At 47.0% G+C, this 251501-nt stretch overlaps 2 protein-coding genes across 2 annotated transcripts; both read right to left on the reverse strand.

Moving 5' to 3' along the window:
- Positions 1-65132: 65132 nt before the first annotated feature.
- On the reverse strand, positions 65133-216039 carry RASAL3 (RAS protein activator like 3). The gene is made up of 18 exons (XM_063931662.1): positions 215145-216039; positions 191656-191765; positions 189445-189523; positions 164514-164578; positions 143628-143701; positions 142529-142649; positions 141651-141749; positions 114385-114909; positions 114143-114287; positions 97615-97759; positions 96396-96632; positions 78451-78652; positions 78036-78127; positions 74925-75189; positions 74719-74835; positions 74288-74475; positions 72206-72281; positions 65133-65362 (listed from the first exon to the last, which is right to left on the reverse strand). Exons 1-18 carry the CDS (start codon positions 215449-215451, stop codon positions 65204-65206), a joined length of 3006 nt encoding a protein of 1001 aa, XP_063787732.1. The 5' UTR covers positions 215452-216039; the 3' UTR covers positions 65133-65203.
- A 3956-nt stretch (positions 216040-219995) lies between these two features.
- PGLYRP2 (peptidoglycan recognition protein 2) lies at positions 219996-228258 on the reverse strand. Its single transcript, XM_063929856.1, has 3 exons — positions 227359-228258; positions 225472-225682; positions 219996-220308 (listed from the first exon to the last, which is right to left on the reverse strand). The coding sequence occupies exons 1-3, from the start codon at positions 228254-228256 to the stop codon at positions 219996-219998; spliced, it is 1422 nt and encodes a 473-aa protein (XP_063785926.1). The 5' UTR covers positions 228257-228258.
- Between the last annotated feature and the right edge of the window lie 23243 nt (positions 228259-251501).

Here is a 251501-nt window from a genome sequence, read left to right on the forward strand (position 1 = left end):
CATGAGAAAAGGGAAGAAGAGCCCTTCGTAACAATAGGCCAGGCCTGGCCAACCTGTGGCTCTCCAGCTGTTGTAAAACTACAAGTCCCATCATGCTTTGCCACAGTTTTGCTATGAGGGAATGCTAAAACTGTGGCAGGGCATGCTGGGATGTGTAGTTTCACAACATCTGGAGAGCCACAGGTTGGCCAGGCCTGCAATAGGCCCTTTTAACCTGGAAAGACAATGTGCCAGGTTACTTACAAAGAATTTGACGGCAGATAAGAACCACTTGGCCCATCTAGTCTGACCATGTACATACACACACTTACACATTAGGGTTAATTTTTGTCAGGGGGCCAAATAACCTACCAGTATATTTTTGGATTCTGGGAGGAAACCAGAGTACCAAGAGGAAACCAATGCAGTTCTGGGTAGAATATATAAACTCTATGCAGGTTGGGTTCGATTTGCTTTTGCTTGGAATGCTGGCAGTCAGGATACTAACCGCCACATTGCGATGTTTGGAATCCCGTCGGGAAGGTAAGTATACTTATCTTCCTCCCTAACCCAGCCGCCCCGCAGCCTAAACCTATCCCTCCCTTACCTGCAGCCTAACCCTCCCCGGTGGTGCCTAAAAATCTCCTTCCCCGCAGCCTAAACCTAACCCTCGCACCCCGCAGGCTAACCCTAACCCTCCCTGGGGAGTGCCTAAATCTAACCCCCTCTCCCCGCAGCCTAAACCTCCCAGGACACAGCCTAACCCTCCCCCGCAGCCTAGTCCTAACACACACACACCCGCGCGGCTTACCTCTCCTGTGGGCCGGTGTCTGCTCGTTCGACATCACAGCTGCCAGGATTCCGGCGCCGGGATGGTAAACCTTTTCGGGATGCTGGTGTCGGCATTCCAAATAGTGTCAGGATTCCGGAGTCAGTATTTTGACTGCCGGGATCCTGACCGGATCCCCTCCGTGCAGTTAGGTACTTTCCATCAATGGTTTGAACCATTGGGACAGTCAGAAGGTAGGTGGGTCTAAAGGAGGGACAATGGGAGGACAAGGCTAAAAAATTTAAAATACAGGTTGAGTATCCCTTATCCAAAATGCTTGGGACAAGAGGAATTTTGGATATGGGATTTTTCTGTATTTTGGAATAATTGCATACCATAATGAGATATCATGGTGATGGGACCTAAATCTAAGCACAGAATGCATTTATGTTACATATACACCTTATACACACAGCCTGAAGGTAATTTTAGCCAATATTTTTTTATAACTTTGTGCATTAAACAAAGTGTGTCTACATTCACACAATTCATTTATGTTTCATATACACCTTATACACACAGCCTGAAGGTCATTTAATACAATATTTTTAATAACTTTGTGTATTAAACAAAGTTTGTGTACATTGAGCCATCAAAAAACAAAGGTTTCACTATCTCACTCAAAAAAGTCCGTATTTCGGAATATTTGGATATGGGATACTCAACCTGTATATATATATATATATATATATATATATATATATTGCCATGTCATCATCGGAGCTCAGCCATTGATGGCAGTGAAATATCTGATCTCCGCCATTAATGGAAAACATCGACAATTGACAGCAAAAATCAATGTTTGCTAATCAGCAATGGTCAATGTCTATACCTATTTTTAAAAGCGCTGCACAGGAAAAAGATTATATTAAGTGTATCCCTTTAACCCTGGACAGCTACAAATTCATGAGTGTCCCGATTTAAAGGGATAGTACAGAAAGCCTAATTAAGTGGGACATTTATAAAAAAAAAAAAAATAGAAATACAGTAGTTTAAGCCCAGTGCGGGAAGTTTCAATCTGAAGGTCACCAAATTAATTACTTTAAGAATTTGGAAGGGGCCAATGAACATATGAGTGAGCTTTATGGTGGGTACATTCAGTCGTAGGTGATAGCCAGGCTCTATCACCAAGTGTCAACAAGGGAGTTTGTCTTGTTATCGTAAAGGAACATGTACCATGCAGATGATTTGCACGGATTTCACTTCACCTCACTCCAGAAGTGTTTAACAATGTAAAATGCTGCCAGACTAGGAGGACACTTCGGGTAGGACTAGATGGTACCTATTTTGATTGAAAAAGGGAGAAGTTCTGAGGCTTCATGAAAAATGTTATTATGGGCGAACTCACCTGATGGCAACCATCCTGGTTGGCACATACATAAACTCTGATAAACTTTTCCAAATCCTTGTTCACTTTCAGCTTGTCCATTGCTCTGCAGATGATAAGTTGAAGAGAAGTTCATGTTGACATAAGTTAAAAAGTGCTCTCCACCCAGTGGTAAATTGCACCCCTCATTCATAGACGATGTCCTTGGGAAACCTATGCAACCTAAAGATCTCCTTAATAAATATATCCACTAGCTACGGAACTGAATGTAGACTTTTTAAGTGAACAAAATGGGCTGCCTCGGAGAAACTACCACTAACCAGATGGTATTGAATCCTTGACAGGAAGGTAACTGTAATAAAGTCCATGGAGATATGGGTCCATAGATAATCTGGGTAGGGGATGCAATGGACCAAAATGAACTTGAGGCTGCATTTTGTGCTACGCACAGGTGATATGCCACCAAAGAGTAATTTACATCCTGACATACAGAGAAGTGAGATGCATGCATCCATTGGAGCAACGTGAAACGAAATTTCGAAGATTTTCCAGGAGGGATTTTCGCGCTGCTGGTTAGAGAAAGAATTTAAACTGAATTGAGAATTGGCTTTTTCTCGCAAGTCTCTTCTTCCTCTGTAGTACAATGGGGGTCATTCTGAGTTGTTCGTTCATTATATTTTTCTCGCAACGGAGTGATTAGTCGCTAATGCGCATGCGCAATGTCCGCAGTGCGACTGCGCCAAGTAAATTTGCTATGCAGTTAGGTATTTTACTCACGGCATTACGAGGTTTTTTCTTCGTTCTGGAGATCGTAATGTGATTGACAGGAAGTGGGTGTTTCTGGGCGGAAACTGGCCGTTTTATGGGTGTGTGCGAAAAAACGCTACCGTTTCTGGAAAAAACGCGGGAGTGGCTGGAGAAATGGAGGAGTGTCTGGCCGAACGCTGGGAGTGTTTGTGACGTCAAACCAGGAACGAAACTGACTGAACTGATCGCAGTTGCAGAGTAAGTGTGGAGCTACTCAGAAACTGCTAAGAAGTGTCTATTCGCAATTTTGCTAATCTTTCGTTCGCAATTTTGATAAGCTAAGATTCACTCCCAGTAGGCGGCGGCTTAGCGTGTGCAATGCTGCTAAAAGCAGCTTGCGAGCGAACAACTCGGAATGAGGGCCAATATGCAGTACAAAAGACAATGCATCAGCCTTGATAGTTTTGTTTCCTGGGCAGTAAGACACAACCAGGTTGAAACAGTCAAAGAACAATGACCATCTGGCCTGTGGATGATTCAGACAGTGGACTATACAGATTTTTATAGTCTGTGAAGATCGTTACTGGGAACTTTGCTCCCCCCCAACAAGTGCTGCCCTCCAACAGCTGCTTGCCCCCACAGCAGGTCTTCTGGGGCTTCTTTTCTCAGCTCCCAAGGAGTGCCACCTCCCTAGATCGCTAGTGCGGCACTCGTGATATATCGGTTCCCACAGGCATGGCTGGGATCGCATACGATATATCACATGCAAAATGTACCAAATCGTTTAGAATCATATGGAACCACTCCCGGGAAGCTCCTGGGAGAGTTCAAGGGAAATCACCCCGACTTCAGCCTCTAGACATATCGTTCTAGTGTATGGGGCCCTAAAGACTGCCCAGGGTTAGGTTGCCTAAAGATAGGTGCTAAAGTGAAGAACTGTTTTAGGTGAGAGAACACCTCTTTACCTTCGGGAGGTGAATCCCTGGTATTTTGACCCTACCAGGTAAGCACAATAATAAGGGCCACAACAGATGAATAGTTCCTGATGAACTGTCTACAGAATTTGCAGAATCCCAGGAAACACTGAATTGCTCTTAATCCTGTAGGAAGAGGCCAATTGTTGATGCTGGAGAGCTTTTTTGGTTCTATCCGTAGACTGAAACCAGAGATGATGTGCTACAATAATGCCATTTTCTCCTGCTCGAAAATGCATTTATCAAATTTACAATATAGCTGGTTTGCTCGAAGACTGGTCAAGACTTCACACACATTTGCGGTGGGACTCTATAGTTTTTAAAAAGATGTAGAATGTCATCCAAATAGACCATGATATTGTTAGAGAAGAACTCGGATTGTGCTGTTTGTGTACTTTTGAAAAATGGCTGGTGCATTACTAAACCCAAACGGCATGACCAAATGCTTATAGTGCCCATCACGGTTGTGTCCAGTTTACTGAAAACTTTAACCTCCGTTAATCTGATCAAAAAGCTAATGCTGATAGTATTCAGGCTCCGGTAGGCAATGCAGGGTCTAAGACCTCTGTCCTTATTAACAAAAAAGAGCCCAGCTCTTGGATTCCCTTATGAACCCTCGTTCATCATAAATACTCATACACTGCTTGAGTTTCAGGGAGTGATAAGGGAGAGACTCCTCCTCGATTATGTATTTTTCCAGGTAATCAATGGTGCAATCCCTCCCGGTAAACAGGTAATGTCTCTGCAGATTTTTTGCTGAATACATCACTGAATTGCTGGCAAACACTTCTGATGGCAGTGAGGACCTTAAGACAGGATTTGGGGCTTACTCCAATTTAGGATGGGATCATGTAGGCGCAACCAGGAAAGGCCCAAAATATTTTTACTTTCAGCCAAGGGAAGCATGTAGACCTGCTTCCTACGGAGAGCTTCAAACTGCATGATCACATTCTGGTACAATGATAGATGGTAGCCATAGGAATTTGGTTCCCATTTACTCCAATTTAAGGGGGCCAATCCGATCTTGGGATTTAGGCCTAAAATTGTCCGGGATTCAATCCCGGGATTGGAGCTTCCAATCCCGGGGATTTTGGGATTAGAAAGCTCTTTGTTTTTTCAGTGTCGGGCAGCGTTGAGCTTCCTCAGGAGACACAGACTGCGCAGCATGACGTGATATCAGAGGTCACGCTGCGCAGCCAGCCACCCATCACCCGTCGCACCCGGAGGAAGTGACCCATCCTCCCGCTCGTGTGGTATGGTGAGTTATGGGGGCGGGAAGGGGGGGGGGGGGGCCCACACAGGAGACAAGCCAGTCCCAGGATTGACCATTTTTCAATCCCGATACCCAGGATTGCAAAAATGGCCCGGGATTGGCCACCCTACTCCAACTATACAGAGGGAAGACTGCAGAGGCATGGTAACAATTCCAAGCTCATTATTCCAAACTTGGATGCTAGAGTCCTAAAATATACAGCACACTACACAAACTCCCTGTTTCAGGTGCAGAGTGGTGGCAGCTGCATACGTTACCAATTTGGGCTTGTCGAAAACCTTTTTAATTGTACACCAAAGGATTAATCCTTTTCCAAAGTGGGGAGGGAAAGGAAATTAACAACCTTACCTCAAATTGTATCAAACACTGGATCAGAAAACCCCAACAACTTTTGGAATCTCCATCAAACTTCAAGGGTTTTGGTATGTTCAGCTGAGGTGAGGTTCCTACGGCTTGAACAAGTAGTGTAGGTAGTGACGCCTGAGGTAGCTGTATTATTTATTTATTATCAGTTATTTATATAGTGCACACATTCTGCAGCAGTTCTTTACAGAGAACAATTGTCCATTCACATAAGTCCCTGCGCCAGTGGAGATAACTATTTATATTCCCTACCACATGTACATACACATACATTCGCGCTAGGGTTAATTTTGTTAGGAGCCAATTTACCTACCAGTATATTTTTGGTTTGTGGGGGGGAAACCGGAGTACCCAGAGGAAACCCACGCAAGTACGGGGAGAATATACAAACTCCACACAGGGCCATGGTGGGAATTGAACCCATGACCTCAGTGCTGTGAGGCAGTAATGCTAACCATTACACCATCCGTACTGTATAGCTTCAGCCCGCTGCATAAGGGTCTGCTAACACTGCATCATCTGGGCCTGGTCATGCTTTTGTTTCTCCACTCTACCTAGCAACTCTTGGGTGGATGATGTCAACATTAACTGTACACTTGGAGTTATGGAGTGGCTGAGATGTGGAGTCTAATATATTGGTGGCTTTCACGAGGGACCCCCGCAAGGGTATTTGGACTTCTCTGCGCCCGATATGCAGGTCGCGACTCTCAGTCTGGTTTCAAATGTATGGGTTGGTGGTATGAAGGAACTGAGGGCAGACAGAGATAGTTCATCTAGGGTCGAATTGGAGCGTAGTCATGAGCAATAGGTCAGTGCCAGGCAGACAAATGCGGTACCAGAGAGCAGACAGAATCAGGTCACAGAAGAGCCAAGGTCATGCCAGAAATCACAAAGAGCAGTGCCATGGGTTAAGCAGAATCAGGTCAGCAGGTCAACTTGCACAGAGAACAAAAAAAAAGAAAAAAAAAGAGCTAGCTTAGGAGCCTAGTACTCTGACACTGAACAGTGCTCAGAGACTTCCTTTTAAAAGGAGGAGTTTAAAGTTGGCGCCAGCATGACGTCACACTTATTTTTTTTCCTCCTTCCCTTTTAATTTTAAACAGACTAGCACCATATCTGTATGGGAGCCACTGCCAGGATCAGCAAGAAAAAGCCAGCAGTCAAAGAAGGTCCACCGGCCATTAGCAGTTTACTGCTGCTGATACCGATGGGTCCCTGCCCGCAGTGGGACCACAGCAGTCCCGGGAGACCAGCAACGCTAGACCCAGAGAGTAAACACCCGGCTCCAGCGTGCAGTGACACAAAGCTTTGAGACAAAAATAATGTTAACCACAAGAAAGATCACTTTTTTTTCAGTATGAATGATAACGGGTATCAATCAGAATTACAAATAAAACATTTTTGCACCTTGGTTTCAAAGTTTTGTGGAATGGCCCTTCTTCCCAACCCAAATGATTAGAATATCACTTACAGTAATATGTGCTGACAAATCTCTCTTTAATTAAAAAAGACAGTCTCTTTTTGTACAGATATAAATATGTTAGCATATGAGGGTAATACATTTGAGCCCATCGCACATCCAGACCCCTGCTTGTAATATGAGCTATCAAACCAGAAATAATTTCTAAAGTAATTTAAGTTTTCTATAAAAACTTATATTACTCATCTTACATGTCCAAAATATCAGCCAACAAATTTAGACTGCTTCATATTTCAGTCTGCCAGGGTTGACCTACACATAGCACAGCATTCCAGCAATTTGTCAACAAAATGGCAAAATGTTATACTAAATATGCATACAGGTGTCCGACTACTTGACCAATGCTCTGCTGTATTCATCAAGTAGTCAGGCACAGGCTTCTTGGTAGTCACCTAGGTCATTAGCAGACATCTTCCAACGTGCCCGATAATTATCTGATAGCTTTTGTTTTGAGGCGCTAAAAACTGCAAATTTAGAGACGTCGCTGATATAACAGATAATGTTGTGGTGTCTATGCTTAGTTTGGGAGCTTGATTTAAATACTCAGTTATACACATATAGTGATTTTTAATAGTTTTCTTATTCATTGGTATCATTTACTCAGCGGTACATGTCTGGATTGCAAAGTGTAATATGATACAAACTATTGTCTGCACACAGCAGCATACAGCAGTCATCTGCTGTCAGTATTCTCAATTTCATTCACATTCTCGGGCATCACACTCATTCTTGCCCCATGAGAGAGTCTCAAGTTAATTCAGTGGTTTTGGACTTATTAATATAGTCATGTTAGTTGAGGTGATGCACAGACACATTATTTTATGTTCCCATGGTTAAATCTAATGTTGACTATCTAGAGCCGGTATAAGCATCTCTTGGCACCAGTGCAAAGGTTGCTTGTGAGGATGTTTTCAGTTGCACCCATGAGGATCGTTCCTCTTCTAATATGCTATTCCTCCTGCTTCACCTCAGTCCCTCGCAGAGTGGTGCTAGACCCTGTTCAAAATGGTGAACCCAAGTATGGCCTGCAGACATAGTACATTCTAGGCCTGGGCGAGTGAGCCCTGAAAGATTTAGATGTACTTACAATCTGATGAAGCTGGACACCCTAATGAAATGCATAAGGCCATACTATACGTGTTAATGTTTGCAAATCACCACCACTGTATTGATCACCATCCATTGCCTACCCTGACCACTCTAGAGATACGGACCTTGTTCTTTTTCCCTGACATCTTAAGTCGTGCACTAGAAAAAGAGGTTTTGGAAAACTCCTCTTACTGTTGACCCCGTCCTCCTATTCAAAGCGCCCAATAGGGGAACTTCTGCTGCGTGTCTACGGTCACTCAGAAGAGCTGCCGCAGCTGAGTTGCCGGAGACGTGTTTCCTGCATACAGGATCGCAGTCGGTGGCTAATACATGCCCCAGAAACTATCCAAAATAACACTTGGAGTTTTTCATCAATGTAACGCCAATCCGTATATAATCTGACATAATTAAAAATAGAAAGATCTCCAACACAAAAACAAAAAAAAGTTCTTTATCTAGTGGCCAAATATTCCACAGTAGCGTATATTCACTGCACAGTACTCAGGCACAGGAGACTTTGTCCCAGCGGAGCTTACAATACACTATACACAATGGAAGGCACATCCAACCTTCATATGGGTAACAAATAACCCCAGCACCAGGGGCGTTTTTATAGAGGAGGGGGCTGGGTGGGCCCCCTCCTCCCCTTTACAGTGCTGTAGAATTTGGCATTGTGCCAGAGTCTACTGCACCTGCCATGTTCTGGAGTACAAATTACTACTGCGCATGCATGGCGGACATTTTGCTGGCGATTCTTTACTGCAGCTGCGGGGGGACTCAGGAATGGTAAGCAATAAAACATGGGTGCAGTGTGGGTCCCCTGTGGGTGCCCATGTGCACACATTGCACCCATTATAGAAACGCCAATGCCCAGCACTGCTAGGCAATTTTCTCAGATTAAAATATAATGCATTCAATTAGCAGACTGTCAGTTTGCAATGACCTTCATCATATGTGTACAAATGTACTCTAAACAATTTGAATATGTAAATTAACGGAGTTTCAAACTGGTTATTCACCTTGCCAATTTTTTTATTTTTATTTTAATCTATAAATATAAAGACGACCACAAGAGGGTGGTTGAAACGTCAGTCGGGCACCTGCTGTCTTGTCTTGTTCCATGTTCGTTCTTCAGTAAACACACCAGCAAGCTAAATGTGAGAGCTGGCCTGTGCTCTATCCAGACAGATAGGGTAAGTGTGTTGGTTTAAAGGGATAGTTTCTAAGCCTATATATATATATTTTTTTTTTTTTTTTTTGGGGGGGGGGGGGGGGGGGGGGAGATCCCAGTCTCCATCCTGGGAGAAAATTTTCCATACTATATTGTATTTACCCTTCTGTTAACCAGGTAGAAACAAAAAGGACATATTTAACCTTCTGTGAACCAGATGGTAAAATGGCGCAGGCCGCGCTAAACCACTGTCACTACACAAACTAGCATTGTCGCAACTATACGAAACTTGCACACAATTGACTAGATGCGTCATCGCTTGGAAAGTGATAAAATGGAGAGTGAAAAAGTACCAGCCAATCAGCTCCTAACTGCCATGTCACAGGCTGTGTTTGAAAAATGGCAGTTAGTAGCTGATTGGCTAATACTTTTTCACTCTTCATTTTATCACTTTCCGAGCGATGATGCATCTAGCCCTTTATTAATTTAATTTTTTTAAAGTTATAGGAGTTTAAAACTTGCTGGGATATGTCACATCCCACCTAGCGCACTGAAGGTTAAATGTTCATCATTGCACTCATATCCAGTGTACCTGTATAGATAAAACATAATTCACTCGCTAACAATTAAATTGCACTAGAATTTATGTATTTGTCCTGTAAAGTTCTGAGAAATAAATCATAGTATAAAGTTTGGGCAGACCTGAAAATTATATATGGTAATGTGTGCTTACCTTAAAGAAAGTTTTTTTTTGGTGTGTTTGTTCTTTAGATCACAGGTGAATCAAGGACAACCGGCTCTCAGGCTGCTTTGGGATGTGTTTGTTTTTAGCTAAAGGATAATTAATCAAAGCTGTGTGACATGAAGGGCAAATAAAATGCATTAGTTGAAATTTAATTAAGCTGGTATCAGAGCAGGGTGTGCTGCTTCATGATGTAGATCAGTGGTTCCCAAACTCGGATCTCAAGGACACCCAATGTCACGGCGCCGCGGTCTTTGTACTTACCTCTCCGGGCGCGCTGGGTCTCCGTGCGGCCATCCTCGCTGGCGGGTCCCGGCATCCGGCGCTCCGTCTAACCGGCCTCCACGTCCGACGTCCTCGGGAGCTGCGGGTGACGTCATCGGCCCGTCCTCCAATCAGGCCCTGGCGGGAAGTTTAAATTCAGACGCCGGGCAGTGCTCCGGCGCCTGAGTATCATCGTTCTACTGTACCTGTGATCTCCAGTGCTCCGTGCCTCCAAGCACCTCCGTGCCTCCAAGCACCTCCGTGCCTCCAGCACCTCCGTGCCTCCAGCACCTCCGTGCCTCCAAGCACCTCCGTGCCTCCAGCACCTCCGTGCCTCCAAGCACCTCCGTGCCTCCAAGCACCTCCGTGCCTCCAAGCACCTCCGTGCCTCCAAGAACCTCCGTGCCTCCAAGAACCTCCGTGCCTCCAGCACCTCCGTGCCTCCAAGCACCTCCGTGCCTCCAGCACCTAGTATTTTCTGTGATTCACCAGCACCTGTCAAGTTCTCTCTTTCAGGAGACCTTCAGCGTCCGCACGTGCCTCCTGTCCGCCGATCTGATCCTGCATGAGGAAGACTTACATCCGGCCATCTCTGCTGCGGCCCAGTTGCGGTTCCACTTCCCGGTCATCGGAAGAAACCCGAGTCCACAACCTCCTCAAACCAGGTCAGTGATAGTATACTCAGGCCACATGGACCCGGGGAATCGGAACACGGACTCAAGTGCCATCCAGGACCTGGCTTCCCGTGTACAAAGTCAGGAAGCGGCATAAGGTCAGGTGATGCAGTACCTCCAGGAGTTGTCCGGACGTCTGGATCAGATTCAGTCGTCTCTAGCCTCAGTAATTCCGGCACCAGTTCCGGTAGCTGCACCACTTGCCACCTCCAGCAATGTCCAACCATCGGCCGGTGCCACTCCGCGCCTTCAGCTGCCTACGCCATCCCGTTATAATGGGAATCCTAAGAATTGTCGTGGTTTCTTAAACCAATGCGAGGTACATTTCGAGCTACTAGCTCACAACTTTCCTACAGACCGGTCCAAGGTAGCATATATTATTTCTCTGCTGGAAGGATCTGCCTTGGATTGGGTGTCTCCATTATGGGAACGTTCTGATTCACTGGTTTCCAATTACTCCGAATTCATCACGTCTTTTCGACGAATTTTTGACGAGCCCGGCAGGATGACCTCGGCCTCTTCTGACTTACTCCGCATCCGTCAAGGCTCCCGATCCGTGGGTCAGTATGTGGTTCATTTCCAAACCATTGCCTTTGAACTTCGTTGGAATAATGAGGCTCTGAGAGCTGCTTTCTGGAACGGTCTTTCTGATCTCCTGAAGGACGAGTTGGTCACTCGAGAGCTTCCGGATTCTTTAGAGGAATTGATCTCTCTCTGTGTCAAGGTAGATCTCCGGATGCAGGAACGTGGAGGAGAACGTAGTCGATCGGACCGTTCTAGGTTCCGGCTTCCTCCTGCAAGGCAAGCGGTGGTTCCAAGTCCGGACGAACCCATGCAGATTAACCGATCCCGATTGTCCCCGGAGGAGTGGCAGCGTCGTCATGAGGGTAAGCTCTGCCTGTACTGCGGAGCTGCGGGTCACTTCATCAAGTCCTGCAAATCCCGTCCGGGAAACGAGAAGGCCTAGCTTGTTCCGGAGGAGTCAAGTTGGGGGTTACGACCAAATCTTCTCCCACTTCGGACTGTTTGCTTCCTGTAACGTTAATCACCAAGGCTACTTCCAAGTCTTTTGAAGCCCTGTTGGACTCTGGAGCTGCGGGGAATTTCGTTTCTTCCCTCTGTGTCTAAAGCCTGAATTTGTAAGTACGCTCCATCGAACGGCCTATTTCCTTGACAGCCATCAATGGTACTAGGATATCCAAGGGTATCATAAGAGAACGTACGGTTCCAGTTAAACTACAGGTCGGGGCTCTACATCAAGAATATTTGGAGTTCCTGGTGATCCCGGAAATGCATCACGATCTGGTTCTCGGAATACCTTGGCTCAAAAGTCACAATCCCCATATCGATTGGAAGACCGCACAGATTCGGTCTTGGGGTTCTTTTTGTCACGCTAACTGTCTCACCCCTGTCTGTCCGCTTCGTGTTTCTTCTAAGGCGGAGGAGGAACCTATTCCAGAGGCGTACCAAGAATTTAGAGATGTGTTTTCGGAACAAGCAGCCGACCAGTTACCACCCCATAGGGCTTGGGACTGCCCCATTGACCTTATCCCTGGGAAAATGCCGCCTCGGGGTCGCATTTATCCTCTGTCCCTCCCAGAGACACAGGCTATGTCTGACTATATCAAAACCAATCTTCACAAGGGATTCATCCGCCCCTCTACTTCCCCGGCTGGAGCGGGCTTTTTCTTCGTGAAAAAAAAGGACGGAGGGTTAAGCCCATGTATCGACTACCGCGGCTTAAATTATATTACCATCAAAAATAAATACCCCTTGCCTCTAATCACAGAGCTGTTTGATAGAGTTCGTGGTGCCCATGTTTTTTCCAAGCTCGATTTGAGGGGGGCCTATAACCTTATACGCATCAGAGAGGGAGATGAATGGAAGACCGCCTTCAATACCCGGGATGGGCATTATGAGTATCTGGTGATGCCGTTCGGTCTTAGCAATGCTCCTGCTGTCTTCCAGGGATTCGTCAACGAAATCTTCCGAGACATGTTATACCTAAGTGTCGTGGTGTATTTGGATGACATCCTGATTTTTTCAAAAGAGCTTGCTGAACACAGAATACAAGTCAAAGAGGTACTCCGCCGTCTACGTGAGAATCATCTCTATGCCAAGTGTACCTTCGAAGTAACATCAATACCGTTCCTCGGTTATATTATCTCGGGGAAGGAGCTTCGCATGGATCCGGAGAAACTCTCTGCCATTCGGGACTGGGCACAGCCACTCTCCTTGAAAGCAATACAAAGGTTCCTGGGTTTTGCGAACTATTATAGAAAGTTCATTAGAGGTTTCTCCACCATTGTTGCACCCATTACCGCCCTAACGAGAAAGGGTTCCAACCCGGGGTTGTGGTCTCCCGAAGCCATAGAGGCCTTTTCTCACTTGAAATCAGCTTTTATGTCCGCTCCAGTACTCCAACAACCAAATTTCGAGGAACCTTTCTTCCTAGAAGTCGACGCATCCTCGATCGGAGTTGGGGCCGTTCTCTCTCAGTATGCCTCAGATAAGAAATTACATCCGTGCGGCTTTCACTCTCGTAAATTCTCTCCGGCTGAACGGAATTACACTATTGGAGACCAGGAACTCTTGGCGATTAAATCTGCCTTGGAAGAGTGGAGATATCTCTTAGAGGGGGCCAAACATGTGACTACCATTTACACTGATCACAAAAATTTGTTGTATATCAAAACCGCACAGTGCTTGAATCCTCGCCAAGCTAGATGGGCACTCTTCTTCACTCGATTTTCTTTTGTTATCAAGTACCGAGCCGGGACTTTCAATACCAAAGCGGATGCACTGTCCTGTTCACAAACTCCCACAGATGATGAGGATTCCTTTGAACAGAGTTTAATTCTAAATCTAATTTCTGTCTCTGCTGCCTCGACTACTCCAGGCCCTCTTCCTGGAAGAATGTCCGTAACAGTCAAATTCCGGTCGAGGATACTTCAGTGGGCCCATATCTCCAAATTCTCCGGTCATCCCGGCGCCCAGAAGATGTACAAGTTTCTGCAAAGATCTTACTGGTGGGACTCCATGAGGAAGGATGTACAGGATTACGTTAATTCCTGTCCCCAGTATACACAGCATAAATCTCCCGTTTACCCCCTGCTGGGTTGCTTCGTCCTCTGTCCATTCCTATGAAACCCTGGACTCATATTTCCATGGACTTCATCACTGACTTGTCCCTTTCCAAGGGTTGCAACACCGTTTGGGTAATCGTCGACCGTTTTTCGAAGATGGCACACTTCGTTCCTTTGACTGGTCTACCGACAGCCCCGAAACTAGCTCTACTGTTCATCCAAGAACATTTTCGGTTGCATGGGTTGCCACAGGAAATAGTCTCTGATCGTGGGGTACAGTTCACCGCAAGGTTTTGGAAAGCCCTCTGTTCGACTCTACAGATTAAACTTAAGTTTTCGTCCGCTTATCATCCCCAAACGAATGGACAAACGGAACGAGTCAATCAAGATCTAGAGACTTTCCTCCGTCTTTATCTCTCCCCTTCACAGGACAACTGGGTGGAGTTGTTACCTTGGGCGGAGTTTGCCCATAATCATTCGTTTCATTCTTCCACTGGTGAATCTCCATTTTTCATCGACTATGGGTTCCATCCACGTGTCCCAGAATTACCAATCCTTCCGATGGAAGAGGTTCCAGCCGTAACGTCCACTCTACTACACTTCAGACAAATTTGGAGTAAGGTTCATGCTAATCTTAAGAAGGTTTCAGTCCGGTACAAGTTCTTTGCGGATAAGAAACGGTGAGCCGCTCCACAATACAAGGTTGGCGACAGGGTATGGCTGTCCACACGTAATCTCCGGTTGAAGGTGCCCACCATGAAGTTTGCTCCAAGATTCATCGGTCCTTACCCTGTGCTACAAGTCCTGAATCCTGTGGTCTGCAAGCTGGGTTTACCTTCGCACCTACGTATACCTAACGCCTTCCATGTTTCCCTTCTTCGTCCTCTCGTCCTTAATCGTTTCCATTCAAAGACCTCTAGCCCCACCTCAGTGGAGACTGAAACAGGAACAGACTTCGAGATCAGAAATATTCTAGACTCGCGTTACCTTCACAAGAATCTGCAATATCTGGTGGAATGGAAAGGATATGGTCCTGAGGAGAGAAGTTGGATAAAGGCTTCTGAGGTCTCGGCTCCTCGACTAGTCCGGATCTTCCATGCTAGACATCCTACGAAGCCGGGAAAGTGTCCAGGGGCCACTCCTAGAGCAGGGGGTACTGTCACGGCGCCGCGGTCTTCGTACTTACCTCTCCGGGCGCGCTCATGTCTCCGTGCGGCCATCCTCGCTGGCGGGTCCCGGCGTCCGGCGCTCCGTCTAGCCGGCCTCCACGTCCGACGTCCTCGGGAGCTGCGGGTGACGTCATCGGTCCGTCCTCCAATCAGGCCCTGGCGGGAAGTTTAAATTCAGACGCCGGGCAGTGCTCCGGCGCCTGAGTATCATCGTTCTACTGTACCTGTGATCTCCAGTGCTCCGTGCCTCCAAGCACCTCCGTGCCTCCAGCACCTCCGTGCCTCCAAGCACCTCCGTGCCTCCAGCACCTCCATGCCTCCAGCACCTCCGTGCCTCCAAGCACCTCCGTGCCTCCAAGCACCTCCGTGCCTCCAGCACCTCCGTGCCTCCAAGCACCTCCGTGCCTCCAGCACCTCCGTGCCTCCAAGCACCTCTGCCTCCAGCACCTCCGTGCCTCCAGCACCTCCGTGCCTCCAAGCACCTCCGTGCCTCCAGCACCTCCGTCACCTAGTATTTTCTGTGATTCACCAGCACCTGTCAAGTTCTCTCTTTCAGGAGACCTTCAGCGTCCGCACGTGCCTCCTGTCCGCCGATCTGATCCTGCATGAGGAAGACTTACATCCGGCCATCTCTGCTGCGGCCCAGTTGCGGTTCCACTTCTCGGTCATCGGAAGAAACCCCGAGTCCACAACCTCCTCAAACCAGGTCAGTGATACCCAACACTTGATGTTACCCATGTCTCCTCACAGAATCGCAAGTGGAATAATTAGCTCCACCTGTGGATCTTTTAAAATGTGTCAGTGAGTAATGAGTACACCGGTGTACCTGCTAGGTGACCTGGAAAACATGAACTGTTGAGGACTGAGTTTGGGAACCACTGATGTAGATAGAACCATTGTTATGCAGTGATCGTGCTGGAAGAGGAGACATCCACTGAACCAAGATGGCGGAGAGGTCAGGTGACATTTTTGGAAATATTAACTCTGTAAGTGTTTTACGGATGTTAATGATCCAATGTATGGGCAGAAAGCAGCACATGTCTGTGCAACAGAAGATAGGCATGTTTCGAAATTTGTAGGCGTGTTTTTATGCATGCAAAGCAAACACTGACAATACAGATTTTCATGTGTCTTACGTGTCCCAATGTCACTAATACCTAGTTTGAATGGCTGTATTGGAACATTGGTTCAGCCCAGAAAACCTCTGCCCCATTGAGCCTAGGTAAGGCATGTCCAAACTGCGGCCCTCCAGCTGTTGTGAAACTACATATCCCAGGATACCCTGACACAGTTTTGCTATCCGAGAATGCTAAAGCTGTGTCAGGGCATGCTGGGATGTGTAGTTTCTCAACAGCTGGAGGGCCGCAGTTTGGACATGCCTGGTAGGTGATAGCTACACCTTCAATAAGTGAAATTGATGCAATAGAATCGTCATAGATGTGGGAAAATGTCGCCTTATGCATGGTGGCCCAGCAAACATATTGATTGGTGGCTGCAGTTGTGGGCAGCTGTGAGAGCCTCTTTTCCTACTGTATGCTACTGCCAGTATCTGTTCCATTAATGCGGGGATTGTGCGTGTGCAAGGGGAACCTATTGATTTTACGCTGACCAACAGAACTGTCATTATTAGTAGTGGCTGCACAGTAGGGACAAGGGATCCATCAGAAACAGGCTTTCCTTCCCTGATATGCCTTATTTCATGGAGAAATAGATCCAGACAAATTGCGTCCGACTTAGACTAGGATGACATACACAAAAACGCGTAAATTTGCGCCTGCACTGAATACAAACATTCGCCATTTGCCTCCATGCAGAGAGATCCATGTAACTAAGCTCAGTATTGAGGCTATCTGTAGTGTATAAGTAGGAGATACGCTACAAAATGTCATTTAGTTATCTGTCAGTTACTTATAATAGAAAATAAGTTTATGTAAATTGGTGAATGGGATGTCCCACGGTGGTACAAATGTACTCAGATGGCCTGATTCATGCTTGTAAGTAAAGCAAAAAAGCAAGTCCCTTTATATCTGGAATAAACCATATCGCCATGCAAGGGGAGCAAATACATATATTTTTTCTGTGCAGGGTGAATACTACCTGATTTGCATGTAGGCCAAAAATTTTCGACAGCTTTATTTTTACACTGCAATTTATATTTCAATTTGAACACACCCCACCCAAAACAAAATCTGCACGTTACATCTGCCCCGCCTGTCGTGGTTTTGCCCAGTTGCTTGTTTTTTGCTTTACTTACAAACATGAATTAAGCCCAGAGTGCCTCATAAATGTCTGTGAATACTGGTGCTGTCTTGTGCACATTTTTCCTTGGTTCTAAATCACGTGTCCTGATGGAAAGCAGTCAGGGTCCCTGTCAGTATCCCGGCAGTCAGAATGCCGACACCGGAATATCGACGCTATTCTGAGACACCAGCATCCAGAATGGGTGCCGTAATACCCACTGCTGGGATCCCGAACGAGGACAGACCGCGGCGCAACACAGGTAAGCTGCGCGGGGGGGGGGGTATAGGTATAGGCTGCGCGGGGGGGGGGTATAGGTATAGGCTGCGCGCGGTGGGGGGTATAGATATAGGCTGCGCGGGGGGGGGGGGTAAGTATAGGCTGCAGGTAGGGGGGGTTACTGTTAGGCTGTGTTCCGTGGGTTTAGGGTTAGGCAGTGGGGAGGGGGGGGGAGAGTTAAGTTTAGGCAGCAGGGACACGGGGTTAAGTTTAGGCACCTCCGGGGGGAGGTTAGGGTTGGGCTGCTGTTAGGGGGCTGGAGAGAGGGGAGAACACCCCTTACTCACCCTTGTTAGCTTCTTCAAAATTGTGATCCCAGCGTCTGTATTTTTCCAGGATAGTCCCTTTTTTAGTAATTTTCAGACTCTGAGATTTCTCCTGTATAACGCCCTACTTCTGGAACTCTCTATCCTGTCGCGACCCTCTAGCTCCCATTGTGTCAGCATTGCTCTCTCCTTCTAGACTGAATGTTCTCACAAGCAGGGCCCCTCTACCTTTTTGTTTCACAGCTGCACTTCTTCTGTCAATATCAAGGAGCCAACCCTAGTGATCTTGGATCAATGGTCTCTGCTAGACAACAGTTCAGCTGCAGGGAATCAGTGGAGCAATGACCAACAGATTTCTCTTTGATTTTGACTATAAATGAATGGAGGTTTCCTTTTCTCTTTGCTTCTCCTTAGCAATGACAGTACAGCAGGAGATGGAATCCCCAGTATAATCTTCTCCCCTTGTCTTTCGTTCATTGGCTTATATAAATCCCCTGGTTCCCACACTGATTTGTGTACCAGAGGGGAGGCAGACTCATGGCCATTGTTGATTAGTGGCCCTTATCTGAGGCTAGATAGAGATTGAGTCTCTGCCCTCTTCTACATCATAGCTCCCTCTTTGCTGTGAGTCTGGAAATAAGAGTTCTATGCTATGAGGGTTGGAAAGATAGGGAACAGTAGTTTAATAGGGATGTTACTGTGCCCAAGTGTGTTTTGGTATGGGCGGGGGTTTAGACCCTACTGCAGCTTCCTGTAAGAGTAATGCAGCTAAGCAGTTGCACTTAGAGAGACTGATTCCGATTTGTACACAGACCTGATGGTTTACCTATAAGTCCGAGGGCTAGTGGTCTGCACATGTGCAGAATGGGTCTTGCAGTATCGCTTGCACCCCCCTCTTTGGAGGGAAGAGAAGGGGCGACAATCTACACCATTCTTCGTAACAGGGGTGTAGCCTCCATTTTGTATGCGTGCCGGGCCCAGGGTCTGCGTCGTCGGATCTTGCAGATGCATGCAGGAGGGTTCTGTCTCCTACAGGCACCTCCTGCTGCATTTATATTTTATTTGTATGGAATGGCACAGCTGCTTCTCTGTGCTTCCCTATGGCTGTGCAATTCCATACAAATCGGAATCAGACCCAGAGCACCAAAGCTTATTGTAATTGTGCCGGGCTTGGTGTTGCCAGAAAAGATCTCCATGGGGTGGATATTGCTTTCTCAGATACATCCTTCGGGGAAATATACAGGGGTCATAGAGAGGTTAATTTTTTTTACAATGGTGCCTGGTACCTCGTTCTTATCACAGAGGCAGATTTTATCAGGTTACAGGGGTGTCCCGATTGTTCATAAAAAAATTGTGTGAGCTCTGGATTGCAGCTCTTCAAATGATGCGTTTCTAGTTAAAGCTTTTAAAAAATAATTGAGGCAAAAGAACTTTCTGCACAGGACAAGCAGATTATTAATGCAGGTTTACTTGCCGTAAGCACAACTTTGTACAGAACGTACACAGGTCCCTTTCTGGAAATGCATTTCTATGTATCTATTACCAGTTATTTAAACAGCACCTATTGGTAGCGCTCAGTAAAGCACCTTTATTGCAAACATTTCTTTATCAATCCATTGTTCTGAATCCCATGATTGTTTAACTTGCATTTGAGAGATGGAGAGATAGGCTGTAAGGTAATTGGTTGCTATGGTTTTAATGCAGATTGGTGTCTTAGCAATGCTTCTTTGTTTTACCCCTGCACAGCACAGCATTACCTTTCTTCCTTTCCCGCAGTGCATCTTATTTTAGTGCTGCATTTCTTTTTCTAGTGCATTTAGTTGTGCTTGATCAGTATGGGTTGTACCTGTTATGATTACACTCAGTTCCATAGGTTTATAGGTGGTGCCTTGTGACGCTCACGCAGAATACTCACTGCCCTGCAGTCTTTTAAAAGGTATACACACGGAGAGATTCGTTCTTAAAATCTAAGCAATCTGACTGGAACAGATTTTAAGCATGGATCTCTCGTGTGTATGCCCCCCAGCGGTAACGATGTGCGCCCTGCGCGTCGCTATCGCTGGTGGAAGATTGGCCTGCCACAATCTTGGCTAGGCACAATCTAGCAGGTCGCCCATTTCACCCGCTGGGTGAAATTAGTGCCCCCCCCCATCCCCCAACCCCCTCGCTCAGCACACATTGCGCTGAGTGCTGAGTGAGGGGAGAGACGTGTGCTGAGCGGTCTGTGACAGATCGCTCAGCACACATCTCTCTAGTGTGTACTGCTCTTTAGTCTCCTGCAGCCAAAGACTTCGCCAATAGCAACCGACTTTCTAGGGTGAATTAGATCCACCCCGTACTCAGATGCCCCCAGGTTTTATGTATATACAAGGTGACTATCGGACGCTGGGCACAGGTAAATGCAAATGCAGTACGGTAAGAAGTCACCTGACACAACCGTATTACTGTGCTAAGGCACAGACTGAGGCATATATGAGGAATGCATGTAAGTGCAACAATGCACAGGTTGGAATATACTCAAAACATAATCACCATTTACATGCAACAATGCACAGGGTGTTATGAACAACTAGATTGTAAATACAAATAATTTCAAAATGCAACAATGCACAAGGTGGATACAATAAAGAAATGTGGCAAGACAGTGCCTGTGTGGAAATTTTACACAAAAACCTGAATTCAAGGCTAGCTGGATCAGATCAGGAAATAAGTCAGGCAGGGTCTCAGAACCACAGGTGTTTCACAGGCAGACTGGTTCATACACGAGCTGACCAGTTCTCACAAGAGCAGGACAAGTTCTCACAAGAGCAGGAACTATCACCAGCGATTTGGGAGAAGCCAGGAAGGGAATATATGGTGCTGCACCAATCACTGCTGAAAACCGCTAATTACCAATACCGTGCAGCTGCCCTGCTGCACGTCCATGCATAAACAGCTGAGTACTTTAAATACCCAGTAACGGGGGAACGCCGTCTGCCTCCGGCATCCCCGTTGCTAGGGATCCAGCGGCTCTCAGTGCCCGGAGTCTGCCTGTTGCTAGGCACTGGGCTGGGACCGGAAGGCTTTGCGCCTGGCGTCCACGCGTTGCTAGGCGCCAGACAGGGTGCCCCGGCTCCTAAGCAACAGCCGGGACGCACACCTCCCGGCGCTAACAGTGCAGTGATAATGCCAAATGTCCATGTGGGGGAAACCTCGCTCCAATCAGCGGGATCGGATGACATATCATCTGAATGTGTACCCAGCTATAGTTGCCTACCCTCCCACACCGGGCAGTGCCTTTCTTGTTGGCAGAGGGCGCTGTGTCTCTATAATTCTGCAGCATGATAACCTGGGGACCTGGGATGTTAGTCTTCAAGTTCGTACCAGACTGCTGGCACCCTGCTGCCAGAGTCGTGGTGAGTGAGGGGACGGCGGGGATATCTGCAGCAGTTCAGACCGGCCCAGGACAGTTCCCCACCAGCCCAGGTTAGCTCCAGACCAGTGGCGTAAGTTTGACCCAGTTGCCCGGAGGCAAGGAAAATATTAATGCCCCCCTATATATATGAAGCTACTACAAAACCGTTGCAACTAGGCAGATCTATGTAGGGATCCAGCCACACACTACATAGATCTGCTCAGTCACTCACAATGCTGATTATTTCTCTGACAATTAATTTGCAAGTGTCATATCCAGGATTAAAACCCACAACCTATTACACTGGAAGCATACACCTTACTGGTGGAGATATCTGCTCTTGCACAGGAAGTGTGAGAATTCTAACTATATGAAGTTACTTGTAATTGTCTGAGAAATAACGTCATATAGTTAGAATTCTCATGCTTCCTTTATTGGAGCAAATAGCTTCATCAGTAAGGTGTCTGCTACCAGTGTATCTATAATAAAGAGGGTGTGATTTGTAATGTGTAGTGACTAGTGGGGACGTCGGCTACGGAAGAGATACCGGCTGCCGTCAATTAACTTAATTGATTAATGTCGCTGAACACATAGAACAGGAGGAGAGGTGCCCCCCTTCAAAGCAGGAGCCCAGCGGCAGCTGACTCCGTTGCCTCCCAGAGTTCTGCCTCTGCTCCAGACCCTGTCTGTGCACTGTGCTCTATGGCTGGTATTAGTGGTAATGTCTTGACTATCCCTTTGTAGCTGAAGCTCCCTGCTCCCCGGTGTGTTAATCTCAGAATCTCCAGGTGCTTATAGTGGCTGCTACATATCTCCCTAGATTTCCACCCCCTGTCCCTCAGACCTTACTGGCTGCTTCCCAGATTTCTGCCCTTGTACAACATGGCAAAGCTCGGCAGCCCAGGTGAAAGCACAGGCTGTCCAAATGTTCCTGGATGCCCGCGTCCTGCCATGCCTGCACACTCTGTGCCTGAGCTGCCAGCAGACGCTGGAGCCATTTAGCACCATGGAAAGAGGACAGAAAATGGGCAAACATAAGAGCCCAGTGTGTGACTCAGAAGTGGCCCTGCCGCCAGGGGGAGTCAAAGATTTGCTGACAGACACGCTGGCACAGACAGAGGTGCTGCTGGTACTTCTGCAGAGCCAAGGGCACGAGATGCCAACAATCTCTGCGGAAGTGGGAAGGGAGAGAGACAGTGCCAGGACTGCAGTGGGAACGTCTGTGAGTTCTGCTGCCAAGCACACAGGTGAGAGGAGGTGAATGGCTGCGGGAAGGGGAATATATTTTTATATTCTGTAAAATTTGGGCGAAATCTGTCAGCCTGTGTGAAAATATCACAGGTTATAACATACTAAAGCTTAATAAAATCTCTAGCCTTACATTTAAGAATACCCCTCATTGGGTGTTGTAACAAAATAATGGGCCTGTATTGTTTTATTAGTGTATAATCCTTTATAAAGTTCTGACATATTACATAGCACTCTACGCCAGTGATATATCAATAATGAGGCAGCACGGTTGTTGTAATGGTCAGCAATACTGTTTCACAGCACTGAGGTCTTGTGTTCGATTCACATAACGGCTGTGGAGTTTGTATGTTCTGTGCATGTTGTGAGGGTTTCCTCTGGGTGCTCCGGTTTCCTTTCACACTCCAAAAATATACTGATAGGTTAATTGGCTCCTGACAAAAACATAACCCTGCTGTGTGTTTGTGTCTATGTGATAGGGAATATACCATGTAAACTCCATGGGACAGGGACTGCTGTGAATGTTAAGTGATACAGTTAAGTTCCCGATGGACAGGATCCTGGCGGTGGAAATACCAACGCCCTATCCTGAAGGACACCACAAACGAGAAGGTTAAGGTTAGGTACCAGGGAGGGAGGGTTAGGTTTAGGCACTTAGAAGGTGAGGTTAGGGTTAGGCACCAAGCAGGAAGGGTTATGGTTAGGCACCACCAGGGAGGGTTAGGGTTTGGCACCACCGGGGAGAGTTAGGGTTAGACACCACCGGGGAGGATTAGGGTTAGGCACCCACAAGGGACAGTTAGTGTAGGCAGCAGGGGAGGGTACTTTACAGGGGGCTGTCGGGATTCTGATGGTTGGGATGCCGCTGTCGGTATACTGACCGCCGGCATTCCGTCCATCGGGAAATCATACTGAACCCGAATGTCTGATATATTCACTGTACAGTGCTGCATAATATGTGTGTGCTATATAAATTACTGTCAAATAAATAAATACAGGATTCTCTCCTTACTCTCCTATGTATTTCTTTTTACCATCGTCTGCTGGAGTCAGGGTGATACGCGGCAGTGAAGTGAGGTGTGTCTCCTGCTGGTGTGGTCAGTGCTGGGATCCGGGCTGCTGTGAGAGTCCCAGGGAAGCGGCTAGGACAGAATGGCTGCAGTGTATGTACAGTGTCTGGTACCCAAATAGCTCCCCAGTGCTGCAATTATCAGCTATCTGCTGTCAGTGCTACCATAACCAGTCACCTTATTCATTCATCACCTAAGAAACAGCCTACTCTGACTGAATTATTTGGCATACACTGACTGACTGGAATGTGGGGTGGTTGTGGTGGAGGCGGTGTGGGGGGGTGGTCTGGTATATACTGACTGACTGGAATGTGGGGGGGGGGATGATTTGGCATACACTGACTGACTGGAAGGGGGACGGTTGGTATACACTGACTGTTGGTGGGGGGGGGGGGGATTTGGCATACATTGACTGAAGTTGTTTGAAGAAGAGGGGCCTCAAATCGGTGTCTTGCTTAGGGCCCATGAGGTCTAAAACCGCCTCTGCTTCTTCCCAAAGACAGCAGTAGTAATCAGAAGTTTGGGAACAGAGCATTTTGTAGAGGGATCATGTTGGAGAGTATGGGGAAGTAAGGTTATAGATTTTTCTTGAATCTCCTTTACCAGTACAGAAACAGGTCACCTTCCTCTCCAGCCACCTACATGTAATCCACGTGCTACGTGCCAGAGCCGTAACTAGGTGTGTGCCGGCGGTGCATTGCACACAGCGCAAATGCACCGTGGGCGCAGTACCGCCGGCACCACCCGTAGTTCGGGTGTTACAGTGAAGCTGCGGGCAGCAATGCCCGATCCCACCCCACCCCCACTGCCAGAGCTTATAGTGCAGCCGAGACAGCAGACACCACCCTCACCTCACGGGAGGTTAAACTGAGCCGCGGACAATACTGCCCGATCCCCCCCACCCATCGCTGCCACCTCCAGAGTATACAGTGACTCATACTGCCCGATCCTCTCACCCCCGCGGGCTCACTGTCCTGAAGGGAAGGGATTTGTCGGCGCTTAATGTAACTCCGGCGGCCAGGGGTGATGGGGAGGGGGATCGGGCATTGCAGCCCGCGCGGCTCACTGTATACTCCGGCGGCGGCAGCGGTGGGTGGGGGGATTGGGCAGTATTGTCCGTGGCTCAGTTTAACCACCCGTCAGGGGGAGGGGGTGATCAGTGGTGAGGGGGTGATCAGTGGTCAGGGTGTACGGTAAGCGCCTGTTGGTGGGTGCTTGGGTGTCAGGCATGTCTGCCCACAGCTCAGTATAACCTCCGTGAAAGGGGTGGGGGTGTCAGGGCTGCACTATAAGCTCCGGCAGTGGGGATAGGGTGGGATCAGGCATTGCTGCCCGCAGCTGCACTGTAACGCTGGAAGGGGGCTCTGCCTGCCGCACTGTGTAAAAGGGGGCCCTGCCTGCCGTACTGTGTAAAAGGGGGCCCTGCCTGCTGTACTGTGTAAAAGGGGGCCCTGCCTGCTGTACTGTGTAAAAGGGGGCTCTGCCTGGCGTACTGTGTAAAAGGGGGCTCTGCCTGCCGTACTGTGTAAAAGGGGGCCCTGCCTGCCGTACTGTGTAAAAGGGGGCCCTGCCTGCCATACTGTGTAAAAGGAGACTCTGGAGTCCATTCATGAAGCAGTGAAAAGAGTGGAGAAGTGAGCCAGTGGAGAAGTTGCCCATGGCAACCAATCAGCATTGAAGTAACAGTTATCATTTGCTTACTATAAAATGATACAGAGCAGCTGATTTGTTGCTATGGGCAACTTCTCCACTGGCTCACTTCTCCACTCTTTTCACTGCTTTATGAATAGACCCCCCTGTCTGCCGTACTGTGTAAAAGGGGACTCTGTATGCCTACTGTGTAAAAGAGGACTCTACCTGCTGTACTGTGTAAAAGGGGACTCTACCTGGAGTAATGTGTAAAATGGGGCTCTACATGGCATAATGTGTGACAGGGGCTCTACCTGGTGTAATGTGTAAAAGGGGCTTTACCTGGTGTACTGTGTGTAGGTGGCGCTATTGTGCGGCATAAATTAATAATGGAGACTTCTGTACAACGTAATATGAATTGGTATTATTTTGTGGCCATGCCCCTTCCCCATGAAGCTACGCCCCTATATTTTTGGCGCGCGCCTATGGTGTGCACTGGCCCTGTTTTGTATATGATATGGGGGGGGGGCGCAGATGGTCTTTCTTGCACACAGCGTTAAAATGTCTAGTTACGGCACTGCTACGTGCTTATGGCTGGAATGTCCGGCTGTATTAGTGTACACTGCATGTAATCTCCTGGCGGCCTCTGGAATGCTTTTACTTGATACTTTATTATTGTCAGACTGCGGGGTGCTGGTAATTACAATATCAGTGCTGCACCATACAGTACTGCAGAAACCATCACTCCTGCCTGTAGGACCTATTTACTAATTCTGCTTTTAGGTGCAACACTGGAACTGAACCACTGCAACCGGTGAGCAATAATTCTTTTTTATCTGTGTAATAGACAAGTGGTTTTCAAACTAACTGTGTGACTAGGCATCCTGGGGTGCTTTGGGACACTTACAGGAGTGCCTTGTATTGGTGGTCCAGGACTAATTCAGATTATTTATGGTCAATGTAATAGGCAAAACCAGTGCTGGTGGCTGCCAATCACAAAATATGTGGACAATCAGAAGCTAAGCTTGTCCCCCACCACATAATTGAGCCTAAGGATGACATATAAACTTAATTTATTTTATTCAATATTAATTTCTAAATTTCTCAATAAGAAACTTTTAGCCTAGGGGTGGCATGAAAAAAATTATTTTGCTCTAGGGCGCCGTGATTCAAAAAAGTTTGAGTATCCCTGAGCTAAGGTGATAGTAAATGAACACTAGATTTTGATATAATAATTGATTGATTGATTGATTGATTGATGTATTTATAGTTATGAACCTATGTGAACTCATTGGATTTCGCCACATTTATATCTACATACCTGTTTTGTAATTATTGAAGAACTGTAACATATTGAGCCTGTGCCCCTGAGAAATCTATTTTATCCTTAAATAAACTAAAAAGTAGTCAGATTGATAACGGAGGAAATCAGAAAAACTCTCCGACCAAACAGACCAGATCTTGAGAAATGTCCCTGGTTAGTTTGTGTTATTCATTTAAAGAATGTCAAAAAGGAGATTTATGGTAGACTTACCATTGTTAAATCTCTTTCTGCGAGGTACATTGGTTCCACAGGGAAACATTGTGGTGTAGAGATGGATCTTGATCCAGGCACCAACAGGCTTAAGCTTTAGACCAGGCCTGGCCAACCTGTGGCTCTCCAGATGTTGTGAAACTACACATCCCAGCATGCCCTGCCACAGTTTTAGCATTCCCTAATAGCAAAACTGTGGCAAAGCATGATGGGACTTGTAGTTTTACGACAGCTGGAGAGCCACAGGTTGGCCATGCCTGCTTTAGACTGTCCCAGGATACATTGGGGCCTACTCTATAACCCCGCCTCTGTCACAACTGAGGGCTGGTGCTGACTATGGGAAGCCTCAGTTGTAGGGGCTAAGGAGTACTTAAACCTGGGAGGTAAGATAGGACTCCTGGACATGCGTGTGGACCTGCAGTACCAGTGCCCGAAGGCGTGACCATGACAACTGAAGATATATTCAACGGGTTTTATTAAGAACACAGCTCAACAGGTGTATTGGCAGTTTGCAGTATGGTATTCAACAGATAACAAGTCACAGTTCCTAAAAGTGCATTAGGAAGTCTCTAGGTGTGGTACAATCAGGAGACAGTCTTAAAGGACCTGGAGGGGGTATGTCCTTTACCAACACCTATGCGCTTAGAAGCGGATTGGAAACAGGAACTGGCCAGCTGAGGGAATGCAGAAGCTGGTGACTGTGTTGTAAACTGCCGGGTTTTACCAGATGGGACTGGTCCAACTGAATAGCTGTAGTGGAAGTGCTAGAGTGCACTAATGTAGCTAGAGAGCGAAGAAATATCACAGGTGATGCTTGGGATCGCAGATTACTGGAGAACGATGGCAGGGCATCGATGTAGAGCAGAGACAGGGCATCGCTGGAAGCTGAAATGCTGGAAGCCGGTGTTTAGTAATCTGCCAGACGCAGGATGCAATGATGAGACACTGCAGAGTCAGGCTGCACCATGAGGAGTAGGACTGGTGCGAGTCTCTACTACAATGAGGAGAGACTAGTATCACTGGGATGACAACTGAAGCACTGACAATCCTCCAGCTCAGAAACAGGATATTTATACCTGCTGGGATGCAGGCATTGGCTAATCAATTAAGCAGAGTTCTGTAGCGCAGTGGATTGGAGGAAACAATAGCATGTGACCAGAACCAACATGGCTGCGCCCATGTAATCACTTGGAGGGAAAGTCAGCCTGGGGAAAACCATGTGGAAAACAACAGCAAGGGCGGCGGAGACCGCGGCAGGCAGGAGACGCCACACTATCCATTTGCACAGCCAGACCACAGGGACAGCGGCAGAGACCGCAGTGGGCAGAAGACGCCATACCCAGCTCTCTGCACACTGAAAGCACAGGACCGGCGGCAACGGAGATCGCGGCGGGCAGGAGACGCCACACCTGTTCACCCGCGCAGCAAGGCCACAGGGACAGTGACAGAGACCGCAGTGAGCATGAGACCTCACACCCAGCTCTCTGCACACTGAAAGCACAGGCACGGCTGTGGCGGTCGCGGTGGGATGAGAACGCCATTCTGGGACCTGACAAGTATACTGAGAAGGGCACTGTAACAGCACTGCGGGCCAACAGTGAAGCGATGCAGAATATATACATCAGCAACACAGCTGGAACCCGACCCTGGAACGAAGAGCCAGCCTCAGAAGACACTTGACTGGTAAGAAATGACGACCAGTTACCCGAACCGTGACAGCCTCCAGGCACTGTGAGTTCAGTTTCGTTAACCAGTCCAATGCAGGAGCAGGTAAAAGAGAAGGTAGATGTTAGTCACATAGAACCACGTTATCACGACAGGAGAAGGGTACAAACCCATAGAAGCTAGGTGCGTCAGGGTGGGTGCCTTGTGGAACCATTGTACCTCCCAGAAAGAGATTTAACAATGGTAAGTCTACCATAATTCTCCTTTTCTGCAGCAGGGTACATTGGTTTCCACAGGGAAACATCGGGGATGTCCTAAAGCAGTTCCTCATGGGAGGGGACGCGCCGTAGCGGGTATGATAACCCGGCGTCCAAAGGAAGCATCCTGGGAGGTGGAAGTATCGAAGGCATAGAACCTAATTAACATGTTTCACTGAGGACCACGTAGCCGCCTTGCACAATTGTTCAGCAGACGCGCCTCGGCGGGCCGTCCAAGAAGGTCCAACAGACCGAGTAGTATTGGCTTTATTAGCAGCAGGAGCTGGGAGTCCAGCCTGTGCATAGGCTTGTGCAATCACCATTCTAATCCATCTGGCCGAACTTTGCTTATTCGCAGGCCAGCCACGTTTGTGAAAACCAAAAAGTACAAAAAGGGTATCTAACCTCCTGATAGAGACAGTCCTCTCCAGTTATATATGAAGAGCCCGTACCACATCCAAAAACCGCTTTTTGGTGGACAAACCAGAAGAGATGAAAGCCGGAACCACAATCTGTTGGTTAAAGTGAAAAGATGACACCACCTTAGGTGAGTAACCCGGGCGAGTTCTAAGAACTGCCCGGTCACGGTGAAATATCAGGAAGGATGGACGACAGGACAAAACGCCTATGTCTGACACCCTCCTAGCAGAGGCAATAGCCAATAGGAACAGGACCTTGACCTTAAGCCATTTAAGGTCCACTGACTCAAGAGGTTCAAATGGAGACTCTTGCAGGGCATTCAGGACAACAGGCAAACCCCATGGAGCCACAGGAGGGACATAGGGAGGCTGAATCCATAACACACCCTGAGTGAAAGTATGAACATCAGGAATAGACGCAATTTTTCTCTGAAACCACACCGACAAGGCAGAAATATGAACATTGAGGGAGGCCAGATGAAGGCCTAAGTCCAGGCCTTGTTGCAGAAAAGCCAGAAGTCTGGAAGTTCTGAATGTGTATGCATCGTAATTCTTAGCAGCACACCAGGTGAAGTAAGAATGCCAGACCCTATAATAAATCCATACAGATTGTTTGTGGGCCTTCAGCATAGTTTGGATAACCACCTCGGAGAATCCATTTGCCCTCAGGAGTGATGTTTCAAGAGCCACGCCGTCAAAGCCAGTCTGGCCAGGTCCGGGTAGACACAAGGGCCCTGAATGAGGAGGTCTGGGCATTGAGGAAGTAGAAGAGGATGCTCTATCGATAGACCCTGCAGGTCTGAGAACCAATGCCTTCTGGGCCACGCTGGAGCGACTAGAAGTAGAATTCCTCCTTCTTGTTTGAACTTCCGCAGTACCCTGGGCAGGAGGGAACACGTATGGCAGCCGAAAGTGCCATGGAATTGCTAGTGCATCCACGAACGCTGCTTGAGGATCCCTGATTCTTGACCCAAAGACCGGAACTTTGTGATTGTGTCGAGACGCCATCAGGTCTACATTTGGTAGGCCCCACTTGTCCACTAACAGTTGAATGACTTTCTGATGAAGACTCCACTCTCCGACCTGGTAAGGACTGTTGCTCCAACACCGTGCCCCAACCCCTCAGACTGGCATCCGTCATCAGTAGGACCCAGTTGGGGATCCAGAAGGGACGGCCCCTGCTTAACTGTTGGAACTTTAGCCACCAGGTCAGTGACAGATGAACCTCCGGAGTTAAGGAGATCATGTGAGACCTTATCTGATGAGGCAGGCTGTCCCACTGGGAAAGAATTAACCTCTGTAGAGAGCGGGAATGAAATTGAGTGTACTCCACCATGTCGAAATCCGACACCATGAGGCCTAGTTCTTGCATCGCTGAGTGTATCGATACTCTTGAGCGAGAGAGGAAGTATCTGATCCTGTCCTGAAGTTTCAGGACCTTCTCTGGAGACAGAAACAGCCGTTGACTGTGTGTGTCCAGAAGTGCCCCCAGGTGCACCATGTTCCGAGCAGGGACCAGCGAGGACTTCTTTCAGTTGATTAGCCACCCGTGGACTTGTAGTAAGTTTACCGTCAGTTGTAGATGACTGAGGAGGACCTCTTTGGAGTTTGCCAGAATCAGCAAGTCGTCCAGATACGGCAGGATTCTGACTCCCTGGCGACGGAGATGAGCCATCATCACGGCCATAACCCTGGTGAAGATCCAAGGGGCCGTTGCCAGTCCAAACGGCAGAGCCTGGAATTGATAGTGGAGGTTGCCAATAGCAAACCACAGATATTGCTGATGCGATATGGCAATCGGAATATGCAGGTAAGCATCTTGTATATCCAGAGATACCATATAGTCTCCGGGTTCCATGGCCAGAACAATTGAGTGCAGTGTTTCCATACGGAACTTGGACACTCACAAACTTGTTCAGTGATTTGAGGTTGAGTATAGGCCGGAAAGACCCATTGGGTCTTGGGACTAGAAACAGGGTCGTGTTATGATTCCCGAACTCCAGACCCGAGGAGATCTTATGGCAGAGGTCTGAGTACAGGGAAGATCTGCTGGTAGTGGGAGCAGGAGAGCCTAGTAACCCCTGGCGCCCTAACTCCGTTGTCTCGCCCGTGTTATCAGAATTCCCCTGCGAGACTATGGTTGCTTGAGCCCATGGCAGCCGCGTTCGAAGGGCGGATTATGTCTGCCCAACCCCGATGCCCCCTCAGGTCTTAATGGGAGACAAAGGGAAATCCGAGACAGGGTGATAACAAGGGGCCCTCTGACTAAGCAACCAGGCCAGGGGTTACAAGCTAACTAACTTAAACCAAAGGTATGTGCGGACTAGCCGCCAGGGAAAAGGACAACCAAGGATCCACCGATCCGTTACTCCTATCCAGCACCGCTGGATACCAGAGTGGATCTGTGGGAGCGGAATCCTCCGCAAAAGCTCCAGAACACAAATATACTAAATAATAAACAGTAAGCGGACAAGCCGCAACACACGGCTGCGCCGCGACTCACGAACACCACAGGATGTTAAAGGTGCTCGGTCAGACTCCAGGAATGATGACAACTTTCCGAGTACAGGACCACTGAGGACAGGAACAACCGGATTGAGCAAGACTGGAACTCTCTGCAACTGACACAGGCAAACAGGAAGCTATCACCGGCGTCTGTGGGAAGTCCAAAGGGTGCTTATAACAGAGAACTCCCCAATCAGGAGCCAGACTGGGTAATCACAATGAATGCCGTGCAGCTTGCAAGCTGCACGGCCAGCACACCATAAAATAATTAGAACAGACCCAGCAACGGGGAACGCGGCCCGAACGTGGCGTCCCCGTTGCTAGGGTCAGAGCGGCTCCGTGCGCCCGGCGTCTAGCGTTGCCAGGGAGCCGGCGGCTGTACGCGCACGGCGTCCCTGGTTGCTAGGCGCCGGGCCGCACCGACGAGCGGACCCCGGCGCCTAACAGTACCCCCCCCTTGAGGAGGGGTCAAGGAACCCCTAAAGCCAGGTTTCCGAGGAAATTCTCGAAAAAATGCCCTTTTGAGCCTCGGGGCATGAAGATCCTCATCCAGGACCCAAGACCTTTCCTCTGGCCCATAACCTCTCCAATGTACCAAAAAATAAAGCCGACCCCGGGAAAACTTGGAATCGAGAACCTTCTCAACCAGGAACTCCTGCTGACCCTGTACATTTATTGGTGATCTCCCCTGAGATATTTTACGAGGAAATCTACTGGACGAAACATATGGTTTCAGCAATGAGCAATGGAAGGTATTTCCGATCCGTAAAGTTTTTGGTAAACGTAACCGGAAAGCAACTGGATTGACTTTTTTGATAATGTGAAATGGTCCAATAAATTTAGGACCCAATCTGGCTGAGGTTTGTCGAAGTTTAATGTTGCGAGTCGACAACCACACCCTATCTCCTACTTTAAAAGTGCACGGCCGCCGGAGCCTGTCAGAAAATCTTTTTTCCCGGAATGCCGCTTTTCTGAGAGCCAGGTGTACTTTTCTCCAAATGAGTCTAAGATGAGAGGTCAGGGCCAGTGAGGAGACAGAGGAATGTTGAAAAAATTAATTAGCCCTGGGGTGAAAACCAAAAACTGCAAAAAATGGAGACACATTGGTGGAAGAATGACAGGCATTATTATAAGCAAACTCCGCCAATGGAAGAAACTCAGACCAGTCATTTTGGAGTTTGGCCGAGTACAAACGCAAATATTGTTTTAGAGATTGATTAACTCGCTCAGTCTGCCCATTGGATTGGGGATGATAGCCAGACGTTAAAGATAATTTCATCTTTAATGAAGCACAAAAAGACTTCCAAAATTGTGCAATGAATTGTGGACCCCGATCAGAAACAATATCAGTGGGTAAGCCATGGAGTCTGAAAACATGGCGGAGGAACAAGACTGCCAATCCCTGGGCAGATGGCAATCGGGGAAGAGCAATGAAATGGGCCATTTTGCTAAAACGGTCCACTACCACCCATATGACTCGGCATCCGGCTGACAGAGGGAGGTCCACCACAAAATCCATGGAGATATGTGACCATGGCCTAAGAGGAACATTCAAGGGCATAAGTTGACCGATAGGCAAAGAACGAGGAACTTTATGCTGTGCACAGACCTGACACGAAAAAACAAACTCTTTAATGTCTTTGGAAAGACCAGGCCACCATACTGAGCGGGAGACTAATTCCAAAGTCTTAGCGATTCCCGGATGCCCGGCAACTTTGCTATCATGAAACTCCGTCAAAACAGTTGCTCTCAAAAACTCAGGGACAAAAAGACGACCAGCAGGAGTATTTTCAGGAGCTTGATGTTGAAGCAGCTTTAACTGGGTAAATACATCCTGTGTGAGGCCTGCCCGAATGACTGAAGACGGAAGTATGGGAGTAACAGGACTGTTGTCTTGAACTGGAAGAAAACTGCGTGACAGGGCATCTGCCTTAGTATTCTTGGAACCTGGCCTGAAGGTGATAATAAATTTGAAACGAGTAAAAAATAAAGCCCAACGAGCCTGCCGGGCATTCAGTCGTTTAGCTGATTCAATGTATTGAAGATTTTTGTGATCAGTCAAAACTGAAATGGTATGAGTCGCTCCTTCAAGCCAATGCCTCCACTCCTCGAAAGCCCATTTAATAGCCAGCAATTCCCGGTTACCAACATCGTAGTTGGATTCTGCAGATGAGAATTTCCTGGACATAAAGGCACAAGGATGTAATTCGAGGGAATCCGGATCCTTCTGAGATAGGATAGCCCCTGCTCCAACCTCCGAGGCATCAACCTCAACAATGAAAGGCAATTCTGGGTTGGGATGTCTGAGGACAGGGGCTGAGACAAAGGCTTGTTTCAAGGCCTGAAAAGATAACTCAGCTTCACGTGACCAATTGGTAGGATCTGCTCCCTTCTTAGTCAGTGCCACAATGGGAGCAACTAGGTCAGAGAAGGAGTGAATAAATCTTCTATAGTAGTTCGCAAACCCTAAAAAGCGCTGAATTGCTTTTAAGTTGGTGGGTTGCGCCCAACTAAGGATGGCTTGGAGCTTCTTTGGTTCCATACAGAATCCCCGAGGGGAAATAATGTACCCTAAAAAGGATACCTCCGTGACATGAAATTCACACTTCTCAAGCTTGGCATATAGGTGATTTTCACGTAATTTTTTTAGAACCTGACGCACCTGGGTAACATGTTGTTCTACAGAGTCAGAATAAATCAAAATATCGTCTAAGTAGACTACAACGAACCTTCCAAGAAACTCACGGAGCACATCGTTAATGAGATCCTGGAAAACTGCCGGAGCGTTAGACAGGCCAAATGGCATAACCAGATACTCATAGTGGCCTGACTGAGTACTGAATGCCGTTTTCCACTCATCCCCTGACTTGATTCTGATGAGGTTATATGCTCCTCTCAGGTCAATCTTAGAAAAAATCACAGCCGAACGTAGCTGATCAAAGAGGACAGAGATCAGCGGCAGAGGGTAAGTATTCTTTACTGAGATTTTATTCAAAGCTCTAAAGTCAATGCAGGGTCTAAGTGAACCATCCTTCTTCTCTACGAAGAAGAAACCTGCACTTAAAGGGGATTTAGATGGCCTGATAAATCCTTTCCCAAGGCTTTCTTTCACATACTCATTCATGGCCACAGTTTCAGGACCAGACAATGCATATAACCTTCCTTTAGGCAACGTGGCACCAGGAATTAGCTCAATGGCACAATCATAAGGCCTATGGGGAGGCAGAATATCCGCATTGCCCTTGGAAAATACATCAACAAAATCCTGGTATTCCACAGGAATGGGTGCGGGAACGGCGGCAGCTACTCGGATAGGAAGCGTAATACATTCTTTATTACAGATGGTACCCCATTGTAAGATCTCCCCCGACTGCCAATCAATGATGGGATTATGAAAGGCCAGCCAAGGGTGACCCAGAACCACAGGAACTGCTGGACAATGGGTAAGGAAAAACTCAATCTTTTCAGAATGCAGAGCTCCTACCGAAAGTAAAACAGGAGGTGTACAGAGAGAAATAACCCCATTGGACAAGGGACTCCCATCTAAACCATGCATGGTGACACACCTACCCAAGGTTAACTGAGGAATACCTAAGGCCTTGGCCCATGTTAAATCCATAAAGTTCCCTGCAGCTCCACTGTCCACAAAAGCAGAGACCGAGGAACAGAGGCTGCCAAAGGAAACTTTAGCAGGAACTAACAGTGAATTATTTGAGGAGATAAGCTGCAGACCAAAGTGAACCCCCTCACAACTCACTTGGTCGGGTAGTTTCCCGACTTGTTCGGACAACTACGGGCAAAATGTCCCTTACCTCCACAGTATAAACAAAGACCAGAATTTTGCCTCCTGGTTCTTTCTTCAGGAGACAATTTGGAGAGACCTATCTGCATAGGCTCCTCCATGTCCACAGGAATGGAAAAAACACAAGGAGTAGATCCGACAGATGCTCCTTTTTCAGCCCTCCGCTCTCTGAGCCGACGATCTATCTTAATAGAGAGCTCCATGAGTTTATCGAGAGTCTCAGGAGCGGGATACTGAAGGAGACTGTCTTTTATAGATTCAGATAAGCCGAGGCGAAACTGACTGCGTAAGGCTGGGTCATTCCATCCACAGTCGTTCGACCAACGGCGAAACTCCGTACAATAAATCTCTGCGGGATTCCTACCCTGTCTGAGAGCACGCAACTGACTCTCAGCGGACGCCTCTCTATCAGGGTCGTCATACAATAGCCCTAAAGATTTTAAAAAGGCGTCTACAGACAATAAGGCCGGATCGTCTGTCTTTAAACCAAAAGCCCAGGTCTGAGGATCCCCCTGAAGCAGAGAAATAATAATTCCAACCCGCTGAGCCTCCGTACCTGAGGAGACTGGTCTTAAACGAAAATAAAGTTTACAAGACTCTTTAAAATTAAAAAACTGTTTTCTATCCCCAGAAAAACGGTCAGGCAGATGCATTTTTGGTTCAGGGATGACCCTCGGGGAAGTCCGTAACAGATCTTCCTGTGACCTCACCCGGAGGGACAGATCCTGAACCATCTGAGTAAGTTCTTGAATCTGACTAACTAGAAGTTGGCCAGGATTTGGCCCAACACCGGTGGGATTCATGAGGCCGACAAAATCTCCCAACTGAATAAGTGAAAAAAATTAACTCCTTTTAATTTTCTTTTTTTTTGTCTGGCCGGTGATAATGTTATGATTCCCGAACTCCAGACCCGAGGAGATCTTATGGCAGAGGTCTGAGTACAGGGAAGATCTGCTGGTAGTGGGAGCAGGAGAGCCTAGTAACCCCTGGCGCCCTAACTCCGTTGTCTCGCCCGTGTTATCAGAATTCCCCTGCGAGACTATGGTTGCTTGAGCCCATGGCAGCCGCGTTCGAAGGGCGGATTATGTCTGCCCAACCCCGATGCCCCCTCAGGTCTTAATGGGAGACAAAGGGAAATCCGAGACAGGGTGATAACAAGGGGCCCTCTGACTAAGCAACCAGGCCAGGGGTTACAAGCTAACTAACTTAAACCAAAGGTATGTGCGGACTAGCCGCCAGGGAAAAGGACAACCAAGGATCCACCGATCCGTTACTCCTATCCAGCACCGCTGGATACCAGAGTGGATCTGTGGGAGCGGAATCCTCCGCAAAAGCTCCAGAACACAAATATACTAAATAATAAACAGTAAGCGGACAAGCCGCAACACACGGCTGCGCCGCGACTCACGAACACCACAGGATGTTAAAGGTGCTCGGTCAGACTGCAGGAATGATGACAACTTTCCGAGTACAGGACCACTGAGGACAGGAACAACCGGATTGAGCAAGACTGGAACTCTCTGCAACTGACACAGGCAAACAGGAAGCTATCACCGGCGTCTGTGGGAAGTCCAAAGGGTGCTTATAACAGAGAACTCCCCAATCAGGAGCCAGACTGGGTAATCACAATGAATGCCGTGCAGCTTGCAAGCTGCACGGCCAGCACACCATAAAATAATTAGAACAGACCCAGCAACGGGGAACGCGGCCCGAACGTGGCGTCCCCGTTGCTAGGGTCAGAGCGGCTCCGTGCGCCCGGCGTCTAGCGTTGCCAGGGAGCCGGCGGCTGTACGCGCACGGCGTCCCTGGTTGCTAGGCGCCGGGCCGCACCGACGAGCGGACCCCGGCGCCTAACAGGTCGAGTAGTATCCTCTGTCTCTCTGGGACAGAGGTATGAGCGCTACCACACCTGTATCCAGAAGGGAATGCACAACCAGTTGTAGAGCTTGCGCCTTCAACGGATCTGAAGGGGATAACCATTGTGCAGAACGGGCGAGCGGGACATCTCTTGAAAGAGACTGCGTACCCGTGAGAGACAACTTCTCGCACCCATACGTCTGCAGTGGTCTTCAACCAGATCTGGGTGAATCGCAGAAGTCAACCTCCCACCCTGGTGTCCCGCAGGGGGAGGTCCGTCCCATCATGCAGCAGGCTTGTCTTGTTTAGAAGCAGGCTGATGGGCTGCCCAGGATTGTTTTGCCTTGGGCTTGGTGGTTTTGGGAGCACAAGATTGTCTCGGGAATGCCTGACCTTTTGCTTTCCCTTGAGGCCGAAAGAAGCGAAAAGTGGTACCTTTTGCCTTCTGTGCAGAAGGATTAGTATTTGGGAGAAATGCAGTCTTAGCAGCAGCTAAGTCATTCACAATCTTATTGAGATCTTCCCAAAATAGGATGTCTCCCTTAAAAGGGAGTTCCTCCAAGGTCTTTTTGGAGTCCAGGTCCACCTTCCACGACCTCAACCACAGAATACGGCCAGGATGGACGTAGTCGATGCCTTGGCCGCCAACACACCTGCCTCAGAGGACGCCTTCTGAATGTAATAGGCGGCGGTGGTAATATGAGACAGATATTGTCTGGCAGTGTCAGATATATCTTGAGGCAGCTCTTCCTCTAATGCCTGAACCCATGCTTCAATTCCTTTTGCAGCCGAGGAGGCTGCTATAGTGGGTCTATGTACAGCACCTGTAAGGGAGTAAATAGACTTCAGGCAACCCTCCACACGCTTATCTGTCAATTCCTTCAGTGGGGTGACAGTGGTGACAGGCAGAGTAGATAACACCATGAGACGGGTGACATGGGAATCCACCGGCTGTGAATTTTCCCACTTGTTACACAACTCAGAAGGGAGAGGATAACGAGCTACCATCTTTTTAGATAGGGAGAATTTCTTTCCTGGTGAAGACCAGGGTTCTTGACGTATGTCTACTAAATAGTCAGAATGCGGTAATAATGTTTTAGTTAGCTTCTGACGTTTAAACTTATCAGGTTTTTCAGAAACTGTAGTGGAATCCTCGTCATCATCAGTGATCTGTAGGATCTGCTTAACAGCAACCACTAAATCAGTGACATCAACCTGAATAGTAGATTCCTCATCAGAAGCATCTGTATCAGTGTCTGACGGGTCAGTATACTCCCCATCCTCATCAGAAGAATCTTCCGAGAGATTAGTGGATTGTGAGGAGGAAGTGGCCCGCTTAGATGACCCCTTGACAAGAGAGTGACTTGGGGTAGGTTTATGTCTAACCAAAGATTGATTCAATTGTTGCAACTGGGTAGACAAATTATCTGCCCAAGGCGGATTTATCATAGGGACAATATGTGGCTGCAGTGGCACAGGAGGTCCCATAGGGAGCATAAGGCGTGTCACAAGTGTATTGAGCATAGTTGAGAATGCCGCCCAAGGTAGCTCCTGATTGGTTACAGGAGCTGCGGACAGATTGGGAGATGTATGGCACATAGTACACAGACCATTATACAAAGCTTCCCCCTCAGGCAAATTCCTGGCATATGCGCTGCATGATACAGGAGCGTCCCGCCCTTTGTGTTAGACATTTTAGTGAATGTAACCACAGAGCGTATGAGTACGATATAGCCAGAGTACAATACCAGCAAATAAATCCCCTAGTATGTGACAGCGTACACAGTACACAACACCAGCGACTAAAACCAGTACTATGTGATTGCGTACACAGTACACAACACCAGCGAATAAATCCAGTATCATGTGACTGAGTACACAGTAGAATACACTTGACGGTAAATACTGTGAAGCACTATATGTGTGACCCAGACGCACCTAGTCCCTTAGGGTACAGAATACAGTGATAGCTAAAGCTGGGATACACTGAAAGTGAAATCCACACAGCAGATACAGGCACACACAGTCACAGTGACAATGCAGATAATTAATTTAGTAAGACAATAAAACTGCACTGGGCTAGTATATTTATATATATATAACAATGCGCGGTCCGAGATCGGATGTATATATCAGAATACTTGTACACTATATTCTGGCACAGGTACACTTGTTCTTAACTAATGCTGTCTTAATAATAACGGCCCTCATTCCGAGTTGTTTGCTCGCTGCTATTTTTAGCAGAATTGCTAATAGGCTAAAATCCGGCAGTTCTGCGCATGCGTATGCACAGCAGGGCGCACGCACTAAGCAATTTTACACAAAACTATGCTATTTTACTCACGGGCGAACAAAGCTTTTCAATCGCTCTGCTGATCGTAGTGTGATTGACAGGAAGTGGGTGTTTCTGGGCGGAAACTGGCCGTTTTCAGGGAGTGTGCTAAAAAACGCAGGCGTACTAGGTAAAAACGCAGGAGTGGCTGGAGAAACGGAGGAGTGGCTGGCCGGACGCTGGGCGTGTTTGTGACATCAAACCAGGAACTAAACGGACTAGGTAATATAGGAGTAGGTCTGGAGCTACTCAGAAACTGCAAGGAAATACATAATAGCAGAATTGCTAATCTTTCGTTAGCAATTCTGCTATGCTAAGATGCACTCCCAGAGGGCGGCGGCTTTGCGTTTGCATTTCTGCTAAAAGTAGCTAGCGAGCGAACAACTCGGAATGAGGGCCAACATGTAGTATACTTAAGTGTCTGTAAAATCATAGCGCTGATGTACAGGCAGATTTACAGAGGAGACCTTGCCCTGCAGTCCTGGAAATCAGCCACAGCTAATCATAGAAGATGGCGCCCAGCGTCTCAGTCAGGGAGTGAGGGAGAGTTTGAGGCAGCTCCAGGTGCGGGAACACCAGCAGTAGATGGTGCCCGGAGCTGGGGGAGGGGCTACAGGTCAAGCGCCTTCTCCCCTATGCTGGTCTTCACCACCTGGTACTATGGAGTCTTAATAAAGAGGATTTTTATATATCTGACCTGTACTTCTGTGCCCTGGTGGATATAGTGGGGTCCCTGCTCTGTTACAGTGTCCACGCCAGCGTCGCAGTCCGTCTCCTTAGACTGCGACCGGAACGCAATTTAATGGTGGGTCCCGCCTGGGGGACCCTCTTACCTCCTCCCTTCAGTAGCAGCCACACGAACCAGGAGAGCGTCTGTGACCGTGTGCCTAGAGCTGGAGCGTCTCCGCCGCAAGTACCCAGGAACAGAGCCAGCGGGAGTATGCAAAGCCGCTGGGGAGGTGACGGAGCTGCAGCACAGAATGTCACACTGACGTGTAAGTGCTGCGGCCCTTGAAGTCTTCTAAAAGTTTTTCAGGGCTGCCCAGTGCAGCCCCCCTGTTAAGTGACCTGCTTCTGCAGGCACCAACTCGAAACTGAGCTCACAGTGCCTGGAGGCGGGGTTGTAGAGCATCTTGGGACAGTCTAAAGCTTTAGCCTGTTGGTACCTGGATCAAGATCCATCTCTACACTAGTGATGTGCACCGGACATTTTTCGGGTTTTGTGTTTTGGTTTTGGATTCGGTTCCGCGGCCGTGTTTTGGATTCGGACGCGTTTTGGCAAAACCTCACTGAAATTTTTTTGTCGGATTCGGGTGTGTTTTGGATTCAGGTGTTTTTTTTTCAAAAAACCCTAAAAAACAGCTTAAATCATAGAATTTGGGGGTCATTTTGATCCCATAGTATTATTAACCTAAATTACCATAATTTCCACTCATTTTCAGTCTATTTTGAACACCTCACACCTCACACAATTATTTTTAGTCCTAAAATTTACACCGAGGTCGCTGTGTGACTAAGCTAAGCGACCCAAGTGGCCGACACAAACACCTGGCCCATCTAGGAATGGCACTGCAGTGTCAGACAGGATGGCACTTCAAAAAATAGTCCCCAAACAGCACATGATGCAAAGAAAAAAAGAGGCGCACCAAGGTGGCTGTGTGACTAAGCTAAGCAACACAAGTGGCCGACACAAACACCTGGCCCATCTAGGAGTGGCACTGCAGTGTCAATCAAGACAGGATGGCACTTCAAAAAAATTGTCCCCAAACAGCACATGATGCAAAGAAAAAAAGAGGCGCACCAAGGTCGCTGTGTGACTAAGCTAAGCGACACAAGTGGCCGACACAAACACCTGGCCCATCTAGGAGTGGCACTGCAGTGTCAGGCAGGATGGCACTTCCAAAAAATTGTCCCCAAACAGCACATGATGCAAAGAAAAAAGAGGCGCACCAAGGTGGCTGTGTGACTAAGCTAAGCGACACAAGTGGCCGACACAAACACCTGGCCCAACTAAGAGTGGCACTGCAGTGTCAATCAAGACAGGATGGCACTTCCAAAAAATTGTCCCCAAACAGCACATGATGCAAAGAAAAATGAAAGAAAAAAGAGGTGCAAGATGGAATTGTCCTTGGGCACTCCCACCCACCCTTATGTTGTATAAACAGGACATGCACACTTTAACGAACCCATCATTTCAGCGACAGGGTCTGCCACACGACTGTGACTGAAATGACTGGTTGGTTTGTGCCCCCACCAAAAAAGAAGCAATCAATCTCTCCTTGCACAAACTGGCTCTACAGAGGCAAGATGTCCACCTCGTCATCATCCTCCGATTCCTCACCCCTTTCACTGTGTACATCCCCCTCCTCACAGATTATTAATTCGTCCCCACTGGAATCCACCATCTCAGGTCCCCGTGTACTTTCTGGAGGCAATTGCTGCTGGTGAATGTCTCCACAGAGGAATTGATTATAATTCATTTTGATGAACATCATCTTCTCCACATTTTCTGGAAGTAACCTCGTACGCCGATTGCTGACAAGGTGAGCGGCTGCACTAAACACTCTTTCGGAGTACACACTGGAGGGAGGGCAACTTAGGTAGAATAAAGCCAGTTTGTGCAAGGGCCTCCACATTGCCTCTTTTTCCTGCCAGTATACGTATGGACTGTCTGACGTGCCTACTTGGATGCGGTCACTCATATAATCCTCCACCATTCTTTCCATGGTGAGAGAATCATATGCAGTGACAGTAGACGACATGTCAGTAATCATTGGCAGGTCCTTCAGTCCGGACCAGATGTCAGCACTCGCTCCAGACTGCCCTGCATCACAGCCAGCGGGTGGGCTAGGAATTCTTAGCCTTTTCCTCGCACCCCCAGTTGCAGGAGAATGTGAAGGAGGAGATGTTGACGGGTCACGTTCCGCTTGACTTGACAATTTTCTCACCAGCAGGTCTTTGAACCTCTGCAGACTTGTGTCTGCCGGAAAGAGAGATACAACGTAGGTTTTAAATCTAGGATCGAGCACGGTGGCCAAAATGTAGTGCTCTGATTTCAACAGATTGACCACCCGTGAATCCTGGTTAAGCGAATTAAGGGCTCCATCCACAAGTCCCACATGCCTAGCGGAATCGCTCTGTTTTAGCTCCTCCTTCAATGTCTCCAGCTTCTTCTGCAAAAGCCTGATGAGGGGAATGACCTGACTCAGGCTGGCAGTGTCTGAACTGACTTCACGTGTGGCAAGTTCAAAGGGTTGCAGAACCTTGCACAACGTTGAAATCATTCTCCACTGCGCTTGAGTCAGGTGCATTCCCCCTCCTTTGCCTATATCGTGGGCAGATGTATAGGCTTGAATGGCCTTTTGCTGCTCCTCCATCCTCTGAAGCATTTAGAGGGTTGAATTCCACCTCGTTACCACCTCTTGCTTCAGATGATGGCAGGGCAGGTTCAGGAATGTTTGGTGGTGCTCCAGTCTTCTGTACGCGGTGCCTGAATGCCGAAAGTGGCCCGCAATTCTTCGGGCCACCGACAGCATCTCTTGCACGCCCCTGTCGTTTTTTAAATAATTCTGCACCACCAAATTCAATGTATGTGCAAAACATGGGACGTGCTGGAATTTGCCCAGATGTAATGCACGCACAATATTGCTGGCGTTGTCCGATGTCACAAATCCCCAGGAGAGTCCAATTGGGGTAAGCCATTCTGCGATGATCTTCCTCAGTTCCCGTAAGAGGTTGTCAGCTGTGTGCCTCTTATGGAAAGCGGTGATACAAAGCGTAGCCTGCCTAGGAACGACTTGGCGTTTGCGAGATGCTGCTACTGGTGCCGCCGCTGCTGTTCTTGCTGCGGGAGGCAATACATCTACCCAGTGGGCTGTCACAGTCATATAGTCCTGAGTCTGCCCTGCTCCACTTGTCCACATGTCCGTGGTTAAGTGGACATTGGGTACAACTGCATTTTTTAGGACACTGGTGAGTCTTTTTCTGAGGTCTGTGTACATTTTCGGTATCGCCTGCCTAGAGAAATGTAACCTAGATGGTATTTGGTACCGGGGACACAGTACCTCAATCAAGTCTATAGTTGCCTCTGAATTAACGATGGATACCGGAACCACGTTTCTCACCGCCCAGGCTGCCAAGGCCTGAGTTATCTGCTTTGCAGCAGGATGACTGCTGTGATATTTCATCTTCCTCAAAAAGGACTGTTGGACAGTCAATTGCTTACTGGAAGTAGTACAAGTGGTCTTCCGACTTCCCCTCTGGGATGACGATCGACTCCCAGCAGCAACAACAGCAGCGCCAGCAGCAGTAGGCGTTACACTCAAGGATGCATCGGAGGAATCCCAGGCAGGAGAGGACTCGTCAGACTTGACAGTGACATGGCCTGCAGGACTATTGGCTTTCCTGGGTAAGGAGGAAATTGACACTGAGGGAGTTGGTGGTGTGGTTTGCAGGAGCTTGGTTACAAGAGGAAGGGATTTAGTGGTCAGTGGACTGCTTCCGCTGTCACCCAAAGTTTTTGAACTTGTCACAGACTTATGATGAATGCGCTGCAGGTGACGTATAAGGGAGGATGTTCCGAGGTGGTTAATGTCCTTACCCCTACTTATTACAGCTTGACAAAGGCAACACACGGCTTGACACCTGTTGTCCGCATTTGTGTTGAAATAATTCCACACCAAAGAGCTGATTTTTTTTGTATTTTGACCAGGCATGTCAATGGCCATATTCCTCCCACGGACAACAGGTGTCTCCCCGGGTGCCTGACTTAAACAAACCACCTCACCATCAGAATCCTCCTTGTCAATTTCCTCCCCAGTGCCAGCAACACCCATATCCTCATCCTGGTGTACTTCAACAGTGACATCTTCAATTTGACTATCAGGAACTGGACTGCGGGTGCTCCTTCCAGCACTTGCAGGGGGCGTGCAAATGGTGGAAGGCGCAAGCTCTTCCCGTCCAGTGTTGGGAAGGTCAGGCATCGCAACCGACACAATTGGACTCTCCTTGGGGATTTGTGATTTAGAAGAACGCACAGTTGTTTGCTGTGCTTTTGCCAGCTTAAGTCTTTTCTTTTTTCTAGCGAGAGGATGAGTGCTTCCATCCTCATGTGAAGCTGAACCACTAGCCATGAACATAGGCCAGGGCCTCAGCCGTTCCTTGCCACTCCGTGTCGTAAATGGCATATTGGCAAGTTTACGCTTCTCCTCAGACGCTTTTAAATTTGATTTTTGGGTCATTTTACTGAACTTTTGTGTTTTGGATTTTACATGCTCTCTACTATGACATTGGGCATCGGCCTTGGCAGACGACGTTGATGGCATTTCATCGTCTCGGCCATGACTAGTGGCAGCAGCTTCAGCACGAGGTGGAAGTGGATCTTGATCTTTCCCTATTTTAACCTCCACATTTTTGTTCTCCATTTTTTAATGTGTGGAATTATATGCCAGTATCAATAGCAATGGCCTACTACTATAGTTACTGCGCACAACTGAAATGCACCACAGGTATGGATGGATAGTATACTTGACGACACAGAGGTAGGTACAGCAGTGGCCTACCGTACTGCTATATATAGTATACTGGTGGACACTGTCAGCAAACTGCAAAACTAAAATGCACCACAGGTATAGAATGTAGATGGATAGTATACTTAATGGGTGATGACACAGAGGTAGGTACAGCAGTGGCCTACCGTACTGCTATATATAGTATACTGGTGGACACTGTCAGCAAACTGCAAAACTAAAATGCACCACAGATATAGAATGTAGATGGATAGTATACTTAATGGATGACGACACAGAGGTAGGTACAGCAGTGGCCTACCGTACTGCTATGTATAGTATACTGGTGGACACTGTCAGCAAACTGCAAAACTAAAATGCACCACAGGTATAGAATGTAGATGGATAGTATACTTAATGGATGACGACACAGAGGTAGGTACAGCAGTGGCCTACCGTACTGCTATATATAGTATACTGGTGGACACTGTCAGCAAACTGCAAAACTAAAATGCACCACAGGTATAGACTATAGATGGATAGTATACTTAATGGATGACGACACAGAGGTAGGTACAGCAGTGGCCTACCGTACTGCTATATATAGTATACTGGTGGTCACTGTGTCAGCAAACTGCAAAACTAAAATGCACCACAGGTATAGAATGTAGATGGATAGTATACTTAATGGATGACGACACAGAGGTAGGTACAGCAGTGGCCTACCGTACTGCTATATATAGTATACTGGTGGACACTGTCAGCAAACTGCAAAACTAAAATGCACCACAGGTATAGAATGTCGATGGATAGTATACTTAATGGATGACGACACAGATGTAGGTACAGCAGTGGCCTACCGTACTGCTATATATAGTATACTGGTGGACACTGTCAGCAAACTGCAAAACTAAAATGCACCACAGGTATAGAATGTCGATGGATAGTATACTTAATGGATGACGACACAGAGGTAGGTACAGCAGTGGCCTACCGTACTGCTATATATAGTATACTGCTGGTCACTGTGTCAGCAAACTGCAAAACTAAAATGCACCACAGGTATAGAATGTAGATGGATAGTATACTTAATGGATGACGACACAGAGGTAGGTACAGCAGTGGCCTACCGTACTGCTATATATAGTATACTGGTGGACACTGTGTCAGCAAACTGCAAAACTAAAATGCACCACAGGTATAGAATGTAGATGGATAGTATACTTAATGGATGACGACACAGAGGTAGGTACAGCAGTGGCCTACCGTACTGCTATATATAGTATACTGGTGGTCACTGTGTCAGCAAACTGCAAAACTAAAATGCACCACAGGTATAGAATGTAGATGGATAGTATACTTAATGGATGACGACACAGAGGTAGGTACAGCAGTGGCCTACCGTACTGCTATATATAGTATACTGGTGGACACTGTGTCAGCAAACTGCAAAACTAAAATGCACCACAGGTATAGAATGTAGATGGATAGTATACTTAATGGATGACGACACAGAGGTAGGTACAGCAGTGGCCTACCGTACTGCTATAGTATATATAGTATACTGGTGGACACTGTGTCAGCAAACTGCAAAACTGTCTAAAATATGGTATAGAATGTAGATGGATAGTATACTTAATGGATGACGAGTCGACAACACAGAGGTAGGTACAGCAGTGCACTCTGCACTGTACTCCTCCTATATAATATTAATTATACTGGTGGTCCCCAGTCCCCACAATAAAGCAGCACACTGAGCACAGATATGGAGTGTTTTTCAGGCAGACAACGTATACTGGTGGTCACTGTCAGCAAAACTCTGTACTGTACTCCTGCTATAGCTGCTCCCCAGTCCCCACAATTAAGCATTGTGAGCATTCAGCACAGATATATTATGCAGCACACTGAGCACAGATATGGTATGGAGCGTTTTTTTCAGGCAGAGAACGGATAAAAACTGGTGGTCACTTATCAGCAAAACTCTGCACTGTACTCCTCCTAACAGCTGCTCCCCAGTCCTCCCCACAATTAAGCAATAAACCAATCAACTTCAACAATAAACGGAGAGGATGCCAGCCACGTGTTCTCCTTATCATCTCCAATGCACGAGTGAAAATGGCGGCGACGCGCGGCTGCTTATATAGAATCCGAATCTCGCGAGAATCTGACAGCGGGATGATGACGTTCGGGCGCGCTCGGGTTAGCCGAGCAAGGCAGGAAGGTTCGAACCTGCCTCGGATCCGTGTAAAAAGGGTGAAGTTCGGGGGGGTTCGGTTTCCGAGAAACCGAACCCGCTCATCTCTACTCTACACCCCGATGTTTCCCTGTGGAAATCAATGTACCCCGCTGCAGAAATACTATTAATAGGCGTGAGTCATCTTCAAGCAATGTCGGGGCAAGGCCCTGACAAACTAACACAATTCATGCAACAGGCACCTGCCGTCTGTATAGCGTCTCAGAACATCCTCAGGACGCTCCGCACCGTGCTGCACATCCCAGTGCTTGGTGGCCCCACCCCCTCTGAATGATGTCATGATGTCATGCGCTTAGGGGGCAGGGCTGGTACAGCACAGCATACAGTCCTGGTATAGCACTGATTTACAGGACCGGTTCAGTTTTAGGAGACCAGCATTTTTCCATTTGTGTATATTTATGCAGCTAAATGTCTCACTGCTCTCTGAAATGAAAGCATAGAACAAATAAACAATTGGAGATAATAATAAAAAGAATATATAGAATAATTTTGTTTAACTAGATTTATTCTGAATTTTGAACTCATCAAAGTAGCCACTGTTTGCATACATAACCGCTGAACACCCCTGTGGCATTCTTTCTGCAATGAAAATCAAATATTGTTCAGGATGTTCTTCCCAGCACTGTTGCAGTTCCCACACATGTTGCACTTGTAGCCAGGTTGCTTTGCTTTAACCTTTCTTTCCAGTTCATCGCTTCATTCCCAACCAGCTGGATGGGGTGAAAGTCTAGAGACTGTGCTGGCCATTCCATGATCCTCCAAGGTAATTCTGACACTGCCTGGAGTATGTTTTGTGTCATTGTCTGGCGGTAGACCAGACGGTAATGCATGGCAGACGGTAATGCATGGCACTGCAAAATGCTGTGATTACCCTCTGACTTAGGGTGTCAGTTACTCTGTGAAAGTCGCCGACTCGGAAAACAGCAAAAAAACCTGAGATCATTACGCACCCTGCACAGGGTTTATTTTGCTTGGAAAAACAACCATGTCCCTGTGTGTTTTATTTAAATATGTAAACCTAGCCAGAATATTATTGGGCACCTACCACATCCAGGCTCTGGTCTGACTGAATCCCCTTCCCCCAAGCGACCTATTATTTTTGTCTTTTGCCGGCTAGGAACCATCTACTCCGGGCTCTTGGACTGCGCATGTGCCTTCTCCTGAGACTCCTCTTCATGCATCTTGGGGATGTAGACTTTGTTCTGTGTCCAGTAAGTACAGCTTAATTGAGGGGCACTGAAAAGCTCTGATGCAGGAAGACTTCTGTGCCGCCCCCCAGCCAGTAACACCCCTAAGCATTTGTTTCACATGCCTAGTGGGATATCCAGCACTGTCGAGGGTGTACAAAAACCAGTGATGTACGACAAGGTGAATGGCTTGGGAGGCAGACATGGGAATGGGTCTGAATGCTTGGAGCCTGTCTCACCCTCTACTCACTGTAAAGGCGAGTATACACAATACGACGTGTACCCACCAATTGGGGTAATTCAGAGTTGATCGCAGCAGCAAATTTGTTAGCAGCTGGACAAAACCATGTGCACTGCAGTGCAGGGGGCAGATATAACATGTGCAGAATAAATACTTTATTGTTTAATATTACACTGCAATTTAGATTTCAGTTTGAACACATCCCACCCTAATCCAACTCTCTCTGCACATGTTATATCTGCCCCCCCCCCCCCCCCCCCCCCCTGCAGTGCACATGGTCTTGGCCAACTACTAACAAATTTGCTGATGCGATCAACTCTTAGGCCCAGTGTGATGGACGATCCGGGGGCGACATATCAGACGGCCATACACACGGAGCGATCTGGTGCACGACCGTCTGCTATGCCGCCCACCCCGCATATCATGACATGCCTTCTTTTGTACATGCAGAAAGATCAGGGGAAACGATGGACGTCCCACGGGCGCGCTCAATGCACAATATCATACACATGGAACAATTGGTCATCCAATCGATTGTGAACACCCAGGTAATGCCCACATCATTTGTCAAATCACCTTGTATATACCCACCATAACTCTCCCATCACTACACTAAACTAGTGTCCATTAAGTCTCCTACCTGCATCCCTGTGTCTTCTCTTGCTGCTGCTGCTACCTGAGTTCCGCCTACAGTGCACTTCCTGGTCACATGACACATCCAAGTTTCCATCAGTGCTCACAAGGCCTTCCCCCACACTCAGAGGCATGCCTCTGTTAGCTCCCTTTCTGTGCAGCGTTACTGCCCGTGGTGTGGCCCTGCCCCAGCTCTGTAAAGTAGTGTCTGACTGTAGTACCGAGGCAGAGCTGTTGCTGCCTCATCTCTCGTCTCCCTGCAGCTCCAGGGATCTCCAGAAAGCTGGTGAGTGCTCACTATAAAATGAATTACAATAAACAAAAAAGATGTTTATGTTATAAATTGTTTTTATATGAAATTTTAGGCGTTTGAAAGGGAGTATTTTTTTCTGTCCTTCTGTATCTCCCCTTGTCCTTGATTGTATTGTATTATCAATTACTGTTCTGTTGTTGAATATTGTTTCTCTTCACAGCTAGGCTATAGTACTGTATTGTATTGCAGAGATTGAATTGTTTTTTTCTGAAGGTAACAGGGAGTTAAGGGGGGTACTCACGGAGCGATCGCTGCTTAAAATCTAAGCAATCTGACTAGATTGCGTAGATTTTAAGCAGCGATCACTCCGTGTGTACCCCTCACAGCGATAGCGATGCGCAGCCCCTGCATGCAGGCCAATCTAGCAGGTCGCTCACTTCACCCGCTGTGTGAAATGAGCACCCCCCCGTCTCCCCCCACACGCTCAGCACACATCTCTTCCCAAATCGGCCTGTGAATACGGCCCTTTAGACTTTACAAACAATATGGGTGGGGCCGTGATTGAGAATCTCACTCAGTGCATGCCGTGCATGATGTATGCACACCTGGAGCAACCGTCCCAGTGTGAATAGAATACATCTGAGCGAGGTGTGTGGCTGCTCTGGAAACCCAGGTAACTGATCTAGAGCAAACCGTTATGCGACTGAGGGATATTCACAATCTCAAGCAAAGTTTAGATAGAACAGTGTAAAAGTTGCAGGGGTGGACACCGGTAGGCAAGGACAACCAGGTAGCCAGCTGGGTCACAGAAGGAAGAAATAGAGGGGAAGGAACTATCAAACCCCAATAAATTTGCCTGATTGGATGAAGATTCAGAGGATTGTAGTGAGGAAATGACGGAGCTGGAGGAGACTGTTCCCTCTAGCAACCAGAGGAGCAGTCCCTCTGGCACAGATGGGACAAAAGAAAGTGAGGTACCTAGTCAATCTGTGGTGTTAGGAGATTCTATTATCTGGAAGACAGATATGCCAATCTGCTACCGGGACCGTGATCGATTGTAACAAGATATGCAAAAAAGAAATAAGAGCGGCTAAAGTAGAAACTGAAAAGCTAGTAGCAAAGGAAAGCAAATCAAAACCCCAATTTTTTTTTAAAAATATATCAACAGCAAAATATTAAAGGAGAGTATAGGCCCTTTAAAGGACAAGCTGGGAGTCTAAATAAAAAACTATAATGAGATTGTGGATAAATTAATTTTTTTCTCATCGTTATTCACAAGAGAGGACCAGATGCAGGGATTAACACACAATCTCAACAAAGATAATGTCTCACTGCTAAGTGCTTATTTAAGTAAGGAGGTAGTCTGTGACCAATTAAAAAAAATTAAGATTAATAAGTCACCTGGTCCCGTTTTCATGGAGCTTCACTCTGAACTAGCAAGACCACTATTTTTGATCTTCAATGACTCACATCAAGCATGGTTCCCAAAGATTGGCGTTTAGAGGAAGTAGTGCTGATATTTAAAAAGGGAAGTAAAGCTGAACCGGGTACTTATAGACCAGTTAGTCTTACATCTATAGTGGGGAAAGTACTGGAAGGTATTCTAAGGGATAGTATACAGAAGTTCATCGAAACCAATAAGGTTATTAATAGGAACCAACATGGATTTGTGAAGGATAGATCATGTCAAATAAACTTACTAGGCTTTTATGAAATGGTTAGTGCGTACCTTGATCAGGGTAAGGAGGTGGATGTAATCTTTTCAGACTTTGCTAAACCTTTCGACACAGTACCGCACATGAGACTAATCTGTAATTTACAAGAACTAGGGCTAGGGAGCACAATATGCACTTGGATCAGAAATTGGTTAGATAATAGGGAGCAGCGCGTTGTGGTAAATGGAACTTTTTCAATCAAAGTACTAAGTGGTGTGCCACAAGGGTCTGTACTTAGACCACTATTGTTCAACATTTTCATTAACGACCTAGCAGTAGATCTAGAGCATAGTGTCAATTTTTGTAGACGATACCAAACTGTGTAAGGTTATAAATACGGAGGGAGATGCTGAGTCTCTTCAGAACGACTTAGTCAAACTGAAAGTATGAGCAGCAAAATGGAGAATGAGCTTCAATTCAGACAAGTATAAGGTAATGCACTTTGGTAGCAAGAACAAAAATAACACCTACACACTAAATAGGGTAAAATTAGAGGATTTTGTACTGGAAAAAGACTTAGGTGCTCACATAGATAGCAAACTAAGCAGCAGTACCCAAAGTAGGATTGCAGCAAAGAAGGCTAACAAGGTATTAGCATGTATAAAGCAGGGAATTGACGCAAGGAATGAAAGTGTTATACTCCCATTTTAGAAATCCCTAGTGAGGCCACATCTTGAATACTGTGCACAATCTAGGGCACCATACTACAAAAAGGATATCCTGGAACTAGAAAAGATTCAGAGGCGAGCAACCAAACTAATTAAGGGGATGGAGACGCTGGAATACGAGGAAAGGCTTGCAAGACTAGGCATGTTTACACTGGAAAAGAGTAGACTAAGGGGGACATGATCAACGTTTACAAAAATATAAGGGGCCAATGCACAGAGCTTGCAGGGGATCTGTTTTTGGTAAGATCAACACAGAGGACACGTGGACACCTGCTTAGGTTGGAGGAGAGGAGAGGAGATTTTGCACACAGAGAAGTAAAGGTTTCTTCACAGTAAGGACAATACATGTTTGGAATTCCCTACCTGAGAGAGCAGTAATAGCGGGCTCGGTCAACACCTTTAAGAATGTGCTAGATAAATACCTAATGGATAAGGATTTACAGGGTTATAGTGCGTAGTCATGCACTATAATTATAAAAAAAAAAAAAAAGAGGAAAAAACACAACGGGCGACGTTCGCAACAGACAAAATTAGTCCGAAAAATAATACAGCACAGGAGACCATAAATAGGTTGAACCGGATGGACAAATTGTCTTTTTTCAACCTCAGAAATGTTACTATGTTACTATGACAGGGGAGGCTCTGATAAAAACCCTGTATGATGAACCAGAGATTTCACATTTTAATTCATTGGTAAATACAACCTTTTTTCAGTCTGTAATATTCAACTTGCGGTGACTCGCAGCCAAAGCAAGCCTCTTTCTCATTGCCTTTTTTCTTTTTATAACTCTGAAATTTACAGTACTTTTCAGCAGTTGCTAACATAAACCTTTTTGTTTTGTTTTGCTTTGTTTTTGCCTCTAGCTTATTTTGTCCTTTGTACAATTTCAGGCTATTCACTGTAATTGTTTAAATTTCAGATTTTTTTTTTAAAATGGGGCTTTTGTAAAACTAACTTGGCACACCTCTAAAGGTATCTGACCCACACAACCTCAGCAGTGATCTATGTGCAGGGTGGACAGGATGCAGTGCTCTGTAGGCTGCATGGTAATATTATAACCATGCATCAAACTCCAACATCCCGTGGCCACGCCTATCGCTGTCTCCACTGTCCTAAGCGAAAAGAGGAAATTTCTTTCCTCCATATAATTTTTAATACATATATTCCCTTACTGATTGCTGGGGGTTCTCCATCCTCTTTTTAAAAAATGTAATTAAAGCATTTGAAAAACAGGGACTAAAGAATCAATAGCATCACTGGGAACTGTGCATCATTTTGTAGAAATTATTGCTGTATCCATACAATAGGCCCTATGCATATGTAAATGTTCCCTTATATTAAGTAGGTATTATTTTTTTGTTCTTAAAAGTGCACAATACTTACCCGCTCTCCTGGATTTGGATTATCGGCCCACGAGAAAGTGGACAAACTTCCTGTGTCCCTGCGATTGCTGGGTAAAGTGGGCGGGACAGTGGGCCTGATGATGCGATTTGCTATGAATTATGTCATCATGGCCCCGCCCCCGGCAGTGTTTTAATGAAAAGTGTCCTGCAGGTGGGGTGATTTTATTTGCTGCACCACACTCCCTAACTTCTCAGCGGGACCTCCCTCTCCCAGAGAGGGACTTGCCAGCGTTGGCAAATATTAAGTGCACCTCTACACTACTTCCCTTGAAAGTGGCCAATAAAACGGGCACCTTGAATATGTGTTAGTGATTGTACATTCTTAGCAAAACATATGGAGTGTATGTTAGCATACCGCTCGCCTGGATCCCGGCTGTCACAATACCAACGCCGGGATCCTGACAGGGGCACCATACCGCTGCCGGTATACCGGCGAGGTAGGTGATTCTCCCTCTGTGGGTGTCCACGACACCCATAGAGGGAGAATAGAACCCGTGGCGAGCATAGCTTGCCACTCTGCCTGCAAGGGGCTTCGTTGCGCTCGCCCCCCTGCCAGGATTCTACCGCTGGGGATGCCGATGTCGGTATACTGACATTCGGCATCCCGTGCAGCAGTAAAACATACCGAACCCACAGTAGCGGATCTTGCCACGGGCAAGCAGGACTTTTGCCCGGGGCGCCGCCTTCCGGAGGGCGCCGGCGCCATCCGGAGGGCGCCGCACCATGGCAAGATCCGCTGCTGCTGTGGTGCCCCCCGCTGCCGCGGCCCGCTGCCCCGCTGTCCGCTGTGAAGGGAAACTAGACGCTACGGGGTATATTTACTAAGGTCCCGATTTTGACCGAGATGCCGTTTTTTCATCAAAGTGTCATCTCGGTAATTTACTAAGCAATAATCACGGCAGTGATGAGGGCATTCGTATTTTTTTGGAAGTCCAAGAAAAAAATTACGAATGAATACACCATCGGTCAAAACGCGGCTGTTTAAGTATGAATCTCGGTAATTTACTAAGAAGTGCAAAGCAAAAAACAAACAAACACTGCCATGAAAAATTACAACTCGTAAAAAAGTGCTAAAAAAAAACAGACCTGCTTTTTTAATCCGTGATTGTATAGGCATGCAGGGATCCATGAGATCCGTGCATGTATATCAGTGGGAAGGGGTGGGAAAGTGGTTATTTTCTTTAAAAAAATTGCGTGGGGTCCCCCCTCCTAAGCATAACCAGCCTCGGGCTCTTTGAGCCGATCCTGGTTGCAGAAATATGGTGAAAAAATTGACAGGGGTTCCCCCATATTTAAGCAACCAGCATCGGGCTCTGCGCCTGGTCCTGGTTCCAAAAATACGGGGGACAAAAAGAGTAGGGGTACCCCGTATTTTTAAAACCAGCACCGGGCTCCACTAGCTGGACAGATAATGCCACAGCCGGGGGTCACTTTTATATAGTGCCCTGCGGCCGTGGCATCAAAAATCCAACTAGTCACCCCTGGCCGGGGTACCCTGGGGGAGTGGGGACCCCTTCAATCAAGGGGTCCCCCTCCCCCATCCACACAAACATACATACATACTTACCTTATGTTCACACGAGGATCGGTCCTCTTCTCCAGTAGAATCCAAGGGGTACCTGTTGAATAAATTCTACTCACCAGCTCCATGGTCCCAGGCTCCTCGTAGCATCCATTTGTAATCCACGTACTTGATTAAAAAAAAAAAACGGAGAGCCGAGCCACGCACTTTTTTTTCTCCGTTTTACAGTGTTTATTTAAAAAAAAAAATTAACCCCAGCACGGATCACACAGATCCGGCCGAGATTCATTGTGATAAAGTCGGCAGTGTTTTGCTAATCACTGCCGTAAAAAACGGGAAAAAAACACGAATGACATCGACATCGGAACAAATGAAAAATTCGAATACGACAGCTTAGTAAATTAGGCGTAATAAATTAAAAAAGTTGCAGTTTTACACTTTCGATGTCATTCGTGATTGAACTTTGACCTTTTTCCGAAAATTACGAATGTTAGTAAATATACCCCTACGCGTCTAGTTTCCCTTCGTGGGCTGCCCGCTGTGAAGGGAAACTAGACGCTACGCGTCTAGTTTCCCTTCCTGGAGAGGACCTTCACTGTAATGATGTGCGGTGCACGTTGACGTCATCGCGCACCGCACAGCAAAGGTCCTCTCCACGAAGGGAACTAGACGCTTAGCGTCTAGTTTACCTTCGTGGAGAGGACCTTTGTTGTGCGGTGCGCGATGACGTCATCGCGCACCGCACATCCTACAACAGTACAGGGGGCGTAACTGACCATGCCCACTGTATGAAGCCACACACCCCTAATGCCGCCCGGGGCGCCAGAAGTCCCGGAACCAGCCCTGCGAACCCATATGGAGATTAGCTGCACTGCACATACAACATAACGTTGCTACATATTGTTATTGTAATAAGCATGGGAGCTGTCCTGTTGCTACCAAAAACAAAAGAACAGGGCAACCCAGTATCCAGGGAATGGGGAAAAACTAGTAAACAGGATTAGCATTATGAATCCAGTCTCTGTGTGTATGAAACAGCGCAGATCACTATGAGGAAACCTTGCATTTTATTTTTTGTTTATTCCAATCAGTTTTTGAAGGTCCTTGACTGCCACTATCTTCTAGAGATAATGTGGTGATGTAGAGAAAGAAATACATACTTGTGTGAAACAGCTCATAACTCATTCTGGAAAAATAAAAGCTCTCATAATGGGGGGTCATTCCGAGTTGATCGCTCGCTGCCGATTTTCGCAGCGCAGCGATCAGGTGAAAAAACAGCATTTATGTGCATGTGTATGGCCACAATGCGCACGCGCGACGTACGGGTACAAAGCTCTTTGTGGTTGTGCTCAGGTTCTAGCGAAGTTTTCCTTCGCACTGACGGCCGCAAGAAGATTGACAGGATGGGAGCGTTTCTGGGTGTCAACTGACCATTTTCAGGGAGTGTTTGCAAAAACGCAGGCGTTTCTGAAAAAACGCAGGCGTGGTTGGGTGTTCGCTGGGCGGGTGTATGACGTCAAATACGGACACGAATAGGCTGAAGTGATCGCAAGCGCTGAGTAGGTTCAGAGCTACTTAGAAACTGCACAAACTGTTTTTGCAGAGCTCAGCTGCACATGCGTTCGCACTTCTGCTACGCTAAAATACACTCCCCAGTGGGCGGCGGTGCATGTCCCTTTTATGTTCTATAAAAAGACCTCTTTAATAGCGTCCGATCCTGCAGATAAACCTGAAAGGGGCTGTGCTAGATCAGTAAAACCATTACATTAAAGTCTGCCCTTCTGTCACTGTAGCTGCATCCCATTTAGCCATTTACACTTTTATGTCATAAATGAAAGTAAAGTGATATTGGGTGAAAGTGTTCTTCCTAGAAATGCACTTTGCTGCAGAACTGCACAATAGGTGGCACAAGTTGTGTCTCCGGAAACCCCAGAAGTAACAAGACTTTAAGGGGTCTATTTACTAAGCACTGGATGGAGTAAAAAAAGTGAACAGAGATAAAGTACCAGCCAATCAGCTCTAACCTGCCATGCCACAGACTGGGGGTCTATTTACTAAGCCTTGGATAGAGATAAAGTGGACGGAGATAAAGTACCAGCCAATCAGCTCCTACCTGCCATGCCACAGACTGGGGGTCTATTTACTAAGCCTTGGATAGAGATAAAGTGGACGGAGATAAAGTACCAGCCAATCAGCTCCTACCTGCCATGCCACAGACTTGGGGTCTATTTACTAAGCCTTGGATAGAGATAAAGTGGACGGAGATAAAGTTCCAGACAATCAGCTCCTAACTGTCAATTTTCAAACCCAGCCTGTGACATGGCAGTTAGGAGCTGATTGGCTGGTACTTTATCTCCGTCCATGTTATCTCCATCCAAGGCTTAGTAAATAGACCCCTATGTTTGGAAAATGACAGTTAGGAGTTGATTGGCTGGTACTTTATCTCCGGCCACTTTATCTCCATCCAAGGCTTAGTAAATAGACCCCTAAGTCCTTTATTAGGGTGACAAAGTTTGTGTGCCCTAATAGAAGGCAACAAATTCCTTCAAATCTGTCCTGTAAAATTAAATATTGTTTTTGAACCTCAACAGAAAAATTTGCCATTTCTGAACTGGACAGGATGCATCTGTCAACTTCTCCAAAAGGCAAACTTATGCAGTCTCCTCCCAGCGGCCAGTGCAATGCTCTGGGACCCTTCAGACACCTCCATTTGGTGGGCAGTAGGTTACAGACTATGGCCGATATTCAATTAGCCCTGATCATTTTTCTCATAAAACTAAAATGGGCTGACTGCATGATTTTTTACTGATGGTCATTATTGGGCTACTCAATTAAAACCTGTTTTCTTTTTGAAAGAAAAATGTCTCGTTTTTGTGCGCTAAGACATGGGATCCTGGATAACTATCCATACTCATGTGTTATCGCCGGCTCTAACAGCTGCTTATCGGGGAATTTGCTTCGGGTGCCTGAGACACCCAAAGCATAATCCCCATTAAATGCCGGGTATCGGGCTAATTGAATAGCACCCCAACGAATCAATTAGCTGTGGTAAATTACAGCAGCTAACTGAATACCGACATAACTATTATACACTCTGGGCACTGACCGCTCCAAATTCACCCTGTGCTGAATACTGAAGAGGGTGCGCCAATCCTTCTGATGATAGCATATGACCATCATCCCTACTACTTTAAATTAAAATGATAAAGCAGAGCAAACCTGCCTTAAACATCCCTAATACTTACGTTCTCATTTGTTTTACAGCATGTTTCCTTCAAGACTCAATCATCCTTAATACTTTTAGTTCTCCTTTTGTAACCTGATGCATAACAAGCTTGCAGAAACTTGTTCCATGCGTTAGATAACTTACAACAAGAATGTGGCTTCTGTGTCACAACCCTCTCTTATCTACACATTTTCTCATACGTCCTAGACGATGCTGGGGATGCTTCAAGAACCATGGGTTATAGACGGGATCCGCAGGAGACATGGGCACTTTAAGACTTTAAAAGGGGTGTGAACTGGCTCCTCCCTCTATGCTCCTCCTCCAGACTCCAGTTAGATTCTGTGCCCAGTGAGACTGGATGCACTCCAGGGGAGCTCTACTGACTTTCTCTGAAAAATACTTTATGTTAGGTTTTTTATGTTCAGGGAGCACTGCTGGCAACAGATTCTCTGAGTTCAAGGGCTCTGCTTCTTAGACTGCTGGACACCATTAGCTCCAGAGGGTCCGATCATTTGGTCCGCCTAGCCGTGCCGTCACCCCCTTTGCAGAGCCAGAAGAAAGAAGCCGGGTGAGTAAAAGAAGAAACGAAGACTTCAGTGACGGCAGAAGACTTCAGTGTTGAGGTACCGCGCAGCGGTCGCGCTGCGCGCCACGCTCCCACACGCACACAGCGGCACTTGCAGGGTGCAGGTCGCATGGGTTACCGCCCTGGGCAGCATGAATACCGAAGTCTTAAAACTGGAAAATACATATATTATAAGTGCCTAGGCACTAAATATAGATCCCCTGCCAGTATAAATATATGGATTTGAGTGGGACTGAAGCACGCCGGTGAGGGGGCGTGGCTTAGCCCTCACAGCTCTAACCAGCGCCATTTTCTCTTCACAGAAGCTGCAGAGACGCTGGCCCTGACCTCACACTGCTGTACAAGTAACAGGGTGCAAAAAAGGGGGGGGGGGGGGGGCACAGTAGATTTAACATAGTAACATAGTAACGTAGTATCTGAGGTTGAAAAAAGACAATTGTCCATCGAGTTCAACCTATTTGTGGTCTCCTATGCATGATGATTTGACTAAAATTTCTGACTGATGCTGCTGTCAGCCGTTGCATTTTATCCCTATTTATAGTAACTATAATGCATGACTATGCACCATACCCCTGGATATCCTTATCCATTAGGAATATATCTAACCCATTCTTAAAGGTGTTGGCAGATTCCGCCATTACAACTCCCTCGGGCAGGGAATTCCAAACACGTATTGTCCTTACCGTGAAAAAGCCTTTACGCCGTATTGTGCGGAATCTCCTCTCCTCTAACCTGAGCGAGTGTCCACGAGTCCTCTGTGTTGATCTAACCAAAAACAGGTCCCGCGCAAGCTCTGTGTATTGTATATATATATAATATATATATATTTGTAGATGTTGATCATATCCCCTCTTAGTCTCCGCTTTTCCAATGTAAACATGCCTAGTCTTTCAAGCCTTTCCTTGTATTCCATCGTCTCCATGCCCTTAATTAGTTTGGTCACCCTCCTCTGTACCTTTTCAAGCTCCAGGATATCCCTGTTACTATGTTACTATAGTGATGCCAGATTAAATCCTAAACTGGCCAAGAGTATTAAGTACATGATTGTGGCGATAAAAGGCGTATTACATATCACGGAGGACCCTACTGTTCCTGATACTAGGGTCTGTATGTTTAAAGGAAAGAAACCTGAGGTAACGTTTCCTCCCTCTCATGAACTGAACGTTCTTTTTGAACAGGTTTGGGAAAATCCTGACAGGAAGGTACAGGTTCCCAAAAGACCATTTATGTCACTACAGGTTCGCTACTCAGGCCTGCCGTTGCTTCGGCATGGGTGAGTAGCGCTATTGAAAAATGGGCAGATAACTTGTCATCTGAGATAAATACCCTAGAAGGGATAGCGTGCTTTTGACTCTAGGTCATATCAGGGACGCTGCAGCATATTTAAAAGAAGCTGCAAGGGATATTGGCCTTTTGGGATCAAGGGCCAATGCCACGGCTGTCTCGGCTAGAAGGGCATTATGAATTCATCAATGGAATGCTGATGCTGACTCGAAGAAAGCTATGGAGTCTCTACCGTTTAACGGTAGTGTCTTGTTTGGTGACAGCCTCACTGACCTGGTATCTACGGCTACCGCGGGTAAGTCGTCATTTTTACCTTATGTTCCTGCACAACAAAAGAAAACGCCCCAGTATCAGATGCAGTCCTTTCGGCCCAATAAATTCAAAAAAGGACGAGGGTCCTCCTTCCTTGCTGCGAGAGGCAGAGGATGGGGAAAGAGGTCACAGGCTGTGGCAAGTTCCCAAGAGCAGAAGTCCTCTCCAGCTTCTACCAAATCCACCGCATGACGCTGGGGCTCCTCTGCGGGAGTCCGCACCGGTGGGGGCACGTATCAAACTCTTCAGTCAGGTCTGGGTGCGCTCAGACCTAGATCCTTGGATATTAGAAATAGTAACCCAAGGGTACAAATTAGAGTTTCAGGACGTGCCCCCTCACCGATTTTTCAAATCGGCCTTGCCAGCTTCTCATCTAGAAAGGGAAGTGGTATGCGCAGCGATACTAAAGCTGTGTCAAAATCAAGTCATTGTCACGGTACCCCTGTCACAATGGGGAGAGGGTTTTTATTCCAGTCTGTTCGTGGTCCCGAAGCCGGATGGCTCAGTCAGACCGATTCTGAACCTAAAATCGCTAAATTTCTTTCTGAAAAAGTTCAAATTCGAAATGGAATCTCTCCGAGCAGTGATCTCCAGTCTGGAGGAGGGGGATTTTATGGTGTTGGTCGACATAAAGGATGCTTACTTACACGTTCCCATATATCCTCCACATCAGGCATACCTGAGGTTTGCGGCTCAGGATTGTCATTACCAATTTCAGACGTTGCTGTTTGGTCTGTCCACGGCACCACGGATTTTCACCAAGGTTATGGTGGAAATGATGGTTCTCCTGCGCAAGCAGGGAATCACAATTATCCCGTACTTGGACGATCTCCTCATAAAGGCGAGATCCAAGGAGCAATTGCTGAAGAATGTTGCGCTCTCACTGACGATTCTGCAACAACATGGTTGGCTCCTAAACTTGCCAAAATCACAGCTGGTTCCGACGACACGCCTGTCGTTCCTGGGTATGATTCTGGATACAGAATAACAGAGTTTTTCTTCTAGTGGAAAAGGCTCTGGAAATACAGAACATGGTAAAACAGATTCTGAAACCAGCAAAAGTGTCAGTTCTTCAATGCACTCGGCTGCTGGGGAAGATGGTGGCGACCTACGAAGCCATTCCGTATGGCAGGTTCCATGCCAGGGTCTTTCAGTGGGACCTGTTGGACAAGTGGTCCGGGTCTCACCTGGACATGCACCGGAAAATAATCCTATCTTCCAGGACCAGGATCTCCCTTCTGTGGTGGCTGCACAGTTCTCACCTTCTGGAGGGACGCAGGTTCGGGATTCAGGATTGGATCCTGATGACCACAGATGCAAGTCTCCGAGGCTGGGGAGCAGTCACACAAGGGAGAAACTTTCAGGGAAAATGGTCAAGCCAGGAAGCTTGTCTGCACATAAACATTCTGGAATTAAGGGCCATTTACAATGGCATTCTGCAAGCGGAACATCTTCTTCGCGGTCTGCCAGTCTTGATTCAGTCATACAACAGAACAGCAGTGGCGTACATAAACCGCCAGGGTGGAACAAAGAGCAGAGTGGCGATGGCCGAGGCCACAAAAGTTCTTCGCTGGGCGGAAAGACATGCAAGCGCGCTGTCAGCAGTCTTCATTCCAGGAGTGGTCAACTGGGAAGCAGACTTCCTCAGCAGACACGATCTCCATCCAGGAGAGTGGGGTCTTCATCGAGAGGTTTTTGCAGAAGTGACAAGTCGTTGGGGAATTCCTCAAATAGACATGATGGTGTCCTGCCTCAACAAGAAACTTCAGAGATATTGTTCCAGGTCGAGGGACCCTCAAGCAATAGCGGTGGACTCCCTAGTGACACCGTGGGTGTTTCCGTCGGTCTATGTGTTCCCTCCACTTCCACTCATTCCAAAGGTGATAAAGATTATAAGAAGAACAAGGGTTCAGGCGGTACTCATTGTTCCAGACTGGCCAAGGAGGTCCTGGTATCCAGATCTTCAGGAGTTGCTCATAGAAGATCCCTGGCCGCTTCCTCTACGGGAGGACCTGTTACAACAAGGTCCGTGCGTGTATCAGGACTTACCGCGGCTGCGTTTGATGGCATGGCAGTTGAACGCCAGATCCTAGCCAGAAAGGGTATTCCCAGTGAAGTAATTCCCACTCTGCTTCAGGCTAGAAAGGAAGTAACGGCAAAGCATTACCACCGTATTTGGAGAAAATATGTGTCTTGGTGTGAATCCAAGAAGGCTCCTACGGAAGAATTTCAGCTGGGGCGTTTGCTCCATTTTTTGCAAGCAGGTGTGGATGCGGGCCTAAAGTTGGGCTCTATTAAAGTACAAATTTCGGCCTTATCTATTTTCTTTCAAAAAGAATTGGCATCCCTTCCAGAAGTTCAGACCTTCGTGAAAGGTGTGCATCCAACCTCCATTTGTGCCCCCAGTGGCACCGTGGGATCTTAATGTGGTTTTGCAGTTCCTGCAATCTCATTGGTTTGAACCTTTACGTAAGGTTGAGTTAAAATTCCTTACTTGGAAAGTAGTTATGTTGTTGCCTTGGCATCCGCAAGGCGGGTATCTGAATTGGCGGCTTTGTCTCACAAAAGCCCCTATTTAATCTTCCATGCTGATAGAGCGGAGTTGAGAACTCGTCATGTAAACCAGCCAATTGTGGTGCCAGTGGCTACTGACGCCTTGGCGGAGTCAAAGTCTCTCTGTGGTCAGAGCTTTGAAGATCTATGTCGCCAGGACGGCGCAGCTTAGCAAAACAGAGGCTCTGTTTGTCCTGTGGGCTCCCAACAAGATTGGGGCTCCTGCTTCTAAGCAGACTATTGTGCGCTGGATTTGTAATACGATTCAGCAGGCTCATTCTACGGCAGGCTTGCCGTTACCGAAATCGGTAAAAGCCCATTCTACCAGAAAGGTGGGCTCATCCTGGGCGGCTGACCAGGGGTCTCTGCATTACAGCTTTGCCGAGCTGCTACTTGGTCGGGATCAAACACCTTTGCGAAGTTTTACAAGTTTGATACTCTGGCTGAGGAGGACCTCTTGTTTGGTCAATCGGTGCTGCAGAGTCATCCGCACTCTCCCACCCGTTCTAGAGCTTTGGTATAAACCCCATGGTTCTTGAAGCATCCCCAGCATCCTCTAGGAAGTATGAGAAAATAGGATTTTAATACCTACCGGTAAATCCTTTTCTCTTAGTCCGTAGAGGATGCTGGGCGCCCGTCCCAGTGCGGGCTGTATCTGCAGTTTGGTTATGGTTACACTCCTGTTGAGTTAAGTTCAGTCAGGCTGTGGCTGATGTTGGTCATGCCGTTGCATGCGTTGTTGTTGAATGCCATGTTATACGGCGTGTTTGAGGTGTGAGCTGGTATGTATCTCACCTTAGTTTTAAAAATTAAATAAATCCTTTTCCTCAAAATATCCGTCTCCCTGGGCACAGTTCCTATAACTGGAGTCTGGAGGAGGGGCATAGAGGGAGGAGCCAGTTCACACCCCTTTTAAAGTCTTAAAGTGCTCATGTCTCCTGCGGATCCCGTCTATACCCCATGGTTCTTGAAGCATTCCCAGCATCCTCTACGGACTAAGAGAAAAGGATTTACCGGTAGGTATTAAAATCCTATTACTATCTTCAAATGGTTTTATTTGGCACAGATTTGAGCTTTCTAGCAGGAAAGGATGCCCAGGTAAGCTGTGAGATCTCAGCTGTGCTCAGACATTAGAAAATGTTCCAGACACAAAACGGGGAATAAAGTTGTTTTTCGTGGATCTGCGTGCTGGCGAGAAGAAATGTTCAGAAAATTACGTGTTTGGGCACTTTTTGCATCGCAACCAGCACTTTGGATGTGTTTAGCCATTTTATGCTGAAAAGACGCATGGGATTTGGTGTAGGTGAGAGGCATGGATGGGGGTGTGACACTGTGAAACACAGTAAGATGGTTGTGAAGAGACACAAGGGTGGTTGGTGTTTAAAAGAGGAGAATGGGGGGGAGGCAGATGAGTTCCACCTCCTCACCAGGACCACTTAAAGCCCTGGAAGTTATTATAATTTCTGTAATGTTCCTACAAAGTGCCCTGACGTGTTTGTGTTTGGTGTTGCTCCCTGCCAGAACTCGTATCTGTCTGGATCCTGTCTGTAATATATGCATTAATTGGGACTTTAATTATCTCCCTGTTGCTTAAGTCACATCAGTATATACGGTAAACCTTTGAGAGTAATAACGTGGAGAGATATAAAGTACTATTGAACCAGCTCCTAACTGTCATGTTACAGGCTGTGTTTGATAAATGACAGTAAGGAGCTGATTTGTTAGTTTCTTATCTCTCTCCACTTTATCTCTCTCTAAGGTTTGATACATCTCCTCCTATGAGTTACAACAGTCACGTAGTCAGAAGATGACTGCCACACAGACAAGCTCCAAAGTGTTCTGAAAAAGATACGGTTGCTCAGCACATGCAGTTAAGGGCCTGACCTTGTCCAATTTGGCTTCCTGTGGCCAAATGAAACCCTGAACCTGACATTTGACCCTTTGGCCGTGTAGAGATGGAGGTCATTGTAAGAGACTAGAATACATTGAAGTGAAGAACAACAAATGATCTGAACAGAGATTGTAATGTTCCTGTTGTGAGAGGATGAGGACATACCAGAATCTATCAGAGGGCAGACAGGCTCCATGGTGGTTGTGTTGGGAGAAATTAATGAAGAGCTGAAAGCATTGTACCAAATTAGTCTGTAATTGTAAAATATTGAAAAGGTTTTTGGTAAAATTGTTATAATTGGCAGATCAAGCTGCATCTGAGTTGTCTTTAATAGCAGTAGAAACTGTAGTCATGGATGCATTGTCCGATGTATGGTCCATCTTATCTTCTTGCTTACTGAAGTCTTCTGTGGTTGTGTCTGGTATCTTCCTGTACATCCTCTCCAGAATGGACAGGCGTCTCTCCTACCAAGAGAACAATAATGTCAAGGTCAATGTGGAGAGCGAACACTAGTGCCCTATGGCTAGGGTTGCCACCTCATCCCTTTAATTCCTTTAATTCTGGACACATATTAATTACACAGGTTCTGTGGCTGATTAAAACCAGATGGAATGGAGTCTTGAAGTCAGCCAGCCACAGAACCTGTGTAATCAATATGTGTCCAGAATTAAAAGGATGAGATGGTAACCCTACCTATGGCCCATGTCGCGTGGAATTAGCAGACTCATATTTATTCTTTTATTCTTTTTGGAATAGTATTAAAATGTATTTTTGAATGCACTTATGATATTATGGGAGGTTAGATCACCCGTACATGAGTCTGTAGAAGCACTGGTCTCATGTCACTTAATAGGATGCTGAGAACATGTCAGTTTCTAATTACCCGTTGGCAGTAGCCAATTACTAATGAACTACGCACTTGGGGCGTCTGTTAAGGTTATTATCTGGAGAAAGAGAAAGGGACGACGGCAGACGCAGAGACTACTGACAGCCACACAGGTGACATTTACTGGCAATAACTATTATACATGGTGCTGAGCATGATGATACAACAGCTGACATAATTGGACTCTAGTAGTATACCAATGTTTGTCCAGTAATATGAAGTGTGGCATGTTTCTGGGCATTACTGGTACAGCTGGAACATTACGTGGAGTGACACTGCTGATCACATATGTCGGATTACTGCTATTGCTGGTAGTTTATCATTTTTTGTTATTAATGATGATATGCTATTAGACATTACTACAGTTAGTAAATAATTAAATCTTATTACTGTTATATATACCAACTAGTAAAGGGTCATTTTGGTCGTCATAACCATCCACCGTTGTTCCAATCCCCGTGCTTACTGTGTCCCGGGTGGTGCTTCCCCCCTCTCCTGCTAGACTCAGTCTTTCCCGTTCCCCTAGCAGTGGAAGCCGCTGGTGCACGCACATGTTGGAGATGAGACAGATCTTACAGAACAATGGCCCTCATTCCGAGTTGTTCGCTCGGTAATTTTCTTCGCATCGCAGCGATTTTCTGCTAATTGCGCATGCGCAATGTTCGCACTGCGACTGCGCCAAGTAAATTTGCTAAGAAGTTTGGTATTTTACTCACGGCATTACGAGGTTTTTTCTTCGTTCTGGTGATCGTTGTGTAATTGACAGGAAGTGGGTGTTTCTGGGCGGAAACTGGCCGTTTTATGGGAGTGTGTGAAAAAACGCTACCGTTTCTGGGAAAAAGGCGGGAGTGGCTGGAGAAACGGAGGAGTGTCTGGGCGAATGCTGGGTGTGTTTGTGACGTCAAACCAGGAACGACAAGCACTGAACTGATTGCACTGGAAGAGTAAGTCTCGAGCTACTCAGAAACTGCACAGATAAAGCTTTTCGCAATATTGCGAATCTTTCGTTCGCAATTTTGCTAAGCTAAGATTCACTCCCAGTAGGCGGCGGCTTAGCGTGTGCAATGCTGCTAAAAGCAGCTTGCGAGTGAACAACTCGGAATGATGGCCATAGATGCCTCAATTCATAGCTCTAGTGAGAACCTGATCCAGACCTAGTTATCATTTATCCATGATTCTATCCATACTTGTCTGACACTTTGCTGCTGCCTTAGAAATCCCCCTTTCTGTAGCGCTTTATCCGGGCCACACTTGCTGCCATATCCTAATCTAAACTAAATCAATTGGTTCATTATGAAGACATGTTGGTAGATGCAGAATGAAGACGGCCGTTCACGAGCCCCATTAGGAAAGATGCCTGGCTGAACAACAGCCAGCTGAACAGGGCTTTATTATAAGGGCTTTTTTAAAAGGGTTATGAAAATATTACAATATAGACTTACCCAGGACTTACCAGGACGAAAACAGACGGAAACAACCCACCGACAAAACAGAAAACATCGTCCCTTCCTTTCATTCCCAATCATCTGTGTATTTCAGCGTATGTAAATATTTTACCAACTAAAATCCTCATGACCTCTAAGAACAAAATGCAACCAATTTGGTAGACAACTATATACATTGTGATTTACATGTGATTGTACATACCTGTTTGTCACTTTGCTCTTTAATGCACAGTTAACATACAGCAGAACAACACCAGTAAATAGGCACCTGAACTTTTAACTTGAACAGGTAAAACCTTACACTCTCAGCCTAGAAAACACTGGTTTCAGCTCAAACTAACTATGTTCCACAAATTGATTTTCTGCATTGCTCTTCATGGAGTATTCATAAAGGCCATTGCATCATTCAGTCTCCCAGCAACTCACCCCTCTGTACATATTGCCCCCTCAATTCTACACTCCCCTCTTATTAGCACTCATGAGCTTTTTACTTCCCTATACTCATTGACAATAACATCTACAACCTCTTACCATAAAAAACTTTCACAAAACTGACACCCACATTTATCTCTCTCTTCTGCTTCTGATAGCTGGTGACATTTCACCAAATCCAGGACCCAGCCACTTGCATCACTCGCATTCACCTGATTCACAGCAACATAGAAATCCAGCTAACCTCATAAACATCACATGTCTTCCATCACCCTCCAGATCACTAAAATGTGCCTTATGGAATGCACGCTCTGTTTGTAACAAATTAACATCTATCCATGACCTCTTCATATCTAACAACATCAATCTGCTGGCTATAACAGAAACCTGGCTCACACAATCTGACACAGCCTCCCCTGCAGCACTGGCACATGGTGGTCTCCACTTTACACACACCTCCAGACCCGATAACCATAAAGGAACAGGAGTTGGACTTTTACTTTCCCAATCTTTTGCATATACTGTTCTACCACAGGTTCCATCACTCACATTTACTTAATTTGAAGTACATTCCATTAGGGTTTACTCTCCTTTCTCTCTGCGTGTTGCAGCTATCTACCGCCCACCTGGGCATCCAAAACAATTTTTGGAAGATTTTTCTGCCTGGCTCCCTCACTTTCTATCCTCTGACATCTCCACCATTATCATGGGTGATTTCAATATTGCTATTGATTGTCCAAAATCTGCTGCGCATGCCTCCAAACTACTCTCTCTAACCTCCTCTCTTGGCCTCTCCCAATGGACTGACTCCTCTACTCATCAGGCGGGTCACTGCCTTGATCTAGTATTCACCAGACTATGAACTCACTAACACTCCTTTCCCCCTATCAGATCACAACCTTATAACCTGCATGCTTTCCTCTGTTAATTCAAACCCTGTGTTGCGGAAGTTCTTCAATCTTCCTCAAACTCGCAGAAATATTAACACAATTAATCTTCAAGAACTTTCCACTTCACTCCAACAACTGCTTTCACCTATTTCTGCATTCACCTCTCCTGAGATGGCTGTATCACACCTTAATAAGACTCTAGAACTAGCCCTTGATGAAGTGGCTCCAGCTACCCATCACACTCCATGTAGGCCTAGATGTCAACCATGGCACTCCAAATCAACAAGACAACTACAAAAACTCACACGAAAACTTGAACGTCAGTGGTGTAAATCTCGTATTTCAAGTGACTTCCTCACATATAAGACAGTCTACCATTCTTATAAAAATGCCCTGGACACTGCCAAACAAACATATTTCCAAACTCTTATCTCTGCTCAAGCCTCTAACCCCAAACGACTCTTTAATACATTTAAATCACTTCTGAATCCTCCCGCACCTACCCCACCAGCCACTATCAAGGCACAGGATCTTGCTTCCTACTTCAAGGAGAAGATTGATAAGATCCGAGATGAAATGGTATGCTCTTCGGCAGCCAGTGACCTGCTCCGTTCTGTACCTGAACCCTCTGGCACTCTTTCTTCATTTGATCCCACAAATGAAGATGAAGTATCATCACTCTTCTCATCCTGCTTCTCTACTACCTCTCCTCTTGATCCTTTACCCTCACAAATAAGTAAAGCTCTGTCTCTGGTGCTCATCCCTACCTTAACTAACATCTGTAATCTCTCTCTCTCTCTACTGGTATTTTTCCTTCACTCTTCAAGCATGCAGTGATTACTCCCATTTTAAAAAAACAAAATTCTGACCCTAATGCTCTCTCAAACTACCGCCCTATCTCTCAGCTCCCTTGTCTCTCTAAGCTACTTGAGAGACTTGCCTACACTCGACTCACACACTTTCTTAACTCATACACTTTGTTGGACCCACTTCAGTCAGGCTTCCGTTCCCAACATTCCACAGAGACGGCACTGACTAAAGTGGTTAATGATTTGGTCACTACGAAGTCTAAAGGCCACTACTCACTACTTATTCTTCTAGATCTATCTGCTGCATTTGACACTGTAGACCACTCTCTTCTCATACAGACACTACAATCCCTAGGTCTTAAAGACACAGCCCTTTCTTGGTTCCTATCGTACCTATCTAATCGCTCCTTCAGTGTTCGCTTCTCTGAATCTACCTCCTCTTCGCTACCTCTTTCAGTTGGAGTACCGCAAGGCTCAGTCTTGGGTCCTCTGCTTTTCTCTATCTATACCTCATCTCTTGGTAAACTAATCAGCTCTTTTGGTTTTCAGTATCATCTGTATGCAGATGATACTCAAATCTACCTACCCTCCCCTGACTTGTCCCTATCTGTACTGGACCGTGTCACTGAATGCCTTTCTGCCATCTCATCCTGGATGACATCTCGCCACCTCAAACTTAATATTTCAAAGACAGAGTTAATTATATTTCCACCGGCCAATAGTAGGTACCAACCTGATATCTCTATCACTGTTGAAAACTCTACTATCTACCCTACCCCACAAGCTCGCTGCCTAGGTGTCATCCTTGACTCTGATCTGTCCTTTGTTCCCCACATTCAATCTGTCTCAAGATCATGTTACATGCATCTAAAAAACATATCCAAAATACGACCATACCTTACACAAGACACTGCTAAAACTCTAATCCACGCTCTCATTATCTCCCGCATTGATTATTGCAATAGTCTCCTAACTGGTCTTCCCAAAACAAGACTCTCACCACTACAATCCATTCTGAATGCAGCGGCGAGGCTTATCTTCCTCGCTAGACGTTCATCGTCTGCAGATCCACTCTGTCAGTCCCTCCATTGGTTACCTGTACTCTACCGCATTCAATATAAAATACTTTTACTCACACACAAGGCCATTAACCAAACTACACCAATGTACATCACTTCGCTTATCACAAAATATCTCCCAACCCGACCTCTGCGCTCTTCACAAGACCTGCGTCTCTCATCCACACTCATTACTCGCTCCCACTCACGACTGCAGGACTTTCATCGGGCTGCACCCACCCTGTGGAATGCCCTACCACGCACAATAAGACTCTCCTCTAGTCTCCAAACCTTCAAGCGTTCCCTCAAAACTCACCTCTTTAGGCAAGCGTATCAAATTCCTGAACCGCCCACATAACTTTCATAAACCTTCCTATCAAATTACATCCACTCTGTACAGTCCACACATATCCTCACATGTCTTCTCATTCTATGCAATAGATAGCACCTTTCCTTGTGTACATATGCCTATTTCCCTATAGATTGTAAGCTTGCGAGCAGGGCCTTCCTACCTCTATGACTGTTATCACCCAGTTTGTTATTGTTATTTCAAATTGTAAAGCGCAACAGAATTTGCTGCGCTATATAAGAAACTGTTAATAAATAAATAAAATAAATTAGTTTCTGCTCACAATTAACTTTAAAACCACAATAACAGTCTCCAGTCCTAATGGAGGTGACGCTGCCACTTGTCCACAGGGATCTCATTCACCAACAACATGTCTCCAGTAGCAGTATTGGTCAGTGCATGGCCAGGCCTAACAGATTGCTGTTCCCCCATGCTGTCCAACTCTTAAGATATCTACTACACACTGTTTTCTAAACTTAGAGAGTACTCATCAAGTGACTGAGAGGTAAATGTATGGATTGTCGATATGGGGGAGAAGTGGTATCAGCGCATGTTATGTGCACTGATACCGCTTCTCCCCCATGTATTACAGCGGCAGTGTGTGCAGAATGACAGGGGCGCATCCATATCAGCGCTGCTATCTAATAGATAGCATGCCGATTTGCAGGGGCAAGGTATGAACGGTCAGTGGCACTGACCGTTCTGACACCTGCAGCTATCTATTTTGACAGGCTGCAGGTGTCGATGCCCATACACCACAGCCAGGGACAGCGCGGTCCCTGGCTGCGGTGGGTGCCAGATCTGGGCTGCATGTGTGATCTCGTGCATACACACTGAAGCTGGCCAGGGAGAGACACAGTGCATCAGCACTAGGCTGATGCGCTGTAAGGCACAGGCAGCGATCGCAGGAGGGGGAAGTTTTCACTCCCCCGCTTCGGTATCCAAGATGTTAATACATCTCGGCGCTGCTACTTCCTGCTTCGCTTTGGTAAAGCAGGAAGCGTTATACCTCACGATAAGAGCGGGTATAATAGATTCCCCCCTGAGCCCTGATGGGGAAAAGCGCTATACAACTAAAATAATAATAATAATAATAATAATATTATTATTATTATTTGCATTTCTGTAAAGAATTTCTTCCTGATCCATAACTATAGCATTCGTATATATATTCCCAGGATCCGTCACCCCTATAATGTCCTCTGCCAAGCTACATATACCATGCAATCCATTTTAAATTGTTGTAGTGTATTTGCCATCACAACCTCAGGTGGTAAGGAATGCAACAGATGAATCAACCTTACAGTAAGATGTAAGCCGTAACCTATCCACTCCTAGAAGCTTTAGTAGTCTATATCAATAAGTATCCTTGCAGTGTGCTAAATGTAGAAAGCCCAGTACCCAACCTCTGTCCCACTACTGATGCGGGAGGTCTCACCATAACAGCACTCTTTTCTTCATATTCCTCTCGTCGTGCCTTCTCTGCAGAACGCTCCTTGTCTAAGGCATCAGTCCTGATATAAAACAGTAAAAAGACTGGTAAACCTAGTGCGCATCCATAACTGATAACACCGCAGGTTTCCTGTATCCCCAGAGTATCCAATTGTTGAACTACTGTTCTCATGCTCTTTCAGTGCCCAAGGTCAGTGTTATCTTATGGTTATACTCTTGTGCATTGTCCCTCTCTTCTATTCCCTGGCATAAGCCATTTTCTTTCAGATGCATGTATCTTGGACAAGAACTCATACAGGCAGGGCAGCCATCATGGGGGGACTGTGGGGACTGGAGTCCTGGGCCCTTACAGAGAGGGGGGCCCACCCTTGGCTTTTACCGCCAATACCTGTATAGATGCACACCAGTCTGTTAATCAACAGCAGGCTGATGAGCAGGGAGGACTTCTAAAAACAAGCCTTATCTGCGCATCAACTCTCTGTAAACCGTTCCTGTAGCTCCACAACACTCCACCTATATGTAATGTCACAATGTATGACATCACACAGGGGTGGACCAGTGCGTCAGAATCTTTTTTTTTTGGAGCTGGGAGTCCCGGATCCCACAATCTCTGATGACAGTCCTGCATACAGGACATCTGATACAACTTGTGACTACCCATTAAAATGACCGAGGTAACCTTTGACCCCACAGAAATCATAATGATGGTCACAAATATCCTAAAACTGGTTTTGAAGCATACTAATTTATAAGTATGTATTTAAGGTAGGGTTTCGACAGCTTTTAGTACTTAGTACAGCTGATGGTGAATTAAGAATCCTTGCATCCTCTGCAAATCTCTATATGCTTAGACTTGTAGCTCCCCAAGCTGCTACAGGTTGCCAAGCTTTGGTTTAGAGTAGGGGCTCTCACCTCCAGTCCTCAAGTACCACCAACAGGTCATGTTATGTGGATGTCCTTATAATCATGCACAGGTAAATATTCTGGGTCCGTAATTATTCCACCTGCTTCCATAGACAGACAGAGAAAATGAGCTGTTGGAGGTCCTGGAGGTTCAGAACCCTTAGTTTAGAGTATGGAAATGTGTTTTATTCCAAGGCATTTAGACTGTCTACCAGGTATATAATTTCTCATGGAACCCATGGTTACTCTCGGCACTTCCTAGATGCTAGAGGTTAAGTATGACCTCTAGCATGTCTCCTCCATGGCGGTGGCCATTTTGCAAGCGACATTAACCAATATGGCATGCGGACGCCTAGTCCACATGTCAAACTGCTCTGAATCATTGGTGGCGCCCCCGCAACCCTGCGCCTCCAAGCCTCCGCAGTGGCTGTGGGGCTGGTAGTTATGCCACTGCCAAGGCATAACCCCCCCCCTTTGTCCATCATTTCCCAAATCATCGGAAGGTGTGAGTGATACCTGTCTGCAGGTCTCTAAGCCAGTGTGTGCCCACTGAAGAGGCCTCTTGTCTGCTTTATTGACAGCAGAGAACATGCCCTAGAGGTGAACATGGCCACTAGTTACGTTCTGCATTTTCACAGTTAAGGTGCATCTATATATAGCTCAATTGTGTGTGACACAGTCCAGATGATTAATTCATGATTGATTTAAAACCTAATACTGAGACAATTCCAAATATTGAAGTTAATGAAGAGAATGGAGCTGAAGTGGTGTTGGGTGAGACTTTTTAGTGATATTTTAGTCTTTTCATTGGGCACATTTCCAGCAGAATAAGCAACAGTGGCTGCAGGCTCATTCTATCAGGTCCGTTCCAGACATGGGGTTCTATTTACTAAGCCTTGGATGGAGATAAAGTGGACGGAGATAAAGTACCAGCCAATCTGCCATTTTTCAAACACAGCCTGTGACATGGCAGTTAGGAGCTGATTGGCTGGTCCTTTATCTCCGCCCATTTTATCTCCATCCAAGGCTTAGTAAATAGACCCCATTGTGATGCAATAGTACTCCCTCTTATTCCTCTTATGTGTGATGCAGAGAGATGCATTTGCATAACATCAAATGGCCTGCATGCCCAGTGCCTGTAAGGGAGGGACAGGCTGTTACTTGCCTGCTCTGCATTTGTGCCATCTGCTCGGTCATCTCAGCCTGAAATGCTTTGTGCATCTCCTCCATCTTTTCCAGCTGGCCCAGTGCTTCCTGCATCTTCTCCTCTACCCTGAGCAGCTGCTCCTCCAGGTTCTTCCGTTTCTCCAGATTCTCCGCAATCTGCCTCCTCATCTCCAGCAGGTACAGCTCCTGGTGGGGCAGGAAGGAGGTGGAGGGGTCAGCTTCATAAACAAATATAACTCTGCAGCCTGTTCCGTTAGTGCTTTGCACACACACACACAAGTAACTTGTCACTACACATCTGCACAAACATGGTAGCAATCATTATACATTATACCGAGGTTGGACAAGAGTTCGCTTTTCAGCTATAGATGTACAACATTTCCCCAGGACAGCTGGCAGCAAAGTACCCATTGTCTCACACAAACTTACCCGACTGTCTCCTTCCTGGCTCTTTTGTTGCATAAGATATAGGCCCTCGTTCCGACACCAAGGTACAGTAGATTTCCGTCGAGGTAGAGTAGAGGCTGTTCTTAGCAGCGGCGTCCTCTGTATTACAGGGAATAACAGAGGTCAATATTCTAACACTAAATACAGTACAGAATCAGGGCAAAACATAGCAATACCCCTACCCACACCTTTACAGCAATTGCTGTCTCTTCCTCATGTACAGTGGTCACGTCAGCCCTCATCCTGCGCTCTCGTCCAGCTCTATTCTGTGCAGGAACGCTTTGTGTGCGAGTCACATGACGCCTGTTCTTTTTCTCTCTCTCCTCGATCCTTGGGGGTGGAACTAGTCGTTCCTTGATAAGACTGCTCAGGGATTGGCTCTTTTTCACAAGTGGGCGGAGATTGCGCATATCCCTCGGAAACATGTACTCTGGCTCCTCGCTTTTATCCTGACTGCAGGGAAAATGGCATTGTGATATTAGTGGACCGTAGGAAGGTAGAGGGACTGATAAGACGGGGCAATTGAATACGTTCAGTCTTTTTCTTATGTAATGTGGGCAGGACAGGACATAAGGCATCACAGCTGTTCTCAGGGTAAAGATGTTACATTTATTATTGAAAGTTCCAAAATAAAGGATTTTATACATTTCGAAGCAACCGCCCTCTTTGATAAATGCTCCCAAATGTGGGACTAGTTTGTATGGAGGAGTTTATGGATTATGCTTTTAAACAATGATGTGCAATAATTTGATAAATTGCCCAGGTAAAGAAGGACAAAGTCTAGATGACAAGCGAGCCCTCTTGCCTTGTGATGCCTAATGTGGGCTTAATTATTGACCAAAAATGTGGGCCCACCTACCATGGCCAGGTGATTTCATTAGGTGGATTCCTAACATCCCTAATACTGACATATATATAACTGTATCTAGGTCTTTCCTATCATAGTGCCCATTCTAACATGTAGACAGCAAATGCAAGGACCCATACAATTAAAAAAAGCTAAGGGCAGGTGGGTGGGTTGCTAGTCCAGATAGAAGGCGTCTCTCCAGGGTGGGTGGACTGCACACCCTAATTTAAAACATTTATATTATTTATTTATTTATTTATTAACAGTTTCTTATATAGCGCAGCATATTCCGTTGCGCTTTACAATTAGGACAACAGTAATAGAACAAAACTGGGTAAAAACAGACAGACATAGAGGTAGGAAGGCCCTGCTCGCAAGCTTACAATCTATAGGGAAATAGGCATAGATACACAAGGATAGATGCTACCTATTGCATAATGGTCCACCAGATTGCTAGGTTCTTAATGGGTTGTATGATGATACCCCACAAAGTTATCCAAGTGTCAGGAGGGTGTGAGACTAAAGAAAGACAAGATATGTGATGTTATGAATACTCTACAGAGGATGTAATTAGATAGGGAAGCACTGAAGGTTATGTGGGTGGGTCTGGAATTTGATAGGCTTGTCTGAAGAGGTGAGTTTTCAGGGAACATTTAAAGGTTTGGAGACTAGAGGCGAGTCTTACTGTGCGTGGGAGGGCATTCCACAGATGAAGAAACCTATTTTTTATTTGATCATTCAAACAGCTACAATTTATTGGCAAGTGTAAGGGACATTACAGATGTTTTTAAGTACCCTCTAGGCCAAGTTTATTCGCGCAAGTAAGAAAATTGCTGCATTGTTATACTAGTCAGAGGCAAATTTGTTAGCAGTCGGGCAAAACCATGTGCACTGCGGGGGGGGGGGGAGATATAACATGTGCAGAGAAAGATAGATTTGGGTGGGTTGTGTTCAAACTGAAATCTATATTGCAGTGTAAAAATAAAGCATCCAGTATACTATTTACCCTGCACAGAAACAAAATGTCCCACTCAAATCTAACACTCTCTGCAAACGTTATATCTGCCACACCTGCCGTTCACATGATTTTGCCCAACTGCTAACAAATTTGCTGCTACGATCAACTCTGAATTACCCCCTATGGGGATCATTCCGACCCGTACGCAAGCAGCGGTTCTTCGCTGTGATGCAAACGGGTCAGAAATGCGCATGCGCGTCGTTGACTGGCGACGATTGTCACTGGGAAACGCTGCCGCCAGCGAGAAATGTGATCGCAGCGGCGATCGCAAGAAGATGGACAGGCGGGAGGCGTTCCGGGGCGGATACTCACCGTTTTCCAGGCATGGTGAGTCCAACGCAGGCGTGTCGAGGCATTTGGAGGGCAGATGTCTGACCTCAGGACCGGGACCTTTATCGCTGGATCTGTTGCACTGGGTGAGTAACTGCAGGGCTGGTCTTGTTTTGCAGGAATCTTTTTTAGCATAGCAGGGCTGCACAAGCGTTCGCAGCCCTGCTATGCTATAATCCACTCCCCCATAGGCGGAGTTGATCGCACGAGCAGCAAAAGTTGCTACGTGCGATCAACTCGGAATGACCCCCTATATACGCTGTCTTGCAAACATATTCACACCTTTGGCCATTTCTTTCATCTTAAGAAATCCTACAATGAAATGTTATTATCTGTGATTTTTATTTCAATGTCATGAAACTTTACATTTATGTTATAAAAGCCTATTAAGAAAAGAGAACTGAAATAAGATGTTTGCATTACGATTTAATCCCTGTGTATTTCTACTTTTATATTGGTGAAATACGATTGGCCAATGAGGATATACATGCCTTACCGCTGCCCCCCGCCTTGTGTTTCCCCTCCCGGTCCGGGCCACATGGTGGCGGGAATACACACTGTGCGATATCGCACAGTGACGTCATGTCATGGCCGGGCTGATGTACATCTCTGGACGATGAGTCCAAATTGAGCTGCATGTACGGCCGACACTGGGGTTCGTTAACGACCCGTGGGGCCGCCATCGTCTGTCATCAGCTGCTTACACACTGGGCGATATAGTAAACGATATCGCTCAGGAGGGGGAAAATTAGTGATATAGTTTACTGTATTGCTAACTGTGAATACACCTTTACATATATTTCCATTTCCACAATATCTAAATTATCACATGAGAATATATCTAAGTAACTCTGCTTGGACAATCTTAAAACAGGAAAACACAGCCCAAGCATTAAAGGATGAGGTGACTCTGGAACCAATGATAGACTGGACCAGATATTTTCTGGGAATGATTCAGCATTGTGCGTACAGTGGTCACAATTCTATCCACTTAACATGCTCAGAAATAAAAGCATACTGCATATCTGTTCTCTCTCTGAAAGGCTTGATACATCCCCCCTATAATATTTATACTGTGATATATTTACTGTACAGCAGTGTTACCTCTGATCCTGGGTGATGCATTGTGGGACAGGCAGACCCTCCGCTAGAGCCTTGAGGATTGTGGGTAATGGTTCCAGCTGATCTTTGGCTTGCTAAGAGGGAATTAAAACCACAGTAAATGTCAGTGGTGAGAAGACTGCAGGAAGTGTCAGTGGATATGGAGGGTAGTTGCTCAGTCAATGGATGTGGAGGGTAGTTGCTCAGTCAGTGGATGTGGAGGCTAGTTGCTGAGTCACTGCATGTGCAGGGTAGTGGTTGATTAGCGCTAGAGAGTCAATGGCAGTCGGAGGTAGTCACTAAGTGGTGCTAGTGAGTCAGAGGAGAGGAGGGTAGTTGTTGAGCTGGGCTAGTGGACTGGCAGGTTAGCTGGAAAGGAATGCATTGTTAATAGGTTGCTATAGGTTTCAGTAATTACCTGATGGACACCTTTGAAGATCCCGCAGAGCATATAGTGAAGTACAGCCAGTTCATATGCTAGATCGACACTGCCCTCGTAACTGGCTGCTGCAACTTCGCTGTCAGGATCTGCCACGGTTTGCAAGAATAATGACATCTCATCCCAATACTGCTCCAGGAAACTATTCATAAATGCCATGTAGTCCTCCTTCTCCCCAAACCTGCGGAGAGTCCAGAATATAGGGTACAGTACAGTGTAATAATAATAATAATAATTTTATTTATATAGCGCTCTTTCTCCAATAGGACTCAAGGCGCTTAACAGATACATAGCATAATATAGTAAAGAAAATAATGAAGTACAGAACAACTTTTCACAAAATACAGAAGCATGGAGATACTAAAGGGACAATTATGGGAATGCTTGAGTAAGTGTCAAATCATTCCATGTTTAGCGTTTAAGGTGTCAGGTTGTATGTCTTAGGTTATACGGCACAGTGTATAGTTCTTTGTATAAGACCACAGATCACAGTTACCAAGTATAAGTAAATCCTGACATGCTCATCAGAGCTATTTTGTTGTATCACAGGAGATATAACATGGCTCCCCGGGCCACGCTACTGCCAAGGGACACAGGCCGGCCACCACCTTCCACTACACCAGCGGTGGCCAACCCGCGGCTCTCGAGCCGCATGCGGCTCTTTCTATCTCCGCATGCGGCTCGTAAACGCCCATGGTGTCTCCCGCTGCCCTAGTCTGCAGTGCCCGGCGCCGGCCCATGAGCCAATCAGAGCTCGCGGACCGGCAGCCAATCAGGAGTCTTATCTGCCACGAACGCTGATTGGCTCACGGTCCGGCGCCTAATTAGAGAGAATCAATGCCGCCAGAGAGTGGAGACTGATGGGCAGGAGAGGCGCACGCTGCGCTCTCCTCCCCTCACAAGCAGCAGACTGAGCAGCAGCGCGGCGGTGAGCAGCACTTGGGGGGTGCAGTGTGGGGACGTGTATCTTACACTGGGGGCATATCTGGCACTGGGGGGACGTGTATCTGGCACTGGGGGCATATCTGGCACTGGGGGGACATGTGTTTCTGGTACTGGGGGCATATCTGGAACTGGGGGGATGTGTATCTGGCCCTGTGGGCATATCTGGCACAGGGGGTACATGTGTTTCTGGCACTGGGGGCATATCTGGCACTGGGGAGATGTGTAGCTGGCAGTGGGGGCATATCTGGCACTGGGGAGATATCTGGCACTGGGGGGACATGTGTATCTGGTACTGGGGGGACGTGTATCTGGCAGTGGGGGCATATTTGGCACTGGGGGCATATTTGGCACTGGGGGCATATCTGGCGCTGGGGAGATGTGTAGCTAGCAGTGGGGGCATATTTGGCACTGTGGGGACAGGTGTATCTGGCACTGGGGGCATTTGTATCAGGCACTGGGGGCATATCTGGCACTGGGGGGACATGTGTATCTTACACTGGGGGCATATCTGGCACTGGGGAGATGTGTATCTGGCACTGGGGGGACAGGTGTATCTGGTACTGGGGGGACGTGTATCTGGCAGTGGGGGCATATTTGGCACTGGGGGCATATCTGGCGCTGGGGAGATGTGTAGCTAGCAGTGGGGCATATTTGGCACTGGGGAGATGTGTATCTGGCACTGTGGGGGCTTATATGTATCTGGCACTGTGGAGGAATATATGTATCGGGCACTGTGGAGGAATATATGTGTCTGGCACTGTGGGGGCATATATGTATTTGGCACTGTGGAGGCACCCATTTTTCGGTGTTTTTATATGTATGTGGCACTGTACAGGGTCTTTATTTGTATGTAGCACTGTACAACATGACTAAAAATGGGGTTATGACACAAGGTCATACTCCTACAAACGTCAAACCGAAAGGTGTGCGCATAAAAATGGGGTGTGGCTTTGTGACAACTATGCCACGCCCCCATTTTTGCATGCACGCCTTTGGTGCGCGCATGATATGGCTCTTACCCTTGACTACAGATCTTTTCTGGCTCTTTGCCTCTGACTAGTTGGCCACCCCTGCACTACACAACTCTTCTGAAGCCGCGGCCGCACTGACAAATTTATAATAAAGTATCTTTGGGATAATTTACACCAGGCCTAATTTTTTTTTATTCATAAATATTTCTGCAGCTGGGTACACTGTATTCCACAGGGAATAACATCGGGGTGTAGAGTAGGATCTTGATCCGAGGCACCAACAGGCTAAAAGCTTTGACTGTTCCCAAGATGCATAGCGCCGCCTCCTCTATAACCCCGCCTCCGTGCACAGGAGCTCAGTTTGGAAGTTAGTGCCTGCAAGCAGGTTACTAACAGGGAGGGCTGCTCCAGCAGCCCTGAAAAGAGCTTTTAAATTGAAAAATAGAAGACTTCAAGTGCTGTAGCATAGGTATTGAGTACTAGATGTCACTCTGACATCTCATGCTGCAGCTCCATCACCTCCCCCAGCGGCGCTGTATACTCCCGCGCCCTGGTTGCCGGGAACTTACAGCGGAGGGCTCCGGTCTCCATCAAGGCACCACCGCTGCTCTCCAGGATCGCGTGGCCGCACCAAGGGAGGAGATGAGAGGGTCCCCCTGGCGGGACCCGCTGAAATCGCGATCCGGTGCGGTCTTTAGGAGATGGACCGCGCGCGCTGGCGTGGACACTGTGGCTGTACAGGGACCCCACTAGACCACCAGGACAAGGGCACAGGTCGGATTTTATTAAAATTCCGTTTTAACAAGGCCCGCAGAACCCGGTGGTGAAGTCCAGCAAGGGGATAAGGCTCTGACCTGTAGCCCCTCCCCCAGCTCCATGCCCCATTTACTGCAAATGTTCTCGCCCTGGAGCTTCTCTCTGCCTCCCTCACTCCCTGTCAGCGTTTGGACGCCATTTCTTACATGCTGTGCTGATCCTGGGACTGCTGGGCTCTGTCTCCTCTGTAAAGCCGCCTGCATCCAGCGCTGTGCATTTACAGGACACTTAAGTATTCTACATGTCTTTAGACAGCGTTAGTTAAGAAAGAGTGCATACATTCAGGGTTATTTAGTACAAGTACCATGTGATATACATCCAGTTTCACTGTGCATTGTTGTATCTATATTATTATATAGCATTACTCTGTAGTCCAGTTACTTAGTATTGCTAGTCCAGTGCAGATTTTTTGTTGTTTGTAATAATTCCTGCATTGTACATGTGACTGATTGTGTGTGCCAGTAGCTGCCGTGTGATTTATATTCCATGTATCCCACAGGTTTCACAGGATATACTTGTTTGGTATTTTCTCTGTGAAGTTACAGTCACCGTATATCTCTTAAATTCCCTATTTTGTGTTCTGCTTGCAGCCACACTGTAAGGGGTTTTTTTTTGCCAGGTATTCTGTCTGCTTATATTGTACTTTTGGTCACTCTTAGGGTACGCTTACAAGTAATGTCTGCTCGACAGGGTGATGACTCCAGGGCTGATCCTGCACCAGGCAGTGCTGATGCCACGGATGGTCATGAGGAAAATATATCAGCAGAGGGTTCAGGTACGGGGGTCTCTGCACCCCAGGGTCAGTCGGCAGCACCAGGGGCAGATCAAGTCCCGTCGTGGGCTACCTTTGCTAATTTACTGACTACGCTGGTAACTAGGCTTACGCACTCTATGGGACCTTCTGTGCCATTACAGCCACATATTGTCTCTGCAGTTAATCCGCCATGGGCAAATACTCTGTCTTCTCAGTTACAGCAATGAAACCAGTCTCTGGTTAAACAAAAAGCTAACCCTCGCCCGCCTAAGACCAAGGGGTCCTCTAAACGGGCCATTACTTCCTCACAATCCACGCATGTCCCGGATACTTCTTCCGATGAAGATGGCGCTTACACTGACCCCACTGACACTGATTCAGATACAGTACTTCAGATGGGGAAACTCTGACACAAGTGGACGTTCCTGACCTCTTGGAAGCCATCATGCTCATTCTTCAGATTGAGGATGATGAGGAGCCTCCTACTACCTCTAAGAAACCAGATAAGTTTAAATGTCAGAAGGTGACTATATTGCGTCTACCCCATTCTGACCACCTGGTTTACATATGTCAGGAATCCTGGGAATCTCCAGATATGAAATTTTCACTGGAATAAATAAGAGAGGATATAACTTGCGCCTATGGAGCAGCTATGTACTAAAACTCTTGGATACACCACATCCAATTCTACATTCACAACAACACAATTTTTGAGTAGTCCACAAGCGCTACCATATTCTAGACTATTTTATATATATATATGTGTGTAAGAATCCTTTCAAGGATCTGAGTCCTCAACGTATAGGGTGAGCTTCTTTTCCGTGGTTCGCACCTCTGGACTGACCTCCTGTCAATGGGGAATGTTCCTCAAAAGGTTTCTTTTAGGCCCCTCTGACACGTCTGGTCCCTGGGATCTCACCCCTCCTAGATAAAGGACGCTCACCTTATGTATATGCCCTATATGCCTTGAAAGGTTTCTTTTCCTTCAATTCGTTTTTTTCAAAAAACACTCTGTGTATATCTCATCGGGGCAGATCTTATCCCATATATACCATGCTCACCTTAGTATAAGGCCCTATATGCCTTGAAAGGTTTCTTTCACCGTCTGTCCTCCACGTTCTTTTCTACTCCTCCGTTAATCCTCATATAGTGTTTCAGAGAAAGTAAAAAATCCAAAATCCGAACTTATATTAAAAAAGTTCAAAAATTTATTTCCAACAGAACATAAAATTCAATAAAAAGGTAATAATAACCTCTTAAAATATGCCCCTAAACAACAGTGGCCAAAGGTTCGTCCCACATTAAGCCCCTCGGAACCCGACAGGGAGTGGTAAATTACCCTGGTTTCAAAAGAAAAATGGATCTTAGGAATCCCTTCCAAGATCCCGGTTCCTTATCTAGGGGAAAAAAATATGAGAAGACCTTACCACTTGGGGTCAAAAAGTTAGTGCCAACGCGTTTCGGATAACAAATCCTTCCTCAGGGCATAATGTGGGACCAACCTGGTAGGCCTTTTATACTCTACTGAACTCTCCCCTGGTTCCTCAAACCAATCAGGAATCACAGTGATCAAATCTTCTAAAAGACCATACTCATTTTCCCAACTTCCACTTCTATTTATCCTTATATCAATCATATATTACATGGTGAATAGACATGTTTATAAAACATACATGGTGAGTATAATAAATATGTTTAAACATAAATTGGCAAAGTATAATATCAGGTCCGGAACAGCGGATTTCCCAATCTTAATGTTCTCTCTCTATATATATACTCCCGGATCCAGATTCATTTGTCCGTGTTTTTCGGCTTTTACTTCAACCGCACTCCCGCCAATAGTCTCCGGGAATCGTTCCACTTCCTATGTGTGGGTCCATCACTTCTTTTACTCCCCTCGTACATCTCCGAGGTTCCTATCAAACCGGAAGTGTGACGTTCGTCGTTACCGACGGCTGTGATGTACTTCCGGTCTTTGACACGCAAACAGGAAGTGTGCCTGGAGCGCACCCGTACGTTTTCATTATTCAAGTATCGGAACTCTTGCACAGGAGCATATAGATGAATGAAAAACAGTTTGTTAGGAGGAGATACACAAAAAAGGCTTTATATCTTATCTTATACCATTAAAAAATCATAACATTTATAAACGGGGCATAGTGAAGCGGGGCATACAAAAACCGCACTGATTTATTAGGTTAATTATGCGTCGTAATACCCATATTTGATATCTGATCCAGCATATCATTTCTGTATCCTTTGGTCTTATTCTATAAATTAATATAAATATTAAAGATAACTCTCTGGGTTTAGCCATTTGATAGTATTCTAATTGGTTTTCATTTTAACAGTGCTGTAACATTAAATGTGTCTCGAGTGATTCAAAGAAACCACTTGATTTCAAAATCAATATTAAGCCCTTTAGGGGCCATGGTGCCCAATTCATAAATGGCTCTCATCTCCGCCCTCGCTAATTGCGCCTCCCCATTTTTCATTCTCCAGCTGGGGGTTATCACTTTAATGCCACAGAACTTGACTAGATGGCTGATATTACATTGATGGGTTTTGCCAAAGTGAGATGAAACACTATGAGACTCTAGGCCTTTTTTAATATTACGAGCATGTTCTGCCATTCGTACTTTGAGCATTCGTGTGGTTCTTCCCACATATTGTGAGCCACACGAACATTCCAACAGGTATATGCAATTTTTGCTATTGCAAGTAATAAAATCTCTAATACTGTAGACCTTATTAGTTTGTGTGGACTTATATTGTGTGATTTTACTCTCTTTACTTTTGCATGCCTTGCACATAATGCATAGGCCGCATCTAAAGAAGCCCTTGGATATATTCCTAGTTAGCATCCTGGGGGCAGTTACTACACTGCTCACCACATTTTCTTTTAAATTTTTTGCCCTCCTATAAATGAATCTAGGGGTTTTTGTTATAGACCCTTTCAGAGCAGGATCCCTGTCTAAGATAGACCAATGTCTTCTTATTATACCTTCGACCTGCTTATGTTAAGCAGGTCGAAGGTATAATAAGAAGACATTGGTCTATCTTAGACAGGGATCCTGCTCTGAAAGGGTCTATAACAAAAACCCCTAGATTCATTTATAGGAGGGCAAAAAATGTAAAAGAAAATGTGGTGAGCAGTGTAGTAACTGCCCCCAGGATGCTAACTAGGAATATATCCAAGGGCTTCTTTAGATGCGGCCTATGCATTATGTGCAAGGCATGCAAAAGTAAAGAGAGTAAAATCACACAATATAAGTCCACACAAACTAATAAGGTCTACAGTATTAGAGATTTTATTACTTGCAATAGCAAAAATTGCATATACCTGTTGGAATGTTCGTGTGGCTCACAATATGTGGGAAGAACCACACGAATGCTCAAAGTACGAATGGCAGAACATGCTCGTAATATTAAAAAAGGCCTAGAGTCTCATAGTGTTTCATCTCACTTTGGCAAAACCCATCAATGTAATATCAGCCATCTAGTCAAGTTCTGTGGCATTAAAGTGATAACCCCCAGCTGGAGAATGAAAAATGGGGAGGCACAATTAGCGAGGGCGGAGATGAGAGCCATTTATGAATTGGGCACCATGGCCCCTAAAGGGCTTAATATTGATTTTGAAATCAAGTGGTTTCTTTGAATCACTCGAGACACATTTAATGTTACAGCACTGTTAAAATGAAAACCAATTAGAATACTATCAAATGGCTAAACCCAGAGAGTTATCTTTAATATTTATATTAATTTATAGAATAAGACCAAAGGATACAGAAATGATATGCTGGATCAGATATCAAATATGGGTATTACGACGCATAATTAACCTAATAAATCAGTGCGGTTTTTGTATGCCCCGCTTCACTATGCCCCGTTTATAAATGTTATGATTTTTTAATGGTATAAGATAAGATATAAAGCCTTTTTTGTGTATCTCCTCCTAACAAACTGTTTTTCATTCATCTATATGCTCCTGTGCAAGAGTTCCGATACTTGAATAATGAAAACGTACGGGTGCGCTCCAGGCACACTTCCTGTTTGCGTGTCAAAGACCGGAAGTACATCACAGCCGTCGGTAACGACGAACGTCACACTTCCGGTTTGATAGGAACCTCGGAGATGTACGAGGGGAGTAAAAGAAGTGATGGACCCACACATAGGAAGTGGAACGATTCCCGGAGACTATTGGCGGGAGTGCGGTTGAAGTAAAAGCCGAAAAACACGGACAAATGAATCTGGATCCGGGAGTATATATATAGAGAGAGAACATTAAGATTGGGAAAACCGCTGTTCCGGACCTGATATTATACTTTGCCAATTTATGTTTAAACATATTTATTATACTCACCATGTATGTTTTATAAACATGTCTATTCACCATGTAATATATGATTGATATAAGGATAAATAGAAGTGGAAGTTGGGAAAATGAGTATGGTCTTTTAGAAGATTTGATCACTGTGATTCCTGATTGGTTTGAGGAACCAGGGGAGAGTTCAGTAGAGTATAAAAGGCCTACCAGGTTGGTCCCACATTATGCCCTGAGGAAGGATTTGTTATCCGAAACGCGTTGGCACTAACTTTTTGACCCCAAGTGGTAAGGTCTTCTCATATTTTTTTCCCCTAGATAAGGAACCGGGATCTTGGAAGGGATTCCTAAGATCCATTTTTCTTTTGAAACCAGGGTAATTTACCACTCCCTGTCGGGTTCCGAGGGGCTTAATGTGGGACGAACCTTTGGCCACTGTTGTTTAGGGGCATATTTTAAGAGGTTATTATTACCTTTTTATTGAATTTTATGTTCTGTTGGAAATAAATTTTTGAACTTTTTTAATATAAGTTCGGATTTTGGATTTTTTACTTTCTCTGAAACACTATATGAGGATTAACGGAGGAGTAGAAAAGAACGTGGAGGACAGACGGTGAAAGAAACCTTTCAAGGCATATAGGGCCTTATACTAAGGTGAGCATGGTATATATGGGATAAGATCTGCCCCGATGAGATATACACAGAGTGTTTTTTGAAAAAAACGAATTGAAGGAAAAGAAACCTTTCAAGGCATATAGGGCATATACATAAGGTGAGCGTCCTTTATCTAGGAGGGGTGAGATCCCAGGGACCAGACGTGTCAGAGGGGCCTAAAAGAAACCTTTTGAGGAACATTCCCCATTGACAGGAGGTCAGTCCAGAGGTGCGAACCACGGAAAAGAAGCTCACCCTATACGTTGAGGACTCAGATCCTTGAAAATGATGCTGGCTTGTTATCCCCTTGCGGCAGAGATCAGTAAAAACTGGGAAACCCCACCTCCGGTGGACTCTCAGGTTGCATGCCTGGTGGTGTCCTCGGCTCTGCCTGTCACTACCGTCACCTCCCTGAAGGAACCGACGGATAAGCGTGTGGAGGGTTGCTTGAAGTCCATTTACACTCTTGCAGGGGCTGTGCATAGACCCACTATAGCGGCTGTCTGGGCGGCGAAAGCTATTGAAGCCTGGGTTCAGGAAGTTGAAGCGAACTACCTACTAATTTTTCTGATAATGCTAGACAGTGTCCTTCCTATATAATTATGGCCTCTCATTACATTTAGGAGGCGGCTTCTGATGCCGGTGTCCTGGCGGCCAAGGCGTCTACTACGTCCATTCTGGCTCGCAGGATTCTCTGGTTGCGTTCCTGGTCTGTTGATCTGGACTCTAAAAGACATTGGAGGTGATACCCTTTAAGGGAAACATACCTTTTGGGGAAGACCTCAACAAGATTGTTGCTGAATTAGCATCAGCTAAGACTGCTTGTCTACCTAGTACTACTCCTTCGGCTCCAAAGGCTAAGAGTACTTCCTTTCGTTCCTTTTAACCTCCATGTAAAGTAAAGGGGTCAGGTGTACCCAAACAAGACACGCTCTTTCAAATCTACCAAGCCCAAACCAAAACGTGCCTGGGCTGCCCATCAGTCTGCTTCCAAAATGGATAAGCCAGCCACATGACGGGGCGGGCCTTCCCCTGGGGGATCCCAGGGTGGGAGGCCGACATTTACGGTTTACTCAGGTGTGATTAAAGACCACTTTGGTTGCCTGGGTAAGGGAAGTCGTCGCTCACGGTTATGCCATCCCTTTCAAGAAACGTCCCCCTCCTCGGTTTTGCTCAACCAACATCCCTTCGGATCAGGTGAAAGCAAAGATGCTCCATCTGGTGGTGCAATCTCTCATGGATACAGGAGTGATAGTGCCGGTGCCTCTGGCTCAGAGGGGCTGGGGGTACTATCCCACGCTGTTTCTGGTCCCGAAACCGAATGGGTCCTCCCAGCCCATTCTCAACCTCAAGTCTTTGAACAAATTCGTGAAGGTTTCCAAGTTCCGTATAGGAAACTCTTCTATCACGATCCATGCAGTTTCTCCTCCATGCCTGGGGTGGTGCTCTCTGCTCTGGTGCTCATCACTTTCTGCTCTGTATCTGCAGCTTGGTAATTAGCTGTTACCACAGCTGTGAGCAGCACCTGAACTCACTATATAGGCCAGCCACATAGGCTCCCAGTTGCCAGTTCATCGTGTCAAGGTTGTCTCAGTTCCTGGTCCTGGTTATGCTGGTCTCTACTGCTAAATCATCCATAGAACTGCCAGGTTCTACCACAGTGCTATCCTGTGATCCTGCTACATTGCAATCCTGTGATCCTGCTACAGTGCAATCCTGTGATCCTGCTACAGTGCAATCCTGTGATCCTGCTACGTTGCATACTCTACCACAGTGCAATCCTGTGATCCTGCTACAGTGCAATCCTGTGATCCTGCTACAGTGCAATCCTGTGATCCTGCTACAGTGTGATCCTGCTACAGTGTAATCCTGTTATCCTGGTACTTTGCATACTCTACCACAGTGCTATCCTGTGATCCTGCTACAGTGTAATCCTGTTATCCTGCTACGTTGCATACTCTACCACAGTGCTATCCTGTGATCCTGCTACAGTGCAATCCTGTTATCCTGCTACGTTGCATACTCTACCACAGTGCTATCCTGTGATCCTGCTACAGTGCAATCCTGTTATCCTGCTACGTTGCATACTCTACCACAGTGCTATCCTGTGATCCTGCTACAGTGCAATTCTGTTATCCTGCTACGTTGCATACTCTACCACAGTGCTATCCTGTGATCCTGCTACAGTGCAATCCTGTTATCCTGCTACGTTGCATACTCTACCACAGTGCTATCCTGTGATCCTGCTACAGTGCAATCCTGTTATCCTGCTACGTTGCATACTCTACCACAGTGCTATCCTGTGATCCTGCTACAGTGCCTTCACAGTCCACAGTGTCTCAAGTGTTTCCACAGTCTACACCGTTTTCAAGTACTCACAGTCTCCTGGCATCCCATGTCCCCTCAGTTCTCCCTTTCATTTTGTGTTCTCTAATTATTCCTGGTTTATACTTATTGTTTACAGTTGTACACTGCTTTAATAAACTTGCTATTGTACCGTGAACATCAGTCCCTGCGAATATGTTCTCACAAAGGGAAATCCAAACGGATTCTGACAGTATGAACTGGCCCAAAACAAACAGGGAAGATAATTGCAATCTGCCTGAGGGAGTTTTCTCACAGCTAGTTAACCCCGCAGCTCCCAAAACATCACCTTCTTTAGATTCCTTACGACTGGGGATTTTAAAGGAAAAGTTAGACCAGCTACAGACTTTAGTATCCAGTATTCTATGCATTCTACCTGAATTCCTGGGGAGACTGGTGGACCCCAGTAAAATAGCTCCAGAAAAGGAGTTTTCTTCTGACCCATGGACTTGGCATGCTAGGGGCACCTCTCCTCCACAGACAAGAGGCAGGTTCCAAAGTTTCCCTCGACCTAGCCACTCAGGAACAGAGCGCCAGCATCGCAGAGACAATAAACTTTGCCTGTATAGTGGGGGTCAAGGACATGTTATTCTAACTTGTCCCATTCGAAAAAACAAGAAATGGGGGCAGAGTGCATCTCCAATCTTTAAATACCATCTGTCACAAAACTGGTCTTCCACCAAAAGTTTCCGAGCCTGTAGCCCAAAGAGGGGGTTCTTCAGAGTGTCCAGCCCCAAGAGGGGGTTCTTCAGAGTGTCCAGCCCCAAGAGGGGGTTCTTCAGAGTGTCCGGCCCCAAGAGGGGGTTCTTCAGAATGTGCGGCCCCAAGAGGGGGTTCTTCAGAGTGTGCGGCCCCAAGAGGGGGTTCTTCAGAGTGTCCGGCCCCAAGAGGGGGTTCTTCAGAGTGTCCGGCCCCAAGAGGGGGTTCTTCAGAATGTCCGGCCCCAAGAGGGGGTTCTTCAGAGCGTCCAGCCCCAGGGAGTCTTCAGAGCGCTGCCCAGCCAGAGAGTCTTCAGAGCGCTGCCCAGCCAGAGAGTCTTCAGAGCGCTGCCCAGCCAGAGTCTTCAGAGCGCTGCCCAGCCAGAGAGTCTTCAGAGCGCTGCCCAGCCAGAGAGTCTTGCCTCAGCCCAGCCCCGTGAAGAGGGGTCTCTTGCCTCAGCCCAGCCCTTAGCCCAGCCCTGTGAAGAGGGGGCTCCTGCCTTAGCCCAGCCCCGTGAAGAGGGGGCTCCTGCCTTAGCCCAGCCCCGTGAAGAGGGGGCTCCTGCCTTAGCCCAGCCCCGTGAAGAGGGGGCTCCTGCTTTAGCCCAGCCCAGTGAAGAAAGGGCTCCTGCCTTAGTCCAGCCCCAGGAGGGGGCTCTGAGCATTATGCCAATCTCCGAAGAAGAATCTAGCACTTCCGTTTCTCACAACACAGGTCATATATCTAGGCACGTAGGCACTGCTGTAGTCCTGGGTTCCAATCCTACTACTAACTTGTTGCTCGTGATTTGGGTACAACTCAGTCTCACAGGACTTCCAGGAAGGACCAAATCCAGAAAGTGCCATCCAAATCTCTAGTCAACGTTCGGTTAGGATCATCATGTATTCCTGACCAGTCTCCTGAAAGTCTGTCCCCTCCTCAGTGTCCTGATGCTCCATTTTTTATTCCATCTCCAGTGTTTCCAGAAAATCAAGCTTCCACTTCACAGAATTCATCCAACGCTCCATTTTTGGATTACTTTGATGGAGATTTAACGCAATACTTCGCACTAGTTAACCGATATCTTTCCATGATGGAGACAGACCCTTCCCTCTGAATTACTCCCTCCAACATAGTTAAATTGTTATTCCTGACCTTCAGAGGAGAAGCCTTGGAATGGGCTAGTCCACTAATTGAAACCAATGACCCAGTTCTTCTCAATCTTGTGGCCTTCAGTGAGGTGGTAATTAAGAAATTCAATTCATGCTCTTATCAGTCTTCAGGGAACCAGTCTATTTCAGTTGAGGTTCCTGCCCAGTCGGGGCCATCTAAGGTTTCTATCTATCTTGGTTCATCCGAGACTCCTGTTGCCAGCTCAGAGACTCCAGCAATCAGCTTACCTGTTGGTTTTCTTCAGCTTCAGTCTACTGCTCCTGCTGGGAAATCTACAAAAAGGAGAAAGAAGAAAAAGGGAAAGTCTAAGTTGAAAGCCACTGTTGGACTTCCTTGGCAGCATGAGGATACCCTGATATGCCCTCTACCTTTTGATTCAGACTCTGACATGTGTTGAGCGTCTGGAATCCGCTCCTTAGGGAGGGGGTACTGTCACGATCCATGCAGTTTCTCCTCCATGCCTGGGGTGGCGCTCTCTGCTCTGGTGCTCAGCACTTTCTGCTCTGTATCTGCAGCTTGGTATTTAGCTGTTACCACAGCTGTGAGCAGCACCTGAACTCACTATATAGGCCAGCCACACAGGCTCCAAGTTGCCAGTTCATCGTGTCAAGGTTGTCTCAGTTCCTGGTCCTGGTTATGCTGGTCTCTACTGCTAAATCATCCATAGAACTGCCAGGTTCTACCACAGTGCTATCCTGTGATCCTGCTACAGTGCAATCCTGTGATCCTGCTACAGTGCAATCCTGTGATCCTGGTACGTTGCATACTCTACCACAGTGCTATCCTGTGATCCTGCTACAGTGCAATCCTGTTATCCTGCTACATTGCATACTCTACCACAGTGCTATCCTGTGATCCTGCTACAGTGCAATCCTGTTATCCTGCTACGTTGCATAGTCTACCACAGTGCTATCCTGTGATCCTGCTACAGTGCAATCCTGTTATCCTGCTACGTTGCATACTCTACCACAGTGCTATCCTGTGATCCTGCTACAGTGCAATCCTGTTATCCTGCTACGTTGCATACTCTACCACAGTGCTATCCTGTGATCCTGCTACAGTGCAATCCTGTTATCCTGCTACATTGCATACTCTACCACAGTGCTATCCTGTGATCCTGCTACAGTGCAATCCTGTTACCCTGCTACGTTGCATACTCTACCACAGTGCTATCCTGTGATCCTGCTACAGTGCAATCCTGTTATCCTGCTATGTTGCCTACTCTACCACAGTGCTATCCTGTGATCCTGCTACAGTGCACTCCTGTTATCCTGCTACGTTGCATACTCTACCACAGTGCTATCCTGTGATCCTGCTACAGTGCAATCCTGTTATCCTGCTACGTTGCATACTCTACCACAGTGCTATCCTGTGATCCTGCTACAGTGCAATCCTGTTATCCTGCACGTTGCATACTCTACCACAGTGCTATCCTGTGATCCTGCTACAGTGCAATCCTGTTATCCTGCTATGTTGCATACTCTACCACAGTGCTATCCTGTGATCCTGCTGCAGTGCCTTCACAGTCCACAGTGTCTCAAGTGTTTCCACAGTCTACACCGTTTTCAAGTATTCAGTCTCCTGGCATCCCATGTCCCCTCAGTTCTCCCTTTCATTTTGTGTTCTCTAATTATTCCTGGTTTATACTTATTGTTTACAGTTGTATACTGCTTTAATAAACTTGCTATTGTACCGTGAACATCAGTCCCTGCGAATATGTTCTCACAAAGGGAAATCCAAATGGATTCTGACACTCTTCGGTCTATTGTTCTGGCCTTGGAGCCCATGGACTATATGGTATCCCTGGACATGCAAGATGCGTACCTATAAATCCCTATTGCCATTTTGCATCAGCAATACCTGCGGTTTGCTATTGGCAACCTACATTACCAATTTCAGGCCTTACCCTTTGGTCTGACCACGGCTCCACGAATTTTCACCAAGGTTATGGCAGTTATGACGGCTCTCCTTCGTCGCCGGGGCATCAGGATCCTACCGTATCTGGATGATCTGTTGATCCTGGCAACCTCACCAGAGGTTCTCCTTCGTCATCTGGAACTGACAGTCCAATTCCTACAAGCCCACGGGTGGCTAATCAACTAGAAGAAATCCTCCCTGGTCCCTGCTCAGAGCATGCTGCACCTGGGAGCGTTGTTGGACACACACAAGCAGCAGTTGTTTTTGTCTCCGGACAAGGTCCTGAAACTTCAGGATAAAATAACACTTCCTATCTCGCCCACGTGTGTCGATACACTCGCAAGTACTGGGCCTCATGATGTCAACTTTCGACATGGTAGAGTACGCTCAATTTCACTCCCGCCCTCTCCAGAAGTTGATTCTCTCCAAATGGGATGGCTTACCCCACCGGATCAGGACTCACATGATCTCCCTAACTCCGGAGGTTCGCCTGTCTCTGTCCTGGTGACTCCAGGATCAGCGATTGGACAGTGGTCTTCCCTTCGGGATCTCCAACTGGGCCCTGCTGACAATGGATCCAGTCTGAGGGGTTGGGGCGCAGTGTTGGAGCAACACTCTCTTCAAGGTCGGTGGACAAGGGAAGAGTCTTTCCTCCCGATAAACATTCTGTAACTGCGGGCAGTGTTCAATGCACTGAAACTAGCCTTGCCTTGGATATAGAACAGGCCTGTTCAAGTACAGTCAGACAACACCACCACCACGGTGGCGTATATAAATCATCAAGATGGTATTCGAAGCCGCATGGCAATGAGGGAAGTGTCAAGGATACTTCAGTGAGCAGAACGCCATCTGCCAGCCATATCGACAGTGTTCATTCAGGGAGTCCTCAACTGGGAAGCGGGCTTCCTCCGTCATCAGGATGTACACGCCGGAGAGTGGAACCTTCATCCAGAATTATTTCAACTCCTAGTGGACAAGTGGGGCCTACCAGATGTAGACCTGATGGCTTCTCGACACAATCACAAGGTTTCGGTCTTCGGTGCAAGAACAAGGGATCCATTTGGAAATCTGACTCTGTTTGTTCTTTTTGGTTTTCACAAACATGTCTGGCCTGCTAATAAGCAGACCTTGGCCAGATGGATTAGAATGGTGATTGCACATGCTTATGTTCAGGCTGGCCTTCCAGCTCCTGATACCATTAAAGCCCATTCTACTCAGTCGGTTGGACCTTCTTGCGTGGCCCGCAACGTGGTGCGACCCTTGAACAGTTGTGCAAGACGGCTACACGGTCCTCAGTGAACACGTTCATAAGTTTTTACGCCTTCGATACTTCCGCCTCCCAGGATGCTTCCTTTGGATACCGGGTTCTTGTGCCTGCTACAGTGAGTCCCCTCCCATGAGAAACTGCTTTAGGACATCCCCAATGTTATTCCCTGTGGAATATAGTGTACCCCGCTGCTGAAAAGATTTATGGTAAAAACTTACCTTTGTTAAATCTCTTTCTGCGAGGTACACTTGATTCCACAGGGCTCCCACCCTGACGCACTTAGCTTCTTTGGGTTTGTATGGCATTAGCCGCTGGTACCTTCTCCTGTCGTGAGAATGTGGTTCTGTGTGGCTACTAACTGTTGTCTCTTTTCTACCTGCTACTGCATTGGACTGGTTAACAAAACTGAGCTCCTGTGCTCGGAGGCGGGGTTATAGAGGAGGCGGCGCTATGCATCTTGGAAACAGTCAAAGCTTTTAGCTTGTTGGTGCCTCGGATCAAGATCCTACTCTACACCCCAATGTTATTCCCTGTGGAATCCAGTGTACCTCGCAGAAAGACATTTAACAAAGGTAAGTTCTTACCATAAATCTCCTTTTTTTTTAAACAAAAAATCCTCCATTTAAGATGGCGCCATTACTTATGGGCCAGTGCTCTGGACTTGCCCCCCAGGCTAAAAGTTGCCAGCCCCTGTTGCATGACATGTCAGGAGTCTATTCCTCCTTCTACAGGTGCAGCATTAGACTTTATGAAGATATAATAAAATAGCTGTGCTGGGCGTGTTAAACAGAACTCATGCTCTGGTGGTCTGTTGCATGACATGTCAGGAGTTTATTCCTCCTTCTACAGGTGCAGCATTAGACTTTATGAAGATATAATAAAATAGCTGTGCTGGGCGTGTTAAACAGAACTCATGCTCTGGTGGTCTGTGGTTTAGGTTGGTTTAGTGTGGTTTAGGTGAACTTCATAGGAGAAAGCTTAAGAGCATAAATAAATAGTAGTTAAATCAAAGATGTTGCTATATTCTAACCAAATGTGTGTTAATGAACCACAAAGCATAAAGCATATATCAGTTAAAATGTAAAGTAAATATTCAGAAGTTTTAGGAACTTGTGTCTAGATCTAGTGTTGAAAACATTAATGTATTCGGAAGGGATATTGCAGTCCCTGCTTCTCACAAGAACTGCCAAGAGCAAATTGGGTTGTGCTGGTTCAGGGGTAATTTTACTCTACCTTAGAGGTTCTCGAACGTGGTAATACTGGGCCCACCCCAAAACTTTTATGAGACCCAGCAATGCTATGTTCTACCCCTGCCGTTCATAATGATTCATAGGTTTCACCAAAATAAATCACCATATATTTTATAGGGTAGAGCAGAGGTTCTCAAGCGTGGCCCTCAAGGCACCCCAACGGTCCAGGTTTTAGGTATATTATGAACGGCAGGGGTAGAACATAGCATTGCTGGGTCTCAAAACTTTTGGGGTGGGCCTAGCATTACCAGCCCACCCCTGTAGAGGCTCACTGCTATACTGGTCTGAGCACGCGCAGGGTCAGCACCAACCACCATTGTCGATAGCAGATTTAAGAATATATGATGAATTAAATACAGCTGGAGTCTCTCTATTGCTGGACAGTTAACCAATAAATGGATTATATAATCTACATGAAGAACTGAGCTGTTATAAAACAAAATGAAGTGATAAAATAGTCAGTTACACCACACTCCTAATTTATCAAAATTCACAATTTAATTGCGTTTAGAAAGCGTAAATAACGATTAAATTTGCAATGCGATAATTACATAATTTATTATTAAAAATAAATTATCCATTCGGACAGCATTGTCTGACTATGGCCCTTGGGGCCTATCTATGCAGCATTAAAACACAGAACATGGCTGTAATTCTCTTGTTTTCAGACTTCTCTACAATCTGTTGGTTTTCATAGGAACAACACAACTTTGTGGAATTTTAATTTCCGGTTTCAAATCACAGCCCAATCACTCATTCAGAAGCCCTTGTTTGGTGTGTAAACATTAGAATGTGAACCACAGATGATCACCTTGTAAAATTAGCTAGGTTCTGTAGGACCTTGGCGACCAGCGTCAAGGCACGTGCAGCAAGAGGGTGAGGATGTTCAGGTGAGAGCTGAAATAGTCCTGGGGACAGGATAGCTGGACACAGGAACCGCAGGAAGAGGCAAGCACTGACCAGACGGGAACCCAAATCAGGTCTTCCTCGCATGGCAACTTTCTCCTGCCAGCTGGAGAACACTGCTAGGAGCTCTGGGGGAAAATACCTGTGAGTGGAGAGAGAAGGTTCATTGATGGGAAGAAGGTGAAGATGGATTAGGCAGGCAGATGAAATGTGAGATGTATAGCTAGAGGCCTTTTATGACAATGGACAGTGGAAGATGGTTAAAGGGTAAAAATAATTATACTGGGAGTACAACAACTAGACTAACACCTGATACGTAGTATAGGACTTGAGGGGATTCCTTTATATGTGAGAAGTAGGCAGTGCAGAAACCATTTCATTTTGCAGAGCAAAATGATGGAAATGGAATACAACATACTTGGTGGACCTAGTCCAAGTGGCAAGTGAACTGATTATGGTGATATGATTTGTCTTAAAGGGAGTGCCTGTGTTCCGCAAACTAATAATTAAGGTATACCGCAAATAAGACTAAATCAATCAGTAGTTAATGTGGACAACCTGGGAAATTGTATTTATTAAAGGGGTGGTTCTAAAGTTATAGGACGTGATCTTTAATTTTGTATTGCACCTACTGTAATTCTACTTACTTGTTGACCTTGGCGTGCGTCTGACAGACCAGCACCATTCACTGCCAGGTCTCCGCATCTGGGAGTTTAGAATCAGGGCAGGAGGGTGGACGTCTCATTGTGGGCGTGGAACAGCTATCTGAGCCCGCTAATCAGGAGAGTCCCCTCAAACTGGTTAAATTTTTGTGAAATTATTGATTGTTTTATGTAATGCTTAAAATTCTATTTTATCATACCCTCCAACATTTTACAATAAAAAAAAACAGTACAAATTAGGAAAAGGGGCATGGTTACGGGTAAATGGGGGCATGGCCCCCTTTCCTGTACTTTCAATGGAGATTTAGTGAGTCAAAAGTCGGTACAAAGCCCTTTTTGGCCGGTACAGACCATAAAAAAAAAGTACTGTACCGGCCAAAAAGTTACAGTTGGAGGGTATGTTTTATATCTATAGAGGAAGTGAGGTATAAAGGGTAAAGGTCATAGGTGGTGACATCTCACTTTTGTGACTGGAAAATACTCTGTATGGCCTCCTCACAGCTTTGCCACAGATTTTCTCTGTTCTCACTCAGCTTCTCTGGGGAACAGCGCAGGGGGTCCACCTCGTGACTGTCTGTTGAAGCGTAGAGCCGGGCAATAAAAGGGCCTGAAAAATAAATCCCCAGCTATTATTCTGCACAGGAAAAAGCTAATCTTTGTGTGTGATCATTTTAGATTACCTTTAGGTTTTTGTTTTTCTTCTAACATTGGTGGTCATTCCGAGTTGTTTGCTTGCTGCAGATTTACGCAGTGCAGCGATTAAGTAAAAAAAATTGCAAAAATGCGCATGCACATGGTACGCAGCGCGCATGCACTAAGTATTTTCACACAGAACTTTGTAGATTTACACAAGGTCGAGCGACGTTTTTTCATCGCTCGAGTGATCGTAGTGTGATTGACAGGAAGTGGGTGTTTCTGGGCGTAAACTGGCCGTTTTCAGGGAGTGTGCTTAAAAACGCAGGCGTGTCAGATAAAAACGCAGGAGTGACTGGCTGAACGCAGGGCGTGTTTGTGACGTCAAACCAGGAACTAAACAGACTGAGGTGATCGCAGTCTAGGAGTAGGTCTGGAGCTACTCAGAAACTGCAGCAAATTATTTACTTGGGTACAGATTATTAGTACGTTGGCTAGTACAAATTTTGTGTTAAAATATAGTTAATTCTCTACGGAGCTAGCCAATACAAGAGCTACAGCAGTGGTTACACATGATTTATTTAAAATATATGTTTTAAAGGAAATGAAACAAATGATGAAAATGTACAGCTCAATGCGTTTCAAACTATTGATCTGCAGAAACTAATAGATGGACAAAAGTCTTGTGCTTCACATGAACATGCCACTTGGAGGGCAAAGCAATGTCGACAAGATGCCAGCGGCCTGTGAAAAGATGGACATGGTAGACCATACTTGCCTACTTTTGAAAACTAGTTTCAGGGAGATTCCAGGCAGCAGAATACGCCACGCAAAGCGTGGCGCGCCTTTGAGGGGGGGAAGGGGGTAGTGGCATGCTTCGCCCAAAGTGCGTGTTGAGGACTACCTATTAGCGTATTTATTGACACTCAGGGGCAGTGGCATAACTAGAAATTTTCCTCCCCCAAGCCAAAAGGGGCTTGGCTTTGTTGAAATGGGCGTGGTTTCCCATAAAGGGGCGTGGCATTGCAGGAAAATACTACCTTATACCCCAGTTTTGCAACCTTCACGCCCAGACGTTGGCCACCACAGGAAAGAAAAATAATCCTGATTCATGCCCCTTACATTATTTGTCATTTTTCCTCCTTATAGTAATGCCCAGTATACATTATGCCACATACTGCAATGGCCCTTAGACATTATGCCACACACAATAATGCACATGACACAATATGCACACACCATAATGCCCCCGACACATTATGCCACACACCGTAATGCCTGTGACACATTATGCCACACACCGTAATGCCTGTGACACATTATGAGAGGAATCGCAATGCCCGTTATACATTATGCTACACACTGCAATGCCCCTGATACATTATAGCACATACAATGCCTGTGACACATTATGACACACACCGCAATGACCCTGAGACATTATACCACATACCACAATGCCCGTGATATAGTATACCACACACCGTAATGCCTGACACATTATGACACACACCGCAATGTCCGTGATACATTATGCCACACACTGCAATGACCCTGAGACATTATACCACATACCACAATGCCCGTGATATAGTATACCACACACCGTAATGCCTGTGACATATACCGCAATGCCCGTTATACCCTATGCCACACACTGCAATGCCCGTTATACATTATGCCACACTGCAATGCCCCTGAGACATTATACCACATACCACAATGCCCGTGATATAGAATACCACACACCGTAATGCCTGTGACACATACCGCAATGCCCGTTATACCCTATGCCACACACTGCAATGCCCGTTATACATTATACCACACTGCAATGCCCCTGAGACATTATACCACATACAACAATGCCCGTGATATAGTATGACACACACCGTAATGCCTCTGACACATTATGAGACACACCGCAATGCCCATTACACATTAAGTCCTACAGTAAGGCTTCTAATTACTTTTAAATTACCTGGTCGTTGCTAGGGGTTTCATGCTCTTGGTTCCATGCACGGTGCCAGGGGTTTTCATGCTCAGGGTGTCATGCTCGTTGCCAGGGGTTTCATGCTCGTTGCCAGGGGTTTCATGCACTGGGGGTCATGCTCATTGCCAGGGGTTTCATGCTCTTGGTTCCATGCTCGTTGCCAGGGGTTTCATGCACTGGGTGTCATGCTCGTTGCTAGGGGGTAATGCTTGTTGCTAGGGCTGTGTTCCCAGTGCCACATACGCCCCAAGTGCCAGGTACACACATGCCCCCAATGCCAAATATGCCCCCCCCCAAGGGCCAGGTACACATATACGCCTCAGTGTCACATATGCCCCCTCAGTGCCACATATGCCCCCCAAGTGCCAAATAAGTTCCCCCTCCCCAGTGCCAGGTACAGCTCCCCCCCCCCCCCCCCCCCCGCTGATTTGTGAAGGAGGGACACGGAGAGCACAGCGTGCGCCTCTTCTGTGTCTCTCCTGCGTCTCCGGCGTGTCTGTTGAATGAAGTGCCGGTTCGTGAGCCAATCAGAGCTCACGAACGGGCACTTCATTTAATAGACCCGCCGGAGACGCAGGAGGGACACAGGAGAGGCGCGCGCTGTGCCCTCCGTGTCCCTCCTTCACAGCAGCGGCTAGGAAAGGATGGAGACAGCAGATTGACATGCAGACGGCTTGTCCGCATGTCTATCTGCTCTAAATCAGTGGCGGCGCCCCCCCGCAGCCCCGCGCCTCCAAGCCACCGCGAGGGCTGTGGGGGCAGTAGTTACGCCACTGCTCAGGGGTGTGTCCTGCAATGACAGGTGAAAATTAGTACTAAAAGCAGCAAAAAATAAAAAATAAAAATAGGGTAATACTATAGGTACACTAGAGTAATAATACAGGTGCACTAAATTATGATACCGTGTACATTTCTGAGAAGAAACGGACAGTATATTACACCCAGTACACACAGCATATAATACATTATATTATACACAGCCCCCTCCCCATATTGTACCCAGTACCATATTACATTACATTATACACAGCCTCACTCCCCCATATTACAGCCAGTACACCCGGTACCACATAACATTACATTATACATAGCCCCAGTAAGTGCCTTAAATAGACATTTTTTTTTAGCACTGTGTGCAAGAAACAGCATCGGTACCACCCTATAAAAAAAACTGGGCAAGTGTGTGCCGTAGGCGCGTGTGTGCCAAAAATGTAGGGGCGTGGCTTCATGGGGAAGTGGCGTGGCCACAGAGCTCCCTTTTGCAGATTACTGCAGGCAGAACTCCATTTTACGGCTCCCGGACCGCCAGCTAATGAGAAGCTGCCACTTGGCAGCTTCTCATTGGCTGGCGGTCTGCGAGCCGTGATTGGCTCACGCCAGATTTTAAAAAGCCGCCCCTATTTTTGATTGGTGCTGCAGCCGGTCCGCGAGCCGGGATTGGCTGGCGGCCGCTGCCACCATTACAATGCAGCCTGATGCTGTGGCTGGGCGGAGGCGGAACTGGTTCCGCCTGCAATTAGAGGTGACGGAACGCAGTTCCGCCCCACTTTAACCACTGCATTACATTATACATAGCCCCAGTCCCCCATATTGCAGCCAGTACACCCGGACCCATATTTCATAAAATTATACACAGCCTACACAGTCCCCACAATATTACACCGAGCAGCACATTACATTTCACACAGCCCCCCCCCATCACAGATAGTACACAGCACCATATTACATTATATTATACACCGCACAACCCCCCCTTCTTCCCCTAATATTACACCCGGTAGCACATTACATATCACACAGCTCCCCCCCCTATCACAGATAGTACACAGCACCATATTACATTATATTATACACAGCACAACCCACCCCCCCTAATAACATACCCTCCAACATTTTACACTGAAAAATCGGTACAAATTTGAAAAGGGGGCGTGGCCGCGGGTAAAGGGGGCGTGGCCGCACCCCTTTTCCTATACTTTCAATGGAAGTTTGGAGAGCCAAAAATCGGTACAGACCATGAAAAAAAGGTACTGTACCTATTAAAAAGGTACAGTTGGAGGGTATGTAATATTACACCAGGTAGCACATTACATATCACACAGCCCCCCCTCCCCCTTATTACAGAAAGTACCATGTAACATTACATAATGCACAGTACACACTCCCTTCCCCTGACCACACTATACACATCCCCCCTTTCTCATAAACACCCCCAGCACATACAGCACCCACCTGGCTATGGCTGCTCCTTCCTATGAACTTAGAGCAGGGGCCGGGACAGTGTGGTGGAGGGAGGCAGCAGCACTGTGCAGGAACATGAGGAGGAGATGGGCTGTGTGTTACACGCAGCACCGAGTGTGGTGGGCGGGGCCAGCAGCAGTGAAGCAGAGCATTGGATGTCAGCAGACCAGCTGCTCTGCTGTTCCGCTCAGGCTGCCGGCTCTGTGTGCACACTGCACAGCAGGAGTCAGGACGGCCACCACGGACGGCTGTGACCTCTTACGTGCAGGCCCCGCCCCCCGCATTTCCGGACTCGCGCATGCGCAGTCCGGCTTAACAGGGAGCTCGTTTAAAAAGCGGGAGGGCAGGCAAGGTTTGCAGGGCAGCGGGAGGCTCATTGAAAAATCGGGAGCCTCCCGCTGAATCCGGGAGGGTAGGCAAGTCTGTGGTAGACCTATAGCTCCCAAATCACCTCTTCAAGTGCCCAAAGAGGCAGCACATGGGATGACCGATGTTGGAAGAGAACGTATGTATAAAATGATTGGGAACTATTGGTATGCTCAAGGATTTTCTTCCCATGCAAAAAAAATCCCCCCCAAAAAAGAAGAAGGCCAAAACCTGCCTCATTTGCATGAGAATGAACTCAGGAAAAGCAGTACCAACAGAGCCATCTCACATCCCTCCCACAACTGGCCCGTTAAAGACTCTACATTGACTTTATACAAATGCCAAATGTAATAAATCTTCAGTATATCCAAACCATAATAGACATGTTCTCGGGCTGGGCAGAGGCAGCAGCATTGGTGGCATAGAAACTGGTAAAGGCATTTGTGTCTAGGTACAAGTAATAGAAAGTGATAGGGGTACACATTTCACATTGAAGGTTTTTCAAGCAATGTGCACACATATGGGAATAGACAGTAAATTTCACATGCCTTATAGGCCTCAGGCTTTTGGGAAAAAATAGAGGGTCTCAAATAGCATAATCAAAAATAAGCCAGCTAAGATGGGAGCAGAGACAGGTATGAGTTGGCCAGAAGCATTACCTATTGTATTGCATAGCTTGTGTACCACACCTAAGCAGCCTTTGAACTTGTCTCCCTTTGAGATATTTTTTGGGGGGGAGAGGGGAAGTTGCCCAACATCATTGTCAGCCTACCTGCTGATGCCTCTTTGATACATGATGTAACCACAGACTATATCATTAAGCTTTCCCAGCATCTGAAATCCCTCCAACAGGAAAGAGTAAAGCTCATCAAGGACTGTCCAGAAGGGCTATGCCATTCGTTCCAGCCAGTGGACTATGTAAAGTAGCTGGATACGCGCTTCACATTACAAAAAGGTAGCTGATCCGGCAGTGACCCCAGACGCAGAAGCAAGTAAATCCGCTGATCCAGACCTAGGCTTTGCCTACCTCTTTGGCCAAGATGGCGTGGTACGGGGCTCCAATCCACAACCGTCAACTGAGGAAGCCTAGGAAAGACTTTCTGAAGCAGGTGAATGATCCAATTTGGGATGCTATGCTGCTAGAACAGTGATTTGTTTTGATTCTCACTCTTATTGCTTACGTTATACAATCAGTGCTTATGAAAGGTAATGGTACAGAAGGCTATCCTACAGGGGTTAATGAGGCAACCATGAATGCTCCTACAGTCACACTACAAAGGGAAGCTAACTCACCTACAAAGGCTGGAGAAGTTCCTCCAGCTAGAACACAATAGACACTCAAGATCACATTATGTGGTTATAAATTTATCAGTCACTCTTTCCTGATGATGATTTTAATAAGATGATTTTAATAAGACTCTCATCTCTAAATAAGAAAAATACACCACAAACCATACCATATTAAAATTTGTATTCATTATTGGATATTCGATAAGAAGATGGGTGCATTTAATTCACATAGGACTGGTTTAGCTGAGATGGTAGTTTTAGATATGAACCTACAGTTCCTACATAATGACAAAAACACTAAAATCTATTGAGTGACTACATAATGAATACAATTGAAAATATTCTATCCAGTGACATTTTAGAGCTAACACCGTACAAAACCTACTCGTCTTGTTATGCCAGCACAAGGCTAAAATGCTGGCCTGCATCATCAGATTTATTAATTCATTAGATTATGTTTAGAACACAAGCAGGGCCTCATATAAGAGTAGAAATACAATGAAAATACAACCTGGCACTTATAAGTCAATTTTATAATACATAAGCCACTCCTCAAAGAAGCCATACAAAAATAGAAAGGTAGACAGCGCTATATAATTAAAATAGTAAATTATAAACTCCGTAATTTACCAGAAAAAAAAAATAAACAAACACAACAGCGAATAAAAAATAAGATTTTACTCACCGGTAAATCTATTTCTCGTAGTCCGTAGTGGATGCTGGGAACTCCGTAAGGACCATGGGGAATAGCGGCTCCGCAGGAGACTGGGCACAACTAAAGAAAGCTTTTAGGTCACCTGGTGTGCACTGGCTCCTCCCACTATGACCCTCCTCCAAGCCTCAGTTAGGACACTGTGCCCGGACGAGCTGACATAATAAGGAAGGATTTTGAATCCCGGGTAAGACTCTTACCAGCCACACCAATCACACCGTATAACTCGTGATACTATACCCAGTTTTACAGTATGAAAACAACTGAGCCTCTCAACAGATGGCTCAACAATAACCCTTTAGTTAACAATAACTATGTACAAGTATTGCAGACAATCCGCACTTGGGACGGGCGCCCAGCATCCACTACGGACTACGAGAAATAGATTTACCGGTGAGTAAAATCTTATTTTCTCTGACGTCCTAGTGGATGCTGGGAACTCCGTAAGGACCATGGGGATTATACCAAAGCTCCCAAACGGGCGGGAGAGTGCGGACGACTCTGCAGCACCGAATGAGAGAACTCAAGGTCCTCCTCAGCCAGGGTATCAAATTTGTAGAATTTTGCAAACGTGTTTGCCCCTGACCAAGTAGCAGCTCGGCAAAGTTGTAAAGCCGAGACCCCTCGGGCAGCCGCCCAAGATGAGCCCACCTTCCTTGTGGAATGGGCTTTTACTGATTTAGGATGCGGCAGTCCAGCCGCAGAATGTGCCAGCTGAATTGTGCTACAAATCCAGCGAGCAATAGTCTGCTTAGAAGCAGGAGCACCCAGCTTGTTGGGTGCATACAGGATAAATAGCGAGTCAGTTTTCCTGACTCCAGCCGTCCTGGAAACATAAATTTTCAAGGCCCTGACTACGTCCAGCAACTTGGAATCCTCCAAGTCCCTAGTAGCCGCAGGCACCACAATAGGTTGGTTCAAGTGAAAAGCTGAGACCACCTTAGGGAGAAACTGGGGACGAGTCCTCAATTCTGCCCTATCCATATGGAAAATCAGATAAGGGCTTTTATATGACAAAGCTGCCAATTCTGACACACGCCTGGCTGAAGCCAAGGCTAATAACATGACCACTTTCCACGTGAGATATTTTAGATCCACGGTTTTAAGTGGCTCAAACCAATGTGATTTTAAGAAACTCAACACCACGTTGAGATCCCAAGGTGCCACAGGAGGCACAAACGGGGGCTGAATATGCAGCACTCCTTTCACAAACGTCTGAACTTCAGGTAGTGAAGCTAGTTCTTTCTGGAAGAAAATCGACAGAGCCGAGATCTGTACCTTAATGGAGCCTAATTTCAGGCCCATAGTCACTCCTGCTTATAGGAAATGCAGAAATCGACCTAGTTGAAATTCTTCTGTTGGGGCCTTTTTGGCCTCACACCAAGCAACATATTTCCGCCATATGCGGTGATAATGCTTTGCAGTTACATCTTTCCTGGCTTTAATCAGCGTAGGAATGACTTCCTCCGGAATGCCCTTTTCCTTCAGGATCCGGCGTTCAACCGCCATGCCGTCAAACGCAGCCGCGGTAAGTCTTGGAACAGACAGGGCCCCTGCTGCAGCAGGTCCTGTCTGAGCGGCAGAGGCCATGGGTCCTCTGAGATCATCTCTTGAAGTTCCGGGTACCACGCTCGTCTTGGCCAATCCGGAACCACGAGTATTGTTCTTTCTCCTCGTTTTCTTATTATTCTCAGTACCTTTGGTATGAGAGGCAGAGGAGGGAACACATAAACTGACTGGTACACCCACGGTGTCACTAGGGCGTCCACAGCTATCGCCTGAGGGTCCCTTGACCTGGCGCAATATCTCTCTAGTTTTTTGTTTAGGCGGGACGCCATCATGTCCACCTGTGGCCGTTCCCAACGATTTACAATCAGCGTGAAGACTTCTGGATGAAGTCCCCACTCTCCCGGGTGGAGGTCGTGCCTGCTAAGAAAGTCTGCTTCCCAGTTGTCCACTCCCGGAATGAACACTGCTGACAGTGCTAGAACGTGATTTTCCGCCCATCGGAGAATCCTTGTGGCTTCTGCCATTGCCATCCTGCTTCTTGTGCCGCCCTGTCGATTTACATGGGCGACTGCCGTGATGTTGTCTGACTGGATCAGTACCGGCTGGTGTAGAAGCAGGGATTTTGCCTGACTTAGGGCATTGTAAATGACCCTTAGTTCCAGAATATTTATGTGTAGGGAAGTCTCCTGATTCGACCATAGTCCTTGGAAGTTTCTTCCCTGTGTGACTGCCCCCCAGCCTCGAAGGCTGGCATCCGTGGTCACCAGGACCCAGTCCTGTATGCCGAATCTGCGGCCCTCTAGAAGATGAGCACTCTGCAGCCACCACAGCAGAGACACCCTGGTTCTTGGAGACAGGGTTATTAGGCGATGCATCTGAAGATGCGATCCGGACCATTGGTCCAACAGGTCCCACTGAAAGATTCTGGCATGGAACCTGCCGAAAGGAATTGCTTCGTAAGAAGCCACCATCTTTCCCAGGACCCGCGTGCAGTGATGCACCGATACCTGTTTCTGTTTCAGGAGGTCTCTGACTAGAGATGACAGCTCCTTGGCTTTCTCCTCCGGGAGAAACACTTTTTTCTGGACTGTATCCAGAATCATACCCAGGAACAGTAGACGTGTCGTCGGAACCAGCTGTGATTTTGGAATATTCAGAATCCAACCGTGCTGGTGTAGCACCTCCTGAGATAGTGCTACTCCCACCAACAACTGCTCCTTGGACCTCGCCTTTATTAGGAGATCGTCCAAGTACGGGATAATTAAAACTCCCTTTCTTCGAAGGAGTATCATCATTTCCGCCATTACTTTGGTAAATACCCTCGGTGCCGTGGAGAGTCCAAACGGCAGCGTCTGGAATTGGTAATGGCAATCCTGTACCACAAATCTGAGGTACTCCTGGTGAGGATAGTAAATAGGGACATGCAGGTAAGCATCCTTGATGTCCAGGGATACCATGTAATCCCCCTCGTCCAGGCTTGCAATAACCGCCCTGAGCGATTCCATCTTGAACTTGAATTTTTTTATGTATGTGTTCAAGGATTTCAAATTTAAAATGGGTCTCACCGAACCGTCCGGTTTCGGTACCACAAACAGTGTGGAATAGTAACCCCGTCCTTGTTGAAGTAGGGGCACCTTGACTATCACCTGCTGGGAATACAGCTTGTGAATTGCCTCTAGCACAGCCTCCCTGCCTGAGGGAGTTGTCGGCAAGGCAGATTTTAGGAACCGGTGGGGTGGAGACGCCTCGAATTCCAGTTTGTACCCTTGAGATACTATATGCAGGATCCAGGGATCCACCTGTGAGCGAGCCCACTGATCGCTGAAATTTTTGAGGCGGCCCCCCACCGAACCTGGCGCCGCCTGTGGAGCCCCACCGTCATGCGGCGGACTTGGAAGAAGCGGGGGAGGACTTTTGCTCCTGGGAACCTGCTGTTTGTTGCAGCCTTTTTCCCCTACCTCTGCCTCTGGACAGAAAGGACCCGCCTTTTCCACGCCTGTTTTTCTGAGTCCGAAAGGACTGTACCTGATAAAACGGCACCTTTTTAGGCTGTGAGGGAACATGGGGTAAAAATTAGAGATGTGCACTTGAAATTTTTCGGGTTTTGTGTTTTGGTTTTGGGTTCGGTTCCGCGGCCGTGTTTTGGGTTCGACCGCGTTTTGGCAAAACCTCACCAAATTTTTTTTGTCGGATTCGGGTGTGTTTTGGATTCGGGTGTTATTTTCAAAAAACACTAAAAAACAGCTTAAATCATAGAATTTGGGGGTCATTTTGATCCCAAAGTATTATTAACCTCAAAAACCATAATTTCCACTCATTTTCAGTCTATTCTGAATACCTCACACCTCACAATATTATTTTTAGTCCTAAAATTTGCACCGAGGTCGCTGGATGACTAAGCTAAGCGACCCTAGTGGCCGACACAAACACCGGGCCCATCTAGGAGTGGCACTGCAGTGTCACGCAGGATGGCCCTTCCAAAAAACACTCCCCAAACCACATGACGCAAAGAAAAAAAGAGGCGCAATGAGGTAGCTGTGTGAGTAAGATAAGCGACCCTAGTGGCCGACACAAACACCGGGCCCATCTAGGAGTGGCACTGCAGTGTCACGCAGGATGGCCCTTCCAAAAAACACTCCCCAAACAGCACATGACGCAAAGAAAAAAAGAGGCACAATGAGGTAGCTGTGTGAGTAAGCTAAGCGACCCTAGTGGCCGACACAAACACCTGGCCCATCTAGGAGTGGCACTGCAGTGTCACGCAGGATGGCCCTTCCAAAAAACACTCCCCAAACAGCACATGACGCAAAGAAAAAAAGAGGCGCAATGAGGTAGCTGTGTGAGTAAGATAAGCGACCCTAGTGGCCGACACAAACACCGGGCCCATCTAGGAGTGGCACTGCAGTGTCACGCAGGATGGCCCTTCCAAAAAACACTCCCCAAACAGCACATGACGCAAAGAAAAAAAGAGGCGCAATGAGGTAGCTGTGTGAGTAAGATAAGCGACCCTAGTGGCCGACACAAACACCGGGCCCATCTAGGAGTGGCACTGCAGTGTCACGCAGGATGGCCCTTCCAAAAAACACTCCCCAAACAGCATATGACGCAAAGAAAAAAAGAGGCGCAATGAGGTAGCTGTGTGAGTAAGATAAGCGACCCTAGTGGCCGACACAAACACCTGGCCCATCTAGGAGTGGCACTGCAGTGTCACGCAGGATGGCCCTTCCAAAAAACACTCCCCAAACAGCACATGACGCAAAGAAAAAAAGAGGCGCAATGAGGTAGCTGTGTGAGTAAGATAAGCGACCCTAGTGGCCGACACAAACACCGGGCCCATCTAGGAGTGGCACTGCAGTGTCACGCAGGATGGCCCTTCCAAAAAACACTCCCCAAACAGCACATGACGCAAAGAAAAAAAGAGGCGCAATGAGGTAGCTGTGTGAGTAAGATAAGCGACCCTAGTGGCCGACACAAACACCGGGCCCATCTAGGAGTGGCACTGCAGTGTCACGCAGGATGGCCCTTCCAAAAAACACTCCCCAAACAGCACATGACGCAAAGAAAAAAAGAGGCGCAATGAGGTAGCTGTGTGAGTAAGATAAGCGACCCTAGTGGCCGACACAAACACCTGGCCCATCTAGGAGTGGCACTGCAGTGTCACGCAGGATGGCCCTTCCAAAAAACACTCCCCAAACAGCACATGACGCAAAGAAAAATTAAAGAAAAAAGAGGTGCAAGATGGAATTGTCCTTGGGCCCTACAGTAAGCTACTATAGTAGTATGTATAAAGAAGAAAGAAAAAAAAAAACCACGGGTAGGTGGTATACAATTATGGATGGACGAGCGACTGCCGACACAGAGGTAGCTACAGCCGTGGACTACCGTACTGTGTCTGCTGCTAATATAGACTGGATGATAATGAGATGAAATCAATATATATATATATAATATCACACTAGTACTGCAGCCGGACAGGTAGATATATTTATTATGTAATGACTGATGACGGACCTGCTGGACACTGTCAGCTCAGCAGCACCGCAGACTGCTACAGTAAGCTACTATAGTAGTATGTATAAAGAAGAAAGAAAAAAAAAAAACCACGGGTAGGTGGTATACAATTATGGATGGACGAGCGACTGCCGACACAGAGGTAGCTACAGCCGTGGACTACCGTACTGTGTCTGCTGCTAATATAGACTGGATGATAATGAGATGAAATCAATATATATATATATAATATCACACTAGTACTGCAGCCGGACAGGTAGATATATTTATTATGTAATGACTGATGACGGACCTGCTGGACACTGTCAGCTCAGCAGCACCGCAGACTGCTACAGTAAGCTACTATAGTAGTATGTATAAAGAAGAAAGAAAAAAAAAACCACGGGTAGGTGGTATACAATTATGGATGGACGAGCGACTGCCGACACAGAGGTAGCTACAGCCGTGGACTACCGTACTGTGTCTGCTGCTAATATAGACTGGATGATAATGAGATGAAATCAATATATATATATATAATATCACTAGTACTGCAGCCGGACAGGTATATATATTTATTATGTAATGACTGATGACGGACCTGCTGGACACTGTCAGCTCAGCAGCACCGCAGACTGCTACAGTAAGCTACTATAGTAGTATGTATAAAGAAGAAGAAAGAAAAAAAAAAACCGGGTAGGTGGTATACAATATTATATATATATATATATTATATACAATTATATATATATATATATATATATATATATATATTAAACTGGTGGTCAGGTCACTGGTCACACTATCAGCAACTTGCAAGTAGTACTCCTAAGCAGACAATCACAATATATATTATACTGGTGGTCAGTGTGGTCACAATGGCAGTGTGGCACTCTGGCAGCAAAAGTGTGCACTGTACGTTATATGTACTCCTGAGTCCTGCTCTCAGACTCTAACTGCTCCCCACTGTCAGTGTCTCCCCCACAAGTCAGATATACATTATACAGTCACACTATCTATCTATCACTTCAGCAAGTAGTAGTAGTACTCCTCCTAATGCTCCCCAAAATTACTACTGTGTCTCTCTCTACTCTAGTCTCACTCTCTTCTCTATAAACGGAGAGGACGCCAGCCACGTCCTCTCCCTATGAATCTCAATGCACGTGTGAAAATGGCGGCGATGCGCGGCTCCTTATATAGAATCCGAGTCTCGCGATAGAATCCGAGCCTCGCGAGAATCCGACAGCGGGATGATGACGTTCGGGCGCGCTCGGGTTAACCGAGCAAGGCGGGAAGATCCGAGTCGCTCGGCCCCGTGTAAAAAAAAATGAAGTTCGGGCGGGTTCGGATTCCGAGGAACCGAACCCGCTCATCTCTAGTAAAAATGCTGACTTCCCAGCAGTTGCTGTGGAAACTAGGTCTGAGAGACCATCCCCGAATAACTCCTCACCCTTATAAGGCAAAACTTCCATGTGCCTTTTTGAATCTGCATCCCCTGTCCACTGGCGAGTCCATAAGCCTCTCCTAGCAGAAATGGACAATGCACTTATTTTAGATGCCAGCCGGCAGATCTCCCTCTGTGCATCTCTCATGTATAAGACTGAGTCTTTTATATGCTCTATGGTTAGCAGAATAGTGTCCCTGTCTAGGGTGTCAATATTTTCTGACAGGGAATCTGACCACGCAGCGGCAGCACTGCACATCCATGCTGACGCAATAGCTGGTCTAAGTATAATGCCTGAGTGTGTATATACAGACTTCAGGATCGCCTCCTGCTTTCTATCAGCAGGTTCCTTGAGGGCGGCCGTATCCGGAGACGGTAGTGCCACCTTTTTTGACAAACGTGTGAGCGCTTTATCCACCCTAGGTGGTGTCTCCCAACGTGATCTATCCTCTGGCGGGAAAGGGAACGCCATTAGTAACTTCTTAGAGATTACCAATCTTTTATCAGGGAAAGCCCACGCTTCTTCACACACTTCATTTCATTCCTCTGATGGGGGAAAAACTACGGGTAGTTTTTTCTCCCCAAACATAATACCCTTTTTAGTGGTACCTGGGTTTATATCAGAAATTTGTAACACCTCTTTCATTGCTTCAATCATGCAACGAATGGCCTTAGTGGACATTAGACTAGACTCATCGTCGTCGACACTGGTGTCAGTATCCGTGTCGACATCCGCGTCTGCCATCTGAGGTAGCGGGCGTTTTAGAGCCCCCGATGGCCTTTGAGACGCCTGGACAGGCACGAGCTGAGAAGCCGGCTGTCCTGCATTTGGCATGTCGTAAAAATTTTTGTGTAAGGAGTCGACACGTGCACGCAATTCCTTGCATAAGTCCATCCACTCAGGTGTCTGCCCCGCAGTGGGTGACATCCCATCTATAGGCATCTGCTCCGCCTCCACATCATTATCCTCATCAAACATGTCGACACAGCCGTACCGACACACCGCACACACACAGGGAATGCTCTAACAGAGGACAGGACCCACAAAAGCCCTTTGGGGAGACAGAGTGAGAGTATGCCAGCACACACCAGAGCGCTATATAATGCAGGGACTAACTGAATTATGTCCCCTATAGCTGCTGTTATATATACTGCGCCTAAATTTAGTGCCCCCCCTCTCTTTTTTACCCTTTTCTGTAGTGTAGACTGCAGGGGAGAGCCAGGGAGCTTCCTTCCAGCGGAGCTGTGAGGGAGAAATGGCGCCAGTGTGCTGAAGGAGATAGCTCCGCCCCTTTTTTCGCGGACTATTCTCCCGCTTTTTTATGGATTCTGGCAGGGGTAATTATCACATATATAGCCTCTGGGGCTATATATTGTGGTATTTTTGCCAGCCAAGGTGTTTTTATTGCTGCTCAGGGCGCCCCGCCCTAGCGCCCTGCACCCTCAGTGACCGGAGTGTGAAGTGTGTATGAGGAGCAATGGCGCACAGCTGCAGTGCTGTGCGCTACCTTGGTGAAGACTGATGTCTTCTGCCGCCGATTTTCCGGACCTCTTCTTACTTCTGGCTCTGTAAGGGGGACGGCGGCGCGGCTCCGGGACCGAACACCAAGGCCAGTTCCATGCGGTCGATCCCTCTGGAGCTAATGGTGTCCAGTAGCCTAAGAAGCCCAAGCTAGCTGCAAGCAGGTAGGTTCGCTTCTTCTCCCCTTAGTCCCTCGCTGCAGTGAGCCTGTTGCCAGCAGGTCTCACTGTAAAATAAAAAACCTAATTATATACTTTCTTTCTAGAAGCTCAGGAGAGCCCCTAGTGTGCATCCAACCTCGGCCGGGCACAAAATCTAACTGAGGCTTGGAGGAGGGTCATAGTGGGAGGAGCCAGTGCACACCAGGTGACCTAAAAGCTTTCTTTAGTTGTGCCCAGTCTCCTGCGGAGCCGCTATTCCCCATGGTCCTTACGGAGTTCCCAGCATCCACTAGGACGTCAGAGAAAAACAAAAAAAAACCTATAACCATCATCCACATAACGCATTCAAAATTCAGCAAAATGATGTAGGATCAAAGACTGCAGTCTCTGGTCTCTTGACTTATTTGCTCCTAGTCCTTTACGCCTTTACGGAGCTCACATAATTCCTGAAAATTGAAACGCCTGAAAATTGGACTTAGATATAGTATGTCTATCTCAGACCCAGGCTGACAGGAAAAGCAGTGGCTCTCCCCTACTAATACAAGCCTGTTGTAACCTGAAGGCCCAGCATACTGAAAACAGGTGGTAAACTAAAGCCCCATACACACTACACGATCCCGATATTTGCAGTGGGGACCCGGCGTGGGTGCCGCCATCGGCAAGTGCATACACACTTGGCGATGCCAGCAGGGAAGGGGGCGGCGGCAGGGGGGAACGACACCCATGCTGTATCTGCAGCATGGCTGTCGTTAACGAGGACCTCCTTCGTCTGTACATGTTCGGAGCGGGTATCGTTAATGACATTGAGTGTACACACTGGACGAGATTGTAAAAGATCTCGCTCAGTTTGGCCCTTCTGAGCGAGATATTTTACTTTCTCGTCTAGTGTGTATGGGCCTTAAGTTTAATGATCATTTTGTGGCACCAAGTCTTGTTTTGTCAGAGACAGCTACCAACTTTGACTGACAATTTGCACCTGATATATTATATCTACTCTCTGGGGGGGAATTCAAATGTTTGAAAAGTCAGTTTGGTGTCTGTTTTTTCCCTGTCTATTAGTTAGGAAAAAACAGACACCCAACTGACTTTTCAAACAATTGAATATACCCCTCGGAGACCAGCTCCATACCAAGGGTCTCCTGCAGATACGTCTGTCCCACCATTTTCATATACTCTTCTATAGCCTTTGTAACAATGGTGTTTTCACGGAATATCAATGAGTCTTGGACATCATAACGAGAAATCTCAGCTACTCCTAGGTCCACCAAGAACTCCTATAGGAAAAAAGTGAAATGGGACAATTTGGCTCAGCCTTAATAGTACACAGGCACAATATTAGTTTGTTAAAGTTCTAACACATGCGCATCTCACCTTGGCCTGGCCAGTGCTCTGTAGGACATAAATCAGTGACCTCCCCACCTCTTCTTTCTCCCGAGCACTCAGAATGGGTTCCATTGCTCTGCTCAGTTTCAGATATCTCCATGTAAGGTACTCTGCAAACTCCTTGTACTGCACCAGGGGCAGAACACAAAGCTTCCTGTATCTGCCTCGTACCCTCAGTGTCACTTCTCCACCAAGAGGTACCCATCTCTCCACTCCCTCCTTCATGCCTTCCAGTGCCAATGTCACAGTCCCCACACCTGTAGCCTCCTTCCCCTCTCGTAGTAAATGAAGGGCAACGTGGCCTGAAGAAAAGGGCAAGTCCCGTAAATTAAAGCTCTCGCCCCAAAATACCACCCCAGCCTCAGCTGACTTGCTTGAGGTCCGACCATAAAGAGAGCCATCCAGGTGGACCTCGCAGAAGTAACGACCACGGGAGCCAGGACCAGAATTTGAAAGACCTTTGGCCTCATGGATCCACAGACTGAGGGAAGATTCTTCACGTTCACAGTTGTCCTGTGCAAAAAAATATGTATGTCAGTAGCATGGCTTCTTCAATGTATATATTTATAATGGACAGTGGTTACAACACCAGTGCTGTACAAAGTGGCCTAAAATGCAACCATACTATTCTTCTATGATCATCCTTTATTTGTAACATTACACAAGTAGGGCCATTACTATCCAGAATGACATTACATTAGTAACTTGCTTCGTGTATACCACTCAGCCTCACCTGCTAGTTGTCTACAATGACCTTCATCCAGCAATGTTTTTACTGAAAGTTTAATATACTGTTAAAATGTTAACAGCTGCTGCAATAAGATCATAGACAAGAGTTCTACAGCTCTAGGTGATCTCTGATGCCTGCTGCTGAGACAGCAGAGGAGGAAGCAGTGGCCTCGTGGGGAAACCTGTCATTGTTGGTCTTACCACCAGGTTCTGTAGCCACCGCTCTGCTCCCATGATAGTTATGCCATTGCAAAACATTATCTATACAGTACTTTGAGCTTCCGGTAATAAACCTGACTGTGTGTAGGCTCGTGTTGTTTTAGATGTCTTTTGCCAAAGTCAAGACACAATTTTGTATTTGCCTGATCCTATACATTTGTAGTTAGTAAATTAAGTTGAAAATGATTTGTGATTGCAGTTGTTTTATTGTGGCGTGGTATGATTTATCTACATTCATGATGGCAACATGAGAATGTCAACATGGTCATAATGTTGCTACGCAGCACGTTAGCACTGATTAAATATTGACATGATAGAATGTTGACGTAACGTCCCTGATGGCCCAACGGTGACGGGTGCAGCAGCGTCTTTTGGACCCGGCAGTCATGTGACTGTCAGTTCTGGTTGGGTCATGTGATGAATTGGCAAGTCAGTGAGTATACTGACCCTATCACTAACCCTAATCCTTACGCCCAACCCTCCCTCTAGTGCCAAACCCTAACCTCCTCCACCGTAGCCCAACCCTAGCCTCACCCACTTAACCAAACCCTAGCCTCCCTCCATGTGCCTAACCCAAACCCCCCCGTAGCCCAATCCTCCATCTAGTGCCTCACCGCCCCCCCATGTGTCTAACACTAACTCTCACTCTCTCTTACCGTAACCCTCTAGGCAGATGTTGACCTTTTGAATATTCAGAGATTGTCTACATTTTGCATGTCATAACATTATGGTGCCGCTCTAATAACTGCATCTCATTGCGTGTGTTATTATTGGTACCACTTTTTGAATATTGGGGCAGATGTATTAAGCCTGGAGAAGTGATAAAGCAGTGATAAATGCAAGGTGATTACACACCAGCTAATCAGCTCCAATATGTAAATGAACAGTTATGAGCTGATTGGCTGGTGCGTTATCACCTAGCATTTATCACTGCTTTATCACTTCTCCAGGCTTAATGCATCTGCCCCCATATGCTGTAATAAAGCTTGGTAACAAATAATGGGTAGAGGAGGGTCCTAGAACTGAGGTGACGGATATAGGTAACAAAAGTGGTGTGTAAAGTCTTCTGTGCATGGGGCCTAATTCAGACCTGGGGGTTTATTTACTAAAGTCCCGATTTTGTCCGATTTTTTTTTTCTAAGTGGCAAAACAGGAATTTACTAAGCACAAATCTCGGCAGTGTTGGTTTTCATGGCAGAGATCAGAAATACGAATTAATAGACCATCGGTCAAACACGGATGTTTGTTCATACAACACGGGAATTTTCTATTCATTCGTATTTGGGTGTTTGTCTCTGAATGCTCAACTTTTATATTGGTCCCTGCGGCCCTGGCATTACATCCCCAACTAGTCACCCCTGGCGGGGTACCCTGGAGGAGTGGGGACCCCTTAAATCAAGGGATTACCCCCCTCCAGCCAGGGGTGACTAGTTGGGGATGTAATGCTAATATAAAAGTGTCCCCCGGCTGTGGCATTAACTCTCTGACTAGTGGAGCCCGGTGCTGGTGTTAAAAATACGGGGGACCCCTATGTCTTTTTTTCCCCTGTATTTTTACAACCAGGACCAGCTCAAAGAGCCTGAGGCTGGTTACGCATAGGAGGGGGGACCTCACGCAATTTTTTTTTTTTTTTAACCCTTTCATCACCTGTCATAATGCACACAATGAAGCCCTGCATGGATCTCACAGATCCGGCCGGGATTCATTGTGTTCTGTCCGGCAGTGTTTTACTAATCACTCCCGTAAAACACTGCCCGACAATACGAATCACATCGACATCGGAAAAACTCGGCAGCTTAGTAAATTATCGTAGATAGGCCCTCATTCCAAGTTGTTCGCTCGGTAAATTTCATCGCATCGCAGCGATTTTCCGCTTAGTGCGCATGCGCAATGTCCGCACTGCGACTGCGCCAAGTAAATTTGCTATGAAGTTAGGATTTTTACTCACGGCTTTTTCTTCGCTCAGGCGATCGTAGTGTGATTGACAGGAAATGGGTGTTTCTGGGCGGAAACAGGCCGTTTTATGGGCGTGTGGGAAAAAACGCTACCGTTTCCGGAAAAAACGCAGGAGTGGCTGGAGAAACGGGGGAGTGTCTGGGCGAACGCTGGGTGTGTTTGTGACGTCAAACCAGGAACGACAAGCACTGAACTGATAGCAGATGCCGAGTAAGTCTGAAGCTACTCTGAAACTGCTAAGAAGTTTGTAATCGCAAAATTGCGAATACGTCGTTCGCAATTTTAAGATGCTAAGATTCACTCCCAGTAGGCGGCGGCTTAGCGTGAGCAACTCTGCTAAAATCGCCTTGCGAGCGAACAACTCGGAATGACCTCCATAGATTCAAAAAGTTGCAGGAAAATGCACCCGATAAAAAATGAGTTTAAACTCTACCCAAACCGACTCAAACACGAATATTAGTAAATAAACCCCCTGATCGTAGCAGCAAATTTATTAGCAGATGGGCAAAACCATGTGCACTGCAGGGGAGGCAGATATAACATGTGAGAGTTAGATTTGGGTGGGTTATTTTGTTTCTGTGCAGGATAAATACTGGCTGCTTTTTTTTTACACTGCAATTTAGATTTCAGTTTGAATACACCCCACCCAAATCTAACTCTCTCTGCACATGTTATATCTGCCCCACCTGCAGTGCACATGGTTTTGCCCAACTGCTAACAAATTTGCTGCTATGATCAGGTCTGAATTACCCCCATAGTCTGGTGATCCCGCTTCAAAATTAGTGCAATTCCATTGTCTGTGGATATAATTTACATAAGCCCCACGGTGCATTGCAGAACTTGCTTTAATCATACAGTGCACCTCAGTTTTCTCAAGTGCCCTTAGATTTCTGCCAAATCACTTGGGATAGTAATGGTTTGTTTATAAGCATCTGGATCATTAAGAGTGGACTCTCGGCCTTTTGACTAAGATCAAGTGTAGTACTTGCTCAAGGGAAACACTTGGTGGAGTACCTGTTCTTACACTGGGAGCGTGAGAGGTCCCTAGTGTGGAATGGAGAAACACCTTGTGGAGTACCATGCCGGGGTGTGGCAAGGCCTCTGGTCAAGAGTGGAGAAAAACTGTCCTTAGCATCCGTTGCCTTCTTAGGGGTTGAAATAAGACCCCTTACGTGGAGCGGGAATGGCCTGGTCTAGTATCTGCTCTCGTACTGGGGGTTGACCCTGGCACAGAGTGAGTATGAAGCTTGGTCTGGCTGAGGGGTCAGGAGCAGCTTGAAGCTCGAGGTGTTTTGTGCCCCTGGAACTGGAAGGGACAGGGGTGCCTGAAATGCACTGGGGATTCAGACCACCATTGCACTAGGGCACTTTAGCACAGAACACTTCAACCCTTCCTGTCTGCACCCACTATCCTTTGCCCTGGCCTGTTGGCTAGGGCAGGGATACTTTTTTATACCCCTACCCCCCCCCCCCCCACCCGGCCTTCTGGCTGGGGCTTATTTATTTATTCACGTGTTTCGCACTATTTTTCACTAAACTGCCCTTATTTATGTTTTCTGTAAGTCACGTCACAGTTTTTTTGTTGGGGTTTAGGAGAGACCCTTATGGGCCACCCTCTCTCCTAGTTGCCGAGGCCCTCTCCTTTTGGGGAGGGCCAGAGGCTGTTTCGATCCCCAGGGGGAAGCTTCGGCCAACCTTGGGGATACCCGGGGGTCTGTCAGCGTCCGGAGTCTTACCGGTACGCTGGGGCCGCGGGGCTGGCTTCCTTGGCGTTGTGCGGGCAGCGGCGGAGGTGGGCTGCTGCGCCGGATCCGTGGGCAGCAGTAGCGGAGGTGAGGGGGTACTTAATCGGTTCAGAGCCGCTCTGCCTAAATTACCCAAGATCCAATCAGCACATGGAGATGAATTTGAGATTCACAAGATCCTCGATTCTCGCAGACGTTATGGTCGCATCCAGTACCTTGTTGATTGGAAAGGGTATGGGCCAGAGGAGAGATCTTGGGTAGATGCAGAGGATGTCCATGCTCCAAGACTTCTTCGGACATTTCATGCCAAGTTTCCAACTAAACCACATAGGTGTCCGGAGTCCACCCGCAAAAGGGGGGGGTACTGTCAGCGTCCGGAGTCTTACCGGTACGCTGGGGCCGCGGGGCTGGCTTCCTTGGCGTTGTGCGGGCAGCGGCGGAGGTGGGCTGCTGCGCCGGATCCGTGGGCAGCAGTAGCGGAGGTGAGGGGGTCCGCTCGTGGCGGCGGGACGCCGCTACAGCGGGTCGCTCTTGCTGAACCGTTGCTTGGAGACCAGGGGCAGTGAGCAATGTGGCTTTGCAAAAAGGTCTGCATTACTGGGCGGCGCCATGTTGGAGACCAAGTTTTAAGCATAGTTCCTGTTTCTTGTTTCTTCCAGCCAATCCAGGGGAAGCTCTCCCTATAAAAGGGGGCTGGTTTAGGACAGGGATGCCAGTGCTTCAAGTTACAACCCTGTTGTAGGTGCTTTAGCCTGTGCTCCCAGGATTCCTGCTGTATCTTGGTTCCTCCTGATCCTGCTTGGTCGTTTCTCTGTTGCTGCTGCAGCCCTGCCGTTTCTTGCCTGTGGAAGCACTCCTGGAAAACCCGGTCCAGTTAGACTGTTTGGGCACAGTCGGCCCCGAGTCTTCTGCCTCGTCTTTCAAGCCACACTCCACAGATCTCCTTCACCAGCCACGCCTTTGTACCACTGACCACAGCCTGCAGATTATTATCTTCAAGCCTCGTTTTCCAAACCACAGTCCACAGTCCTTGTCTCCAGCCACGTTTTCAACTACCATCCACAGTTCCACAGTTCATCATCTACAGTCTCGTCTTTCAAATCACAGTCCGCAGTTCTTCACCTCCAGCCACGTCTTTAACCATTGTGCTTCAGCCTCAGTTCCCTACCTCAGTCCTGTACATAATAAATACTTTCCATTGACTCTCAAACCCCGCCTACGTTCTTCATTGCTCTGTGTCCCATGCGAAGGAACTATATCCAGCCCCCTCATCTGGTTCATTCACAGCCTGCTACCTCCTCGGGCAAATCTCAGCTGCCGGATCCTCAAACCCTGCCAGACGTGACAGTAAGCACTGGCCCAATGGATTGGACGGGTGATCAGGCCTCAGGAGGGGATTCATCTGCAAATATCTGGTCTCGCTTAAGTAAGCAGGAGGCCACACAATCTCAAATCGTGCAGTTCATGCAGAGTATGTCCGAACGTCTCGATTCTTTCTGTGTTGTCATGACGGCACCTCAAGTATCTACAGCTGTTCCCACATTGGCACCTCCGGTCCTGCTTCCTCCTGTACCAGTACCACTTCCACGTTTGCATTTGCCACCTCCCAGTAAATTTGATGGGAATCCAAAACAATGCCACGGGGTTCTTAACCAGTGCGAAATCCAGTTCAAACTACAGTCGGCCAACTTCCCATCAGCACGAACCAAAGTAGCCTATATAATTTCTTTACTTACCGGGCAAGCGCTGGAATGGGCTTCACCTTTGTGGGAGAGGATGGATCCCATCTTATCTAACTATCCAGAATTCATGGCCACCTTTCGAAGAATCTTCGACGAACCGGGCAGGACTTCTGCTGCCTCATTGGAGATCCTGCGCCTGCGTCAGGGCATGCGTACGGTCAGTCAGTACGTGATCCAGTTTCGCACCCTTTCCTCAGAACTGAACTGGAACGAGGAGGCTCTCATTGCAGCTTTCTGGAGCGGTCTCTCCGAAAAGATCAAAGATGACCTCGCAACTCAGGACGTACCTGATAAGTTGGATAAACTAATTTCTTTATGCAATAAGTTAGATCTGAGGTACAGAGAATGCTGTATGGAGAGGTTGCGGTCAGATCGCCCTAAGCCTAGAGTTGTTCTTCCACCAACACCATCATCACCAACTGTGGAAGAACCCATGCAGATTAATCGCTCCCACCTCTCCAATGAAGAACGTCAGAGACGGCGACAAGGGAACCTCTGCCTGTATTGTGGTGCATCTGATCACTTTGTTAAAACTTGCAGTCTACGTCCGGGAAACGCCCGCTCCTAGTTTGTGCTGGAGAGGTCAAGCTAGGAGAATTCTCAGAATTACATACCAAGAAAGAGTCTGTCCTGTTAACCCAATTGGAGCTCCCTTCTTCTTCTCTTCTCTTCCCTGCACTACTCGACTCCGGAGCCGCCGAAAGCTTCATTACGTCAGCTTTGGTCAAACGATCTGGAATACAAATGGTTCCTTTGGATCGTACCATTTCTGTTACCGCAGTGGATGGAAGTTATATCCCAGAGGGTATTATATCCTTTCGTACTATTCCTCTCAAGCTGAAGGTCGGAGTTCTCCATTCAGAAAAAATCTCTTTCCTTGTAATTCCTAAAGCCTCTCATGAACTAATCCTAGGGTTTCCATGGTTAATCAGACACAATCCCCACATAGATTGGCAAACTATGGATGTTCTCTCTTAGGGACAAGACTGCTTTCAGAACTGTTTACCTTCAGTTAGACCTCTCTGTTCTTCCAACCCTTCCAGCCTTCCTGTGGAGTACCAATCTTTTCAAGATGTTTTCAGTAAGCATGGGGCGGACACCTTGCCCCCGCATCGTACTTGGGATTGTCCAATTGAGCTAGTACCCGGTAAGACTCCTCACCGAGGTCGAATTTACCCTCTCTCACTTCCCGAGACACAGGACATGTCGGAGTATATACGGGAGAACTTGGAGAAAGGGTTCATCAGGTCTTCTACATCTCCGGCCGGAGCAGGGTTTTTCTTCGTCAAAAAGAAGGATGGGGGGTTGCGGCCCTGTATTGACTATAGAGGTCTCAATGACATAACAATTAAGAACAGATATCCGTTACCTCTGATTCCAGAACTGTTCGACCGTGTTAAAGGAGCTACTGTATTTACTAAGTTTGACTTACGGGGGGCCTACAATCTTATACGTATTCGCCCAGGGGACGAATGGAAGATGGCATTTAATACCCGCGACGGCCATTACGAATACCTGGTAATGCCTTTTGGCCTATGCAACGCCCCAGCCGTCTTTCAAGAGTTCGTTAACGAAATCTTCAGAGATCTCCTCTATGACTGCTTGGTAGTGTATCTGGATGACATCCTCATTTTTTCTAGGGATCTGAAGACCCACCGGGAACAAGTCAAAGAAGTGTTAACTCGTTTACGAAGGAATCAGTTATTCTGTAAGTTAGAGAAGTGCACCTTTGAAGTACCCACGATTCCATTCCTCGGTTACATTCTTTCAGGGCAGAGGTTACAGATGGACCCCGCTAAAGTCCAGGCGATTCAGGATTGGGCACTTCCAGCTACCCTTAAAGGAATTCAACGTTTCCTGGGGTTTGCTAACTTCTACCGAAGATTCATTCAAAATTATTCTTCTGTCATAGCTCCTATAACCGCATTAACTAGGAAGGGAGCTGATCCTGCCAAGTGGTCTCCGGAGGCTTTGGAAGCTTTTTCATCTTTAAAGGAGGCCTTCACGACTGCTCCAGTTCTTCGACAACCCGATCTCAGCCGTCCGTTCTTGGTGGAGGTTGATGCCACTACTGTAGGAGTAGGAGCAGTATTATCCCAGCTTTTCGAGGACAAGAAGGTCCATCCTTGTGCATTCTTCTCGCGAAGATTCTCCCCCGCTGAACAGAATTACGCTATTGGGGAACAGGAATTACTGGCAATTAAGTTGGCCTTTGAGGAGTGGAGGTATTTGTTGGAGGGAGCTCAGCATCCAATTTCGGTGACCACGGATCACAAGAACCTCCTGTATCTACAGTCAGCCCGATGTCTGAACCCACGCCAAGCAAGATGGGCACTCTTCTTTACCCGTTTTAATTTTAAACTCAGTTACAGACCAGGTTCCCTCAACAAAAAGGCAGATGCATTATCTCGCTCCCTAAGTTCAGAAGAACCCTCTGACCGTTCAAAAGAGCAATTTATCCTGGAATCCACCTCTTTTTCTGCAACTAATACCTCTCCACTTCCTCCTCCAGGGAAGATCTTCGTTGCACCAAATCTTCGCAAAAAACTTCTTACATGGGCTCACTCCTCCTCCTTCATGGGCCATGCGGGCGGTCATAAGACACTTAAATTCATTCAACGCTCCTACTGGTGGCCTCATCTCAGGACTGACGTTCAGGAATTCGTAGCTGCCTGTCCAAAATGTGCCCAGCATAAAAGTCCCAAAGGTCCACCAGCCGGGTTACTCCATCCTTTGCCGGTACCACTAAGACCATGGACGCATATTTCTATGGACTTTATTACAGATTTACCTATGTCTGGTGGGCGGAACACCGTATGGGTCATAGTTGACCGATTCTCTAAGATGGCACACTTTGTTCCTCTGGCTAATCTTCCATCTGCATCCCAGTTGGCAAAATTGTTTATAGCAGAGATCTTTCGACTCCATGGTCTACCCCAGGAGATCGTGTCTGATAGAGGTCCTCAATTTGTGGCCAGGTTTTGGAGATCCCTATGTTCTGCTCTTGGCATGAAATGAAACTTCTCCTCAGGATATCATCCTCAAACGGATGGTCAAACAGAGAGAGTGAACCAGGATCTGGAGACTTTTCTGCGTTTATTCATGTCCTCCTCACAGGACGACTGGCTGGACTTCCTCCCGTTCGCAGAATTTGCCCATAACAATCTTTATCACTCTGCCACAAAATCTTCTCCATTCTTCATTAATTATGGTTACCATCCAAGAGTTCCTGACTTCCAACTTCTGCCTACGCTCGAGGTTCCGGCCGCAGAGTCAACACTTCGTCAATTTACTGAAGCCTGGAAACAAGTTCACAAGACTTTGCTCAAGACATCCAAGATATATAAGACCTATGCAGATCTGAAACGAAAAGCTGTACCAAGCCTTAAGGTAGGAGATCGGGTTTGGGTTTCCACACGTAACCTAAGATTAAAGGTTCCTACAAAAAAGTTTGCTCCCAGATTTATTGGGCCTTACCCAATCGAAAGAGTGTTGAATCCTGTGGCTTATAAAGTGAAATTACCTCCGCAGTTAAGAATTCCTAATGCATTTCTTATTTCTCTCTTAAAACCACTGGTACTTAATCGGTTCAGAGACGCTCTGCCTAAATCACACAAGATCCTCGATTCTCGCAGACGTTATGGTCGCATCCAGTACCTTGTTGATTGGAAAGGGTATGGGCCAGAGGAGAGATCTTGGGTAGATGCAGAGGATGTCCATGCTCCAAGACTTCTTCGGACATTTCATGCCAAGTTTCCAACTAAACCACATAGGTGTCCGGAGTCCACCCGCAAAAGGGGGGGTACTGTCAGCGTCCGGAGTCTTACCGGTACGCTGGGGCCGCGGGGCTGGCTTCCTTGGCGTTGTGCGGGCAGCGGCGGAGGTGGGCTGCTGCGCCGGATCCGTGGGCAGCAGTAGCGGAGGTGAGGGGGGTCCGCTCGTGGCGGCGGGACGCCGCTACAGCGGGTCGCTCTTGCTGAACCGTTGCTTGGAGACCAGGGGCAGTGAGCAATGTGGCTTTGCAAAAAGGTCTGCATTACTGGGCGGCGCCATGTTGGAGACCAAGTTTTAAGCATAGTTCCTGTTTCTTGTTTCTTCCAGCCAATCCAGGGGAAGCTCTCCCTATAAAAGGGGGCTGGTTTAGGACAGGGATGCCAGTGCTTCAAGTTACAACCCTGTTGTAGGTGCTTTAGCCTGTGCTCCCAGGATTCCTGCTGTATCTTGGTTCCTCCTGATCCTGCTTGGTCGTTTCTCTGTTGCTGCTGCAGCCCTGCCGTTTCTTGCCTGTGGAAGCACTCCTGGAAAACCCGGTCCAGTTAGACTCTTTGGGCACAGTCGGCCCCGGGTCTTCTGCCTCATCTTTCAAGCCACACTCCACAGATCTCCTTCACCAGCCACGCCTTTGTACCACTGACCACAGCCTGCAGATTATTATCTTCAAGCCTCGTTTTCCAAACCACAGTCCACAGTCCTTGTCTCCAGCCACGTTTTCAACTACCATCCACAGTTCCACAGTTCATCATCTACAGTCTCGTCTTTCAAATCACAGTCCGCAGTTCTTCACCTCCAGCCACGTCTTTAACCATTGTGCTTCAGCCTCAGTTCCCTACCTCAGTCCTGTACATAATAAATACTTTCCATTGACTCTCAAACCCCGCCTACGTTCTTCATTGCTCTGTGTCCCATGCGAAGGAACTATATCCAGCCCCCTCATCTGGTTCATTCACAGCCTGCTACCTCCTCGGGCAAATCTCAGCTGCCGGATCCTCAAACCCTGCCAGACGTGACAGTAAGCACTGGCCCAATGGATTGGACGGGTGATCAGGCCTCAGGAGGGGATTCATCTGCAAATATCTGGTCTCGCTTAAGTAAGCAGGAGGCCACACAATCTCAAATCGTGCAGTTCATGCAGAGTATGTCCGAACGTCTCGATTCTTTCTGTGTTGTCATGACGGCACCTCAAGTATCTACAGCTGCTCCCACATTGGCACCTCCGGTCCTGCTTCCTCCTGTACCAGTACCACTTCCACGTTTGCATTTGCCACCTCCCAGTAAATTTGATGGGAATCCAAAACAATGCCACGGGTTTCTTAACCAGTGCGAAATCCAGTTCAAACTACAGTCGGCCAACTTCCCATCAGCACGAACCAAAGTAGCCTATATAATTTCTTTACTTACCGGGCAAGCGCTGGAATGGGCTTCACCTTTGTGGGAGAGGATGGATCCCATCTTATCTAACTATCCAGAATTCATGGCCACCTTTCGAAGAATCTTCGACGAACCGGGCAGGACTTCTGCTGCCTCATTGGAGATCCTGCGCCTGCGTCAGGGCATGCGTACGGTCAGTCAGTACGTGATCCAGTTTCGCACCCTTTCCTCAGAACTGAACTGGAACGAGGAGGCTCTCATTGCAGCTTTCTGGAGCGGTCTCTCCGAAAAGATCAAAGATGACCTCGCAACTCAGGACGTACCTGATAAGTTGGATAAACTAATTTCTTTATGCAATAAGTTAGATCTGAGGTACAGAGAATGCTGTATGGAGAGGTTGCGGTCAGATCGCCCTAAGCCTAGAGTTGTTCTTCCACCAACACCATCATCACCAACTGTGGAAGAACCCATGCAGATTAATCGCTCCCACCTCTCCAATGAAGAACGTCAGAGACGGCGACAAGGGAACCTCTGCCTGTATTGTGGTGCATCTGATCACTTTGTTAAAACTTGCAGTCTACGTCCGGGAAACGCCCGCTCCTAGTTTGTGCTGGAGAGGTCAAGCTAGGAGAATTCTCAGAATTACATACCAAGAAAGAGTCTGTCCTGTTAACCCAATTGGAGCTCCCTTCTTCTTCTCTTCTCATCCCTGCACTACTCGACTCCGGAGCCGCCGAAAGCTTCATTACGTCAGCTTTGGTCAAACGATCTGGAATACAAATGGTTCCTTTGGATCGTACCATTTCTGTTACCGCAGTGGATGGAAGTTATATCCCAGAGGGTATTATATCCTTTCGTACTATTCCTCTCAAGCTGAAGGTCGGAGTTCTCCATTCAGAAAAAATCTCTTTCCTTGTAATTCCTAAAGCCTCTCATGAACTAATCCTAGGGTTTCCATGGTTAATCAGACACAAACCCCACATAGATTGGCAAACTATGGATGTTCTCTCTTAGGGACAAGACTGCTTTCAGAACTGTTTACCTTCAGTTAGACCTCTCTGTTCTTCCAACCCTTCCAGCCTTCCTGTGGAGTACCAATCTTTTCAAGATGTTTTCAGTAAGCATGGGGCGGACACCTTGCCCCCGCATCGTACTTGGGATTGTCCAATTGAGCTAGTACCCGGTAAGACTCCTCACCGAGGTCGAATTTACCCTCTCTCACTTCCCGAGACACAGGACATGTCGGAGTATATACGGGAGAACTTGGAGAAAGGGTTCATCAGGTCTTCTACATCTCCGGCCGGAGCAGGGTTTTTCTTCGTCAAAAAGAAGGATGGGGGGTTGCGGCCCTGTATTGACTATAGAGGTCTCAATGACATAACAATTAAGAACAGATATCCGTTACCTCTGATTCCAGAACTGTTCGACCGTGTTAAAGGAGCTACTGTATTTACTAAGTTGGACTTACGGGGGGCCTACAATCTTATACGTATTCGCCCAGGGGACGAATGGAAGACGGCATTTAATACCCGCGACGGCCATTACGAATACCTGGTAATGCCTTTTGGCCTATGCAACTCCCCAGCCGTCTTTCAAGAGTTCGTTAACGAAATCTTCAGAGATCTCCTCTATGACTGCTTGGTAGTGTATCTGGATGACATCCTCATTTTTTCTAGGGATCTGAAGACCCACCGGGAACAAGTCAAAGAAGTGTTAACTCGTTTACGAAGGAATCAGTTATTCTGTAAGTTAGAGAAGTGCACCTTTGAAGTACCCACGATTCCATTCCTCGGTTACATTCTTTCAGGGCAGAGGTTACAGATGGACCCCGCTAAAGTCCAGGCGATTCAGGATTGGGCACTTCCAGCTACCCTTAAAGGAATTCAACGTTTCCTGGGGTTTGCTAACTTCTACCGAAGATTCATTCAAAATTATTCTTCTGTCATAGCTCCTATAACCGCATTAACTAGGAAGGGAGCTGATCCTGCCAAGTGGTCTCCGGAGGCTTTGGAAGCTTTTTCATCTTTAAAGGAGGCCTTCACGACTGCTCCAGTTCTTCGACAACCCGATCTCAGCCGTCCGTTCTTGGTGGAGGTTGATGCCACTACTGTAGGAGTAGGAGCAGTATTATCCCAGCTTTTCGAGGACAAGAAGGTCCATCCTTGTGCATTCTTCTCGCGAAGATTCTCCCCCGCTGAACAGAATTACGCTATTGGGGAACAGGAATTACTGGCAATTAAGTTGGCCTTTGAGGAGTGGAGGTATTTGTTGGAGGGAGCTCAGCATCCAATTTCGGTGACCACGGATCACAAGAACCTCCTGTATCTACAGTCAGCCCGATGTCTGAACCCACGCCAAGCAAGATGGGCACTCTTCTTTACCCGTTTTAATTTTAAACTCAGTTACAGACCAGGTTCCCTCAACAAAAAGGCAGATGCATTATCTCGCTCCCTAAGTTCAGAAGAACCCTCTGACCGTTCAAAAGAGCAATTTATCCTGGAATCCACCTCTTTTTCTGCAACTAATACCTCTCCACTTCCTCCTCCAGGGAAGATCTTCGTTGCACCAAATCTTCGCAAAAAACTTCTTACATGGGCTCACTCCTCCTCCTTCATGGGCCATGCGGGCGGTCATAAGACACTTAAATTCATTCAACGCTCCTACTGGTGGCCTCATCTCAGGACTGACGTTCAGGAATTCGTAGCTGCCTGTCCAAAATGTGCCCAGCATAAAAGTCCCAAAGGTCCACCAGCCGGGTTACTCCATCCTTTGCCGGTACCACTAAGACCATGGACGCATATTTCTATGGACTTTATTACAGATTTACCTATGTCTGGTGGGCGGAACACCGTATGGGTCATAGTTGACCGATTCTCTAAAATGGCACACTTTGTTCCTCTGGCTAATCTTCCATCTGCATCCCAGTTGGCAAAATTGTTTATAGCAGAGATCTTTCGACTCCATGGTCTACCCCAGGAGATCGTGTCTGATAGAGGTCCTCAATTTGTGGCCAGGTTTTGGAGATCCCTATGTTCTGCTCTTGGCATGAAATTAAACTTCTCCTCAGGATATCATCCTCAAACGGATGGTCAAACAGAGAGAGTGAACCAGGATCTGGAGACTTTTCTGCGTTTATTCATGTCCTCCTCACAGGACGACTGGCTGGACTTCCTCCCGTTCGCAGAATTTGCCCATAACAATCTTTATCACTCTGCCACAAAATCTTCTCCATTCTTCATTAATTATGGTTACCATCCAAGAGTTCCTGACTTCCAACTTCTGCCTACGCTCGAGGTTCCGGCCGCAGAGTCAACACTTCGTCAATTTACTGAAGCCTGGAAACAAGTTCACAAGACTTTGCTCAAGACATCCAAGAGATATAAGACCTATGCAGATCTGAAACGAAAAGCTGTACCAAGCCTTAAGGTAGGAGATCGGGTTTGGGTTTCCACACATAACCTAAGATTAAAGGTTCCTACAAAAAAGTTTGCTCCCAGATTTATTGGGCCTTACCCAATCGAAAGAGTGTTGAATCCTGTGGCTTATAAAGTGAAATTACCTCCGCAGTTAAGAATTCCTAATGCATTTCTTATTTCTCTCTTAAAACCACTGGTACTTAATCGGTTCAGAGACGCTCTGCCTAAATCACACAAGATCCTCGATTCTCGCAGACGTTATGGTCGCATCCAGTACCTTGTTGATTGGAAAGGGTATGGGCCAGAGGAGAGATCTTGGGTAGATGCAGAGGATGTCCATGCTCCAAGACTTCTTCGGACATTTCGTGCCAAGTTTCCAACTAAACCACATAGGTGTCCGGAGTCCACCCGCAAAAGGGGGGGTACTGTCAGCGTCCGGAGTCTTACCGGTACGCTGGGGCCGCGGGGCTGGCTTCCTTGGCGTTGTGCGGGCAGCGGCGGAGGTGGGCTGCTGCGCCGGATCCGTGGGCAGCAGTAGCGGAGGTGAGGGGGTCCGCTCGTGGCGGCGGGATGCCGCTACAGCGGGTCGCTCTTGCTGAACCGTTGCTTGGAGACCAGGGGCAGTGAGCAATGTGGCTTTGCAAAAAGGTCTGCATTACTGGGCGGCGCCATGTTGGAGACCAAGTTTTAAGCATAGTTCCTGTTTCTTGTTTCTTCCAGCCAATCCAGGGGAAGCTCTCCCTATAAAAGGGGGCTGGTTTAGGACAGGGATGCCAGTGCTTCAAGTTACAACCCTGTTGTAGGTGCTTTAGCCTGTGCTCCCAGGATTCCTGCTGTATCTTGGTTCCTCCTGATCCTGCTTGGTCGTTTCTCTGTTGCTGCTGCAGCCCTGCCGTTTCTTGCCTGTGGAAGCACTCCTGGAAAACCCGGTCCAGTTAGACTCTTTGGGCACAGTCGGCCCCGGGTCTTCTGCCTCGTCTTTCAAGCCACACTCCACAGATCTCCTTCACCAGCCATGCCTTTGTACCACTGACAACAGCCTGCAGATTATTATCTTCAAGCCTCGTTTTCCAAACCACAGTCCACAGTCCTTGTCTCCAGCCACGTTTTCAACTACCATCCACAGTTCCACAGTTCATCATCTACAGTCTCGTCTTTCAAATCACAGTCCGCAGTTCTTCACCTCCAGCCACGTCTTTAACCATTGTGCTTCAGCCTCAGTTCCCTACCTCAGCTCTGTACATAATAAATACTTTCCATTGACTCTCAAACCCCGCCTACGTTCTTCATTGCTCTGTGTCCCATGCGAAAGAACTATATCCAGCCCCCTCATCTGGTTCATTCACAGCCTGCTACCTCCTCGGGCAAATCTCAGCTGCCGGATCCTCAAACCCTGCCAGACGTGACAGGGTCCATCTACGCTTTGGCAAGGGGGGACCCACAGTCCCTTTTTCCCCTCAGTAGACCTTTTGTCTCTGAGGGGTTGGGGAGTAACGGGGCCCTTCTCCTTTTGGAGAGGGTCCAAGAACCTATGCCCCCAGCACGTTTGGCACAGACACTGGGTGCTGAAGCCACGCACCTCGGGCTTCAAGTAAAAAAAGAGTGGACTCTTTCTGATTGATTCTAGTCTTCTGCAGTATCTCTGGCTGCTACTTTGTGTTGATAAACACTTGCTACCAACATTGGACCTGATGCAGAGATGTAAGCAAATGCATTCAAGCTGTGGATTTATACACAGCAGCTGTGTGAAAATATGCTAATCTTGCATCAGTCGGGAGTTGCATAGAGACATCCATAATCTGTGTTTCTGCTCCACCACTGAGCCATCATAGTAACCCTATGGTAGTACAGCAAAACATTGGAGCCATTGAACCTGCATTTGAGTCTCTACTCCCCTGATACCACCCACAAACGGTGCCTGACTGTCCATCACTTTGCAAATAAATCATTACTGCGACCGCCATCCCCAGACCACATATGACATTGCATACATCTCTGAATCAGGCCCAATGGGTTTCGCGGCACATCATTTTTGCATACTTTAAGCAAAAAACATTTCTTTTCATTAACGGATGTTACTGTAGATGTGCCTATATATACACTCAGTTCATGCAAATATGGAATCAGTCAATCATATGGCAGCAGCTCAAAGCATGCAGACATGGTCAAGAGGTTCAGTTATTGTTTAGACCGAACACCAGAATGGGGAATAAAAATTATATCAGAGACTTTGACCATGGAATAAATGTTGATGCCAGTGGGGTTTGGTTTTATTATCTCAGAAAATGACGATCCGCTGGGATTTTCACGCACATTAATAGTCCCCAAAATAAAAATAAATGTCTTTTAAATGGCAGTTGTGTTAAAAAAATAAGAATTTACTCACCGGTAATTCTATTTCTCGTAGTCCGTAGTGGATGCTGGGGACTCCGTAAGGACCATGGGGAATAGACGGCTCCGCAGGAGACTGGGCACATCTAAAGAAAGATTTAGGTCTATCTGGTGTGCACTGGCTCCTCCCCCTATGACCCTCCTCCAAGCCTCAGTTAGGACACTGTGCCCGGAAGAGCTGACACAATAAGGAAGGATTTTGAATCCCGGGTAAGACTCATACCAGCCACACCAATCACACCGTATAACTCGTGATAGGAACCCCGGTTAACAGTATGATAACAACGGAGCCTCTGAACAGATGGCTCGCAATAACAACCCAATTTGTGTAACAATAACTATTTACAAGTATTGCAGACAATCCGCACTTGGGATGGGCGCCCAGCATCCACTACGGACTACGAGAAATAGAATTACCGGTGAGTAAATTCTTATTTTCTCTGACGTCCTAGTGGATGCTGGGGACTCCGTAAGGACCATGGGGATTATACCAAAGCTCCCAAACGGGCGGGAGAGTGCGGATGACTCTGCAACACTGAATGAGAGAACTCCAGGTCCTCCTCAGCCAGGGTATCAAATTTGTAGAATTTTGCAAACGAGTTTTGCCCCTGACCAAGTAGCAGCTCGGCAAAGTTGTAAAGCCGAGACCCCTCGGGCAGCCGCCCAAGATGAGCCCACCTTCCTTGTGGAATGGGCTTTTACAGATTTAGGCTGCGGTAGTCCCACCGCAGACTGCGCCAGCTGAATAGTGCTACAAATCCAGCGCGCAATAGTCTGCTTAGAAGCAGGAGCACCCAGTTTGTTGGGTGCATACAGGATAAACAGCGAGTCAGTTTTCCTGACTCCAGCCGTCCTGGAAACATAAATTTTCAGGGCCCTGACTACGTCCAGTAACTTGGAATCCTCCAAGTTCCTAGTAGCCGCAGGCACCACAATAGGCTGGTTCAAGTGAAACGCTGATACCACCTTCGGGAGAAACTGAGGACGAGTCCTCAACTCTGCCCTATCCATAAGGAAAATCAGATAAGGGCTTTTATAGGACAAAGCCGCCAATTCTGACACACGCCTGGCCGAAGCCAGGGCCAACAGCATGACCACTTTCCACGTGAGATATTTCAAATCCACAGTCTTAAATGGTTCAAACCAATGTGATTTCAGGAACTCCAAAACCACATTGAGATCCCAAGGTGCCACTGGGGGCACAAAAGGAGGCTGAATACGCAGAACTCCTTTGACAAAAGTCTGAACTTCAGGCAGTGAAACCAGTTCTTTCTGGAAGAAAATCGTCAGGGCCGAAATCTGGACCTTAATGGACCCCAATTTGAGGCCCAACGTCACCCCTGCTTGCAGGAAATGCAGGAATCGACCCAGTTTAAATTCCTCCGTTGGGGCCTTCCTGGCCTCACACCAAGCAACATATTTCCGCCAAATGCTGTGATAATGTTTTGCGGTGACATCCTTCCTGGCTTTGATCAGGGTAGGGATGACTTCCTCCGGAATGCCCTTTTCCTTCAGGATCCGGTGTTCAACCGCCATGCCGTCAAACGTAGCCGCGGTAAGTCTTGGAACAGACAGGGCCCCTGCTGCAGCAGGTCCTGTCTGAGCGGCAGAGGCCAAGGGTCCTCTGAAAGCATCTCTTGAAGTTCTGGGTACCAAGCTCTTCTTGGCCAATCCGGAACCACGAGTATAGTTTTCACTCCTCGCCTTCGTATTATTTTCAGTACCTTGGGAATGAGAGGCAGAGGAGGAAACACATAAACCGACTGGTACACCCACGGTGTTACTAGAGCGTCCACAACGATCGCCTGAGGGTCCTTTGACCTGGCGCAATATCTGTGGCTTCTGCCATTGCCCTCCTGCTTCTTGTGCCGCCCTGTCTGTTTAAATGGGCGACCGCCGTGATGTTGTCTGATTGGATCAGTACCGGCTGGTTCTGAAGCAGGGGCCTTGCTTGGCTTAGGACATTGTAAATGGCCCTTAGCTCTAGAATATTTATGTGAAGCGAAATCTCCTGATTTAACCACAGTCCTTGGAAATTTCTTCCCAGTGTGACTGCGCCCCAGCCCCGAAGGCTGGCATCCGTGGTCACCAGGACCCAGTCCTGTATTCCGAATCTGCGGCCCTCTAGTAGATGAGCCCTCTGCAGCCACCACAGCAGCGACACCCTGGTCCTTGCTGACAGGGTTATCCGCTGTTGCATCTGGAGATGGGACCCGGACCATTTGTCCAACAGGTCCCACTGGAAAGTCCTTGCGTGGAACCTTCCGAATGGAATTGCTTCGTACAAAGCTACCATTTTTCCCAGGACTCGTGTGCATTGATGTACCGACACCTGTCCCGGTTTTAGGAGGTCTCTGACTAGAGATGACAACTCCTCGGCTTTTTCCACTGGAAGAAACACTTTTTTCTGGTCTGTGTCCAGAATCATTCCCAGGAACAGAAGACGTGTCGTCGGGACCAGCTGTGACTTTGGAATATTGAGAATCCAGCCGTGCTGTTGTAGCACTTCCCGAGAAAGTGCTACCCCCACTACCAACTGTTCCTTGGACCTCGCCTTTATCAGGAGATCGTCCAAGTACGGGATAATTAAAACTCCCTTCTTGCGAAGCAGTATCATCATTTCGGCCATTACCTTGGTAAAGACCCTCGGTGCTGTGGATAACCCAAACGGCAGCGTCTGGAACTGATAGTGACAGTCCTGTACCACAAATCTGAGGTACTCCTGGTGAGGAGGGTAAATGGGGACATGCAGGTACGCATCCTTGATGTCCAGGGAGACCATGTAATCCCCCTCGTCCAGGCTCGCAATAACCGCCCTGAGCGATTCCATCTTGAACTTGAACCTTTTGATATAAGTGTTCAAGGATTTTAAATTTAAGATGGGTCTCACCGAACCGCCCGGTTTCGGTACCACAAATATTGTGGAATAGTAACCCTTCCCTTGCTGAAGGAGGGGTACCTTGACAATCACTTGCTGTGAATACAGTTATTGAATAGCCACCAACACTGCCTCCCTGGCAGAGGGAGTTGCTGGTAAGGCAGATTTTAGAAAACGGCGGGGGGGGGGGGGGGGGGGGACGTCTCGAATTCCAGCCTGTACCCCTGAGATACTACTTGAAGGGTCCAGGGATCCACCTGTGAGAGAGCCCACTGTGTGCTGAAATTTCTGAGACGGGCCCCCACCGTACCCGGATCCACCTGTGAAGCCCCAGCGTCATGCTGTGGACTTACCGGACGCGGGGGAGGACTTTTGCTCTTGGGAACTGGCTGTATGTTGCAGCTTTTTCCCTCTACCTTTGCCTCTCGGCAGAAAGGATGCGCCTCGAGCCCTCTTGTGTTTATGGGGCCGAAAGGACTGTACTTGATAATACGGTGCCTTCTTTTGCTGTGGGGTAGCCTGTGGCAAAAATGTCGATTTCCCAGCCGTAGCTGTGGAAACGAGGTCTGAAAGACCATCCCCAAACAGTTCCACCCCCTTATAAGGCAAAACTTCCATGTGCCTTTTTGAATCGGCATCACCTGACCACTGCCGAGTCCATAACCCCCTTCTGGCGGCAATGGACATTGCGCTTATTTTTGATGCCAGCCGGCAAATATCCCTCTGTGCATCACGCATGTATAAGACAGCGTCTTTTATATGCTCTACTGTCAGCAAAATAGTGTCCCTATCCAGGGTATCAATATTATCCGACAGGGAATCTGACCACGCAGCAGCAGCACTGCACATCCATGCTGATGCAATCGCTGGTCGCAATATAATGCCCGTGTGTGTATATATAGCTTTTAGGGTAGCCTCCTGCTTTCTATCAGCAGGATCCTTTAGGGCGGCCGTATCCGGAGACGGTAGTGCCACCTGTTTTGATAAACGTGTAAGCGCTTTATCTACCCTAGGGGATGTTTCCCAACGTGACCTATCCTCTGGCGGGAAAGGGTACGCTGCCAATAACCGTTTAGAAATTATCAATTTCTTATCAGGGGAAGTCCAGGCTTCCTCACACACCTCATTTAATTCCTCAGATGCAGGAAAAACTACTGGTAGTTTTTTTCTCACCGAACATAGGGGGTCATTCCAAGTTGATCGCAGCAGGACTTTTTTTAGCAGTTGGGCAAAACCATGTGCACTGCAGGGGAGGCAGATATAACATGTGCAGAGAGAGTTAGATTTGGGTGTGGTGTGTTCAATCTGCAATCTAATTTGCAGTGTAAAAATAAAGCAGCCAGTATTTACCCTGCACAGAAATAAAGTAACCCACCCAAATCTAACTCTTTCTGCACATGTTATATCTGCCTCCCCTGCAGTGCACATGGTTTTGCCCAACTGCTAAAAAAAATCCTGCTGTGATCAACTTGGAATTACCCCCATAATACCCTTTTTTGTGGTACCTGGGGTACTATCAGAAATGTGTAATACATTTTTCATTGCCTCAATCATGTAACGGGTGGACCTATTGGAGGGTACACTAGTCTCATCGTCGTCGACACTGGAGTCGGTATCCGTGTCGACATCTGTGTCTGCCATCTGAGGTAGCGGGCGTTTTAAAGCCCCTGATGACATTTGAGACGCTGGAACAGTCACAAGCTGAGTAGCCGGCTGTCCTATGTCGTCAAACCTTTTATGTAAGGAGCTGACACTGTCACGTAATTTCTTCCATAAGTCCATCCACACAGGTGTCGACCCTCAGGGGGTGACAACACATTTACAGGCATTTGCTCTGCCTCCACATCATTTTCCTCATCATACATGTCGACACAGCGGTACCGACACACAGCACACACACAGGGAATGCTCTGACAGAGGACAGGACCCCACAAAGCCCTTTGGGGAGACAGAGGGAGAGTATGCCAGCACACACCAGAGCGCTATATACCACAGGGATATCACCTATAAAGAGTGTTTTCCCTTATAGCTGCATATATATATTATACTGCGCCTAAATTTGTGCCCCCCCCCCCTCTCTTTTTTACCCTTTCTGTAGTGCAGGACTGCAGGGGAGAGCCAGGGAGCGATCCTTCCAGCGGAGCTGTGAGGGAAAATGGCGCCAGTGTGCTGAGGGAGATGGCTCCGCCCCTTTTTCGGCGGGCTTTCTCCCGTTTTTTGTGTTATTCTGGCAGGGGTAATTTACACCTATATAGCCTCTGGGGCTATATATGGTGTCAGTTTTGCCAGCCAAGGTGTTAATATTGCTGCTCAGGGCGCCCCCCCCCCCCCCCCCCAGCGCCCTGCACCCATCAGTGACCGAAGTGTGTGGTGTGCATGAGGAGCAATGGCGCACAGCTGCAGTGCTGTGCGCTACCTTGGAGAAGACAGAAGTCTTCAGCCGCCGATTTTCCGGACCTTCTTGCTTCTGGCTCTGTAAGGGGGACGGCGGCGCGGCTCCGGGAACGGACGACGAGGTCGGGTCCTGTGTGCGATCCCTCTGGAGCTAATGGTGTCCAGTAGCCTAAGAAGCCCAAGCTACCACCACTTAGGTAGGTTCGCTTCTTCTCCCCTTAGTCCCTCGCTGCAGTGAGCCTGTTGCCAGCAGGTCTCACTGTAAAATAAAAAAACTAAAATATACTTTCTTTCTAGGAGCTCAGGAGAGCCCCTAGTGTGCATCCAGCTCGGCCGGGCACAAAAATCTAACTAAGCTTGGAGGAGGGTCATAGGGGGAGGAGCCAGTGCACACCAGATAGTACCTAAATCTTTCTTTAGATGTGCCCAGTCTCCTGCGGAGCCGTCTATTCCCCATGGTCCTTACGGAGTCCCCAGCATCCACTAGGACGTCAGAGAAATAATTTGTTAATGAGAGTTCAGAGTAGAATGGCCATACAGGTAGGTGACAGTAATTCAAATAACCATATGTTACAACAATGATATGCAGAAGAACAATAGCAGCAGCAGAGCCCACTGATAAGAATAAGAAACTGAGGCTACACTGGGCACAGGCTCACCAACACTGGACAGTTGAAGAATGAAAAAATGCTGCCTGATCAGAAGAATCTTCTGCTGTGACGTGCAGATGGTATGGTCAGAATTTGGAGTAAATAACATGAATACATGGATCCATCCTGTATTGTATAAACAGATCATTCTGGTGGTGGTGTAATGGTATGGGGAATGTTTTTTTGGGTGTAGTATGAGTGACCGGCACCGGGATCCCGACCGCCGGCATACCGACAGCTGGGCGAGCGCTAATGAGCCCCTTGCGGGCTCGCTACGTGCGCCACGCTATTTATTCTCCCTCCAGGGGGGGTCGTGGACCCCTAAGAGGGAGAATATGTGCCGGCGGCAGGGATACCGGCGCCGGTATGCTGGTCGCCGGGATCCCGGCCAGCGGTATACTGAAGACCACCCGTTTTCTCAGCACACATTAGGTTCCCTAATATCATTTGTGCAATGTTTAAATACCACAGTCTAACGTTGCTGTCCATGTGCATTTCTTCATGGCCACAGCCTAGCCATCTGCTACATCCAGCAGGATAACCCACCAGGTTACATAACACAGGATATCTAAGGCTGGTTACATGAACATGACAGTGATTTCAGTGACCTCCCCAGGCACTGATCTCAGTCCAATAGGGCACCTTTGGGATGTGGTGGGAACGGGAAACTCAGAGTGTGTACAGTATGTGCAGCAGACAAATCTGCAGTTACTGCGCGATCCTATCATGTGACTCTAAATTTACTAAAACGTGAGTTCTATTTAAGATGAGATGTTGCCAATAGCAACCAGGTAGAGTCCGTGGGGTATATTTACTAACATTCGTAATTTTCGGAAAAAGGTCAAAGTTCAATCACGAATGACATCGACAGTGTAAAATTGCAACTTTTTGAATTGATTACGACTAATTTACTAAGCTGCCGTATTTTGCCTTTTCGGGTTTTCCGATGTCGATGTCATTCGTGTTTTTTTTCTGTTTTTTACGGCAGTGATTAGCAAAACACTGCCGACTTTTTCAAAATGAATCTCGGCCGGATCTGTGTGATCCGTGCTGGGGTTCATTTTTTTTTTTTTAAATAAACACTGTAAAACTTAAAAAAAAATTGCGTGGGGTCCCCCCTCCTAAGCATAACCAGCCTCAGGCTCTTTGAGCCGATCCTGGTTGCAGAAATATGGGAAAAAAAATGACATGGGTTCCCCCATATTTAAGCAACCAGCATCGGGCTCTGCGCCTGGTCCTGGTTCCAAAAATACGGGGGACAAAAAGCGTAGGGGTCCCCCGTATTTTTAAAACCAGCACCGGGCTCCACTAGCTGGACAGATAATGCCACAGCCGGGGGTCACTTTAATATAGTGCCCTGCGGCCGTGGCATAAAAAATCCAACTAGTCACCCCTGGCCGTGGTACCCTGGGGGAGTGGGGACCCCTTCAATCAAGGGGTGTCCCCCCCCCAGCCACCCAAGGGCCAGGGGTGAAGCCCGAGGCTGTCCCCCCCATCCAATTGGCTGCGGATGGGGGGCTGATAGCCTTTTGTGAAAATGAAAAGATATTGTTTTTAGTAGCAGTACTACAAGGCCCAGCAAGCCTCCCCCGCATGCTGGTACTTGGAGAACCACAAGTACCAGCATGCGGCGGAAAAACGGGCCCGCTGGTACCTGTAGTACTACTACTAAAAAAATACCCAAAAAAAGACAAGACACACACACCTTGAAAGTAAAGATTTATTACATACATCCACACAAACATACTTACCTATGGCCCCACGCAGGTCGGTCCTCTTCTCCAGTAGAATCCAAGGGGTACCTGTTGAATAAATTATACTCACCAGCTCCAGGGTCCCAGGCTCCTCGTAGCATCCATTTGTAATCCACGTACTTGAATAAAATAAAAAAACGGACACCCGAGCCACGCACTGAAAGGGGACCCATGTTTGCACATGGGTCCCCTTTCCCCGACTGCCAGAAACCCACTCTGACTTCTGTCTAAGTGGGTTTCTTCAGCCAATCAGGGAGCGCCACGTTGTAGCACCCTCCTGATCGGCTGTGTACTCCTGTACTGACTGACAGGCAGCACGCGGCAGTGTTACAATGTAGCGCCTATGCGCTCCATTGTAACCAATGGTGGGAACTTTCTGCCCTGCGGTTGACCGAAAGTGACCTCACCGCTGAGCAGAAAGTTCCCACCATTGGTTACAATGGAGCGCATAGGCGCTACATTGTAACACTGCCGCGTGCTGCCTGTCAGTCAGTACAGGAGCACACAGCCGATCAGGAGGGTGCTACAACGTGGCGCTCCCTGATTGGCTGAAGAAGCCCACTTAGACAGAAGTCAGAGTGGGTTTCTGGCAGTCGGGGATAGGGGACCCATGTGCAAACATGGGTCCCCTTTCAGTGCGTGGCTCGGGTGTCCGTTTTTTTATTTTATTCAAGTACGTGGATTACAAATGGATGCTACGAGGAGCCTGGGACCCTGGAGCTGGTGAGTATAATTTATTCAACAGGTACCCCTTGGATTCTACTGGAGAAGAGGACCGACCTGCGTGGGGCCATAGGTAAGTATGTTTGTATGTTTGTGTGGATGTATGTAATAAATCTTTACTTTCAAGGTGTGTGTGTCTTGTCTTTTTTTGGGTATTTTTTTAGTAGTAGTACTACAGGTACCAGCGGGCCCGTTTTTCCGCCGCATGCTGGTACTTGTGGTTCTCCAAGTACCAGCATGCGGGGGAGGCTTGCTGGGCCTTGTAGTACTGCTACTAAAAACAATATCTTTTCATTTTCACAAAAGGCTATCAGCCCTCCATCCGCAGCCAATTGGATGGGGGGGGGACAGCCTCGGGCTTCACCCCTGGCCCTTGGGTGGCTGGGGGGGGGGACCCCTTGATTGAAGGGGTCCCCACTCCCCCAGGGTACCCCGGCCAGGGGTGACTAGCTGGATATTTGATGCCACGGCCGCAGGGCACTATATAAAAGTGACCCCCGGCTGTGGCATTATCTGTCCAGCTAGTGGAGCCCGGTGCTGGTTTTAAAAATACGGGGGACCCCTACTCTTTTTGTCCCCCGTATTTTTGGAACCAGGACCAGGCGCAGAGCCCGATGCTGGTTGCTTAAATATGGGGGAACCCCTGTCAATTTTTTCCCCATATTTCTGCAACCAGGATCGGCTCAAAGAGCCCGAGGCTGGTTATGCTTAGGAGGGGGAACCCCACGCAATTTTTTTTTAGAAAATAACCACTTTCCCACCCCTTCCCACTGATATACATGCACGGATCTCATGGATCCCTGCATGCCTATACAATCACGGATTAAAAAAGCAGGTCTGTTTTTTTTTAGCACTTTTTTACGAGTTGTAATTTTTCACGGCAGTGTTTTATTTTTTTTTGCTTTGCACTTCTTAGTAAATGACCGAGATTCATACTTAAACAGCCGCGTTTTGACCGATGGTGTATTCATTCGTAATTATTTTCATGGACTACCCAAAAAATACGAATGCCCTCATCACTGCCGTGATTTGAGTTTAGTAAATTACCGAGATGACACTTTGAAGAAAAAACGGCATCTCGGTCAAAATCGGGACCTTAGTAAATATACCCCCATGTGTTATATTCTAGAAGTAGAATATTATTGGTTGCTACGGGCATCTTAAACAGATCTCCCATCTTACTAAGTTTACCCCTAAGGATGTTTCCTGCACCTTCTGGCATCCAGGCTGTTCGAGAAGCACAGCAGCTCCCACCCAGTACTAGGTAACCCTAATAAAGTGGACAATATATCTGAATTTACATGGACTGGATATGACTGTATTTTACCTTTGTGGCACATCTGGTCACCCCAGATCATTGTTCTATTTCTTACCTATGTTTGCAGCAGCAATACTCCCCTGCCGTCATGTATGGCAGGTGTGGGTGTAGCAGGGTGAGGGATGATGGTATACAGAAAATTCCCGTTATTATGAAAAGAAATGATATGGCAGTGACGGTGGTCTGCTCACCTTATCCGGCTGCACAATCCGACGGAGATTGTCAATCCACCGATCTCGCTCCTGAACGGAGGAACATCCGAAGCAACGACTCCCGCTGCTGGTGATGACCTGTGACAGATGGCAGAGCTCAGTGTAGGTACATTTGTTCTGTGGATTAGTGCCCTTTACAGTGCCTAGAGCCAAATGAACTTTTCTTCTATGATCTTCTCCTAATAACAATTCTCTGTTTAACATCCTATGGGCGGTATTCAAATGATATATCACGCCCAATCTCCTTTCTAAAATGATCCCCGCTATCGCGCATATGGCGCCCATAGTAATCAAGTTTACCTGTGTAAAGGGTTGAGTGCCTCGCTACCCCGGGGGTATCAAGCTAAAATGATGACATCACGCCCCCGAAGGCAGAAACAGAACGGGTGTGGAAGGGGGTGAAAAGAATTGAATAACTCCCTTTATGTCTCAGTTAAAGTGAAGAGAATATTGGGAGTGTGTTTATTACATCTCACAAGTACATGTGATGTGAATCTTGTAATTACATTTGTAGACAGTTACTTGTATCTAAAACTTCATAAAAAAAACACCCCATTTGAAAATATGGGCAAACACCCGGTTTCCATGCCCTCTGAGGATGGGTAGATCCAGGCAGAGCCAGGTGGGCTGTGAGCATCATAACGTCACATAGCCCTTGTGACTCCTCTCATCGGCAGATGCTAGGTTTTGCACTACACAAACTCTGTTATTTGAAAGTGCAAACTTCATGAATATTGCTATCACTTGGTGCATACAGGCCACTAGGGGCGTCTGAGCAGCGGGTTGTGCTTATGGACATAAATTAGCTACCCTGTATCCCTCTGCAATAAAGCACAGTGGTTTCATCTATCACTTACCTCAAAGCAGAACTGCTCCCCCAGTATACTGCTGTGTAGTGCCCGAATGACCACATCTTTCTCATTACTGAGGTCCAGAATTTCTACACATCCCAGTGACTCGTGGGAGCCGTGCAGACTCCTGTAATAAAAGTTATTTCAAACGCCCTGCAGGCTGTCACGCACAGTATTCTACATCGCTGGCCTCAGTTCTCAGTACACACTGCCTGGTCTTGAGATCTTACAGCAGAGGTTCCCAAACTGTGTACCGTGGCTCCCTGGGGTGCCTTGGGACACTTGCAGGGGTGCCCTGGGTTGGTGGTCCAGGACCAGCTCAAATGATTCATGGTCAATATAACAGGCAAAACCAGTGCTGGTGGCTGCCAGTCATAAAATATGTGGCCAAACAGAAGCAAATCTCGTCCCTCACCACACAACTGACCCTAAGGATGACATATAAATGTGATCTACTTAATGTAATATTTCTTTCTAAATCTCTCAATAAGAAATTTTTGGCCTAGGGGTGCCGTGAAAAAAATTCTGATATTCTAGGGCGCCCTGATTCAAAAAAGTTTGGAAACCAGTGTCTTACAGTCATCAGCTGGTGTGAAATAGATATGACTTAAAGGAAATGTCTACTGATTTGTTTCAAATTCCTACATGTCTTGTTTTCACCATTGCATTCTAAAAATGTAACACTGCGTTCAAAAGCTTTTGAACATGTATGACAAGCGTGCATAACAATAAAAATGTAGGCATAAATTTACTAAAGCTTCTAAAACAGATAATTGGTGATGTTGCTCATAGCAACCAATCAGACGCTGGCTATCATTTTCTAAAAGGCAACAGAGAAATGATAGACAGCATCTGATTGGTTGCTATGAGCAATATCACCAATACTCTGTTTTAGAAGCTTTAGTAAATTTACCCCTAAGCCTGTCTGTTACTCTCTCATCGGGAATGATAGTAAATCTTCCCAATGTTTTTTAAATATTAAATATTGCCACCAAGACCAGCTGCTTTTACATATTCTCGTACAGCAGCTGCATCCAAAGACGCACCAGCTGTGCGTGTAGCGTCCATCTCTGACTGGCCCATTGTGATCATGTGTAGCCATTACCTGTCATCCGGCTGCAGGGGTGAGGCGCTCCTCTTTGTTCTGTTCTTCTTCTTTCTCCTCTTCAGAATTAAACCCTAGCAAAATCATGGATGAGAACTTTATTCAAGTAGATAAGGCCGAGTGATGGATGCATAGAGATTGCTGTGATTACAGCTGTAGGCAATGGTTTGGGCTTCCCTGGACAAACTGCCTGTTATACTGTATCTCTAGAAGAAGTTACACGACCACTGCAGGGCACAAAGTTAAACAGGACATACTGCCGCACAATTGGGGTTATGCTGCAATGTAGTACACTGATACAAGGCTGATTCTGAGTCAAGCTCTGCCACGGCCGCTCTAACTCTCTGGCTGCAGTCGCGTCTGCAACTTTATGTGTCTGGACGTGCAAGGGCTGTGATACCCATACTGAGCGGCTGCAGTCGCGCCCATCGGAAGCAGCATCTGTATTTGCCCCAGCCCTATGCTAGGAGCAGAATCTCCATCAGAGTACTGGCATTTCTCTTACGTCCTAGAGGATGCTGGGGACTCCGTAAGGACCATGGGGTATAGACGGGCTCCACAGGAGTCATGGGCACTATAAAGAACTTTTAGTATGGGTGTGCACTGGCTCCTCCCTCTATGCCCCTCCTCCAGACCTCAGTTAGATTTTGTGCCCAGAGGAGACTTGGTGCATTACAGGGGAGCTCTCCAGAGTTTCTCTGAAAAATAATTTTGTTAGGTTTTTTATTTTCAGGGAGCACTGCTGGCAACAGGCTCCCTGCTTCGTGGGACTGAGGAGAGAGAAGCAGACCTACTTAAATGATAGGACTCTGCTTCTTAGGCTACTGGACACCATTAGCTCCAGAGGGAGTCGGAACGCAGGTCTCACCCCGCCGTTCGTCCCAGAGCCGCGCCGCCGTCCTCCTCGCAGAGCCGGAAGATAGAAGCCGGGTGAGTATAAGAAGAAAAGAAGACTTCAAGGTGGCAGAAGACTTCAGATCTTCACTGAGGTAAGCGTGCAGCGGTAACGCTGCGCGCCATTGCTCCCACACGCTACACACACAGAACGGGCACTGATGGGTGCAGGGCGCAGGGGGGGCGCCTTGGGCAGCAATAAAACTCCGGACTGGCATTTCAGGGCACATTAGGCTGCTGGGCAGTAAATGTAGAGATCCCCAGCCATTTTTTGAAAATTACAGCGGGACCGAAGCCCGCCGCTGGAGGGGGCGGAGCTTGATCCCTCAGCACTACCAGCGGCATTTTCTCCACAGAAGCTGCAGAGAAGCTGGCTCCCCGGACTCTCCCCTGCTGAACTCGGTGACAGAGGGCTGTAAAAGAGGGGGGGGGGGCACAATTATTGGCGCAGTGAGTGTATAACATTGAGATATATATATAAAAACGCTGTCTGGGTTTATTCCAGTGTCAGTTGGCGCTGGGTGTGTGCTGGCATACTCTCTCTCTGTCTCTCCAAGGGGCCTTGTTGGGGAATTGTCCCCCTATAGATATATCCCTGTGTGTGTGGGGGTGTCGGTACATGTGTGTTGGCATGTCTGAAGCGGAAGGCTCGTCCAAGGAGGAGGTGGAGCAGATGAGTGGTGTGTCTCCGACGCATGATTGGATGGACCTGTGGCATATGTTAAATGCAAGTGTGGCCTCATTACATAAGAGACTGGACACAGCAGAGTCCAGGGAGAAATCAGGGAGTCAATCCTCGGATTGGACTGGGTCACAGGGTCCTTCTGGGTCTCAAAAACGTCTCCTGTCCCCAATAGTAGACACGGATACCGACACGGATTCTGATTCCAGTGTCGACTACGATGATGCTAAATTGCACCCAAGGGTGGCAAAAAGTATTCACTGTATGATTATTGCAATAAAAGATGTTTTGCATATCACAGATGACCCCTCTGTCCCTGACACGAGGGTGCGCATGTATAAGGAAAAGAAACCTGGGGTAACCTTTCCCCCATCTCATGAGCTTAACGAGTTATTTGAAAAAGCTTGGGAAACTCCAGATAAAAAATTGCAGATTCCCAAAAGGGTTCTTAAGGCGTATCCTTTCCCTGCACAGGACAGGGTATGTTGGGAATCCTCTCCCAGGGTGGACAAGGCTTTAACACGCCTGTCAAAGAAGGTGGCGCTACCGTCTCCGGACACGGCAGCCCTCAAGGATACTGCTGATCGCAGGCAGGATACTACTTTAAAGTCTATTTATGCGCATATGGGTGCTTTACTCAGACCGGCAATAGCATCGGCATAGGTGTGTAGTGCAGTTGCAGCATGGACAGATACCTTGTCAGCTGGCCTTGATACCCTAGACAGGGATACCATTTTATTAACCTTAGCTCACATTAAAGACGCAGTCTTATATATGAGGGACGCTCAAAGAGACGTTGGGCTGCTGGGTTCCAGAGCCAATGCCATGGCGATTTCTGCGAGACGAGCTCTATGGACCCGCCAATGGATGGGTGATGCAGACTCAAAGAAGCATATGGAGGTTTTACCTTACAAGGGTGAAGTGTTGTTTGGGGAGGGGCTCGCAGACCTGGTTGCCACAGCTACCGCGGGTAAATCTACCTTTTTACCTTTTGTCCCCCAACAGCAAAAGAAAACTCCACAGTATCAGATGCAGTCCTTTCGGTCGCATAAGTCCAGAAGAGGTCGGGGTTCCTCCTTCCTTGCCAGAGGTAAGGGTAGAGGAAAGAGAACACCTGCTTCGGCTAGTTCCCAGGAGCAGAAGTCCTCCCCAGGTTCTACAAAATCCACCGCATGACGCTGGGGCTCCCCTAAGGGAGTCCGCACCAGTGGGGGCACGCCTTCGACTTTTCAGCCAGATCTGGATGCTTTCAGAAGTGGATCCTTGGGCGATGGAAATTGTCTCCCAAAGCTACAGGTTGGAATTCGAAGAGGTGCCCCCTCGCCGATTTTTCAAGTCGGCCTTGCCAGCTTCACCCCCGGAGGGGGAAGTGGTGTTAGCTGCAATTCAAAAGCTGTGTCAACAGCAAGTGGTGGTCAAGGTTCCCCTGTTCCAACAGGGAAAAGGGTATTATTCCACCCTGTTTGCGGTCCCGAAGCCGAATGGTTCGGTCAGACCCATTTTAAATCTAAAATCCCTAAACCTGTACTTGAAAAAGTTCAAATTCAAGATGGAATCGCTCCGTGCTGTAATATCCAGCCTGGAAGGGGGGGATTTGATGGTGTCACTAGACATAAAGGATGCATACCTTCATGTCCCTATTTACCCCCCTCATCAGGAGTACCTGAGATTCGCTGTACAGGACTGTCATTACCAGTTTCAGACGTTGCCGTTTGGGCTTTCCACGGCCCCGAGGATTTTCACCAAGGTATTTTCGGAGATGATGGTGCTCCTGCGCAAGCAGGGGGTCACAATTATCCCATACTTGGACGATCTCCTGATAAAGGCGAGATCGAAAGACCAATTGCTGAAGAGCGTGTCGCTCTCCCTGAAAGTGCTGCAACAACACGGTTGGATTCTCAATCTGCCAAAGTCACAATTGGTGGACAACTCGGCTGTCATTCCTAGGCATGATTCTGGACACGGAACAAAAGAGGGTTTTTCTTACATTGGAAAAAGCCCAGTTTCTCCAGAACATGGTCAGAGACCTGCTAAAACCAAAAAGAGTGTCTGTTCTTCAATGCACTCGTGTGCTGGGAAAAATGGTGGCAGCCTACGGGGCCATCCCCTTCGGCAGGTTTCATGCGAGGACTTTTCAGTGGGACCTTCTGGACAAGTGGTCCGGGTCCCATCTACAAATGCATCAGAAAATATCCCTGTCCCCCAGGGCCAGGGTGTCTCTCCTGTGGTGGCTGCAGAGTGCTCACCTTCTAGAGAGTCGCAGGTTCGGCATTCAGGACTGGGTTCTGGTGACCACGGACGCGAGCCTCCGAGGATGGGGAGCAGTCACACAAGGAAGACATTTTCAGGGATTATGGTCGAGCCAGGATGCTTGTCTACACATCAACATACTGGAATTAAGGGCCATATACAACGGCCTACGACAAGCGGAGAATCTTTTTCGCGACCAACCGGTTCTGATTCAATCAGACAACGTCACAGCCGTGGCTCATGTAAACCGCCAAGGCGGGACAAGGAGCAGAGTGGCAATGGCGGAAGCCACCAGGATTCTTTGCTGGGCGGAAAATCACGTAAGCGCTCTGTCAGCTGTCTTCATTCCGGGAGTGGACAACTGGGAAGCAGACTTCCTCAGCAGACACGATCTCCATCCGGGAGAGTGGGGGACTTCATCAGGAAGTTTTTGCAGATATAACAAGTCGTTGGGGAATTCCTCAAATAGACATGATGGCGTCACGCCTCAACAAGAAGCTTCGAAGGTATTGTGCCAGGTCACGGGACCCTCAGGCAGTAGCAGTAAACGCCCTAGTGACACCGTGGGTGTTTCAGTCGGTCTATGTGTTTCCTCCTCTTCCTCTCATCTCAAAAATATTGAGAATCATAAGACAAAGAAGAGTGCAGACAATACTCATTGTTCCCGATTGGCCTTGAAGGGCCTGGTACTCAGATCTTCAAGAAATGCTCACAGAAGATCCGTGGCCTCTTCCTCTCAGGGAGGACCTGTTACAGCAGGGGTCATGTGTGTTCCAAGACTTACCGCGGTTACGTTTGACGGCATGGTGGTTGAACACCGAATCCTAGCTGGGAAGGGTATTCCAGAGGAAGTCATCCCTACTCTGATGAAGGCTAGGAAGGAGGTGACAGCAAAGCACTATCACCGTATTTGGAGGAAGTATGTATCTTGGTGTGAAGCCAAGAAGGCTCCTACGGAAGAATTCTATCTGGGTCGGTTTCTCCACTTTCTACAGACAGGAGTGGATATGGGCCTGAAGTTAGGCTCCATTAAGATACAGATTTCGGCCCTATCTATATTCTTCCCGAGGGAATTGGCTTCTCTCCCAGAAGTCCAGACGTTTGTGAAGGGAGTGCTGCACATCCAGCCCCCCTTTGTGCCCCCAGTGGCACCTTGGGATCTTAACGTGGTGTTAAGTATCCTGAAATCTCACTGGTTTGAACCTCTTCAAACAGTCGATTTAAAATTTCTCACGTGGAAGGTGGTCATGTTATTGGCCTTGGCATCTGCAAGGCGGGTGTCAGAACTGGTGGCCTTGTCCTACAAGAGCCCCTATTTGATTTTCCATGCGGATAGAGCTGAATTGAGGACGCGTCCTCAATTTTTGCCTAAGGTGGCTTCTTCATTTCATATGAACCAACCTATTGTGGTGCCTGTGGCTACGAGGGACTGGGAGGACTCCAAGTCCCTGGATGTAGTCAGGGCCTTAAAGATTTATGTAGCCAGGACGGCTAGGGTTAGGAAAACAGAGACTCTGTTTGTCCTGTGTGCGGCCAACAAGATTGGCGCTCCTGCTTCTAAGCAGACTAATGCTCGCTGGATCTGTAACACGATTCAGCAGGCTCATTCTACGGCTGGATTGCCGTTACCAAATTCTGTGAAGGCCCATTCCACTAGGAAGGTGGGCTCGTCTTGGGCGGCTGCCCGAGGCGTCTCGGCATTACAGCTTTGCCGAGCAGCTACTTGGTCGGGTTCAAACACGTTTGCAAAATTCTACAAGTTTGATACCCTGGCTGATGAGGACCTTGCGTTTGCTCAGTCGGTTCTGCAGAGTCATCCGCACTCTCCCGCCAGTTCTGGAGCTTTGGTATAATCCCCATGGTCCTCACGGAGTCCCCAGCATCCTCTAGGACGTAAGAGAAAATAAGATTTTAAACCTACCGGTAAATCTTTTTCTCCTAGTCCGTAGAGGATGCTGGGCGCCCGTCCCAGTGCGGACTAAATCTGCAAGACTTGTATATAGTTGTTGCTTACATAAGGGTTATGTTACAGTTGTGATCGGTCTTTGACTGATACTGTTTTTTGTTCATACTGTTAACTGGTTGCGTATATTCCAGGTTATATGGTATGATTGGTGTGGGCTGGTATGAATCTTGGGGGTTGTTCCGAGTTGTTCGCTCATTATTTTTTTGTCGCAACGGAGCGAATAGTCGCTAATGCGCATGCGCAATGTCCGCAGTGCGACTGCGCCAAGTAAATTTGCTATGCAGTTAGGAATTTTACTCACGGCATTACGAGGTTTTTTCTTCGTTCTGGTGATCGTAATGTGATTGACCGGAAGTGGGTGTTTCTGGGCGGAAACAGGCCGTTTTATGGGTGTGTGTGAAAAAACGCTACAGTTTCTGGGAAAAACGCGGGAGTGGCTGGAGAAACGGGGGAGTGTCTGGACGAACGCTGGGTGTGTTTGTGACGTCAAACCAGGAACGACAAGCACTGAACTGATCGCAGATGCCGAGTAAGTGTGGAGCTACTCAGAAACTGCTAAGAAGTGTCTATTCGCAATTCTGCTAATCTTTCGTTCGCAATTTTGCTAAACTAAAATTCACTCCCAGTAGGCGACGGCTTAGCGTGTGCAAAGCTGCTAAAAGCAGCTTGCGAGCGAACAACTCGGAATGACCACCCTTGCCCTTAGATTAACAAAATCCTTTCCTCACATTGGGGGTAATTCCAAGTTGATCGCAGCAGGAATTTTTTTTAGCAGTTGGGCAAAACCATGTGCACTGCAGGGGAGGCAGATATAACATGTGCAGAAAGAGTTAGATTTGGGTGTTTTATTTTGTTTCTGTGCAGGGTAAATACTGGCTGCTTTATTTTTACACTGCAAATTAGATTGCAGATTGAACACACCACACCCAAATCTAACTCTCTCTGCACATGTTATATCTGCCTCCCCTGCAGTGCACATAGTTTTGCCCAATTGCTAACAAACTTGAGGCTGCGATCAACTCAGAATTACCCCCCATTGTCCATCTCCTCTGGGCACAGTTCTCTAACTGAGGTCTGGAGGAGGGGCATAGAGGGAGGAGCCGGTGCACACCCATACTAAAAGTTCTTTATAGTGCCCATGTCTCCTGCGGAGCCTGTCTATACCCCATGGTCCTTACGGAGTCCCCAGCATCCTCTACGGACTAGGAGAAAAAGATTTACCGGTAGGTTTAAAATCTTATTTTCTGGCAAATGCTTGATGGGCTGGCAGAGCAGCACAGCTTCCTGACGCTCGGCCACCTGCATACAGAGACACAGGGAGGGGGAAGGGGGGTTGCCGCAAGGCCAGGCCCCCTTGACTCGTGCACTCCCCCTTAAGCAGTGACTATGCCTTCTTTTGTGCGCAAGGGGGAGGGGGACATTTGCTAAGGGGGACATTTACTGAGGGGGACATTTACTAAGCAGTGATAAAAGTGGAGAAGTGAACCAGTGGAGAAGTTGCCCATGGCAACCGATCAGCATTGACATAACATTTATAATTTGCATACTATAAAAGTATACAGAGTAGCTGATTGGATGCCATAGGTAACTTCTCCACTGGCTCACTTCTCCACTTTTATCACTGCTTGGTAAAAGACCCCTGAGTTTGCAACCACATTTGCGACATGCCTGCGACACTCCCATATCACATCTGTCAGGCGGAATATCTTTGTGCGTCAGTGACTGTCTCCCAGTCACTGCACAATAAATTCCAGAGTCAGTGCGGCTCAATCAGTCCTGTGGCTCTGTATGCAGACACCACGGGACACATGCACTGTTAGTGATTTAGGTGCATGCACAGTCGCAAACACATCTTTAAAGTACATGAACATAGGCATTGCCTGCGACTCAGAATCACCCCAATATGATACACTGGGCTAAACATATTTCTAACCAGAGTGGCATTTCTCCCATGGTGACCAATCAGAGCGAAGCCGGTAGCATTGCTGGTGTTTTTTTATTTTTCCTGTTTTTCTGTGGACACAAGTGGACACAAGCCTGGCACACAGAAGGCCAATTCTGCTTCGGCCCTATATGCACAATGCAGATCAGTCTGGTTTTACACCAGTGCACTCAGGTGTTCCGCCCAGTGTATACGCTTCCCTCCCAGTACCATCACAAAATAGAAATATACCTACAGTAGGTGTAAGGTGGAAAACTATGAAGCACTGCTAAAAAGTGTAAATGTCTCGTCTAAGTCCATCCTCCTAATTTATTACCTGTCCTTTCATTACATAAACGTTTCTTCTAAACTACTGCTCCGTGTATACTTATTTATGGATTTAAAAAAATGATGAGTGAGAGGACACTTTTACTGTCTTCATTACCGAGCAGGATGCTCACTGCACTGCTGTCCACTTTGCATGCAGTCAGTTGGCCCTGTGTCTTTCTAGCAGTGACGTGCGGTGGGGTGACACATAGCCTTTTAGCTCACCGCACGTCGCTGCTTTCTAGGTGGCACTGAAGCTTAATTTATGAGTGGTGGCCATAGGATTATATATTCATTGCCAACCACTAGTGTAGAATATCAGTGCAAATCCATAGCTGGCAACAGTTGTATGTGATATTAATGGCGACTATTGAACAAAAAATAAGATTTTAAACCTACTGGTAAATCTTTTTCTCCTAGTCCGTAGAGGATGCTGGGGACTCCGTAAGGACCATGGGGTATAGACGGCTCCGCAGGAGACATGGGCACTGTAAAGCTTTAGAATGGGTGTGCACTGGCTCCTCCCTCTATGCCCCTCCTCCAGACCTCAGTTAGGACTGTGCCCAGAGGAGACTGACAGTACGAGGAAAATAATTTTGTTATCTAAGGGCGAGATACACACCAGCCCACACCATACACACCGTACAACGTGGTATACAATAACCAGTTAACAGTATGAATAAAAACAGCATCAGCCATAGGGGGTAATTCCAAATTGATCGCAGCAGGACATTTTTTAGCAGTTGGGCAAAACCATTTGCACTGCAGGGGGGGGCAGATATAACATTTGCAGAGAGAGTTAGATTTGGGTGGGTTATTTTGTTTCTGTGCAGGGTAAATAATGGCTGCTTTACTTTTACACTGCAATTTAGATTGCAGATTTAACTCACCACACCCAAATCTAACTCTCTCTGCACATGTTATATCTGCCTCCCCTGCAGTGCACATGGTTTTGCCCAACTGCTAAAAGATTTCCTGCTGCGATCAACTTGGAATTACTCCCATAGGCCGATCTCAACTGTAACTTAACCCTTAAGTATGCAATAACTATATACAAGTCTTGCAGAATGTTTCCGCACTAGGACGGGCGCCCAGCATCCTCTACGGACTAGGAGAAAAAGATTTACCGGTAGGTTTAAATTCTTACGTCCTAGAGAATGCTGGGGACTCCGTAAGGACCATGGGTTTTATACCAAAGCTCCAGAACGGGCGGAAGAGTGCGGACGACTCTGCAGTACCGACTGAGCAAACACGAGGTCCTCATCAGCCAGGGTATCAAACTTATAGAATTTTTCAAAAGTGTTTGAACCCGACCAAGTAGCTGCTCGGCACAATTGTAATGCCGAGACGCCTCGGGCATCCGCCCAAGAAGAGCCCATCCTCCTAGTGAAATGGGCCTTTTCTGAATTTGGTACCGGCAAACCAGCCGTAAAATTAACCTGCTGAATCGTGTTACCGATCCAGCTAGCAATAGTCTGCTTAGAAGCAGGAGCGCCAACCTTGTTGGCTGCCTACAGGACAAACAGTGCATCTGTTTTCCTAACCATAGCCGTTCTGGCTAAATAAAACTTTAAGGCCCTGACTACAACAAGGGCCTGGAATTCTCCTAGTCACCCGTAGCCACAGGCACCACCATAGGTTGGTTTACATGCAATAACGAAACCACTTTAGGCAGTCCTTGAGGACGAGTCCTCAACCCTGCTCGATCCGAATGGAAAATCAGATAGGGGCTATTGTGAGACAAGGCCGCCAACTCGGACACCCGCCTCGCAGATGCCAAGGCCAATAACATGACCACTCTCCAAGTGAGAAACTTCAATTTAACTGTTTGAAGCGGTTCAAACTATTGTGACTTAAGGAAACTCAACACCACGTTAAGGTCACATGGTGCCACTGGGGGCACAAAAAGAGGTTGGATGTGTAACGCTCTTTTTACCAAAGTCTGGACTTCTGTGAGAGAAGCCATCTCCTTCTGAAAGAATATGGATAAGGCAGAAATCTGCACCTTAATTGAGCCTAACTTTAGGCCCATATCCACTCCTGTCTGAAGAACATGGAGAAAACGTCCTAGTTGGAAATCCTCAGTAGGAACCTCCTTGGCTTCACACCAAGACACATATTTTCTCCATATACGGTGATGGTGCTTCGCCGTAACATCTTTTAATAAGAGTAGGAACGACCTCCTCTGGAATACCCTTTTCAGCTAGGATATGGTGTTCAACCGCCATGCCGTCAAACGTAACCGCAGTAAGTTTTGGAACCCGTACGGCCCCTGTAGTAGCAGGTTCTACCTGTGAGGAAGGGGCCACGGATCTTCTGAGAGCAGTCCCTGAAGATCTGCATACCAGGCCCTTCGAGGCCAATCTGGAACAATGAGTATCGTCTGCACTCTTGTTTGTAATATGATTCTCAATTTGAGATGAGAGGAAGTGGAGGGAGCACATAGACCGACTGAACACCCACGGTGTCACCAGGTGTTAGGCGCCGAGGGTCCGCCCGTCAGTGCGGCCCGGCGCCTAGCAACTAGGGACGCCGCAAGCAGACAGCCGCCGGCTCCCTAGCAACGCTAGACGCCGGGCGCACGGAGCCGCTTAGACCATAGCAACGGGGACGCCACTGTCGGACCGCGTTCCCCGTTGCTAGGTCTAATTAATCAGGTCAAATTGTATCCTGGCCGTGCAGCATGCAGCTGCACGGCATAATTATGATTACCCTGTCTGGATCCGGATTGGAGGGTTTCCTAATAAAAGCACTCTCAGGACTTCTCACAGACGCCGGTGTTAGCTTCCTGTTGGCTGTGTCAGTTACAGAGAGTTTCCAGTCCTGCTCAATTCGGTTGTTCCTGTCCTCAGTGATCCAGTACTCGGAATTTGTCATCTATTCCTGGAGTCCTACCGAGCACCTTTAACATCCTGTGGTGTTCGTGAGTCGCGGCGTAGCCGTGTGTTGCGGCTTGACCGCTTACTATTTATTATTTAGTTTTATTGTGTTCCGGAGCTTTTGCGGAGGATTCCGCTCCCACAAGTCCACTCTGGTATCCAGCGGTGCTGGATAGGAGTAACGGATCAGTGGATCTTTGGTTGTCCTTTTCCCTGGCGGTTTGTCCGCACATACTTTTGGTTAAGTTAGATAGCTTGTAACCCCTGGCCTGGTTGCTTAGTCAGAGGGCCCCTTGTTATCACCCTGTCTCGGATTTCCCTTTGTCTCCCATTAAGACCTGAGGGGGCATCGGGGTTGGGCAGACATAATCCGCCCTTCGAACGCGGCTGCCATGGGCTCAAGCAACCATAGTCTCGCAGGGGATTTCTGATAACACGGGCGAGACAACGGAGTTAGGGCGCCAGGGGTTACTAGGCTTCCCTGTTCCCGTAACCAGCATATCTTTCCAGTACTCAGACCTCTGCCATAAGATCTCATCTGGTCTGGAGTACGGGAATCATAACATTAACACCGGCCATACTAAAATTTAAAATTAACAGGAGTTAATTTTTTCCCTTATTCAGTTGGGAGATTTGTCAGCCTCATGAATCCCACCGGTGTTGGGCCAAATCCGGGCCAGCTTTTAGTTAGCCAGATTCAAGAGCTTACTCAGATGGTTCAGGATCTGTCCCTTCGGGTGAGGTCACAGGAAGATCTGTTACGGACTTCCCCGAGGGTCATTCCTGAACCAAAAATGCATCTGCCTGACCGTTTTTCTGGGGATAGAAAGCAGTTTTTTAATTTTAAAGAGTCTTGTAAACTGTATTTTCATTTAAGACCAGTCTCCTCAGGTACGGAATCTCAGCGGGTAGGAATTATTATTTCTCTGCTACAGGGGGATCCTCAGACCTGGGCTTTTGGTTTAAAGACAGACGATCCAGCTTTATTGTCTGTAGACGCCTTTCTGGGGTCCTTAGGGCTTTTGTATGACGACCCTGATAGAGAGGCATCCGCCGAGAGTCAGTTGCGTGCTCTCAGACAGGGTAGGAATCCCGCAGAGATTTATTGTACGGAGTTTCGCCGTTGGTCGAACGACTGTGGATGGAATGACCCAGCCCTGCGCAGTCAGTTTCGCCTCGGCTTATCTGAGTCTATAAAAGACAGTCTCCTTCAGTATCCCGCTCCTGAGACTCTCGATAAACTCATGGAGCTCTCTATTAAGATTGATCGTCGTCTCAGGGAGCGGAGGGCTGAAAAAGGAGCATCTGTCGGGTCTACTCCTTGTGTTTTTTCCATTCCTGTGGACATTGAGGAGCCCATGCAGATAGGCCTCTCCAAACTGTCTCCTGAAGAAAGAACCAGAAGGCAAAATTCTGGTCTTTGTTTATACTGTGGGGGTAAGGGACATTTTGCCCGTAGTTGTCCGAACAAGTCGGGAAACGCCTCGACCAAGTGAGTTGTGAGGGGGTTCACTTTGGTTTACAGCTTATCTCCTCAAATAATTCACTGTTAGTTCCAGCTAAAGTTTCCTTTGGCAGCCTCTGTTCCTCGGTCTCGGCTTTTGTGGACAGTGGAGCTGCAGGGAACTTTATGGATTTAACATGGGCCAAGGCCTTAGGTATTCCTCAGTTAGCCTTGGGTAGGTGTATCACCATGCATGGTTTAGATGGGAGTCCCTTGTCCAATGGGGTTATTTCTCTCTGTACACCTTCTGTTCTTCTTTCGGTAGGAGCTCTGCATTCTGAAAAGATTGAGTTTTTCCTTACCCATTGCCCAGCAGTTCCTGTGGTTCTGGGTCACCCTTGGCTGGCCTTTCATAATCCCATCATTGATTGGCAGTTGGGGGAGATCTTACAATGGGGTACCATCTGTAATAAAGAATGTATTACGCTTCCCATCAGAATTGCTGCTGTCATTCCCGCACCCATTCCTGTGGAATACCAGGATTTTGTTGATGTATTTTCCAAGGGCAATGCGGATATTCTGCCTCCCCATAGGCCTTATGATTGTGCTATTGAGTTATTTCCTGGTGCCACTTTGCCTAAAGGAAGGTTATATGCATTGTCCGGACCTGAAACTGTGGCCATGAATGAGTATGTTAAAGAAAGCCTAGGGAAAGGATTTATCAGGCCATCTAAATCCCCTTTAAGTGCAGGCTTCTTCTTCGTGGAGAAGAAGGATGGATCACTCAGACCTTGCATTGACTTTAGAGCCTTGAATAAAATCTCAGTAAAGAATACTTACCCTTTGCCGCTGATTTCTGTCCTCTTTGATCAGCTACGTTCGGCTGTGATTTTTTCTAAGATTGACCTAAGAGGAGCATATAACCTCATCAGAATCAAGTCAGGGGATGAGTGGAAAACGGCATTCAGTACTCAGTCAGGCCACTATGAGTATCTGGTTATGCCATTCGGCCTGTCCAACGCTCCGGCAGTTTTCCAGGATCTCATTAACGATGTGCTCCGTGAATTTCTTGGAAGATTCGTTGTAGTCTACTTAGACGATATTTTGATATATTCTGACTCTATAGAACAACATGTTACCCAGGTGCGTCAGGTTCTAAAAAAATTACGTGAAAATCACCTATATGCCAAGCTGGAGAAGTGTGAATTTCATGTCACGGAGGTATCCTTTTTAGGGTACATTATTTCCCCTCGGGGATTCTGTATGGAACCAAAGAAGCTCCAAGCCATCCTTAGTTGGGCGCAACCCACCAATTTAAAAGCAATTCAGCGCTTTTTAGGGTTTGCGAATTACTATAGAAGATTTATTCACTCTTTCTCTGACCTAGTTGCTCCCATTGTGGCACTGACTAAAAAGGGAGCAGATCCTACCAACTGGTCACGTGAAGCGGAGTTGTCTTTTCAGGCCTTGAAACAAGCCTTTGTCTCAGCCCCTGTCCTCAGACATCCCAACCCAGAATTGCCTTTCATTGTTGAGGTCGATGCCTCGGAGGTTGGAGTAGGGGCTATCCTGTCTCAGAAGGATCCGGATTCCCTGGAATTACATCCTTGTGCCTTTATGTCCAGGAAATTCTCATCTGCTGAATCCAACTACGATGTTGGTAACCGGGAATTACTGGCTATTAAATGGGCTTTCGAGGAGTGGAGACATTGGCTTGAAGGAGCCACTCATACCATTTCGGTTTTGACTGATCACAAAAATCTTCAATACATTGAATCAGCTAAACGGCTGAATGCCCGGCAAGCTCGTTGGGCTTTATTTTTTACTCGTTTCAAGTTCATTATCACCTTCAGGCCAGGTTCCAAGAACACCAAGGCAGATGCCCTGTCACGCAGTTTTCTTCCAGTTCAAGACAACAGTCCTGTTACTCCCATACTTCCGTCTTCAGTCATTCGGGCAGGCCTCACACAGGATTTATTTACCCAGTTGAAGCAGCTTCAACATCAAGCTCCTGGTATTACTCCTGCTGGTCGTCTTTTTGTCCCCGAGTTTTTGAGAGCAACGGTTTTGACGGAGTTTCACGATAGCAAAGTTGCCGGGCATCCGGGGATCGCTAAAACTTTTGAATTAGTTTCCCGCTCGGTATGGTGGCCTGGTCTTTCCAAAGACATTAAGGAATTTGTTTTTTCTTGTCAGGTCTGTGCACAGCATAAGGTTCCCCGTTCCTTGCCTATCGGTCAACTTTTGCCCTTGAATGTTCCTCTTAGGCCATGGTCTCATATTTCCATGGATTTTGTGGTGGACCTTCCTCTGTCAGCCGGATGCCGAGTCATATGGGTGGTAGTGGACCGTTTTAGCAAAATGGCCCATTTTATTGCTCTTCCCCGATTGCCATCTGCCCAGGGATTGGCAGTCTTGTTCCTCCGCCATGTTTTCAGACTCCATGGGTTACCCACTGATATTGTTTCTGATCGGGGTCCACAATTCATTGCACAATTTTGGAAGTCTTTTTGTGCCTCATTGAAGATGAAATTATCTTTAACGTCTGGCTACCATCCCCAATCCAACGGGCAGACTGAGCGAGTCAATCAATCATTAAAACAATATTTGCGTTTGTACTCGGCCAAACTCCAAAATGACTGGTCTGAGTTTCTTCCGTTAGCAGAGTTTGCTTACAACAATGCCTGTCATTCCTCCACTAATGTATCTCCATTTTTTACAGTTTTTGGTTTTCACCCCAGAGCTAATTCCTTTTTTCAACATTCCTCTGTCTCCTCACTGACCTTGACCTCTCATCTCAAACTCATTTGGAGAAAAGTGCACCTGGCTCTCAGAAAAGCGGCATTTCGGGAGAAAATTTTTTCTGACAGGCTCCGGCGGCCGTGCACTTTTAAAGTTGGAGATAGGGTATGGTTGTCGACTCGCAACATTAAACTTCGACAAACCTCAGCCAGATTGGGTCCTAAATTTATTGGACCATTTCATATTATCAAAAAAGTCAATCCAGTGGCTTTCCGGTTACGGTTACCAAAAACTTTACGGATCGGAAATACCTTCCATTGCTCCTTGTTAAAACCATATGTTTCGTCCAGTAAATTTCCTCGCAAGATCTCTCAGGGGAAATCACCAATAGACGTACAGGGTCAGCAGGAGTTCTTAGTGGAGAAGGTTCTCGATTCCAAGTTGTCCCGGGGTCGGCTTTATTTTTTGGTACATTGGAGAGGTTATGGTCCAGAAGAAAGGTCTTGGGTCCTGGACCGAGGATCTCCATGCCCCGAGGCTCAAAAGGGCATTTTTTCGAGAATTTCCTCAAAAACCTGGCCTTAGGGGTTCCTTGACCCCTCCTCAAGGGGGGGGTACTGTTAGGCGCCGAGGGTCCGCCCGTCAGTGCGGCCCGGCGCCTAGCAACTAGGGATGCCGCAAGCAGACAGCCACCGGCTCCCTAGCAACGCTAGATGCCGGGCGCACGGAGCCACTTAGACCATAGCAACGGGGACGCCACTGTCGGACCGCGTTCCCCGTTGCTAGGTCTAATTAATCAGGTCAAATTGTATCCTGGCCGTGCAGCATGCAGCTGCACGGCATAATTATGATTACCCTGTCTGGATCCGGATTGGAGGGTTTCCTAATAAAAGCACTCTCAGGACTTCTCACAGACGCCGGTGTTAGCTTCCTGTTGGCTGTGTCAGTTACAGAGAGTTTCCAGTCCTGCTCAATTCGGTTGTTCCTGTCCTCAGTGATCCAGTACTCGGAATTTGTCATCTATTCCTGGAGTCCTACCGAGCACCTTTAACATCCTGTGGTGTTCGTGAGTCGCGGCGTAGCCGTGTGTTGCGGCTTGACCGCTTACTATTTATTATTTAGTTTTATTGTGTTCCGGAGCTTTTGCGGAGGATTCCGCTCCCACAAGTCCACTCTGGTATCCAGCGGTGCTGGATAGGAGTAACGGATCAGTGGATCTTTGGTTGTCCTTTTCCCTGGCGGTTTGTCCGCACATACTTTTGGTTAAGTTAGATAGCTTGTAACCCCTGGCCTGGTTGCTTAGTCAGAGGGCCCCTTGTTATCACCCTGTCTCGGATTTCCCTTTGTCTCCCATTAAGACCTGAGGGGGCATCGGGGTTGGGCAGACATAATCCGCCCTTCGAACGCGGCTGCCATGGGCTCAAGCAACCATAGTCTCGCAGGGGATTTCTGATAACACGGGCGAGACAACGGAGTTAGGGCGCCAGGGGTTACTAGGCTTCCCTGTTCCCGTAACCAGCATATCTTTCCAGTACTCAGACCTCTGCCATAAGATCTCATCTGGTCTGGAGTACGGGAATCATAACACCAGGGCGTCCACCGCCGCTGCCTGAGGGTCTCTCGACCTGGAACAATACGTCCGAATCTTCCTGTTGAGGCGTGATGCCCTCATGTCTATATGAGGAAGTCCTCAACGACTTTTCCCCATTGTAAAGACTTCCTGATGAAGTCCCCACTCTCTTAGATGGAGATTGTGTCCTCTGTAATGAAGACCTCTGACAGAGCGCTTACCTGCTTTTTCGCCCCGCGAAGAATCCTGGTGGCTTCTGTCATTTCTGCTCTGCTTTTTGTCCCGCCCTGGCGGTTCGCCTGCGTCACTGCCGCAACGTTGTCTGACTGGATCAGAACAGGCAGGATTGCGAAGAAAATTCTCTGCTTGTTTGAGGCTGTTGCAAATGGCCCTCAATTTCAGCACATTCATGTGTGGGTAAGCCTCTTGGCCTGACCATATTTTCTGAACATTGTTTCCCTGTGTGACTGCTCCCCATCCTCGGAGGCTCGCGTCCGTAGTCACAAGAACCCAATCTTGAATGCCGAACCTGCGACCCTCTAGAAGGTGAGCACACTGGAGCCACCACAGGGGGGGGGGGGAGAGAGAGAGACTGGCCCGGGGGGACCGGGCTCCGATGTTTGTGACGGCGGGACCCTGACCACATGTCTAGAAGATCCCACCGAAAGGTCCGCGTGGAATGGCCTCGTATGCCGCCACCATCCTTCCTAATAAATGAGTGCATTTAGTCTCTGACCATGTTCTGGAGTACTTGGGCTTTTTCCTCTGGGAGAAAGACCTTTTGATTTTCTATGTCCAGAATCATGTCCAAAAACGGCAGTCGAGTTGTTGGAACCAACTGTGACGTTGGTAGATTTAGGATCCCGCCGTGTTGTTGTAGTATTCTCAGGGAGAGAGATACGCTTTGTAATAATTTTCCCCTTGAACTTGCCTTTACCAGGAGATCGTCCAAGTATGGGATAAATGTGACGCCTTGCTTACGCAGGATCACCATCATGTCCGCCATTAACTTGTCGGATGTGGGAATAACAATCCTGTACCGCGAATCTTAGATACGCCTGATGAGGAGGATAAATGGGGACATGAAGGTATGCATCCTTTATGTCAAGTGACACCATAAAACCTCCCCTTCCAGGCTGGAGATCACTGCCCGGAGAGATTCCATCTCAAATTTGAACCTTTTCAGATATAGGTTCAGGGATTTTAGATTCAGAATGGGCCTGACCGAGCCATCCAGTTTCGGGACCACAACAAAAGCTTGAATAAAACCCCTTCCCCTGTAGAAGGGGAACTTTGATAATCACATACTGATGATATAGTTTCTGTAAGGTAGCTGCCACTGTTTCCCTCTCTGAGGAGGAAACTGGCAAGACCGATTTGAAAAATCGGTGAGGAGGCACATCTTCGAAATCTAATTTGCATCCCTGGGATACATTTTTACCGCCCAAGGATCCAAGTCCGACTGAACCCAGACTTGTCTGAAGAGTCGAAGACGTGCCCCCACCGGCGCGGGCTCCCTCAGCGGATCCCCCGCGTCATGTAGTGGATTTTGTAGAGGACGGGGTGGACTCTTGTCCCTGGGAAATAGCCGTAGCTGGTGTTCTTTTCCCTCTACCTCCACCTCTGGCGAGGTGAACCCTTTCTGAACTTATGCGACCGAAGGGACTGCATTTGATATTGCCGTGTTTTCTTTTCCTGTGGGGGAACATAAGGCAAAAGAGTAGATTTACTCGCGGTCGCTGTGGTTACCAGATCTGCGAGGTCCTTCCCAAACAAAACTTCACCTTTGTAAGGCAAAGTCTTTTTTTTTTTTTTTTTTTAAACAGCATACCTGTCCCTTGGCAGGTCCACAGGGACCGTCTAACAGAGATCTCCATGGCATTGGCTCTTGAACCCAACAGCCCAATATCACTCGCAGCTTCTCTCATATATTATGCTGCATCTTTAATGTGACCCAAGGTCACCAAAATGGTATCTTTTTCTAGGGTGTCAATGTCAGATGACAAGTTATCTGCCCGTGCTGCAACTGCGCAACCCATCCATGCCGACGCTACTGCCGGCCTTAGTATGGCACCCGTATGTATAAATTGATTTTAAGGTAGTTTCCTGACTGCAATCAGCAGGACTCTTAAGGGCTGCCGTATGAGGGGAAGGTAGCGCCTCCCTTTTTTCGACAAGCGCGTAAATGCCTTGTCCACCGTGGGCGAGTATTCCCACCGTAACCTGTCCTGGGTGGAAAGGTTACACCATAATATTTTCTTGGGAATCTGCAGTTTCTTATCTGGTGTTTCCCAAGCTTTTCAAACAGGGCTATCCGCACGCGAGATGGGGGAAAAGTTACCTCAGGATTCTTTCCCTTAAACATGCCGACCTTTGTGTCAGAGACAGAAAGGTCCTCAGTGATATGCAAAACATCTTTAATTGTTACAATCATATATTGAATACACTTGTCCACCCTTGGGTGCAACTTAGCATCATCACCGTCGACACTGGAGTCAGAATCCGTGTCGGTATTGGTGTCTACTACCTGTGAAAAGGGACGGTTCTGCGACCCCGAAGGGCCCTGTGACACAGTAAAAGCTATGGATTGACTCCCTGCTTTAATCCTTGGACTCCGCTTTGTCTAAACTTTGTAATAAAGTCACATTAGCATTTAAAACGTTCCACATATTCATTCACTCAGGTGTCGGCGCCGCCGACGGAGACACCACAATCATCTGCTCTGCCTCCTCCCTATATGAGCCTTCCACCTCAGACATGTCGACCCAGACGTACTGACATCCCCACACACACAGGGATACCTAATATAATGGGGACTGACCCACCATAAGGCCCTTAGGAGAGACAGAGAGAGTATGCCAGCACACACCTAGCACCACTGTATACTGAGACCAAAAAAAACAGTCTGTCAGCGCTTTTTATTACAAGTGTAAAACACCACATATTTGCACCAATAAATGTGCCCCCCCCCCCCCCCCCCCCTCGTTTTGACCCTCTGTATTAACTAACAGCAGGGAAGAGTCCGGGGCCGCTTCTCTGTATGCTGAGGAGAAAAAATGGCGCTGGTTAGTGCTGGAGGAAACAAGCTCCGCCCCCCGACGGAGGGCTTCGTTCCCGCTCTAAATGTTTATACTGGCGGAGGATTCTGAAATATATAACCTTTATAGTGTATATAAGTACTTTGCCAGTGTTATGTGAGGTATATTAATGCTGCCCAGGGCGCCCCCCCCCCTGCGCCCTGCACCCTTACTGTGGTGCCTGTGTGTGTGAGCTGGGAGCAATGGCGCGCAGCGTTACCACTGCGCGTTACCTCATGAAGATCTGAAGTCTTCTGCCGCCTTTGAAGTCTTCTTTCTTCTTATACTCACCCGGCTTCTATTTTCCGGCTCTGTGAGGAGGACGGCGGCGCGGCTCTGGGACGAACTACAGGGTGGCACCTGTGTTCCGACTCCCTCTGGAGCTAATGGTGTCCAGTAGCCTAAGAAGCAGAGCCTATCATTTAAGTAGGCCTGCTTCTCTCCCCTCAGTCCCACGAAGCAGGGAGCCTGTTGCCAGCAGTGCTCCCTGAAAATAATAAACCTAACACAAAAGCTTTTTCAGAGAAACTCAGGTGAGCTCCCCTGCAGTGCATCCAGTCTCCACTGGGCACAGGAACTAACTGAGGTCTGGAGGAGGGGCATAGAGGGAGGAGCCAGTGCACACCCATTCTAAAGCTTTACAGTGCCCATGTCTCCTGCGGAGCCGTCTATACCCCATGGTCCTTACAGAGTCCCCAGCATCCTCTAGGACGTAAGAGAAATCATTTAAGTGTCATACCTACAGTATGTTAGAACGGGTCATTGTATGAGACATGCAGATATCTCCTGCGCTAATGTCCCCTCATATACCACCAGTCTCCTAATAGATTTGTATGAATGTGCTATGTATCAAGCCCATTTGGATCACTCCGGCCCTCAGAGTTTGCATGCGTGACCAAAGTTCGGGAGCGGATGGAATGTACATGTATGAAGTCTTTCTCACATGCATTATATAACACGTTCATCTTTGCAGGGATACCGTGTTCATGCAAGCACGGTCTCTGCTTGACCTATTTTATGCAGGATAATAAACTAAACAACGTTACTTTATTCCTTCTGTATGGAGAGAAAATTGAAGCAACACCACAGTTATTGATACATATGCCGCTAAAGAGTAGAAAAGATCAAAGTTACCTTCACATTATTATATTGATTCTTTGTTTCAGAATCTAAATTTCCATCAGAAACAGCATCTGTAACTAAAAAGAACATAAAGTAATCCTGTATTATAAAAGCCAAGTCTGCTCCTCACCTCTGTTATGTGCGCTGGTGGCCACAAGAGGCCGCCACATAGACCAAATTACTCCTTTGTGTGCTGGAAGCGGATACAGCTCAAAGTGAAAGTAATACTACAGGGAGATGTTACAGTCTCCTTCCTCACACTTGCTGCATACTGAGAGAAGGGGCTGGGGAGAGAGAGAGAGAGTGGGGGTAGGGGCAGATAGGGACTAGGAAAGAAAGAAAGAGGGTTGGGGCAGATAGGGAATGGGGAAAAGGATGGGGTAGGAGCACATAGGGCATGGGTTGGGTTAGATAGGGACTGGGAAGAGAATGGAGTGGTAGGAGCAGATAGGGACTAGGGAAGAGAGAGAGGGAGAGGGAGGGGCTGGGGTGGATAGGGAATGGCGAGAGAGAAATGCAGATTTTTTTCAATATAGTCACCGTTGTGGTGCCGGCACTGGCCACATACACATACTTCCTATGTACACGGCACCGCCCACCATATACTGTCCCTATATACACTGCACCCCCATCCTCTTCCATATTCTGCACCGTTTATATATATATATATATATATATATACACACACACTGCATATACAGGGCACCCCCCTCCACCATATACTGCTTCTACCATGTAACCCTCCTCCATATAAAATGCTGTAACCCCAGGTTACTTTTAAATGCTGTAACCCCAGGTTGATTTGGGGAGCCATGTCATCTGCTGGTGTTCGTCAACTGTGCTTTAATAAGTCCAGAGTCAACGCAGCCATCTACCAGGACATTTTAGAGCACTTCATGCTTCCTTCAGTAGACAAGCTTTATGGAGATGCTGACTTCATTTTCCAGCAGGACTTGTCACCTGCCCACACAGCCAAAAGTGCCAAAACCTGGTTCAATGACCGTGGGATTACTGTGCTGGATTGTCCGGCAAACTCGGCTGACCTGAACCCCATAGAGAATCTATGGGGCATTGCCAAGAGAAAGATGAGAGACATGAGACCGAACAATGCAAAAGAGCTGAAGGCCGCTATTGAAGCATCCAGGTCTTCCATAACACCTCAGCAGTGCCACAGGCTGAAAGAATCCATGCCACGCCGCATTGAGGCAGTAATTCTAGCAAAAGGGGCCCAAACCAAGTACGGAGTACATATGCATGATTATACTTTTCAGAGGGTCGACAATTTTGTATTTAAAATCCTTTTTTTATTGATTTTATGTAATGTTCTAATTTTCTGAGATTTTGGATTTGGGGTTTTCTTAAGACACAATCATCAACATTATAACAAATAGAGGCTTGAAATATCTCACATAGCATGTAATGAGTCTATATAATAAATCAGTTTCACCTTTTAAGTTGAATTACTAAAATAAATGAACTTTTGAACGATATTCTAATTTTCTGAGTTTCGCCTGTATGTTTGCTTATGTAGGGAGACATTGGGGCACATAGTGTATAGGGTATACATGCCCACATGGCTCTGGCCACACCCACACAGACAGTACTGGTCACAGTTCCTCTTCTTCTCAGTATAGGCCCTTGAAAAATTTCAGCTCCAGGCCCATGTGGCCCTTAATCCGGCCCTGGCACCAGGGACACGTGTGGCCACTTACCAGCATGGGGGAGAAGGCAGATAACCGGCTCAGTTGTTGTAGATATACTATGTGCTGGCGGAGGGTCGGGGTCCTGTGCTCACTCCTTCCACACCCTGCACAGGCCATGCCCAGACCCTTCCGGCCAGCTGCTGCTGGCTACTGGTGACCTCTACCCCAAGGCTGGCCGGAAGCTGTGCCGGGACTGGAGAGCTTACATGTGCCAGTACTGGTGTATATAGTGCAGCATCATTATAGTCTGCCCATTACAGATATGCAGCATCTATTAATATAAAATGCTAACGCTACATACAGACACTCACACATACTGACATGACAGAGCCCCGGCTCCCAGCAGCAGGGCTTCCAGAAACACGGCAGCTCCTGTGAGAGCAGCGACCACCCCCATATAATCTGGCCATGGTGTCCGTCATTTTGACAGGCTTTACCAGTATACTGTGTGTATATATATATATATATATATATATATATATATACATACACACACACATATATATATATATATATATACAAACCTCACAACTTTTCATTTTTGTAAAGAGGGATACACAAAGCCGCGAGCGCTCCCGGAAAAGGGGCATGGCCTAAGAAAATGGGGCGTGGCTTCGCGGAGGACACACAATTGTGAGCCACGTCCCGTTTTCGTCACTGAGGGGGCATGCCAGCGCTCTTTGAGCCAAGACTTCTTGGTGGAGGCCCCACTCTCCAGGATGGAGATCGTGTTTGCTGAGGAAGTCTGCTTCCCAGTTGTCTACTCCCGGAATGAAAATTGCAGACAGAGCCTTTACATGTCTTTCTGCCCAGAGGAGGATCTTCGTCACCTCTGCCATTGCCGCTCTGCTTTTCGTTCCGCCCTGTCTGTTTATGTACGCGACTGCTGTTGTATTGTCCGACTGGATCTGCACGGAATGATCTTGAAGAAGATGTACCGCTTGTTGAAGGCCGCTGTAAATGGCTCTCAATTCCAGCACGTTTATGTGAAGGCAGGCTTCCTGACTTGACCATTTTCCTTGGAAGCTTTCTCCCTGAGTGACAGCTCCCCAGCCTTGGAGACTTGCATCCGTGGTTACCAGGACCCAGTCCTGAATCCTGAACCTGCGTCCCTCAGGTGAGAACTGTGTAGCCACCACAGGAGCAAAATCCTGGCTTTTGACGACAGGATTATCTTCCGGTGCATGTGTAGGTGGGATCCCGACCACTTGTCCAACAGGTCCCACTGGAATACCCTGGCATGGAACCTGCCAAACTGTATGACCTCGTAGGCCGCCACCATCTTCCCCAACAACCAAATGCACTGATGGATCGACACACTCGATGGTTTCAATATCTGTTTTACCATGTTCTGGATTTCCAGAGCCTTTCCCACCGGAAGAAATACTCTCTGAACTTCTGTGTCCAGAATCATCCCGAGAAAAGACAATCTTGTCGTCGGTTCCAACTGTGACTTTGGATAATATATGATCCAACCGTGTTGTTGGAGTATTGACAGAGAGAGTGTGATGTTTTGTAACAACTGCTCCCTGGATCTCGCCTTTATCAGGAGATCGTCTAGATAAGGAATTATATTGACTCCTTTTTGACGCAGGAGAACCATCATCTCTGCCATCACCTTGGTGAATACCCTCGGCGACGTGGAGAGACCGAAAGGTAACGTCTGGAATTGGTAATGGCAATCCTGAACCGCGAATCTCAGATAAGCCTGGTGAGGAGGATAAATGGGAACATGCAGGTAAGCATCTTTTATGTCTACAGACACCATGTAGTCCCCCCTCCTCCAGACTGGAAATCACTGCCCTCAGTGATTCCATTTTGAACTTGAATCGTTTCAAGTAGAGATTCAGATTTTTCAGGTTTAGGATCGGTCTGACCTAGCCGTCCGGCTTCGGAACTACAAAAAGGCTTGAATAAAACCCCTCCCCTTGTTGTGACAAAGGTACCAGGACTATGACCTGATCCTGACATAATTTTTGGATTGCCGCTGTTACTGCTTCCCTTTCTGGAAGATTAGCTGGCATGGTCGATTTTAAAAATCGGCATGGGGGAACGTCTTGAAACTCCAGCTTGTATCCCTGGGACACTATTTGCAACACCCAGGGATCAGGGCCAGACAGAATCCAACCTTGGCTGAACAGTTTGAGACGTGCCCCCACCCAAGCGGCCTCCCGCAAAGGAGCCCCAGTGTCATGCTGAAGATTTGGCAGAAGTAGGGGTAGATTTCTGCTCCTGGTAACCTGAAGCTGCTGTGGACTTCTTTCCCTTTCCCCTTCCCCTACCCACAAAGAAGGGGGAATCTCTGGCTTTTTTGTATTTATTGGGCCGAAAGGACTGCATGTGCGGGTGATATGTCTTTTTTGCCGGTGCAGGTGCAGAGGGCAAAAATGTCGACTTACCTGCGGTAGCCGCCGAGACTAACGCATCCAGTCCATCGCCAAATAAGGCCTCACCTTTATATAGGAGAGCCTCCATATTTCTTTTGGAATCTGCATCCGCGTTCCACTGGCGAATCCACAACGCCTGCCGAGCCGATACTGCCATGGTAGCGGCTTGTGAACTCAAGAGTCCAATATCTTTCATCGCTTCTAGCATGTATGCGGCAGCGTCTTTGATATTCCCTAACTTAAGGAGTATCTCATCTTTATCAATCGTGTCAATTTCTGATGATACGCTTTCTGACCAGTTTTCAATAGTGCGACTCACCCACGCGCAAGCAATTGTGGGCCTGAGCAGCGTACCATTGGCAACAAAAATGGATTCAATGTAGTTTCCATCTTTCGGTCTGCCGGCTCTTTTAGTGAAGCCGTGCCAGGTGCATGGAGAATAATGCTGCTTTCACATCGCAAAACCTGCTTTTGAAACGGTTCTTTAAACGGTTCTTAAAACGGGTCTGAGCAGTTAAACCCCCTTCACATCGCATGTTGTAACCAGTATATTACCATTTCAACACCGTTTTGGTAGCTTTCACACTGAACCCGTTTCACCCATACAAAAGAGTGGTTGTCATTTTAAATTAGTGATGTGCACCGGACATTTTTCGGGTTTTGTGTTTTGGTTTTGGATTCGGTTCCGCGGCCGTGTTTTGGATTCGGACGCGTTTTGGCAAAACCTCCCTGAAAATTTTTTGTCGGATTCGGGTGTGTTTTGGATTCGTTTTTTTTTTACAAAAACCCCTCAAAAACAGCTTAAATTATAGAATTTGGGGGTCATTTTGATCCCATAGTATTATTAACCTCAATAACCATAATTTCCACTCATTTTCAGTCTATTCTGAACACCTCACACCTCACAATATTATTTTTAGTCCTAAAATTTGCACCGAGGTCGCTGGATGGCTAAGCTAAGCGACCCAAGTGGCCGACACAAACACCTGGCCCATCTAGGAGTGGCACTGCAGTGTCAGGCAGGATGGCACTTCAAAAAAATTGTCCCCAAACAGCACATGATGCAAAGAAAAAAAGAGGCGCACCAAGGTCGCTGTGTGACTAAGCTAAGCGACACAAGTGGCCGACACAAACACCTGGCCCATCTAGGAGTGGCACTGCAGTGTCAGGCAGGATGGCACTTCAAAAAAATTGTCCCCAAACAGCACATGATGCAAAGAAAAATGAAAGAAAAAAGAGGTGCAAGATGGAATTGTCCTTGGGCCCTCCCACCCACCCTTATGTTGTATAAACAGGACATGCACACTTTAACGAAGCCATCATTTCAGCGACAAGGTCTGCCACACGACTGTGACTGAAATGACTGGTTGGTTTGGGCCCCCACCAAAAAAAGAAGCAATCAATCTTTCTGTTATGCAAACCAGTGCCTGCAGGAATGTACTGGTGTCTGAACTGTTATGCACACCAGTGCCTGCAGGAATGTCTGGTGTTTGAACTGTTATGCACACCAGTGCCTGCAGGAATGTACTGGTGTCTGAACGGATAGGGATGCAAAACAAATGAACTTACAGACAGACTGTGGAATATGACATTACGTACACAGAAGGTGATAGGGTAACAAAATAAACACAAAGTGAACAGAGAAGCCCAGAGGCTAAGAAACTGGGTGTCTCCCTAGTATTAGTAATGCTCAGATGGAAAAAGCAAGATGTTGTGTTTTAATACGTAGAGAACCCGAAATGCTGTTGCTAAGGGCAACAGCAAAACCCTAAAGGGTTACCAACGGGTGTGGCAGTAAACTCCTTGGTCAAAGATGGAATGATAGACACAAGGAGAGTCTCCACAATCCTAATCCTCACTTGCAGTGCACAGGTTCAGCTTACTGCCACTAAACTGACACCTGAACTCCTTGCACAGTGAGACAGGATTTAGGCAGGCAAATCTGAGAATACAGCCGCAAACTTGTTAAGTTCACAGAGTAGCAAAAGAACCCCAGCAAGTTAAACGACTGACTCCAGTCTTACTGCTAGGTCTGGATTGGCAGAGTGTAGTACCAAATCCCCAGGCCTATTTGCAGTAAGCAACAACAAATACAAAGCTACACAGTACTGGCTAACTTTCAGGAACTGACTAACCAACAAAGATTCAGCAGCATCTGCTTAACCTGAGAAGAGGCCTTATATAGCAGGTGCTGTCCACGCCCCACTCAGACCTCACAGACTGTGAGCTCAAAAACCAGCACCGGATCCCCTGCCGTGCACAGAGCCTGTAACCACTGCACAGCAAAAGACCCGAACCGGAGTATCAGCTGCGCTCAGGTTACTCCGCTAGCACTTGTCTCCCGGTTGCCATGACGACGTGGCAGCACAGGGCAGGAGACCCTAACAGTACCCCCCCTCTGACGAGGGGTCAAAGAACCCCTACCACCGGGTTTATCGGGGAACTGCGAGAAGAAAGAGCGTATCAGTCTGGGGGCATGAAGATCACAACTGCGCACCCATGACCGCTCCTCCGGGCCATACCCCTTCCAGTGCACCAAAAATGACAGCCGACCCCGAACCATCTTGGAGTCAAGAATCCTTTCAACAACAAACTCCCTCTGGCCACGTATCAGAAGAGGGGAAGGTCTTCCACTGGAAGAAGGATTACTAATCGCCCGTTTTAAAAGGGAACAATGAAATGTTTTATTGATACCCAAAGAACGGGGCAGATCTAACTGAAATGCCACCGGATTGATAACCCTGGTGATCTTATAAGGGCCGATGAACCGGGGGCCTAACTTATGAGATGGCTGTCTCAACTTCAAATTCTTGGTAGACAACCAGACGAAGTCTCCTAATTTGTAGCTGCAGGGTCTTTTCCGCTTATCAAAAACCCTTTTGGTCACTAATGACACAGACACAAGGGCTTTCTTCACTTTCCTCCAAATACCTCTAAGGACCGAAACCACAGAGGAACCACCAGGCGTGGAGTCCAGGGGGTCAAAAGAATTGGCCTTAGGATGATGCCCATACACACAAAGGAAGGGAGAGATCCCTGTAGCAGAGTGAGCCGCGTTGTTATAGGCAAACTCCGCCATGGACAGATGAGCAACCCAGTCAGTCTGACACTTGGAGACATAACACCTGAGGAACTGCTCCAAGGACTGGTTCACCCTTTCAGTCTGCCCATTAGACTGCGGATGGTAGCCTGACGACAAGCTGACAGAAATCTGGAGATCGGAACAAAATGCCCTCCAGAATTTAGCCACAAACTGGGATCCGCGGTCAGAGACCACATCAAGTGGCAACCCGTGGAGACGCACAACATGCAGCATAAATAATTCAGACAGGCGTCTGGCCGATGGCAGCCCAACCAGTGGAACGAAGTGCGCCATCTTCGAAAACCTGTCAACGACAACCCAGATGGCTGTCATCCCCGAGGATTTGGGCAAGTCCACCACAAAATCCATTGAAATGTGGGTCCATGGCTTAGATGGGATAGAGAGTGGATGTAATGGGCCAACAGGAACCCCTCTAGGAGTCTTATTTCGGGCACAGATGTCACATGCCTGAACCCACTGATCCACATCCTTAGCCACCGAGGGCCACCACACCGCCCTAGATAGCAACTCCCGAGTTCTGGCAATACCCGGGTGACCTGCCGACTTCTTGGCATGGAATTCCAGGAACACTCGCTGTCTTAACCTAGGAGGCACAAACAAAAGACCTACCGGAAGGTCTGGAGGAGCCTGCTCCTGTGCTCTAAGGACTAATGATAAGAGGTCCTGGGTAATGCCCACTTTAATACATGATGGGGACACAATGGGCAACGGCTCCTCGGTGGTCTCCTGGATTGGAGCAAAACTCAGCGAGAGCGCATCAGCCTTGATGTTTTTTGACCCAGGGCGATATGTTATCAAAAAATTAAAGCGAGCAAAAAACAAAGCCCATCGTGACTGCCTGGCATTGAGACGCTTCGCTGACTCTAAATATGCCAGATTCTTATGGTCGGTGAGAATTGAGACCACAAACTTAGCCCCCTCAAGCCAGTGTCTCCACTCCTCGAGTGCATCCTTAATAGCTAACAATTCCCGGTTACCCACGTCATAATTCATCTCGGCAGGCGAAAATTTACGGGAAAAGTAAGCACAGGGATGAAGGCGATTATCAGACACTCCCATCTGAGAGAGCACTGCCCCAATACCCATCTCAGAGGCATCCACCTCCACCACAAAAGGACGCTCTGGATCTGGGTGTCGCAGCACCTTGGCCGAGACAAATGCCCTTTTGAGACGGGCAAAAGCCGCTTTGGCCTCACAAGACCAGTGAGCAACATCCGCCCCTTTCTTAGTGAGTGCCACCAAGGGCGCCACTATAGATGAAAATCCAGCGATAAATCGTCTATAAAAATTTGCAAAGCCCAGGAAACGCTGAAGCGCCTTCAAACTAGTGGGCTGCACCCAATCCAGGACTGCCTGTACCTTGGAACCCTCCATTTGGAAACCTTCTGGGGAGATAATATATCCTAGAAATGCGATTTGCTGAACTTCAAATTCGCACTTCTCCAGCTTCGCCCCAAGCCGGTGGTCTCTGAGTTTCTGGAGGACTAAGCGTACATGCTTCCGATGTTCCTCCAGGGAATGGGAGAAGATTAGGATGTCATCTAAGTATACAACTAAGAATCTATCCAAATATTCCCTGAGTACATCATTCATGAAATCCTGGAAGACTGCCGGGGCATTACAGAGCCCAAAAGGCATCACCAAATATTCATAATGCCCTGAGTGGGTATTAAAGGCAGTCTTCCATTCATCCCCCTCTCTTATTCGGATTAGATTGTACGCACCGCGTAGGTCAATCTTAGAAAAAATGGTGGCAGTACGAAGCTGGTCAAACAAGACCGAAATGAGAGGCAGTGGGTATGAGTTTTTAATCGTGATACGGTTCAATTCCCTGAAGTCGATGCAGGGTCACAACGAACCGTACTTTTTACCCACGAAGAAGAACCCCGACCCAACTGGAGACTGTGAAGGTCTGATAAATCCCTTAGCCAAGTTCTCCTGAATGTACTCTGCCATAGCCTGAGTCTCAGGACGTGACAGGGAGTACAACCTGCTCTTGGGAAGCTTAGCATTTGGCAATAAATCAATGGCACAGTCATAGGGGCGATGGGGAGGTAGTACCTCTGCAACTTTTTTGGAGAACACGTCCGCAAAATCTGCATAACACCCTGGCAATCCTGGCAAACTTAGCTGCGAGAGCCTGACTGGAAGGCTCAAGCAACTCCTGAAACAATCAGTACCCCAACTAAGAATCTCCCCAGAGACCCAGTCAAATTGAGGATTGTGTGCCCTTAACCAGGGTAACCCCAACACCAATGGGGCAAAAGTACAGACAGTCACATAAAAGGACAATTTTTCAGAGTGTGTGGCTCCAATAAACAAAGAAATCTGGCTAGTGCAAGAGGTAATTTTACCTTGGGATAATGGTTTCCCGTTTAACCCACAAATCTCAATTTCCGATGCCAAGGGTACTAAGGGAACAGAGTGTTTTTGGGCGAATTGGCGGTCCATAAAAACCCCGTCGGCCCCACTGTCCACAAAGGCCTCAGTCTTGACAGTTTGACCGAGGATCTTCAAGGTCACCGGAATGATAAAAGTCTTCTTGGGAAATTCTGACTTCTGGCCTGACAGGATATTTCCCATCACCCTCAGGCCCTGAAGTTTTCCGGCTTTTCTGGGCATGATACTACCACATGACCTTTATTCCCACAGTACAAACACAACCCCTGCTGTCTCCTCCGCGTCTTGTCAGGGTCATCATACAACATGCCCAGTGCTGTAAAAAAAGCATCAACACTTTTAAGCGACGGACAGTCATGCTGCAACCCATATGCCCAGACCTGTGGGTCTCCTTGTAGCAAGGAAATCACTATGCCCACCCGCTGAATCTCCGACCCAGAAGACTGAGGCCTAAGCCGGAACTATAGCTTGCAGCTCTCCTTGAAACAAAAGAACTGCGAGCGATCTCCAGAAAAACGATCCGGGAGATTTACTTTCGGCTCCTTAACCCCTGAAGGTGCTGCTGCTGCGGGAGCTCCGCCAGCGGCCTGGGAGGTGTGCATTTTAATGGACAAATCATTAAATTGTCGAGTCAGGACCTGCACCTGATCGACCACCTGTTGCAACGTATTTTGAGGGGTATGCTCCATATTCCCACAAAATTTCAACAGGAGTATTAGGCTGCTGAATATGTTATGCACACCAGTGCCTGCAGGAATGTACTGGTGTCTGAACTGTTATGCACACCAGTGCCTGCAGGAATGTACTGGTGTTTGAACTGTTATGCACACCAGTGCCTGCAGGAATGTACTGGTGTCTGAACGGATAGGGATGCAAAACAAATGAACTTACAGACAGACTGTGGAATATGACATTACGTACACAGAAGGTGATAGGGTAACAAAATAAACACAAAGTGAACAGAGAAGCCCAGAGGCTAAGAAACTGGGTGTCTCCCTAGTATTAGTAATGCTCAGATGGAAAAAGCAAGATGTTGTGTTTTAATACGTAGAGAACCCGAAATGCTGTTGCTAAGGGCAACAGCAAAACCCTAAAGGGTTACCAACGGGTGTGGCAGTAAACTCCTTGGTCAGAGATGGAATGATAGACACAAGGAGAGTCTCCACAATCCTAATCCTCACTTGCAGTGCACAGGTTCAGCTTACTGCCACTAAACTGACACCTGAACTCCTTGCACAGTGAGACAGGATTTAGGCAGGCAAATCTGAGAATACAGCCGCAAACTTGCTAAGTTCACAGAGTAGCAAAAGAACCCCAGCAAGTTAAACGACTGACTCCAGTCTTACTGCTAGGTCTGGATTGGCAGAGTGTAGTACCAAATCCCCAGGCCTATTTGCAGTAAGCAACAACAAATACAAAGCTACACAGTACTGGCTAACTTTCAGGAACTGACTAACCAACAAAGATTCAGCAGCATCTGCTTAACCTGAGAAGAGGCCTTATATAGCAGGTGCTGTCCACGCCCCACTCAGACCTCACAGACTGTGAGCACAAAAACCAGCACCGGATCCCCTGCCGTGCACAGAGCCTGTAACCACTGCACAGCAAAAGACCCGAACCGGAGTATCAGCTGCGCTCAGGTTACTCCGCTAGCACTTGTCTCCCGGTTGCCATGACGACGTGGCAGCACAGGGCAGGAGACCCTAACACTTTCCTTGCACAAACTGGCTCTACAGAGGCAAGATGTCCACCTCATCATCATCCTCCGATTCCTCACCCCTTTCATTGTGTACATCCCCCTCCTCACAGATTATGAATTCGTCCCCACTGGAATCCACCATCTCAAGTCCCTGTGTACTTTCTGGAGGCAATTGCTGCTGGTGAATGTCTCCACGGAGGAATTGATTATAATTCATTTTGATGAACATCATCTTCTCCACATTTTCTGGAAGTAACCTCGTACGCCGATTGCTGACAAGGTGAGCGGCTGCACTAAACACTCTTTCGGAGTACACACTGGAGGGAGGGCAACTTAGGTAGAATAAAGCCAGTTTCTGCAAGGGCCTCCAAATTGCCTCTTTTTCCTGCCAGTATACGTACGGACTGTCTGACGTGCCTACTTGGATGCGGTCACTCATATAATCCTCCACCATTCTTTCAATGGTGAGAGAATCATATGCAGTGACAGTAGACGACATGTCAGTAATCGTTGGCAGGTCCTTCAGTCCAGACCAGATGTCATCACTCGCTCCAGACTGCCCTGCATCACCGGCAGCGGGTGGGCTCGGAATTCTTAGCCTTTTCCTCGCACCCCCAGTTGCGGGAGAATGTGAAGGAGGAGATGTTGACGGGTCACGTTCCGCTTGACTTGACAATTTTCTCACCAGCAGGTCTTTGAACCTCTGCAGACTTGTGTCTGCCGGAAAGAGAGATACAACGTAGGTTTTAAATCTAGGATCGAGCACGGTGGCCAAAATGTAGTGCTCTGATTTCAACAGATTGACCACCCGTGAATCCTGGTTAAGCGAATTAAGGGCTCCATCCACAAGTCCCACATGCCTAGCGGAATCGCTCTGTTTTAGCTCCTCCTTCAATGTCTCCAGCTTCTTCTGCAAAAGCCTGATGAGGGGAATGACCTGACTCAGGCTGGCAGTGTCTGAACTGACTTCACGTGTGGCAAGTTCAAAGGGTTGCAGAACCTTGCACAACGTTGAAATCATTCTCCACTGCGCTTGAGTCAGGTGCATTCCCCCTCCTTTGCCTATATCGTGGGCAGATGTATAGGCTTGAATGGCCTTTTGCTGCTCCTCCATCCTCTGAAGCATATAGAGGTTTGAATTCCACCTCGTTACCACCTCTTGCTTCAGATGATGGCAGGGCAGGTTCAGGAATGTTTGGTGGTGCTCCAGTCTTCGGTACGCTGTGGCTGAATGCCGAAAGTGGCCCGCAATTCTTCGGGCCACCGACAGCATCTCTTGCACGCCCCTGTCGTTTTTTAAATAATTCTGCACCACCAAATTCAATGTATGTGCAAAACATGGGACGTGCTGGAATTTGCCCACATGTAATGCATGCACAATATTGGTGGCGTTGTCCGATGTCACAAATCCCCAGGAGAGTCCAATTGGGGTAAGCCATTCTGCGATGATGTTCCTCAGTTTCCGTAAGGGGTTGTCAGCTGTGTGCCTCTTCTGGAAAGCGGTGATACAAAGCGTAGCCTGCTTAGGAACGAGTTGGCATTTGCGAGATGCTGCTACTGGTGCCACCGCTGCTGTTCTTGCTGCGGGAGGCAATACATCTACCCAGTGGGCTGTCACAGTCATATAGTCCTGAGTCTGCCCTGCTCCACTTGTCCACATGTCCGTGGTTAAGTGGACATTGGGTACAACTGCATTTTTTAGGACACTGGTGACTCTTTTTCTGAGGTCTGTGTACATTCTCGGTATCGCCTGCCTAGAGAAATGGAACCTAGATGGTATTTGGTACCGGGGACACAGTACCTCAATCAAGTCTATAGTTGCCTCTGAATTAACGGTGGATACCGGAACCACGTTTCTCACCACCCAGGCTGCCAAGGCCTGAGTTATCCGCTTTGCAGCAGGATGACTGCTGTGATATTTCATCTTCCTCGCAAAGGACTGTTGGACAGTCAATTGCTTACTGGAAGTAGTACAAGTGGTCTTCCGACTTCCCCTCTTGGATGACGATCGACTCCCAGCAGCAACAACAGCAGCGCCAGCAGCAGTAGGCGTTACACTCAAGGATGCATCGGAGGAATCCCAGGCAGGAGAGGACTTGTCATACTTGCCAGTGACATGGCCTGCAGGACTATTGGCTTTCCTGTGTAAGGTGGAAATTGACACTGAGGGAGTTGGTGATGTGAGGACTGAAAGTGTGGTGTGGTGTAACCAGGGCGCCCTCTTTCCGTGGTATTTGTGTGAGGACCAAAGCAATGATCCCCTTTGACCAATTTGATGGTGAAATAAATTGGAAAATATGTATGAATTCCAGTAGGTGTCACATAAAAGTGGATATAATTTAATACAATGAAAATTCACATATATAACAATAAAAGCATACCATAAAGGTAAGCTAGGAGCCGCAGGTGTATTGGGTGGCAGGGTGATCGAAGATACACCCTGCTCGGGCTCCTAAGCTTACTGATGGGTAGTAAACCCCTGGATAGATGTGGGTAGATATTCAAAACATCACAGGTAACAATTCAAATTATAATGGAAAGCATACCGGAGAGGTAGCTGAGGAGCCGCAGGTGTTATAATAAGCAGGGTGGTCCAGACTTCACCCTGCTCTGGCTCCCAAGCTAACCACAAGGCAGATGTCCAAAGGATGAAAAGTTCAAGTTCCTTCATGGATCCAGATAGCCAACGCGTTTCGAGATATCCAATCTCTTCCTCAGGGCTTGATGGTGTGGCTTGGCTCAGAGATGGCTTTTAAAGATGGTGGGAGGGTAGTTCCGGGTCAAAGGTCACTGAAGCCGGAAATGGTCATAATGGTTCCTTTGGCAAATAATGATGCTGATTTATGGTGTGTTATAGTGTAAATGCTCCTTGTGATGAGCATAAGGTGCAAAAGAGTGATTTAATAAATGAATATACTAAAAGATGAATTGAAAAAACGTCCAGCCGGGCGACCGGAAGTGACCAGGACCGGAAGTTAATCCGGAAGTGACATCGCGGTATAAACAGCTGATTTAATAGCATGCAAACCTATATTAGGTGAGATAATGGTGGACTAGGGTTGTGGGGATAAGCACCTGTAGGTTGTGAGATAGGCGTAATAAGCCGCCGAACGCGCCGCCGTGATACCGGAAGTGACGCGGCGGTTTGCAACACCTACTGGAATTCATACATATTTTCCAATTTATTTCACCATCAAATTGGTCAAAGGGGACACCTACTGGAATTCATACATATTTTCCAATTTATTTCACCATCAAATTGGTCAAAGGGGATCATTGCTTTGGTGCTCACACAAATACCACGGAAAGAGGGCACCCTGGTTACACCACACCACACTTTCAGTCCTTATTTCATTTTTTGGGGAAGAGAAATACCCCATAGGTGTATCCTAGGCTGCCCACTGTTCTTTCAAGCGCCCAATAAGTTTTTCTCACACCCTTTTCAGCAAATCGAGTTGGTGATGTGGTTTGCAGGAGCTTGGTTACAAGAGGAAGGGATTTAGTGGTCAGTGGACTGCTTCCGCTGTCATCCAAAGTTTTTGAACTTGTCACTGACTTCTGATGAATGCGGTCCAGGTGACGTATAAGGGAGGATGTTCCTAGGTGGTTAACGTCCTTACCCCTACTTATTACAGCTTGACAAAGGCAACAAACGGCTTGACACCTGTTGTCCGCATTTGTGTTGAAATAATTCCACACCGAAGAGCTGATTTTTTTTGTATTTTGACCAGGCATGTCAATGGCCATATTCGTCCCACGGACAACAGGTGTCTCCCCGGGTGCCTGACTTAAACAAACCACCTCACCATCAGAATCCTCCTTGTCAATTTCCTCCCCAGCGCCAGCAACACCCATATCCTCATCCTGGTGTACTTCAACAGTGACATCTTCAATTTGACTATCAGGAACTGGACTGCGGGTGCTCCTTCCAGCACTTGCAGGGGGCGTGCAAATGGTGGAAGGCGCAAGCTCTTCCCGTCCAGTGTTGGGAAGGTCAGGCATCGCAACCGACACAATTGGACTCTCCTTGGGGATTTGTGATTTAGAAGAACGCACAGTTCTTTGCTGTGCTTTTGCCAGCTTAAGTCTTTTAATTTTTCTAGCGAGAGGATGAGTGCTTCCATCCTCATGTGAATCTGAACCACTAGCCATGAACATAGGCCAGGGCCTCAGCCGTTCCTTGCCACTCCGTGTCGTAAATGGCATATTGGCAAGTTTACGCTTCTCATCAGACACTTTCAATTTGGATTTTTGGGTCATTTTACTGAACTTTTGTTTTTTGGATTTTACATGCTCTCTACTATGACATTGGGCATCGGCCTTGGCAGACGACGTTGATGGCATTTCATCGTCTCGGCCATGACTAGTGGCAGCAGCTTCAGCACGAAGCCTCCACATTTTTGTTCTCCATTTTTTAATGTGTGGAATTATATGCCAGTATCAATAGGAATGGCCTACTACTATATATTCTGCGCACAACTGAAATACACCACAGGTATGGATGGATAGTATACTTGACGACACAGAGGTAGGTACAGCAGTGGCCTACTGTACCGTACTGCTATATATATTATATACTGGTGGTCAGCAAACTGTGCAAAACTGAAATGTACCACAGGTATGGATGGATAGTATACTTGACGACACAGAGGTAGGTACAGCAGTGGCCTACTGTACCGTACTGCTATATATATTATATACTGGTGGTCAGCAAACTGTGCAAAACTGAAATACACCACAGGTATGGATGGATAGTATACTTGACGACACAGAGGTAGGTACAGCAGTGGCCTACTGTACCGTACTGCTATATATATTATATACTGGTGGTCAGCAAACTGTGCAAAACTGAAATGCACCACAGGTATGGATGGATAGTATACTTGACGACACAGAGGTAGGTACAGCAGTGGCCTACTGTACCGTACTGCTATATATATTATATACTGGTGGTCAGCAAACTGTGCAAAACTGAAATGCACCACAGGTATGGATGGATAGTATACTTGACGACACAGAGGTAGGTACAGTAGTGGCCTACTGTACCGTACTGCTATATATATTATATACTGGTGGTCAGCAAACTGTGCAAAACTGAAATGCACCACAGGTATGGATGGATAGTATACTTGACGACACAGAGGTAGGTACAGCAGTGGCCTACTGTACCGTACTGCTATATATATTATATACTAGTGGTCAGCAAACTGTGCAAAACTGAAATGCACCACAGGTATGGATGGATAGTATACTTGACGACACATAGGTAGGTACAGCAGTGGCCTACTGTACCGTACTGCTATATATATTATATACTGGTGGTCAGCAAACTGTGCAAAACTGAAATGCACCACAGGTATGGATGGATAGTATACTTGACGACACAGAGGTAGGTACAGCAGTGGCCTACTGTACCGTACTGCTATATATATTATATACTGGTGGTCAGCAAACTGTGCAAAACTGAAATGCACCACAGGTATGGATGAATAGTATACTTCATGACACAGAGGTAGGTACAGCAGTGGCCTTCTGTACCGTACTCCTATATATTATATACTGGTGGTCAGCAAAATTATGCACTGTACTCCTACTATATACTACAATGCAGCACAGATATGGAGTGTTTTTCAGGCAGACAACGTATACTGGTGGTCACTGGTCAGCAAAACTCTGCACTGTACTCCTCCTATATAATATACTGGTGGTCCCCAGTGCCCACAATAAAGCAGTGTGAGCACAGATATATGCAGCACACTGAGCACAGATATGGAGTGTTTTTCAGGCAGACAACGTATACTGGTGGTCACTGTCAGCAAAACTCTGCACTGTACTCCTCCTATATAATACAGCTGCTCCCCAGTCCCCACAATTAAGCAGTGTGAGCACAGATATATGCAGCACACTGAGCACAGATAAAGAGTGTTTTTTTCAGGCAGACAACGTATACTGGTGGTCACTGTCAGCAAAACTCTGCACTGTACTCCTCCTATATAATACAGCTGCTCCCCAGTCCCCATAATTACGCAGTGTGAGCACAGATATATGCAGCACACTGAGCACAGATAAGGAGCGTTTTTTTCAGGCAGAGAACGGATAAAACTGGTGGTCACTGATCAGCAAAACTCTGCACTGTACTCCTCCTATATTATACAGCTGCTCCCCAGTCCTCCCCACAATTAAGCAATAAAGCACAATCAAGTTCAACAATAAACGGAGAGGACGCCAGCCACGTCCTCTCCCTAACATTTCCAATGCACGAGTGAAAATGGCGGCGACGCGCGGCTGCTTATATAAATCCGAATCTCGCGAGAATCCGACAGCGGGATGATGACGTTCGGGCGCGCCCGGGTTAACCGAGCCATACGGGAGAATCCGAGTATGCCTCGGACCCGTGTAAAATGGGTGAAGTTCGGGGGGGTTCGGTTTCCGAGGAACCGAACCCGCTCATCACTATTTTAAATGTTTATTTCCTGCTTCTGCCTGGTGAGATCACACATGGAGACAGCCTATCACCTTCTGGGGCTTGCAAATACCATTTCAGACCCTTTCACACTGCACAATTAAACGGGTCTGAAACGGGTAGGACCCTGCTTTTTTACCGTTTCAAAATACCGGTATTTTGTAAACGGTAAATTGAAGTTGACCCTTTCACATCGCAGCTCGAACCGTTTAGGAAGCCAGTAAAAACGGCAAATTACCAGGTACAAGCTGCGGTGTGAAAGGGGTATTACCTTCTTTTTCAACCTGGACAGTGCACTGTCTAACACAGGGGGTGACTCCCATTTTTTCCTGTCCTCCACCGGGAAAGGATAAGCTATCTGAATTCTCTTGGGAATGCAAAATTTCTTTTCGGGATTCACCCACATCCCTTCAAAGAGTGTATTACGCTCGTGGGAAGGAGGGAATTTGACCTTAGATTTCTTTTCTTTATAGAAATAAGCCTTCTCCTGAGGTACAGGAGTGACTTCCAGAACTTCCCTTATAGCCACAATCATATATTGTATATTTTTTGCCAATTTATGATCTATTTCTCTGGAGTCACTATCGTCGACACAAGAATCAGTGTCCGTGTCGGTATCAGTATTCACAATATCCGCAAATGGTCTCTTATGTGACCAGAGGGGTCGCCTGCGGATGGAAGAACAGAGCCCTGAAAAATCACATCCTCCACAGATTTTCTCCAGCACTCAGCATGAGATTCAGACTTATCTAATCAAGGGCCGTAACTAGGGGAGGCTAAGGGGGCATGCGCCCCGGGTGCAGGAATTGAGGGGGTGCCGAGGAGTTACAGAGGAACAGGGTTTTTTTTTATGGTTTTTTTTTTACCAGCAGTGCTGTGCTGCTCCAGTGAGACAGCAGACTGCTCCCGGGGCAATGACTCTGACCGGCCTGTCTGCCCACAGTTGGCTCTGACGCTGTGCGGATGAGCTCTGGTACCTGGGATCTCTCCTATGCCGGCTACTGTCTTAAACTCTCTTCTTTGCCATGCAGTGCTGCGACTAGCATGCAGTGAACTGTGCAAGCTATAGAGGTGAGCTGTTAATGCTGTGGTTTTTTTTTAAGCAGGCTATGATCCCTGCTGCCTGGCCAGCACCGACCGATAACAAGCTGCTGCCTACACACCATTGAGAAGACACGCTGTAGTGTAGTGATATAGTTCAGCATGTAGGGGATGTTGTACAAGTGATGTAATGAAGTGGATATGGGAATGTAGTGCAGTGATAGTGCAATGTATGGGGACACACAGGGGGGCATGTAGTGGAATACGCTGCTGGGGGGGGCATGTGACGCTTAGGGCATTTGGGGCACATAGGGGAATATTGTCCAATAGAATCCCCCTTTTTTTTTCAAATTTTTTGATAATTTGATTATTTTAGCCTGACAGTGTTTGTTTGCATGTTTGTTTGGTTGTTTTTTTTTGGGGGGGGGTCGCAGAAAATTTCCGCCTTGCCCCGGGTGACGAAAATCCTAGTTTCGGCCCTGTCTAATCTATTGATATGATGCATACTATCACGTATTTCTTTCACCCATGCAGGCTCTTGGTGTGCCGGCAGAGCCACCACATTACACTTCTGTGTCCCTAAAATGGTTTCCTCCGGGGAGGAACTCCCTGCCTCTGACATGTCTTACACACGTGTACAACACACACACAGACACACTAGGACTTATAGGGGACAGCCCCACAGTAAAATCTGTCAGAGGGACACAGTTTAGGAGCAGCCAGTTCACAACCCCAGCGACAGTATCTAATGCCTGTGAACACTGTTAGGCGCCGCGGTCCGGGGCTTCCTCCTTGCCCGGCGCCTAGCAACTAGGGACGCCGTACACGCTGAGCTGCCGGGTCCCTAGCAACGCTAGGACGGCGTGCGCGCTGAGCCGCCGGGTCCCTAGCAACGCTAGGACGCCGGGCGCGCCGAGCCGCCAGGACCTTAGCAACGGGGACGCCACAGGCGGACCGCGTTCCCCGTTGCAGGGTTGATTATTGAAGTGTTCACACATGTTTCTCTGGTCGTGCAGCAAGGCAGCTGCACGACATTTATTGTAATTAGGCTCTGTACTCTGATTGGAGGGTTCCCTGTTAAATGCCTCCTCAGTGCCTCACACAGACGCCGGTGATAGCTCCTGCATGCTGCTCATGTTTGGTAAACGTCTGTTCCTGGTTAGCTGTGTCCGGTCCCTCCAGTTCTCTGAGTTCCTGAATCTTGGAGTTAGTCACCTGGTCCCAAGGAGTTCTTCTGGTCCAAAGTTACCCGTGGCAGTCGATTGAGGTTCTCTCTTGGTTTCGTGAGTGGCAGCCTGCCGCATGTTGCAGCCTAGGCCAATTTAGTATTGTTTCATTGTACTGGTGCATTTGCGGAGGTTTCCGCTTCCATAGTCCTCTCCGGTACTCGGCGGTGCCGTGTAGGAGAGTGGACAAGTGGAATATTTTCGTTGTTCTTTTCCCTGGCGGTAATCCGCGCATACTTTTAGTTTCAGGTTTGCCAGTAGCCCCTGGCCTTGTTGTTTAGTTAGAGGGCCCCTTGTTATCACCCTGTCTCAGTTCACTCTTTGTCTCTCATTAAGACCTGAGGGGGCATCGGAGTTGGGCAGACGTAATCCGCCCTTCAAACGCGGCTGCCATGGGCCCAAGAAACCATAGTCTCGCAAGAGTGTACTGACAGCACGGGTGAGACAACGGAGATAGGGTGCCAGGGGCTATTCCCATTCCATTTCCCTTTCCCAGCATTACGTCCTGGTACTCAGGTCCCACCGTATAAGATCTCCCCTGACCTGAGTATCAGGATCATAACAAACACAGAATGCCCACTGACATGCAGCGCTTCTTACACAGTAAAACACACTTGTAAAGCACCAAATTCGCTTGTGCCCCCCCCTGTTTTGCACCCTGATACTGTAGTCAGAAGTGAAGGAGTACCAGCGATGTCTCTGCAGCCTGAGGAAAGAGAAAATGGCGCTGAGCAATGTGCTGGCTGCCTGAGGAAGAAGCTCCGCCCTTTTTACCTCAGAAACTTTTCATAATATTTATACTGGCAGGGGTAGGGCTGTGCCTGGGCATCTTATGCCCCCTTTTTCCCAGTTTATAGAGGTGTTTTTGCTGCCCAGGGCGCCCCCCCCCCCGCGCCCTGCACCCTGCAGTGCCTGTGTGTGTGGGCAGCAATGTCGCGCTGCGCTCCCGCCAGCTGCGCTGTACCTCAGCCGTCACTTTTCTTGATAGAAGATCTGTCTTCTTCTACTCACCTGTCTTCTGACTTCTGGCTCTGTGAGGGGGTGACGGCGTGCTGTGGGAGTGAGCATCTAGACACGTCTAGCGTTCAGTACCCTTCAGAAGCTAATATCCTGTCAGCCAGAAGCAGAGCCATGAAACTCGTCAGGAAGTTGGTTCCTACTTCTGCCTCCTCAGTCCCACGAAGCAGGGAGACTGTTGCCAGCAGTTCTCCCTGAAAACAAAAAACCTAACATAAGTCTTTTCAGAGAAGCTAAGTAGAGCTCCCCTAGAGTGCATACAGTCTGCCTGGGCACATTTCTAAAACTGAGGTCTGGAGGAGGGGCATAGAGGGAGGAGCCAGTTCGCACCCATTGAAAAGTCTTAAGAGTGCCCATGGCTCCTGCGGAACCATCTATACCCCATGGTCATGAAGTGGACCCCATCATCCTCTAGGACGTATGAGAAAGTACATTCAGTCACTCTGAAGACTGAGCGATGCAGAAATATATAATAACTATAATAATAATACCATCAGGCAGTAAGGCACTTATTATCTAGGTCACCACATTAAGGATCTGATTCAGAGGCGGACGCAGACGTATCTTTTGGCGGTCGTCAGAAACAGGCTTCCCGTCCATGTAGGCATGGGATCCGGTCTGAAGATCGACAGTATCTAGGTCGACAATGTTTTAGTCGACCACTATAGGTCGACAGTCACTAGGTCGACATGGATGGAAGGTCGACAGGGTTTCTAGGTCGACATGTGCTAGGTCGACAGGTCTAAAGGTCGACATGAGTTTTTCACATTTTTTTTTCGTTTTTTGAATTTTTTCATACTTAACGATCCACGTGGACTACGATTGGAACGGTAAAGTGTGCCGAGCGAAGCGGTAGCGGAGCGAAGGCACCATGCGAGGGGACGCCGTGCACTAATTTGGGATCCCGGTCACTCTATGAAGAAAACGACACCAAAAAGAAAAAAAATCCTCATGTCGACCTTTAGACCTGTCGACTTAGCACATGTCGACCTAGAAACCCTGTCGACCTTCCATCCATGTCGACCTAGTGACTGTCGACCTATAGTGGTCGACCTAAACGTTGTCGACCTAGATACTGTCGATTTGATGAACCACACCCGTAGGCATAACTCAGAATTGCAGATATTCTGATACATGGTCACAATGCAGGACAGTTATGTGTGAACACATTGTCACCGCCCTGCTCCTGCCCTGTAACTCCCTATTTTACGAAGGAAATATACAACAAGTTCCGCCTGACTATAAATAGGACGGAGATAGGCAAAAATGCGTAAATTCACATCTGCGCATGCGTTGTATGCAGACACTCGGTGATGACCACATGGTGGATGCAGTACTCCTGTTTCTGGTAAATGTATCTTGTGTAATTATTGCTGGTAAAATGTTATTTTATAGTGTGGAAAACCTTTACTCACTGAATATATTACTAATATCACTAGATATGACTGTGTGAGTAAGCAACACTACGGAGCATATTGAATTTGGGCAAAATATACAACAACCCTGAGGTGCAAGATTTATCCCACAGTCGCAGGGTTTTTCCTATTCAACTGAAGATAGAAAATGAGCTGCGTACCGCGTCTTTTTCCTCGCAGCCCCAAAGCAAGTCTAATTTTTCCCTACATTTTTATTTTAAGGAAAAATTGTAGGGACTTGCTCTTGAACCCATTGGACATCCCCACCCAATGACTAATTAAACAATTGGGAATTTTCCAATTACCTTAATTAGTCCTTATTAACTTAACTTCTGCAGAGCTGTCCTCCTCCGCTACCCGAAGTGCTGAAGTCTTCAGCAGCATGTGTATGAGATGTGTGAGTGTCAAAACCATGAGACCCCGTCAGTGTGAGATGCGGTCAGTCAGTGTCAGTGTGTGATCCCCTGTCAGTGTGTGTGATCCCCTGCCAGAGTGTGTTAGACCCCCTGTCAGTGAGAGTGAGACCCCCTGTGTGTGTCTGACCCCCTGTCAGTGTTTGTGAGACCACCGGTGTGTGTGAGACCCTGTCAGTATCAGTTTGTGTGTGACCTGTCAGGTATGTGTGTCCCAGTCAGTGTGCAGCATGCAGCAGACGGGCACAGCGGTAAGAGGAGAGGCCGGACAGTGCCGTAACTAGGCATTTTAGCGCTGTGTGCAAGAAACAGCTTTGGCGCTCCCTTCCCCCATGTAAGATAGGGGCAGTGCGCACCGTAGGCGCGTGGAAAATATATAGGGGCGTGGCTTCATTGGGAAGGGGCGTGGCCACAAAATAATAGCAATTCATACTACGGTGCACAGTAGTCTCCATTATTCAAATTACGCCGCACAGTAGCGCCACTACACCAGGTGGAGCCCCTTGTATACATTACAGCAGACTGTCCCCCTTTTTACACATTACAGCAGACAGTCCCCCTTTTTACACATTGCGGCAGCCAGTCCCCCTTTTAACACATCACGGCAGACGGTGTCCCCCTTTATACACATTGCAGCAGCCAGCATCCCCCTTTTAACACATTGCGGCAGCCAGTCCCCCTTTTTACACATTACGGCAGACGGTGTCCCACTTTTTACACATTGCGGCAGCCAGTCCCCCTTTTTACACATTACGGCAGACTGTGTCCCCCTTTTTACACACTGCGGCAGCCAGTCCCCCTTTTTACACATTACGGCAGACGGTGTCCGAGAGAGAGAGAGAGAGAGACTTACCATCTCCCCGCTGACAGGCTCCTCGTGCTGGCAGCTCCCTCTGTGCAGGCATCGGACAAGGAGGAGGAGGGAGGGGGACTGGAGCCGCAGCAGTCGCAGCTGCAGCAGATGGAGGAACCGCATCCCAGCATTCACAGCAGCGCCGGGCAGCCTATACGGAAGGAGAGGGGACAGCTGCAGCGGCGCTTACTACCAATGACATAGCGCTGCTGCGGCTCCAGTCCCCCTCCCTCCTCCTCCTTCTCCGCTGCTCGCTCCTCTCCAGCGCCGAGCTCGCCGCACGGCACACAAGAGAGGCGGCATGTAATGAATCAATTTGACTCATTACATGCCGCTGGCCGTTGCGCCCCCAGGGCAACTGCGCTGTGTGCCAGGCACACCTGGCACACACGTAGTTACGGCCCTGCGGCCGTAACACATCGGTGAGACCCCTGGCTGCGAAGGCAGGCGCACCACTGCTATGTTTTGTTTTGCAGCGGCCTTGTGTGTCGTCACACGGCCAACTCGAAAATGGCCTGGACCTGCACACATTTTCAACGCCACGTACCAGCAATGCTGCGTCTCCGCCCCGCGAACGCCTCTGCCTGTCAATCAGGCAGAGGCATTCGCATCACTGCGATGTGATTGCATTTTCCGGACTGCGCACACGAAGTACAGGCTCTGCGCATGCGCACTGGCCCGAAAGTGCGGAGAATGCAATCACATCACATTAGCGATGCTTACTGAATAAGGCCCAAAATCCAGCGCAGAATTAAATATGGCCTTATGAGGTTCAAGCAGAATTCCTGTGTTTGCCCATGAGTAAGTAGTAGTACAGGTATTGGACAGTTTTACTTCATTTGTTCTGTATACCATTCTCTGTTTCCATGTCTTAACTGGAGTTAGATAATATACAGTACAATGGAATTGTATTCTGTTCATAATCAGTGATGCGGTCATATACGCTCTATATGGATTACTGGGGAGCAGGTTAGGGTATTATCAGCCACTCAACATTATTAGCGCTGACAGAGAGATTTTCAAATCAGCCACTTCCGGCAGGAAGGAAACAGAGAATTTACAGCACTTGCTTACATTAACCCCTCCACTCCCATATCACTCTTTGTTTACCTGATGTTCAGCCACAGTCCTGCAAAACACATCTACGTTCCCCCAACTGTAATGTCTATGGGTCATTCATCAAAGCACTGCAATATACCTCCCACTATATTCTGGTGTTTTACCTGCCTCCACCTTGTCTGGCTGTGCCCCTTCATTGTTAGATACACAGCTTCCTGTCCGACTCCGAGTGCGGAATGCATCCTGATGGTGAGAGAGATAGGTTTTACACATTGCGCACTTTGTGAGTCAGTACAGCATGTTATTAATATCACAGTATATATTCCACACACCACAACTCAGGCTGCACTCAGTGGATCTCTGATAGTCAGTAATTTCTGCTATATCTTAGTGGTATCCGGTCTCTAGGTCGACCACTATTGGTTGACATGCATTAGGTCGACAGGGTTTCTAGGTCGACATGGTCACTAGGTCGACGTGTACTAGGTCGACATGAGTGTTTCACATTTTTTTTTTCATTTTTTTAACTTTTTCATACTTTACGATCCACGTGGGCTACTATCGGGTAACGATAACCTGCGCCGAGCGCAGCGGTGGCGGAGCGAGGCACCTTGTTCGAAGCATGGCGAGGGGGCACGGTGCACTAATTGGAGTTCCCGGTCACTCTACGAAGAAAACGACACCAAAATTTTTTTTTTTTAAACCAAAAACAACTCATGTCAACCTTTTGTCATGTCGACCTTGCTCATGTCAACCTAACCTAATGCTTGTGTCAACCTATTTTGTGTATCGACTTGGTCACTGTTGACCAATAGTGGTCGACCTAGATACTGTCGACCTAAGTGTGGTCCATCCTATGAACCACACCCATCTTAGCAGTAAATTAATTTTCCTCCCCAGGAAAGCAGCAGTGCGACATGATTATTTTGCCATATAACTGATGTCTCTTCAAAGTCCTGCAGGTCATTGCTGGCCCTTGCTTTTTGGGACTAGTTATTTCATTAATTTATTTATTGATTTATATTATATTATTATATTTTGCTGAAAATGCAACTTTGTTGCAACGCGTTGTGAGTAGGACACCCCAGGAGACTCTGCTGAATAATTCGATATGTGATACTGGTATATCTGTGTGCGACTGAGTCTCTGAATCTGCATATGAAGTGCTACGATGCAGCGGCCATGGCTATTTTCCATGCCAAGTTCCATTGTGCTTCATTACGGTACAGACTCAGTTACACACAGATATACATGTTATTCAGCACAGTCTCCTGGTACATCCGCAAAAAGACACCCAATGTTAGCATAGTTGCATGGGACCTAATGGTTCACTCGCTCCAGGCATCTCGTGCTTCATGGCATATTGAGGATGTATGAGGACAGAACTATATTACATTCTGCCCTCCATCCTTTATCTGCACTGATGCTTAAAGTTCTGTGCAGCATTTAGTCTATTGTGTTCCATCCAACTCACCAAACACCTTGGTGTAAAATTCTGCTCAGCAACAACTGCCACATCTTGATTTGCCTGGTTTGTTCTTGGTAAGCTAGGTCCAGTGTCCCTACAACAAATGCCAGTGGTCCCACAGATTTTGCTGAATTTTGTCAAAGGATAAATCAACTAGTAAGCAGTTTGGCTAATATGTTTATTTATCCTAAAGGCTATCCTAAAGAATATTTTAATTTAATCTCCCCCTATCTGCTACAGTATATATTGTGTTGCAATAGGAACAGTGTGCGGCAGAGTTAAAAAAAAAAATGTGTGTCTTACCTGTTTGTTGATTTCAGTGTTTCTCCCTGCAGACTAACATAGCTGAAAGCATGTGGTTGATCAAATCAGAGCAGCTGGGAGGAGCTCCCTTTTAAATGCAATGTGGGAGTGTCATTTTTCTGTCAGTCTGGGAGGAGGAGTCTAGGGTATATAAGGCATGTCTAGGCCATTTGTCTGTATGACTGACGCCGGTAAAGCTGGCCGGAGACTAGGGAGTAGGTCTAAGCTAGTGAATGACAGGGCTGTGAACATTTACTCAATAAAATTACTGGATTGTGGTCAACCTGACAAATAAAACCGTGGTGAAGAAGTCCAGAGTCATTGTGTGCTTCCACTACACAGCTTCTTTATCACAGCTGTTACACATACTCTTTAGTATAGCATAAATAATGGTTATTTCAGTTTGAAAGTACTCTGTCATGTACATTGAAATAACATATAGCCTATAGACATACGCTATCCCCTGCCACTTTATCTGCCCGCAATCATGGAAAAACATGACGTAACTGGATAGAGTGAATTCTCCATGTGACTATAGGAAGCTTCGCCTGTTTCTCCCACTGAGCCCATTTGTATACTGTAATAATAACACAAGTCCTATTACCTGCTCCTCTCCTTTGGTTAGCAGAAGACATCCATCTACAAGAGAGAAGTTTGATACATCCCAGACAGGAACATTCGGCGTTGCGTTGGAAGGCAATATAATGGGAGTCTCTGAAAGCATACATTTATAGGTTTACGTCACTCCAGTAAAGATGTACTCTCATATATATACAGGTTGAGTCTCCCTTATCCAAAATGCTCGGGACCAGAGGTATTTTGGATATGGGATTTTTCAGTATTTTGGAATAATTGCATACCATAACGAGATATTATGGTGATGGGACCTAAATCTAAGCACAGAATGCATTTATGTGTCATATACACCTCATACACACAGCCTGAAGGTCATTTTAGCCAATATTTTTTATAACTTTGTGCATTAAACAAAGAGTGTCTACATTCACACAATTCATTTATGTTACATATACACCTTATACACACAGCCTGAAGGTCATTTAATACAATATTTTTAATAACTTTGTGTATTAAACAAAGTTTGTGTACATTGAGCCATCAAAAAACAAAGGTTTCACTATCTCACTGTCACTCAAAAAAGTCCGTATTTCGGAATATTCCGTATTTCGGAATATTTGGATATGGGATACTCAACCTGTATATATATATATATATATATATATATAGTTATCTCTATACAAAATTATTGGGCGATTGACATATTAATAGTTTAATGAGCAGACTCAATATGTAGACAGGGAAGATACTTAAATTCTTTACCTATGCATGCTATGCCCGCTTTACTACAAAATCTAGGGATGCAGTCAGGATCCCAGTGGTTGAAATCCCAACGGGTCAGAATGGCAGCAGCATGATAAGTATTGGAGTATAGGATTAGGTGCACTATGGAGTGGGTTAGGATTAGGCTGCGAGGGGGGTGTGTGTTAGGTTAGACTGTGGGGGTAGTTAGTGAGGCTGTGGGAGGATTGGGTTCGGTTAGACTGTGGGGGTGGTTAGGGTTAGGCTGTGGGAGGGTTGTGTCAGAGTTAGGCTGCGGGGGTGGGTTAGTATTCGGCTGTGGGAGGGGTGGGGAGGGATTGGTTGCACAAAGGTTGGATTAGGGTTAGGGTTAAAATACTCAATGGGATCTGTCTGGATTTTGAATGTCGGGATGCTGCCGTCGGCATTCTGACCATCAGGATTTCAATTGCCGGGATTCTGATGCCATCCCAAATTCTATATATGCTTAAATCTGCCGGCTAACTTGCTCCTCATGTGAGACTTTGCTGTGTCGAAATGAGATAGGTCACCTTAAAGGATTGGAAATGTAGGTCTATTATCTGGTTCCACAGGATCCATAATATAAAATACTGGATACAGGGCCGGATCCAGGCCTACTAGAACCCTGAGTGAGAAAATTTGAAAGTGCCCCCCCCCCCCCCCCATGCGTGCGCTCCTGGAACAGTGGGCGTGGCCTCGCAACTTTATATAATCAGACTATAAATATATTTTCACACTCCTCTATACACACAACTAGCAGCCTTACACGTAACGCCCACTGTAGTGTACTTTAAACATAATGTCTCCAGTATAGTGTGCAGTGCCAGATACACACACGCCCCCAGTAGTGCCAAATACACAATATATTATGGATCCTGTGGAACCAGATAATATAGCCAGATACACATTATATGCTCCTACCAGTGGCAGATACACATGTCCCCAGCAGTACAGTGCCAGATACACATTATATGCCCCCACAGTGCCATACACATTATATGTCCCCACAGTGCCAGATACACTTTATATGCTCCCACAGTGCCAGATACACTTTATATGCTCCCACAGTGCCAGATACACATTATATGCCCCCAGTAGTGCCAGATACACATTATATACCCCCACAGTGCCAGATACACGTGCCCACCACAGTGCCAGATACACGTGCCCCTAGAGTGCCAGAAACAATTGCCCCCAGAGTGCCAGATACACTTGCCCCCAGAGTGCCAGATACACGTGCCCCCAGAGTGCCAGAAACAATTGCCCCCAGAGTGCCAGAAACACTTGCCCCCAGAGTGCCAGAAACACTTGCCCCCAGAGTGCCAGAAACACTTGCCCCCAGAGTGCCAGATACACTTGCCCCCAGAGTGCCAGATACACTTGCCCCCAGAGTGCCAGATCCACTTGCCCCCAGAGTGCCAGATACACAATGCCCCTGCATGTGTTCGTCCGCTGGACAGCTGCACTGAGTCTGCAGCAGCGTCCGTCCCATCAGTGGCTGTGTGTGCCGACGAGGGGGAGTGCTGGGGGCGGACTAAGACAAAGTTACTCTGTGTGCGCTGTGCGGCGCCAGCATTTGTGGGGGAGATGTATCAAACCTTAGAGAGAGATAAAGTGGAAAGATTTCCCCTAGCAACCCATCATCCCTTGTCATTTTATATACTACAGAATACACAAAGCAGTGCTGGAGACAGATAACAATTTAATAACATAATTGTAAAACACAATTAAAATACACTATAACTACACACGACCGATGAGTCATTTAAAATGCAAAAAAACATATATAGCAACCATATATTGACTTAATCAGGGCAGTAATAAATTGATTCATTATGTTAGTGTTGTTAGTTCCAGTCCATATGTAGAAATCAATTCTGTAATTAGTCCATTAATGACTTAGCATGCAAAGATTACTTTTGTAAAACAAATTGTTACTGTCCCAGTAGATACGTCTAGACTCTACAGTCTACACAGCAAAAAACATATAACACCACTTGCAGGGGCGTATCCTGAACTTTGTGGGCCCCATAGCAACACATTGAAGGGGCCCCTGTCCCAATGCTGCTAGATAGACACCTTTCCGCAGCAGGTTTTAATTTTATGCCGCATACTAGTGCCCTAGTTCATTTTATGAACCATCATAGTTCCATCGTTTACATGATGTCACATTGTAGGGCTGCCAGTACACATTATGCCACACAGTATCCCCATTTAACATTATGATATACAGTGTCCCCAGTTCATATAATGCCACTTACAGTGCCCCCTGTTAATACTGTGCCACATTAGAGTGTCCTCTAGTTCATATTATGCCACACTATAGTGCTTCTATTTCATATTGTGCCACATTACAGTGCTCCAGTTCGTGGCCTCCAGCTCATATTGTGCCACATTACAGTGCCCCCTTACCACTATACCATCCATTACACACACCTCTCACTGAAAATGTATGTCACGCAATTCAGGCTGGGTAATGGATCTGATCCAATTGATTAGCAGGCAAATCTGGGAGATTGGTATGCAACTATATAACTTGGGTCCAGGCCCCCCTAAGCCTCCGGGCCCCATAGCAATGGCACCTCTTGCACCCACTACAGCATACTTGCCTACCCTCCCGGAATGGCCGGGAGGCTCCCGAAAATCGGGTGACCCTCCCGGCACCCCCGGAAAGGTGGGCAAGCCTCCCGCTTTCCCCCTCGGCCGCCCGCAGCAGTGAACAAGTAGGCGGGCCGAGGGGGTCCGATGACGCGATTCGCGCTGAATCGTGTCATCGTAGCTCCGCCCCCCGCTATGCAGCGCCTCGTTTCTCGGCACAGCGGGGGGTGGAGTCATGATGACGCGACCCTGATGCAACGCCCCCGGACCGCCCATCCTGCTGCCGGCCACGCCCCGAACCACCCGTCCTGCTGCCGGCCACGCCCCCATTCACCTACAACGCTGCCTCCTCACGGAGGAGGAGGCAGCAAAGTAGGTAAGTATGCACTACAGTTATGCTTGTATAGTTGCCTGGTCGCACTTAAATACTGCTGTAAGCTTTACCTTGCTGGGGATCATATTATGCAGTACCACAGGAGGGCAGTGCAGTACTATAGAGATGTAACAAAGTTCTTACCTCCTATCTGCTTGATGACAGAACCCACAGTTTAGGGAGAATAATCCCGATGCAAATAAGCAATCAGCTTCTCATTAGCCTGTATAACCTGATGTCTGCAGTGTGACTGATGAACTCTGGGATCCAGTCTCCATTTTATAGACTCAGCTGCTCTGCTCACAGCTAGCCAGCTTCACATTTAAGCGGTTTAACCATACCTCCCAACTGTCCCGATTTTGGCGGGACAGTCCCGTTTTTCACGGTCTGTCCCGCTGTCCCACCCGCGGGTCGCAGTGTCCCGCGGGTGGGGGGGCAGTTGGGAGATCCCCCCCTGTCACTCGTTGCTCTGAGCAGAGCAGCGGTGAATAGATGCTGTGCGCATGCGCACAGTGTCTATTCACGGCAGAGAGGGACAGGGGGCATGACCAGCAGCTCTCACAGCGCTGTTCATGCACCCATAATGATGGAAACGGGGCGTGGCTTGCGGGCACTTGCCGCAAGGTCACGCCCCTTTTCGATAGGCCACGCCCCCTAATTCCGGGGGGGGGGGGGGGCGCCTTCGGCGCGCGAAAGTGTCCCTCCTTGCTGCGCTCCAATGTTGGGAGGTATGGTTTAACTGCATTTCAAAAGTGTGGTCCACTGCTGCACCGATCTCTAGGGTCTGTGGCTGGATCCAAAATATGCCAAATAGTGGGGGTAATTCTGAGTTGATCGCAGCAGGAACTTTGTTACCAGTTGGGAAAAACCATCTGCACTGCAGGGGAGGCAGATATAACATGTGCAGAGAGAGTTAGATTTGGGTGGGTTATTTTGTTTCAATGCAGGGTAAATACTGGCTGCTTTATTTTTACACTGCAATTTAGATTGGAGATTGAACACACCACACCCAAATCTAACTCTCTCTGCACATGTTATATCTGCCCCCCCTGCAGTGCACATGGTTTTGCCCAACTGATAAAAAAATGTCCTGCTGCGATCAACTTGGAATTACCCCCAGTGTCAACACATGGCCCTCTGTCATCAGATCATCCCCTTTATACCACCCCTCATTAGCTCAAACTGCACAAACCTTTCACTTCTCTCTCTTTCACTTCTGGGGGTAAATATAATAGCTTGTAAGCTGCAGGTGGTCAGTGGGTTCCTGGCTAGTCTGCCTGATGTTTTAATATTGCAATCATTTAAAAGGAAAAATCAGGTTGGTTGGTTTTGCCTTTATTAAGATTGTTACTTTAAAACATAGGTGGTCATTCCGAGTTGTTCGCTCGCTAGCAGTTTTTAGCAGCTATGCAAACGCTATTCTGCCTCCCTCTGGGAGTGTGTCGCAGAGCGGCTACAAAATAATTTTGTGCAGTTTCAGAGTAGCTTCAGACCTACTCAGCGCTTGCGATGACTTCAGACTATTTAGTTCCTGTTTTGACGTCACGAACACGCCCTGCGTTCGCCCAGCCACGCCTGCGTTTTTCCTGGCACACCTGCGTTTTTCCGAACACTCCCTGAAAATGGCCAGTTGACACCCAGAAACGCCCTCTTCCTGTCAATCACTCTGCGGCCAGCAGTGTGACTGAAATGCTTCGCTAGACCTTGTGTGAAACTACATCGTTCGTTGTAATAGTACGACGCACGTGCACATTGCGCCGCATACGCATGCACAGAAGTGACGATTTTTTTGTCTGATCGCTGCGCAGCGACCGAAAGCAGCTAGCGATCAACTCGGAATGACCCCCATTGAACAGACTCACCAGGAAGCCACCAATACAGTACCTGCAGTTCTCAGAAAAGAGCCCTACACATTAGAAGACATGACCAATGTGAAAGATGAACAATGTGGAAGATGAGCAATTTTCCTTGAACTTCCCAGAGCCCTGACAAACGAAATTGAGTGTACACACTAAGCAATTTTTCAAACAATTTGAAAGACTAATGGGCCCTACACACTGGCTGATCCGCCGCCGAGCTGCCCGACGGCGGATACGGCCGACGAGCGACCCAGCGGCGGGGGGGGGGCAGTGACGGGGGGAGTGAAGTTTCTTCACTCCCCCCGTCACGCGGCTCCATTGAAGTGCAGGCAAATATGGACGAGATCGTCCATAATGGCCTGCATGTACAGCCGACGGGGGACCAGCGATGAACGAGCGCGGGGCCGCACATCGTTCATCGCTGGAGCGTCCACACTGAAAGATATGAACGAGTTCTCATTTATGAACGAGATCGTTCATATCTTTCAAACAAATCGGCCAGTGTGTAGGGCCTATAAATATATCTTTGGAAGTGGCACCTTTTTTTTTTACATATTTTAATATTGGGGAGGCATTTCTGGGTGTGTGGGCAGGGCTGTAGAAGGGGGAACCAATCAAGTTTTTACACCTACTGCCCCACCAATTTTCACTGTGCCACCAACTTAAAAAAAAAAATCATTATAATGGGTTCCTAAATAATATATATACTGTATGCACACTTGGGATATCCATTGACATCACAACAAGTGGTTGAACACTGTTGAATTTGTCTTACAAAAAACTCTGATATCCAAGTGATATACGTCATTCCTTTTCATATAAGGCATTGTGGATCACAAATTTAAATGAACAGTGACCCATCTGATTGAGACACCTTTGAATTGTACATTAAAGGCCTTATAATTGCAAAGATGGTAATTATTCATGTATTAAGATGTACCCCTGATGAAGTCTCATCATAAGACGAAACGCGTAGGGTTTCTGATATATTTACCGTGACCTCTAAATACAAGGAGAAGACTGAAAAGGGACTTCTATACATTTGTATATTATTACCTACTGTGATTTTTAAGCTGTTGTTAATATCAGGAAAAAGTTTCCTATTTTGTACATTTTATTCAAATGGTTATGTCTATGTGAGTATGGACTTTTTATTCTATGAATTCTTGTAATAAATTGTATCAAGAGTTATACACTTTTTAACGCTACTCCTTGTACTAATACCCTATTTTTCTGGGTTTGCATGTCACATCGGTAATAGATGTAATAGTGGCAGGGTGTAGATAGAACACCAAGGCGCCAGTCCCACTACTGCTGTATATCTTCTATTTCTTGAGTTCCTTCTAACAGGGAACCCAGTGAGACAAGTCAGCCTGTTTAATTATTTTTGAAATTTCCTTTAAATAGCACAATAAGAGAGTTTTTGTCCATATATATATATATATATATATATATATATATATATACATACATACATACATACATACAGTGGGGATTGAAAGTTTGGGCACAACAGGCAAAAAATCATTTTAATATGCAAAAAGAAGCCAAGGAAAGATGGAAAAATCTCCAAAAGGCAGCAAATTACAGATTAGACATTCTTATAACATGTCAAAAAAAGTTTAATTTTATTTCCATCATTTACACTTTCAAAAGAACAGAAAACAAAAAATGGCATCTGCAAAAGTTTGGGCACCCTGCAGAGTTAATACCTTGTACTGCCCCCTTTGGCAGGTATCACAGCTTGTAAATGCTTTTTGTAGCCAGCCAAGAGTCTTTCAATTCTTGTTTGAGGTATCTTCGCCCATTCTTCCTTACAAAAGTCTTCCAGTTCTTTGAGATTCCTGGGCTGTCTGTGACGCACTGCTCTTTTAAGGTCTATCCATAGATTTTCAATTATGTTGAGGTCAGGAGATTGTGAAGGCCATGGCAAAACCTTCAGTTTACGCCTCTTGATGTAATCCACCGTGGATTTTTAGGTGTGTTTAGGATCATTATCCATTTGTAGAAGCCAGCCTCTCTTTAACTTCAGCTTTTTCACAGATGGCATCAAGTTAGCATCCAAAATTTGCTGGAATCTTATTGAATCCATTTTTCCTTCTACTCGTGAAATGTTCCCTGTGCCACTGGCTGCAATACAACCCCAAAGCATGATTGATCCACCCCCATGCTTAACAGTTGGACAGAGGTTAATTTCATTAAATTCTGTGCCCTTCCTTCTCCAAGCGTACCTTTGCTCATTCCGGCCAAAAAGTTCTATTTTAACATCATCGGTCCACAGAACTTTATTCCAAAATGCATCAGGCTTGTCTATATGTTCATTTGCAAACTTCAAACGCTGATTTTTGTGGTGAGGACGTAGAAGAGGTTTTCTTCTGATGACTCTTCCATGAAGACCATATTTGTACAAGTATCTCTTTATAGTGGAATAGTGTACCACAAATCCAGTGTCTGCCAGACCTTCCTGGAGGGATCGTGCAGTCAAACGTGGATTATGACTTGCTTTTCTCACAATCCTGCGAGCTGTTCTGTCTGATATTTTTCTTGGTCTTCCAGATCTTGCTTTAACTTCCACTGTTCCTCATGACTGCCATTTCTTAATTACATTCCGAACAGAGGATATGGGCATTTGATAATGCTTTGCTATCTTCTTATAGCCTTCTCCTGCTTTGTGAGCATCAACTATTCTCAGTTTCAGTGTTCTACACAACTGCTTAGAGGAACCCATGGTGCTGATTGTTGGAGCAAGGTCAGATGAGTCTGGGCTTTTAAAACCTTTGAGATTGACATCACCTGGCCTTTCCAGACGATGATTGAGAACAATCCATGACACTGCCAGGTCTCAGCTGTCCAAAGGGGGCAGTACAAGGTATTAACTCTGCAGGGTGCCCAAACTTTTGCAGACGCCATTTTTTGTTTTCTGTTCTTTTGAAATAAAATCAAACTTTTTTTGACATGTTATAAGAATGTCTAATCTGTAATTTGATGCCTTTTGGAGATTTTTCCATCTTCTTTTTGCACATTAAATGAATTTTTGCCTGGGGTGCCCAAACTTTCGATCCCCACTGTATATGTGTGTGAATAGCAGGCACTCTCTCTCCTTTACTGTTTGGCCGCGGTGCACACTGCAAACAATTCATCCATACCACCAGATGTACGGCATTCAGCGGTCTTTTTCACAAAAATTCACGAGACCACGGCTGATAGCAGCAACATTTCTGTTTTATTACCCTTTTTTTGTTACCCGATGCTGCTTGAAAATGGGTAATAAACCTGAAACGTTGCTGCTATCAGCCGTGGTCTGGTGAATTTTTGTAAAAAAGTCCACTGAGTGCCGTACATTTGGTAGTATATATATATATAGAAAAATTAGAACAGAAAAAGTGTATCCTGAAAATATATCCTAAACAAAAAAAATAATAATTGTATATTATTTAATTCCACCATATCACTCAGACTACCTGGAATCAAGGGTGGAATTTCCAATAGGCTTTTACGTCTACAAAGCCTATAATACCTATCCATTCATTCTGACTTGCTCTGTTGCTTTTATGGGTGGTCTTCAGTATGCCGCCGGCCGGGATCCCGGCGACCAGCATACCGGCGCTGGGATCCCGACCGCCAGCACATATTCTCCCTCTTGGGGATCCAAGACCCCACTGGAGAGAGAACAAATAGCGTGGCCCGTGTAGCACGGCACCGTGCCCGCAAGGGGCTCATTAGCACTCGCCCTGCTGTCTGTATGCCGGCGGTCGGGATCCCGGCGCCGGTATGCTAGCCCCCAGGGTACCGGCCGCCGACCACTCATACTACACCCGCTTTTATTGATACATTATTGAAATAACCTTTTTAACAAGTTGAGATATGTTTTGACAGGAGAAGCTGGGATCCCTGGGTCACTTAAGGGAGGTACTCACGGAGCGATATTCTAAGCAATCTGACTAGATTGCTTAGAATTTGAGCATTATCGCTCCGTGTGTAGCCCCCTCAGTGATAGCGATGCGCGGGCTATTGCTGCTGCTAGATTGGCCTGCATGCAGGCCAATCTAGCGGGTCACTCACTTCACCCGCTGGCCCCCCTGTCTCCCCCCGCACGCTCAGCACAGATCGTGCTGTGCTAAGCGGCGGGAGAGATGTGTGCTGAGCGGTTCGCTCAGCACACATCTCTCCCGCATCGGCCCGTCTATATGGGCTTTTGCAGCTCTCTCCCCTCCTATCTCTCCTCTGGTCAGGAAGGGGTGTAGTACTGCTGACCGGCGGTCAGGAGACCGGCGGTCAGCTTACCGACGCCGGGATCCCGGCAGCATACCAACGCCGGGATCCCGACGGGGAGGGGCGAGTGCAGCAAGCCCCTTGCGGGCTCGGTTCTATTCCCACTCTATTGGTGTCGTGGACACCCACGAGTGGAAATAGTCCCTGTTGGTCGGCATGCCGACCATCGGGATAGTAACCCGTCGGGCTGGTGGAGGAGGTCATGTGACTGTCGGTCAGCTGACCGGCGGTCACATGAATACCACCCGTCAGGAAGCTCTGTAGGTATCTCTTGAAACCTGATACTCCTTTGTCTATGCCTGCAATGCATACAGTCCTGCTCACATTGTGGCAGCCTGGTTCTGCTACTGCAAGAGGGAGATCTAGTGATGTTTGTGTGATCTGGCTGAGGGGCCCAGGGCCGAAACTAGGATTTTCATCACCCGGGCAAGGCGATAGTTTGCGCCCAAAAAAAAAAAAAACAACAACAGTAAAACAAACTCTGTCAGACTAAAATATCAGATTACCAGGAAATTTGATAAAAAGGAGATACTATTGGACAATATTCCCCAATGTGCATCAAATGCCCTACAGTATGCGTCACATGCCCTGCCAGCGTGTTCAACTACATGATCCACTGTGTGTCCCCATACATTGCACTATATCATAACACTTTGTCACTGCACTACATTCTCCTATCCACTGCACTACATCACTATACTACATCCCCTACACGCTGAACTACATCACTACACTACATGCCGCTATGCTCTGCACTACATACCCTATATGCTACACTACATCACTACACTACATACCCTATATGCTACACTACATCACTACACTACATCCCCTTATATGCTACACCACATCAGTGCACTACATGCCCCTATATACTGCAATACATTACTACACTACATACCCTATATGGTACACTACATCCCCCTATAAGCTACACCAAATCCCCCCATCTGGGAGGCAAAGTGCAGCACTACATGCCCCTATATACTGCAATACATTACTACACTACATACCCTATATGGTACACTACATCACTACACTACATCTCCTTATATGCTACACCACGTCAGTGCACTACATGCCCCTATATACTGCAATACATTACTACACTACATACCCTATATGGTACACTACATCCCCCTATAAGCTACACCAAATCCCCCCATCTGGGAGGCAAAGCGCAGCTTGATGCTGCTAACTGAGAGCACAGTGCGCTTCTATAGCTTGTACAGTGCACTGCACGCTAGTCGCAGCACTGCGTGGCAAAGAAGAGAGTTTAAGACAGTAGCCGGCATAGAAGAGATCCAAGGTACTGGAGCTCACCTGCACAGTATTGGAGCCAGCTGTGGGCAGACAGGTGGGTCAGATACATTGCCAAGGGTGCTGTCTGGTGCCTCACTGGAGCAGCACAGTACTCTGTAACTTCTTGGCACCCCCTCCAATCCTGCACCCGGGGCACATGCCCCACACACACACACACACACACACACACACACACACTTAATCTGTCTATGCTCCCCCGTATTATGTTTTATATATGTATTAGAGTAATTAAATATGTTGATTTATTATTGTACCTCATATAAAGCAGCGCCGAGATCTGTGTATTGCAGTATGAATATACTGTATAGGAGAAAGGCTGAGTTGGAATCACCCAATCAAACAAAATCCTTGCTTTCCCCTATTATCCATGTACAGTTTTTACATATATATTTGGAACCTTACACAATTTACATAATTTTGGCTCTGTAAGCCACCACAACAATTGGTTTGAAATGAAACAGTGGCGCTACCTGAGTCTACAACACTATGGAGAGGAGGGGACCACCCAGAGTCTGCTCACATGCCCCCTCCTCTGCACATGAGGGCCCTGCACTAAATGAAGCGTTTCTGCCATTGTTATGCTTTGCCAGGCCTTTACTGCAGCTGACTTCAGTTGTTCAGTTGTGTTTGTGGGTCTTTTTGCCTTTAGTTTTGTCTTCAGCAAGTGAAATGCTGCTTGATAGGGTTCAGATCAGGTGCAGAGTATTCTACTTCTTTGCTTTAATATACTCCTGGGTTGTTTTCTAAGTAAATCCTGGGGCAGATGTATTAAACCTGGAGAAGTGATAAAGCAGAGATAAGTGGAAGGTGATAATAACGTACCAGCCAGTCAGCTCCTGTCAGTTTTCAAATCTGCAATGATTGGCTGGTATGTTATTACCTTGCACTTATCACTGGTTTATCAGTTCTTTATCCCTTCTCCAGGTTAATACATCTATATTATGGGGGTCATTCCGAGTTGTTCGCTCGCAAGCTGCTTTTAGCAGCTTTGCACACGCTAAGCCGCCGCCTACTGGGAGTGAATCTTAGCCATACTTGCCTACTTTTGAAAACTAGTTTCAGGGAGATTCCAGGCGGCAGCAGAATATGCCGCACAAAGCGCGGCGCGCCGTTGAAGGGGGGGTGTCATGCTTCACCCAAAGTGCGTGTTGAGGACTACCTATAGGCGTATTTATTGCCACTCAGGGGTGTGTCCTGCAATGGCAGGTGAAAATTAGTACTAAAAGCAGCACAAAAAAAAGGGTAATACTATAGGTACACTAGAGTAATAATACAGGCAGGCCCGGCGCTACCCGCTCAGCGAAGGGATGCAGTGCAGGGAGGCGCTGGGACAGAGAGGCGCTCCCCCTGCTCTGAATCCCTTCACTGCTGCGCCGTCCTGTCCCCCTGCTGCTGCTGTGACTGTCACGGTATGACAGTCACTGGCAGCAGCGCCTGCTGAATGAAAAACCTCCAGCCTCCCCTCCCCGTGTGACAGCGGCTGACGGGCTGAGTATGGGACAGAAGGGGGCGGAGCTAAACTGCCCAAAAGGGGGCGGGGCTAAACGGGACAGAAGGGGCGGAGCTACACTGACCAGGCTGCAGTACAGAGGGAGACTGGCTTAGGTAAGTGGTGTGTGTGTGTGTGTGTGTGTGTGTGTGTGTGTGTGTGTGTGTGTGTGTGTGTGTGTATATATATATATATATGGTGAGTGTGTATGTGTGCATATGGTGGGTGGGTGTGTATGTGTGTGTATATATGTGTGAATTGTGTGTGTGAGGTATGTCTGCGTACGCGCACTTTATGGATGCTAGTATTGGGGGGGCATTACGTATAATGACGCTACTACTGGGGGAGGCCATTACATGCAAGGACGATACTACTACTGGGGGGGCATTACGTATAAGGACGCTACTACTACAGGGGGGCATTACGTGAAACTACGCTACTACTGGGGTGGCCATTATTTATAAGGACGATACTACTACTAGGGGGGAATTACGTATAAGGATGTTACTACTACTGTGGGTGCACTACGTATAAGGATGCTACTACTACAGGGGGGGCTTTACGCGTAACGACGCTACTACTACTGGGAGGGTGCATTACGTATAAGGACGCTACTACAGGGGGGGCATTATGCGTAACAACGCTACTACTGCTGGGGGGGGCATTACTTATAAGGACGCTACTACTACTACGGGGGAATTACATATAAGGAGGCTTCTACTGGGGGTGCATTATGTATAAGGACGCTACTACTACTGTGGGGCATTACGTATATGGACGATACTACTATTAGGGGGAATTACGTATAAGGACGCTTTTACTACTGGGGGTGCACTACGTATAAGGACGCTACTACTGCTGGGGGGGGCATTACGTATAAGAACGCTACTACTACTTGGGGGTATTATATATAAGGACGCTACTATTACTGGGGGGGCATTACGTATAAGGATGCTACTACTGGGAGGGCATTATGCATAAGGACGCTACTACTACGGGGGGGGCATTACATGTAAAGATGCTACTACTGGGGGGGGGCATTACGTATAAGGACGCTACTAGTACTGTGGGGGGGCATTACGTATAAGGACGCTACTACTACTAGGGGGGAATTACGTACAAGGACGCTTCTACTACTGGGGGTACACTACGTATAAGGACGCTTCTACTACTGGGGGGGCATTACGTATATAAGGACGCATCTACTACTGGGGGTGCACTACGTATAAGGATGCTACTACTACTCTGGGTGCATTATGTATAAGGATGCTACTACTACTGGGGGGGGCACTACGTATAAGGATGCTACTACTCTGGGGGCATTATGTATAAGGATGCTACTACTACTGTGAGTGCATTATGTATAAGGGTGCTACTACTACTGGGGTGCATTACATATAAGGACGCTACTACTACGGGTGGGGCATTACGTATAAGATTAATAAGATTGTGCTACATTGTGGCGTAATTTTAAATGGGGGTACTATTGTGTGGCCATGCCCCTTACTTGTGAGACCACACCCCTTTTCCCGGCGCACGCCAACGGAATATGGGAGGGCGCAATTTTATAGTTTGCAGGGGGGCGCCGAACACCCTAGCACCGGCCCTGAATACAGGTGAACTAAATTATGATACCTTGCACATTTCTGAGAAGAAACGGACAGTATATTACACATTACACCCAGTACACACAGCACCATAATACATTATATTATACACAGCCCCCCTCCCCATATTGTACCCAGTACCACTTAACATTACATTATACGTAGCCCCAGTCAGTGCCTTAACTAGTTTAACTATTTTTTAGCACTGTGGGCAAGAAACAGCATCGGTGCCCCCCTATAAAAAAAACTGGGCAAGTGCGTGCCGGAGGCAAGCGCGCGCCAAAAAGTTAGGGGCGTGGCTTCATGGGGAAGTGGCGTGGCCACAGAGTTTCCTTTTGCAGATTACGGCAGGCAGAACTCCATTTTACACATTACGGCAGCAGAGTCCCCCTTTTTTACACATTACAGCATTAGAGCCCCCCTTTTTCTTTTTTACACATTAGGCAGGCAGAGTTCCCCTTTTATTTTTACACATTACAGCAGCATAGTCCCCTTTTTTTACACAGTGCGGCAGGCAGTCCCCTCTCCGCTTCCCACCCTACGCTGCACTCTTCGCAGCACAGGGCATGTGGGTGGGCTGGGGGCAGGCTGGGAGAGACGTCATCTCTCCCAGCACATAGGAAGCGGAGGGGGAGCTGCAGCGCTGCCTGGCTACCTAGGTGAGAGTAGCGGTGATGGCGGGGGGGGGGGGGGAGGTAGGGCTGGACCCCACAGTGCGACGGAGCGGCCAGGTGGATGTTGCCGGTGATCATGCGCCTCCAGTGGCACAAAGCTCGTTACGGCCCTGGCCCCACTCCCTCATATTACAGCCAGTACACACAGTACCATATTACATTATATAAAGCCCCACTCCCTCATATTACAGCCAGTACACACAGTACCATATTACATTATATAAAACCCACTCCCTCATATTACAGCCAGTACACACAGTACCATATTACATTATATAAAGCCCCACTCCCTCATATTACAGCCAGTATACACAGTACCATATTACATTACATTATACATAGCCGCAGTCCCCCATATTACAGCCAGTACACCCGGACCCATATTATATTAAATTATACGCAGCCTATACAGTCCCCCCAATATTACACCGAGTAGCACATTACATTTCACACAGCCCTCCTCCCCCATATCACAGATAGTACACAGCCAGCACCATATTACATTATATTATACACAGCACAATCCCCCCCCCCCCCCCCCAATATTACACCCGGTAGCACATTAAATATCACACAGCCCCCCCTCCCCCTTATTACAGATAGTACACAGCAGGGCCGGCTCCAGGCACGTTCGACTAGAGCGGCCGCGCGGGGCGCCACCCTTAATGGGCGCCGCCATCTTTGTGCCTGGAGCCAGCCTGCAGTGCTCCCTGTATGCGGCTGTGCGGCGCCGGCGTCTGACGATAGACGCCGGGCAGCCGCGCACACGAGTTTTAGAAGAGCCGCCCGTGTCCTCAGCGGCACTCCCCCTCCCGCCACCACCGCAGGTATCGTGAAGCAGTATATGGATTGGGCACTGTGGGGGCATATCTTTCACTGTGGGGGCAATTATGTGTCTGGAAATGTGGGGGCATGTCTGCACTGTGGGGGTATATCTTTCACTGTGGGGGCGTTTATGAATCTGGCACTGTGGGGGCATATCTGTCACTGTGGGGGCATTTATATATCTGGCACTGTGGGGGCATTTATGTATCAAGCACTGTGGGGGCATTTATGTATCTGGCATTGTGGGGGCATTTATGTATCTGGCACTGAGGGGGTATATCTGCACTGTGGGGGCATTAATGTATCTGGCACTGTGGGGGCATATCTGCACTGTGGGGGCATATCTGCAGTGTGGGGCATTTATGTATCTGGCGCTGTGGGGGTATATCTGCACTGTGGGGGCATTAATGTATCTGGCACTGTGGGGGCATTTATGTATCTGGCACTGAGGGGGCATATCTGCACTGTGGGGGCATTTATGTATCTGGCACTGTGGGGGTATATCTGCACTGTGAGGGCATTAATGTATCTGGCACTGTGGGGGCATATCTGTACTGTGGGTTCATTTATGTATCTGGCACTGTGGGTTCATTTATGTATCTGGCACTGTGGGGGCATTTATGTATCTGGCATTGTGGGGGCATTTATGTATCTGGCACTGTGGGGGCGTTTATGTATCTGGCACTGTGGGGGCATATCTGCACTGTGGGGGCATTTATGTATCAGGCACTGTGGGGGGGGGCATTTATGTATCTGGCATTGTGGGGGCATTAATGTATCTGGCACTGTGGGGCCATATCTGCACTGTGGGGACATTTATGTATCTGGAACTGTGGGGGCATATCTGCAGTGTGGGGGCATTTTATGTATCTGGCACTGTGGGGGCATATTGGCACTGTGGGGGCATATTGGCACTGTGGGGGCATTTATGTATCTGGAACTGTGGGGGCATTTATGTATCTGGAATGGTGGGGGCATATCTGCACTGTGGGGGCATTTTATGTATCTGGCACTGTGGGGGCATTTATGTATCTGGCACTGTGGGGGTATATCTGCACTGTGGGGGCATTGATGTATCTGGCACTGTGGGGGCATATCTGCACTGTGGGGGCATATCTGCACTGTGGGGGCATTTATGTATCTGGCGCTGTGGGGGTATATCTGCACTGTGGGGGCATTAATGTATCTGGCACTGTGGGGGCATATCTGGCACTGTGTGGCCATTTATGTAGCTGGTACTGCTGGGGGGGGCATGTCACGTGTAGCTGGCACTGCTGGGGGGGGGGCATGTCGCGTGTAGCTGGCACTGCTGGGGAGCATGTCGCGTGTAGCTGGCACTGCTGGGGGGCATGTCGCGTGTAGCTGGCACTGCTGGGGGGCATGTCGCGTGTAGCTGGCACTGCTGGGGGGCATGTCACGTGTAGCTGGCACTGCTGGGGGGCATGTCACGTGTAGCTGGCACTGCTGGGGAGCATGTTATGTAGTGTTCCCGCTAGGCGTCTGTGGCTAGGCAATGTGTCTCAGTTATCTCCCTGGTGCAATGTGTCTCAGTGCTGTGCCTGGCGCAAAGTGTATAGGAGGTTCTACCTGGTGCAGTGTGTATTAGCTGCACTACTGTGTGGTGTAATGCAAATTGCCACTATTATGTGGCCACGTACCTTCCCCACGAAGTAACTCCCCTTAATTTTTGCTGCGCGCCTTCGGCGCGCACTGTCCATGCTTTGCATATAGGTATGGGAACAACAAGCAGTATGTACATCATTTTGCCCTCCTAACTTAAAAATGTGCCCTCCCTGTGATCAGCACCATGCCCTAAAAAGTGAACACTATCATGTGTAGCTGGCACTGCTGGGGGGCATGTCATGTGTAGCTGGCACTGCTGCGGGGCATGTCATGTGTAGCTGGCACTGCTGTGGGGCATGTCATGTGTAGCTGGCACTGCTGGGGGGCATGTCATGTCTATCTGGCACTGCACATTATGTGTATCTGGCACTATACTGGAGACATTGTGTGTAAGGAACACTACTGTGGCTATGTGTAAGGCTGCTAATTGTGTGAAAATATGTTTATAGTTTGATGATATGAAGTTACGAGGCCACGCCCACTTTTCCAGAGGCCACACCCACTTTTCCGAGAGAGCGCGCGCCATAGGCGCGCGCATGGGGGGGGGGCGCCTTTACATTTTCTCGCTCAGGGTGCTAGTAGGCCTGGAGCCGGCCCTGGTACACAGCACCATATTACATTTTATTATACACAGCACAATCCCCCCCAATATTACACGCGGTAGCACTTTACATATCACACAGCCCCACCTACCCCTTATTACAGAAAGTACCATATAACATCTTGCACAGTACACACACCCCTCCCCCGACCACATTATACACATCCCCCCTTTCTCATACAACCCCCAGCACATACAGCACCCACCTGGCTATGGCTTCTCCTTCCTGTGAAGAGCAGGAGCCGAGGCCGGGACAGTGTGGTGGAGGGAGGCAGCAGCACTGTGCAGGCACATGACATGAGGAGGAACAGGAGGAGATCAGACGGGTGAGTGAGGTGGGCGGGGCCAGCAGCAGGGAAGCAGAGCACTGGCTGTCAGTAGGCCAGCTGCTCTGCTAATCATTCTCCTACCTCCGCTCAGGCTGCCGGCTCTCTGTGCACAGCAGGAGGCAGGACGGCCACCGCGGCTGTGACCTCCTACGTGCAGGCCCCGCCCCCCGCATTTCCGGACTCGCACATGCGGGAGGGCAGGCAAGGTTTGCGGGGCAGCGGGAGGCTCATTGAAAAATCGGGAGCCTCCCGCTGAATGCGGGAGGGTAGGCAAGTCTGATCTTAGCTTATCAAAATTGCGAACGAAAGATTCGCAATATTGCGAAAAAAGACTTCTCTGTGCAGTTTCTGAGTAGCTCCAGACTTACTCTGCCAGTGCGATCAGTTCAGTGCTTGTCGTTCCTGGTTTGACGTCACAAACACACCCAGCGTTCGCTCAGACACTCCCCCGTTTCTCCAGCCACTCCCGCGTTTTTCCCAGAAACGGTAGCGTTTTTTCGCACACACCCATAAAACGGCCAGTTTCCGCCCAGAAACACCCACTTCCTGTCAATCACACTACGATCAACAGAACGAAGAAAAAACCTCGTAATGCCGTGAGTAAAATTCCTAACTGCATAGCAAATTTACTTGGCGCAGTCGCACTGCGGACATTGCGCATGCGCATTAGCGACTAATCGCTCTGTTGCGAGAAAAAAATAACGAGCGAACAACTCGGAATGACCCCCTATGTTTCCATTATTCTGGTGCAGGTTGGTCTTATGGTGCCCATACACTTGTGCGATGCCCCGCGACGCGACATTGTGGGGCATTGCACCGGCAGCTCAGGTGCGATGAAATCGCGCCTGAACTGCCGAAGTGATTACCATGCGATCATGCAATAGATCGCATGGTAATCATGTGATGGGCACATCACCGCCGAGTGGGAGCGGCCTCTGGCAGCTCCCGGCGGGTGCCTATCGCGCATCGCAGTGCGATATATCGCATGTGTTTTTAAAAACACATGCGATCGCACTGCGGTGTGATAAATATTAAGTGCAGCGTTGCATGGTACCTTAAATGCTCATACAATCCTTTGATTCCTCTCACAGATGCGGTCGAAATCGAAGGATTGTATGCCATATCTCGCAAGTGTATGGGCTACATTAGTTTCACCTGTTTAAACAATGCTGTTCCAGAACTGGGTTGGGTTTTTTAGATTTTTTTTTATTTTTTTTCCCCAGCAAAGTCTAATCTGGTCTTTCCTGAGGTTTATGAATGGTTTGCACTTTATGGTGAACCTTCTGTATTTGGTCTTCTCTTTGGATAATACTATCCCTACCCCATGGAAAGCTTTCTTCACTTGGTTGGATGTTGTGAAGGATTTTCTCTTTACTCTGAAAAGGATCCTGCGATCTTCCACCACAGTTGTCTTCTGTGGATGTCCAGGCCTTTTTGTGCTGCCATGCTTGCCCGTACGGTCTTTCCCCCACCCCCAGAATTTACAAAACTGTTGATCTGGCCACTCCTCAGGTTTCCACTACCTTTTTATTGGATTTATTGTTTTTGCAGCCTAAGGATGGCCTTTATCACTTGCACTGAAATCTCCTTTGACCACATGTTGTGGGTTTACAGCAACAGCTTCCAAATGCAAATGTCACACTTGAAATCAGCTGCAGACCTTTTGCCTGTTTAATTAAAAAATAAATAACGAAGGAATAGCCCAGCCCTGTCCATGAAACAGCTTTTGGGTCAATTGTCCAATTACTTAAAAAAGAGGAAGGCGCTAAATATTAAACAGCTGCAAGTCCTAAACCATTCATCCAGTCCCAATGGGAATACCCTCATATTAAAGCTGATAGTCTTAATTTTAACACCATATTCATTATATAACTGTCATTTGAAATAACAAAAATGTTGTCAGTGTCCAAATATATATGGACAGAACAGTATTTATTTCACACAGATGGATGCGGTCAGTGTCGAGGCCGTGAGGAACTAAAGCAGTGGGAAGGGGAATGAGGAGCATAAAAATGGTCTAGTGTAGCAATAGGTGTAAATCCAGGCTCGGAGATCTGTATGTCACTGAGGGGACTGCACAGGAAACATGTTCACACTTCCGTTTGCAGAAAACCACACAGTAACTGTGTTTCCCCGTCACTGCACTTATGCAGAGATAATCCATTGTCTGCCTTAGGTAATGGCTTCTATTCACCACAGGTATACACTATAGGTGTTACGCTAGGAAGATGATTGACATAAACACTGTAAAGCTCGTTTGGAGTAAAAATGATAAAATATTCTATCACAAACAATTGAGTTTTTTTGGGGGGGGGTTTGTAACCTTGTGCTCTACATGACTTCTGTTGAAAAAATAAAACCCATATGTTTCAAAGTCCAGATTGTTAAATGACATGAAAAGGGTGTAAATTGTTATTGAACATGTGGGTTGTTTTCCAGCATTGCTCAAAGTTAATCTGTACTAAACCTCAGCAGCCAATGAGATGTTGGATTCCATTTTCAAACATTCAGTAGATATATAAAATCTGATTGGTTGGTAATATGAGTTACTAAACATTTGTATCTCTGAGTCAGGGGCCTCATTCAGATGCGGTCTCAAATTTGATGTCGCAGCTGAGCGATTATCGGTAGACAACAGTGTGCACACACTATGGGACCTTTGTGATGCCGCTCGCAGTGAGGAATCAGTCACAGAGTGATTGACAGGAAGAGGCCGTTTGGGGGAGGTAACGAGGTGTTTCTGCAAAAAGGCAGGTGTGTGTGACTGCGATCTTGTATGCATAAAACATGTCACCAGCGTTACAGCTCCCGCGGGCATTCTGCGTGTCATGGAGGCTCTCAAGCAGTCAAGGTTTCTCACATTTGTGTTCTGATTGCTACGGAGTATGCAGTTGCTGAGCATATTGTGATGGCTGCGTTGGGCATCTCTGTTCACTGGTGGGTGGCTGCTACGCTTGCCTCGCAGTTCCCTAATGAAAAAAGATCACTGTGGCATCACCATTGTGACCAATCCTGAATCATGCTCAATGGCCCTCATTCCGAGTTGTTCGCTCGCAAGTGAATTTTAGCAGATTTGCTCATGCTAAGCCGCCGCCTACTGGGAGTGAATCTTAGCATCTTAAAATTGCGAACGATGTATTCGCAATATTGCGATTACACATCTTGTAGCAGTTTCTGAGTAGCTCCAGACTTACTCGGCATCGTTTTTTCCCACACGCCCATAAAACGGCCTGTTTCCGCCCAGTAACACCCATTTCCTGTCAATCACATTACGATCGCCAGAACGATGAAAAAGCCGTGAGTAAAATTCCTAACTACATAGCAAATTTACTTGGCGCAGTCGCAGTGCGGACATTGCGCATGCGCATTAAGCGGAAAATCGCTGCGATGCGAAGATTTTTACCGAGCGAACAACTCGGAATGAGGGCCTATGTTCATAACTGGTACTATATGACCTCAGACTGAGGCTTCTTTATATGACGCATTACCCAATGTACCCATTAAATCTGGAGCAAAAATAGATGATACAATACTTCAGGGGAGTTTCTCAAGGAGCTTCTGCTGGGCAGAACCTCCGATATGAGGCAATGAGCCTGATTCTGAGCTGGGCGTAAAGTAATAAAGAGCAAGTCACTTTGCACCTGGACAAACCATGTTACAACGCAAAGGGGTGGGGAGAAACACATTTATTCAATTTGCATGCAGGGTAAATACTGGCTGCTTTTGCATGTAGCCCACAAATGCTGAACAGCTTTATTTTTACCCTGCAATTTAGATTTGAGTTTGGACACACCCCACCCACATCTCCATCTGCAATGCAAAATGGTTTTGCCAAGGTTCACAGTTACTTGCGCATAGAAACTTTAGACAAAAAGGAAGTGAAGGAGCGTCGGCCCTACCACGGAGGTCTTTGACCGGGCTTTCCCCATAGGTAAAAAACCCAATAATGCCATTCTGCGCTATCAGATCTTGCTAAATAGCACAGATTTGCAGTCCCCACAGAGAATAATGGTAATGGTGTCTTTGTTGAAATTTTAGTGAACACCGGTGATATCTTTGATGTCGTAGGATATATGGCTTAAAACTGTTTAATAAATAGTTTCATGTGCCCCTTTTACCTCATATTCCCAAGATGGGACAGTGCACAAATAAGCAATTGTCCTGGTACAGCCTAAAATCTACACTTTTGCCGTAGCAGCGGTGAAAATAGGTTCCGGCTCGGCCCTGTTGCTGTGCATGTGTGACCTTAGGTCAAGTACATGGGTAAGACCCAGAGAAAGCTGAGGCATCTACATAGACCCCTCTTGGCACTCTGGGCCCCAATACAATGGGTAGAAGCCAGATAACGCCTTCTGAAGAGAGTGTTATGTTAAGATCCACAAACGTTTAGATTTCGTAGCTTGATATATAGCACAATCACAACATACACATACACTGTATAGTGACAGCAGTGTGCTCTGATATTGAAAGTAACTTAGGAGATATCTCCTGCGTTATAGGCTTAATAAAAAGCCTTTCTACTTGTTAATGATAATCATGCAGAAACTGATCAATAACCCCCATAAGCTCCCAATTGCAAGTACTCTTGACCAATGGGCTCCATACATATGGTTTTACAGAATACAGATAGCATTTTCTCTGCAGGTCTAAATCTTCTTCAAATAGCTGCTAGGCTTTTTCACTAAGGTGAAAACACAGACGTTCTGCCAGATGTACAATTTCTATTGTAGTGAAATGTTAGAGGGATGCAAGACTACTGACTTTTCCAATGTACATGATACAGTACATGTCAGTAAAAAAATCCAGCTCACAAGTGTATAGGTTAGAAATACATTTAATATATACGCATATTTCTATACGAAAAGGCAGCATAAAATCTAAAATAAATATTTGAAAATCATGTTTTTTATGTCGGAGACAACAGGTAAACATTACATTTGTCACAATTGCACTTCTCAGTCTGTATTTGATATTTTTACTTTTATATGTTAGTGAGGCAACATGACTTACATAAATCATCACCGCTCAGTTTTACCCCAAATCTTTGGTCTGAGTCTTATAAGGACTAATTATACATATATCTCAGAAGATACTGGATCCCACTTTCCCAGAAGATACAAATGGAATGAAAGCACTCCTGACAGAGTCTTCCACAGCCTAACGTGATCCCATCTGTACTCACCATTTACCACCTCTGTTGCGTCAGTCGTGTCTTTCTTCCGCCCCTTATGGTGTAGGGACATTGAGCGCAGATAACTTGTAATGCCCCCCGTGTTGGCTTCATTGGAAATTTTTGCCTTTTTAAATAGGCTTAGCTGCTTTTTTGGAGAGTCCTTGGCCTGAGTACCACGAGAAGATCTCCAGCGTTTAAACTGCCCCCACACACCGTGCTTTTGCCCATTTTCCTTCTTCCATTGATATGATCCCAGAGGAGAGACTTCTAGAGTGCTAGTCTCTGGGGCTTCCAGGTTCTCACAGGGTTCTACCATGCTGTATCTGAGATAATAATGAGGTCTCTGAACTCTCACCAAGCAGGTCTTGTTGCAGAGTACTCTCAACGTAAAGCCTGACTTTCTCTCAATAATCTTAGTAATTCCTACTGTTTATCCACTGTCCACCTTTTCTACGGTGACTGCTGTATTCCCATCCACATCTCTGTCATGCAGACACCTCTTCTGGTCTTTGCACTTGTCTGTTACTTCCTCGGATCTTCTCACTTGTTCTATCTAGCCCTCTTCCTTTCCATCTCTCCCCCTCTCTCTTGCCACCCAATGGCTTGTCTATTCTTTATTGTGTCTCTTTCTGTCACCCTCTCTCTCTTTCAGTATCTCTACAGTATATTGTCACAGTCTCTCCCTCAAGACAGGAAATATACATTTTGTGGAGCTTTTTTTCTCTCTTTCAAATAGCAGTTAATGTGTTGTGTCACAGAAGTGGTTAATGCTGATGAGGAGGGGTTGGTGGGACGGCGGTGTTAAGCAAATGTGCCATAATTCAAAGAAATCTATTGCAAAGCATCAAACTTTATTAAGTGGAGCAAGTGAGGTGTCTAAGCTAAGCGGGTAAGAGATGACAAATCTCCTTCACGATTCCTAGAAAGAAAACCATATAAAAGTTACTGCTGGCTTATAAAACATCTGTCTCACAGTGTGACCGTTGCAATGTGACTGAGACATGACACATAAGTAGCACAGGTTACACTGAATCCGCATCTGTCCCTATTACTTATTTTAAAATACGATGATCTATGTTCATTATTTGATAAGAACGAAGAATTTGTTTTCATGGGGTAAGGAGATACCCTGTATACGTCAAATTATATCTCAGTTATGGGTTAAATAATCTTGTACTATGAGTTACAGAATGTTTTCATTGCATGAAATTTACTATTTAAAACACAAACTTATTGTTGGAATAGTAACTTTACAGGAGAACATCTGAAGCTGAAAATCAGGTATTAGGTGGTGTTTACTGTGTTAGTATTAAATCTGGTCTCTGTTCACATGTGATGCTCAGTTTGCCTAACCCAATGGATTCCCTAAGCCTCCAATGGATCCACACTGCTCTTCTATATACCTCTGTATCTCTGCTAGATTAAATAACGCCGAACTTAGTCGATGCCCCTACACCTTGTACATGAATGACACCTACACTAGAGAAGGGACACTCACCACAGCACTGTTGGCCTTATTCCAGCTCACGTAGGAAGTATACAACATGGCAATATGGGACTATTAGCAAACTCAGCGAATCGGGAGAATGGGAGGTGGCTAGTAGTGCACACAAAAAAAGTCTGTTCAGTGGGCGTACTGTGCGAGTGTTCATAGTGTGTCATTGCAAGTGGCTGCGTTCACAGCTGCAGACACAGGAGGCCATTCTCGACAGAGAACTATGGCCCAGATTTATCAAGCTTTGGAGAGTGATAAATTGCACTGTGATAAAGTACTAACCAATCAGCTGTCGTTTCTTCAAACACAGCCTGTAACATGGCAGTTAGGAGCTGGTTGGTTGGTACTTTATCACTGAACAATTTATCACTCTCCAAGGCTTGAAAAATCTGGGCATGTACGTGGTGTAAGAGTCAATGGTGCGACCAATGGTAGCAAGTAAGGATATACTGATCGGTACTACAGCATGCACGGATGCTACAAGTGGGTATCTCAGTCCATTGAAGTACAAAAAGAAAAGGAATGTGTAGGCCATTGGTGACCGCCAATAGACGCTGCTGCGTTTGCTTTTGTGTGCGGCTCTGAATCAGGCCGTTAATCTTAGCATAATAAACTCAATTTAAAAGATTATGCTAAAAGATATATACACTTTTCAGCAAAGCCTGTACCTACATTTTTTTCCAATAAAACTTTGAGATTTAGGGCCTTAGTCAGTACGGATCGAATCAGTGATGCGATCGCATACTGAACTATTTATGCCCAGTGCGCACAAGCAGGAGCCGTACTGCGCATGCACACACAGTGAGATGCGAATGTCTCAACCTGATTGATAGGTAGAGGCGTTCGCAGAACGGTCTAGGCAGCGTTGCGGGGGGGGGGGCATTGACTCGGTTTTGCGGGGGCGTGCCGGCAGAAGTGGGGTCGGGTCTGGGGCAGCCGTGTGACATCACACGCGGTCGCTGTGACCCGAAAAATGGCCACTCTGCACCTGTCTTCACAGTTAGACTGTGGAGGAAGGGGGGCATCTACAATTCAGAAATGCGATTGCAATTGAATTGTGATCGCATCACTGTCAGGCATCTGCATGCTGGGTGACCTTGCCCTGTGCGGGGCGGCCCCCCAGCATGCGATCGTAAGCAGTGGATTTTACCTAGGGGCTGCGGTACTGCAGCCCCCTCCAGTAAAATTCCGCCACTGCTCCCCAGTGAGCTCCGGTCTCAACTCTGGGACCCCCCCCCCCCCTCCCATTCCTACACCCACACCTGCACCTTTCAACTCACAAATGGGTATGATCAGAGCTGGTGCAGGCTCAAGCAAGCACAGCAAGGAGCAGAGTGTAATCGTGGTGACAGCTGCGGCCTCCTGTCACCATGGTAACGCAATCCAGCCGCACCATAGAGCCCTTCTCTCAGCCCGTGTGACTGTATACCCTCCAACATTTTACACATAAAAATCGGTACAAATCCAAAAAGGAAAGGGGGCGTGGCCACGGGTAATGGGGATGTGGCCACGCCCCTTTTCCTATACTTTCAGTGGAAGTTTGGAGAGCCAAAAATCGGTACAGACCATTAAAAAAAGGTACTGTACCTGCCAAAAACGTACAGTTGGAGGGTATGTGACTGTACGGCCACGTCCTGCACATTTGCCCTCTCCCTTATGTCACCATCCTGTTCCCTGTGTTACCGCTACCTGGTATGGGCAAACTCTCCACCGTACTGACTAATGCTGTCCCCCCGTGTGCCCTGCAAGGAGATAGTTGTGCAGTGGTTTCCTATTGGAAGCCCTGCCTGCTAATCTCACAGACTCACACATGGCTGGCAGTCTCAGGGGAGTAAACTCCTCCCCCTGTTGGACTGCCTGTCCAGAGTGTGATAGCACAGTAAGGGCTTCCAGCAAGAAGCAAACACTATGCCGGCTCGCCGGCCGTATTGTGCTTCTATGGGCTGCAGTCTGCAGCCCAAGAAGTTGTTTATACTGCAGCTGCGCATGCATATTCCTCCCTTCCACATTACTCCCCTGAGCCCTGGCTAGATTTACTGCACATGCGCAATAGATCGTATAGACGCTGGAGTCTGCAGCCTTGGCAGCCCTCCGGCCTGAAAAAGGTAGGAGCTGCTGCTGATCGCAAGCAGTTGCAGTTTTGCTAAAATAGCAAATCTGAAGCTGAATAAGGCCCTTAGTTTAGAAGATACAATGCTGCCTGTAAGACTTAACATAGCACATTACATTTTAGAATAGTTAGTTTTATTCTGTTTTTATTTTGAACTTTAGACTTCTGGTAATAAATACTGGTAACTTTGGTCCTGATTCAGATGTGGGTGGAGGTGCAGAAGGCTTCTGAAGCAAGTAGACACCTCCTGCCTGCATTTGTGATCCTGTGACACCAACGTGTGTCACATCGTGATCGGGATCAGCTGCGAAATCATCGTCCGGCTGCGTGACCCAATGTGTTGCACAAATCGGCCGACGCAGATCCAGCAAAGAGGCCAGGAAATCTCTGTCTTCCGATGGAGATCCTAGCCTCATCACTCCCCTTCCCCCAAACTGCTGCAGACTGTCAAACGACCGACGTAGCAAACACGTACTGCACATACACAATATGGGTCCTGCACATATGCAAAGTACCAAACATCATACATTATATTTATACCTGGGCGTTAATCTAACTGCAGTAAAAGTCTGAATTTTGGGAAATGAATAAATAAAATGAAAGATGTCCAGTGGCAAAGACTTATCATAGGAAAAATACACGAAAAATGGGAGAATACTTCTTTGCTGTGACCTTTTCCTTCAGAAAGATATAGGGCCTAATTCAGACCTGATTGCTAGCAGGCAATTTTTGCACTGCTACGATCAGATATTCACCGCCTACAGGGGGAGTGTATTTTAGCTGTGCAAGTGTGCAATCGCATGTGTAGCAGAGCAGTACAAAGAGATCTTGTGCAGTCTCTGCGCAGCCCAGGACTTACTCAGCCGCTGCGATCATTTCAGCCTGTCCGGGACCGGAATTGACATCAGACACCCGCCCTGCAAACGCTTGGACATGCCTGCGTTTTTCCAACCACTCCCTGAAAATGGTCAGTTGCCACCCACAAACGGCTTCTTTCTATCAATCTCCTTGCGATCGCCTGTGCGAATGGATTCTTCTAACAAAGCTATCGCTAAGCGGCAACTGATTGTACCCGTGCGATGCGCATTGCGGTGCATACGCATGCGCAGTTTAGACCTGATCGTAGGCTGTATGAAAATGCAGCCTAGCAATCAGGTCTGAACTCTGAATTACCCCCATAATTATATAATGTGTCTGTTTTCTAGCCATCAATGAAAAACGTTTATTTTTGCTTATTAAATACAAGAATAAGTTTTTACATGTTCTCTGTTACCTTGAAGTGCTCCCAGCTGGTGATCTCCCGGAACAGAGCATCTCCCGGGCAGGTGGTGTTGACTACCTGCCGGTGACCTTGCAGGGAGTAGTTGGCGGAGATGTAACCAGACCTGACTGCCCATTTCAGGAAGCAATCTTTCACTAAACTCATGATTTGGCTCTCAGGGACTGATGTACTAAAATCTCCAATGAAGCTCACCCCATAACCTACTGAGTTGTGGCCTTTGGTGTGAGCCCCAACCCAGTGCCACCCACGTCCTTCATAGATGTATCCATCGGAACCTACCACAAAGCTGAGAGAGGAGGGAAAAGAGAAACGATTACAGAACTATTCCACTCTATGGATTATTCATGTGTAATGTGTTTCTTCTTCTCTTTTCAATACTTTCCACTGCACTGATTTTGGTCACAAAGACCTGACTTTGTCACACCCTTCCTGTCTCTCTGTGGTGTACAACATTTATCCACCCATTCGCAGATACATGTAATATTAAAGGGCAAGTAAAGCCACTGTTGACTTCAAGTTTTTGTAAAGCGTATGTGTTACATATATTATTGCCCACCATATGTATCATGGCACCCTGCAGGGAAACAGCAAATACTCCTCAAGTCATACTTGCCTACTCTCCCCCATTCTGCAGGAGACTCCCTGAAATAGCAGCAATCTCCCTCACTCCCTGAAAAGTCCAGCAATCTCCCTGATTGCACCTTACCCCCATTATGCAGCTATTACATTCTTGGGGGCAAAATGAAATCAGAGATACATACATTCAAATGGGATCATTAGTGCCATTTCCCTGCACTGGTTATAAGGCACAGTCATCCCTATGGCCACTTACAGTATATGGAACCTCTTGTAAAACACAATACACAAACAAATCCTGCAAAATATCAGTGTCTTTTCTTCAACAAATAGATTTTACTCACTTTGGGGCTCATTTACATTTGTATGTAAGTCATGTTTATGACACACCTCTCAGATGTAGCAGTACGCGCCCGCACTGATAGGTGTTACTTTCACATCTCCCTGAAATGCTTTTTTTTCAAGAGTAGGCAAGTGTGCCCCAAGTATGACAATATCAAAGCCAAACACCTTCTTAGCTTTTGACCTGTATAACATCCCATGGAGACACTGGGGCAGATGTATTAAACCTGGAGAAGGCATAAAGAAGTAATGAAGCAGTGATAAGTGCAAGGTGATAATGCAGCAGCCAATCTCAGCTCCTAACTGTCATTTTTCAAATCTGTAATGATTGGCTGGTGCGTTATCACCTTGCACTTATCATTGCTTTATCCCTTCTCCAGGCATAATAATGTACATCTACCCCACTGTTTTAAGATGTAGGAAAAGCATAAACTGTCTGCAGTGGAGCAAGTATGGGAAGTAATACTTTGGGGTTGATGTATCAAGAAGTGAAAGAGTGGAGATGTGGAACGGTGGAGAAGTTGCCCATAGGTGGAAGCCTATGATTTAGAATCAGGCCCATAATGGGATAATGAATATGATTATTGATGGGCGTGGTATGTTAGGAAGATTCAACTTAGGTCGACAGTGTCTAGGTCAACCACTGTTGGTCGACATTAAGTATGTCGACATGATTTCTAGGTCGACAGGGACTATAGGTCGACATGAGAAAAGGTCGATATGAGTTTTGTTCACTTTTTTTTGGGTGTCGTTTTCTCTGTACAATGACCGGGAACCTCAATTAGTGCACTGTGTCCCCTCGCATGGCTTGCTTTGCTCGCCATGTTTTGGGCGAGGTGCCTCGCTCTGCTACCGCTGCGCTCAACACAGGTTACCGTTTCCAATTGTAGTCCACGTGGATCGTAAAGTATGAAAAAGTTCAAAAACATTAAAACATTTTTTGAAAAACTTATGTCGACCTAGAACGTGGTCACTCACTTAGGTTAGAGGAGAGGAGTTTCCGCACATTGAGGCGAAAAGGTTTTTTCACAGTAAGGACAATACGTGTTTGGAATTCCCTGCCTGAGAGAGTAGTAACAGCGGACTCAGAAAACACCTTTAAGAATGGGTTAGATAAATTCCTATTGGATAAAGATATTCAGGTTATGGTGCGTAGGCACGCATTATAGTTAATATAACTAGTCCTAACATAAAAATAACTAGTCCTATAATAAGACAGCATAGGAGACCACAAATAGGTTGAACTCGATGTACAATTGTCTTTTTTCAACCTATGTTACTATGTTACTATGTCGAGTCCCTGTTGACCCTACTAGTCCCTACTAGAGTCCCTACTAGAGTCCCTGTTGACCTAGAAACCATGTCGACCTACTTACTGTCGACTAATAGTGGTCGAACTAGACAGTGTTGATCTACTTGCGGTCGACCTAAAGACCCAATCCCATTACTGATATGCATTGTCAGGTCAGGTTAGGTTATCAGTTCATGAACAACTAAAGCCAAGCTAACTGAAATGAGTCTTGATTACATCTGATGAGAGGCTCTGGAAACGTTAGGACAATACCAACAGAAAAGTGATAAGACCTTCAGGACTGCTTTTTCAGGTCTTCACCTTTCACAAGCTGCTTTCTGCTTAAAGTTAAACCTGCTTATTGGTGCTCAGATGCCCCCAGGGAGCGGTCTTCAACTAAAAATAGTAATTGTAATGGTAAATGTGACCAAGCGCTATATGTGCTGAATAAAAATATACTGTGTAGAAAACAATAATAATAATAATAATAATAATAATAATAATAAACAAAATCAAATAAGATTAGAAAATAAGAAAAGAAAGAGAAAAGTGCAAACAGAAGTCTTAGGGTGTGTACACACGGTGAGATATTTTCTTTCGATTTTCACTATATAGTCAAAATCGCAAGAAAAGTTAGTGCAGATTGCAAGGTGAAAGTCACCTTGCGATCCCGATTCGATCCCGATGCGCGGTCCCGCCAGGTCGGCATCTCAAGAAAAGATAGACTGTGCAGGCAAGTCAATCCTTGCTAGATCAGTGTACTATCTAGTTCATCTCACATGTCAATGACATCTCACATAAGCCAAAATCTCACATAAGACAAAATTGTATGCACACATAGTCCATATCTCAAGAAAAGTTAGTCAAAATTGGTGGTGCTGGGCTCCGGGGAGTTCAGGGGAAATCGCAAGTGAAAATCGGGCATAGCAAGGATCTCACCATGTGTACACACCCTAAGATTAAAAATAAATCTAAGATTAAAAATAAAATATTACAGCTCCTATCTCGTGTTTTTTTGAGCTTTCAGACACTTGGTGTTGGCTGAATAGATACAGTTCTTGTGGGCAGAGACTATCCCTGGCTTACCCTATCTCCACATGCTGTATGATTGCTGCGCTCGGCGCCGAAAAGCTCGGGTATCCGCTTCCAGATGAAGAACACATTGTCAATATAGCAATGCCAACATACAATGTTCGCCAAGTATGGCTTATGATCCCAGATATTCAGATCTTCCCAATGTGAGACAAAGAGATTTGCGTAGCTTGGAGCGAATAATGTTCCCATAGCTGTACTGCACTGTTGTAAGTAGAAATCGCCCTCGTACCAAAAATAGTTGTTGTGGAGATATATTTTTATTCTTTATTTTTCATTTTATATTTTATTTATTTTTCACTTTTTACCTTCCATTCTTGTCTTTTTCCTTTTTCTTTCTAATTCTGATTCTATAAGTGCAACAGAATGTTTTTTATTCTGGGAATACTTCTGAATATGGAAATTACTTTTTACTATGAGGATACCGCCGCCAACCTTACTTCCGGTTAAGGTCACTTCCTGTTTTTTAAATAAAGTTTATCATATAAAAAGGAGCACAACAAACAACTACCACACTTCCTTGACAAAGAATCCAGAGCAGGATTCGAAACGCGTTGCAGAGTGAAGGAGCAGACACAGGGGAAGAAGATAGCACCGCCGCCGCCAGCGTTTGACGTCACCGGAAGTGGATACCCGAACTTCCGGTCTCAGCTTTTCGGCACCGAGAGTGGCAATTGTACAGCATGTGGATATAGGGTAAGCCAGGGATAGTCTCTGCCCACAAGAACTGTATCTATCCAGCCAATACCAAAAAAAAAAAAAAAGCTCCAAAAAACACCAGAAAGGAGCTGTAAACATATTTTATTTTTAATCTTAGATTTATTTTTAATCTTAGACTTCTGTTTGCACTTTTCTCTTTCTTTTCTTATTTTCTAATATTATTTGATTTTGTTTATTATTATTATTATTATTATTGTTTTCTACACAGTATATTTTTATTCAGTACATATAGCACTTGGTCACATTTACCATTTCATTGATCCCCTGATCCGAAACCCGGGCAGGTCATCAAAGCGCAGCAAGCTATCCAATAATTTCCTTTTGTAAAAATAGTAATTGCTTATCACCCCAAGGTATTGCCTAGGTTTAAGGATGGATTTGGAACTAACAGGACCACTAGATGTAACGTATGAAGCAGGAAGAGTATAGCAAGCTTGCAGATCTTATGGTCTTAAACTAGAAATCTGGCAGAGATCAATACAAAAGGGCTGGAAGTGGACAGATTAAACATTATAGAAGTGGAAATCAGAACTGACAACAGACAGGTTATATCGGATAGACAGTCTGGGTTGGCAGCAGTCTAGCTATAACGATTACAGAGTCTGTGGTCATGGCTGATTACAGACAAGAACGTAATAAAGAAACAGGCCAAAACAGAAGACAATGAGATCCAAAGACAAACTGGGTCAGCAATGATATACGAGATAAAGGACCGCAGGATCAGCTACCAACAACCAGCACATGTCTAATGACCTAGGGGTATATTTACTAAAATGCGGGTTTTCAGAATTGGGGATGATGCCCATAGCAACCAATCAGATTCTAGCTATTATCGTGTAGAAGCTGCTAGAGAAATGATAAGTGGAATCTGATTGGTCGCTATGAGCAACATCTCCACGTCTGAAAACCTGCACTTTAGTAAATATACCCCCTAGTCACTAATTAAATTCAAAAGAACCAATAAGTTGAGGTCTGTGATCCATCCCACACTTATCAAGTGACTCATTGTACCTTGGGAGAAAAGGTTGCCATTAACGTCTCCATGATCATTCTAGAATCTGGAAGAGCCATGACATAAACATGCACAACACCAGCCTCTGCTGCTATATAACAGCTGCAAGTGTGCATATGTCTAACTCTACATCAGCCCTACAATGTAAACTGGAAATAAGCCATAGACAATAATCTAACTGTGCCTCGTGGTCAGTTGATAAGAGGTTATATATTACTTATCATCAAGTAATAGCTTTTAAATAAAGCATCACTCAATGTAGTGCTAGTAACTCAGCAGAGTGGTTTATAATATATTGTTTTCAAACTAATAGTTTGTTGCAATGAAGCTTATGCTCCATTATCTTCCATTTCAACCATTGTATTATTAATATTATATAGTGAGTGTAAATGATCCATCTACATCTCGTTCCCTACCTGTAGCCAATGTCATCCCAGCCCCGATCCTGCTGGTGGAATCTCTGCATGCTGCGCATGTCTGCCGCACAGTCCTGGAAGGAGGCACAAGGCCTAGATGGCTCATAGGTGTGGTGGATATAGACGTTGGGCAGAGGTGGCTGCAGGAGAGTGGGGGTCCCTTTATATGGCTGGGGCTCCCACATGCAGCGAGGTATCACTGCGGGACAGTCTGTAAAGTAAATCAGGGCAACAAATAGATGACACAATAGAACTGCAGCATAAGCCAGATCAAAGAAACATTGGTAAAGAATGTTTTTGAATCTCTAAAGATCCTCTTTTGTGGCAATGTCTATCATTCTCCCCGTCTAGGTGGCAATATATATATTTGCTGAAAAATGTCCTTTATAATATAAATGTTAATTTTACCAAAAGATTATTTCAATCCAGCATGTATGAAACAACTTTCTTAGAAAGAGATACAAATCCTCTTAAATGAAATGGTTATAAGAAAATTATTTTTTCCGTTAAGCTTTTATCACAAAAATAAAAGTGCATGAAGGCAGCATAAATGTGTTTTCCAGCTAAAATTTTTAAATGTGTTGGTGTGGAAGAGCATGCCTACTGAGGAAATCAATGCCACAGGATGGTGAAACGTGTCAGTGGGCCTCAGCTTGATGAAACACATCAAAGGCTTCACTATCTTTCTGGCAGCTTATTTTACAAAGCAGTGGCCAGAAGCTAAACATCTATTACATGAACCTGCTCCTAAGATTGGGAAGGGATATACCTTATTATACCCTTTATTTCTGGAACATCCCTATCTGTAGGATCTGGTATCAGAACGCATTTCTCCCAGCTTGTTACTGACTAATTATTTACATGCCTTTATTGGAATATACAGCTGTTTATATATGGAGCATCTTTAATAATTTATTGTCATTTTTTTAATGTTACATTATGTTTTTATTGATTTAAGAATTAGTGTAATAAATGTGCCTGCTTTTACCTATTTTCATTGCCCTATGATGTGACAAAACGCCAGGAGCGGATTGGTCATAGGGTTCTTTGGGAAGATTACCAGTGGGTCCTGTTTTGATAACATGTAAGGGGTGATGCTGCTGTCATAGTTAAGCTTTTACCACAAAAAGAAAATTGCATGAAGGTGACATAAATGTGTTTCCAGCTAAAAAAAATTAATTTGTTGGTTTGGAAGAGCATGCCTACTGAGGAAACCAATGCCACAGGATGGTGAAATGCGTCAGTGGGCCTATAGTTGATGAAACACACCAAGGGCTTCACTATCCTTTTGGTAGCTTATTTTCCAAAGCAGTGGCCAGAAGCTAAACATCTATTACTTGAACCTGCGCCTAAGATTGGGACGGGACACGTTTTATTATAACCTTTATTTCTGGAACATCACTATTTGTAGGATCTGGTTTCAGGACGCATCTCTCCCAGTTTGTTGCCGTCTAATTATTTACATGCCTTTATTGGAATACACAGCTGTTTTTACATGGACGCTTTAATAATTTATTGTTATTTTTAAATGTTATGTTTTTATTAATTTAAGAATTAGTGTAACAAATGTGTGTACTTTTAAATTGTACTAGTCTATAGTTATTTTTATTGCCCTATAAAGTGACACAATGCCAGGGGCGGATTGGCCATATGGTTCACAGGGAAGATTCCTGGTTGGTCGATGTGCATGTGGGACCTGTTTTGATAACATGTAAGGGGTGATGCTGCCATCATGGTTACACGGTATACCTCTGGTGCTGCCCATATGAGGCCACTTCTATAAATTTTTCCAGGGCCACTTTCAGTTCTCAATCTGCCCCTGCACAATTGCTCTGTCATATACATATACATGCATGCTATACAGATTTTATATACTGTACTTTGTACCGAGATATTGCTCCTGAAACTCCTTGGCCGCTGCGGCAGCCGCTGCAGCAGCCGCGCTCTGCAGCGCTGTGTCTGCGAGGTGATGAAGTCCACAGCTTGCAGCATATTTCCTGTGACAAGCTATGCCTCTGTTGATCTCCTTTTCTAATTGGCCTTCCTCTAGCAGAGCTTGGAAGTCCTGCCTCCTGTATGAACTCATTGTTGGTTTCCCATAGTAGTATGACTGAAGCAGGGAACTCATATTCTGGGTTTGATTTGCCATCCTCTTCCCCAGCAGAGTGCCATCCAATGCACCATTGATGTAGGCCAATGTCAGGTAATTTCGGGAAGGGGCACCTTGTAGCCGGAAGTATTTGGGAGAGGAGATGGAATCCCAGCACCCATCTGCAATATGTAGCGGTGTTTCCAGGGAGGCTCCAGGATCAGCAAAAGCCAATCCTAATAACACTGCGAGGGAGGATGGGTGAGTGCCATCACTGCCTGGTTCTAGGCTTGACCTCTGCTGGTCAGAAGAGCTTGAGTTTTGTGGACAAGGATGTTTTCCCTCAGCATCCTGTAACTTCTGCGGCACGCTCTTAGGTACACTTTCTGCATGCTTGCCATCGCAGGCAGCTATCCATCCCCAGACCATGGCACCAAGTAGAGGTCTTAATGCCACAGTGCTGCCATCAGGAGCCAAAACAACCCCTTGTTCCTGCCACCTCAAGTCTTCTGATCTCTGGACCTTGTGAGACAGCAGAACATTGGCGAGAGCTGCTTGTTCATCAGTAAAAGACTGAGGGGAGCTGAATGGTGGAGAGGCAGCAGAAAGGAGAAGCTGAGCTAGATCCTGGGCAGAGGATCCTGGCATATTGGCCTCCAGATCCTGCACAAGGCCAAGAAAGGTTTTCATATTCATAGCCTGTCCTAAAGAAGGATTAAGAGATAGATTTTAAGTAAGACTGGAGAGAGAGGCCAAAATCTTAGCAATATTTATTAATGTGTGTAGACACATCCACATGCAGTGGCACTTTCACCGTATGTTGATATAAATATTAAATAAGAGTTTAGTATATACAATAACTAATGCCACAATATACTCTATATAAGAAATAAGATGGTTCACTTGTGTGAAGTGGACATGGCCGCTCACCCTTCCTCATAGCAAGGAGCACCTCTAATAATCCGCCCTGTCCACCCCTTCATGAAATCTCCTTTCTATGCTGTGCTACAAAACATAGGTGCGTCTAGTCCGTGCTTTGAAAAGCAAATCCTCACAATGCCTCCCCATTCCCCCGAGGAGAGGCTAAGTTTTGCAAATCAATACTTCTCTGAGGGCTTCCAGGCAACTTGTGCAAATCATGCTGGATAGCACTTTACCAATGACCTCCTGAGTATTTCCAGCAAGATTTGTGTTTGGCCAGAATCCTGACTTCTATATGATGTCCCAGCACAGGACACAGAGTTATTTGTAGCAGCCACAATCACCAATAATTATTATCATTTGGTCCAATCTAATCCCCCCCCCCTCTAAATTAGCAAATTAAGCTAAGAGATCGGCCAGATATTTAGGCAAAAAATTTCAGTCAAATATTGTAATGCATCCCTAATAAATGCTAAAACAAAATCAAAATACCAATACCGTGGTACCTGTAATTCATCCATGTGTGGTAAGAAGTTCTATATGCTCCCTGTTAGTTATGTATAATGTATGCTATTTCTCTCATTTACAATGTGAGTTCATGTTTGGTTTATTTTTACCAAAAAACACTGAAATTAATTTTAATGGGTGTGATATGAAATGTCGATAATAAGAATGTCGACGTAGTGGGTATGTTGACTTGAGATATTTCAAAAGGCAAAATGTCAACATGGTCATAATGGTGATATAGTTAAAATGTCAACATTGAGGGTTAGAGCCCTAACCCTGTAAGGTGTCACCACTACGGCTCGCACCCCCCACAGGTCTCGCCCATTCCCGCTGGTCACAATGGCTGATGGTTCCAACAGTTGCTAAGCAACCAAGACTATTGGCACCTGCACCTGTTCTTGGAAAAAGGCAGGGAGGGTTTAGCTTCCCTGACAGCTATATCTTCTGTTTGTCAGAGGTTACCAGCCCTGCTGTATGTGCTGCCAGTTTATACTAGCACCTGCCTTTGTTTTTGCCTTCTTGGTGTTTGCTGAATCCCAGCCTGATCTATCCCTGCCTGGCTCTGGGTTTGTTTCCCAGTTTTTCTTGATACCTGCTCTTTCATTTCACTGTCTGCGGGCCTCGTTCTCTGCCTATCCATTTGCTCAGTCAGCGTCCACTTACCACTTCAGCTCAGTCCTGGCTCATCGAAAATTCAACTGTTTTGCTGATGACTATTAGTGCCAGGCACCTGATGGAGCAATTCAATTGTTGCTCCATTTGAGCGCGAATAGCGACGGCATTGGCATTTCTGCTCGCTTGTCATTTTATATGACACTGCATGTAAAAACCCCAAACAGTTAAATAGCTACCACTGACCTCCCGTCACTTTAGACAGGAGATCAGACGTGCATAAACAATTGAATCGCCCAAGTCCCACACTACCTCCTTGTTTCTTCATTATGTCCTGAAAGCATCTTAGGAACGGCATCTGTAAGAGGTGAAGCCCATTTAGTCTGCGCACGAGTAGAGTGATTAGTTGGCAAGTGTAACAAATGCTAAGCACAGCCTTACCCTAACTCTAAGTCATACTTGCCTACTCTCCCGGAATGGCCGGGAGGCTCCCGAAAATCGGGTGACCCTCCCGGCCCCCCGGAAGAGCAGGCAAGTCTCCCGATTTGACGGGGTCCCCCCTGCCCGTCCGCCCACTTTGTGTGTAAAGTGGGCGGTCCGGGCAGACGATGACACGATTCTTGCTGAATCGCGTCATCGTAGCCACGCCCCCTGCATTGTAATGCCGGTGATCGCGGCATTACAGAGCGGGGGCGTGGCTTAAAGAAGGAATCACCGTAACCACGCCCCTGTCCCGCCCTTGCTCCACCCCCGTACTGCCTCCGGTCCACCCCCTCCATTCGTCAAAGTGCTCCCAGCCCGCCTGTTGAGCCGACCTGGCTGCTCTCTCCCGCAGAGAGCAGCCAGAATGTCGGTAAGTATGCTCTAAGTCTAACAGTGACATGTACTGCGCACAATTGTAATTGTTTTTTTTGTATAATCTGTTTTTATTTAGGTCAGTATAACAGTATAAGGATTGCTTCACATTTCAACATAAGAAGAAGAAAAACATCAGGACACAAATGAAGGTCTAATACAACATAGCCTTAAAGGGTAGTGTAGCGTATCATCCCCGTCGCTGGGGATTAGTAAAGGCCCTAGTGTTAGTAGGTGTTTCTGTGACTTCCATCTGATATCCTTTCGCCATCTATCCATACTATAATGTGTTTGCAATCTTAGATGGCATTGTAGAGAAGCTGTAGAAAAGAGAGAGGTAAGAAATGAAAGGGATGGTAGAGAGAAAACATGGTGTGACCAAACTGGGGGGAAGTTATCGAATTGGGGGGGAGGTGTACTTTAGTCTATCTATTCGATAGACTATGTGTTGAAGTCATTTGGCGGTATAAACATATTCCTTATAGTCTTTGGAGGACATATACTCTATCCAGGGCATCCATATAATCATGAACTCCGAGAGTTTATCTCTGGAGACCAGGAGGATATTTTCCATATTCATATAGTAACTAATTCTGTTAAACCATAGTTTCCTAGTGGGTGGGAGTTGAGATCTCCATAGTGTGGGGATGACTGCCCTCGCTGCATTAGACAGGTGTCGAAGTAGCGATGTGTTGTGCTGAGCTAGTGAGATTGAGGAGTGGGAAAGTAGCCAGAAGGCTGGGTCCGTGGGAACGGGAGTGTGAAGTATGTCTTGAGAGGTGGATATAACATCCTTCCAGAATGGTTTTAGTAGGGGACAGTTCCACCAGATATGCATTAGGTATATATATATTATATATATATATTAGGTATTAGATATGCTGAGACATCTCCAACATCTGTCCGTCACTCCAGGGTACATGAAGTGGAGGAGAGAGGGATGCCTATACCATCTCATTAAAAGCTTATATTGGGTTTCCCTAACTTGTATGCAGACTGAGCTTTTGTGGGATTTGAGGAATATCATCTGCCAGTCTTTATCTGTCAGGGAGATCCCGAGATCTCTTTCCCAGGCCATTTTAAAGGGCATGGGCGTCTGGGCGTTTGGGGTCTGTAGTAGTCTATAAAGTGAGGAGATGGTGTGTTGAGGGGGCCATGTGGCGACGCACATCCTCTCGAACTGTGTTAGCTCACGTGAGGCCCGGAGATATCTGCGCTCAGAGTGTAAAAAGTGTCTAAGTTGTAGGTACTTCCAAAAGTCACGCTGTGGGACTTCCCATTTTGACCATATTTCCGAAAATTGTTTGACTCCTGAGGAGATTGCAACCTGGCCCACTCTGAAGAGGCCTTCGAGGGCCCAATCACGAAAGTGAGATGGTGTTAAACCGGGCTGGAAGTCGGGGTTAGCTAGGAAAGAGGTCAGTGGGCCAAAATCGGAAGAGAGGAAGGGCCAGCGACGCGCCTTTTTCCAAAAGGATAGGGTCGCTGTAATAGTTGGGTGGGGTGAGGGGGGTTTGGGCAAGGAGGGGAGCCAGGGAAAGATCTCTGGGAATTGCTGCATGTATAGCCCCTCTATAGCCACCCATTGCTTTGTTTCTCGACTCCTCGTCCAGTCCAGGACCCTATTGAGCATTATTGCCCGATAGTAGCCTCTGATGTCCGGCAATTGGAAACCACCACATCGGGTAGAGCGGATCATAATGGATCGGCTTATTCTTGGCCGTCTCCGAGACCAGACGAACTGTTGTATTAACAGTTGGATGGATCTGAACCAGGAGTCTGGGATCTGTATGGGGAGGGTCTGTAGTTTGTAGAGCAGTTTGGGGAGAGTATTCATCTTTACAACATTCACCCTCCCTAGCCAAGAGAGTGGCTTGAGGTACCATCTGCTATAGTCAGCCCTGAGTGTTCGAAGGAGCGGGGTAAAGTTTAGAGTGTATAAGTGAGATAGGTCATTTGGCAGCTGTATTCCTAGGAAGGACAGATGAGAGGCATTCCAATTAAAGGGGAAGGATCGCTTAAGTTTAGCTACGGTGTCGGGGGAGGAGGAGATGTTCAAGGCGCATGATTTGGACATATTGATTTTAAAGTTGGAGAGTGAACCGAAGTGGGACAGCTCTCGCATAAATTGGGGGAGTGAGGTGATCGGGTGCGTTATTGTGGCTAGTAGGTCATCCGCAAACATGGAAAGTTTGTGCTCCGTATCACCAATCGTCAAGCCTGTGATGCCATCATTGGCCCTAATAGCTCTAGCGAAAGCTTCAATACAGAGGACAAAGAGTAGAGGAGATAGTGGGCAACCTTGTCGTGTCCCATTACCTATAGGGAAAGGATCGGATAAAGATCCGTTTACTCGGACCCGAGCTGTGGGGGATCTATAAAGGCTCATTATCCTATCAAGCATCCGAGGACCCAATCCAATATGCTCCAGCACGGACCTCATAAAGCCCCAACCGACCCTATCAAAAGCCTTTTCAGCATCAGTGGATAGCAACACTGTGGGAGGGCCGCCCCGGGATGCAATATGAATCAGGCTCAGTACCTTAGTGGTATTATCCTTGGCCTCGCGGCCCGGGACAAACCCCACCTGGTCGCTGTGGATTAGGGAAGGCAGGAATGCGTTCAATCTGTTTGCCATTAATTTAGCGAAGAGCTTGACATCGACGTTTAGGAGTGATATGGGTCTATAGCTGGAGCACACCGAGAGGTCCTTGCCGGGCTTGGGCAAAACGGAGATATGTGCCTCTAAGGATTGGCTAGAAAAATGGGTGTCTGCGGATATTGAATTAAAGGCCTGGAGAAGATAAGGGGATGTGAGGTCCTTGAATTGTTTATAATAGGTGAGGGTGAAGCCATCTGGTCCTGGGCTCTTACCAGACGGGGTCATAACCAGGGCGTTCTCCAGTTCTTGTTGGGTGAAGGGTAGTTCCAATGCTTCCCTGTCTAGAGGCGATAGGACGGGGTAGGACACTTTTTCTAGGTACGCCTTAGCCTGTAAAAAATCGTATGGGGGGGGCGGTATCGTCCGGTCGATTTTCTAGATTATATAAAAGGGAGTAGTACTGTTTAAAGCTTGCCGCAATTTCTGGGGTTTTGAATCGGAGGGTATTCCCGAGGTCTTTTACATGGTTTATATACAAGGAGGAGCGTTGGGCTTTGAGGGCCTGGGCCAGGAGGCGACTAGGTTTATTACCCCACTGGTAATATTTAGAATTACATTTTCGGACAGATAGTTGGATACTATCAGTAAGGGTTTTCTTTAGTTGGGCTCGTGTGTCTAGTAGAACTAAGTAATCAGTCTCCGACAGGGTCGATTTGTGCTGGGACTCGAGATGGTGTAGTTGGTCTAGTAATTTAGTGATTAGTGCTGACTTCTGCTTCTTCACAAATGTTCCCAACTGTATGAGTTTACCCCGTATGGTGCATTTATGCGCTTCCCATAGGGTAATCTTTGAGACGTCTTCGGTGTCATTTATGGAGAAGAACTCAGCCAGAGCTTTTTCTATTTCACCCCTGCAGTACTGGTCTTGCAACAGTGACTCATTGAGACGCCAGGTCCATTGACCTGGGGTAGTCTGCGGGGTCGAGAGTGTCATGTGTACAGGTGCATGGTCAGACCAGGTTATCGGGCCGATGGAGGAGTCCATTAATAAGGGGAGATGTCTGTGGCTCAGAAATAAATAATCGAGGCGGGAGTATGCATTGTGTGGGGGGGAGTAGAAGGAATAGTCTCTAGTTGAGGGGTGAAGAACCCGCCAAGAGTCGGCCAGTTGGAGGTCGTGAAACAGTCGTCTAACCTGTCGGTACTGGCGTTGAGAGGTCCGGGGAGCGTTAGAAGATGAATCTAATGTTGGATCCATTATCCAGTTTAGGTCACCACCAAGAACAATCACTCCTGAAAGGAGCGGTTCTATTTGGGAGAGTGCATTGCGGAAGAATGGGACCTGATCCTTGTTAAGGGCGTAAAGTGCAATAAATGTGTATGAGCAGGTGCATATTTTACAACGCACCATCAGAAGACGGCCCGGGACCAATTTATGGACTGATATGTCTGACAGCTGGAGGGTCTTGGAGAACACTATCGCTACGCCCTTCGATTTAGAGTCTGGGTTGTTATTGTAAAAAGCCTGGGGGTAGCGGTAGTTGGTAAGGGGAGGATTCTTAGCTGAGATTTTGAAATGCGTCTCCTGGACCATTGCAACATCCACTCTATCAGCCCAAAGGGACCTCTAAAGGGATGATCTTTTCTCCAGTACATTAAGACCCTTCGCGTTAATCGAAGCGACTTTAATTTTGCCGGTGGACGTCATAGGAGATATGTGTTATGATGGAGTGCGTTGAGTCCAGAATGGTCAGTGAAAGGGGAGAAAGGGGAGCAGGGAGGAAAAAGAGAGGGACAGAGCATGGAGAGAGAAAAAAACCTATAATAACATTCAAAAAACATTCAAAAAAACCCGCATTGGGGTAGCCGATCCATCTAGGGATTGGGCACCCAAGAGGCCAAACAGCCAGGGGCGGGTATGGGGCGGATAAGGGAGCCACCGCCAAAGGCATAGTGATAGTCAGAGATAACATTGTATTAAACAATGGCCCTCATTCCGAGTTGTTCGCTCGCAAGGCGATTTTAGCAGAGTTACACACGCTAAGCCGCCGCCTACTGGGAGTGAATCTTAGCTTCTTAAAATTGCGAACGATGTATTCGCAATATTGCGATTACAAACTACTTAGCAGTTTCAGAGTAGCTTCAGACTTACTCGGCATCTGCGATCAGTTCAGTGCTTGTCGTTCCTGGTTTGACGTCACAAACACACCCAGCGTTCGCCCAGACACTCCTCCGTTTCTCCAGCCACTCCTGCGTTTTTCCCGGAAACGGTAGCGTTTTCATCCACACGCCCATAAAACGCCGTGTTTCCGCCCAGTAACACCCATTTCCTGTCAATCACATTACGTTCGCCGGAGCGAAGAAAAAGCCGTGAGTAAAAAAACTATCTTCATAGCAAAATTACTTGGCGCAGTCGCAGTGCGAACATTGCGCATGCGTACTAAGCAGAAAAACGCTGCGATGCGAAGAAAATTACCGAGCGAACTACTCGGAATGAGGGCCAATATACATATGTAAGCTGAGCTGAGTATGCACAATAAGCTGTAAACCTTAAACCTCGTCAACAGGGGGAAATCTTCGAATAGTGAAAAATGTAGGAAATCTCGTAATGATAGAACAAAAAATAGTAATAACAATCAACGGCCCAAAACGTATGGGGAGGTGGGCCGGAGCCTCTGTAACAGCGGAAGTGTACATGGTGGTTCTTAAGTAGCATGAAGCGATATCACGCAGTATTCTAAGAACAGTATCACACTGTGACCTGTAGAAATATCTACAGTAAAACTTGGACAATCAAAGGGTCCTAGACAATCAGTCAGGTAACAGGTGGATCCTTGTTGGGGAGAGAACCCTTAGTGCCTCTTCCTCCACCTTTCCGCACCACCTGCCAAGGTGGTCCTATGTTCAGGGGTTGGAATGACGGTATCTCTGGTATAGGAAAGTCCCAATCGCGTAGATTAGGTTTTGGTATGCCAAGTCCCGTGCAGAACTCTGGAAGATCCGTGTAGGAGTTGAGGGTGTGGGTTTTTCCAGATAAGGAGACTTGGAGGCTGAAGGGGAAGCCCCACCGGTACTTCAACTGACGTTTGCGGAATTCTTCCGTCAGGGGCTTGAGGGCTTTTCGTTGTTGTAATGTGTGCCAGGACAAATCTTGATAAATTTGTATCACGGAACCGTTGAAGTCTATTCCATCAAGTTGGCGCACTTTGCGCATTATATCCTCTTTTTGGGAGAAATAATGCAACCTACATATGACGTCACGTGGTCTATCCGCGGAGAGGCCTCTTGGTTTCAAGGCGCGATGAGCCCTATCGAAGGTGATGGTATCATTGGGGTCGTTGCCCAGGACCTCGTTGAAGATCTTCGTAAGGGCATCGATCAAGCCTGCTGGAGGTACTTCTTCCGGTAGGCCTCGCACGCGGATATTGTTTCTTCTCCCTCTGTTATCCAAATCTGTCAGCCGCATTTGTAGGGAGCGGATCTCCGATGATTGAGTTTCGATGACGGTCGTCAGTGATTTCAGCATTGTATCAGAGGAAGTTTGGTGGTCTTCTAGGCTCGACACTCGGTCAGAGATGTGTGAAATATTCTGTCTCATGGCAGCCAGCTCACGTCTCACTGTGTCTTGTAGATCTTGTTTGGTGGGTAGGGTCTTCATATAAGCTAATATGTCTTGCAGATCCTTGCCACCCGAGGAGAGAGCATGCGATGTATCTGCACTCGGGGGAGACGGGTGAGGGGCTGGCGGGAGGGCGGGGGAGGTTGTTACTGTGGGGTTGTCTGTTGGAGCGGGTGAAGTAGGTTGTAGGAAGGGCCTCATTGCAGATTGCGACATGTTCCCTCGAGGAGTCGGTTTGCCTGTCTTCTGATAAGATTTCTTGTTCTTGGACATCACTCAGTCGGCAGCAATAAGCTTAATTTCCCTAAATCAAGTTGACGAGGTGAGATATAATTACATATTTAGCATGAGAGTGCCTTTAGCTGCATGGCTCCCCGTGGGTTGACTTCAGCAGCACATTACGGCATCAATGGCCACAGCAGCCGGTGTAGGAGCATTTCTTATAGCATTATAGGCTCTGAGTGATTGAGATGTGATCATGTAATATTTCTTGTGTAAGCAGAGATATATTTCTTCTGTGAATTACCCCAGATTAACCACTAGGGGGAGCCGTTGGCTTGAGCTATACTGTGGAGCCTGTGGCTTGGTGAGTCCCGATGTCTTCCTGGTATTGTGTAAAAATGGAGTCCCCGGGTTCTGGAGGGGAACTAGGCCGTGGCCCGCTGGAAGGTGGTGGGGGTCTCCTCTAGCTCTGTAATATTCAGCCCCAGAAGCAGAGGGTTAGTTAATTCCCTTTAATGTTTAAATGGGAGCTTGGTTGTGGGTGGGGAGTGTGCTCTTATGCGGGGGGGGGCACCGCGTCAGATTGGTCAGTTATACCCGGCCGGGACCTTTCAAGGTCGGACGTCTGGGAGTGCGGCTTGCAAGGTGGGTAGTCAGTGTCCCCCCCCTCTGAGGCGGCCAAGCAGCTGGGCGGTCCGGGCGGGGAAAGCCGACACGTCCAGGAGTTGCGGGCGGGAGGCAGCCAGCCCGCGTGTGTCTCAGCGGCTTAGTAAGGGCGGTCAGCGTAGCGGTCATGGGACGAGCTCTGGCTATGGAGCGAACTCACCGCTACGAAGTGTTCCGTATCCTCGTCCCGCCGGCAGGTCCCGATGGGTGCAGGGAAGGCAGCCAGGTCCTGGCGGGAGGCCCGTATGCAGCGGGTGGGTGCCGTCCGATGTCCGCTCCACTCCAGGCCCCGGCTTCCGTCTGGGGAGGTAGGCCGCAATCCGCAGGAGCGCTTAGAAGCGCTCCCCGACTCCGCGGGTTCCCCAGATGTCGGCAGCAGGGTAGGGGAGACCTCTAGGGCTTCTTTTGGCTGGTTAGGGATGTGGGAATAGGGGGTTAGGAGGCCTTATTTGCGCCATTTGGGGAGAGCTGAGGCAGTGCACGTCTCCTCCAGTTGCCAGTCAAGCCACGCCCCATCATAATTGTAATTGTTAACATTGTGCATGTCAATGCTTTCTCTTGACATTTTAGCCATGTCGACCTTCTGATGCTGACATAATGACTACATACTGAATTTCGCATATTCTCAACAGTCAGAATTATCATACCCTAAATCATGCTAGTTTGGGGAGATTTGGGTAGGGTTTATTTTTTCCCAGTTTTATTTTCTAAATTGTTGTGAAACCAGAGCCGGCCCTAGCCAATTTGATGCCCTAGGCAAAATTTTGGCTGGTGCCCCCTAGCACCACCGCTAGTTCTGCATCTGACCCAGCAACACTCAGGCAGTGGGGCCCACCGGGGGATTACACTGTGCCCCTGTGAGCCAGTTCAACCATGCATAATGCCCCACAGTAAAGCCCATAATACACATAATTCCACACAGTAATGAACCTTACACACAGGCCCCACATTAGTAATGCCCATAATACACATAATTCCACACAGCAATTCACCTTACACATATGCCCCACATTCAGGCTTGGACTGGCCCATAGGGGTACAGGGGAAACCACCAGTGGGCCCTACTGCTTGGGGCCAACCTCCTGCTCTAAGGATCAGGTTCCAGACTGTGCACTTGAATTATACATTATACATATGTTACCTTATACTGGACTATGGTGTATTTTCTACAGTGCATTGCTGTTATTAATCTGTTATTAATCTGGTACATTATCATGCATGCAGTAGCTGAATTTACTGTATATATTTATGAAGGGGCCCAGACGTTGCACTCTCTAATGGTTAGTCAAACCAATGAGGTGGCAGGCCACACCCCCTCTGCAGACTGGCCACACCCCTAATATAGCCCCTACTACTGCATTCCTCCGGTGGGCCCTACATGCCCCAGACCAACACTGCCCACATTAGTAATGCTAGTAGCTTTTTTTTTTTTTTATAAAACTTACTTTTGCTTGCTGGTGTGCTTGCAGTCAGTGTGTGCGCCCATGCAGCTCCCTGGATCCATCACTGCGTTTTGTGAGATGGGGGTGGCAGGATGGGTGAGTGCTTATGCTCGCACCCGTTAATGGGGCACCCGTACAAGGGATGTGACCTCAAAGGGTATGCCGTCCTTTGCAAGCTTCATCCTTTATTTTAGCTAGGTGGTTGGACACAGATGGCAGCAAAGTCCAGATACTGCCATACTTGCTGGTTATACAAAAAGACCAGTATCAAACATGTAGTAACTGTCCATTCTCTTCACTGTTTAGTGTGTTTGCCGGTGTCTGTTACTCCCGGCAACTGCATGCCCTTTATTTTATACTGTGGGAGCAATATGCTCTGCTCTCCAGTCTGACGCTTCTGAAAGTCACACTGCACTAACATTTCATATAGAAATAGCGCACACAACTTACTGACCACGTTACCATGCTGGATGCAGGTGAATTTTACGCCATGGACTTACTGAGAAATAAAGTGTGGGGAGAACACTGCCCATGTTATATCCCTACAGACACCTGGGGTTTTCACAGGGATAAGGGACATAGGATAGCAGGGTCCCCCTCCCCCATGTGCACAAGCAGTATAGGTGATGTCAGATTTATGTGGAGCAGTCTTCCAAAATACACATGGTATCATAAGGAGCCATCCAGTAATAACCTTATATAGGGGGTCATTCCGACCCGTTCGCACGCAGCGGTTCTTTGCTGCGAACAGGTTGGAAATGCGTATGTGTGGTGGACGCATTGCGCCCACGTGTCGCTGCCTGGCGATGGTCGTCGCTGGGCAACGATGACGCCAGCGACAAATGTGATCACAGCGGCGATCTCAAGAAGATTGACAGGTGGGAGGCATTCTGGGGCGGATACTCACCGTTTTCCAGGCGTGGTGAGTCCAACGCATGTGTGGCGTTTGGAGGGCAGATGTCTGACGTCAGGACCGGGACCTTCATCACTGGATCCGTCGCACAGGGTAAGTAACTCCTACCCTGGTCTTGTTTTGCAGGAAACTTTTTTAGCATAGCAGGGCTGCACAAGCGTTCACAGCCCTGCTATGCTAAAATACACTCCCCCATAGGCGGCATCAGGTTGATCGCACGAGCAGCAAAAAGTTGCTACGTGCGATCAACTCGGAATGACCCCCATAGTCAGTGAAAATGTCACAGGTCCAGGAATTGCAGTTACTGGGCTTCTGCTGTCTGAGGTCTCATAAGTCAAGGGCATTCAAGCATGTAGGAGGTTGTTCAAGGGACTGTCTGCATTCTATTTGGCAAATGTAAACAGCAGTGTATACAAGTACTGATTGAATACATTTAGAAAGTAACAGTTAGTTTGCAGACTGTCTCTTCCAGTATGAGATACTGCAGGGACATGCTTGGATGCCCCTAGACATGCTTGGATGCCCTAGGCAAATGCCTAGCCTGCCTATAGCTAAGGCCGGCTCTGTGTGATACAGTCATTTTACAAGGATGAGAACAAAACTTCTGGAATACATTCAGGATGTCGGCCTTTGAAAATCCCAGCACCGGAATCCCGACACGCGGCCAGTCGAAATGCTGACACCGGAATCCTGACAAGCGGCAACTAGATCGTAAGTATGCCAGGGACTGTCAGGGCTAGGCCGCAGGGGGGAGGTTAGGTTTAGGCACCACCAAGGAGGGTTAGGGATAGACTGCAGGGAAGGGAGGGTTAGGTTAAGGCACCACGGGGGGACGAGGGGGGGGGGGGGGGGTTAGGCTGCGGGAAGGGTGTATATTAGCTAACTCCTAAAACTGGCGACTTGCCTTGCATGAAGGTTTTGAAGTCAAAACAGAATTTATTACATAGTTAAACCCTGTGCCCATCACTTACCAAGTAATGGTTCAGCTGATAAACACACAGGGAGCATGAAGAAGCAGATAATAAGCCAGACAGCCATGTTTCTGTCCACCTGCAGTGTGAGAGAAACATGATACAAATAAAGTATTTTATTTATTAGAAGAGTCTCGGCAGGTGTAGCAGATTAATACTGGATAGAATTATACCCCTTTCAGATTGACAATAGCCGGGTCGCACTTGAGAATGTGTACACGGGTGCTTCCCAGGTGCAATCCGGCTTGAAACCCCTTCAGATTTGCGGGCCGACCCAGCATATTTCTGGGTTGGCGACGTCACCTCTGACGCTACCGGAGGCGGTGCTTGGAGATAATCATCTCCAAGCACCGCCTTCTCCTATGCAGAGAACGGGTGCCGGGTTGCCTTGACCCGGCTTACCCGTTCACACTGCACCGCATCCCGGGATAATTCCGGATTCAACCCAGGTCGAGACCTGGGATGAAATGTCGGGACGCTCGACCCGGAATATTCTATCAGTACCCTCTCACACTGAGCAAATTCCCGGGTTGATGCACGTTAATGTGCAATAACCCGGGAAATATTTGTCAGTGTGAAAGGGGTATTAGAGTCCAGACAATGGACCTAATTCAGAGTTGATCGCAGCAGCAAATTTGCAGAGAGAGTTAGATTTGGGTGGGTTATAGTGTTTCTGTGCAGGGTAAATACTGGCTGCTTTATTTTTACACTGCAATTTAGATTTCAGTTTGAACACACCCCACCCAAATCTAACTCTCTCTGCACATGTTATATCTGCCCCCCCCCTGCAGTGCACATGGTTTTGCCCAACTGCTAACAAATTTGTTGCTGCAATCAACTCTGAATTAGGCCCCATGTGCCCTTGTAAGCTGTCTTCCTTAGTAAATATTTACACATAATTAAAATGTTATAGTTAGTGGCTTTTTTATTATTCTATTAAATTGTCTATCATCAAATGAGGGCTTATAACCAATCAATAAAAATAATAAAATTAGGCAAGCGGGGTGGGGGGATGTTACTGTTGTGCCTAGGGGCACCCGCACCCCTATATCCACCCCTGGGTATCACTGGGCATTGTAGTACTCACACATGCCTGCGCCTTCAAGGCTGGTAAGGAGTGGCACGTGCATCCCTATAGGAGATGCCACCATTGGAGCTGGTGTGCCGAAGCTCACCCGCTCTGCCAGCCAGAGAAAGTCGGATGCCCAATATAAGGCAAATTTTTGTCTTTTATTGTCAGGATAGCAGAGTTAAAGAAAACTTTCAAACAAAAAATTCACACTTTCATGTGACCCTAACGCTCTCCCCGTGGGAGACAGCAAGTTTATATAGCCTTGAACTCTACATACTTACCATACCAGTAGGGTTTCTGGGTACTCAGAAACCCCACTGGTGTGCGCCACTGCTATTTATTAAAAAAAAACAAAAAAAACTACTTATCATCACAAGAAAATATTGCTGAGGCAGCTCAGTGATACTCCAAGACCCTGGTACTATTGACCAAAATTTGTAAGTTGTAACTGAAAACTTTTGTAATTAAGGGGGAGATGTAACAAACCTTCTAAAGAGTATAAATGGATGTGTTTCCACCTAACAGAGAGTCAGATTCTGGCTATCATTTTATAGAATATACTAGACTAGCTGAATACTCGTGCTTCGCTACGGAATTTCAAGTATAATCACAAAGAGATGAAAAGCGCTATTATTTAAGCAAATTTAATACTGATTTTAAAATTTTAACATATAAAACACAAAACTACACTTAACCCCTTTGTGGGTGGAATTTTGAAAAATCCCTTCTTAGTGGGTGCCTACGGCACAAAGGCAAGCTACTGTCCAAATTTCAAGTTCCTAGTCCTTATGGTTCATGAGATTTTGTAATGAATCAGTGGCATTTGTCTTATATATATATATATATATATATATATATATATATATGTTAAAAATAAGGAGAGCGCGCCAGTGAATAATAATAAAAGGTAACAATTTACTTTATGTAAATATCCACCTACATGTAAGTTTAGATTAATGCACTTAGCCACTCTCTCCGATAACTGCCGCCACGGTATACTCCTTTGGCCAGCGGGGTATTTCTCTCGTAGAAGCCGTCTGCTCTGTATCAGACGGGAACCAGAACTTTGTCTGCAGATGCAAGCCTCGCCCAACGTGAGAATTTATCATTTAAAGCAATAGAGCAAGTACATTTAGGTAATAGAGGGGGAGACATTCTAAAGCTGTTATCACAACGGGGGGAAACCTTCTGGATCTACACACTAGGTACACTAACCCCAGATGGATTGAATGAGGGATGGGACATCGTACCGTTCCTGTTAGACTGATAGGGAAAGAAGTCTGAGTGTAGTCCCTATCGTAGTTGGTGTTAGCACCCGATGGGGAGTGGCGAACACTCGGAAATCATGTCCTGTCAGAACAGATCAGATGTAACGCTCCGGTCTTCATGAGAGTCTTGGTATTAGTAGGAAGGGGGATATAGGAGTAGGAGTATATAGATTTTAGATTGGACTGAATAGGTATGTGTATCAGTCGTATTTTAGTATCTATCTTTTTTAGAATTATTGTATTATTATTATTATTAAGAGAGAGAAATGTCTATGATGTATTAAATAAATATGGTATAAATTTGTGAGCCCTAAAAACATATACTGATGGCTACAGGCGAATGCTGCTCGCTGTAAAGACAATTAGAAAAGCTAAATTGGAACCATGTGCAAAAACTAAGGTACAACAATGAAAGGGGCCAGTAGCGTGAATAGCATCGTATGGTGGCTAATCAGTTATGATTTTTGGACAAAAAAAGATTTTTTAAGTCATTATAACAGTATTGGTAGTTTTATTGTTGCAAGTTATTACTTATGTAAATTATGAGTTTCTGTTAAATGTATATGAAATCACAGAGAGGATGTTCAAAAAAACAATGTAATTAGTGTTAGTAATTAGCCTAAAGCAATTAACCAATCAGTGCAAAAAGCAACGGTTAAAAGGTGAACATTGAGGATCCAATAACACAGCTCCTGACGAAGTCCCCAAGTGACGAAACGCGTTGGGCGTGGCTTGCATCTGCAGACGAAGTTCTGGTTCCCGTCTGATACAGAGCAGACGGCTTCTACGAGAGAAATACCCCGCTGGCCGAAGGAGTATACCGTGGCGGCAGTTATCGGAGAGAGTGGCTAAGTGCATTAATCTAAACTTACATGTACGTGGATATTTACATAAAGTAAATTGTTACCTTTTATTATTATTCACTGGTGCGCTCTCCTTATTTTTAACATTACCTAGAAATCCCCGACTCCGGGCAGGAGTGGATGAGCGGGCACTACATGAGTTAACAAATAAACTCTGGACATACTACAGTGTGCGCGGATCAGAATTCTACATTATCCAATATATATATATATATATATATATATATATATATATATAGAAAGATAAATGATAGCTAGAATCCAATTGGTTGCTATGAACAGCTTCTCCACGTGCGCCCTTTACAATATTTGATACATCTCACCCTACAGCACTGGTTCCCAAACTTTTTTGAATCACGTCGCCCTAGAGTATCAGAATTTTTTCCACGGCACCCCTAGGCCAAACATTTCTTATTGAGCAATTTAGAAAGAGTATAATGTTCAATTATGTGGTGAGGGTCAAGATTTACTTCTGTTTGTCTACATATTTTATGATTGGCAGCCACCAGCACTGGTTCTTCCTATTACATTGGCCAAAATTATTTTGAATTTGTCCTGGACCACTAATCCAAGGCACCCCTGTAAGTGTTCCCGAGGCACCCCAGGGTGCCACGGCACACAGTTTGAGAACCACTGACCTTTTTTCAATCAGATTAGGTGTTGTAGCACAGCTCACAATGGGATGCACTCACTCATGAGAGAATGTTACTACTGTCTGGAATATCGCAGGCAGTAAGATTTAGATTCCTCCAGGTCGCATCTGATCAGCGGCCAGCAGGACTCTAGCGTCTTCAGGAGAAGAGAATGAAGGTATGGTGTAATAGGGGAGAAGAGGAAAAAACAGGAGGTGGCTGGAGAGTATATAAGTGAGTGTTCTGAACAACCTTTTCCTGCAATCCTGGCACAGCCAGGCAGTGTGTCCCTACAGTAGCATCATGATTGGTGGCAACGGTCATCCACCAATCAAAGTACAGGAGAAGCCGGGGCTCTGCTAAATCGCCAATCCCTATGCCCCCCTCTGGATCCACCAGGAGACTGTGATAGAATGTGAGCAAGGGAATGAAGGACCATTGTAGTGTCAAAACCAGTGGCGTAAGTTCGTCCCAGTCGCCCGGAGGCATGATAAATGTTGGTGACCCCCTACATATACACACACATACCATATGTAGCTATCCAGCACTCAGGGTGAACAGTAGTAGCGTGCTCAGGTACCTTTCCCAATAGTAATATAGATACACATAAAAAGTGGACGCACTCCAAGTCAGTCATTACAATAAAAACAGACACCAGTATACCTTTATAGTACACCTACAATGCTCCCTCACCCGCCAGCAGGTCTCGATGGAGATGCTTTGGCGCAGCGGTGTGCCGATGTATATAAAAAACACACAAACACCTCATTCACTTAAAAGCACACACACGCCTCTTTCACTTACACATACACACATGCCGCTTTCACTTTAACACACAAACGCCTTTCACTTAAACACACACATGCCTCTTTCACTTAAAAACACACACATGCCTCTCACTTACACACACACACGCCTCTCACTTACACACACACACACACACACACACACACACACACACACACACACATGCCTCACAGACACACGCCACACACACACACACACACACACATTCAAAAATGGACACCCCTCCATATATTTGTAAGATAGCGTGTACCCAGACCAGGTGTGTGCTCTGTACATAGGTGGTCATTCCGAGTTGATCGCAGCCAGCAACTGCTGCTGCGATCAATAGTCCACGCCTATTTTAGCTTAGCAGGACTGCGATCGCTTGTGCAGCCCTGCTAAGCTAAAAAAAATTCACGCAGAAATAGACCAGCCCTGGACATTCTTACCCTGTGCGATGGATCCAGCGATGATGGGCCCGGCTTTGATGTCACACCTCCGCCCTCCGTTGTCCTGGACACACCTGCGTTTTACTCACCACTCCCCGAAAACGGTCTCCAACAGTCCGGATCCGCCTGCCACGCCTCCTTCCTGCCAATCTTCTTAGCGGTCGCCTCTGCGACCGCTTCCGTCGGCAGGCGCGACGTAACCCGGTGACCTCTGTCACCAGGCAACGTCGCGCACGCGTGCACAGCGTCCGCCGCGCATGCGCATTCTGCACCCGTTCGCACCGCAGCGAGAAACCGCTGCGGGCGAACGGGTCGGAATGACCCCCATAGTCCTGTAGAAATGCTCAAATGCCTCCTTTAATCCTTGTCTCTCACACACGTGCCTCTCACTTACACACACACACATGCCTCTCACTTACACAGACATGCCTCACATACATGCCTCTCACTTACACACACATGCCTCACACACACATGCCTCTCACTTACACACACACATGCCTCTCACTTATACACACACGCCTCTCACGCACACACTCACACACCTCACTTACACACACATACACACATGCCTCTCACACACATGCCTCTCACTTACAAGCCTCTCACTTACACACATGCCTCTCACTTACACACATGCCTCTCACTCACACACACACACACACATGCCTCTCACTTACACATGCCTCTCACTTACACTCACACATGCCTCTCACACACACACACACACACACACACACACACACACACACATGCCTCTCACTTACACACACACATGCCTCTTTTACTTGAACACACAACTTTCCTTAAAAAAACACACACACACACACACACACCTCACTTAAAACATGCACACACAAAACACAGTGCTTCCAACATTTATCAAAGCCCCCCCAGCACCCCCAACTACACCTTCCCCACCACAGTGCAGCTTGAGGCCAGTGCCTACCTTTGGCTATCATCAGCCTGATAGAGGAACAGAGAACTTCACTCTAACTGGAAGGGCCCGGGAGGAGATGCGCTTTGGAGCTCCCCCTAGCTGCAGCCAGTGTCAGCTCTCTGTATATACAGGAGGCAGCTTCCGTGTCACGGACACAGCTCCTCCGTCTGTAAGAATCATTAAAAAAAAAGTAGCAGCGAGCGATCGTCAGCGGGAGACAGTGGTGGAGAAGTGCCCCCTTGAGGTCAGGAGCCCGGCGGCAGCCGACTCCACTGCCTCCCACAGTTCCGCCCCTGGTCAAAACTCTATAGAAACAAAGTTATTTTAATTTATTTGCTGTATGGGCTGCTTCTACTTTCACTTATGAACATAGGGGGTCATTCCGAGTTGTTCGCTCTGTATTTTTTTCTCGCAACGGAGCGATTAGTCGCTAATGCGCATACACAATGTCCGCAGTGCGACTGCGCCAAGTAAATTTGCTATGCAGTTAGGAATTTTACTAACGGCATTACGAGGTTTTTTCTTCGTTCTGGTGATCGGAGTGTGATTGACAGGAAGTGGGTGTTTCTGGGCGGAAACTGGCCGTTTTATGGGAGTGTGTGAAAAAACGCTACCGTTTCTGGGAAAAACGCGGGAGTGGCTGGAGAAATGGAGGAGTGTCTGGGCGAACGCTGGGAGTGTTTGTGACGTCAAACCAGGAACGAAACTGACTGAACTGATCGCAGATGCCGAGTAAGTCTGGAGCTACTCAGAAACTGCTAAGAGGTGTCTATTCGCAATTCTGCTAATCTTTCGTTCGCAATTTTGATATGCTAAGATTCACTCCCAATAGGCGGCGGCTTAGCGTGTGCAAAGCTGCTAAAAGCAGCTTGCGAGCGAACAACTCGGAATGACCCCCATAGTTTGATATTGCGTGATAATGTGTTTCAGAAAGCTGTCCGTCAGTAAGTTTTTATAAAATTGTAAGTTAAATATTTCCAAGGGTTGGCTGCCCTAATAATTACCTCACAAACAAACATTATGTAAGCGTAAGAACGCAATTACAGACTTCAAAGTGATTAAATAATATAAAATAATAGAATAAATAACTTACTTGTATGAGAGCCACAGACAGGAAGGAGGAAATTCTTCCAACTAAAATAATTTGCTTCCTGCATGGGAGGAACAAAGTGTCTCAGTGTAATTAACCTCGTCAGAGACAGGGCAGAGCCTCGACCATCAATACCCATCAGGCCTCATCTGTATGTAGCGCGAATGGCCTGCTGCAGATGGATCCTCTTTTGTTTTCGGATATTTACGTTTGTAACAATACGCTTCTTCTCCATTGTCTCACTAGGGGAAATAGTTGGTCATTATTTATCATAACCCTCACACCCTGTTTTATACTTATTAGGGGTAATTCTGAGTTGATCGCAGCAGCAAGATTGTTAGCAATTGGGCAAAACCATGTGCTCTGCGGGGGGGGGGGGGGGCAGATATAACATGTGCAGAGAGAGTTAGATTTGGGTGGGTTACATTGTTTCTGTGCAGGGTAAATACTAGCTGCTTTATTCTAGATTGCAGATTGAACACACCCCACCCAAATCTAACTCTCTCTGCACATGTTATATCTTCCTCCCCTGTAGTGCACATAGGGGGTGATTCCGAGTTGTTCGCTTGCTAGCTGCTTTTAGCAGCTTTGCACACGCTAAGCCGCCGCCTACTGGGAGTGAATCTTAGCTTTGCAGAATTGCGAACAAAAGATTTGCATAATTGCGAATAGAAATTTCTTTGCAGTTTCTGAGTAGCTCGGGACTTACTCTGCCACTGCGATCAGTTCAGTCAGTTTCGTTCCTGGTTTGACGTCACAAACACACCCAGCGTTCGCCCAGATACTCCCCCGTTTCTCCAGCCACTCCCGCGTTTTTCCCAGAGACGGCAGCGTTTTTCCGCACACACCCATAAAACGGCCAGTTTCCACCCAGAAACACCCACTTCCTGTCAATCACACTCCGATCACCAGAACGATGAAAAATCCTCGTTATGCCGTGAGTAAAATACCTAACTTTTTAGCAAATTTACTTGGTGCAGACGCACTGCGAACATTGCGCATGCGCAGTAAGCGACTAATCGCAATATAGCGAAACTCGGCAACGAGCGAACAACTCGGAATGAGGGCCATGGTTTTGCCCAACTGCTAACAAAATTGCTGCTGCAATCAACTTGGAATCACCCCCCATTGTTATTCGGTAAACCGTCATTAGGCATTTAAAATGTTGAGATAAATGTCTGTATTACTACCAACATTTCTGTGGATGCAGAGCAGGGGAAGCTATACACGTGTCACATACTATGAATATGTGAACTATGGGCCTAATTCAGATCTAAACAAAGCAAAGTACAACAAATGTACCCCCTGGCGTTAATTAAAATGGCTCAGTATTCCAAATTTTATAAAAGATTCTCTGTATGCAGCTCACTGCGGAAAAAAGGGACTCCTCTACCCCTTCAATAAAATCCACCAGAAAAAAAGAAAAAAGTGCAGACAGCGCTCACAGACTATGGGGGTAATTCAGAGTTGATCGCAGCAGCAAATTTGTTAGCAGTTGGGCAAAACCATGGTGGTCATTCCGAGTTGTTCGCTTGGTAATTTTCTTTGCATCGCAGCGATTTTCCGCTAATTGCGCATGCGCAATGTTCACACTGCGACTGCGCCAAGTAAATTTGCTATGCAGTTAGGAATTTTACTCTCGGCATTACGAGGTTTTTTCTTCGTTCTGGTGATCGTAATGTGATTGACAGGAAGTGGGTGTTTCTGGGCGGAAACTGGCCGTTTTATGGGTGTGTGTGTGTAAAAACGCTGCTGTTTCTGGGAAAAACGCGGGAGTGTCTGAAGAAATGGGGGAGTGTCTGGGCGAACGCTGGGTGTGTTTGTGACGTCAAACCAGGAACGAAACTGACTGAACTGATCGCAGTGGCCGAGTAAGTCTCGAGCTACTCAGAAACTGCTAAGAAGTGTCTATTCGCAATTCTGCTAATCTTTCGTTCGCAATTTTACTATGCTAAGATTCACTCCCAGTAGGCGGCGGCTTAGCGTGTGCAAAGCGAACAACTCGGAATGAGGGCCCATGTGCACTGCAGGGGGGGGGGGGGGCAGATATAACATGTGCAGAGAGAGTTAGATTTGGGTGGAATATTTTGTTTCTGTGCAGGGTAAATACTGGCTGCTTTATTTTTACACTGCAATTTAGATTTTAGTTTGAACACACCCCACCCATGTGGGGAGAGAGTTATGGGCCCTACACACTGGCCGCTATTCCTCAAAGATATGAACGATCTCGTTCATTATTGAACGAGATAACGTTCATAACTTTGAGTGTGGAGTCTCCAGCGATGAACGATGCGCGGCCACACGCTCGTTCATCGCTGGTTCCCCGACGGCTGTACATGTAGGCCAATATGGACGATCTCGTCCATATTTTCCTGCACTTCAGTGGAGCCGGGTGACGGGGGGAGTAAAGAAACTTCACTCCCCACGTCACTGCGCCCCCGCCGCCGGGTCGCCCGTCGGCCGTATCCGCCGTCGGGCAGCTCGGCGGCGGATCTTTATATGTGTAGGGCCCATTAGATTTGGGTGGGGTGTGTTAAAACTGAAATCTAAATTACAGTGTAAAAATAAAGCAGCCAGTATTTACCCTGCACAGAAAAAAAATAACCCACCCAAATGTAACTCTCTGCAAATGTTATATATGCCCCATCTGCAGTGCACATGGTTTTGCCCATCTGCTAACAAATTTGCTGCTGCGATCAACTCTGAATTACCACCTATGCCTCTATGTTTGCCATGTACTGAGGTAATAGTAATTTACTACAAATCTATATAGAACTAAATATAGAGGCATATAAAGGAGATATCTGTGATATCTCCTTTAAATCTGTGATATAAGATAAATAAAATCTTTTTAAATTTAGTCTGTGAGCGCTGTCTGTGCTTTGTGCTTTTTTTAAATTCAGAAGTGATCACAGCAGCAAATTTGTTAGCTAATGGCCAAAACCATGTGCACAGCGGGAGGGGGGGGGGGGGGGGGGGGGGCAGATATAACGTGCTGAGAGAGTTAGATTTGGGTGGGGGGTGTTCAAACTGAAATCTAAATTGCAGTGTAAAAGTAAAGCAGACAGTATTTACTCTGCACAGAAACAATATAACCCACCCAAATCTAACTCTCTAGGCACATATTATATCTGCTCCCCCTGCACTGCACATGGTTTTGTCCATTAGCTAACAAATTTGCTCCTACGATTAGGTCTGAATTAGGCCCTATGTTCACTCTCATCCCATCTCAGTGGCAAACGCAGGATTTCTAGAGGGGGGTTTCCAAATGCAATCTCCATATATTCCACTCTGCGGAACATTATAGATGATCTATAGCAGTGGTTCTCAACCTTGGTCCTCAAGTACCCCCTACAGTTCATGTTTTCCAGGTCTCCTCACAGGACTGCAAGTTAAATAATTAGCTCCACCTGTGGGTCTTTTAAAATGTGTCAGTGAGTAATAAATACACCTGTTCAACTGCTAGGTGACCTGGAAAACATGAACTGTTGGGGGTACTTGAGAACCGAGG

Source organism: Pseudophryne corroboree, chromosome 6 (genome assembly GCF_028390025.1).
Source record: "Pseudophryne corroboree isolate aPseCor3 chromosome 6, aPseCor3.hap2, whole genome shotgun sequence".
In the NCBI taxonomy this organism is placed as follows: Eukaryota; Metazoa; Chordata; class Amphibia; order Anura; family Myobatrachidae; genus Pseudophryne; species Pseudophryne corroboree.

Bases quoted from the DNA above. Each gene is read 5' to 3' on its own strand.
- RASAL3 (XM_063931662.1), bottom strand. From the start codon at position 215,451: ATGGTAGAACCCTGTGAGAACCTGGAAGCCCCAGAGACTAGCACTCTA. The intron at 78,653-96,395 runs GTGATCATCTGT...GACTCTCCGCAG, and splicing joins AACCTAGCTAATTTTACAAG to GTTTGGGGAGAAGGAGGACT. The intron at 78,128-78,450 runs GTAATTACTGAA...ATTCCCTCTTAG, and splicing joins TCTTCAAAGGTGTCCATCAG to CAAGCCAAAGATCAGCTGGA.
- PGLYRP2 (XM_063929856.1), bottom strand. From the start codon at position 228,256: ATGAATATGAAAACCTTTCTTGGCCTTGTGCAGGATCTGGAGGCCAAT. The intron at 225,683-227,358 runs GTACAAAGTACA...TTTACTTTACAG, and splicing joins GTTTCAGGAGCAATATCTCG to ACTGTCCCGCAGTGATACCT. The intron at 220,309-225,471 runs GTAGGGAACGAG...CTCCTCTCTCAG, and splicing joins TGGGATGACATTGGCTACAG to CTTTGTGGTAGGTTCCGATG.